Here is a 247,538-nt window from a genome sequence, read left to right as displayed (position 1 = left end):
TCTCAGAAATCTCACAGAAGATACTTCTTTTATTGCAAAACCAAATTCTGCACTGTAGATCCATTTCTTGTTACCTCATGATAAATTTTGTTTCTACTCACTCTCTCTCCATTTCTTTTGGCATCTGTAATAAATATAATTGTAGCAGAACATAAAAGGGTGGAGGAGATAAGAAGATGATGGACTAGAAGCAGTTCACAAGCACACTGCTCTTAAGGAAAGGAGTGTAAATTGCAGGCAGATGCATACCTACAGATAGATCTTCTCAGAAGGAATATCATGAAATCACAGAGAAGCAATATGGGACACTCAGTGTGAAAAAGGTGGTGATGGGGCCATACATTCTACAAGATCAAAGGGATCTATGGGCAGGCATCTACATGTGGGAAAAATTAGGAGGATAGAGTGTTGGGGTGCTCTGCTCACCCTACAGAGATTGTGCCTGAGTTGTAAGAGGGTTCTCTCCACCAACACATGCCTCTGGACAGATGGACCAGGCAGAGGCATTGCACTGGACAACAGGCACAATAAGGTTCTGGCAGCAGCTGATCCCAGGTTTTTGCAGCTGATGGCATCCTGTGCTCTCAGTTGCATGATGCCAGGTCGGCATGGACTCAGCTTTGGAGCAGTAGCCTTTATCACTCCCACTGGGCTTGGGAAGGAGTGGAATAAGTGGAGGCTCCTCTGAGCCTTAACCTGTGTCTGTAAGCCAAGCTCCCCTCCCCACCAGCATAACAGGTTCTGAGCAGAGGAGTTGCATGGGATGCTACAGGCTCTGACCTGGGACACTTTGTGCAATTGCTTCAGCAGGTCCTGGGAAGGCAAGGAGAACTCCGTGTTCTTTGGGCCACTGGAACTACTCCCCACATGCATGACTTGGCATCTGTAGTCATTGAGACAGTGGAACAGCTAGCTGCCTGTGTGGACCTGGCTCTGTGCCCCAAGTCAGAGCAGCCCACTGCCAGCTTAGCTCTGCCTCTGTAACAGAGAGGATGTCCTGAAAAATAGAAAAAAAAATGTGTTTTCTGTCTCTCACTAAAACCAGCCTCCCTGCCCAAGGCCAGCAGCTGGGAGGGCCAGGAGAGTGTTTTCTTTGTACTTTGCATTGCAGGAGATAGGGAGGACTGGGAGGCAGTCCAGGAGATCCTGGACAGCTCCAGCCTGGTTACAGACTAATGTGTGTGTGTAGGGGGAATCCCAACAGATTCTGGAAATGAAAGGATCAGAACCATCGACTGTAGTTGACAATACAGTACCCAGTATTGACAATACCCTGAACCTGAGAACCCTCCCCTTAAAAGCTCTGTATTTTCATTTAGCAGGGAGAAAAATTGGATTTGGGGACAATAATCTACATTTTTCCTCCTTTACTGACAAAGTAATAAATAATCTCTGTCCTTCTCTTCAACTACTTGTCCTCATTCTTCTGAATCAGCCTTGTGAACAAGTGCCAAGCTTTCCCTAATACCTCTGCCCTTGTGGTCCAAACAGCTCACTGCCTGCTCAGCACTGCCTCTGCCCTCCAGGTGGAAACAGCCTGCTGCCTGCATGGACCTGACTCCACCCTCCAGGTTGGAACAGCTGCCACCTGCACGGCCCTGCTCCAAAGCGCTGCTTCTGGCTCCTCCCCAGTCCTGGCTCTGAGGCTCTTATGCCAGAGCCCGAGGCTCTGCCCCTGTGGCTCCATAGCTCCCACCAGCCCTGGGACACCACAACTGAGATTCCAGTGCTCCACCTGGAGCCCAAGATCCCACCCCTGAGTCTCCATCACTGACAGCTACAGGGCCAGTGGAAATGCTGCAAGTTCCAACACCCCACCAGAGAATCATCCCCCAGCCGCAAGCCACCATCACACTAGGACCTCATTCAAGTAGACATCCATAGCCTGGGAACCCATGACCTCTGCCTAGATAGCCTCACCCAGCTGCAACTGTCACCTCTGTGGGGTGACCCCAAACTACCCAAAGGAAAATGAGTCATTCTATCAAAAAGACACCTGCACTTGAATGTTTATTGCAGCACAATTCATAATTGCAAACATGTGCAATCAACCCAAGTGCCCATCAGTTCATGAGTGGATTAACAAAATGTGGTATATGTATAACATGGAATACTACTCAGCCATGAAAAGGATGAATTAATGCCTTTTGCAGCAGTCTGGAAGGAACTAGACATCATTATCCTAAGTGAAGTATCTCAAGATTGGAAAAACAAACACCACATGTACTCTCTGATATATTGGAACTAACTGATAGGTACACGTGTTGTGTCCAAGAATTCCGTATCCCAGAACAGAATGTCAGAGTAACAAGCTCACACCAATGTAAACAACAAATGGAGGTTTATTTAAGCTAGCTCGAGCTAGGGTCCAGGTCCCAGAGCACCATCTCGGTGGTCTCTTTAGACAAGGACCTTTGGCAAGGTTTTAGCACAGGTTTTATACTTTTGGTTGTTGAGCAACTCAGGTTTTTGGTTACAACTGATACCTGGGACCTACCCGGACCCCACATACCCCATACAAGCTGTTCATGCGCTGATCACGCTGGCTGTGTATTGATTTATTGATTGGTCGGCTAGGTCCCAGGGATTTTGCACTACCTTATCAGGTAGTGCCTTATGGTTTCCTCCCTGGGGCCTTGTTTGTTTGTTTTCTTTTCTTACTTTGTAGAAGCCTGTCATGGCTTCAGTCAGGCTAAGTGGCAAGCAAGCAAGTGAATTACAAAAGCTAAGGTACAGAAGCCAAGATAGCGGTTAGCTTGTATCCCACACACATGTGCACAGAGGGAAGTAAAAGTCATTGGAAATCAAGCAGGGGGAAGCAGGGAAGAAGGAAGGTGTAAAAACCTACCTAATGGGTATAATGAACACCATTTTGGTGATGGACACACTTATAGTCCTGACCTAATTCCTGACCCAAGCATTACAGAAGTGCTCCATGTAACAATAACATTTGCACCCTGTTAATATTTCAAAATTTTAAAAATAATAGAAATAAAGGGATGAAGGGATGCTCTTTTAAGAGTTGTACTGTTTCTACATCCTAAGGTCATACATTGGAAGGAAGACTGCTGTTATACTTAGAAAGGTGTTGTGGAAAGTACTCTTTTTGTAAGTCCCCACAATCTCCAACCCATGAGATTAGAAGGGTGAGTTTGAAACTGTGAACTAAAATAAAATTTTAAGACTCACCCCACCCCCTGCCCCCACCAGCTGACTGAATGGACCCCCTCATGGCCAAAGGAATATCCTAAAACTAAATTGTCTGCCAGGAGGAGGGAGGTCAGAAATGCCTCATCATGCCCCCTTCCTTCTTGGAGACATCTCTGTAACCCAGTAACAGGCCTAAGGATATGCAAGACAGACCTATAGGTCCTCAATTTACACAACAAATCTATGTCAGGTGGCTTATCTCTGATAACAGCTCCTTATGTTAAAACCTTCCAGGCCTTTAGACAAAGCTTCATGTCTTTAACCAATTACAAGCCAAAGAATCTTTAAATCCACCTATAACCTGTAAGCCCCACTTCAAGAAGTCCCACCTTTTTGGACCAAACCAATGTATGCCTCCCACATATTGATTTATGACTTTACTTGTAACCCCTGTCTCCCTAAAATGTATAAAATCAAACTGTAACCCAGCCATAATGAGTCTACTTGCTCAAGGCTTCTTGGGAGTGGCTCTGAGTCATGGTCCTCAAATTTGGCTCAGAACAAATCTCTTTAAAGTTATTTTACAGAGTTTGGCTTCTTTTCGGTTGACAAAATGAAGGGGCTAGAAAAATGTTCTGTAAAATAAAATAATAGGAAGTTTTTAGTTTTCTTATTGATATGCTGTGGGATAAGTAGAACATTATGGCTGTTAAATCCAGGGGAAAGAGATAATGAGATAGCAACAGATGGCTGATCAGGGCTTGGGAAAGGTATGACTATGATGAAATGCCTTTTGGAAAAAACAACCAAGGAACTGAGGAAAATTGAGGTCTGTTATACAGTTTAAAGTTTTTCCTTTTTTGTGTTGTAATGCCCTTTCATTATTCCCAAACCTGAGCTACAAATCTGCTACAAGCCACAGTTTTGTGTTTGTGTGGAAAGAAGGAAGATGGCTGTGTCCACCCTTTGGATAAAGCCCTGAAGAAGCAAGGCAAGCAGGCAGGATGCTGAGATGACCAGAGCTGATCAGGAATTGAGCTGTGTGCAACAAAGGAGCTCAGGAAATTTCATGCCAAATAATGACTCCTAGATATAATGAATATTTTTAATTTAAGGCCTGTAGAGATCATCAGGCATTAGAAGGGGCTTTCCTTCTATCTGCATAAAACCAGATGGACCCATCAAAAAGAACAGTTCACTTCTCTTCCCCTTCCTATTATCTCAATATATACAGGAAAGAAGATCTAGAATGTAACCAGACCTGGCTGAGATCATTTTAAATATATTACTTGTCTCTCAGATTAATTTCCAAAGAGAGTCATTTATGAGTCAATCTATTTTCCCCCACCCATTCATTCTCCCAAGTATCTATTCATTCTCCCTAGTAATCATTTATTGCCTCTAAACAGAATTACCTATTCTCCTCATCTCCCTCTTCCCTTTAAAGGAGAGTATATAAATTTCTGGACCCCACTGGGATATTGGGTAGTCACTCTGAGATTCTCCCCATGCGCATAGAAAATAAATCTCTTTCTCTTATTAATCTGCTCTATTGTGAGTTGATCTTCCAGTGAACCTTCCAGGGCCAAGGGAAGTTTCCCTTCACCCACACAGCAGTAAATGGGAGGGAGAGGTGACAAGTAAACAAGGGAATATTAGCATGCCCTACTGAGGAATCTTGCAAATACTGGGGAGATTACAAAGGATGAATACTGTGTCTTTATGATGTATATTGAACCCTTCATTATTACAAAATGTCTCTATCTCTAGTTATGCTTCATGCTTTAAAGTCTACTTTGTCCATTATTAGCAGAGCTCTACAGACATTCTTTGGTTAATGTATCTACATTGTCAATGGAAAAAAGCCAAACTATGTAAAATAATCTTAAAGAGATTTATTCTGAGCCAAATTTGAGGACCATGACCCAGAGCCACTGCCAAGAGGCCTTGGGCAAGTGGACTCGCTGTGGCTGGGTTACAGTTTGGTTTTATACATTTTCAGAGAGACGGATTACAGGCAAAGTCACAAATCAATACATGAGAGGCACACATTGGTTTGGCCCAAAAAGGGTGGGACATCTTGAAGCAGGGGTGTGGGGGTGGGTGTGGGGGGGTGGGAGGGTGTTACAGGTTATAGGTGGGTTTAAAGCTTTTTGGCTGGCAATTGGCTGAGTGAGTTAGACTTTATCTAGAAGGCCAGAAAGGATATGCTTATTTTAAGATAAGGGTGTGAGCACCCTGGGAGGTCTAGACAGGAGGATGTTTTAAATTTATGATAGGCACCTGCTAGGATGCTTTAAGAAGCTTTAAATTCATGATAGGCGCCTACTAGCATGCTTGAGTTAAGATAGGCATCTGCTAGGATGCTTGAGTTAAGATAGGGGCTTCTTATCTTTTAGGTGATGTTAATGCTATGTGGGAATCAGGTTGGGAAGTAAACCACCGGTTTATTTGGTTAACAAAAGCCGCTTAGTGGGAATTTAGCGTTTGTCAGCCTGACCCAGCAGGCCTCCTTAGGAAGGAGTTTTTAGCAAAAGAAAAAGATCAAAGTTTAGTCCTCAATGTGTTGCTTCTATACAGTATATAGTTATGTCTTTTTTTTTTTTTTTGCCAGTTTGGTAATCATTTGTCTTTGAACTGGAACATTCAGTCTCTTTATATTTCCTATAATTGATATTTTTGGATTTACTTCTATCTTCCTTTATTTTTTCCTATTTTGTCCCTCTGGCTTATGCTTCATTTTCTCTTTTTTCTTGTGTCTTTTGAATGAATTCTTTTTAAAAAATTATTTAATTTTCCCATAGCTCCATCTTAAACTATACTATTATCTCCCCAGTAGAGTAATACTGCCAAAATAATCTAAAACAAAAAAGTGAAAACTTGCTAAAACTCAGCTCTGCTTTTAAGAGGATTGTTGGTTTTTATTTTTATTTTTGTATTGCTTTTTGTCTCTGCCCCCATGCAGCTATAAAATTTGGCAAATGTTTTGAGGAAAAAACTCATTATATGCAGGTTCAGTGTACCAGCTCTCTGTTCTTACTGGGATCTTGGCCCTTTGAGCCTCCGATTTTGTCTCTCCAGCCTTGCAACTCCATCAGAGTTTTTTCCAAATTCTTTGTCTCCTAGCAGCAGCCTTCTGCCCTGGAAAAATCCAAATTCCCTGTCTCCTGCTGCACACACAGTAGGCAAATGCCCTTTTAAGTGTAATGAAAAGTAGGTATAACTGTTAGCTAATCTCTCCTTGGAATCTTAACCCCTCATCCTCAATTTTTCAGTAGCTTTCTCCTTTTCTGCCCTTCCTGGCTATTCTCAGTGGCAATACTATACTGCCACAGTTACTCCTTTTCACTCAGAAGTGAAAATCTTTAGCTATTTGAGTGGAATACAGATGAAATTGTGGCTCCAGAAGGCAGGAGAACTAAGGATTGAGTCTTACAGACTTTATTCAAATGACCACATAATTTATTACCTAAACTGTAAAACTTCTGAGAATGAAAAAATAATATTATTACTATTTAAGCCAGAATAATAAGTGAACACTGAAATATGGTCACTTTTGGGGTGGAAAGCCTGGTGTGTGTTCACGGCATGGGTGGAGAAAGATTTCTCAGGCAGAGATTAAGTTATAAAAGTAAAAAAGTTTATTTTAGCTGTTAGAAGGTGTGTGTGAGAGAGAGAGAGAGAAGGGGTAGGGGAAGAGGGCAGAGAGATGGCATGACATTCCAAAGAAAGAGAAGGGAGATGCCAGCAGTGAGGCCAAGTGGCTCACTGATTTTAAGGGGGACAAAGAGAGAAAAAAATAGTGATGGCTGTCAGTTGATAACAAAAGCAACAGCAGATTGATAACAAAAACTGCAAGGATGTCAAAGTCCAGAAGTTGGTTTCCTGCCTTTCCTTGGAGAAGGGAGTATTACAGGAGAACTGACTCTGTCTTCCAGATATGGTTGAGGCTGTAGCTCATTCTTCTGCTGTTTACTCAGGAAATCTGTAAAAGCAGATTCTCAAAAAAAAAAAAAATTTTTTTTTTTGAAAGAGAGATTTACATCTCTTTTCCATCCATTGAGCTTTCTTTGGAATTTGTGCAAAACAGAACTACTGCAGAGTACATTTTAGTGAAAGAATTCATAGGATTGATCTTTAACCATTACTGGGTTATCTAATCTAGTAAGATTAGATGTTTTCCTGTTATTTTTGCAAGGCTGCCCCTTTTAGTCACCCAGGTTTTACGACCTTTATATTTCTTCCTCCCTGATTCCCCTGCTACTTCCCAAATCTCAAATCTGCCTCATTAACTCCCTCCTTTCAGGGTAGATGCAAGGTATACAAGTGACTAGGTAAAATTTTGCTAAGCCATAGACAGATACTAGATCTGGTGGTGATACTATATTCCTAAAAGAATACAGATAAAACTGAAGGTTTGCTACCAATAAACCTTGAAAAAAACAAAACTTTAAAGGATATACTTCACATAGAAGAAGATGAGCCCAAATGGTAGGTCAGAGATATAAGCAGAATTGAAGAGCAAAAAGTATTGTAACTGTTGAGGTAATGCTAAACAAATATTGACTACAAATAATGATAACATCTGGATAACATCCATCCCCCATCCATGGATAACATCCATCCCCCATCCCCCAGATCAGTGACATTTGTGAAGATGGCAGCCCACATTCCTGGTACAAGTTGCTAGTGCCACAGGAAGCAATATTGAAGATTTGAGCAGTGAGAATAAGTGATAAGTCAATTGGGATTGTCCAATCTGAGGAAAAGAAAGAGAAAAGAATGAAAAATAAAAATGAACAGATCTTAAAACGCCTATAGGACACTATCAAGCATACTAAGATATGTATAAAGGGGGTCCTGTAGGGAAAGGAGAGAGAGAATGGAACAGGGAGAATTTTCGACAAAGTAATGTTCAAAATGTTCTAAATTTGATGAAAAACAAGATTCTAAATATACAAGATACTCAACTCCAAGCAGGTTAACTCAAAAAGAGCCATATTATAGCCAAACTGTCAAAAGCCAAAGAGAATCTTGAAAGCATTAAGAGAGAAGTTTCTCACCATGTACAGGGATCTTCATGTATAAGATTACTAGCCAATTTCTCTTCAGAAACCATGGAGGCCAGAAGTCAGTGGGATGATATTTAAAGGGCTGAAAGAAAAATATTGTCAATGAACAATTTTATATCTGACAAAACAATTTTTTCAAAAATGGAGAAATTAAGACATTAAGAAATTAAAACATTACCAGATAAACAAAAACGGGGGATTTATCACTAGTATACCTGCTCTGTAAGAATGCTAAAGTGAATCCTTCAGTCTGAAATTAACACTAGATAATGACTTGAAACCACATAAAGGAATAAAGAACAATGGTAAAAAGTGGCTACATTGGTAAATATAAAAGCGGGTATTATGGTATTTTTGAATTACAACTCTTCTTTTTTTCCTATATGATTTAAAAGACAACTGCATAAAACAATAATTAAAAATGTATGCTGATGGACACATAATGTATAATCGTGTAATTTGTGACAAAAACAGAAAGTCAGGGGATAGAGTATAAAGGAGCAGAGTCTTTATATACTATTAAAAATAACTTGGTATTAATTCACAATTGATTATTATAAAGTTAAAATTTTAATTGTAATCCTGAGGGTAATGAGGAATAAAACAAAAATATTCAGTAAAAGAAATGAGAAGGGAATAAAAATGGTAACTAGAAGAAAACAATAAAAAAAGAAGACAGTAATAGAAAAATTGAGGAATAAAAAAGATACAATACATATAGAAAATAAGTAGTAAAATGGCAGAAGTAAGCCCTTCTGAGTAAATGGGTTAAGTTTTCCCAATGCAAATGCAGAGACTGGCAAAATGGATAAAATCATGATCCAACTATATGTTGTTATAAGAAATTCACTTTATATCCAATGACATGAATAGGTTGAATGTGAAAGGATAGTAACAGATATTCAATACAAATAGCAATCAAAAGAGAACTGGTGTGGCTATACTAATATCAGATAAAATAGACTTTAAAACAAAATTTTTGTTTACAAGAGACAAAGGACATTATATAAAGGTGTCAATCCATTAAAAGAATATAACAATAATAACCATGTACACAACTAACAACATAGCCCCCAAATACACAAACAAAAACTGACAGAATTGAAGAAAGAGACAACTCAACAATAATAGTTGGAGACTTCAATACCCCACTTTTAATAATATTTGGAACAACAAGACAGATCAATAAGGAAACAGAGGACTTTAAAAAAACGCTATAAACTAGACCTAACAGGCATATTTAGAACAGTCCACCCAACAATAGTAAAATACACATTTTTCTCAAGTGTACATACAACAGTCTCCAGGAGTGACTTACATGTTAGGCTACAAAGCAAGTAATTTTTTTTTTTTTTTTTGAGACAGAGTCTCGCTTTGTTGCCCAGGCTAGAATGAGTGCCATGGTGTCAGCCTAGCTCACAGCAACCTCAAACTCCTGGGCTCAAGCAATCCTTCTGCCTCAGCCTCCCGAGTAGCTGGGACTACAGACATGCACTACCCTGTCCAGCTAATTTTTTCTATATATATTAGTTGGCCAATTAATTTCTTTCTATTTATAGTAGAGATGAGGTCTCACTCTTGCTCAGGCTGGTTTCGAACTCCTGACCTCAAGCTATCTTCCTGCCTCGGCCTCCCTGCTAGGATTACAGGCATGAGCCACCGTGCCTGGCCTAAAGCAAGTCTTAATAAATTAAAAAAAATATATATTAAAATCTTCCAAAATATCTTCTTTGAGCACAATGAAATTAGAAATCAATAACAAAAGGGCAACTGAAAAAAATGTAAATATAAGGAAATTAACACACTTTAAAATAATGAGTCAAAGAAGAAATTACAAGTGAAATTAGGAAATAATTTGAGATGAATGAAAATTAAACACAAAATGTCAAAACTTACAGAATATGACAAATGCAGTATTTTTAGAGGAAAATGTATAGCTGTCAATGCCTACATGAAAAAGGAAGAACTATCCCAAACTAATAACCTAACTTTAAACCATGAGACCCACCCTACTCTTTTCTACTAGAGTAGTTTGTCCATTTCACTCCCCTATGCAGAGGCATTTCCCAGTCAAGCTCACAGGATCACATTAATTTTTCCTTGTACACAAGGCTTTACTGTTTGATTCACCAGTGAGTTCCAGCCCAGTGTAGGTGATATTTCATAGTCTTCAGATGTCATTGTTTCCTAGATAAATAGTCTTACCTTGAGCAATGTTGTTCACAATCTCAGGAAGAGTAGTTTAGGTAGGAAGTGTTTTTAACCACTTTGGTACGAGTGTCAAGTGTAGTGGATAGCCACAGATGAACCGAGCATCAACTTTAGCCGACAGCCATGATAGGACTTTTCTAATTTTTCATTTATCAAAATAAAATTGTGAACATATAAAAATAACGCAATTAAAACATATATGTCTATGTTACTTATTCTGATTTACATTACAAGTAACTTGCCTATAAAGTAAAACAAGCTTTTAGTGCTTTAAAGCTTTCCTCATCACACAAGGGCAAAACAGATTCGTCGTCAATGCACAGCACAAACTATCCTGTGGACTATGAGAGCTGGCTGTGGGCAAGGTTTCGCGGCCGGTGAGCACTGTACCAAAGTGGTTAAGCAAGTGCTCAATTACTTGACAGAATCAATGGTTGCTTTCTTTTAGATTCAGTCATCACATGAGTGTGCCTCCCAAGGCTCAAGATTTCCTCCACTTCCTAAAAACAGAATAGAGAGTGTATTACTTTTCTATGGCTATCATAATAAATTACCACAAACCTAATGGCTCAAAACAATACAAATTTGTAATCTTCCACTTCTGTAGGTCAGAAGTTCAATGCCAGGCCCACCAGAGTAAGTATGGCATGGTTCTGTCCCTTGATGTTAAATGTTACTTTGATGTGGAAACTTTAATTTTATAACATTTATATATTTATTACATATATTACTAGGTATGGTTTGCAAGACTGACTGGCTTGTGAATTGGCTTGAGTCTGTGTCTCCTCCTTTGCTCAGCGAATGAGTAGTAATAAAAATTGCCTCCTTGGGAACTACACGTAGCACTGGGCTTTTATGATTGACATAGCATCAGTAAAACTCTGACCTTGTGGAAAGACACAAACGTGCGTAGATCTGGTTATGTCTGACCTTGCGCCGCTCACGACACCTTGCCACACCCTTCATAGTCACAAATGGTCTCGCCCGTGTGCTTGCACAGGTGCGTGCCAAGTTTCCAGGCCTTGTAATTTCTAATTGGCTGAGGCGCGCCGCCTGGGGGTGGTGGTGCGAGCCTGGGCTTTAGCTGGCTGAGCTTCAGCGTGGCAGGAGGGCAACAACCACACGGCCTAGTGTGCAGGAGCCTCAGAGCAGGCGCTCCTACCATGCTGAGCCTTGTGCAGGGAACTGGCACACGTGGCCTATGGCTCCAGGCAGACCCAAGGCGCGACCCCGGTGCACTTCCCGGAGCGCGGGCACTACGCCCCTCTCCTGAAAACGCGTTTCTGACCCACTGATTTCACAGGATCATCGTGTTACACAGTTTTCCTCTTCCTTTGGCAGCTCATACATACACCTGGGGTTAATCTCTTTAAAAGATTAATTCGAAGAGGCTCTTTTCCCGGTTGTCAAAATGATTTCTTGACCAGAATGACTTGAACAATGTGCTTACTCAAATATCTACTGGAAACGTTGATCTTGACTCTCCAGCTCTTAGAGTTTGTTTTCCTCTAATACCACAGAAGCTAGGATTTTTTAAAGATCTATTTTCTTTTAGTGAAAAACAATAGAAACCAAATATCCTGGGTTCAGCCAGGATAGAAAAGTCTACAGTTTAACTCTGCTAACCTGTATCAGGTGTCACTTACTCTTTCCTCCAATTTTCTCTTGGCTTAAAGCTGCTGTTGGGTAATCTGAAACTACATATGGGTTCCCACATGAAATTGTGGAAATGGCAAAATGCGGAAACTTACAGGTATGCCCTCCTAAAAGACATTTTAGTAAGCAAATGCGGTGGCTTTTATGACCTTTCATTATTGGGGCTTCAGTGAAGTAAATGTTTGGTTTCTATTTCATCTCCAAGCTGTAAACCCTTTGAGGAACTTCATCATACTCAAACTTATATTTCTGTGCCTGACTTAGGCTGGAGAACATGGGAAGGCTCATTTCCCTTCAGGCTGGGAGAACTTACTTCAAGTTATTGTTCCTAAAGATAGTAGCAACGTCTCAGTTCTGAACTCACTCAGTTTTCTTTCTCTGAAAATCTTATTTTGCCTTCATTCATGAAAGAAATTTTTACAGCATACAGAATTCTGAGTTCAAAAGTTTCTCCCCCTGTATTTTAAAGATATTATTTTACTGTCTTCTGGCCCCATTGCTTCTTATGAGAAAGCAGCCATCATTTAAATTGTTTCCCTGTATGCAATGTGTCATTTTTCTTTGGCTGCCTTCAAATATTTTTCTTTCATAGCTTGACTATGATATAAATTAGAGTATTTTTTCTACTTATCTCTTTTTAGGCTTCACAAATTTGTACATGTATATCTTATTGCTAAATTTAGGAAACTTGGGCCATTATTTTCCCTCTTAATTTTTTCTCTCTTCTTCTTTCAGATCTCCAATTACATGCATGTTAAAAATTTTGATATTGTTCCACAGATCCATAAGGCTATATTACTTAAAATTTTTTTCCTTCTCTGTTCTTCAAACTAGATAATTTCTATTGATCTGCTTTCAAGCCTATTGCTTCTTTCCTCTGTCATTCCATTTTATTCTTAAGCTTACTCAGTGAATTTTTTATTTCAGCTACTTTGTTTTTCAGTTCTAGAATTTCCATTTGGGCTTTTAAAAAATAATCTGTTTTCTTCTGCTGAAATTTCCTACCTTTTATTAATCATGAATGTATATTCCTTTATATCACCAAGCATAGTTTTAATATAAATTTTAAAATAATTGTTGATTGATTCTAACATCTGGGTCATCCCACATTGTTTTCTGTTAATCTTTCACCTATGAATTGAGTGTTTTCCTACTTCTTTAAATGTTGTATAATTTTGGATTTTATCTTCAACATTGTGAATGACATGTTGTAGAAACTCTGGAATCTGAATGTTCTTCTGAAGAATACTTCTTTAAAGGCATATATTTAACTTTTATGGAATCAAACTATAACACTGTCTCCTCTGTGATGAATGTAGCTGAAATTTTAGTTCAATTCTTTTAGCCTCAGCTGATTTGCTTTGAATCTTTTCCCAGTATGCATGTTCAAGGGCTAATCAGAAATTTGAGCAACTTTTATACCCAGAATTTGAGGCTTCCCTTCTTTGGCTGTCTTCTTTTCTGGGATTTCCCCTCTCACTTTCGAGCATATGTGGTGCTCCAAACCCAAATCCTCTTTTGTGATTCTTAAAACCAGTAAGACTAGGATTTTCTATCAGAGCTTTAGCCATACCCCACATGGCTAAAAGCCATCCACACAAAATGAGAAATTGACCATTGTTCTCTTCTGCTGAGTGTTGACGTCCCTCATTATCTGTTTTGTTCACTATTCAGTACTTTCCAGTACCTTCCTTTTGTTTTGGTAGAAGAAATAATCAGTGAACTTGAAGATAGATTTATAGAGATTATGCTATCTCAAGAACAGAAAGAAAAATAATGGGGAAAAAATAGCATAACCTCAGGGAAATATGAGACACCATTAAGTGGACAAACATAAGTGTATTAGCAGTACTAAAAGGAGAGGAGGCAGAAAATGGAGCAGAAAAAATATTCAAAGAATTAATGGTCAAAGACTTCCCAAATTTCATGAAAAGCATTAATACACACATCCAAGAAGCTCAATGAACTCCAAGTGGGATAAATGCAAAGATATCCACACATAACACATTACAATAAAACTGTTGAAAGCCAAAGCAAAAATCTTGAAAGCAAAGGAGCTTTCAAGACTGGCCATGTACAATGGAATACCAAATGTTTACAGTGAAATTCTCATCAGAAACAATGAAGGCCAGAGGCAGTGAGATATCATTTTTAAGGTACTAAAAGGAAAAAAACAAAAACAAAAATTTGTCAATGCAGAAATTTATGTCCAGCAAAACTTTTTTTAAAAAAGTAATTTCTCAAAATATACAAATGGGCAGTAATACACAAAAAGACTCAGCATCATTATCTATCAGGAGATGCAAATAAAAACCACAAGGAAATACAACTTCATACCAATAGGATGGTTAAAGTATAAAAGAGACATAATAACAAGTATTGAAAAGGATGTGGAGAGTCAAAGCCCTTAGATCCTGCTGGTGGGAACATGAAATGGTGCAGCCACTTTGGAAAGCAGTCTGGAAGTTCCTCAAAAAGTTAAACACAGAGTTCCAGATGACCCAGCAATTCCACTCTTAGGTAAATACACAAGAGAAATAAAAACAATACATCCATGCAAAAACTTATACATGATATTTCACAGCATCATGATCGATGACAGCAAAAAAAGGGGGACATGATCTAAATGTCCACCAGGTGGTAAATGGAAAAACAAAATGTGGTCTATCTATACAATGAAGTATTATTTGACAATATAAAATAATGAAGTACTGGTGTGTACTATAACATGAATGAAACTGGAAAACATTATGTTGAATGAAAGAAGCAAGATACAAAAGTGATCTTTTGCATGTGAGTCCATTCATCTGAAAGGTCCAGAATAGGCAAATGCAAAGAGAAAGTAGATTAATGGTTGCCAGAGGCTGGGGTGGGATGAGGGGAGGAAAAGGGAATAACTGCTAATGTATATGAGTTTCATCTGAGGTCAGGAAAATGTTCTTAAATTGTGGTGATGGTTACACAACTCTGTGAATATAGTAAAAAATACTGAGCTGTATACTTTTAAGTGGGTGAATTGTGTGTATGTGAATTATGTTTAAATAAAGCCGTTATTAAAAAAAAAACCCAAAACTAGTGGCTAAAAACAACCACCATCCACAATGCCTGATTTCTTAATTGTTGGTGCTGTGTCTCTTCCTTCATTCTTCTTAGCCTAGGTCCTGTGAGGATGTCCTCTCCGCCTCATTTGTCATCATATTAAGTGAGAACAATGTGAGCTAAATTAATTTTTCTGGTTATCTTTTTATCTCTCAAATTGCCACACTTATATTTCAGTCTCTCCAGAAATGGTGATTCTATGATAACTTAATAACCATTAGTGAAAAATTAAAGCATTTGCCTTAAGTCCTTCTGCTGTGCCTGCTAGAAATTTTGACTACTTATTACAACTCTCTTTTAAAGGATGATAAAATCTGCTTATCAGACCCAAATATGGTAGGGCACCATATTTGAATACTACTATTAGTTATTTGGGGGAAAACTGGAAAGAACACTGAACTGGATATCAAGAAATGTGCTTTCTGGGCCAATCTCTGTCTCTTGCTAGGACCGAAGGGAGCAATCATTCTTCATTTTATGTACCAATACATTCTTCAAAAGTGGGGACTTTTGATAATTTGTGTAATGGTTGTGATAGTTGTTAAGATTATGATGAAAATATTTTGCAGGAGATATGTGAAAGCAAGTGTCCATTTACTCAATACTAGATTGAAACATCAGCGGCTGTATTCACAGGGTAGCATATTTATATGTGGGGGGCTCCCCTGCTAGCCGATGGCACAGACTCACCACTGACCTGGCTCCATCCTCTAGCCCCACTATTAGAAGAAAAAGGCTTTTTCCAGGGCCCAGAAGGCAAGATACCTTTTGAGGGCCTCCCTCCCAGATATAGGAAACCTGGTTACATTTCTGGCTCCAAATCTAATTTAGGAACCATTCCCTCCTCTGAACTTAGGTTTTCTCACCTAAAAAGAATAAGACAATTCGAGGTGAGGGTCTTTAAAGCATCATCCAATACTAGTATCTTATAATTCCACTTCAGTCAAAACATCTTTAATCCCTAATCTTTTCTCATGAAGACACTGTCATGACCTCTTAGCCATTTTTCCCCCCTAAGGATTTATATTTCTTTTTTTTAATTTTTTATTTAATTTTTTTTTTATTTCAGCATATTATGGGGGTACAGATTTTAAGGTTTCAATAAATCCCCATTCCCCCCCCTTAGCCATTTTTATTTATCTTCTTTGAACCCCACACACTTCATTTTAGAGATCCAGTACTGTGAAGGATCAAAGGGGCATCTTGGGAAACGACATATTTTCTCTCTTAACATCTACCACAACTTACACTAAATCATAGGAAATGTAAAATTTCTATAGAGACAGGTTAAAACAATCTATTCTGTCTTCCAAGTGAATTGTGGAAGTATGCACGGCAGGATCAGCAGCCCCTTTTTCTCTTCCAAAGGAATATCTAATTCCCATGTTTAGGTAGGAACGTCTTTTTTTTTGAGACAGAGTCTCACTCTGTGACCCAGGCCAGAGTGTTGTGGCATCAGCCTAGTTCACAGCAACCTCAAACTCCTGGGCTCAAGCAATCCTCCTGCCTCAGTCTCCAGAGTAGCTGGGACCACAGGTGTAGGCCATCACACCCACCTACTTTGTTCTATTTTTAGTAGAGGCAGGGTATTGCTCTTGCTAAGGCTGGTTTCAAACTCCTGAGCTTAAACCATCCACCTGCCTTGACTTCCCAGAGAGCTAGGATTACAGGTGTGAAGGAACATCTTTTTTCTGAGTACAGATCTGTATGTATGATTTGAATTAGGTTGTTTCTGAGTGAGAGTTTTTAAAATTTTTTGTATTTGTCTTCTGGGAAGTATTCTTTCTAGAAATCCTACGTAACATTCCCTGTCAACAAGTGCTTAATTTCCTCTCCATATCTGACTTCCTTATATAATCCATTTCTATTGTACCCTAGTTCCGGAGTTTGAAGCTTGACTGAGACACAAATGTCTGGAATGTGTCTGTGTCAGAAGTTCCCAACCTTTTTGGCACCAGGGACCATTTTCAAGGAAGACAATTTTTCCATGGACTGGGGAGGGACAGAAGGGATGGTTTCAGAATGATTCAAGAGTGTTACATTTAGGGGGGAGGATCAAGATGGCGGACGAGAAACACCGCCAGACAGAGTGTCTCTGCAGAAAAGATAGATTCTAGTAGAAATTAGAAAAAAGAAGCAAGAAGACGAGCATACAGCGTACGAGGGCTGCAAGGAGGTGTACCTGAGACCCCAGGAGACTCCACGGGAGGAGGCTGCGGAGGAGAACTGGAAGCTGAGACCACCGGAGCAGCCCGGAGACTAGCGGGAAGGGTAGGTGGATAATTCACCTTTCCCCTCCCCTGCATTTGGGACTGCTGGTGGGCTCCCCAGCAGGTGGAGAGACCTGCGGACACCAGCCCAGAGATGGCCGCCGCCAGCTAGCGGTGAGCCTGTAGCAGATGTGGCACCAGGCTCCCAACTCCCTCCCAGCACCTCCGTGTGCACAGACCCAAGCCGCGTGGTAGGCGCCATATTGCCTCCTTCTCCCCTCCGCCGACATTACCCGTGGCTGCCCAGAGACACAATATAGCCACCAGCCGGAGGCACCTCCAGGGAACGGGACCTTCCCTTTTGGGACCCTACAGCTGACTAAGGGGAACTCAGACTGTGAGCTCTGTACCTGCCAGCCCTCCCAGGTGCTCCTGGCATGGTGTTCCCAGGAGAACGGTGCAGACTCAGAGGCTGAGAGACATAGACCCAGCTTGGGCTCCCTGTGGGTGAATTGGGACCGGAGCTCATCTCCCTTGATGGGGATACAGTTTGAACTTTGGGACCCAGAGGTCGGACCTGCAGACCAGATCCTGTGCACTGAGGTCTAGCATTGCCCGGGGCACAGAAGGGATATATGTGAACAGCCTACTGAGGTGTGTGTGCCTTCAGGGGCAGATCAGCATCCTAGAGGGCAACCCTCCTCCCAAAAGGAGGCTGTACGCCCAGCCCAGGTGGCGTTCCTGCGCAGGGAACCTCCCCACCGGCATCACAGTACGGGGAGTCTTGGTGGCATGTGGTCTGGCTTGCTGGCAGAGGCCCAGGAGTAGCTGCAGAGTTGGGGACGGTGGAAAGAAGTGAGGTCCGCTCCAGACTGCGGGTCTCAGACTGCCCCACGCCCACAAGCAGACTTTCTGGCTGAGTGGGGCCATTCCAGCCCTGCCCTGACAGCTTTTCCTGGAAGCAGAGAACAGAACTTTGACCCCTGCTAATGACAGTGGTGGTGCTTGAGGGCAGGCTTACCCAACCCAGCTCTGCCCAGAACAAGAGCTGATAACAGGACACAATAACAACAACATAAAAAAAAAAAAAAAAAATTAAAAAAAAAAACAAAAAAAAACATAGCCTGTTCCTCCAAGCAAGCGCCACCTACTGACAGGGACAGCATCCTGCACAGCCTTTTCACGGCACCCACTGACTCATTATACAGGGAGTGGTCGAATCTCACCCACAGACACCACCTAACAGCTCAGAAACTAAACAAGGCGTGTGAATACCCAAACAAAAACCTAAAGGAAAGAAACAACAACGGATCGACATGGGAAGAAATCAGCGAAGGAACTCCGGAAATATGAAGAACCAAATGGAAAACACACCCCCAAAGAGGAGCACCAGTCCCCTAGAAATGGACACCAACCCAAATTAGGCAACCAAAATGACAGAAGAGGAATTTCGTATGTGGATCATAAGAACACTCACCGAGCCACAACGACAACTCAATAACCAACACAAAGAAATCACAAAGAGCCACCAGGACCTAGAAGAAAAGTTCACTAAAGAAATAGACACAATGAAGAAAAGTTTAACCGAACTCCTAGAAATGAAGAATCAATTCAGGGAACTACAAAACACAGTGGAAAGTCTCAAGAACAGGGTAGATCAAACAGAAGAAAGAATCTCAGAGCTTGAAGATAACACCCTCAAACTAAACAAAACCGTCACAGAGATAGAGCAGAGAAACAAGAGAAAAGAGCAAAGCCTACAAGAGATGTGGGATTATGTGAAGAAACCTAATGTGAGGGTCATAGGGTTACCAGAAGGGGAAGAGGACAACACCCAAGGGTTGGACAAGCTATTTGAAGATATAATAGAGGAAAATTTCCCAGGCCTTGCTCAAAATCTCGATATACAAGTTCAAGAAGCTCAGAGGACCCCTGGGAGATTCAATGCAAACAGGAAGACATCACAACATGCAGTCATCGGACTGACCAACATATCAACTAAAGAGGCCCTTCTAAGAGCTGTAAGACAAAAGAAGCAAGTGACATACAAGGGAAAGCCAATTAGAATAACACCAGACTTCTCTAATGAGACTTTACAAGCAAGGAGAGACTGGGGCCCCATTCTCACTCTTCTGAAACAAAACAATGCCCAGCCTAGAATCTTCTTCCCTGCAAAACTAAGCTTCATATATGAAGGAGAAATAAAGACATTCTCAGACAAGCAAAGTCTCAGAGAATTCATCAAGACAAGACCAGCCCTACAAGAACTACTCAAAACAGTGTTACGCAGGGAACACCATAATAAAAACTCACGAATATAAAAACAACCAAAACCCAAAGATTAAAAGCCAGATAATACAATGGCTCAAGAGAGAAATCAAAGCAACAACATCCAACCCAACAGAATGAACAGTAATCTACCTTACCTATCAGTTCTCTCAATAAATGTGAATGGCTTAAACTCTCCACTCAAGAGACATAAGCTGGCTGAATGGATAAGAAAATACAGGCCAAGTCTATGCTGTTTTCAGGAAACACATCTAACCTGAAAGGATGCATATAGACTAAAAGTAAAAGGGTGGAGATCAGTATTCCAGGCAAGTGGAAACCAAAAGAAGGCTGGCGTGGCAGTTCTAATTTCAGACGATTTAGTTTTTAAACCAACAAAAGTAGTGAAAGACAAAGAAGGTCATTATATAATGGTGAAGGGCCCACTTCAACAAGAAGAGATAACAATTTTAAATATATATGGACCCAACTTAGGGGCACCCAGTTTCATAAAGCAAACCTTACTGGATCTAAGCAAAAGGATTAATAGCAACTCCATAATCACTGGAGATTTCAACACCCCACTGACGGCACAAGACAGATCCTCCAAACAGAAAATTAATAAAGCAATAATGAACTTAAACAAAACCCTGGAACAATTGGGTCTGACTGACATCTACAGGACATTCTACCCAAAATCCACTGAATATACGTACTTCTCATCAGCTCACAGGACATTCTCTAAGATTGACCATATCCTAGGACACAAAGAAAATCTCAAGAAATATAAAAAAATAGAAATCATACCATGTACCTTCTCAGATCACACTGGAATAAAAGTAGAAATCAACCCTAACAGAAACTCACATTTCTGCACAAAAACGTGGAAATTAAACAACCTCCTACTAAATGATTACTTCATAAATGAAGAAATCAAGATGGAAATAAAAAAATTTCTATGAAGAAACGATAATGGAGAGACAAGTTATCAAATCCTCTAGGATACAGCTAAAGCAGTTCTGAGAGGAAAGTTTTTCTCCATAAATGCCTATAACCAAAAGACAAGAAGATCACAAATAGACAATCTAACGAAATAACTCAAAGAGCTGGAAAAAGAAGAACAGACCAACCCCAAACCCAGCAGAAGAAGTGAAATCAACAAGATCAAATCAGAACTAAACGAAATTGAAAACAGGGAAGCTATTCAGGAGATTAATAAAACAAAAAGTTGGTTCTTTGAAAAAATAAACAAAATTGACACACCATTGGCTAAGCTAACGAAAAACAGAAAAGAGAAATCTCTAATAAGCTCCATCAGGAACAAAAAAGGAGATATCACAACTGATCCCAAAGAGATACAAGATATAATTTATGAATCCTACAAAAATCTTTATGCACACAAACTGTAAAATTTGGAGGAAATGGACAAATTTCTAGAAACACACAGCCTCCCTAGGCTCAACCAGGAAGAAATAGATTCCCTGAACAGACCAATCAAGAGCTGAAATAGAAACAGCAATTAAAAATCTCCCTAAAAAGAAAAGTCCTGGTCCAGATGGTTTCACACCCGAGTTTTACCACACTTACAAAGAAGAACTAGTACCTATCTTGCAGAAACTATTCCACAATATCGAGAAGAACGGAAACCTCCCCAACACCTTTTTATGAAGCGAATATTACTCTGATACCAAAACCAGGAAAGGATGTAACAAAAAAAGAAAACTACAGACCAATATCCCTAATGAATATAGATGCAAAAATTTTCAACAAAATCTTAGCTAACCGAATCCAGACGCTTATCAAAAAAATAATCCATCACGACCAAGTGGGCTTCATCCCAGGGATGCAGGGATGGTTCAACATACGTAAATCTATAAATGCAATTCACCACATAAACAGAAGCAAAAACAAAGACCACATGATTCTTTCAATAGATGCAGAAAAGGCTTTTGACAAAATTCAACACCCTTTCATGATACGAACACTTAAGTAAATAGGCATAGAAGGGTCTACCTAAAAATGATACAAGCCATATATGACAGACCCATAGCCAACATCATACTGAATGGGGAAAAATTGAAATAATTCCCACTTAGAACTGGAACCAGAGAAGGCTGCCCACTATCTCCTCTTCTGTTCCACATAGTGCTGGAAGTCTTGGCTACAGCAATCAGACAGGAAAATGGAATCAAAGGTATCCAAATAGGGGCAGAAGAGATCAAACTTTCACTGTTTGCTGATGATATGATATTATATCTAGAAAACCCCAAAGATTCAACCAAGAAACTCCTGGAACTGATCAATGAATTTAGTAAAGTCTCAGGATACAAAATCAATACACAGAAATCAGAGGCATTCATATACGCCAACAACAATCTAATTGAGAACCAAATCAAAGACTCAATTCCCTTCACAATAGTAACAAAGAAATTAAAGTACCTAGGAATATACTTAACCAAGGAGGTGAAAGATCTCTACAGGGAGAACTATGAAACACTGAGGAAGGAAATAGCAGAGGATGTAAACAGATGGAAATCCATACCATGCTCGTGGATCGGCAGACTCAACATCATCAAAATGTCTATACTACCCAAACTGATCTACAGATTCAATGCAATACCTATTAAAGTCCCATCAGCATTCTTCACAGATATAGAAAAAATAATTTTACGCTTCGTATGGAACCAAAGAAGACCCCGAATATCAAAAGCAATTCTAGGCAACAAAAACAAAATGGGAGGCATTAATATGCCAGATATCAAACTATACTACAAAGCTGTAGTAATTAAATCAATATGGTATTGGCACAAAAATAGGAATATGGACCAGTGGAACAGATGTGAGAATCCTGATATAAAACCATCCTCATATAGCCATCTAATCTTTGACAAAGCAGACAAAAACATACACTGGTGAAAAGAATCCCTTTTCAATAAATGGTGCTGGGAAAACTGGATAGCTACGTGTTGAAGGCTAAAACAGGACCTACACCTTTCACCTCTCACAAAAATCAACTCACGCTGGATAACAGACTTAAACCTAAGGTATGAAACTATTAGAACTCTAGAGGAAAAAGTTGGAAACACTCTCCTAGACATCGGCCTAGGCAAAGAGTTTATGAAGAAGTCCCCAAAGGCAATCAAAGCAGCAACAAAAATAAATAAATGGGACATGATCAAACTACAAAGCTTCTGCACAGCCAAAGAAATAGTCATGAAAGTAAACAGACAACCTACAGAATGGGAGAAAATTTTTGCATCCTATGCATCCGATAAGGGACTGATAACTAGAATATACTTAGAACTCACGAAAATCAGGAAGAAAAAATCAAATAACCCTATTAAAAAGTGGGCAAAGGACTTGAACAGAAACTTTTCTAAAGAAGACAGAAGAATGGCCAACAAACATATGAAAAAATGCTCAACATCTCTAATCATCAGGGAAATGCAAATCAAAACCACAATGAGATATCACTTAACCCCAGTGAGAATGGCCTTTATCAAAAAGTCTCCGAACAATAAATTATTTTATTTCATCCATACCAGAACTCCAATGAAGTTATCATTACAAAGAGAAAAATTAAGGCTCAGAGAGATTAAGTGGCTGATTCTAGGTCACATATCTGGTTGGTGATGAAGCTCATATTTGAGTCAAAGGCAGCCTAATTTTAAAATTGGTATTCTTTTCATAGAAGTACAGGATCTGCTTGCCCCGTGTATGAGTACAAGAAATGGAAGAGTGGTCAGAGAGTCTGCGCAGACTTTTTGCCAGGTCTTTGTTTCAAAAGAACATTTTACACAAAACAGCAGGATGTGAAAATATAAACAATTAGAAAAGCAGGAAATCCCCATCTCTATGATTGCTTTAATCAGCAACCTCATCTCAGGAGGAGGTTACACACAGCAACCCCCATATTTCTGGATTTCTTTGGAATTTAGTTTCTGCTCCATTTTTCCAATGAAAAAATAAAATCAAAAAGTCTCAAAGTACTCTGCAGTTTGACTCAGAGGCATGACACCTTCTTGAGTAAGGGGCAGAGTGAGGTTTGGTTTAGAGATGATATCCTTCGCTGTTTTGGAGAAATAATTGTTAACCAAAGGAAATAATCCTTCACACAATTGCTATGAATATACAAAACTCATTATTCCAAGAAATAGAGCAACTGCAAGTGTGATAACAGCTGCTTTCATTTAGACAGAGCTTTGCCATTAGCCAGCCACCTTTATTAACTCTTAGGATTCTTAACACAACCTTGAAGAGAGACACAGAGTTAGAAAGAAAGGATATTCACATTTACTGAGCATGTGCTATGTTCCAAGCTCTTTCATGAGCATTTTAATTTATCTACATTTTCTCATTTAATACAGCAATGTTATAAGTGCCATTACTATTCCTGTTTTCATGTAAAGTAAAACTCGAAGAGTTCAACTCAACACGTCCTGACTCTAAATTTTGGCTCTCCATTATAACCAGCTACTGTCTCTATTTTATTCGTTAAGTTTAAGAAAGGTTTTTATAGAGTCATAGAAAAATACATCATTGGGGACTTATGAAAGAACCCCAAGAGGTCACCTTTAAGAAGAGACCATGGTGGACCTCAGTCTCAAGTCATCTTTACTTCTCATTCTATATATTCTCCCAGGGCCATTTTATCCATGCCCAGGTCTCCAATTACCTTTTATAAATTAATGATACTTGAATCAATATCGCTATCCAGATCTCTCCTCTACATTCCTTTCCACATATCCAATTATCTTCTGATAATCTGACTTGGATGACCGACAGGCATCTCTAAGGTATTATGCCCCAAATGAAAGTATTTTCCTGCCCCTCTCTTCCTGCTCTTTGTTTCATGTTCCAGTGAATGGCACCACCATCCACTCCAATGCTCAAATAAAAAAACATAGGCAGTTTTCTTGGCTTCTTACCATCCCACACTGCTCTCCATCTCACCTTACCACCCCCCCACCCCACCCCCAACCCCGTCTAATCAATGGCCAAATCCTATCAACTCTACTTCCAAATATTTCTGGAATCCACATGCCTCTCTCTCTCAGGAACTCAGCTGAGCTTTCAGGTATTGGAGTAGCTGATTAAAAATTAGCCAAAATGGAAGATCCAGGTCTTTAAAAATTTACTGTGCTAGTACAAGGAAAAGGCTAAAATCAGAGAAAGTGCCAACCCCCCTTTCATTTTCCCCCATGAAACAGTGAGCTGGTGCAGTCAACTCACCAATGAGGGAGCCCTAACCAAAAGGCTCCTTCAGTTTTATGGACCCTAGGGCTAGAGGTGAGGAAGAAAGGGAAGGCTAGAAGTAGAAAAATACTGAGTACTGCATTAGAATGGAAAAAGTGTCTTCAAGGTCCTCGGATAAGGAAAAGACTTCTAAATGGAGGTGCCTGGGCTAAGAATGCAGAAATGTATAAGAGCATGGCTGACCAGGAGGGCCTGAGTCCTTGACTGCAACTGTCTTCAGAGACTGCAGTGCACTGGCTGCGCACCACTCCGGTGTGGGGAGGGCTGCTTTTCCTATGAGGCATTCCAGGTAAAGCCTTTGTAATTGCCTGTGGCCAGGCCTGAAATATCACACATACGATTTTGGTCCAGGAGCTAGACTTCTCACTCCTGAGCCCTACTTCTGCTACCTGAACCAAGGCTGCCATCCTTTCTTACCTCCAGAATTGCAACAGCCTCCTCACTGGTCTTCTTGGAGCCAGTCTTGCCATCCTCCAATCTGTTTTCCATCAAGCAGCCAAAGGGATCTTTGTAAAACACAAATATGGCCTATTCATGCCTGTATCAGTCAGGGGCCCAAAAGGAAACAGACTTTAATTCAGATGATTCAAATGTAAAGCTTTGATGAAGGGGTGACTTAAGAGATGTGGGCAGGATTAAAAAGACTAGAAACAAGGGAAGTTATATCCATCTGCAGGCTTGAAGGGACAAGAAACAGTTACTCAGTGAAAGCTGGAGCTACAAAAGGGCTGCCTGGCAGGGCCTGCAGTCAAGGAGGGATACACCCACTGTCAGAGATATAAACTGAAGCAAGGGGGCATGGGGCATAGGCACCTCATTGTAGACAAGGGAGACAGGGTGACAGACCCTGTGGGGATCAGCTTTCCAAGGCAGGAGAAGAGAAGGGCAGGAAATGGACCTGGAGGTATGGGAAACAGAAGAACCAGCACAATGCTTCTGCTTCAAACTCACCAGTGTCCTCACATTGCATGTAGGGTAAAGTCCAAGCTCCTAGATGTGGCTTCCAGATCCTTCCTGATCTGCTGGAGCCTTCCTCACAAGTTTTATAACATTCTTCATTCCCCTTTCACTCTATACTTCAGCCACATTTGGTTTACTTTGGTTTTACTTTAGGCCTTTGTAAAGGTTATTCTCTCTCCTAGACACATTTTCTCCAATCACCATCCCTTTAACCTAAAGACATATTACTGGTAACTTAACTATCACTCTCTGAAGGAGTTCTGTTATCACACGGCCTTCCCTGGGCTTAGTGTTTTCTTATGGACTCCTGTATCCTCCTTCAACCTCAAAGCCTTTGATAAATTGCCTGTCACTCCTACTGTACTGTAAGCTTTGAAGAGCACAGATTTTATCTATCACATTCACTATTGTATCACCAGAGTGTGCCTGGTACTAGTAAGTACTTAAATATTTATTGAATGAATGAGAATTTACTAGATTTACTAGATTTCATGTACTTATGATTTATTGTCTTTTCCTTCTATTTCCATTTTACATAGAGATTATATTAGGTGAAGCTGCTGAATTTTACCAATAACTTTTCAATAAGTATTGATATGATCATGTGTGGTTTTTTTCCTTTAATTTGCCATCATAATAAATGATGTTAAATGATTGATTTTATATGATATATTTGCACTCCTAAAATATATACCACTTAGTAATAATATAGATTGTTCATTTTATTAGATGCTAGATTTTATTTATTAATACTTAATTTAGATTTTTTTTTACCTAGATTGATTTGTAAGAGTTATACATTGTTATACTCTTCATCTGGCTTTGGTAACAGGATTATGCCAACTTCATAAAATAAATAAATGAGCTTAAATAGCATCAGAACTATTTGTTGTTTACAATTTAAAGGTAGAGCAGTTATGAAACATCTGGCCTTGGCACCTTCTTTTAATGATAGACCTATATTCACCTGTATTAGTTTCCTATTGCTGATGTAACATATTGCCACAAATTAAGTGGTTTAAAACAACATAGATTTATTCTCTTATGGTTCTGGAGGTCAGAAGTACAAAATCACTCAGGAAGCTGAGGCAGGAGGGTGCTTGAGCCCAGGAGTTGAAGGTTGCAGTGAGTACCTTTTACCACATAAAACTGCATATGTATTCACATATTCTGGGGATTCCGACATGGGCATCTTTGGTAGGCCATAATTCAGCCTACCACATCACCTTCCAAACTTATTCTATGGAAATTGGTATTTTAATGTTTTCTACTCCTTGGGTCAATTTTAGACATTTGTATTTTGCTAGAAAATTTTTTGCTATAGATTTGCATAGAATATTCTCATAATTTTTATTTCATTATTTCTTTGATAGATATCCTTTTTTATTCCTAATGTGAATTTCTTCTTATGCATATTTTATTGTTTTGCCATAATCAGGCTCATGAAAATTTCTTTATTGGTCTTCTGAAAGGAATAGCTTTTAAGTTGATGTATTCTTTCTGTATTTAAAAAGTTTTCTATTTTTTCAATTTTAGAAAGGAATAGCTTTTAAGTTGATGTATTCTTTCTGTATTTAAAAAGTTTTCTATTTTTTCAATTTTAGCTTTCATTTTCTTCGTTTGGGTTTTTGTATGCTTTTTTTAGTTTTTAAGATCATCATTAGATTATATATTTCTTTTGTTAAATACAAATTTATTTTTTCTTTAATGCATATATAGGTAGTACAGGAGTGTTATGGCAACTCCACAGTCATAGGGACATATAGGCTGCTCCTTTTTTTTTTTTTTTGGATTTTTTATATTTATTTTTTCTTGACATATAATAGTTGTACATATTTTTTGGTACATGTGATATTTTCATACCTGTATACAATGTGTAATGATCAAATCAGGGTAATTGGGATATCTATCACCTCAAAGATTTACCTTTTCTTTGTGTTGGGAACATTATAAATCTCTTCTTGTAATGGAGGGAATGGCCTAAAAAAAGGCAAAAGTATCTCTTTAAAACATCCCCCACTCTTTTTAGCCTGCATCCCTGCCTCAGGCCAGTGGTAGAGAGGAACAGGGAGAAGGCCTTTTGTTCTTATCCCAGGTGGCTCCAGACCCCAGTTGGTCAGCTGGCGGAGTTCATAGGCTTTGTCTTTGGCAGAGATGGGATGATTAGAATAGTTAACCACAGTAATTGCCTGAAATTGAGAACCAATCCTTTAAAAGCCCTGTATTTCTGCCTATGTGAGAGAAATTTGGATTTTGAGATGAGAAGGTCTACCATTTTTCCTGCTTTGCTGGCAAGGCAAATCTCTTTCCTCATCCCCCAAACATTTGTCCTTATTCTTCTGATTCAGCCTTGTGGACAAGTGCTGAATTTTCGGTAACAGATTTTGGCATCTCTGGGTGGGCCCATTGGCTTCCCAGTAGAATGGCACCCTGAGACTGCTGGAAGAGGCAGGGAGCAGCTCTAGGACAAGCCGTGGATAGGGGCATCACCTCTTTGGGTAAGAAAGAAAAGGATTTCCAGCAGCTGCTAGGGCTTTTACTCCAGGAAGTTCGTCTCTCTCTTTCCAGATGAATGGAGCTCCAACAGACCTGAACTGATTTGGGCAGGAGGAAACAGATTTGGGAAGTGTTGCAACAGCCATGACTATTTGTAAGTAAAGCCCCCTGGGGACACCAAGACCCTGTTTTCATCCACTGGGTGGGGGTGGTTTCAAACCTCCTTGTTGGTTTACTGGCACTGTTTGTGGGTAGAAATGTTGTGGTTTAGAGGGACAGGGAAGCTGGATTGAATTTGGAGCTCTTTTGTGGTTCCCAGGGAATAGGGGAGACTAGGGTACCATTCAGAGAAGGTTTCTCAGGGAACAGGGGAGTTACTTATCCCCTCTGGATTCCCATTTGTGAACCTTCCAGCCCTATGGCAGGGCATTTGGGACACTGTGAAGGTGTAATTTGTGTGGCTTTGTCTCCTTTGGATTTCCATTTGTGTTGAGAATTTTCTATATTGACTGTGTTTGTGAAGTTTTGTTGCAACATAGGAAAATTCTGTCTAAAAGTCCCTTGGGAAAATTTTTGGCTGGATGGTAAACTTATAACTGGGAACCTACATCTAAGGAAAATGGTTTTATCGTAATACAATGTCTATGCTAGAATGTGACGAAAAGTGGCTGTTAAGTGAAAGTTTACATTGTTCTGTCTTGTAACTGAAATTATTTTGTCAAAGGTCAGGTAAATGGGACAAAGTCCCAGATCCGTTAGCTTATTGGATAGGAAATGACTGATTTATTTGGGGCTGGACGTTTCATGTTTGATGACCTAATGTGATCTTAAATGCCTGTGGTAAAGTTAATTGTTTACTTGAACTGTTGAACTTCCCCTGTGAAAGGGGAAACCAGTGGATACAGCCTGCTGCTAGGTGGTGAGGGGCTTGGGGAAGACAGTGCCTGTGGCCCCCACCCCCAGCCTGTGTGCAACCCTGAGAGAGCCGCAGCTCATTGTTGTGTAAGAGGAGGGCAGACAGCCTAAGCTCCAGCCTGTTGAGCACCCACTGCCACTGTGAGGGGCGGGGAAGATCATTGTGAAACTCTTAAGTCACATGCCCGCTACATTATCACTCAGGATAGGAAAAGTCTCTTCCTCTAAGACCAGGCAGAAAACTCAATTTGGCCAGGGCAAGTTCTGTTATCAGAAGGGGACAAATTAAAAAGAAAGGACATTTAAAAAAGGGCATTGCCCAAAAGTTACAAAGGCTTCAGATTGTAAGAAGCCCCTAGGAGAGAAAAAAGGTTTTAAGGTCGGGACTCAGATGGCAAAGGAGGGGGCTGGAGTCCCCTGCCTCCAAATATCCCCACAAGAGCTCTGAGAGAAATTGAGAGTGGGGAATCAATTGGTGCCCACCTGCATGGGCAGAAGTGGTCTAGTGGGGGCCCTGGCACCAGCCTCGCCCAGCACTCAGAGAGCCAGGCAGAGGGCAGTGGGGGAGGGGCCAAACAGCAATGAAGCAGCTATATAAACAAGCTGCACCTGAAGCACCTGAATGGTATTACAGGATCCTGGGACTAGAATGGCTTTACAGCACTGTTAGACTGTGTCAGTGTTAGGTTTGTTCCAGGTGGGAACCCGAAAAGTATGTGTAGGACAGAATGGGGTTAATGCAAAACGTAGGCTTGTAAAGCAATAGCCACAGGAGTCTGGAGAGTCCCCAGACTTTGCAAATCTAACAGACAGCTGCAGCCAGCATTCCTTCCCTCTCTGTGCCTGATAGAGAGGAAGGTTATCCCTCCCTAGCGCTCCTGATAAGGATGAAGCCAGAGCTGAAGGATGGATGTGACTGGGGCAAAAGTGTCCTATAATTTGGTTATTTGAAGAAAAATGTATTACAAGCAGCTGTTCTGGCCCACTTACTCCCCCTGAAAAAACCCTCTATAAAACCCAGGTCTCTTCCTTTTTCTCTGGTGGAACATTTTTTGCCTCTACCCATCTGCACCCAGATGCTCAAAATAAACAGCATTTTGCTACATGTGAGGCTTTGTGTGTCTCTCTCGGCTCTGGGCCTAACAGGAGTTTTTAAAAGGGCTCTCCTGCCCTATTTGATTAAAGCATAGCAGGGGATTTGTGAGCCTGCAATCAGGCAGATTTGTAAACTTGTATTACCTTATGTGGGGTTCCTAGGAATGGTGTCTGGATCCCAGACTTAAGACTGATGGTAAAGCCCTCATATGAGGCCCTTAAGAGAACAGCTTATTACTGCCCCATTCAGGGTTTGCCTCACTTCTAAATAATATGAAAAACAGGGAATGAGCCTTAGACTCTTAGTACAGATGCTGAGAGACATCCCAAGACCAGTGACATGTTAAAGTCACTGAATAATATTGTGAGATGGCCTCCATGATAAATTGTTATTAAAGACTATGTCTATTCTCAATCCTGCCACCCTTTTGCCTTTGACTGTTTAAAGGTTCTGGAGACCATATTCTAGGCAGAGTGGATCTGTCAGATCTGCTGATGCCAGAACAAGATTGGGGTTTGCTCACTGGTGGAACAGCTTTATGAACAAAGAGGGACTGGATATGCAGTAAGCACAGTGGTGGCACTGCCACCTGGGACTTCAGCCCAGGAAGCTGAGTTGTAGTTATCAAAAAGGAAAAGGTAAACATTTATATGCTTTTATAATTATACGTGCTCATAGTGCCATTTGAAAGGTGTTTCCTGACAGCAGGAGATAAGAATATTAAGTGTGGCACTGAAATAATGGCCTTCATGTAGGCCATGTCTGATCCCAAGCAGTTGGCCAACATGGCAAAAAGAAGTGAGGCCGCTGACAGAGCTGCTAAGAAAGCTACTGGGGGTGATCTGTTCTCTGAAAGCCCCTGGAGGTAATCTGTTTTCTGGGGCCTTAAACCCCCAGCTAGATTTAGGTCCCCTTTGAAGCTAATGACTGGCACTCTTTGACATTTGGGATGGCACAGCTATATAGAGACAAATTTCTCATGAACTTGTTTCCTACTTGAAACTTTGGTCCGGCCTCTTTTGAGGCACCTACACACATAAGAGGTGTAATGCCTTAATAGCTTTGGGGAACCTCATTTGGGAAAACCCCATTTACAATGGGCTGTTCATGTGCTTACCTTAGTGGATTTGGTGAGACTTCATTTGGGAAGATCCTGTGTGCCACAAACTGTTTATATGCTTGAGGTGATCCAAGGACAGAAAGGTGGCCCACTGCACAGGGAGCCCAACATGTAGGGGGCCCAACCCTTTTGATGATTGATAGTTTCACTTGGTATGAATAGATATTTTTTTCAGGCTGGGAATGGCGAGAGCATCTAAAGCTCCAAGATGTACTTTTTCCTGTGCAATTCTTTTAATCTTAAATTCCACTCTAGCTAATATGGACATTCCTGCTTTCTTTTTTGTTTAAATTTACCTAGTGTCTTGTTATCCACCCATTTATTTTTGAAGTTTATAATTTTGTTTTAAATGTCAATTGTAAGCGTAATTAACATTGTGTATCTGGGTTTAAATGTATTTCTGAGTTTTGTTTCTTTTATCCAATCTAGTTTTTCATAGAAGATTCACATTAGCTCTAACAATTGATATATATAATTTTATTCCTTTCATTTTATTTTTATTATATTTTATGATATTTATTTACCTTGTTTCATCTTTTCCCTTTTTTTTTGCCTTTCTTGTTGTCATTACATTTGTTGTTTGTTTTTTACTGTTTTATTTGTTTTTACTGGTCTAGTTCCTTCCTCTTCCCTTTTCTCCCTTGTGATTATGGTATTCCTAGCATACCTTTCATTTTACTAGCCATCACCTGCTCTTTTATGATGCTCATCTTCCAAAACATATCTCTATTATTATATGAGAGCAAAATACCAAAGCTTTCCACATACCTCACTCCTTCCCTATAATAAAATGAGACCTTTAAATAGTTATACTTTCTCATTTCCTCCTCAAATGAGACCCTTACAATGCTTTTATTTTCCGCCATCTATTTGCCACCTCCTACAACAAAATTTTAGGGTTTTTAAAATTATCATATTTTAAAATGCAAACTATCAAAATATTTAGCTAAGACCCAAATATTTTTATACTTTCCCTTGAAATACGTAGTTTTTATTTCAAAAATTCTTATTTAGCCCCAAAATTACACTTTCCTATTTACTGTGTCACTATTCACTTATGTTATTATACACACAGAGCCAGATGTGTTGCTCATTACTTTTCCTCTCCCCTCATATTGAAACCTCTATTCTAACACTTGTAGTGTGGCAGTGTTCTTCTTAAATGAAGTATGTAATTAATACTCTTTGAATTCTGGAGTTTCTGCAGTTTTTTTTTTTTTAATTTTGATTAGACTAGACATTGAATTATTGGGTTTCAGTTCATTTTTTGGATATTGCCTAGAGGAATGATATAATTTGTTTTTAGATTCCACGGTGCAGGTGGCAAGTCTGATGGTGCTGGGAGCATAGCTAACACACTGCAAACTGGCAGGTGAAAACCACAGGTTGGAGGCTGCATGATGCCAGTATGATTCTTTTTTCTTTGTAAATATAGCAGACATTCTTGGTTGCCTACTCAACATCTCCTAACTTCCTTCTCCCTTCTTAACATGAACATTCATTTTCTTGGGTATCATCCCATTCTTCACTATATCTATCCCATTCCCTGTACTAGAATTGAGGATTTTGGTTAGTATTGTCACCGCCCTAGCAGGTTCATTGCCCACTGCCCAAGAGGAAGCCAATACACTAACACAGCAGTTGTTACAGCAGAAAAAGTGTTTAATTCCGCATAGCACAAAGTGGGGAGATGGGAAAAATTTCTCAAATATGCCTCCCCAAAAATTTGGGAAAAAGGGTTTTTAAAGACAGTTTGGCAGTCAAAAGTCTATCTAGGCAATTGGACCTGCTAATTGGTTGGGTTTATGGTGGAACCATAGGACTGTAGAAATTGTCTTCTTTGCTGACTAGATTCTTGGGTGGGGTCACAAGACCATTTGAGTCAGTTCCTTTGTATGGACCACTGGTCTGAGTGGGCCAGCCATTTCACTGGAATGCAGGACCTGGAATATATCTCAGAAATTACCCCAAGGTTTCAAAACGGTGATGTAATCTATAGAGAAAACTAAGAATCTTTATGACCACCAGTTATGTGACTCCAGAATGGCAATTATAGAGAAGCAAACAGGGGGGCAGTGACTAATTATTATCAAGCAAAAGAGGGAACATTGGTTGATTATTATTATTATTATTATTTTATTTTATTTTATTTTTTAGGAGACACAGTCATGCTCTGTTGCCTAGGCGAGAGTACAGTGGCATCAGCCTGGCTCAAAACAACCTCAAATTCCTGGGCTCAAGTCATCCTCCTGCTTCAGCCTCGTGAGTAGCTGGGACAACAGGTGCATACCACCATGCTCAGCTAACTTTTTTCTTTTTTTAATAGAGATTGGATCACTCTTGTTCATGCTGGTCTCAAACTCCTGACCTTAAGCAATCCTCCTGCCTTGACTTCCCAGAGTGCTAGGATTAGAGGTATGAGCCATTGCACCTAGCCCTGATTATTATTAATCATTATTATTATTTTTCTAGCTAGGCCTATATCATCACAGAGTTTTGGGCCCTTACCCAAGTTCTCACCTTAAACCCCTTCATTGAGTTATAAGGGTGGTTTCAGTATAAGCCAATCATGAAAAGCTCATTTCCTTTTAATTAACTTAGAATGTGCATGTGACTCTGCTCTAGTCAGTAATATATCAAGGTATTAGGAAATGTTTCTTGAAAAAGTTTTCTGGCTTTATATCAGGATTCTCACATCTGTTCCACTGGTCAATATTCCTGTTTTTGTGCCAATACCATATTGTTTTAATTACTACAGCTTTGTAGTATAGTTTGATATCTGGCATATTAATGCCTCCCATTTTGTTTTTGTTGCCTAGAATTGCTCTTGATATTCGGGGTCTTCTTTGGTTCCATAGGAAGCGTAAAATTATTTTTTCTATATCTGTGAGGAATGCTGATGGGATTTTAATAGGTATTGCATTGAATCTGTAGATCAGTTTGGGTAGTATAGACATTTTGATGATAGGAACAGATGTGAGAATCCTGATATAAAACCATCCTCATATAGCCATCTCATCTTTGACAAAGCAGACAAAAACATACGCTGGGGAAAAGAATCTCTCTTCAATAAATGGTGCTGGGAAAACTGGATAGCCACCTGTAGAAGGCTAAAACAGGACCCACACCTTTCACCTCTCACAAAAACCAACTCATGCTGGATAACAGACTTAAACCTAAGATATGAAACTATTAGAACTCTAGAGGAAAAAGTTGGAAACACTCTCCTAGACATCGGCCTGGGCAAAGAGTTTATGAAGAAGTCCCCAAAGGCAATCACAGCAGCAAGAAAAATAAATAAATGGGACATGATCAAACTACAAAGCTTCTGCACAGCCAAAGAAATAGTCATGAAAGTAAACAGACAACCTACAGAATGGGAGAAAATTTTTGCATCCTATGCATCCGATAAGGGACTGATAACTAGAATATACTTAGAACTCATGAAAATTAGGAAGAAAAAATCAAATAACCCCATTAAAAAGTGGGCAAAGGACTTGAACAGAAATTTTTCTAAAGAAGACAGAAGAATGGCCAACAAACATATGAAAAAATGCTCAACATCTCTAATCATCAGGGAAATGCAAATCAAAACCACAATGAGATATCACTTAACCCCAGTGAGAATGGCCTTTATCAAAAAATCTCCAAACAATAAATGCTGGCGTGGTTGCGGAGAGAGAGGAACACTCCTACACTGCTGGTGGGACTGCAAACTAGTTCAACCTCTGTGGAAAGCAATATGGAGATACCTTAAAGCGATACAAGTGAATCTACCATTTGATCCAGCAATCCCATTGCTGGGCATCTACCCAAATGATCCAGTGACACTCTACAAAAAAGACACCTGCACTCGAATGTTTATAGCAGCACAATTCATAATTGCAAGGCTGTGGAAACAGCCCAAGTGCCCATCAATTCAAGAATGGATTAATAAAATGTGGTATATGTATACCATGGAGTACTATTCAGCTCTAAGAAACAATGGTGATATAGCACATCTTATATTTTCCTGGTTAGAGCTGGAACCCATACTACTAAGTGAAATTTCCCAAGAATGGAAAAACAAGCACCAGATATATTCTCCAGCAAACTGGTATTAACTGAGTAGCACCTAAGTGGTCACATAGGTACTACAGTAATAGGGTATTGGGCAGGTGGGAGGGGGGAGGGGGGCAGGTATATACATACATAATGAGTGAGATGTGCACCATCTGGGGGATGGTCATGATGGAGACTCAGACTTTTGGGGGGAGGGGGGGAAATGGGCATTTATTGAAACCTTAAAATCTGTACCCCCATAATATGCCAAAATAAAAAAAAATTAAAAAAAAATAGTTTTCTGGCTTTTGAAACAACACTCTTTCAATTAGGAAAGTTTTTAAGTGGAAGTAACATAAAATCCAACAAAAATGGCATTTAAAAATTGGGAAATATTTTCCTCGCATGCCACAAAGCCCAGAGGCAGGAAGTTGCTGATATTAGATACTAGCATCTCTGATATCAGGGCCTACATACCTGAAATTTCTTTGACCTTTTTCTCATAGTTGCAAGATGGTTGCTATAGCTCCAGTTCCAGTCATCACTTAAAAGCAGGAAGAAGAAAAAAGGAGTAGGATAAGGGTGACCATTTGCTACTGTCCTCTCATATCTCAAAGCTAATGCTTTCCAGAAACTAACTACCAAACTGTATTAGTCAAGATTCTTCAGAGAAACAGAAATATATGTACACATGTATATATACATAAACATATATATGCACACTCACATGTATATAAAATGAGATATATGTGTGTCTATGCATGTGTGTGCATGTACATATATATATAGGAATTGGTTAACATTATTGGTTAACACTATTGGTTAACACTATTATGGTAGCTGGCAACTTCATTCTGCAGCATACTGGAGACCCATGGAGAGCCAATGTTCCAGTTCAAAAGCTATCAGACAGGAAGAGCTGATACTGCAGATGAAGTCCAAAGGTAATCTGCTGAAAAATTCCCTCTTATTTAGGGGAGGGTCAGGATTTTTGTTCTATTTAGGCTTTCAACTGATTGGATAAGGCCCATCCACATTATGTAGGGAAATCTGCTTTATTCCACAGATTAAACTGTTAATCTCATACCAAAACGGATACGCTCAGAATAATGTCTAAACAAATTTATGGGTACTCAGAGGTCCAGTCAAGTTGACACATAAAATTAACTATCACACAAGCTTCTGCTTACATTTTGTGGTCCAAAATTATATCATGTGGTCATCCCTAACCAAAAGGAAGTGTTGGAAAGAGTGTTTAGCTTGGCACAAAATCAAGGTTCTCTTAGCAATGAAGAAGAGGAAGGTGGATCATGGATAGGAAATTAACAGCTACTGCTACAGGACAGAGGAGAGAAAATTCATTTGCTGGCTTTGGCATTGTGATGCTATAACTTCTGCCATGAAAGAAGGTGGTGTGAGGATAAAGGCAGGATAAAGAGTTTTTTAAAAGTCTGGTCTTTCTTCACTGATGTAATTGAGCCACTAATTCTAAGGTGCTTTTACCCCTGGGCTTTGTGTGTGTATGTGTGCACATGTGTGTACATATGTGTGTGTATATAATATCCATATGTATATATATATATTTATATATATATAATATCCTTATTTTTAAAGCCACTTGGATATTTCTGATGCTTGCTGCTAAAAGCAGCCTTACCAATATAGTAAGTATAGATTCTTTCTATAAGCTGTTAAATTTAACTTAAAAATTTAGAAATTTTACCAGACATGATTTTTTTTAGCATTCCTATTCAAACTTGAAGACTTCAATCTATAGATTCAAGTTTTTCTTAATTTCAGGGAAATTTTCTTCTGAGAGTTGATTATTATCGCCTTGTCTCTGTTTTTATTTCTCATTCTAGAGCTTCGGTTATCCATGGGTTAAGTCTATCTAGCCTATAGTCTCTTGATTTTTTTCCCATGTAATTTTCTATCCCTTTCTATTTTTCACTCTGTATATTGAGTCATTTCTTCCACTTGATTTTGCAGATACTGCCTTTTGTCACACCCCAAATTTCACAGTTCTGATTTCCTACTGAGGTGCATTATCTAACAATTGCTTTATGTCAAAAAAACTATGAGAGCCTGTGGGATACAGAAAAACACTCATCAGGAAGTTTATAGTATTAAATGCCTACATTAAAAAAGTAGAAAGATTGCAAATTAACAACCTAACATTCTACCTCATGGAACTAGAAAAACAAGAACTAACCAAACCCAAAGTTAGCAAAAGAAAAGAAAAACAAAGATCAGAGCAGAACTAAATGAAATAGAGACCCCCCCCAAAAAATTACAAATACAAAAGATCAGTGAAACGAAAAGTTAGTTCTTCAAAAAGATAAAATTGATAAACCACTAGCTAGACTAAGAAAAGAAGAGAGGAGATCCAAATAAACACAATTGGAAATGAAAAAGAAGACATTGTAACTGATAGCACAGAAATATAAAAGATGATCAGAGACTATTATGAACAACTATATGCTAATAAACTAGAAAACTTAGAAGAAACAGATAAATTCCTGGGAACATACAACCTCCAAAGATTGAACCAAGAAAGAAATAGAACTCTTGAACAAACAAATAATGAGTAGCAAGATTGAATTAGTAATTTAAAAAATCTCCCAACCAAAAAAAAATTCAGGATTAGATGGATTCACCAAAAAGATAACTTTGATTTTTTAATTGTTTATTTTATAAAAAAATTATTTCTTCATTTTAAGAAATTACAGTCAGTAATTTTCATTTAAAATATCTTATTAGGAACTGTGAAAAAAAATATATGTATATAAAAAATTATGATGGGCAGAGCCAGGACTACAACCCAGATCTCCTGCTTCCTTTGTCTGTATCTCCCTAGGTATGGAGATGAGAGACGTGAACAAAATCTTTCTGAATCAAGCAGTAGAGCCCCCTAGGGGTTTTTGCTGAAAAGCTTTTGGCTGAGACATAGTGATTCTTGTAAGCTGTCATAAAACTGTCATGATCTCTGTTCCTAGTGGTCTTTCTTGACTCTGAGTCCTGGCTGTAACAGGAATGTGAATGGGACTGTGAGTCTTTCAGATGTGTACTTAGCCCTGACCTGGGGCCCTGGCTGGAATTTGATCATTCAAATGCCATTTTACATGGTAGGCCGGCTCTTAAATTCTCCTCACTTATCTTTAGTTAAGTGACAAATATCAAAGGTTTTCAATTCTTTTAGATTGAGGGTTCCACTGTTTCTCTCTTTGGGTTGGAGTCCTTCACTTAGAGCATTAGAAACCATAAACTCTAGTCCATTCACAGGTATCCCCCAAGGCCTGAGAGAATTAAAATTGGGAATTTTAAAAAGATACAACATGTATATCTCTAGAAAAATTTATAGAAAAAATTTAGATATGGAATTATACATGTTAGCTCTTTATTCAAAATATTAGTCCAAAGACCAGAGCATCCTCTGAATTGTAACATGTACAGAAGCCAATGAAGAAGAAATGATTCATCTGTTTAATGAGCATTTCTTTGAACACTGTATGTACCAGGTACTGTATTAGGAGATGGAAATATGATGATGATAAGATATAATTCCTACCTTAAAAACACTAATGGTTTGATGATGATCAGGGCAGAAAACAAACAAATTACTGGGTTAGAGTGAGAAAAGTCCTGTATGGCTTACAGACAAGGAACAACATAAAGAATGTGGTTGTTCTTAATGAAAAGAGGGGTTCAGAAAAAGGCATCCCAGGAAAAGCAAGTTGGCTCTCAATAGGTGAACAGATCTTCCGAGCTGGCAAGGGGAAGAAGAGCCTTGCAGGATATGGAGCAGCATGAGTGAAAGCAGAGAGTAACAAGAGACTGGGGCAATTTGTAGTGATAAAAAATGTTTAGAATGTCTGGAGAATAGGATATAAAGATATGGTAAAGAGAAAGATTAGGTTGGAGTAGGTGTTAGGACTCAAATTAAGTTTCTTCTAGCGAAACCTAAGAAGTTTGGGCTTTGTCATAGAGGCTATGAAGAATTCTTGAAGAGTTTTCATTAGCAAGTAACATGATGCAATTTTCAGTGTGCAAAGATTACTCTGGTAGAAAATGGATTGAGAAGGAAAAGGCTAAAAGTAAGAAATTCATCAGGAAATGATTGCAACCATTCATAGTGAAATGATGAACTAAGGTAGAAACACCAGGGATTGAGAGGAGAAGATGTGTGGGAGACATATTTCTGCTCAATTCTTCCTCTCTGAGAATAAGTCCTCTCTTCCTCAGGGTTGGGGAGTCCACAGCTATCTTCATGCTATATGTTCCTGACTCTCTGGTCACAGCTGATTGGACTAGGGGTACATTTTCCAACATGGATCAATCAGGTTCTCTCTTTTTCTCAGTTAGTCCCTGTGTATGACTGGAACTGAGAACTATATAAAGCCCTCTCTAGCAAATGTAAAAAAAGTTCAGTGGCCAGGCACAGTGGCTCACGCTTGTAATCCTGGCACTCTGGGAGGCCGAGGCGGGCGGATTGCTCAAGGTCAGGAGTTCGAAACCAGCCTGAGCAAGAGTGAGACCCCCGTCTCTACTATAAATAGAAAGAAATTAATTGGCCAACTAATATATATAGAAAAAAAAATTAGCCAGGCATGGTGGTGCATGCCTGTAGTCCCAGCTACTCGGGAGGCTGAGGCAGAAGGATTGCTTGAGCCCAGGAGTTTGAGGTTGCTGTGAGCTAGGCTGATGCCACGGCACTCACTCTAGCCTGGGCAACAAAGCAAGACTCTGTCTCAAAAAAATATAAAAAAATAAGTTGAGAACTACACAGGCTCAGGAAGAGAAAAGAGAATATAAAGGTCATAGAGAAACAGAGATGAGAGAACCTATGGACTAAGGGAAAGGAAGGGAGAGAGAGAAAGACAGACAGGGAGACAAAGACACAGAAAAAGAAACAAAAACAGAGGTAGAATGGAAGAGACACTCCTTTAATTTCCAAATATTCTCCCAGGGTATTGTTTCTCCTTACAGGTTAATGGAGAAGTGATCTTCAGAAAATCGGCATGCATGGAGGTGAGCCACCATGAGGAAGTGTGAGCAGAAACAACAAGAGAAAGATTTAGAGCTAAAAGGACTACAGATTTTGGGATTTTCAGATATATAATGTGCAAAAGCTGTATATTAAATGTTTAAAGAAATTACTGGGTTAGAGTGAGAAAAGTACTGAATGGCTTACAAGACTAGCATGGATGCACAAAAGATGAGTGTGTAACCAGAGACTAATAAATGACAAGGCATATTTTTAACATAAACAATTGAAACTTCTGGAAATTAAAGTATAATTGTAGAAATTTTAAAATGTAAGGGACAAGCTAATAGTAATTTAGATGCAACTGAAAAAATTGATGAACTGGAAGTAGAGCCAAATAAAATGCCTACAATTCAAGAGAGAGAGAGAGAGGAAGGATGGAAAATATTAAAAAGAAATTTATAATTTGGAATACAGAATGAGAAAGTCTCACATATGCTAAAGGAGGGCCAAATTTCAAGAGATTATGGCTGAGAATTTTCAGAATTTATAAAATACATGATTTCACATATTGAGAAAGCACATTATATACCATGTAGGGTTTTTCTAAAAAAGCAAGTCATGATTACATACATCAGCATAAAGCAATTCATGACTATACACTATATAACACCAAAGATGAAGATATATTAAAAGCATTGAGAGGAAAAAAGAGAGATCACATAGAAATGAAATAATGTAGATTATTTTTCCCCAATTTTTATTGTGATAAAATATGCATAATATATAATATGCCATTTTAAAAAATTTTAATTATACAGTTCATAATGTTGTACAACATTCATAATGTTGTACATCCATCACCACTATCTACTTCCATAATTCTTTCATTTTGTAAAATGAACTCTGTATCCATTAAACAATAACTTCCCATTCTCTCTTCCCCCCAACCCCTAGCAACCACCATTCTACTTTCTGTCTCGATGATTTTGATTACTGTAAGTACCGCATACAAGTAGAATCATATAGCATTTTTTTGTATGTGATTGGCTAATTTCATTTAGCATAATGCCCTCAAGTTTCATCCATGTTTTTGCATATTGTGGAATTTCCTTATTTTTTAAGCCTGATTAATATTTCGTTGTATGAATGTACCACATTTTGCTTTTCCATTCATCCATCAATGGAAACTTGGATTGCTTCCATGTTTTAGCTATTGTGAATAATGCTGTTATAAACATGGATGTACAAATGTCTCCTTGAGACCCTACTTTCAATTCTTTTGGGTGTATACCCAGAAATGGAAAGGCCAGATCATATGGTTATTCTATTTTTAACTTTTTGAGGAACTGCCAAACTGTTTTCCATAGTGGCTATACAATTACATTTCTACCAATAGTGCACAAGGGTTTCTCCACATCCTCACCAACACTTATTTTCTGATTTTTTTTTATAGTAACCATCATAATGAGTGTGAAGTTGTATTTCATTGTATCTTGATTTGCATTTCCCTAATGATTATTGATGTTGAGCATCTTTTCATTTGGATATCTTTTGAAGAAATGTCTATTCAAGTCCTTTGCCCATTTTTGAATCATGCTGGGTTTTTTTGTTTGTTTTTGAATTTTAGGAATTTTGTATATATTCTGGATATTAATCCCTTATCAGATATATGATTTGTAAATATTTACTCCCATTCTTTGGGTTACCCTTTTACTTTATTCATAGTGGTTTTTCTGTGCAATTTTTAAAAATTTTTATAGAGTCCAATCTATGTTTTCTTTTGTCTCCTGTGCTTTTGGCATCATATCCAAGAAATCATTGCAAAATCCAATGTTGTGAAGATTTTTTCCCTATGCTTTCTTCTAAGAGTTACATTGTATTAGGTCTTACATTTATGTCTTTGATCCATTTTGAGTTAATTTTGCATATAGTTAGACAAGGTTTCAACTTTATTTTTTCACATGTGGATATCCTGTTTTCCCAGCACCATTTGTTGAAAAGAGTGTCCTTTCCCCTATACCTTGGTTCCCTTGTCAGAAATCATTTGACTAGGAAGGGCCAAAATGGCAGACTAGAAGCAGACTGGACAATGCTGTTCTTGAGGAGAGGCTCAAAAGTGGTGAATAGATATTCACCTTCAGATCAATCATCTAAGAGAAAGCATTAGAAATTAACAGGCAACAGCAGACATCCAAAGTGAAGGAGAGGGAAGTGGGGCAACTTGCTGAGCAGGATCAGAGGTACCTGGGAAAAGTGTCTGCAAATGAGAAAGGGACAGAGAGGAAAACCCTCTGTCCCTTTCCCATGCTTCCACAGTGGACATTGCAATGGAAGCTGAGGGAGGGCCCCTGCACTGCAGTAGGCCTCCAGACTAATACAGAGACCTGACTGGAGGCTGTGCAGTGACATTGCTCTGGAAAGAAGGAACAGCTGGCTGCTAAACCCTGGGTGAGAAGGAACCAGCATAAGAACTTTGGCAAAATGAAAAAATAGACTTTCTTAACAACCCAAAGGATCACAATACCTCTCTAGCAATGGACTCAAACCTAAAGGAAATTGTTGAAGTGTCAAATAATGGAATTCAGAAAATGGATGGCAAGTAAAATCAATGGGATTGATGAGAAAGTTGAAAACCAACACTAAGAAAACAAACAAAAATAATTCATGACATGAATGAAAAATCCACTACAGAAATAGATAATATAAGATAAAATATAACAGAACTTCAAAGACAGAAAGATCACAAATTAACAACCTAATGTTATACCTCAAGGAACTAGAAAAAGAAGAAGAAACTAAACTCAAAGCTAGCAGAAGAAAAGAGATAACAAAGATTAGAGCAGAACTAAATGAAATGGAAACCAAAAAAGGATTGATGAAACAAAAAGTTGATTTTTTGAAAAGATAATTGGTAGACCACTAGTCAAATTAACCAGAAATAGAAGAGAAAGGACTCAAATAATCTCAATTAGAAATGACAAAGGGGACATTACAACTGATACCATATAAATACAAAACTATGATCCATGACTACTATGAAAACTTCCACACACACAAACTAAAAACTCAGAGCAAATGGGTACATTTTTGTAAGCACAATCCCCCAAGTTTGAATCAGGAAGAAATAAAACACCTGCACAGATAAATAATGAGTAGCAAGATTGAAACAGTAATAAAAGGAATCTCTCCCCAAAAAAGGCCTTGGACCAGACAAATTCACAGCCAAATTACATTAGACCTACAAAGAAGAACTGGCACCTATCCTACTGAAACTGTTCTATAACATCCAGGAGGGAATTCTTCCTAAATCATTCCATCATGGCACTATTACCTCGACACCAAAACTAGGAAAGGACATAGCAGCAACAACAAAAAGACTACAGACGAATATCTCTCATGAACATAGATGCAAAAATCCTCAACAAAATACTAGTGAACCTAAATCTAACAACACATTGTTGATATACTGATTAATGCATAATCTACTGACATTGCAAAGGATGCTGATTTGTTTCTGAATCGTGTTGGTTTACTGACTATCTTGCACACAGACATTTTAGCCTATATGTTACAATCTTAGCCAATGATTGTAACTTTGTATTGTATCCACCAATGAAAAAGAACAACTCAGATATGAGGAGTCTCTTTCCCTTCTAAACTTTCTTTAAAACCTTCTAATTTATAACAGAGTCTGGAATACTTCATCACATTATTTCTGCCTCAAAAGCCTCAACTTTGATCAACAGGAATTATGAACCAAAGTTACAGTACTACTAGCTTTTAGACTAATAATTCTTCAACCTATTAATCTCAAGTTAGGTAGAAAACAAAAAGTGGAGTCACAAACCATTTCTACGTTAACACTAGCTTCTATAATTGTCCATGTATTTATCTTCACTGACATCTTTATTTTTTCAAATGGCTTCAAGTTACTGTCTAGTGTTCTTTTTGTTATTTATTTATGTATTTATGTATTTATTTATTTATTTATTTATTTATTTATTTATTTATTTATAGGCAGGGTGTTGCTCTGTCATCTAGGCTGGAGTGCAGTGGTGTGATTACAACTCACTGTAACTTCTAACTCCTAGGCTCAAGCAATCCTCCTGGCTCAGCCTCCTGAATAACTTGGATTACAGGTGTGCACCAACCTGCATGGCTAATTTTTAAAATTAATTTTTGTTGAGATGAGGTCTTGCTCTGTTGTCCAGCTGGTCTTATTTCTAGGTGTGTTTGTAAGAATATTTCTGAAGAGATTAGCATTTGAATCAGTAGACTGAGTAAAGATCACCCTCACTAACATAGGCAGACATCAGACATCATCCAATTTATTGAAGGCATACATAGAATAAAAAGGCAGAGGAAGAGTAAATTTACTCTCTCTCTCTCTGTTTGAACTGGGACATCCTTCTCCTGCCCACATTGGTTCTTGGGCTTTCAGACTCAGACTGAATTATACCACCAGCTTTCCAGCAGGATTGCAGATAACAGATTGTGGGACTTCTCTACCTCCATAAATCCAATTTCCATAATAATTTATTATTTAATCATTTTATTATTTAATTATATCATAATTGGTTCTCTGGAGAACCCTGACTCATGGAGATTTTTGAATCAAGAGTGATTCTAGAGGAACCAAACTTTCAGGACAAGTTTTATAAATTGGTTCTGTGATTTCTGGAATTGGCTAATATAATTAGATCTAAGGACACTAATTACTCTATTTCCAGTAGTAAAAAGAGCACTAATAGTCCATGGCATGAACTACTTATAGAAACACACTAAATATCTGCATTGGATATATCTAATCAACTACTTCTAAAAAGCAAGAAGCTAAGTAGTAACTCTGTACATGATACTTTCAAACATTTTTGGAAAAGTAGGAAATATAATGATATTGGTTTTTTGCTCCTAATGTTGCTGCATAAAATAGTGAAAGAAAAGGATGAGCTCAGAGATTTGAATTCCCAGGTTAAACACTGCACAAATGACCTAAATCCCAAGAGCTTCTAGGTGTACCCTCAAGGAGAGCATTTTCTCCTATAGCCACAGAGCTGAAATTGCTGAAAAAGCAAATACAGAACTTCATGCTGTGATTGACTGAATTCAAATGCAAGTTGAACTCCCAGCCTCACAGAGTATCTACTGTTAAAGTGAAGGCATTGATTGGGAAACAATAGGGCCCTGTAAGTTAGGATGGGGACATATGGGAATACCCTGAGGAAGCTAGGCAATCAGACCCGTAAATTGTAATGAGTCTTCTTTGCCAGTGAGAGAGGTCTCCCACCTCCAGTAGAAGTGGCCTCCCCAACCCCAGTAGTATCAGCCTTTCAAAAAGTCTTTCTGCCTCCATCTGAGGGGATTAACCCTGCATTGCTTTAGTAAATGTTAATGGCCTCCCCTGAGGAGTTGTCACAAAAGACGATACTGGTTCTCCTTGGTACCCATCCTCACCTTCCCCTCTTTGCTTCTAGAATTATAACTAGACTCAAGTCCCAGCAGGCCCTTAAGGTGAAGTACAAAAAGTGACCCATGAGGAGGTATACTAAACTCCAAAAGAACTATTTGAGTTTTCTAATTTATAAAAGCAGAAATCTGGGGAAAGCATGAGAATGGATATTGACAATGTGGGATAATGGTGACAGGAACATAAACTTGTATCAGGCTAAATTTGCTGATATGAGCTCACTAAGCAGAGATTATACATTTAATGTTGATGTTGGAAAGTTAGAAGGAACTCTAATTATTTGTTTAGGTGGTTGGATAAAGCATGGATCCAAAGATGGCCCACCATGAACAAATTGGAAATACCTGACCTCCCTTGGTTTAATTTAGAGGAAGATTCAGTGCCCTAGGGTGTCTTAGTCTGTCTTCTGTTGCTATAGCAGAACACTACAGACTGGGTAATTTATAAAGAAAAGAACATTAATTAGCACAGTTTAATTAGCTCACAGTTCTGGAGGCTGGGAAGCCCAAGAGCATGTTACCAACATCTGGTGAGGATTAATCTTGCTGTGTCATAACATGGTAGAAGGTATCGCATGGAATGTTAGAGTGGATTTGTCATTTAAGACTTATTCATCCACACTGGTAGGATCCAGAAGATATACCTTTCACTAAGAGTGTGAGTAATAAATTTATGAGGGTAGCCCCATCATTCTTGAAGAGTTTTGTGATTGCTCTCCTCTGTAGGCCAGACCTTAGAGTATATGGTATTTTGTTATAGCAGCCCAAATGGATTAAGACACTAACTGTGAGTAACAAACTATTTTTTCAATGGTAATTGTCTCTTGATATTGTCCTGACACCCGAATAATAATAATACCTATATTTTAAAACATTTGGTCTTTGGTACAGTTTTATGATAATCTGCTTAAGTTTTAATTTTTCAGATATTTTATACTACTTGGGGTTCATAGAGCCTTTTGAAACTGTGTCATGATATCTTTTGTCAGTGTGATTGTGTAATGGTTCTCAATCATTCCTCATTGTATCTATACTCTTTGCCAACTGACTTTACAGTTCCTCCTACTATAGACAGAGTGTACTTTCCTGCCCTTTGACTTTGCCTGTAGCTATGTGACTTGCTTTAGTACATTGGATGTTAGCAACCATGATATAATTAGAGACCAGAAATGTAGTTGTACAATTGGGCTTGCCCTTTAGCACGTCTGCAATTGCCATGAAAAAAGTCATATCCTGGATAGCCTGCTAGGCCCACCTGCAGCTTGGAATCAAGCCCAGGTAGGCCTCGCTAAGTATAGAACATAGAAGGTAGTTAATATCTGTTGAATAAATAAATCAGTGAGTGAAAAAAATGAAATTTTTCTGGAAAAGTAAAAAGAAGATTCTGAACCTGTATTTGTTTTCTCACTATCCCTGTCCATGAGTGAGCAATCTGGGGTAGTGGGAAAACAATATGAAAAATTATAGTTTATTTTCTTCTATGGATTAGCATGGCCTCAACATGACCAACATTCTTGAACTCAATATGAAAACTCTTGTCTTTACTGCTGAAAGGATGAAAGTTCATATTTGTTCCTGAATCACATATTGATTTAATAATTGCCAAGTACAGCCACAAGTTGTGAAAGCAGGAAATGCCCTGCCTTGATATGACCATAATACAAATTTGTGCATAATTTAGGCAGGGTGGAGAAGTGAGTAGAGGAGGTTGTAGAATGAAGGAATTCTCCTGCCTTAGATGTGACCATAATACAAAAGGCTTGAACTTACTTGTTAAAAGGATTAAAGTTTCATATTTCATTCATATTTGCTTCTGAACCAATGGACTAATTGCCAAGGAAAGTAGACAGCTTAGAAAGCAGGAAATACCCCAGCCACTTTACAGCAAAGAGCCCCAACTTGAGATCCTTATTCCCTGAAGTCATGGAGGCTATACCCTGCGTCACAAGACAGGTCTGAAATGTTACTGTTCCTACTCCCCTTCCCACACCCTCTCTCAGTCCTCTAGGCAGCACTGTAGTAACCGAGCCCCTTGCATCTGATGGAAGAACTGACTGTTTGGAAGAATTTCTTCTAGATCTTGTGAACATTCTTAATGGTGTTGCAGGAGGGGGGAAATAAATGGGGAAAGAGAACTATGGTAGCAATGGGATAGTCAAATTGAAAGGGCCATGGGCCATTAGTTGGCAAAGTGGACTTTTTAAGACATCAGACACAAGTCAAGAACCTCAGCTTACTTATATCATTGTGCTTTCTAAGCAACTGATTGAGGGTTTGCTAAGTCCTAGCTGTGGCCACAGCCCAGTCTGTGAGAGGAGGGAATCCTTTGACCTGGGACTTCCATTCAGTACTTTGATTGATTTGCCTAGATCTTATAGTTTTAAATGGAAAATAAGCAAATGTGGAGAAAATTTTGGGGTCATTTCAAACTGCTACCATCATTGCACCTATTCCTTTACTCGTGTATTTATTTTTTTTTTTACCAAGTACCAGGCATTGTACTGACCCCGGGGAGTTATAAATGAATAAGATATAGTATCCAAAAACAAAAATTCAATTCAAATTCAAAATAAACAGGCTGGAATGTGAGACTTATTCAAGAAAAAGCAGGTTCTCTGTGACTAATGGCAGATAATTGGGCAAGTTACTAAACTCTCCATGCTTCAGTGAACCCAAATGGAAAAGGGGCATCACAATAATTATCTCCGCATAAAGTTGTTTCAGGAATCAGATGAGTTAACTTAATACTTGTGAAGCATTTAAACTATGCCTGACAGATTCTAGCCACTCAAAAAAATGTTAGTTATTACTACTCACTCTCTGAATCATCCAAGCCAGTTTCTTGAAGCCCAGTGCCTCAATGGGTTTCACCCTTTGGTTTATTATGTGTAAATTTTCATTGATAATGATATCAGTGAGCATTACCGTTTCAATTGCTTTTGCTGGAAACTTTTTTGGTGTAATTGAGCCTCCTTTGTGACTCACTATCATGATCTTTTCCTTATATTCTATTTATTAGTAGGTTTTTAAAAACTCATCTTTTTCTTATTTAAATAGATTAGACCTTTTTCTAGATAATACTCATGAATTTATGAGTTTGATGTCCTAGAAGTATTTTTTAACTGAAATGTGTGAAAATAAACTAATAGACATAAGCATTAGAATAAAAGCATTCATCCATGGAATCACTTGAAATCATCTCATACCACAGCCTCTGGGAGTTTGTAGGTTATTTAGGGGTTTTATCTGGTCAAAATAATTTTCTGGTGTATGAATACCTTAGACTAAAAACTCTGGCACATAGCTGCCTAGTTCCTCTACTTAGGAAGGAGAAGAGGAGAAAAGAGATTTGATTCAGGTAAGAGACACATACTTGCTCTCTGAGAAGCCTTTTTGATTTCGAAGAGCTCTTTCTGTTAGAAGTTCTTGATACTCCCTTAACCAAACACCAACTCAAAGTATCTCAGTCACAATTTCAAACTCAAGGAGAGAATTGATTGAACTAGATTTGGCCAACCATGGCTAGGGGAGCAAGGTCATAATTTGGTTGCTGGTGAAAAGGTGGGCCACTGAAGCCCTCTGAGGAACGTTCCTGGGGAATTCATTGGCTTGTGAACTGGACAGAGAGTTTAAACGTACTATCATTTAAACACTTATTCCTTCTACCCCTGAAAATATACCCAAGTCATCTTTTAGGTTAAATGTCCTAGTTTATTGTATAACATGATAGCAAATCCTCTCATCACCCAGAGAGTTAGTTTGGGGCCATACTCAAGTTTGGCAAAGTACTCCAGGCATGGTCTGCTAGGTCCGTGTCAACAGAAAAATCACTGCACTTGTTATGGAGGCAATATAGTTTTAAGGGAAGTGGTTAGCTCCAGGTAGGCCATATTTCTTTAGTGCTCTGTTGTTATGGTGTCAGGTGCCGGGATGCGGCCGCTTGCTTCCTCCTCGTCACTCTGCATCTCCATGAGGCCAGTTGGAGGGCACACTACTGGGGCCGGGCCCGCAGTAGAGCCACCCCGGGCCCCACGTGCTGGAATGCCCCGGCCCTGAGCCACCGCCTGCTTCTGGGCCTGGCACTGATGTCCACTGTCTAGGCCCTGCTAGGTAGTGGATGTTAAAGCTTGTTGCTGATTGGATGTTAAAGATTGTAATTGATGGGACGCTTTTTGAGCCCTACCAAGGGTATAAAAGCAGGAGGAGAACAAGGAAGGGGGGGTCAGAAGATCAGAAGACAGGAAGAGAGCTGTAATGCTAGCTGTGCTAAGCCTGCTGTAGAAGAATAAAGGTTGTTCTCCAACTCTTCAAGTGCCGCTCGGTTCTTTCCCAGTCAAGAGCTATAACACTAGCTGTACACTTTGTTGCAGCAATAGTCCACCAAAGCCTTGGGATTCTTTACTGTTTCCCATTCTTCATTCCAGTAGTTTCCAATCCATAGATTGGTACAGACGCAAGATAATGCTCTTACTGGTCTAGGACAAAATGAGAAAAGTGAGGACAACGCAAGGTAAATATGTGAGTGGAAGGTGGCCATCTATCCCCTTTTGGGCAATACTGACCTTTATTATATTATTCCATTCCTACTCAACTGGTAAAAAAGATGTTTGCAACCCTGTGTCAGTCCTCCAAACCTACCAACAACAAAAAAATTATAGTTCTGTGAAATTCAGAAATGTGACAACAACAAAAAATTATCTCTAATAAAATTATATCAGTTATTTAAGGGGCCATTAACAGTGTGTGTTTACTATCTGAATAAGGACCTTCATGATGTCCAGGGAGAATGCCAGTGGGCCTCAAGATTTCTTCCTTTGCCATGACTAAGAGTACATACTGGGTGGGACCTTACCTATGTGAAGAAAAATTCAAGACAAAAGGAGAACCCTGCCCTTAGAAAAAGCTATAAGGAAAGGAAGATAAAAGAAATTGATACACTGGCCTCTTCAAAGCAGCTAGTTTTTCAGGAAAAAATTCTAGCTTTCATCCCTGACCTCGAAGTAACCTGGTTCTCTGCCTCATTATGCTAGATTTCCTGTATTTCAACCAGGAAATGATTAAGCAATAACCAATTATATGCCTTTTATGGCATCTGTGTCTGACATCATTAGCCAGACCTACTAACCATTCCTGACCACATCCTGCCCTATTCTACCAGCTTCTCCTCCCCACTAGGAATCCCATTTTTTTCTGTGAGCCAGTACTAATCTCTGATACCCACATTCTTTTCCTACTCAATGCTGTGATAGAGAGGAAGAGTGGCTAAAGCCACTCCAAGATCAGTGATGAGATGACAGTCACACATCCAGTGGGCCTGGGGAAGAGAATAAGCATTGTTAATGGTTGGTGAGGACACTTAGGAAATATCTTTGGGGGCACTCTGAGAAAATGAGGGGTACTCAGGAAGAAAGACAGTAAACATGGTGATTATTCCACTAACTTTGACCAGAAATCACTCTGGCAAAATGTTTTAAAATTTTTATCTAGCTTCTTCTTTCCTTTTGATATCCTCCTGTCAACGGAAAAAAGCCAAACTCTGTAAAATAATTGTAAAGAGATTTATTCTGAGCCAAATTTGAGAACCATGACCTGGAGCCTCTGCCAAGAGGTGTTGGGCAAGTGGAGTCGCTGTGGCTGGGTTACAGTTAGGTTTTATACATTTTTAGAGAGACAGAGGTTACAGGCAAAGTTACAAATCAATACATGAGAGGCACACATTGGTTTGGCCCAAAAAGGTGGGGCATCTCAAAAGGGCGGGCGCTTACAGGTTATAGGTGGATTTAAAGATTTCTTGGCTGGCAGTTGGCTGAGAGAGTTAGACTTTATCTAGAAGACCAGAAAGGATATGCTTAATTTAAGATAAGAATGTGAGCAATCTGGGAGGTCCAGACAGGAGGATGTTTTAAATTTACAATAGGCATCTGCTAGGATGCTTGAGTTAAGACATGGTCTTCTTTACCTTTTAGGTGATGTTAATGCTATACTGGAATCAGGTTGGGAAGTAAACCACTGCTTTATTTGATTAACAAAAGCTGCTTAGTGGGAATTTACTATTTGTCAGCCTGACTCAGCTGGCCTCCTTAGGAAGGCGTTTTGAGCAAAAGAAAAAGATCAGAGTTCAGTCTTCACTCCCAACCCCCATCTACCTCCTTCCCCTACTACACCCCCAACCCCTGCACCTTTTCCACACTTACTTTAAGGAGACTACGTTTTGCTTTGGTTTCTAACAATTCAATGTCTGAAAAGAAAACAAAATGTTTAGAGAAAACAGCAAAATTAATAGAGAGTTCCCCTTAGAGACTAGAAAAAAGATTCCCTGGGGAAGGTAGGAGAAGGTAGGGTTGCTGTTAAAATAAAATAAATGCAAAATGTTTAGATAAAGCCTAGCACATAATAAACACCATGAAAAGATAAGCTGTTATTACCATGGTATTATTTTGACAGCAGTGTTTTTGGTCCAGCAGCCAATTGAGCTTCCGGATGCCTGCAAAACTATCAGGGAAGCGCAGAGAACCCTAGTGTACCCACTCCATCTCCCATGTCATTGAACTATATAAGCTTCAGGAATTTTGACATAGCCTCAGAAAAAGAGGAGAATCCCCAATTTGCGAAAACTTTGTTTCTGCTGCTACACTGAAATAAATGCTTCAAATAAAAATGAGGCTGAATAAGTGAAAAATAAAACAACTTTTGTTTCTTACACACTCACCTTTATGCATTGGGATTTGTATATGCTCTTGTCTGTCCCTCTGACTAGATTATGAGCACCTTGCAGACTGGGACCATTTGTCTTTCATGTATGTAGTGCCTGGAACATGAGAGCTACTCAGTGGATATTAGGTGAATTAGAGAATGTGGTTACTTTTAATTTTTGTGGTGAAATTCATGTCATGTAGAATTTTTTAAATGTTTTAAAACATTATTTTTATTTGTTTTTTGAAGTTGTAGTAGATGTGGTAAAATACACATAATATGAAATGTACCATCTTAGCCCTTTTTAAGTATACAGTTCAGTGGCACTAAGAACACTCACATAGTTGTGCAGCTACTGTTTCTGTGTAGTACCAAAACATCTTCTCAAAGGAAATTCCATACTCATTGTTACTTCTCACTCCCCTTTCCTTATCTCCTGGCAGCCACCAATCTGCTTTCTGTCTCTGGTTTGACCTATTCCGGATATTTCTTATAAATGGAATCATACAACATGTGACCCCTTGTGTCTGGTTTCTTTCATTTAGCATAATGTTTTCAAGGTTCCTTCATGTTATAGCAAGTATTAGTACTTCATTTCTATATATGACCAAATAACTTTCGCTCTGTGTACACACACACACACGTACACATATGCAACACGGTTTATTTATTCTTTCATCCTTTGATGGACATTTGAGTTGCTTCCACTTTTGGCTACTATGAATAATGCTGCTATGAACATGTATTTGTCTAAGTACCCATTTTCTTTTCTTTAGAAGAATTGCTGGATAATGTGGTAATTCTATGTTTGACTTTTTGAGGAACTGCCAAATTGTTTCCACCGCAGGAATGTGGTTATTGGTGAAACCCAAGGCCTTATCACATTGTTCTTCCTAACACCTTATGAGGCCAGGCACCATTTGTACCACTTTTCCTCTAGCCCAACAGTTCCCAGAATTCCGCTATTCTCCTCCATGATCAGCCTGAGCCAGCAAGCAGCTGGGAGAACTGCTTGCTGGAAGAATCCTTGGAACATGATGCTTCTGTCCACCCTGCTCTTCTGGAACTGATCTTGGCTCTGAACCCCTGGGCAAACCTGAATCTACCATAATATTATTGAGGTTTAACTATTCTTAGATATGTTTTCTTGTTAAAATAATACATATACAGAAAAAAGGCATAAAACAAATATACTACTTAATGAATTATTATAAAGCAAGCATTCTTTTAACTACCACCTATAAAGGGAGACAGAACCTTGCTCTCCATGAGCTCCCTCCCAAACACAACCCCCTACATCCCACTAAGAGTAACCACTGTCCAAACCTTTTGGGGACTTGCTTCCTTACTTTTATTTATAGCTTTATCACCCAAATGTACGTGTATATCTCTGTCCTCTATATTTCCTATAAATTGGTAGTTGGATCTAAAGGGTAATCAGAATGAGGGTTGTATTTTTTAGAATGAAAACTGCTTCACAGATGGTCTTGGGCTATTCACCAAGAGGCACATACTGTCTAGTTTGTATTGATAATGGTCATGGATGCTCAGTATTTACACCCTTAATTTATCAGATATTGTAAAATGTTGGTATTCCAATTCTATCCTTTCTCCTTAATTTATTTTTGGTGTATTCTATCAAGAGAAACTTTCCCTCATCTGCTATTTAGTTATCCAGAAGTACATCTGCTATTTAGTTATCCATATTGTAAAGGAAGGATAAATACTTGAGCCTTGCACTTTACTTACTGATTTTCAAAATAAAATCAGGAAGCGTGATTTCCTGATCCATCTGTAAGTCTCACTCTGCCCCTCTGCCTCCCTCTAGCCCATGTGGTGTATGAGCTAAGCAGAACCTGCAACCCAATCCAGGAGCAAAGGAAAGATGTTCTCTCTCTCTGCGCATGTGAGCAGGAATGTGTGTGGGTCTTGTGCCCTCAGAGGCCTCCTTTTCCTCTCTACTTTCCACCCTGCCACAGACACTCACATCCCCAAAGGACATGTCCCAGCTCAGCCAACTCCCCTTCTCCTGATTAAAGGAAAAATAAAGGAAGCCATTTCTGGACTCGTAAAGATGAAAACCAAAGCGAGGTCTGAGACCTTTATTGTGACACATGTATTCAAAAGAGGTATGCAGTGGTTAGAAAGATAAGGTTAAGTTTTATGTATTGACTTGGAAATACAGGTGTCTCAAAAGTCTTAGTGAGGTTGTAAGCTTTATCTCAGAAGTATAAATGCTAAAAATTTGAAAGTTTAATTACTTATATTTCTTTTATGCTTAGTTTTATAAATTTTGAATTCATGACTTTTAAATTTTTTGTTTCAGTCGATGGTTGCTGGTTTCAACCAGAGGGACTGCAGCAAAAAATTAAAATTAATTTTTTTTAATTTGTAAAACTATATAATATATAAGTTGACAAGTTAAAATAGTTAAATTTTCAAATGATGCTTTTTGAATTATCTCTGGGACATAAGATTATGATGACACTTTTATTTATCTGTACTTTTTAAATAATTTTAAAAATCAATATATATTTTATTTATAAGGAAAATAAATTTATATTTTAAAATAAAAAGAATATTTAAAAGGAGAAAGAACAAATTTTGGATGTAAAATGGTAGATTCTGTATAATTTATATACCCAGAAATTTCTGAGTATTTGAAATTTCTAGTAAGAATTATAAATTGTCTTAATATTTTTCATTCAAGAGCACTATGGGCTATTGGATGTGATTAGAAGTCGAGGGAGGGATATTATAAAAACAGAGAAAGTACAATGATCATAGCCTTTAGGCATTTACAACCTAATTTTAAAAATAATATGGGAGAAAATTGATGAGTTTTAGAAAACATGGAGCCTGGGTTTATATCACTGTATAATCAAATACTAGCTTTGACCTTAGGGAAGTCAACTTTTTTAAGTCTTTGTTTCCTCAACTGTACAATAGAGATTGTATCTTCTTCATAGAGGTAGTATTAGAATTAAGTAAAAAAAATACAAATAAAAGTTCAAGCATAGTGCCTAATAAATTCTCAAAGTTTTCATATATCTGAAGATGTTTATTTCACCTTTAAAAAAAAAACTTTGGTAAATTATACAGATCATGAAATTTACCATTTTAACCATTTTAAGTATATAATCAGGAGCATTAAGTACATTTACAGTATTGTGTGGTCATTACCACTACTCATTTCCAGAACTTTTTCTTCATCCCATTAAATAATAACTCCCCATTTTCTCTCTTTCCCAGCCCCTGGTAATCTCTTTTACACTTTCTATGTCTAGGAATTTATCCTAGGTAGTGCATATAAGTGGAATCATAAAATATTTGTCCTTTTGTGTCTGGCTTATTTAATTTAGCATAATGTTTTAAAGGTTCAAAGGTTTATTCATCTCATGGTATATATCCAGAACCTCATTCCTTTTTAAGGCTAAATAGTAAATATTCTATTGTATAGCTATACCACATTTTCTTTACTTATCTATTGATGAACAGTTGGATTGTTCACACATTTTGGCTATTGTGAATAATAATATACTGTGAACATAGGTGTGAAAGTATTTTTTTGACTTCTTATTTTCAATAATTTCGGATATATATCTAGAAGTGGAATTGCTCGATCATATGGTATTTCTTTGTTGAACTTTTTGAGGAACTGTCATGCCGTTTTCCACAGTGACTGCTCTACTTTATATTACTTCCAGCAATACTCTGGGGTTTCAATTTCTTTACACCCTCACAAACACTTGATTTTCCATTTTTCTGATAATAGCCATCCTAATGGGTATGCAGTGGTTTGGATTTGCATTTCCCTAGTGATTAGTGATGCTGAGCATCTTCTCATATACTTCTTGGCCATTTGTGTATCTTCTTTGGAGAAATGTCTACTCACATTATTTGCTCCTGTTTGAATTGGATTATTTGTTTTGTTGTTGTTGAATTATAGGAATACTTTTTATATTTAGAATATTAATCCTTTATCCAATATGATTTAGAGATATTTTCCCCTTTTCTATGAGTTATCTTTTAACTCTCTTGATGGTGTCCTGTGATGCACAAAATTTTTAATTTTGATGAAGTTCATTTTATCTTTTCTTTTGTTGTCTGTGCTTTTGTTGTCATATCCAACAAATAATCACCAAATCCAATGACATGAATATTTTCCCCTATATTCTCTTCTAAAAGTGTTACAGTTTTAGCTCTTATGTTTAGATCTTTGATCTATTTTAAGCTAATTTTTATATACGGTATAAAGTAAAGGTCTTCATTTTACTGATTTGTTACCAGTGTTCAAAGATGTTAAGTGACTTTTCCAAGACGGCCTTCAAAATATATTAAGAATTCTATCCCTTGTCACCACTTCCACTGCTCTTACCTGGTCCAAGTCATCGTCACCTCTGACCAGGATTGCTGCTATAGCCTCTTCTCTGGTCTTCCTGCTTCTACCCCAGTTCCCTACAGTTCAGGTAATGCCACTCCTCTACTTAAATGCCTACCCTGGCTCCCTGTTTCTCTTTGAGATAAAACCAAGTCCTTTCATTAGCCCTTAAACCTGACCTAACATGTCCTAGTTATCTCTTTATGCTTACATGTCTCTGTCTACTATCCCCCTTGCTCAGAATAGTGGACTTCTTGCTATTTCTCAAACGTGCCAGACACATTCTAGCTTTGTGGCCTTTGTCCCAGCTGTTTCCTCAGACTGGAACACTCTTCTCCCAGATACTTACATGGCTAACTCTCCATGTCCTTCAAGAATTTACTTAAATGACACCTTCTCAATGAGGTATATCCTTACCTTCCTTTGTTAAATTGCAACCCACTCCTTCATCCCTCTGCATTTACCAACTTCCCTTACTTTTTCTACTCTTTCCTATTTCCATAGCATTTATGTTCTCATATACTATACATCAGGTGTTCTCAAACTATGGCCCACGGGCCACATGCCGCCCGCTTAGGACATTTATCTGGCCTGCCGGGTGGTTTTGCCACTGCTACTTGTCCTGCTTAGCAGCCTATTCATCCCAAGCCCACAGTGCACACTCTCCAACAGTCTGAGGGACAGTGAATTGGCCCCCTGTTTAAAAAGTTTGAGGACCCCTGCTATACATAATGTATTTATTATGTTTATTTTTTTCTATCTTCCCTCCCTTCCCCTACACTAGAATATGAGCTCCATGAGGCCTGGCAATTTTGTTTATGTCACTCTCTGACATGGCCTACATATTTAGAACAGTGCCTGGCACATAGTGCATGCTCAAAAAATATTCCATGAATGGATGAATGAAGTCACAGGACTACAAGATGGAGCCCAGATAGAAACCCAGATGTAATTAGCAAAGTCAGTACTGTCACATACTAGCAGTGTGCAACATGGTATGTTTAGACCACCTGTCATTATGAACCACTTCCTGTCCCATCACCATCCTGGCCCTCTTCCACTGGTCACAGCATTCCCAGGCTTTCTACCCCGTGTGGTGGGAAAGAGTTATGGATATGAGGACATACAGTTTCTTTAGGCTCTTCAGGGGCGAGAATCCCCAGGTCAGTCTGGATTGGATATGCCTTTTCTGTTTATCCCAGCAGGCTGTACAAATGTTACCATTTTTTATGGGAATTGGTCAGTGAGGAGCTTGGCAAGAAATGCTTTAAGTGATGAAGTGGATAATTTAGCTTCTCAGGTTCCTTACTGTTAAGCAAGACAAGAAGGCTACACAAAAGAGGAGTTAAACACTAAAAAAATGTTTTTAAAGTCTCAGAGAAGGCTGAGGCAGGAGGACTGCTTGAACTGAGGAGTTCGAGACCAGCCTGAGCAAGAGTGAAACCCTGTCTCTACTAAAAATAGAAAAATTAGTCAGGTGTGGTGGCATGTGCCTGTAGTCCCAGCTTCTCATGAGGCTGAGGCAAAAAGATTGCTTGAGCTTAAATTTTTTTGCTGTGGATGTAACTAAATATTCAATCCATTTTATACCTAAGACTTTCTATTCTCTGAGACTTCTTTTTTTTTTGGAGACAGAGTCTTGCTCCATCACCCTGGGTAAAATGTAGTGGCATCCTCATAGCTCACTGCAACCTCGAACTGAGGGCAAACTTACCCTCAGTCAAGTGGTGAGATTTAGTGAACTTTCACAGAGTAAACTAACAACCCAGATTACTACAACAAATTTCTCTTTCTGGCTCATGTTACACAAAGGCTAAGGGTCAGCAGCACATCTATGGCCCTGCAGCTCAATGGCAGGTGTAGGGACAGGGCAGATCTGTTTCATATGTCTGTCTTTTCATGTAGGGACTTCTCCCCGCAAATGATCAGTCACTTTGGGAGCATACTGAAGGGTAATGAGGTTGGGGCTTTTCTTTCCTGAGCTCTCCCTTTACCAGGCCTCTACAAGTTGGCCAATTCCTTCTACTCAATGTCCAGTTGCTACCTGATAAACCCTTTTCTTAATCCTCATCAGTTCCCCTGTTTGAGGTACCATGGTTTTCCTGCCAGGACCTGTCTGATTGAACTTTGATATAAAAGCTGGAAACTGCGTCAATGGAGCTGTTCTTAATGAGTGGATCAGGACACAGGAGAGGTGTGGTGCCTGGGGCAAATGAACCTGAATCCTGAGCCAGACCTTGCCAGTAGCCACGGTGCACCTGCGAGGCTGCTGCTTTTCCCCTCTCCCTTGTCCCCAGCAGCCCTGGTGCCTGCCCTGCACTGGAACTTCTTCCTCTCATCTGCTCCCCCTGGACATACCCAGGTTCTTTGCCTGACTGTCCCTCCACTTTGCAGGTCCAAATCTGTACCCAGGCCTGTACCCTCAGCTTTGGACCTTCTTTGATAGTGACACTTTCCTGGATTAGGATTGGTGTTTGCCCCTCTCCTCACAGTTGATGCAGCAATGGTTTATAGACCTCTCCCTGGTCAGAGGGTAAATATGTTGGGAAGGGTACTGGGAGCAGGAAGCTGCCATTTTCCCACCAGTTCTTTAGATAGTTCCTGTATCTTTCCCTTCTCTCTCACTCCACTCTGGGAATATAAGAAAAACCTTGATCTTTGAGAACAGTGGTTGACAACCATGGGGTCTGGACATTGGCAAAGCTCGGAAATCCTCAGGTGAGTCCCATGTCCAGCCATGCATGCCCAGGCCTCAAGCCAGCCCTGTTTGCTCTGTGCTAACCCCTCCTGCCTACCTTGCTTTCTCTGCTCCAGCCACGTCAGCCTGGCCCTCTGGCTTTGCCTCACTCCTTGTCCTAGTTCCTAGCGTGTCTCCTCCTTCCTAGCCCACCTCTCTGTTAAATGGCAACTGGCCTCTTTGGCTGATCTCAAGAACTTTCAGTTAATAATGCTAAGGATATATTTGAGGGACCATGTCTGGTATTTTACCTCCCTCTTTCTCCCTCCTCCCTGGCTCTGTTTTTGGAGTACTAGCCCCCTGGTGTCTGGGATTTGCTAGTGAAAATATCCAAAGCGATTTCCCCAGTGTGCTCACAGATTAGGAAATCGATGAAAGGGGCAAGATTGAGTAGTTGATTCTCATAAAATAATTATGGTCTTCTGTGACATTAACAAAAGGATCGTGTGTGAATTAAAACAATAACATTTTCTGTAAATTTAGAACTTTTTAAAATAAAGTATTTTAAAAATGACAACCACAATCAAACAACTGATAATAGGAGTGCCAAGGTTTTGACCTCATCACTATTACAGCCAAATTTGTTAGCTGATGAATATATATTAAAATTGGCAATGAGAAAAGTTGCATATATGCATTAACATAATATACTAACAAAAATCCAGAAAGTTAAGCCTTTGGGATCTATGTCTATAAGCATTCCTCTTCAGCTATTTTTTGGCAAAGAATCTTGGGTTTTAAGAGGCATAGTCCAGGAATGCTTCTAATGGAAGGAAATCATGGATTTTTTAAAAAATAAATGTACATATATCTAAAGGAGGGGTTAGCAAAGTATAGACTACAGGTCAAATCCAGTTCACTGCTTATTTTTTATGACAAGCAAGTTAAGAATGGTTTTCAAATTTTTAAATGGTTGAAAAAAATCAAAAGAAGAATAACATTTCATGAAGAATCTATCTAGAACTCAAAAGAATTAACAAGAAAAAATATCAAACAACCCCATCAAGAAATGGGCAATGGAAATGAACAGAAACTTCTCCAAAGAAGACAGAATAATGACCTGCAAACATATAAAAAAAATGCTCAACATCTCTAATCATTAGAGAAATGCAAATCAAAATCACAATGAGATATCACCTAACCCTAGTGAGATTGGTCTGTATCAAGAAATCCCAAAACGACAAATGCTGGCGAGAATATAGAGAGACAGGAATACTCTTACATTGCTGGTGGGGCTACAAATTAGTGCAACCTTTGTGGAAAAGAATTTGGAGATACCTCAAAGCACTAAAAATAGAAATACCATTAGACCCAGCAATAGCATTGTTAGGCATCTACCCAAAAGAGCACAAGTCATTCTATTATAAAGACATATGCACCCAAATGTTTATGGCAGCACAATTCACTATTGCAAGGATGTGGAAACAACCCAAGTGTCCATCAATTCATGAGTGGATTATTAAAATTTGATATCTGTTTACAATGGAATATTACTCAATTCTAAGAAATGACAGCAAGCTAGCACTGCTTATATTATCCTGGATTAAGCTTAAGCCCATTATCCAAAGTGAGATGACACGAAAAATGGGCAGAAAAATGGGCTTTATATCTACTCGCCATCAAATTGGTATTGACTGATTAACACTATGGTGCTCAAATGGTGGTGGTGTTCACCAGGGATTTGGGGGTTGGGGAGTTAGACCTACATCTGAGGGATGTGGTGAGCATTGTGGATGGGAAGGGCATACCTCTAACCCTTGCTAGGGTGCGGGGAATTAGTTGAGGCAGACCCGCGAGGAGATCAGCTGCTTCTCCACACGGAGCCAGGTACCTTAGATAGAGGTCGCCACAGAGGATAAGGAAATTGATAGGAAATAGAGAGAATAAAAGAATACACAGAGACTAAGGTATAGTTTATAGTTTTATATAAAAAGATCAGATATAACAGCAGGATTACTCAGGAGACTGGACATATCCCCATGAACGTCCAGCAATATGGTTAGATTCATACAGGTTTTTATAATCACAGACATCAATTGCCAGTTGTCAGTGTAACATATTTGCATATCAGGGAATGCAGTTGCTAGGGGAGACAGGTAATGGGTTGGGATCAGAAGCCCTCTCAAAGGGTTTCTAATCTATCTAAGTGAACAAACAGGTACAAAGTTTTTCAGGGAATAACTTCTAAGTTATAAGAGGTAGTTGTCAATTAAAAGAGGTATCACAAAAGATGCATAGTGACTCTGTATTTCTTTGATTAGTAATTGTGGACTTAAAGGTAGACAGGAGAGAGCAGGAAACCCATCTCTATAAAATAGTTTGTTTATAACCATGGGGGCGCATCTCTGGGCAAAGGACACTCATTGTCTCCGGCTTCCATCCTGTGGGCCATATTTGCCTTCCCTTATCTTTCAAGACACAGAGAAGCTCACAGACTTTGAGATACTGGGAAGCCTTCCTGGAAAACATCCCTACTGGAGATTTGAGAGCTCTCTCATGATAGCAGCCTCTAATAAGTGAACCATTGAGTCCACACCTTCCTTTAGGGCAAAACCCTGCAAACTCCTGTTTCTGTCTTTAATATAGTAATATAGTACGATACAATAAAATAATGGTCTTATGAGCCACATCTCATTAATTCCTCAATCATATTTCTCAACACTAGGGAGAGGCAAAGATATAAAATGTAACCAAAATGTTTCCACTTTCATATTTTCTTGAAATAAAATTTAAAAATTGTATTAAATTCAAATTATTTCAGTACTCATAAGCAAAGTGTTATTGAAACAAAGCCATTCCCATCCATTTATGTATTGTCTATGGCTGCTTTTTTTTTTTAATTTCAGGGTATTATGAGGGTACAAACATTTTGGTTACATTTTATGGTTTTGCCTCTCCCTAGTGAGGATTAGAGGCATGCCCTTCCCTCTATAATGCTCACCATGTCCTTTAGTTGTGAGTTTACCTCCCCAAACCCCTAATCCCTGGAGAAGATTACTACCATGTGAGCACCATAGTGTTCATTAGTCAGTACCAATTTGATGGCAAGTACAAGTTGAGCCTATTCTTTCCAATCTTGTGTTATCTCACTTCAGATAATGGGCTCAAGCTCAATCCAGGAAAATATAAGAGGTGCTAGATCATTGTCATTTCTTAGAATTGAGTAATATTCCATTGTAAACAGATTTTTTAGTAATCCACTGATGAATTGATAGGCACTTGGGTTGTTTCCACATCCTTGCAATAGTGAATTGTGCTGCCATAAATATTCAGGTGCAGATGTCTTTATTATGGAATGTCTTTTGCTCTTTTGGGTAGATGCCTAATAGTGTTATTGTTGGATCAAATGGTATTTCTATTTTTAGCTCTTTGAGGTATCTCCAAATTCTTTTCCACAGAGGTTGCACTAATTTGCAGACCCACCAACAGTGTAAGAGTGTTCCTATCTCTCTACATCCTCATCAGCATTTGTTGTTTTGGGATTTTTTTGATAGAGGCCAATCTCACTGGGATTAGGTGATATCTCATTGTGGTTTTGATTTGCATTTCTCTAATGATTAGAAATGTTGAGTATTTTTTTTATATATGTTTGTTGGCCATTATTTGTCTTCTTTTGAAAAGTTTCTGTTCATTTCCATTGCCCATTTCTTGATGGGGTTGTTCGATTTTTTCTTGTTGATTCGTTTAAGTTCTAGATAGATTCTTGTTACCAGCCCTTTATCAGATGTGTAGAGAGCAAATATTTTCTCCCATTCTGTAGGCTGTCTATTCCATTCTAATGATAGTTTCCTTGGCTGTGTAAAAGCTTTTTAATTTGATCTGATCCCATTTATTTATTTTTGTTGCTGCGGTGATTGCTTTGGGGATCTTCTGGGTAGCTTAGCACCTACTAAATCAGAAGTTCCCAAATAAATTATTCTTCTATACATGGTAAGGGGAAAATGTAGGTTCCCCACCACGTAACAGAAACACTGTGCTAACCTGGAGCGCCCAGCAAAATTGTTACAAAGTAGACTAAATGGGTACCAAGCAAGATAACTGCCCAGGTAGGAAAAGTGCCAGGTACTTGGGTGCCTCAGCACTTTCTTGCCTTGAAACGGTCAGCTCAAACCAGCCCTGACTGCTTTAGAGCTGTTTTTGTTGTCCTAAAGTTCCCTTTAGCTAATTGTAATACTAAAATTCCCACCGTGGGAAATTGTAATGTCATTAACATAACGTGGGTTGCATGACACCCTATGATGATGGTATTGCATCTTTGTGATTAATTTCACTGTGAATAAGCCAAGACACTATGTAAAAACTCTGTGTTACTCCTTGGGAAGAGATTTAAGGCAACACCACAGTGTGGGAAAATGTGGATTTTGTGTGCAAGAAAGCTTCTGCGGAAGACATTCCTGTGTCACCCGTGGAAAAGCGCCCTTGTAAGCAACCTCTGATAAACTCATCTAACTAGTCAAGCTGGACTTGTCTGAGTCATTCTTTGGTCTCTTGGTTCCCTCTCAGTTTGGGGGGTTTTCTACACTGTCCCAGGATTTTCCTGAAACATATAGTCAGCTATCTTAAACTGGCCAGTATTTATGCAGTTCTTGGAGATAAGAAAATTTGCAGATTTTCTGTAAAGCATGACCAATACTACAGTGGGACTCACCGGTAATGGGTCAAACAGTTAATGCTCACGTGCTGGGAAAAGGAAATGTGATCAGGAAACGGGACAGCCTGAGTGGAACTACCTCTGCACAGGGGGTGGGATGGGCAAAGTACCTCTGGCTTCCCACAGAGGGAAATCTGGAGGAAAGAAAGGAGCATGAGCTGGCACAAAAGCTGTGCCCAAAGCCTAATGTTCTACCACCTCATTTCTCACCATGCTTAGTTCAGCCGTACTCCAAGGAGGAGCCCTTCTCTGGTGGAGCCTCACATCTCTCATCCCTCCTGGCTTGTCTTAGAACACGTGCTTTCTTAGCTATGAACCAGCACATAGGTGTGTGACTTCACATTCTCTTCTACAGAACCCTTGAGTACTGAAGCAGAATCACTGGGCTAGGGTGGGCTGCACAGTGCCTGTCAGTTAGAGTGGCTCCACTTTTACATGTTTATATACAGAAGATATAAAATTTTATTTGAGAACAGGTTTCTGCCCCCAAGAAAAGTTTGAAAGCCCCTGAGCTAAATGAAGCCTGTCAAATGCATTGAGAGTATCCTTTCTGCCCTGCAGAGAGTAACCTGAGCTGTCAGATCCAATTATATAGCTTCAAGTTCCTGCCACCTCTGAATTAGTGACTGAGGAAGTTACCAGAAGGAGCTGAAGTTGAAGGATGCAGGTATAGTAATGAGGCAGGGAGAGTCAGGGCCTCGGCATGATCAACCTAACAGCTCAGGAGTCGGTCTTGTTTTGTCCACTTCCTACCACAACACTGGATTATTTGGAAGGAACCCCAGATATTAAATCATCTTTCAATGCTTCATTATGTTTCCGTAAAAGATAAAACATAAAAACACAACTCCCTTATCACACCTAAAAAATAACATTAATTCTTTAATATTATAAAATATCCAGTCAGAGTTCACATTCCCTTGTCCATCTCACATTTTTTTTAATGAAACAAGGCACGGGTGCCCGTTGTCACCACTTGTATTCAGCATAGTGCTGAAAGTCCTAGCCAGAGCAATCAGGCAAGAGAAAGAAATTGAGGATATTCAAATCAAGAAAGAGGAGGTCAAACTATCTCTTTTTGCTGACAATATTATCTCATAGCTAGAAAACCTCAAAGATTCTACCAAGAGACTCCTTGAATTGATGGATAAATCCAGCAAGGTCACAGGGTACAAAATCAATGTACACAAATCAGTAGCATTCCTATACACCAATAACAGTCAAGCTGGGAGTCAAATCAAAGAATCAATACCATTGACAACAGCTACAAAGAAAATATCTAAGAATATACTGAATCAAGGAGGTGAAAGATCTCTACAAAGAGAACTATGAAACACTGAGGAAAGAAATTCCAGATGATACAAACAAATGGAAAAACATATCTTGCTCTTGGATTGGTAGACTCAACATTGTTAAAATGTCTATACTGCCCAGAGTGATTTACAGGTTTAATGCAATCCCCATCAAAATACCAACGTCATATTTCATAGATCCAGAAAAATTAACTCTATGCTTCATTTGGAACCAGAAAAGACCCTGAATGGCCAAAGGTCAGAATTATTTTAATTGAAGCTTCATCTAACTAGAAGAGTCTAGTACTAAATATATTCACAAATATCTACAGTTTTCCATATCTCCTGCAGAGAAAAACCTTTATTTATTCATCTACTTATTCACTAACTCCTTTGACCACCTGACAATATGTGGTCATGTATTAGATTCCCTAATCTGTGCATTTAGAAATACTTGGTCAGAATCATCAAGACATTGTCGATTGACTGGATGAGGAGCTGAGGAAGTTCACAGGGTCACGTGGACATTAAGGGATGTGATTTGGCTGATGTGGTAGATGTTAGGCCCCGCACTAAACTAGGGAACTCAGGAGGATGAGCTGAACTCAGGCAGAGTTGGAAGAGAGATAATGTTGGCTTCAGAAAATAGCAACAGTCACCAGCTCTGCCCCTGTCCCATCTCTGCCAGTGCTGCTGAATCCAACCATTTTTCTCTGAGCCATGGTGTTCCTTCCCCCATGGAAAGGGCTTGCTCCCTCAAGATGGGCCAGCTCTTCTACCAGCCCTCAAGAAGAATGACCTGTACATGATGTAGCCATTAAGCAGCCATCTAGTCAAGCCAAGCTTGTGGCTGCTCCTAAGGAGGAGTCAACAAGAAGTTCTTTGGGAAGTGGAAGATGGAAGAGGAATGATGTTGTGAGCATTCTTCTCTGATACAGTGCCAGACTCTAAGGAGAGCCCCATATCTCTCCATTCCTTCTAACATCAGAGAGAGATCCTGGCCCTTCCCAGGACCTGCACTCCTCCTACCCTCAATCCTTAAATCTAAGGCAGCCTTTAATTTTCCTTTATTTGATGGAGAGTCTTAAACTCAGTGTCTGGAGTCCTGCCCATGCCAAAGTCCCCTTCATCTCTTCACCCAGATAGATTCAATATGCCTCTTACCCAAATTTAACTTTGGAAGAACTTGAAACCACCATATTGCCCAATAATTGTAGAATTTGTAAATAAAATATTGTGTAAAATACAGAACAATCTGTTGTGGACTTTAAAAATAATCCTGTTTTACAAGGGATAAATTGATTAGGTTATATGGGAAAAGAACACAAAAATGAATGCAATCTATGTTATAGTTATGGAAAATATATATGCAGAAAAGTAGAAAGGGAGCATGTTCTCCCTTGCTGGTGTTCTCCCTCTCCCTCTTTCTTACGTTCCCTGATAAGGTCAGCTGGCATGTTGTGAGTTGTTCTGTGGAAAGGCCCAGGTGGAAAGGAACTTTTATATTTGTAGTAATCATGAGAAATAGAGCTTATCAGATTCCAGTGCTTGTAGGTACAAACTTGTAAGAGACCTGTAAACAACAAACATATCTTTTATAGCTGACGCATGAAAGAAACTTAGTGAGGGAGTGGGAATTCCCAAAGTTTTTCTACAAAAATGCAGAGGAAAATGTATTTTAGAGACATTTCAGGCAATTAGTTTAAAAATTTATCTAGAAATAAAAGTAAAAAATAATAGAAAAATAGCAACAGTTTTACTAGCTGTATGGAAATTATAGATGGATTTTTTTCCCTTTAAAATTTGCTTTAATACCGTCATAATTTAAAATAGATGCAAACCCTAGCATGCTGGATTAAAAAGGACTAAGCATGAACCTTAAATAATACTTGATGTAGTTGAAGAAAAGATAATATAAATAGTGGAAGATAAAATCATTCTCATTTCTAAAGGTAAGAATGGTTAACTACAAAGCTGTTGAACAGGTGATTTCCAATTGTTTTTTATAATCTTTTTTTACTTTTTAGCTTTATCAGTTATCTGATATTATAAATAAGCTGTGTGAAATGTTTTAATCATTTGGCAAAGTAAGGATATGTATAATGTTATACTCATCAATCAAACTATAAGCATCTGTTCCAAAAACTGGACTCCAAAATGATGTAATCTGCCACAGAGAGTTTTCTTTGGTAATTATAATTCAAATCACTTTTATATATCTACTCTATTTCTTGGAAAACCACAGGACATAGCAGATAAATGCATTTTGTGGACTTTCTGAGCACAGTTGGAGGGACTATGATCTGGTGGGGATTTTTCTCTTAAAGTCAGGTCGATAATGCTGGGCTCAGACTGGAAACGTCACCAATACAGCCAGCAGAGAGAGGCTGAGAGGACTCGGAATCCACAGGGATGATTCAAGCATGGGTCATAGAAATGTACTCATTCATAGAGAATACAAAGGGTCCTGCAAGGCAGGAACATCTTGTAAAGCAAGATGAATGCATAAAAGGAATGGTTCCTTGAGAATGTCACACTAAGTGAAAGAAACCAGATACAAAAAGCCACATATTGTATGATTCCATTTATAGGAAATGTCCAGAATAGGCAAATCCAGGGAGACACAAAGTATATTAGTGACTAACAGTGTCTGAGGGGAGGGGAGAATGGGGAATGACTGCTAATGAATGTGAGGTTTCTTTGGGGGATGATGAAAATGTTCTGGAATCAGTGGGGATGGATGCACAACTCTGTGAATACACTCATAACCAGTGAAACTGTACACTTGAAAAGGGTAATTTTATGTTATAGGAATTATACCTCAATAAAGCTATTATTTAAAAAGGAGAGGGGCAAATTATTATTCTGATGCCAAGTTTGGATAATAAGTCCCTTTTAAATTGAGGCATCATTCAAAAAGGACTCTCTTGGTTTTAAAGTTAGACACATTACTGTCTTTTCAACGTCCAAGTCCTTCTCCCCACAAGATACTCCCTCCCCACTGTGTTACATTTAATAGATAATCTGTGACTTCTAAGGTAATTTGCATCTCCCCATAATGAACCAGGTTGTCTCCTTAGTTGGATACATATTTACATTTCTCTGGAGCTAAAATAATAAGATATCAAGAAATTAGTTCAAATTTAAGAAGCAATGTTTGACATAAAAAATACAATTATAACTAATACGACATACCCTTTTAAATATTTATTGGCTCTAGAAAAATATGTCAATTCACATAGATTTTATGCATGAGGAAGTGAAGTTTCTATAGTTCTTTGGAATTTTGGGTTATTGTGGAAATGCCATTTCTTCAATTTTTTTCGTAAAGGAAGCTTGGCCTTCCCTGAGGATACATTTTGGGGGTATTTCAGTCTTTCTATGATATATGTAGGTTCTTATGAGTACTAAATTAATTATTAGATTTTCATCTTATTTCACAGTGGACCAGTGACCACTTATGTTTTCTCACCTCTTGGGCAGCTTTTCTACACATTGCCTTTCTCTCAGGTCTCCAGGAAATGGTGACAACACTGACTGGAAGCCAATGACTATTTCGTAGGAGATGATAGTTTGGTATGCTTTTTTTCAGGTCATTGTTTGGGTAAGCCTCAGCCATCTTCAGTAGTTCTGACTCATGCTTCCAGTGGTCACAGTGATTTACGTGTTATGGTGGTTCCCAAACTCAGGTCACCTGGATTCTTTTCTTCTATTTCAAGGACAGCCTAAAAGAGGCTTCTCACAGAAGCCTTGGTAAGTAAAAAGACTTATGGAAGATCACTAGGTGACATTTTGCTGGTTTTTGAATTTTTTATTGCCTTCATTACCTCCATGGAAGTCTTACCCCATGAAATCTTACAGAAGAAAAGTCTATTTAAATAAAACAATTAGAAGAGTTCTATACAATATCAAAAATACTAATTCTGAAGACTTTAAATGAAGAGATCTTGAAATAGAAATTTCTTGTCTGAATGAAAAAAAATTGTCATGAACAGAAAATTATACAAAATGTCATAACATGAACAGACCCTTAAAAATGGCCATGACTCTAGAAATAGAGGGAGTAGAGTGAGTGGAAGAAGCCCAGAGAGACATGGACCAGAATTCTGGCTTCCTGTGGATCTAGCTTTATGATGTTGAGCAAGTCACATAACCTCTCTATACCTCAGTTTCCTTTTTTTGATTTCAGTATAATACTAGCTATCATTTAAGTTTAGACTAGTATCTGTTATATAAAAGGACTAAACAAATGGCAGATAGTAGTGACAGCAGTTATCTTTTTCTGTTACTGAGCGAAGATTATTAATATCAATGGAAACTTTGGCATGTAGAATTCAACGGTCCTGTGTTTGAAGCTACAAAACAACTAGATATCTAACTTAGATACTGCCATGGAAGAGTCTGTAAAGATTAATTCTGTAAGAGATTTATAATATTTTTCTAAAATTCCATTATATAAGAAAAAAATTTAAAGAGAGAACAACATTATAGTTACCTCTAGCCAGGGATTAATTAGCATTTTATAATATTATTTACAAAATAGAACAAAACAATTGAAGGATCTCAACCCTCACCTATAAAAACTAAAAAGAATTGTTTTTTCTAACAATCATACTACCTTCTTCCACTTCAGGGATGGCCTAATAAGCTCTCCTTTGTCAGATATTTTGAGTATTATACACCTTTTGGAACCTATAAAGACTTTTTTTTTTTTTAAAGAGAGTTGTCCACATGTTGTGAACAATAGTTAGTCCAGTTAGTCCAGATCAGGAGGTTTTTAATTTAATTGAAGTTTTGGTCTCACCTAGATATGTTAAATATATCTACTAGGACACAACTAGATATTTTAAAATGCAAAATCTGAAATAAATAATAGTTTTCAATATAATAATACTTCTAATAAAGCAAGCCTATTCTCAAAGAGAGAGCATCTTAAAAAATTTTAAATTGTGAAAGTAAAATTCTGAAACCCAATGAAATCTTATTTTATAAAGTCTTTAGGATTTCAATAAAAAATTAATGTCTTGTCTAGAATTCCAGTTTCCAGTCCAGCATGAAAGAAGCTTGAAAGTCGCCACTCCATTCTAACAAGTAAATATCTGAACAAAGTGAAAAATCAATAATTTTTCTTAGATCTATAGGAGAAATGAGGTCACCAAGTAAAGCACTGCCCTCAAATTCAAAAAGATTGACAGTCCACTGCAGAGAATCACAACTTAATGGAGCAGAAACCTACAAGCAGCAACCTCCATGGAAACCAGTACCAGGATAGGAAAACTGGAACTGCAATTGGTGAATTCCTGGAGGTTCAGTCCAGACAACTGTGAGAATTAAAAACTCCAGGGGCACATAGTCATGGGGGGAGAGAGGGTCCCAGGCTTTTTATGGGTTTTACTTACCTGGTTCTCACAATGTATATTGAAGAAAAATCCCTTTCTGCTTCCAACAGCGGGAGGGGAAAAGGAACCATTTGGAAATAAGAACATTCTGTTCTTCTTAACATGGTCTGCCTTCAGGAGAAATTAACTATTTAACCTAAGCCTAACTTGCTGGGGTTTTATGAGAGCCTAGCTGACTTGGAGGAAGGGAAACCCCCAATTCTAGCTCCCTCTAATCTTTCTGTCTCACCTAAGAGGGGAGTAAAAGTGGGAAGCACATGTGACATTCACAGTCTAGAGGCACAGGCTCACCGAAAGACTGAGACGTAGTCATAGGACTATAGAACACTCTCCATATACATACCTCACTAACACATTAGAGAAGGCCTATTTACAACAGTTCCTTTTACCCAGTACAACATATCTAGCTATCAAGAAAAAATTATAAGACACACTAAGAAGCAAAACACACAGCTTGAAAAGACAGAGTAAGCATCAGAACTAGGCTCAAATATGGCAATATCTTAGTCTGTTCCTGCAGCTCTAACAAAGTACCTTGGATTAGATAATTTATAATACACAAAAATTTGTTTATCACAGTTCTGTAGGCTACGAGGTCCAAGATCAAGGTGACAGCAGATTCAGTCTCTAGTAAGGGCCTGGTCTCTACTTCCAACATCCTGCTTTGTTGCTGCATCCTCACGTGACAGAAGATAAAGGGCTGAACACTTTATAAAGGCTGAATCTCATTCATGAGTGAGGAACTTTCATAACCTAATCACTTCCCAAAGACTCCACCTCTTAATACTATTGCATTAGAGATTAATTTTTAACATGAATTTTGGAGAGACACAAACATTCAAACCATAGCAGGCAGGGATGTTGTTAATTATCAGATCCAGAATATAAAACATCTATGATTAATATGCTAAGGGCTCTAATGGATAGAGTAGATGATGTGCAATAACAAATGGGTAGGTAAGTGATTGTCAGCAAAATAGTGGAGTGGAAGCAATTTGGCTTCATTCTCCCCCATAGAAAACCAAAAACAACTATCCAGTGCCAAGATTTTCAACACCACTCTTCCAGAACTCAAAACTGAGACTGTGACGATCCCTGGGGCCACAAAGAAGTGAAAAATTTTGAACAGATACTAAGAGAAACAGAATCCTCTATCCATGACTCTACTCTCCGAATACAAGCAGCCAAGCATCATGAGGAAAAGTCCCTCTAGATTAATGGTTTCCACTGGGAAAAGTAAGATCAAAGGGAACAGCCAGTCTCCCCATTATCTTGGGTTTCTTCACAAAAATACCATTTCTGCCCCAACCCACAGGAAGCATCATGAGAGACTGTAGGGAGGAAAATGCCTGAGGGCAGCTAGAGAAAAACAATGGAGGTAGGACAGCACAGGAAACACAGGGGCTATTCTGCATCATAGACAAAGGGGAAACCAGATCAGAGAGGCAGTTTAGCAGTATCGTGCTGCAGGAGGCACACTCCACAGATCCTCTGGGCACAAGCCCCTAGCCACCCTTCCCACATAGGTGAGATACTCCCTTTGGGACTCCCTCCAAGACAGGCAGCACTCTGAACATATGTGAGAGCTGTGGCAAACCTAGGATTAGGGTGCTGTCTAGTTTCCATAAGGGAGCAGCAATGTAGGGCTAGGGAACTTAATAGGCTAACTTCATAGAACCTCTATGCAGAATACTATAGCAAAACCAAACACGCCAGAACATTTATTCCAAGACTAGGAATAAATGACTAATGTTTCAATGCAAAGACATAGATGTACCTCAATTCAAAAACTATAGAAAAAAAAGACAAGTCATTATATAATGATAGAGGGGGCAGTTCAGCAAGAAGATATAATAAGTATATAAGGACCAACATCAGAACACCAAAAGATATAAAGCAAATATTAATAGATCTACAGAGAGAGACAGACTGCTATACAATTGTAATAGGATATTCAACACCCCACTTTCAGTAATGAACAGATCATCCAGACAGAAAATCAACAAAGAAACACTGGAGTTACACTATACTGTAAACCAAATGGACCTAACTGACATTTACAGAACATTTCACCCAACTGCTGCAGAATACACACTCTTCTCATCAGCATATAAAGCATTCTCCAGGATAGATCATATATTAGGCCACAAAGCAAGTCTCAACAAATTCAAAATAGTTGAATTCATATCAGGTATCTTTTCTAACCACAATGGAACAAAACTAAGTCAATAACAAGAGGAACTTTGGAAACTGTACAAATACATGAAAATTAGATGTGCTCCTAAATGATCAATGGGTCAATGAAGAAATTAAGAAAAAGACTGAAAATTTTCTTTAATGAAAATGGAAAGGCAATACCAAAACCTATGGGATACATAAAAAGCAGTATTAGAGAGGAAGTTATAGCAATAAACACCTACATCTAAAACATACAGGATTACACCTTGTAATCCCAGTGTTCTGGGAGGCTGAGGTAAGAGGATTGTTTGAGGCTAGGTATTTGAGAATAGCCTGAACAACATGGCAAGACCCATCTCTCCAAAAAAAGGTTTCTAAATACCCAGGCTTAGCGATGCAAGCCTATAGTGCTACCTACTTGGGAGGTTGAGGAAGGAGGATTGCTGGAGTCCAGGAGTTCAAGTTACAGTAAGCTATGATCATGCCACTGCGCTCCAGCTTGGGCAACAGAATTAGACTTTGTCTTTAAAATAAATGAATAATAATAATAAATGAAGTACAAATACTTCAAATAAAAAACCCAACAATACATATAAGGGAACTAGAAAAGCAAAAACAAACCAAATTTAAAATTAGTAGAAAGAAAAAAATAATACAGAGCAGAGATAAGTGAAATTGAAACTAAAAAAATTAAAAAGATCAACAAAGCAAAAAGTTTTTTTAAAAAGATAAACAATATCAACAAATCTTTGGCTAGAACAAGAAAAAAAGAAAAAAAATCAGAAATAAAAAAGACATTACACCTAATACCATAGAAATGCCAAGGGTCATTAGAGATTATTATGAATAAATATATGCTAACAAATTAAAAAACCTAAAAAAATGGATAGATTCCTGGAAACATACATCCTATGTTTCTATTTTTCTTGTACCATGAAGAAATATAAAACTTGAGCAGATCAATAACAAGTAATGATATTGAAGCATTAATAAAACTCTTTCATTAAAGAAAAGCTCAGAACCTGATGGCTTCACTGCTGAATTCCATCAAACTTTTAAAGAAGAACTAATACCAATTCTACTCAAAATATCCCCAAAAAATGAAAGAAAAGGGAATACTTCCAAACTTATTTTATGAAGACAGTATCACCCTGATATCAAAACCAGACAAGTACACAACAAAAAAAGAAAACTATAGACCAACATCTCTGATGAACATAGATGCCGAAATCCTCAACAAAATCCTAGCAAACCAAATTCAACAACACATTAAAAAGATTATTCACCATGTTAAGTGGAATTCATCCCAGGGATGCAAGAATGGCTTAACATATACAAATCAATAAACAAGATCAATCACATTAACAGAATCAAGGACAAAGATTATATTATTATTTCAATGGATGCTGAAAAAGCATTTGGTAAAATTCAACATCCCTCCATACAAACTGGGTATAGAAGGAACATACCTTAAAAAAATAAAAGCCATTTATGATAAGCCTTTAGCCAATATCACACTGAATGGGGAAAAATTGAAAACCTTTTCTCCAAGGATCTGGAATAAGACATGGATATCTACTTTTACCATTTTTATTCAACATAGTACTGGAATTCCTAGTCAGAGGAATTAGGCAAGAAAGAGAAATAAAGGGCACTTGAACTGGAAAGGAAGAAGTCAAATTATTCTTATTTGCAAATGACAAATAAGATATTTTCTTATATTTAGAAAAACCTTCTAACTTCACAAAAAACTATTAGAACTGACTAACGAATTCAGTAAAGTTGCAGGATACAAAATCAACATATAAAAAAGTAGCATTTATATATGCAAATAGCAAATAATCTGAAAAAGAAATTAAGAAAACAATACTATTTACTATAGCTACCAAAAAAAAACTAGGAATAAATTTAACCAAAGAAGTAAAAGATCTCTACAAAAGAATTTATAAAACACTAGGAAAAAAACTGAAGAAGACACAAACAAATAGAAAGATATCCCATGCTAATGGATCAAAATAAGTAATAATTTAAAAATGTCCATAGAATCTAAAACAACCTACAGATTTAATGTAATCCCTATCAAAATACCAATGACATTCTTCACAGAAATGGAAAAACAATACTAAAATGTATATGGAACCATGAAAGACCCCTCACCCAGATAGCCAAAGCAGTCTTGAACATAAAGAACAAAAGCTGGATTTTATACTACTAAGCTTCAAAATACACTACAAAGCCATGATAACCAAAACCACATGGTACTGACATAAAAGCAGACACAAAAACCAGTGGAACATAATGGAGAACTCAGAAATCTATGCATTCATAGCCAACTCATTTTTGACAAAGATGCCAAGAACATACATTGGGAAAAGGACAGTCTCTTCAGTAAATTGTGCTGTGAAAACTGGATGACCATATGCAGAAGAATGAAACTAGACCACTATCTCTTACCATATGCAAAAATCAAATGAAAATAAATTAAAGACTTAAAAATAAAACCTGAAACTATCAAACTACTACAAGGAAACATAGGGGAAACACTTCAAGAGATTGTTCTGGGCAAAGATTTTTTGGGTAAGATCTCAAAGCACGTGTAACCAATGCAAAAATAGACAAATGGATTATATCAAGCTAAAAAGCTGATGCACAGGAAAGAAAATAATCAACAAAGTGAAAAGACAACCTACAGAATAGGGAAAAAACTATTTGCAACCTCTCCATTCAACAAGAGTTAATAACCAGAATAGATAAGGAATTCAAACAACTCAATGGGAAACAATCAAATAATTCAATTTAAAAATGGGCAAAGTTCTGAATAGACATGTTTCGAAAGAAGACATACAAGTGGCCAACAGGTATATGAAAAAGTGCTCAACATCATTAGTCATCAGAGAGATGCAAGTCGAAACAACAATGAGACAACTCACCTCAGTTTAAATTGTTTTTATCTAAAAGACAGGCAATAACAAATGCTGGGTAGGATGTGAAGTAAAGAGAACCCTCATACACTGTTGGTGGGAATGTAAATTAGTATAGCCACAATGAAGAACAATATGGAGGTTTCTCAAAACACTAAAAATAGAACTGCCATATGATCTAGCAATCTCACTGCTAGATATATAGCCAAAAGAAGGGAAATCAGTATATCAAAGAACTATCTGCACTCTCATATTTATTGCAGCAGTATTCACAATAGCCAAGATTTGTAATGAACCTAAGTGTCTATCAATGGATGAATGGATAAAGAAAATGTGGTACATATACATAATGGAATATTATTTGACCATTACAAAGAATGAAATCCTGTCATTTGCACCAACATGGATGGAACTGGAGAACATTATGGTAAGTGAAATAAACCAAGCACAGAAAGACAAATTTAACATATTCTTGCTCATAGATGGGAGATAAAAATTAAAATAATTGATGTCATGAAGATAGAGAGTAGAATAAGGGTTACCAGAGATTAGGAAGGATAGCAGGGAGAGGATGAAAAAGTGGGGATGGTTAATGGGTACAAAAATAGAGTTAGATAGAATAAACAAGGTGTAGTATTTGATAGCACAACAGGTTGACTATAGTCAATAACAAGGGCTGGGTGTGGTGGCTCACGCCTATAATCCTAGCATTCTGGGAGGCTGAGGCAGGAGGATCGCTCGAGGTCAGGAGTTCAAGACCAGCCTGAGCAAGATCAAGACCCCATCTCTACTAAAAATAGAAAGAAATTAGCGGGACAACTAAAAACATAGAAAAGAAATGGGCATTTATTGAAACCTTAAAATCTGTACCCCCATAATATGCCGAAATAAACACACACACAAAAAAAAAAAAAAAAAAAAACATAGAAAAAATTAGCCGGGCATGGTGGCACATGCCTGTAGTCCCAGCTACTTGGGAGGCTGAGGCAGGAGGATCGCTTGAGCCCAGGAGTTGAGGTTGCTGTGAGCTAGGCTAACACCCTGGCACTCTAGCCCAGGCAACAGAGAAAGACTCTGTCTCACACACACAAAAAAGCTTTAAATTTTCTTACTCAAGGTTTTACTCTTAGACTTCTAGCAATTATAGGTACATCTTTCAGGCCACTCTAAAATAACCAGTAAAAGAAAATATAGCCATTTCTAGGCAACACTATTTATCTTGAAAATAATACTTTCAAAGTTATTCTTTAGATATTGGCAAGCAATTAAGTCCAGCCCCAGAAGTTCTAACCCAAAAGAAACTTATTAGTTCTTCTGTTCCAGGAAGTATATTTTAAACTGGAATATGTAGGCACCAGCCTGATTGAGTTTAGAGGGACATCCATGCATGTTAGAGTGTGTTCATAATCCAGAAAAATTTTCTCTGACCCAAACTTGACATACTCCACTCTTCGTTATATTCTTGTCATCACAAAGCATTTTTCTACTATTTAACAGGCAAAAAAGTCCAAACCAATCACGATCAAAGGAAGAAATGGGGGAGAGAAGGGCTAGGGTGAGGAACCAACTTGAATGAAGTACTTGCTGTGTTCCAGGTGCTGTCTCATGTATCCCTTCCAGCTACTCAACATTGTAGAGATTGATATTCCCATTTCACAGATGAGGACACTGGGGCTTAGAGGCATTAAATTGTTAACTTGCTCTGGGACCTGGAATAAGCATGAGATCCAGGATTCAAATCCAGTCCTTCTATCTTCAAATTTATCTTTCCTTTAGGAAACACTACCTGGCATCCACTGGACTCATGAGCACAAAGCAAGGATGTATAACTCTTGCACCTCAATTCTGGTAGTGCAGTCAGTGGTATGTTATGAATAGGTATGTATTTGCTGACCACACAAGTAGAAGTTCAATAATATTCTATATGCCCACATTAGTTCCTTTCCCCTTCTTTTCAACTTGTAGCCTACAATCAGGAAACCAGCTTCCAAAGCATAAAACTTCTCCGAAAACTTAAGAGCAATGAAATTCTTGTACAGCCTGAGCGACCCTTTTCCCCTCTAGCTTTTCCAATATTTCTATAATGCTGCTTAGCATACAAAGAAGGCCTCCATGAGGACAGCTCCGTGGGGAAAAAACAAATATCGATTTGGATATCAATATTGATATATTAATAGATAAACATTTCTCTGGCAAATTTTGGAGAGAAGGAGAAAAGGGAAAAGCTGATAAAAAGTGTCAGTGTCAGCTGAAAACCTTGTTAAATGAGAATGAGGAAGAGACGGAAATGACAGGGTCTACATGAGTAAGTCTTCATCAGTTCCCCACCCTACAGCTATTTGAGGAAAATTGGTCTTGCTTAATAAGACAAGAGATACAATTTCTTAATCTGTAGCATTCCACAAAGCTTGAGTTTGGCTGTGTCAGGGATTCTCAGTAAACATGATCTTATGACTAATTTTCACACTGACGTGTAAAGACACAGTAGAGGAAAAGGAGGCCCAATACCATGACACAAGAAATGATTTCTCATTCCCAGAAAGATTGTTTGTTGCCAATTTGATTTCTCTTTAGTACGGGTCCTCAAACTTTTTAAACAGGGGCCAGTTCACTGTCCCTCAGATCGTTGGAAGTCCGGACTATAGTTTTAAAAAAAACTATGAACAAATTCCTATGCACACTGTACATATCTTATTTTGAAGTAAGAAAACAAACGGGCAAAAACACCCACATGTGGCCCACGGGCCATAGTTTGAGGATGCCTGCTCTTTAGCATCATTTCTGCCTCATGGGACCAGCCTGAGAGAAGACTTTTGAAATAAGCAAAGTATACCCTCAACATTCTTTCCTACAATTTCTCTGCTGCTTCCCCTGTTCAGGTGATCATTGTTCTTGGCTGCCTCCTGGCTGTGAGGCTGCCATACTCAAACATTGCCTACTATCCCACTCCCAGTCTTCTGTTTCATTTGTCCCCACCTCAACTGCCCCATGCAGTTGACACATATTCATGAGGGTATAATGTGCAGAAGTCCCCAGCAGGTCCTAAGGATGTAGAAGAACAAGGGCTCATAGTCAAGTTACGAAAACTTGCAATGCTCTGTGCTCCTTTTTGTCACAGATCTGACAGGTGAATGAACAATATGATCCACTAATCTATGGTATGATATAAATGACACCATACTCTACTTCATATCCAGATATGAAGAATATCTGGATTTTAAGAGGATCCCCAGAGATGCAAAACTCATCCCAAAATGATGACTCTGCTAATGGTGGAAATTTTAGTAGGCAGCCAGCAATGAGAGAGATACACTGGAGCCAGAGGTGTACTGCAAACCACATTATAAAGAGAATTGTTTATACCAGGTCAGACTGGCAAGTGATCTCCACAAAACGTGGAAACTTTATGATGAAAATGTATTGGCTAGATCAATAGAAAGATGGATAGTAGATAAATGGACAGATGGTCTGAAAGTTTTCTGATTATAACATATATGACATCTTGTCACCTGTTTAATATAAAGAATCATTAACAGGCATTGGAAAACTGACAAGGCAAACAGAGAACACTAAAGATATGATGGAAAGGGGTATAATCTCTAAGGATGGGAAAACAAAGTAAAGAATTTGGAAATTAAATCTCAGAAGCTTAAGGAGGGGCCGTTTGGGGCAGAGAAAGGAGAATGAGCCCTTTAGGGTAGAGAAATTATATAACAAGATTTGGGAAAGTTGATGCTGATTGCCAGATCATGTGCTGCTTTTCAGGAATGTCTTCAGGAGAGGTCTGGATTAGCTGGGCTTGTGAAAGGATCAAGATGCCTTTGGCTAGAGATTTACTACATCATCCTTGGAAGAGGAAAAGAAAAAGCACAAAAAGAAACAGCTTGAGTTCAAGCAAATTAGCAAGAAAAAACCAAATTATCCCATTACAAACTGGCAGAAGACATGAACAGAAGCTTTTCAAAAGAAGATACACTAATGGCCAACAAACATAATGATTAAATGCTCAACATCTCTATTCATCAGGGAAATGCAAATCAAAACCACAATGAAATATCATTTAACTCCAGTGAGGATAGCTTTTATCAAAAAGTCCCCAAACAGCAAATGTTGGCATGGATGTGGAGAGATAGGAACACTCCTACACTGCTGGTGGGACTGCAAACTAGTACAACCTATATGGAAAGTAATATGGAGACACCTCAAAGAACTAAAAGGAGAACTACCATTTGATCCAGCAATCCCACTACTGGGTATTTACCCAAAGAAAAAAAGACATTCTGTAAAAGAGACACCTGCACTCGAATGTTTATAAAGCAGCACAATTCACAATTGCAAAGATGTGGAAACAACCCAAGTGCCCATCAATACATGAGTGGATTAATAAAATGTGGTATATATATACCATGGGAGTGCTACTCTGCCATAAAAAATGGTGAACTAAAATACCTCTTGTATTAACCTGGATGGAAATGGAGACCATTCTTCAAGAGAAGTATCACAAGAATGAAAAAACAAACACCACATGTACTCACCATAAATTGGAACTAATTGATCAACACTTACGTGTGCATATGGAAATAACATTCATAGGAAATCCAGCAGGTGGGAGAGGAGGAAAAGGGATGGGTAAATGCACACCTAACAGATACAATGCACACTATCTGGGTAATGGACACAGTTATGACTTTGACTCAAATGGTATGAAAGCAATTTAGGTAACCAAAACATTTATACCCCTGTAATATTCTGAAACAAAAACAAAAAAGAAAAAAAAACAGCTAGTTGAAGGTCTAAACTCTTATTTTATGGATTTTAAATGTCCAGATTGCTACAAGATTACCACAGTTTTTAGCCATGCTCAAACAGTGGTTCTTTCTGTAGGTTTTCAACAGTGTTGTGCCAGCCTACAGGAAGAAAGGCCAGACTCACAGAAGGGTGTTCATTTAGAAGAAAGCAACATTAATGATCTACACAACTTCCTGAATTTGCGTTATCTCACAGAAAGCCTTATCATAAGTTTAGTAATTCCAGTTAATCTACCAAGATAATTACATTTGATGTTGTAAGGTATACAACAGTGATCTCCTATTTTGATGTCAGTTTGTAAATAAAGTTTTGATTATGGGCAAGAATAAAAAGAGCTTTGTACTTAAAAAACAAAAAGATAAGCATTCTTTAATCCCAACAAGTAGTGGTATGTAGTCACACCACCCAATCTCTGATGATATATTAATGCCAATGGTTAAAAATTATATATCCATGGTTTAAAATTACTTAAAATCCAAACTACATAGATTGGTATAACATGAAAATTGATGCATACTCATCAAACTGTTAGATTGAAAAAACTTATGAAACATATCAACAGACTGTAAAAGTGTGTGAATTTATATTCAAAAAAATTAACTATAAAAAACATTTATGATATATCTCAAAAATCTGAACAGTAGAATGGAAAATTTAATGGTATTAAGGTAATATTATTAATTTTTAGATGTGATATATTTCAGTTATGTTTTTTTAAAAAACAGTCCTTATATCTAAGAGCTGTGCTGTCCAATAGGGCAGCCACCAGCCACATGTGGCTATTTAAATTTAGATTTAAGTCAATTAAAATTTGAGAAACCTAAAAATTTTAGTTCCTCAGTCAGATCAGCCATATTTTAAGTGCTCATTTAGCCACATATGGCTAGTACCTACTGTATTGGGCAGTATATGTATAGAACATTTTCATCATTGCAGAGATTTCTGTTGGACAGCACTGACTTAGAGATACACACTGAAGTATTTACCAATTACATTACATAGTATCCCAAAATTTGCTTTAAAATAATACAGTGGAGGTAGAAGTAGAATGTGTGGGCGTACAGACAAAAGAAGATTAATCACAAGTTGATCATTATTGAAGCTGGGAGATGGGGAAGAAAGGAATTGTCTATTCTCCCTACTTATGTGCATGTTTAAAATTTTCCCTAATTGAAAGTTTAAAAACAAAGTCTCCACACCCTTTGCCTTAACCTCTCTAGGGTCTGAGTACTTCTCCCTCTAATAAAAATAAAAATAATCTACATGTGCATATGACAACTGTTTTAGTCCATTGTGTTGCTATAAAGGAATACCTGAAGCTAGGTAACTTAAAAAGAAAAGAGGTTTCTTTGTTTCACAGTTCTGCAGAATGTACAAGCAGCATGGCACAAGCGACACTTCTGGTGAAGGCTTCAGGCTGCTTCCACTCTTGGGAGAATGGAAAGGGGAGCTGGCATGTACAGAGATCACATAGCGAGAGAAGAGGGAGGTTCCAGACTCTTTTTAACAACCATCACTGGTGGGAACTAATAGAGCAAGAACTCACTCATTACTGAGAGGATGTCACTAAGCATTCATGAGGGATCTAACTTCATAACCCAAACACCTCCCATTAGACTCCACCTCCAATATTGGGTATCAAATTTCAACATGAAATGGGGAAGGTCAAACAAACCAAACTATAGCAACAACATTTCATATACTTTATAAATATGCCTAAAAAGATAATGCCATGTATACTATTCATTTTTTATTTTATTTTATTGTTTTTTCCCCAAACCAACAGCTCTTTTATTGCATCATCAAAATTACAAATACATCTTAGTAATCATGCAGTGTCTTCATGTGGCTGGACAACTCTTAGATCTTATTCATCAGCCTGCTGAACTGATTCCTTTTTCAGAGACATAGATACCATCCAAAAATTTTCTGATATCCTTGTTTTTAACTGTTGTGGCTTGCTGAATCAAAGCAGCTGAATTTGAAACAAGTTCAATGTCATTTCCTTTGAGGAATAACTCATCTTTCTGTGCTTGAGATACTGAACAGGCAACACCTGGCCTCATCCAAACCCTGTGGATGTATTTTTCACCTAAGAAATTTCGTATTTCAACAAAAGACCCATACTCCGGGATAAAGACATTGATGAGGAAGTGAGCATACACAGACCTCGTCTTGTAATGGAAGCCCAGTGTAACACCCTTGATCACGTTCTGTACATGACTACAAATAGTGCAAACTGTAGCCAGTTCCTTTCTATTTCCCCACCATTTGTCAACCCAGAGCCTCTTCTTTTTCTTTCCAAGGAGACTAAGTTCTACATTGATGTGATTGAAGTCCCTCTGCAGGGTTCCTCTGGGACTCTTCACGATAACTGTGGGTCCCTTAAGAGTGATGTCAACATTTTCTGGAATATCGACAGTCTGATTGCTGAGAATGGTCTCCATTCTCGCAGTAGATGCAGCAAAGAGACAGCATCCGTCATCATCACATTCTTGTCTCATTTTTTATTAAATAAAATATTATCCTAGAAAACTTTCTACCTGGCACATACAAATCTGTCTCATTCTTTGTAAAGGCTACTTGATATTAGATTTCATAGGTATATCATAATTTATTTAAATAGTCACCCAGGATGGAGGCACAGTCGAGAATGCATTGAGGATGATCCTATAATAGGTGGGAAAGACCTGCATGTTACCTATATGAGAAAGATGGATCAGATTAAAGTAATTCAGTGGAATAGAGTGAAGAGCTTATATTCAAAAAATTAAAGAAGGAATATTAGAGAACTTGGTGATTTCTTACCTATGAAGAATGAGGTAAAAAGGAGAGGGAGAACAGGACTCTTAGCTTTGGGCTTGAACGAATAGTGATGCCAGTCTCTAAAGAGAGAAATGAAATCACTCTCACACAAAAGGAAAGCAGATGAGCTTTGCTTTAGACATGCTGAGATTCAAGTAAGTTCTCCCAGTGGAGATGTGGGGTTGGCTATATGCATCTAAGGTCAGGAGTGCATGGAGACATTGAAGCAGGAGTCACCAGCATATACTTGGTAATGGAAGCCAAAAGTGTGAATGAAATGATCTCTGGCCTTTCTGGTCCTCAGTTCCCTCCTGAAATGATATGATAAGGCTCCTCCAACTCTCAATATCCCAGGCATATGAAGGAGACAGAGTGGAACCATTTTACCGCCAACCCAACAATGCACTGTTGTATGACATGCCAGTGTTCACGTATGCATTAGCCATGAACACAAAGAGTGACATGATAAGATCTGTGTCTTAGCAAGTTTGCATAGTAGAAGAGTGAAAGCTGGGAAACTATTAATTATTATTCTAGTCATCTATGTGAGTAAGAATAAAGGCTTAATCTGAACAGGGTAGTGGGCAAAGAAATGAGAAAACCAATTTGGGAAATACTTGTGCTTATTACTCTTTAAAGATGTAAGGCACAAAAGTCCATTCAGATTACTTTAAGTGACATATTGAGAGATTATAAAGATGATAAGGAAATAAGCAATAGGAAACTACATATGTAGCAGATTTCACAAAGAAATGGATTGTCATCAGAATATGACACAACTCATGTATCCTGATACTGTTTCAATTTACTCATGATTTCCACTTACTCGTGACTTCACTATCTCATGACTTTTCTTTTTATGTTTTTTCTGCCATCATACCTCTCTATGTGTCTCACATACCTCTCTGTGTGTCTCACATTCAGATTCCGAAAGAGAGAATATGATTGGTTGAATAACCCTTTAGCCAGTATGGAGTAGCCTTGTGAAGGAGGAAGTTTTTATGCCTCCTTGTGGGTTGCCTCTCAGTCAGATTCCATTTCTTCTTCAGTGGAGCATTCATGTTTTATTGTACAAATACATAATCTGTTGAAGTTCAAAAGAAAAGTTTGGTGTGTTTAGATCTTTGCCAGATGAGGCTGGTGGTGCTAACTCCTAAGAAGCCTCACAGAGAGGGAAGAATTTCTCACAGTCTTTTCCTCTATCTTGAAATCTAAGAAAACTAGTTTTAAAATAAGCCAAGATTGGGTTTATCTCTCAAGATAAACTCTAATTAAATAAGCTCATAGAGTCTAATGTATGAACCCAAAAGCCAATTTATCAATTTACAATGAGAAATCTTTTTTTCACTATTCAAGTCTTATTTTTTTATTTATTTATTTATTTTGAGACAGAGTCTCGCTTTGTTGCCCAGGCTATGGTGAGTGCCATGGCATCAGCCTAGCTCACAGCAACCTCAAACTCCTGGGCTCAAGCGATCCTTCTGCCTCAGCCTCCCGAGTAGCTGGGACTACAGGCATGCACCACCATGCCCGGCTAATTTTATATATATATATATATATATATATATATATATATATATATTAGTTGGCCAATTAATTTCTTTCTATTTATAGTAGAGACGGGGTCTCGCTCTTGCTCAGGCTGGTTTTGAACTCCTGACCTCGAGCACTCCGCTCGCCTCGGCCTCCAAGAGTGCTAGGATTACAGGCGTGAGCCACCGTGCCCGGCCTTATTTTATTTTTTTAATTCATCTCAAATTATAGGAACCTAAATTATTCAGTCCAAGTGACTTCTTTGTTCTCTCTCCATGGGAAGACTCACATCTTCTTTCCTTGAAAGAAAAAAGGGAAGGGCAAAAGGCATGATATACGTGCCAACTGAGACTGCCACTCCCACCTTCTTAAGAACTTTTTTGGGAAGACTCACCCAGAAACTTCTGCTTATATTACATCAACCAGAACTGTGTCAAATGGCCATATACAAGGGGGGCTGAAAAATATGGATTTTGGCTGGACACACTGCCACACACAAATAAATTGTGATTCTTCTTAGATATAGGGAAGAACGAATATAAGGTATATAGGCAACCATCAGTCTCCTCACAAAAATAAACCCCAAAAGTAGAAGACATGGGATCTAGGAATCATGGAATCTATTACAGAAGAAAAGTAGAGATTTTCCAGATTGACAGTGAAGGGAAGTCCCAGAATAAGAGCTGTGCAGAAAGCCTAGAGAGAAACAGGTACAGATTGGGTCAGGAAGATAAAGGACCAATTGCAAAAGCAAAATGGAGCCAACTATCCAATATGTTTTCTCATGCTGACAGTAGATATGCAGCTCTGTGAAAATATGGGACTAATTAATAAAGGTACAATACACCAAGCAAATGAAAACAAAGACAATTATTACTATAGGAAAAATAACAGTTTTACAGGGGTCATTCTGGAAATATAGCAATAGTGGTGGCATAATTTTTTAATCTCTCTGAATCTCTACATAAAAACAGAGCAACTAGATAATAAGCCAAAAACTCTTAGGCAGCATTTACAACAAAATGAGGTGACAAATTATCCCCACAAGCTGTACAATACAAGTACCGTGTTTCCCCCAAAATAAGACAAGGTCTTATATTTATTTATTTATTTATTTTTTTTAATTATTTTTTTATTTTGGTATATTATGGGGGTACAGATTTTAAGGTTTCAATAAATGCCCATTTCCCCCCTCCCCCCAAAAGTCTGAGTCTCCATCATGACCATCCCCCAGATGGTGCACATCTCACTCACTATGTATGTATATACCCGCCCCCCTCCCCCCTCCCACCTGCCCAATACCCTATTACTGTAGCACCTATGTGTCCACTTAGGTGCTACTCAGTTAATACCAGTTTGCTGGAGAATATATCTGGTGCTTGTTTTTCCATTCTTGGGATACTTCACTTAGTAGTATGGGTTCCAGCTCTAACCAGGAAAATATAAGGTGTGCTATATCACCATTGTTTCTTAGAGCTGAATAGTACTCCATGGTGTACATATACCACATTTTATTAATCCATTCTTTGATTGATGGGCACTTGGGCTGTTTCCACAGCCTTGCAATTATGAATTGTGCTGCTATAAACATTCGAGTGCAGGTGTCTTTTTTGTAGAGTGTCACTGGATCATTTGGGTAGATGCCCAGCAATGGGATTGCTGGATCAAATGGTAGATTCACTTGTATCGCTTTAAGGTATCTCCATATTGCTTTCCACAGAGGTTGAACTAGTTTGCAGTCCCACCAGCAGTGTAGGAGTGTTCCTCTCTCTCCGCAACCACGCCAGCATTTATTGTTTGGAGATTTTTTGATAAAGGCCATTCTCACTGGGGTTAAGTGATATCTCATTGTGGTTTTGATTTGCATTTCCCTGATGATTAGAGATGTTGAGCATTTCTTCATATGTTTGTTGGCCATTCTTCTGTCTTCTTGTCTTATATTTATTTTTACTCAAGAAGACACCCTAGGGCTTATTTTCAAGGGATGTGTTATTTTTTTTAAGTACAGTACAACAATCTACATTCATTCAAATATAGTTAAGTTGTCTTCTTCTGGAACATCATCATAACTCTCCAAACCCCGATTCCATCTTGAATTTCTTGCGACTCTATTTCCTTTAGAACCATTGGCCCCAATTTCTCATGTCGAGCAATAGAGCTCTCATGGGGAAGATGAGAAGGGCTGCTCATCTTCTTTACCACTCCACGATGAAATGCGTGGATTGCGCAAATACACTGCATAGCCACGCCCATCACTAGGTCTTATTTTTGGGGTAGGGCTTATATTGCACAAATGCTTAGAAATCCTGCTAGGGCTTATTTTATGGGTAGGTCTTATTTTTGGGGAACACGGTAGCTATAAAACTCCTAGAATAAAATATAGGAGAAAGTCTTTGCAATCTTTGGGGTAGGTAAATATTTCTTAGATAGGACACAAAAAGCATAAACAATAAAAGAAAAAAAAATGATACATGGACTTCACCAAAAGTTATCATTAAGAAAAGGCAACCCACAGAAAGGGAGTATATGTATATTACCTATATATCTGACAAAGTACTTATATCTAAAATATATAAAGAACTCATAATTCAACAATAAGAATACAATGTTTTAAAAATTGGCAAAATATTTTAACACTTAACAAAAGAAGATATAAAAATGGCCCTGTACCAATAAACAGATTAAAAGATGTTCAAAATTATTAATTATAAAAATTAAATCCCAATAAGATAACACTACACATCCATTAGAATGGCCAAAATTAAGACATCTGAAAATAACAGGTGCTGGTGAAAATATGGAGCAATTGGAATTCTCATATACAGGTCATCAAATGCAAGAGGGACAATTACTATGAAAAACTGTGGCAGTATATTAAAAAGTTCAAGATATACCTACCACATGACTCAGCTATTCCATTTCTTGGTATTTATTTGAGAGAAATGTTAACATATATTCACACAAAAACTTGTACAGAAATATTCAAAGTGATTTTATCCATAATAGCCCAGAACTAAAAACAATACAAATGTTATTAACAAGTGAATGGATAAAAAAAAAAAACATGGTATATCCATACAATAAAATACTGCTCAGCAATAACAGAACAAACTACTAAGCCATGCAACTTGGATGAATCTCAAAATCATTATATTGAGTGAAAGGAGCCAGACACAAGAGAGTAGTTACTATATGATTCCATTTATATGAAATTTTAAAAAGTAAAAACAACTTATATTGACAGAAAGCAGATCATTATTTGCCTGGGCCAGGGACAAATGGAGGGATGGACTTCAAAAAAGCATGAAAAAACTTTTGGGAGTTGATTTAGGCATGGATTTAAGATGTGCTGAACTGTTAAAACTTATAGAATGGTACTCTTTAAGTGGACTTAGTTTGTTGCTTGTGAATTATTCCTCAATGTGATGGTTAATTTTATGTGTCAACTTGATTGGGCCAGAGGCTGCTGGAAGGTGCTAGTAGAGCTGAAAAATTCCTATCGCCTAGTGGCATCATAGCTGTCATTATATTGTAGTGCAACACATTAGTCACATGTTTGTGGTGCTGTTGATGTTAACAAACCTGCCGTACTGCCAGTTGTATGTACAGCACATACAATTATGTCCAGTACATAATACTTGATAATGATAATAAATGACTATGTTACTGGTTTATGTATTTACTATACTATTACCATTATTTTAGAGTATACTCCTATTTATAAAAAAAGTTATTCGTAACTGAAAAACTGCCTCAGGTCTTTCAGGAGATATTCCAGAAGAGGGCATTGTTATTATAGGAGATGACAGCTCCATGCATGTTATTGCTCCTGAAGACCTTCCAGTGGGACAGGATGTGGAGGTGGAAGACAGTGATATTGATGATCCTCACCCTGTGTGGGCCTAGGCTAATGTGTGTGTTTGTGTCTTAGTTTTTAACAGGAAAGTTTAAAACGTAAAAAATGTATATATTTAAAAATAGAAAAAATTGGAGTAGCTCTCAACCCATTCTGGTTCTGGGAGCTGCTCGACTTGTGGATTGTTCTTTGCTCAACTAAACGATTCAAGTTATCTTGCATAACGTTTTTCTTTTAACACATGGTGTCTGAAGTAGGATTCAAAGGAGACCTTCCATCAACCCCCAGGAGCATTGCATGACCATGTGAGTGGTGGGTGCACACAACTGTATGGGCAAGTTCTCTCTTAGATTCTGAAACTCCACAATTTGTGTTATGAGCTAGCTCTCCAAGTTGGTTTGAGGAAATTTTTTATGTGAACTGGGTTCAGAAGTCATGACAGACAGGGAATAGTGGCTAACGCCTATAATACCAGAACTCTGGGAGGCCAAGGTAGGAGGTTCTCTTGAGCCCTGGGAGGTTGCAGTGAGCTAGATTGTGCCACTGCACTCCAGCCTGGGTGACAGAGCAAGACTCTGTCTCAAAAAAAAAAAAAAAATTAAAAAGAAAAAGTCATGACAGAAGCTGTACTGAGTCCAGGACTGGATTGGATCTGAGAATTAACTAGAATGAACCATCCAGTTAAAGGCCTCTGTCTGACAGGGTCAGACAGAAACTGGCAGTAAATGGAATACTGAGGAGTGAACACCAGCTTTTGAAAATTCACAGGGTTTTTTTTGTATTCTGTCACCTTTGTTTCTTTGTCTTGCATGCTTAGGTAGGGAAAAATCATTGACAAATTGATCAAGGGAAGCCAAAGGCAACATTGAATGTAAAAATGGGATCCTTAACTTCCGAAAAACTGAGTACTCCAATTTCCAGCTATGCTGGCCCCTACCATTACATGTGCAGTCAACACTTGGTATATACAGGTGATTGCTTCCAGGACCCCGATGCATAACAAAAGCTGTGCATACTTAAGCCCTGCAGGACCCACATATACAAAAACTTGGCCCTCTGTAAACATGGATTTTTGCATCCCAAGAATAGTGTATATTTGATCTGCTTTTGCTTGAAAAACGTTTGCATGTAAGAGGACGACCCACACAGTTCAAACTCATGTTGTTCAAGCATCAACTGTGTAAGTATTAGGCCTTTATACTTACAAAAACGACGAACTCTTATTAAAGATGATTTAAAATTGCAGTGGAATGTTCCAAATGAACAACATTGCACGTTAAGAAGTGCCTTAAAAATGAGGGCCCCTGAATTAGGCAAACCTAGGGATGTCTACTGATGTGCAGAAGCTTCTTAAAATTTTTCAGTATTTGTATTGCCTCTTGTAAAAGACTCTTTTCAGGCCAGGCACAATAGCTTCTGTTTGTAATCCCAGCACTTTAAGGAGACCCAGGCAGCAGGATCACTTAAAGCCAGAAGTTCAGGCAACATAGCAAGAACCGATCTCTACAAAAAAAATAGAATAATTAGCCTGGTATGGTGGTGCATGCCTGTAGCCCTAACTACTTGGCAGGTTGAGCCCAGGAGTTTAAGGTTATTGTACATAAGCAATGATCACACCACTGTGCACCAGCCTGGGTAACAGAGAAAGAGCCTGTCTCAAAAACCATAAATAATTTTAAAAAGACTCTATACAAAAGGCAAATAAAAAGCTTAAGCTATTAATAATAAAATATTGAAAAAAGCTTATATAATGGGGATATAAAGAAATAAAATATTTTTATGCAGCTGTACAGTGTGTTTGTGTTTTAAGCTAAGTGTTATTATAAAAGAGACAAAAAGTTTTAAAAATTTAAAAGTCTATAAAGTAAAAAAGTTACAGTAAGCTAAGGTTAATTTATTATTGAAGGGAGAAAAATATTTTTTAACAAATTTAGTGTAGACTAAATGTACAGTGTTTATAAAGTCTAAGTAGTGTAGTACTGTCTTAGGCCTTCACATTCACTCACCACTCACTCACTGACTCACCGAGAGCAACTTCCAGTCCTGTAAGTTCCATTCATGATAAGTGCCCATATAGGTGTAGCACTTTTTATCTTTTATATCATATTTTTATTGTACTTTTTCTATGTTTAGATACACAAATACCAGTGTATTATAATTGCCTACAGCATTCAGTACAGTAATATGCTGTATAGCTGTGTAGTCTAGGAGCAATAGGCTATACCATATAGGCTAGGTGTGTAGTAGGCTACACCATCTAGGTTTGTGTAAGTCTACTCTGTGATGTTCACACTACAAAATTATCTAATGACACATTTCTCAGAATGTATCCCGGTAGATAAGTGACACATGACTATATCTCCTATCAGGTTCTGTTTCTCTGGAGAACCCTGACTAATATACTCAATAAACATAATAAGTAAAAATCAAATACATTTAGAAATACATAAATAATCAACTTAGCAGTGTTAGTAAGGCCCTAAGCAATCTTCCTCCCGCCTTCCTCACCAGCCATCATCTCTCACCAATGTCTTTCTCATTATTTACTCACCCCAATATTGGACATCTTTTGGTCCCTAAAATATGCCATTTCCTCTCTTGCTTATAAACCTTCACAATATTTATCCCTCTGCTGACAATATTTTTTCCCCCAGCTTTTGCTTTCAGAATTCCATTCTAAATACTAAGTCTTCAGTGGAGCCTTTCTCAATCCCTACACCAGGTTAGGTACCACTGCTTATATATTCCCAGCCATCTGCTCTGTGAGTATGTTCTAAGTATATCTATTTAACATCTGTCTTTCCTGTGAGACTGGCAGCTCCATGAATGTAAGAACTATGTCTGTCTTGTTTACCTGACATATCCTCAGTATCTATAATAGAGTACTTAATCACAATACGTTCTCATTAATCATTTGTTAAGTTTTCTATTGATTAATTTGCATTTTAACTCTCAAAGAACAGTCTTACTTCCTCACATCTTCTTTCATGTACTACTTAAAGAAGGGGCTAAAACAGAAGAAGGAGTTTAAAGTCTTTTGCCAATTAGGGACTTGGTGCTATCATTTATTAAAGTGGAGGAGACAAGGGCTCGTTCTGGTTTGGAATTTTTAGAATGTGGGTGGTGGTGAACAGTGAGTTCAGTTTTATACACAATGAGTTCATAGTGGATGTGGGGCCTCTGCAGAGCTATTTGGGCGGCAGCTGAGTTGGCCACACATGGTGTACAGCTGAAGGGAGAGGACAGAGTGAAAAGAAGAGCCCAACCGAGAAGGATTCCTTAGGGTCATTATTGTGTAATAAAGAAGAATAGGAGGAGTGCAGAAAGGGAGTTGAGAAAGAGCTGTCACTAAAGAGGAAGGAAAACTAGAAGGATGGGGTCACAAAGTCAACAAAGAGGAGAGAGTCCCAAGACAGGGAGACTTGTGCCAAGTGTCCACAGGGACATTAAGTAAGACAAGGACTGAAAAGTGGCCATTGAATTTGACAATCGGAATGCCATAAATACATTTGAGATTCATCTTCTCTCTCTCAGAGCCTGGAGGCTCAGACATTTGAAACTGTTTTATTAGTCCAGTGGCTCCTTCTGAATTTCCTCTGGGCTGCTAAGAAATCCTATCCACAGAGCTCATTTGCTTATTTCCTGTTCTAATGAAATTTTGGAATAGAAAGACTTTGTAATTGAATATCATACTACTTGTATCTTAAATTCCAAAAACTAAGCTTTCAAAGTGCGCTTTTCTGATGGTCCTCACTGAGGCTGAAACTTGAATAGCATTTCCCTGTTCAGAATACACGGTGAGATAATATTTGAATGACAGCTTGGAGCATTAATTCCCCTCCTAGCAATTCATAATAAATATCATGTAACAGCTCTGGAAGTCTCAATGAAGAAACCTTATCATCTTTATTTCATTCAATATTCCCCAAAGTTATTAGATCCTATAAATTGTTTTTGCGAATAAGAATTGTTAACAACCCTTGAGGTAAGTGTTCCTTGGCACAGCCTTTGAAAAATGTCTCTGGAGGCAATAGGGATTGCTAAGAGCAAGGAAGGGCCAGAGGTAACGTTTAGGAAGCTATCTTCCCCTTGAGGGAGGGAGTGGAAAGCCAGATATGAAGACACTACATTAACACCAGGAAGCAGTAATGAGTATCTGAACTCAAATGGTCTTAGTCTTAGCAGAAAGGAGGGGGTGAATTGGGACTGATTAGGTTGAGGGGTGAAGGTGTCAGAGAAGGAAGATTTGAAGATGACAACAAAGGTTTCAGGTCTGGGTAACTATGTATATGATGGAGAGCCTGGAAGGGAGACTCTTAAAGATGATTAATATTTCTGAGAAGAAAAAAAATCAAGAAATAATACATGACTCAGTGTTATAAGTTGAGGAGTCATGTGATACAGGCAAAATTGAGAAGAAATGCAGCATTTATGGGAAAAGGGTAGATTTAGAGTGAATTTTATCATAACCAGGACTGCTGGGAAACCATCGTCCTGATTGGTGAATGTATATGGCAGGAGGGAGGTTCTGGGCCAGGCGTGATGGCTCATGCCTGTAAGCCTAGCACTCTGGGAGGTCAAGTTGGGAGGATTGGTTGAGTTCAAGAGTTCAAGACCAGCCTGAGCAAGAGCGACACCCCGTCTCTACTAAAAATAGAAAAAAAAAAAATAGCTGGGCAAGTAAAAATAGAAATAAAAAATTAGGCGGCCGTGGTGGTGCATATATCCCAGCTACTCAGGAGGCTGAGGCAGGAGGATCTCTTGAGCCCAGGACTTTGAGGTTGCTGTGAGCTAGGCTGATGCCCTGGCACTCTAGCCCAGGTAACAGAGTGAGACTGTGTCTCAAAAAAAGAAAAAAAAGGGAGGTTATGATTTTAAGAGAAGAACCATTAGAGATAAAATTCTTGAAACAGAATGTGGCCTGAAACCTGGTTCTAGGTCTCTTAAAAAAAAAAAGGAATATGTCTGTGGAAAGTAACAGAAAATCTGAGCCACTACCCTTTTATTTGGAAACTTCTAGCAGCCATATTTTGTCCTAAGGAGGTATCAACATCATTGTCATTCACATTATCAGGTACCTACTATACAAAGCACACTAGATTAGATAGCTCTTCTGAGTTGGAAAAGAAATGACCACTTTCTGATGAAGCCCTGGGTGAGCTGGTAGGGAGCTTTACTATTGGATGCAGGACTATAAAGGGGAGTGATTTTAGGACTAAGATAAATCAGGAGGGTGTTTATTCAAGTCAGTTTGAAGGAAATATAGGCAAGTCAGGAAATACAAATTGTGAAGAAAAACTAAATAAACTGGAAATAGATAATATCCACCATCAGCCCAAAGTGCAAGGCAACATGGCAGTCAAGTCACTAGCCAGAAGAATCAGAAAGCAGAAAGCTGTGGGAGTGAAGCATGGATAAAAGAGAGTAGTTTAGGTCTCAGTCTTTGAATTTCAGTGAGGTGAATGCCCCCCTATTAGGAAGTTCCCAGTGTGATTGTTGAGGTTTTTGGTGGCTTAATGGAATTGTTCAGCCTGACCAAGTGTAAGGAGAAGAAAAGTGAAAGCATGAACATAGGAAAGTGTATGTAAGGGGCTTGTGCCTGATGAGTCTATCAGCTGAAAAAGTGAGGAGAACATGGAAGAGGGGAGTAGAGAGAAATGAAAATTGGCCAAGAAGTCAATTATATGAGGCCAGCATGGTAGACTATAAAGAGTAGATTTCCTTATTTCAGTCTGCCTCATTCTGAAATTTCTTTTAGGAATGTTCTGAACTCTGAAACATAAGACCACGAAAAAAGGAACAGAATAGTGCTATTATCCAGGGTTAGACCTCAGAAAGGTAAGTGAATTCCTGCACTGACTCAACTCGGTCCCAGGCTTTCTTCCAGTTCTCTGGAGGCTGCACCACTTTGTACTAGAAAGAGCAGCAGCTAGCCAGACCCAAGAGATATAATCTCACCTGCAGAATGGCAGGGTTTAGAAATTATTGTGGCTGCTCCTCATATGAGGGCAGAAGTTTTGGGGAATGCCAGCAGGTGGTGGACCTCCTGAATGCCTCTATGGGGAGGCCAGCTATCCCACATGGTTCCCCAAAGTCTAGGTTCTTGAGGACCTGGTATTTCTCCATTAACCCAAGGTTCTAGCCACCAATTCAAGTGGGAATGGAGTTCCCAGATTCAAACTGGGACCTGTATTTTGCTGTCATTTTGGCTAAGTCCATTTGAGAAGAAAGACCCTATTATTAGGAAAATTCAAATATTCCTGAATTTATTTTTCAACTCTTGTCCTTAAGCAGTTGTCCTAGGATATTTTTTAAAGGTAGAATCATGGCTCTCATACAAATATGCAATGAGCATGTGTCAAAAGGTTTACTTAACTCTTAACCAAGGAACCATAGTGAGTTGTTACAACTGGTTTTCAAAGAGCCATAGAAACAAAATATATAGACAATAAGGAATACTGAAACCGACTGACAAATGTAGCACATATGAATAACAGGCTTATTCCACAGAAGATGGGGATAGTGAAATCATTAGTCCTTCCAGTAGATCATTCATCTGCACATCATGAACAACAATCATTTACATTGCTATCAATGTCAAAATTTATACTTATAAAATAGTTTAAAGACAACAAAAGGCACAAATGTCATAGAATCAGATAACCAGGAAAATATGTGCTAAACAAGACTTAATTTTCCATTGAAAACACTCAGACATTGCAAAGTCTTTCACATTTTTTCCCTATGTGACCTGCCTTTAAATAATATCCTATTTTACTGACTTGCATTTTTAAAGGCATTTCTTTGTTGTCATTGTTCAGATTAGAGCCTTCTGAAATTTGATGCTTTCTGGAACCAAGCTGTCCTGGGTAATCAGACTGCAGCAATGTTACTTTTATTTACTAATTCTTCTCCCCATCTCACTTCCAACCCCATTTATTTTCTGTCTGTAATATGACAGGTGGCAATATTACATGGCCGTGTAGCGTAAGGTTTTCCGGAAGCTAACATCGTCAAGGAGGAAACTGTAGGGGGACAGGAAGTCATGGTAATAGACGAAATCTACTAGAAATAATGAACCATGCAGTCTAGGAAAAGAGGAAGGGGTGAAGGTCTGGGTAGAATGAGTGCACAGTAGAGACAGAATATTAAGATAAGGGTTAGCTATTTCGGAGTAAATAAGTTCTGGTTGAAAGAAGAATAATGTACAGGCAGAGTGGCAGGAACAGCTAGTACACCATGAAAATGTCAAGGATTACATACTTCCATGGAGAAGATACAGAGAGACAGTCTTAGTTACAGAATTCTAAAAAATATTTCCTCTGTCCATAGTTCAAACTAAACACAGAAGGTATGCACTTTGGCAGTCTAAGTATTTATGAAAACAAAGATTTTTCATAATGTATTTCAAGCCTTCAAAGCTTTAGGAATGCAAAACAAATAAGGCTGTAGTATCAAATTACAATACTGTTTCTTGGTATGCATTCAAATTTCAGTTAACATATCTGTTCTGGAATGAATTTCCTCCTTTTTCTTTGCTACCTCAGATTTTGAATATTTGATCTGTGATTGAACCTACCAAACACTTCTCAGGAACATTATAGGAAGAACAAAGGCCCAAGGACTATTTTAATCCTAACCCCAGTCTGTGGGGGATGGTTTTAGAGGTTCTTAAAATTTCCAGAGCATCTGCAGTTGAGTTTGGAGTATCCAGCGATCTGACTAGTTGCTATACAGTAAAAAGCCCAGTACTTTGACTTTTGGCTAAGTACAGGGAGGTAGAAAACCTTTCTAAAATAGAGATTTTCTCCAAATGATGAAAATAATGCAAGTGGGCTGGGCGAGGTGGCTCACACCTGTAATACTAGCACTCTGGGAGGCTGAGACGAGAGGATCACTTGAGGTCAGAAGTTTGAGATCAGCCTGAGCAAGAGCAAGAGCCTGTCTCTACTATAAATAGAAAAAATTAGCCCAGCATCATGGTGTGCATCTGTAGTCCCAGCTCCTCAAGAGGCTGAGGCAGGAGGATCACTTGAGCTCAGGAGTTTGGGGTTATGGTGAGCTAGGCTGATACCACAGCACTGTAGCCCAGGCAACAGAACAAGTCTCTGTCTCATAAATAAATAAATAAAATGCAAGCGTATTATAGAAAATTCGGAAGATAAAGAACAGTAGGAAAAAGGAGGATCAAGATGGCGGACAAGAAACACCGCCAGAAAGAGTGTCTCTGCAGAAAAGACAGATTCTAGCAGAAATTAGAAAAAAGAAGCAAGAAGGCAAGCATACAGCAGACGAGGGCTGGAAGGAGGGGTACCTGAGACCCCGGGAGACTCCACGGGAGGAGGCTTCGGAGCAGAACTGGAAGCTGAGACCGCAGCCCGGAGACCAGCGGGAAGGGTAGGTAGATAAATCACCTTTCCCCTCCCCTGCATTTGGGACTGCTGGTGGGCTCCCCAGCGGGTGGAGAGACCTGCGGACACCAGCCCAGAGACAGCTGCCGCCAGCTAGCGGTGAGCCTGTAGCGGACACGGCACCAGACTCCCAAATCCCTCGGGGCACCTCCGTGTGCACAGACCCGAGCTGCGTGGCAGGCACCATATTGCCTCCTTCTCCCCTCCACCGACCCTACCTGCGGCTACCCAGAGAGACAATACAGCCAGCAGCCGGAGGCTGGTGGTTCCCTTTTGGGACCCTACATCTGACTAAGGGGAACTCAGACTGTGAGCTCCCTACCCGCCAGCCCTCCCAGGTGCTGCTGGCACGGTGTTCCCAGGAGAATGGTGCTGATTCAGAGGCTGAGAGACACAGACACAGCTTGGGCTCCCTGTGAGTGAATTGGGACCGGAACTCCTCTCCCTGGTGGGGATACAGTTTGAACTCTGGGACCCAGAGGTCGCACCTGCAGACCAGATCCCGTGCACCAAGGTCTAGCATTGCCCAGGGCATAGAAGGGATATTTATGAACAGCCTGCGGAGGTGTGTGTGCCTCCAGGGGCAGATCAGCGTCCTAGAGGGCAACCCTCCCACCAAAGGGAGGCCGTGCACCCAGCCCAGGCAGCGTTTCTGCACAGGGAACCTCCCCGCAGGCATCACAATCTGGGGAGGCCTGGTGATGTGTGGTCTGGACTGCTGGCAGAGGCCCAGGAGTAGCTGTGGAGTTGGGGAGGGTGGAAAGAAGCGAGGCCCGCTCCAGACTGCGGGTCTCAGACAGCCCCACCCCCACAAACAGACTTTCTGGCTGAGCAGGACCATTCCAGCCCTGCCCTGACAGCTTTTCCTGGAAGCAGAGAACAGAACTTTGACCCCTGCTAATTGCATTGGTGGTGCCTGAGGGCAGGCTTACCCAACCCAGCTCTGCCCAGAACAAGAGCTGATAACAGGACACAAAAACAACAGCATAGCCTGTTCCTCTAAGGAAGCGCCACCTACTGACAGGGACGGCATCCTGCACAGCCTTATCACGGCACCCACTGACTCATTATACAGGGAGTGGTCGAATCTCACCCACAGACACCACCTAACAGCTCAGAAACTAAACAAGGCGTGTGAATATCCAAACAAAAACCTAAAGGAAAGAAACAACAACGGATCGACATGGGAAGAAATCAGCGAAGGAACTCAGGAAATATGAAGAACCAAATGGAAAACACACCCCCAAAGAGGAGCACCAGCCCCCTAGAAATGGACACCAACCCAAATCAGGCAACCAAAATGACAGAAGAGGAATTCCGTATGTGGATCATAAGAACACTCACCGAGCTGAAACAACAACTCAATAACCAACACAAAGAAACCACAAAAAGCCTCCAGGATCTGGAAAAAGAAATGGACACAATGAAGAAAAGTTTAACCAAACTCCTGGAAATGAAGAATCAATTCAGGGAACTACAAAATACAGTGGAAAGTCTCAAGACCAGGGTAGATCAAACAGAAGAAAGAATCTCAGAGCTTGAAGATAACACCCTCCAACTAAATAAAACCATCACAGAGATAGAGCAGAGAAACAAGAGAAAAGAGCAAAGCCTACAAGAGATGTGGGATTATGTGAAGAAACCTAATGTGAGGGTCATAGGGTTACCAGAAGGGGAAGAAGACAACACCCAAGGGTTGGACAAGCTGTTTGAAGATATAATAGAGGAAAATTTCCCAGGCCTTGCTCAAAATCTCGATATACAAGTTCAAGAAGCTCAGAGGATCCCTGGGAGATTCAATGCAAACAGGAAGACGTCACGACATGCAGTCATCAGACTGACCAAAATATCAACTAAAGAGGCCCTTCTAAGAGCTGTAAGACAAAAGAAGCAAGTGACATACAAGGGAAAGCCAATTCGAATAACACCAGACTTCTCTAATGAGACTTTACAAACAAGGAGAGACTGGGGCCCCATTCTCACTCTTCTGAAACAAAACAATGCCCAGCCTAGAATCTTCTTCCCTGCAAAACTAAGCTTCATATATGAAGGAGAAATAAAGACATTCTCAGACAAGCAAAGTCTCAGAGAATTCATCAAGACAAGACCAGCTCTACAAGAAGTACTCAAAACAGTGTTACGCACGGAACACCATAATAAAAACTCACGAATATAAAAACAACCAAAACCCAAAGATTAAAGGCCAGATAATACAATGGCCCAAGAGAGAAATCAAAGCAACAACATCCAACCCAACAGAATGAACAGTAATCTACCTTACCTATCAGTTCTCTCAATAAATGTGAATGGCTTAAACTCTCCACTCAAGAGACATAAGCTGGCTGAATGGATAAGAAAATACAGGCCAAGTATATGCTGTCTTCAGGAAACACATCTAACCTGCAAGGATGCATATAGACTAAAAGTAAAAGGGTGGAGATCAGTATTCCAGGCAAGTGGAAACCAAAAGAAGGCTGGCGTGGCAGTTCTAATTTCAGACGATTTAGTTTTTAAACCAACAAAAGTAGTGAAAGACAAAGAGAGTCATTATATAATGGTGAAGGGCACACTTCAACAAGAAGAGATAACAATTTTAAATATATATGCACCCAACTTAGGTGCACCCAGTTTCATAAAGCAAACCTTACTGGATCTAAGCAAAAGGATTAATAGCAACTCCATAATCACCGGAGATTTCAACACCCTACTGACGGCACAAGACAGATCCTCCAAACAGAAAATTAATAAAGAAATAATGGACTTAAACAAAACCCTGGAACAGCTGGGTCTGACTGACATCTACAGGACATTCTACCCAAAATCCATTGAATATACGTTCTTCTCATCAGCTCATGGGACATTCTCTAAGATTGACCATATCCTAGAGATTTACACAAAGTAAATCTCAAGAAATTTAAAAAAATAGAAATCATACCATGTACCTTCTCAGATCTCAGTGGAATAAAAGTAGAAATCAACCCTAACAGAAACTCACATTTCTACACAAAAACGTGGAAATTAAACAACCTCCTACTAAATGATTACTTCATAAATGAAGAATGGAAATTAAATCAAGATGGAAATTAAAAAATTCTATACTCCTACACTGCTGGTGGGACTTCAAACTACTTCAACCTCTGTGGAAAGCAATATGGAGATACCTTAAAGCGATACAAGTGAATCTACCATTTGATCCAGCAATCCCATTGCTGGGCATCTGCCCATAAGATCCAATGACACTCTACAAAAAAGACACCTGCACTCGAATGTTTATAGCAGCACAATTCATAATTGCAAGGCTGTGGAAACAGCCCAAGTGCCCATCAATCCAAGAATGGATTAATAAAATGTGGTATATGTATACCATGGAGTACTATTCAGCTCTAAGAAACAATGGTGATATAGCACATCTCATATTTTCCTGGTTAGAGCTTGAACCCATACTATTAAGTGAAATTTCCCAAGAATGGAAAAACAAGCACCACATATACTCACCAGCAAATTGGTATTAACTGAACAGCACCTAAGTGGTCACATAGGTACTGCAGTAATAGGGTATTGGGCAGGTGGGAGGGGGGAGGGGGGCGGGTATATACATACATAATGAGTGAGATGTGCACCATCTGTGAGATGGTCATGCTGGAGACTCAGACTTGTGGGGGGAGGGAGGGAAAGGGCATTTATTGAAACCTTAAAATCTGTACCCCCATAATATGCCAAAAAAAAAAAAAGAACAGTAGGAAGAAGAAAAAAATCCCAAATTTTACCAATGGCATAGTCATCTGATTGCATATAATTCCAATTTTATTTCTATGCCTTTAAAAATGGCTCTGATCCTAAAGTTCATATTTTATATACTGCCTTTTTCAATGACATAAAACATTACATTAAAATTTACTAAAACTGGGTGTCTACATGAATGAAAATTAATTTTGACCCACAACTCACGCCATTCACATAAATTAATTCAAGAGGGATCAGAGCCCTAATATAAAAGCGAAAACTATGAAGCTAATCTATAAAAGCTAAAACTATAAAGAAGAAACCATAGTAAAATATCTTGGTAATCTAAGCAAAGATTTCTTAGAGCAAAAACAGCACTAACTCTGAAAGAAAAAATGATAGACTCACCAAAATTAAATTCTTTTGCTCATCAGGAGATTCTCTTAAGAAAATTTAAAAAGAAGCAAAATTTTAAAAGATTGAGAAAAATAGTCACAATGTATATATATGACAAAGGATTTATATCCAGAATGTATAAAGAATCACTATAAAATTCAATACTATAATAAAAAGCCAAACAATCCAGTTTTATCACCTAAATTCACATTAAGCAGGTGATCACAGGTAGCTCTCAGAAGACAGCTAGATGGATTAGTTTGGTATGAAGCAGAATTATCCTTGACAGAGGGTTAGCTACAATCAGGGAAAGGAAACAAGGAGTGAGGGAGGCTCTATGACTGCCCCAAGACATAGCAAGCAACTAGAAAATCCAATTTAATATAATCAGGAGGTAGATATACTTTGGCTAAGGGGTCTATATTGGTCAGCTTTTGCTGCATAATGAACAAACACAAAATTTCAGTGACATACGACATGTATCTATTTCTCACATGTCTGAGGTTAGATGGTACTTCAGGCTATGGTAGCTGGGACAGCTCTACTTTGTGCTTCTTTGGATCAGCTGGGGTGATGCTGTGCTGTGCTCCTGGTGTTTTATTTTAGTGCCCAGGAGGGAGCAGCTACCCTGGAAGCATTCTTCTCACAGTGATGTAAGAGGCACAAGAGAGTAAACTTCACTCTGCAAACATATTTCAAGCCCTTCTTTGACCAAAAAAAGTCACATTGGTTGAGCCCAAAGTCACTGGGAGAATCGTCCACCTTCAGAGCAGTTCTCAACTAGTGGAGATTCTGCCCCCCAGTGGAGGATATTGGCAATGTCTGGAGGCATTTTTGGTTGTCACAACTGTGGGTGATTAGAAATGACACTGATATCTACTAGGTAGAAGCCAGGGATGCCCCTAAACATCCTACAATGCACAGGACAGCTCCTTACAGCAAGGAATTATCCAGCACACCCAGTTATCAGTAGTTCTGAGGTTGACGAACCCTACTTTCAAGGAAGAAACTGCAAAGTTAGGTAGCAAAGGGCATGGATACAAGGAAAGATGAAAAATTGGGACCATTAATTCATTATACCACAGATAATAAAGGTGGATTCCCCTATTAGAATTCTGCATTGAAAGTCTTTTAAGGAATTATTATCTAAAGACTATGAAAATATAGAACTTCTGATCTAAGCTTATCAGAAGTAAAACTAAAAATATATTAACCTGGCCCTCTCAAATCCCTTCAAATTTCTGAGTTCCTGATATTTTTCTCCGTGGCTGGGCTCCCACATAGCATTCACAAAGAGTATGAGTGTGGCTCCTGGATGTATCTAAGTGCTACAGTTCTTTGTGCTTCTATAATCACAGCAGCAAAAGCATATATCATTGGAGAGTGTTCACATTATCACTTCTAAAGCAGTTCTGAAAAAGAGAAAACTTCAGAAAATATTCCCAGCAGGTCAGTCCCCACATATTGCCCACTCTTGCGGACAGTGATGAGTCTCCCTGCAGGTTGGGTGTCTGGCTAGAAGTGATTGCCACTATTGTGAAGTTTAGAAAGAGTTCAGGGAAATATCCATGTAGGGGAGGGGTGGGCAAGTCTTTGATATCTGGTTGTAACCATAAATGATATTTCTAGTGGTCAAGATTTTAGGCTGTCACTCTAGCCTGGACAACAAAGCGAGACTCTGTCTCAAAAAAAAAAGATTTTAGGCCGGGCGCGGTGGCTCACGCCTATAATCCTAGTACTCTGGGAGGCCGAGACAGGCAGATTGCTTGAGGTCAAGAGTTCGAAACCAGCCTGAGCAAGAGCGAGACCCTGTCTCTACTATAAATAGAAAGAAATTAATTGGCTAACTAACATACATAAAAAAATTAACCAGGCATGGTGGCGTATGCCTATAGTCCCAGCTACTCAGGAGGCTAAGGCAGGATTGCTTGAGCCCAGGAGTTTGAGGTTGCTGTGAGCTAGGTTGATGCCACGGCACTCACTCTAGCCTGGGCAGCAAAGCAAGACTCTGTCTCAAAAAAAAAAAAAAAAAAAAAAAGATTGTATATGCTAGATCCATTGCTGAAGTGTTGATGTTGTAATGTGCCTTGTCTTTGTTCTCTGAGCAGTTTGCCTTAAAAACAAAATTGATCAGAAACAAAAAGGAATAGAGAACAAAGCTATCTCATACTATTACAAAGCTTTGTTTTGAAGCTGACACATATTCTGTCAGTACCCTAAAATAACACCTTCATCATGATGTGGGCCATTAAATTATGACATTCAGTTAATACTCTTTATTTCCCTATGGAAATGAGAAAGGGAACATAAGACATGTTGCAAATTTAAGGCTAGAGATTTAGAGTAGAAGTCAGAATATTTTATATATATGTATTTTTTTTTGTCCATCTAATTCCTTCCTTCCTTCCTTCCTTCCTTCCTTCCTTCCTTCCTTCCTTCCTTCCTTCCTTCCTTCCTTCCTTCCTTCCTTCCTTCCTCTCTCTCTTTCTCTCTTTCTTTCTTTCTTTCCTTCTTGATGGGGTCTCACTCTTGCTCAGGCTGGTCTCAAACTCCTGAGCTCAAACGATCCTTCTGCCTCAGCCTCCCGAGTAGCTGGAACTAAAGGTATATGCCACCATGCCCGGCTAATTTTTTCTGTATTTTTAATTATCCAGCTAATTTCTTTCTATTTTTTTCAGTAGAGACAGGGTCTCGCTCTTGCTCAGGCTCGTCTCAAACTCCTGAGCTCAAACGATCCACCTGCCTTGGCCTCCCAGAGTGCTAGGATTACAGGCTTGAGCCACCATGCCCGACCTGAAGTCAGGATATTAACAAGTGAAAATTCCAAAGTACATTAATACATGTAAGGTGGTAGTTGGCTGATGTGTGCCTTTGCTGACTACATTTGCCTTTCAGGGGTATATTGTTAGCTGTCAACAAAAGAATCCTCTCTAGCTAGCTTAAGCAAAAAAGAAAAAGGTAGGGTGGGGGGGATTTGTTAAAGGATAACTGGTAGCTCACAGACTCTCTTGGAGGATCAGAGGCCAGACTTTGAGGCCATATAGCCAGAGACAGTACCCAGATACACTATTCGTGGAGCATGGGGTGGGGGTGGGGTGTTCTGGGTTTGTCACTGCCATTGCCATTTAGCACCTATGATGCTTGGGAGAGAGTACCAGAAGTCCTGTCTCTGCCTGTGCCAGATCAGTCCTGCTGTCTGTGGCTATCTCAACATCTCTTCACCCTGCCTTTGGAGAAATCTGAGTCTCATGTGGATGCATATGACTAGTAGAACAGAGGTCACATATTTGCACCCTAGCTTTAAGGGAATGTATGTAAGTTTTCTGGTTTCTACATTGAAAAGTTGATATGCATAATGTAAAAAATTACTAAAATGAGAGAGAATATTTGGTGTTGTTGTGTGGCCACTAATGAGGAATATCCACTACAGGAAGAAAGAATATCAAGCTAAAGAAAAAAATAGTAACCAGTGCTCCATATCAGGAACTAGCAGATATAGATAAATCACCCAGCTGCACTGTAGGGTGTTGCAGATCTGGAAGATGAGATGGTGCAGGATTCCCGGAGCTCTCACTAGCCCTCCTGACTCTCTGCTCCTTGTCAAGACAGCTGGCCACTTCTCAGGGTTTGTGGATGTGGCAAGGGCTCACAATTGCAGCCTGGCCTTGAAGAAGTTGATAGTTTTTATGAAATTATTTCTTCTGTTCCTGTAAAATGATTGCCCCATAGTTTGAGATTTATGTTTTTGGCTAAAGGCTTTGGTCTCATGATGCTTATTTCCCTTCCCTGGAGGCAGCCCACACAGAATGACTGGTCAACATGTGGACATAAGGGCTGGGCTGACTCTCCCCTACTCAGGACAATGCTCAATGGGCATGCGAGCATCAGAACTCTTTGTGTGGTCAGCTGGGGACTTTGCTGTGAGTATACCACAGCTCCTCTTCACCCCCTGCCCAATTCTGCCTCCTTCCCTTCCACAATTATGGATTCCAAGGGCATCCCCTAATATATTTCCTCATGCCAATGTCCATTTCAGTTTGCTTCCTGGGTAATACATACTACTTATCATAAGTGGTATGTATTAGTTAGGATTAGGTTCAGCTGTTATCAACAACCAACACAATAATAGTTTAAAAAGCATAGAAACTTACTCCTCCCAAGTCAAAATCCATTATCAGAAATCCAGAGGTAATATGGTGCATCATGGTTGGTGCAGAGACAAGGTTCTTTCTGTCTTCTTCCTCTCTGTATAGATTTGACCTCATGATCCAGGATGGGCCACATTAGTATCCAAAATTCTGAATAACACGATCGAGGAAGGGAAACAAGAAACAAGAACAGACAAAGAGCACATTTGTGCTATTTCTTAAAGATTGTCCTATGAGTTGAGGGGCCCAATGGGAAAACTCACATTCCTGTTAAAACTTCAGGCATTTAATACATCTGCTTTAGTTAGGCATTTAATACATTGTTTTAGTTTTCTTGGCTCTGTGATGCTTAGGTCATACTTGGACCCACATTGATCTCCTCTTTGAACTCATGCTTATAAGGACACTCCCCTCAGTGCCTACATATTTTTACCTAAGTCAAATTCCTGTTTTCTACACTTGCTTGCCATTTGCTTTGGTCTCATCATGTCCACACTTCAACTCACCATCAACACACTTCAGAAACAATATGTGACCTACAGCAATACTAGCGATCCTCCTGTTGTTGGGAGAATCAACAGAGGATCTGTTGTTCTGTTGCAGAATCATCGATTAAAAAAAATTTTTTTAACCAAATTGCTGATTCATAAATTTCTTGCATAAAATCACCCAGCTTCCAAAACATTTATTTTGGCCATTTTAAGTTATTTGAAACAATGAGTTTAAATTTTTAGAATTTATATCTTTTTATGTTATTTGTACAAAAGTGGTTTCAAAGCAGGAATTGCTCTCACTGATTGAGAACATATCTTTTTTTTTTTTTTTAGATAGAGTCTCACTCTTCCGGGGCTAGAGTGCCATGGCATCAACCTGGCTCATCAAACTCCTGGGCTCAAGCAATCTTTCTGCCTCAGACTCCTGTGTAGCTGGAACTACAGGCATGCACCACCATGCTTGGCTCATTTTTTCTATATATTTTTAGTTGGCCAATTAATTTCTTTCTATTTATAGTAGAGACATAGTCTCACTCTTGCTCAGGCTGGTTTCAAACTCCTGACCTCAAGCAATCGCCTGCCTCGGCCTCCCAGAGTGCTAGGATTACAGGTGTAAGCTACCACGCCCAGCCTGAGAACATATCTTAATTCCCTAATCTTTTCACCCAGAAGTTGACAGAGATGATATTAAAAAGCTATATCAACTAGAAGCAAAGGCACTGACCAGTCAGAATGGATGCCAACCATCGGTGACCTGTGGGGTGTACCAGTATAGATTGGTGGCACCTTGGTCCTGGCAATGACTATGTGATGAAAATATCGGGGTTCTATAGATGTATGAGGCAGTACCATGTGATGGTCAAACACACAAGATTTAATCACAATCCTACCCTTTACTAACTATGGGGCCTCAAGAAGCTATGCCTGAGCCTCAGTTTCCTTGTCTGTAAAATAAGGGTTATAAAGTCTTACCTTCAGAGCATTTATTGTGAGCATTGGAGAAAATAATTCATGTGACGGATCTGGCATAATGCCTAACACATTGCAAAAAGTCCAGGCGACCTTTATTATCTTATTTAGCACAGACGTTGTTATCTTGGGATCTTTGACAAAATTTTTGTAAACATTATTGAGTAGAATGTCCAATGTTACTTGTCATAAATTCCTCTTTGAGTTCAGTTCTCGATCACCTGATAAACAAAGATAGGTTTTAAGTGATCTGTGTGTCCAGTAAGTTAAATTTAATGTTTGATTATTAACACTATGCTAACCTCCTATTGGATATAATTGTTGACTCTTTCCCTGAGGTATTTAAGTTTTTATTTTGATAGTATAGTAGTTTAAAACACAGGCTCTGAAAGCTAAGTAGGGTTGTAGCCCAGCTCTTCTAGTTCCTACCTACGAAAATAGGCCAGTTGTTCCATCCTTCTGAACTTCATTTCCCTTATCTGTCCAATGGATATAATCCAAAGCACCTACCTTGTAGATTCAATGATATATTCTAGAACATTTAAAACAGTACCTAGCAGAAAGAGGAATCATTCAGTAAAAATATTAGCTATTTATATTTTATTGTTAACTATCTCAATTTCTTTTGTGAAGTAGAGGCAGTATTAATCATAAACTACAAATAGACCACTAAAGGAGATTTTCATTAATTTTTTTATTACACATAATTCTTATTTTTTAAAGGTTTTTAGCTTCTATAAATAAAATGTATTTATTTATAGTTATATAAATATGGATTCAAAAGTATTCACATTATACTCAGATGTGTAGAGAACATGAACAATACTTTCTTTTTTGGGATATAGTTAATCTTGTTCCCTTTGCCCCCACTTGTCAGGTAGTAGGAGGGGGGAAATAACTAAATGTTAGGCCACTCCAATAAACTTAATCTACTGGAATAATTTAAATAGCCCCTGTAGGTAAATGCTAAATCTCTTATTAGTCTAATCTCTCAAATTTTCCCCATATTGCTCTGAATGCTCTTTTTTTTTCATCTTCTGGGCTCATAGAGCAAGGGCAGTAGCTGGATATTCTGTGACAGCAGAGGTGAGATAAAGTCCTCAAATCATTGTGATGGCGTCTAGACCACTGCTTGTTCAACTGATGCTGAAGATTCCTCTGAGAGCCTGCCTGTCTCCTACCCAGCCCAGAGCTGAGATGCCCACCTAAGCTGTGCCATTTTTACCACAGCAGACCCCATGGCAGGCCCACCTTCCTCATGCTATTTCAGAAACATGCAAGAACGTTCCACCTTTGCCATCTAGAAATCAAGGGCAACTCATGAAAACTTAACTCAGACCCGTACTCTGTGCAATCAGACTGTGCCACAGAGATCTTTGCTGTGGCTGCTCCCAGGTTGGTATAGAAGCTCCCTCTGAAGCCCCATTTGTGGAATGAGGGAAAGCTCTACATATCCATGTAGATATCCCCATTCTGGCCAAAGCTCAGAGGAGGGAGACCAGGCCACTTGAACTTTACCCCTTCTCTCTCCTCAATCTGTCTCCCTTCTCCGCCACAATCCCCCAGGGCCATAAGAGGAAACATTTAGGGTTTCCACTTCCTCTAAGTCATATTCTCCTTCTTCTGGCCTCCAACCTCATGGCTGAACCTTAATGATAGGGTGTGAGAGAAAAAATAATCAGCTTACCAAGGAGATGACCTAAATGACTGCATTACTAATGGGGTTATAGGTATCTTGGTTTAAATAAAAATGCGTTGCATTACCATTAATAAATTGTTTATTTTATTTGAGAAGATAGAGTACTACTCTTGTATTGACAGAGAGTAAGTTGTAATTCCTATTTGTGCTTGTAAAACTAAAATTAGAAATGTCCTTCTTAGTTATCCTGCAAAAAGTAGAAAATGGGTGTTTTCCAAATGCTAGTAAAGATGAATTTAAAGATATTATTTTCTCTTGTGTTTAGGACAGAAATGGAGGCATTCATGGAAAAAAAAAGCATTTCTATTTAACCTTTTCTAAAACATTAAATCCCATAGACATACATTTATAACAACCTGGGAAATTTCTCTTTTGTCAGTGGACATAAAATAGATTTCTTGAAACAAATATCTTCAAGTGGATCATAGTTAATTAGTTAATAAATTAGTTAATAAACTAGTTAAGTCTTCTTTTTGTAAAGCCATAAGAATTTACAAAGATAATAGGAAACATCATCAGACCTGACTGATAATTCAGAGCTGAATTCAGGGCTGAATTCAAAAATTCAGCCTTTTGATATTATGTGATTTGATATATATGTTAATTTTCTTTTTAAATGAAAAATTCCAAATGTATATAAAGACATAGAAATTGTATAAGGAACTCCCATTTATCTATCACCCCACTTTAACAATTATCACATAGTCATCTTATTTCATCTATACCACCACACACTTCCCTACTACCACCTTCTCCCTCAGATTCTTTTGAAGTAAATTGTTTCATCTATATGTTGCTTTTGCCAGTATAACCAGCTCTGTATTATGTTCATTCCTTGGGATCTTTGTGCAATTTCCATCATCTGATTATCAGTTCCTATTCAACAGTTTGTGTCTTCTGCTTTTTTTTTTTTTTAGCATATTATGGGGTTACAAGTGTTAAGGTTACATATATTGCCCATGCCCCTCACCCTGTGTCTTCTACTTTTGAACGTGCCATGAGCATCTCCTCACGATTGCACCTGACAGGAATTCAGTGCATTTGAAGTATGATGTGTACATACAAAACACCAGAATGGAGCTAATGAGAAAAATAGAACGCTGACAACATGAGCAAGAGAAGTGACACCACAGTGAGCCACCTGTGTGTTGAAGAAAATCCACGATGTTGTGTTGAATAAATGCTTAGGGAATTGTTTGGGTCCTCAAAACTTTACATTTTTGTGTTATATACGACCTTAAAGAGTAAAACCATTACCAATCACATTTCATACACTAGACCATGATATCTTAGTTAATGGATCTGCATTTTATCAGCTAGGCATTTCTGTCACTCAAGGCTATTGTAAACTTTCCGTGGCCACATCACCACTTTGTTCCCCAAGCTTCTCTGTGGTAGCTTGTATTCTTGTTCAACCAACTGGCCATACTGTTCCTTACTTTTAGAGCAATAGCACCGCCCTGTGGCAGGACTTAAAATGTTTCCTCACACTGCCGCATACAATTTCCATTTTACAGCGTTAACATGCCAACGGGTGAAGTTTTGGACCACTTCTCAGATTGATGTTTTTAAACATATAACATACAAAAAACGGAGTTACAAAGGAAGCCAATTTATGTGGAAATATTGTTGTAGCCAGGTGTCTATGGACTCCAGTTAGGAAGCCGCAATGAGACTGGGAACAGGAAATCACAGAGGCGACTCCTCTCCGTTATCTTGTAGTTATTAGGACCGTCATTCTAGTTGAGTTTGCAGATGAACCTTCAGGAATTGCACAGTGGTTTTTGGCTTCATCTCTGTGAATATCTATATGCTTTATGAGAAGGGAGAGGTTATTGGAGACAGAATGGGACTTTCAAACAATAAGAACAGTCTACGCAGTGACCAAAAATGCAGTGGTTTGTTATCTATCTAGGTCCTTTAAATACTTAAAATTTGGATACTGTTGCCAAGAAGAAAGGATAGATCCCACAGTGTACGCCTGAAAGGGTAGCCCCGGCGTAAGGGCTTACTACCCTGCACGCTTTCACTAGGCCTGCAAAGGGAGGCGACGGAACGTGCGTGTCCAGGCCTGCTGGGTAAATTCGGCTCCAGACGTCTGAGAACCGAGCTTCCCCGGAGGGCTGTGCAGTAGCTCTGCGCGCCACGAGAGGGCGCTGCGAGGCCGCTGTCGCCGTCAGGCGAGCGGAGCCGTTGCACTGCAGCCGCCTGGAGCCAGGACTGAAGGCAGAGGCGGGGGATGCGGGAAGGAAGACGGTTAACATCGCGTAGATCTTAGGTTATAAAACTAACTAGCAATACGAAAGGGTCACCAGGTACCTCAGGCTCTCCCGTCTCCCGAGCACGCGGTGGGGTTACATTCCCCGGCTCCCTCGTGGTGGGTGGGGCCCCACGACGGGCCCTGGCCAGTGAGCTGTGCGCAGGAGCCGCCCGCGCCGCTTCTGCGCCGAGCACGTCGTGGCCGAGCGGGGCCTCAGAGCCCGCTGCCTCTCGGACGCGGGCTCCGCGGTAGCCCAGAGGGCAGCCTGCGGCCCTGCGTGACGGCGGCGAGCCGGGTCCCGCCGCTGGCCCACCGCGCACGCGTGGCCTGATTGAGAAGTACAGCGCCTCTTAACCCACAGCTGCGCGGTGATTATTTCTTGCTGTAGCGTTGCTTAACCAAGCTTGACTGTCACGGCCAGGCACTCAGACAAGTGCTTCGCGTATTTTCACGTTCAGTCCTCTCGATGGATTTTTGCCTTCTTTTCATTTTTCCAGATGAGGAGATTGAGACTTAAGAGAGGCTGAGGACTTGGCCAAGGTCAGGCGGCAGGGTAAGTCCTTTTGCTCTGTATCATGCCCCTTAATCGCTATGTTGCACTACCTACCAGTTAGGATCTGTATTACATGTTCCCAAGAAAGGAAGGAGAAATGCATGGAACCAGGAAGGCAAGAGGGAAGACTGCTGAAGCCCAGCCTCTAGCCTGTGGATCCTGAGTCACCCTCAACATTTAGCAGGTAAGAGTTCTGCTAATCTCTCCTATTTTGAACTGCATTTCTCTTCTTTTCTCACAAACCCACCCCTAGTTTTTTCAAGTCTTCTACCTGGATCCCTTGTCTCCAGTCCCAGCCATCTCACTCCTTTCACTGCCTCCCAGATCACCTTTTAAGTTAATGGTTCTTAGCTCCCCATCACGACCACCTGGGAAGTTTTCAAACATGCATGCATAGTTCATGCATGGCCCACGCAAGCATATTTTTTCATATTTGCCTACAATCAAGGACCATAATATGGAAGACTATGATTTTCATGTTTCTGTACTATGAGGCCCCAGTTAACATTTTCTCATTTATCATCCACACAACTCTCCCCTATGTGTCAGTGGCTCTAGAGAGATTATTATCCCTTGAATAAAACATCAATAATATTTTTCTGCCCCCATGCCTCTGATCCAGTTGTTACTTTAACCTCAAATGTCTTCCTCCTCCCCATAGGTAAAAATCTACCATCTTTCAAGTGCTACCTTCTTCATTTACTCTCCCGTTGCTGCCCCCAAGTCAGAAAAAAGACTTGATTCCTTGGACTCTTCTAGTATTTGGCTTATGTCTCTACCATACTTTTTTATTTTTAGTTTTTAGAGTCAGGGTCTCACTATGTTGCCCAGGCTGGCCTTGAACTCCTGGGTGCATGCTGTCTTCCCACCTCAGCCTCCCAAGTAGCTAGGCCAACAGGCGTGTACTCCCACACCTGGCTTTTCTATCGTACTTTTGATTATTCTATCTTTATTATAAATACATTTATTTTTACATGTCTGTCTCCCCCACTAACCTGTCAACTCCTAAAGAGAGGAGTCCAGTGATTTTTTTTTAAATTTTTGCCCAGTGTTATTTATTTGTTTTTCAAAGGAGGATTGGATTTATTTTTAATGAAAAAGGCTGAATTGGAGGCTTGCATTTTTTCCTATACTCCTCAGCTGGCCTTATTTCAGGTATAAGAGTACAAAGATTCCAAGTAATCTGCTCTCATGATGTAAAAGTAAGACCAATGTCAATAAATCAGTTTAAATTCATTGAGAGCCAGGAGAGGTCACATAGCTGAGGCATGGAGTCTGAGCTTGTTTTCAGACTCCAGAAATGCCCGGTGCTATTTTATCTTGTTATCCCACAAAGCACCTCTCCCAATGCTTGCTATCTAGCAAGTGGTCAATATACTTTAAAACACAATTTAATTTGATGAATGAAATATTTATTCACTCATTCCACAAACATGTATTGAGTACTTACAATGACCCAGGCATCAGAGATACAAACAGACAAAAATCTCTACCTTCATGAAGCCTACATTCTAGTGGGAAGACAAACAAAAAACAGGATAAATAAATTATATATGTAGTATGTTAGAAGTGCTAAAGAGAAACAGAAAGCAGAGATGGTAGATGAGTATCAATTTAAGTGATTTGTATGTACATTAAAGTTTGAGAAGCTGTGCTCTAAATTGAGCAACACTCCTTACAGGGATTCTCTACAGAATAATGAATGGAGGGATATGTCAGACCCCAAACCAGCCCTTTTGGGAAGCAGAGAGAGCCCTGGTCAGTGTCTTGGAGATTCAGAGCCAAATGCTTACATTACACAGGTACAAACTCAGAAGGGAACCATTGTACTTCCTAAGAATTTTTCCTCATATTTTTTAGACAAGTGTGTGTGTGTGTGTGTGTGTGTGTGTGTGTGTGTATGTGTGTCTGTGCTTATATGTATTGATGTGTGATTAAAGGAAGGGAACTAACCTTGTTTTGTTTTTTTTTTAGCACCTTGCTGTGGTTAGGATATAGTTTGTCCTATCCAAAACTCATGTTGAAATTTGGTCCCTAATGTAATAGTGTTAAGAGGTGGTGGGACTCTTATGAGGTGTCAGAGTCAAGGAGGCTTCAATTAATGCTGTTCTCACAAGAGTGAGTGAGTTCTTGTAGGAGACGGTTAGTTATCACAAGAGTGAGTTACTATGAAAATGAGTTTGGCTTCCTCAGCTCTGGCTTGCTTCCTCTCTCACCATGTGAGCCCTTGTTTTGAGGCCATGTTATTAAGCAGCACAAGGCCCTTGCCAGATGTGACCACCTGATCTTGGACTTCCCAGCCTCCAGAACCATGAGCCAAAATAAACCTCTTTTCTTTGTAAATTACCCAGTCTTAGGTATTCTGATACAGCAATGGAAAATGAACTAAGACATGCCTATTAAGTTAGGCATTGTGCCACTATACAGGAATAAACCTCAGACCACAAATAAGGACATATCAGAAAGATTACATTTGCAGTGAATCAAATTAAATTAGTTTCTACTCCAAAAATATATGTATTAATTTTTAATCAGGAGAAAAATAAATTTTTAAAAGTCTCTGTGCCCCATATTGTTTAGTCCAGGGGAACTTGCAGCCTTAAGGCCACATGTGGCCTTTTATGTCCTTAAGTGTGGCCTTGTGACTGAATCCAAATTTTACAGAACAAACCTTTTTATTTTTATTGATACATTTTTGCTTGTCTTTTATATTTTTATTTTATTTTTAAAATGAACATATCTAAAATACCAAAGAATAAAATGAGTTTCAATGAAATAATCCTCCCAGGTTGACCAGCGCAATTATAATATTAGTAAGCCTTAAGGGCTGAATTGATGGCTACTATGCTCATGATTTAGTTCTAACTTCTCCCACCTGACTGGCACCACTACTGCACTAGACTGGTTGGTGAGAGTTTATGGGGGTGGAGTATGCCAGTCTGTTATCAGCTTTTGACAGTGGACTGTGTTTCTGTTTGAAGTGGAATTTGTGGATAGTTGCACAGCTCGACAGTATTTTTTAATTCTGTCTGCTTAATAGCCCATCATGTCAAAGAAGACCAAGAGAATGCTTAAGGAAGAAAACTGAAAACATCTTAAGGAAGGTGTTTTAATGAGGATTGGGAATTGAAATATTATCTTGTTACTATTAAAGATAAAATGATTTGCTTGTGATACTGGAATATCAACATTAAAGAAATTCAACGATCATCAGCATTAAAACACTCATAAGAACCACAAATATTTTAAATTAGAGGGAGAGGCACAAAAGGTTGTATTGCAGAAATTAAAAGATTAAAATCAAAAGCAAAGACAATTCTTTCAAGCGGCAATAAGACCTAGAAATAATGCCACTGAAGCAACTTATAAAGTAGTTTATATACTCAGGGGGAAAGGGAAGCCATTCAGTGATGTAGAAATTATGAAATAATGCATTGTTGAAGTTGTAGGAGTTGTAGGGTTGCTTAGACCCCAATAACATTTCAAAGTACAAATAACTGCCTCTTTCAAGAAGAACCATAACTGATCAGCAGCATGAATTAGCCTTCAACTTAACAGAGCAACTTCATGCAATACTTCAAAAGGAAAATATATATTATTCAATCACTTTGGATGAATCAACTGATACTACTGACTCAGCGCAGGTTTTATACTTCATTTAGGTCATGACAGAAGATTTTCTTTGTTACAAAGAGTTACTTTGGGCACTCTTGAGAACAGAACATGGGGAATAGATATCTTCGACAACTTTCAAGATAAATGTCGTGAAGTTGGACTGAATTTGGTAAATTTAGTGAGTGTACATATAGATAGTGCACCTTCCATGACAGGAAGATGTGAAGGGTCTATTGCACAGATTTAAAAAGAGTATTAACTGATCCAGATGGTCTCATTTCTTTTCATTGTATCTTGCATCAGCAAAATCTCTGAGGAGCAGGACTCAAGGTGGGGAAGATACGGAACCAGGAACCATTGCTTTTCATCACACTCTCTGCTGTACTATTTGAGTTTTAACATGTTCAGTATTACTTTAATTTTAAAAACTTAAAAGTATTATAAAAGAATGGCTATAATGCAGGGGTTCTAAGAATCACCTAGGGTGCTTGTTGAAAAATTATATTCACAAAATTTGTTCAGTAGCTCAGGGTGGAAGACAGGAATTTGAATTTTAACAAATGTCCTAGGTGATCCTGTTTCAGGTGGTCAGGGGACCACACTTTGAACTGTAATGTTCTAAAGTTTCTTTATTACCTACAATGGTTTGATTTTCAATACAAGCTTCTTAAAAACTCAGTTTTAAAGAAACCCTTTAAAATAAATTTTGAAATTCATTCTAAGATTCTTCATTTATAAAAACACCCTTTATACTTAATTTTCATTGACTTTATATTTTAAATCTTATTAAATGCTTTTTGGCATCTATTGTTATACTGGTATGATTCTTACTAGTTTTCCTGATAATGTAATAAATTACATTATTACCTTTGTATAATACCAACCTTAGATTATAGATAACAAACCTGATTAGCAAACATATTAACATAAATTACCATACTGTGATAATATTTCTATATTCTAAAATCTTTTTTGTAGTTGTTGTTAAACTACCTTTCTAACCCTTGGCTTTATAAATTTCTGTTTTTTCTCTTTTGAAAATTATTAAGTCTATCAGTTCTTGTCAGGAACCTGGCAGGAAACAGAAAGCATATTTAGAAAGTGTTAGTGAAGAAAGTATACTAAATGGATTATTCACAGAGATGCGAGAAAGCTTAAGAGGACATAATAAGGCTCGAGATCTAGCGACAATTATACATTTTTACTACTTTTGGGCCTAAGGGGAAAATGAGAGAAAGTGAGCCTAGACAGAGTTTATCATGAAAGAGGGGCTACCTTATAAGAAATGTAACTATAGGATGCAGCCAGGATCAAAACTGTAGCAAGGCAGGAGAAAACAGAGTGGAGAGCTAGGAAATAAATACCCCGGCCCCTCTTCCCAGTCTCTTGCTGATGCCTCTCTTTGGCCAGTCCAACCAGAAGCCTGAGAGAAAGGGAAACTGAATGATGCCATCTGTATATGTCAAGAGATACAGGAGCGATGGAGAACAAGGAACACATGATGATATTCGTGGTCTCTCATTTGTGCACATCTACTTAGCAAAGACGTGGACTACCCTTTTGAGGATGTTTGAGTAGCAAACAACCATGGAAGATAGAGATAACATCTCCCTTTGGAGCAAAGGGCAGGCATGATTACCAGCCAGAATAAAATGATAATGTCTCTCTTTGGAGCAAAAGCAGTCAGGCTTACTACCCTAAGATTCCTGTATTCTAAGTTCAGCATTTCTTTCCTGCAATACAATCCACAGTGCATGCAGCTGTCATTCTCTTTGCATTATCCTATGGGAACAGCAGGTTGGGAACTGTGAAAAAAAATGCTGATACTCTGACTACCGTTATTGCTGTAATAAACTAAATTTGTAAATCTCTGTTGCAGGAATCTCATCTTTTACCACCATCCATGAAACTATGGAAGGGTAATTTGTTCACATTGAAATAGAGTAAAATCTCAGATCACAGATCTTGACAACACAAAAAAAGAGAAAGCCAAACAAAATTTAACAAAACCATATTTTCAGCATTGGAGGTGGCTGTTACACCAACACCTTACTCTGAAAATTGGTAATTAAAGAGAAAGAATTAAGCAACCCTTCACTGTGGCCAAGTAGCCTTAGATAATGAGAGAGAGAGAGTGCCTCTTAACAGAAGAATGCAAGCTTATAAATATAGGAAAAATTATGGAATTAGAAAAATAATCACCTTTTTTCCAAATCCTAATGAAATAACGGATTTACGTAAGGACAATCTGCAGTTTGTCAAAGTACCACCCAAAGATAAATTACTGGTCTCAAGGCGAAAAACAAAATAGAGCAGCCCAGGCAGTCACCACTTAAAGCTTAGCAACAGTAATCTTAGGACATCCAAACATGTACATCTTGATATAATGCATATAAAATACATAGCCTCACAAAGGATTCTTGTCAAAAATGTTTAACTTGAATCTAATTTAACCATTATTGTTAATATCTTTTTAGAAGCTATGTTTTTTTTTTCCAACACTTAAAAATTGATTGAAATTTAGAATAATCAACTCTCTCTCTTTGCCTGGGAATGTCCCAAGGCTAAAAGTCCTCCATTTCAAGAAAATCTGGTCCTAGGGAAATCAGGATGGCTGGTCACGCTACTGTAAATTTAACTTGTTACACTCATTACAATTCTAATGTATAAGATCTTCATAAATCTTTTAAAAGTATACATACAATAATAAATCAAACATACAATGATGCAATGACTGCAAAACAGATCAGTATACTAATGGCAGTTTTGTATTCACAAGAGTTCTAATTCAGTTGCTAAATAATTTATTTTTTATTATCCCATTTTTAGTCTTCCTGGACACATAATTTTCTCACCTTACCTAGAAAATAAGCGTTATTTCTTACACTTGCTGAAGATGCAGATAAAAATGTTTCAGCATCTTCCAAGAAGTTCCTCTCAGTGTACTACCCAACTGGACATATCCTTTTGATAATGTTTTGTCTATTATACAAGAAACTGCCCAAAACATTGGTTTTAATCAATCAAATATATTTTCACTTTTGTAACCCTAATATTATTGTCATCATAAAGAAGGTACTTTTTGGAGTGTTTTATCTTTATAATAGAGTTTAATATGTCTGCTTTGTGAGAATTTTTTCTGTCTTTTTTATTAAATTTATAGTTAATATAATTTATAATTGATTATTTGGTGTGGAGCCCAATCCAACCTTATTCTCTATCATCCCTGTCCCTGGGCATTGCTTCTACTGGGCTCTCTCAGCCCTGGGAGTAGGAGGCAAACATTCTCATTTTAGGAGAACAAAATGAACATCAAATGTCTGGATGGTTGATATCCTCTATCACTATTATAATTTTCCTCTGAGTCAGTTATACAATCTGTATTTTTAAAAAAATGTTTAAAAACCTATCCCTACCTTCCTTTGTTATGAGAATTAAATCAATTAATATCTGCAAGTACTATATAAATATTCCCAACCAGCTGGAGAAGAATCCAGTTGAGTATTCTGGTAGTGACTTTTCTGTTCTCTCCAATTTATTATATTTATATTCAACTTTGGATATTCTAAATTATTGCCATGCAGTCCTTAAAGAGGATAACAGTGTTTTACTACTGTGCTTCTTATACATCTACAGGTAAGAGGTAATATGCTGGGAAATACACAAAACTACAGGTTCAACAAGGGTGGTCTTCCTGGCTTGATCTGAGGAGTTCCAGACCAGACTGTAAACTTTATGAAGGTAGGCATTCTGTCTGTCTTATTCAGCATTGTATCCCCTGTGCCCCAGCACGGTACCTGGCACATAGTAGGTATACAATGAATACTGGCTGAATAAATGAATGAAGTGGGAGCTATAAGAGAAGAAATTTTCATATAAAAATTGAAAATATTAGCAATTGGAACATCATGTTACATTTACTTTAAAGCCAAAATTAGAACCCTTGAAGTAAATATGATCATAACAAAAAAGACATTATTAGAATAAATGAATGAGCGAGCAATGGATCTTTTTACTAGAAATTTTTCCAAAGTCACATTTTCCAAAGTGGGGTTGGAGGGTGCACATTTTATGTCTCTTATGTCTCTTTCATTCCATAATAATCCTCCTCCTCTTTTTGGATGAGAAACTAGGTCATTAATGATGAAAATTATAATTACTTGGGATGAAGATTTACTGTAAAGCTATAGAAATCAAGACTGTGTGGTAATGAAGTAAGAACAGACACATAGATTAATGGAACAGAAGTTTCATAAATAGGACTCTATACACACACACACACACACACACACGGTCAATTGATAGTCAACAAAGGTATCAAAGTAATTCAGTAAGGGAAAAGTGGAATAACCTTAAGTACATATGTAAAAAGAAATAAAATCGTATACCTATACAAAAAGCAACTTGAAATAGGTCATGGCTCTAAATGTAAAACTATAAAACTTGTAGAAGAAAAATTGGAGAAAATCTTTGTGGCCTTGAGTTGGATAAAGATTTTATAAATAGGCCATAAAAAGCACAAACCTTAAAATTAAAAAAATTATAACTTGAGCTTCTTCAAAATTAAAATCTTTTATCTTGAAAAGACACAGTTAAGATAAAAAGGAGAAAAATATTTGAAAACATATATGAAAAAGAACTTATATCCAGTATGTGTAAAGAACTCTTAAAATGTAATAGTAAGAGGACAAAAAACTAGGTTTTTTAAAATGGGCAAAATATTTGAATAAACACTTCACCAAAGAAGGTATACAAATGGCAAATAAGCACTTGAAAAGGTGCTCAATGCCATTAGTTCTTTGAGAAATGCAAACTAAAACCATAATCAGATATCACAACATAATCACTAGAATTACTGAAATCTAAAATACTGACAATACTAAGTGTTGTCAAGGATGTGGAACAACTGGCACTCCTAAAAATTGCTGTTAGAAATGAAAAATGACACAACCAATTTGAGAAGCATTTGGCAGTTTCTTGTAAATCTACACTTAATATATGACCAAGCCATTCTACTCGTGGGTATTTATCAAGAGAAATGGAAAACATATTTTCACACAAAAACTTATATTCATATATTCACAGGAGCTTTATTCATAATAGCCTAAAACTGGAAACAACCCAAATGTCTATCAATTGATTAATATATAAACAATTTTTAATATGTTTATATGACAAAATACCACTATATTCATGGTATATAAGTATAAAGGAACAAACATACCCTAATGTGGATAAATGTTAGAGCATGTGCTGAGTGAAGAAAGCCAGATACAAAAAGCTGCATGCTGAATGATTCTATTTATATGGAATTCTAGAAAAGACAAGGATATAGCAATAGAAATCAGATCAGTAGTTGCCTGAAACTATGGTGGGAAAGGAGATTGTCTGTTGAGAGACCCAAGGGAACTTTTTGAGGTAATAAAAACCGTCTAGGCCAGCTATGGTGGCTTACACCTATAATCCTAGCACTTTGGGAGGCTAAGGTAGGAGGATCACCTGAGGCCAGGAGTTCAAGACCAGTCTGAGCAACATAGTGAGAATTCGTCCCTACAAAAAATAGAAAAATTGGCTGTGTCATGCACACTTGTAGTCCCAGCTACTCAGGCTGAGGCAGAAGGATCACTTGAGCCCAGGAGTTTGATGTTGCAGTGAAGTATGATCATGCCACTGCCCTCATGTCTGGGCAACAAAGCAAGACCCTGTCTCCAAAAAAAAAAAAAAAAAAAAATCTATATGATTACTTGACTATTAAAATTCATCTAATTATTCACTTGAAATCAGTGAATTGTATTGCACATAAATTATACCTCAATAAATCTGATTAAAATAAAAATATTTCATAGGTGGTGCTGTGTATGTCCTATTGCATCACTTAATGATATAAAAGTCAAGGTCCAGTCAGGAAAACAGAAACCATACTATGTACTTCAAGAGGAGATTTAATTTAGTGGATTGGTTACACAGGTGTGAGAGAGCTAAAAGAGTAAACAGCACTGAAGTAAAATATAATTAAATTAAGAAGATAACTGCAGAACCGTTACCACCCCTAAAGCTGAGGAAACAAGATGGAACTGGTGCTTCTGAGCTCAGTGTGAGAAACTTCTGAGGAAGGGGTGCCCTCAGGTTACTGCTGGTACCTCTGCAGACATGGGATGTGATTGGTTTTTTTGGAGTCCTGCAGGAGTCAGGAAACTGCTGCCCCCAGGAGAAAGGGCCATTGCCTGTGGCCTTCTGATTTCAAGGCTCTCCTTTTTTAAGTACCAAAGGAAGCGAGAAAAGCTTCATCTTTTTCTGCTGCAACCCTTTTAATGAAAGGATTTATTCTGCAATATTTGGATTCAGTCAAAAGGCTGCACTTAAGGACCTAGAAGGCCACATTTCACTTTAAGGCCACAGGTTCCCACCCCTTAAATTCTCACTGTTCCATCTATTATAGTTTAACATCCATTGGTGACTGTTACCTCTACTTATTATTTCACTAGGGGTTATAACACAGCAATTTTCTGATTTTAGCATTCTTTATCAACTTATTAGCTGGAATTCTATAAAGAAGAACATTCTCTTGTCAAATATTTGGCTATGTCAAATATTTGTACAGGAAAGGCAGGAAAAAAATCTTCATTATTTCTCTTTATCAACTTTCAGAGTAGGTGATCTAGCAATCTCCAAAGATGATCAATCAGTTAATGACTTTTTTGATATTAGAAATTTATCAATTTTTGTTTTACATATTTGATGTTTTTTAATCCACTGCAAGCATTATTCTTTTTTATATTCATATTGCCCCATCTTAGGCCAGTGGGAGCCTTCATGGTATTTTGTTTTCTGTATTTTTTTTTGTTCCAAATTATTCATTTTAAAATTTCAGGTATGTCCAATTTAATTCTATCCCTCTCATTTGACTCTAAATCTCCCAGATCATGGAAGAAATTTGCAACTTATCTTGAACTTTCCCCACTTGGTAAACTGCTAATAAACACCTCGATTGTCTGGTATTGAGCCACCTTATGGAAACATTCTTGAGATGGTCTCTCACTACAGAAAACAAAGCCAATTTTAATTACAAAATTTAATAAACTTGTTCAACGCTAACCAAATCTGCAAGTCTAGTCTTGAATCTTGGGTATTATGCATGTTCCTTAGAGGGGAAAAATAAAGGAAATAATAATGCAAACATAAACATTAATTGGAAAGAACTATGCAATCTAAAAATGAAGCATCTTAAGACTTTAATTCAGTTTGTGTTTTTTTAAAGTAAAAGAACATAAATAATTTTCCTAAAATGTATTCAGTTTGGTTCTTACTGTTGAGATGATGACTATCATCATAGCATGTGAGAGTAACTAGAGAACAAAATATGGATCCTGGCACCCACCTTCCCAGGGAAGCCTCTTTTCCCTCCAGAAGAGTTAACAGTCTTTTGATCTGCATTAACACTGTTCTTTCTTTATATAAAGGCATTAAATAGGTAAATAGCAGCACCTCCAATCAGATACCCAGGCCAGAACTTGAGGATGTTTCCTAGACTTCTCTTTGCCCCAAGTGCTACTAATACTACTTCTTAAAAACTCTCCAACCCATGCCCTCTTTTCTTTCCTTTTACCATTACTATGGTTTAGACTTTCAGCTAAACTGGACTACGTTATTGGCCTCCTAAATGCCTCCAGTCTTCACACTTCAGTTTTTATACTCCTATCTATGTAACCTTTCTAAAAATAGATCATTTCACAGCCCTTGATTAAAATCCTTAAACAATTCCTTGTTACCCTCAGAAAAAAATTCAAATTTCTTCATATGGAATGTGATACCCTTCATGATCTAGTCTCTCTATTTAACTTTCTATTTTTCTCCTTCCTGGCTCCTGTGTCATCCCCAGGCCCCCTCAAGCCCTGTACCCAATGCTCCAGCAATACTGAAGACTAGCACAGTTCTCATCACAGAGTGCTCAAAGGCCTCTCTGCATTTGAACAAGCTGTCACTTCTACTTAGAATAACCTTCTTTTTCTTCAAAAGGTCAATTACTTCAATAGTCAGCTCTGATATCACCTCCTCTGGGAAGCTTTACCTGATCTCCTCCACACCCAGAGGAGATTAGTTGCCTTCACAATCCCATGTGGTTCTGTGGCAGATTTACCATTACCATGGCGATCACCACACTATGTGACAATTACTACTACTATTAATACTATGATATTAATACTACATCTCATGAGTACTGTCATGTATTTAATCGTAAATTTACTCCCAGCACTTTGAGTACACTCTCAATGTTTGCTGAACAATTGCATAATCCTAACCTAGCATTTTCCAATCATATTTTCAAAGTGGGTGTATCAATTTACCTATACTTCCAACAAAAATATAACCAAGTTCCCTGTTGTTCCACATCCTCAGCAACCCGTGGCATTGTCAGACTTTTAAATTTAAAACATTGTGATGGGTCTGTGGTGATATTTCCTTGTAGTTTTTAATAATTCTCTAATATGCTAATGCTGTAATGCTAAGAGAAACCTTTTTCTCTCTTTTTTTTTCACTATGAATCTAAGGGGAGAGAAACCTTTTTCTTGCACATGCTTATTAACATTTCCTGAAACAGCAAATGCAAAGGCCCTGCAATGAGAATTTTTTTTAAATGATTAATAGAAGATTTATTTAAGAATACATACAGTCATCATTGCCAGACTTAATATGAAATGTTAAATGTTCGATCCAATTTTCCTTCCTGGATAAGTTTTACTTTCCTACCCCTGCCAGTTTTGAAACATAATACCAGAAGAAGAGGGGCCCAGTTCCACATAGAGCTCCTAAGAGTGAGGTCTTGGGAGTGGGTCTGAAATTGGGATAGACATTTGCTGATCTTGCATAGGTCCAATGAGTCAAGGCAGGATCTTCGATGAGCCCCCCGCGGCTGGGGTCGTTGTACTGAAGCAGGTACTCCCGTTTAAGCCGGGCCGTTGTGGCCAACTGTTCGGCTTGCGCCTGCTGGTTTTCCAGAGATATGTATTATTCGGCTAGGTCCAGGATCCGGAACAGAGGGGCCAGGAGCGACGCAGTATACTTTTGGAACATCTCAGCTGAGCAGCGCACAACTGCGCCTGCGCGGCTCTGAGGCCCTCCCCCTTTATTCTGACCTTTAGCTTCAGGAAGTGCGCCTGCTTGCAGTGAGAATTTTTAAAGGGACAGTAAGAAAACTAGTGATACAGAACTGTAGTCAAGGTCTTGGAATCAGAACCAGAGGTGATTTCATCCGTTATTCTCAAATTTTGGTATTTATATAAAAACTCAATGTGCTTGTTAAAATTGTATATTCTTGGGTTGCAGCCACCAGAAATTCTGGTTCAGTAGTTTGGAGCTTAGGCCCTAACATCTATATTTTAGAATAAGTATCCCAAGTGATTCTGGTGGAGTTGGTTTTTCAGTGCACAGAATAAGAAATGCTGTTTAGAGAATAGGGATTCATACTACTTTGTCTATCATCTGGCTAATGTTAAAGCTATTATTTTCTATTTCTCTAATGTGCAGCAGCATTTTAGAAAGTTAAACTTAGGCTTGTTTGAAAAAAAAATTAGGCTTGTTTGGAAAAGTTTTAGTCAGACTGCAATAAGTGAAGGACTTTGATTATGTTGCCAAATCAAGAGTAGCTATGGAGAAGTAGTATGGTGAAAAGAGCATCAGTGTCACTTTCAGAAGAGGTGGAATTGAGACTCTGGTGTGTCATCTTAGGCAACTCTTTCCCCTGAGTTTCCTTTACTGATCTAAAATTAGTATTATACCTATCCTACCAATTTCACAAACCTGTATAAGGGTCAAAATGAGAATATGATATAGTGCTAATACAGAAGTAAAACCTAATCATTGTAAAAGAAATGATAATTATTTTTGATTGACACACCTGCCTGATTTAAAGAAACAATATTTAGCCTCAGGGACATGTGCTTCTTGGAATAAACTCAGCAGCTTCCTACTAAAGGGTAGTTAAGATTTTAATAACTGAAACCACTTCATATTACAGTTTAGGTAAAATGCAAGGAAAATCTTGAGTGACTTGACCTAGGATACAAAATTAATTTAGAGATAAGACAAGAATTCAAGTCTTCTGATTATTAGTCCAGGTTACTTTTCACCATACTTACCCAGTAGTCTGTCCTATTCTTTATTATAATCCACAGGCTTGGCAATTCTGATACACACCAGAGTTTGAACACCATGTGTTCTTCATTAGATGTGGTAGTGGGACGGTGATCATTGTTTTTATTCTTTTATTTTACTTATTATTTTATAAACAGTTTATTGTGACATTATTTATATACCAGAAGATTCACCAACTTATATTATACAACTCAATGGTTTTTAGTACAATCACAGAATTGTGTAACTGAAACTGCCCTTTATGAATTAATAAAGGGGTGAAAGGCAAGAACTGTGGTAAGGGCCTAAAACTTTTCAGGGGCACAAGCCTAGCTAAAAATAATTACATCAATCAGCCACTGTCCCCCTGTTTGCTTCTCTATAATTTCTACTCTAGAATCACATAACTAGTGGTAATAAAAATTCTTAGCTTTTTCTGTAGATAGCATCACCTTTTCATAACCTAAAGGCAGTTTCTGAGACAGATGTCTTCCAGGTCTGGAGTGCCAGTGGATTGCATGACCCACCCAGACCAGCAGCCTATACCAAGAAACTGACTCAACTGGAATTGTAACCCCAACCCAGTAACAAATTCAACACAAGATTTTGCCCTGCCAAACTGTCTTTAAAACCTTTGTCTCCCAAATTCTTAGGGAGGAGGATTTGAGGAATTCCTCCAGTCTCCTGGCTTAGTGAGCTACAGAATTGAACTCATTCCCCCCTGTAACACATGCTCTCTCGGTGTATTGGCTTCCTCTTGGGGCAGCAGGCAATGAACCTGGTTGGGCGGCAACATAACCATCACCACAATCAATTTTAGAACATTTTCATCACTCAGAAGGAAACCCCTGTCTGATAGTAGTCATTCTCCATTCTCCCTACCCACCAGCCTCAGGCAACAACTAATTTTTGTTTTTCTGGATTCACCTATTTGACAGCTTTCATATATAACGTAATCATACAATATGTGCTCTTTCGTGATCACCTTCTTTCACTTAGCACATTTTCAAGATGTACTTATTTTTACAATTATCAGGATAACACCAAGATAGTGCAGAAATAATGAAGGCACTCATTATCTCATTCTAATACAATCAAATCTTTTTTTTTCCTTCTGCAGGTGCGTTTTCATTTGATTGGAAAACAAATAGAGGACGCTCCTGGCCTCCACCCAGCTCTCGCCTCTCTCCAAAACTGACTCCCTGCTTCAGGAGCACAAGAGTGCCCAGGCAGCAAAGGGAGAAGCACCCCCGCCCATCCCCGCTGGCGCCTTGCTTACGTCACTGCTTGGAGCCGCAGACTCCCTCCCTCCCTCTCTGTCGCGGCAGCTTTGACAGAGCGCGATGGCGGCGGCCGCTTCTGTAGGGGTGCCGGCGACTGTGTCGGAAAAGCAAGAGTTTTACCAGCTTCTGAAGAACCTAATCAATCCAAGCTGTATGGTGCGGAGGCAAGCAGAGGAAATCTATGAAAATATCCCAGGTCTGTGTAAGACTACATTCCTCTTAGATGCCGTCAGAAATAGAAGAGCAGGTTATGAGGTGAGACAAATGGCTGCCGCACTGCTACGACGGCTTTTGTCCTCTGGGTTTGAGGAGGTCTATCCAAATCTGCCTTCTGATGTTCAGAGAGATGTCAAGATTGAACTGATACTGGCCGTTAAGTTAGAAACACATGCTAGCATGAGGAAAAAACTTTGTGATATTTTTGCAGTGCTGGCCAGGAATTTGATAGATGAGGATGGCACTAACCACTGGCCAGAAGGTCTGAAGTTTCTCATTGATTCAATCTACTCTAAAAATGTGGTTCTATGGGAAGTTGCACTTCACGTTTTCTGGCACTTTCCTGGGATTTTTGGGAACCAAGAGCGGCACGATTTGGATATCATCAAACGGTTGTTGGACCAATGTATTCAAGATCAAGAACATCCAGCAATCAGGACTTTATCTGCTAGAGCTGCAGCTGCATTTGTACTTGCTAATGAGAATAATATTGGTCTTTTCAAAGACTTTGCAGACTTGCTTCCTGGAATCTTACAGGCTGTGAATGACTCATGCTATCAGGATGATGATTCAGTGCTAGAATCCCTTGTTGAGATTGCAGATACTGTACCTAAGTACTTGGGTCCTTATTTAGAAGATACTCTGCAGTTGAGTCTAAAGTTATGTGGAGACTCTAGGCTTAGTAATCTGCAACGACAGCTGGCTCTTGAAGTAATAGTGACCTTGTCTGAAACTGCAACTCCGATGTTGAAAAAACATACAAATATTATTGCACAGGCAGTTCCTCATATATTAGCAATGATGGTTGATCTACAAGATGATGAGGACTGGGTAAATGCTGATGAAATGGAAGAAGATGATTTTGATAGCAATGCAGTTGCTGCTGAGAGTGCACTAGACAGACTGGCTTGTGGGCTTGGTGGAAAAGTTGTTTTACCAATGACCAAAGAGCATATCATGCAGATGCTTCAGAGCCCTGACTGGAAATACCGACATGCTGGATTAATGGCCTTATCTGCCATTGGAGAAGGATGCCATCAGCAAATGGAATCAGTTCTAGATAAAACAGTTAACTCCGTTTTGCTTTTTCTTCAGGATCCTCACCCAAGGGTAAGGGCTGCAGCCTGTACTACACTTGGACAGATGGCTACAGATTTTGCACCTAATTTCCAAAAGAAATTCCATGAAATAGTGATTGCAGCTTTGTTGCGTACCATGGAAAATCAAGGTAATCAGCGTGTGCAATCACATGCAGCTTCTGCTCTTATTATTTTTATTGAAGACTGCCCCAAGTCATTGCTAGTTCTATATTTGGATAGTATGGTGAAAAGTCTGCATTCCATATTGGTGATTAAACTTCAAGAGTTGATTCGGAATGGAACTAAGTTGGCCTTGGAACAACTTGTGACAACCATTGCATCCGTTGCAGATACAATGGAAGAAAAATTTGTTCCATATTATGATATATTTATGCCCTCACTAAAGCACATTGTTGAGATTGCTGTTCAGAAGGAACTCAAGCTTCTGAGAGGAAAAACTATTGAGTGCATTAGCCATGTTGGTCTTGCTGTTGGGAAGGAAAAATTTATGCAAGATGCATCAAATGTGATGCAGCTATTGTTGAAGACACAATCAGACTTAAATAATATGGAAGATGATGATCCTCAGACTTCTTACATGGTTTCAGCATGGGCTAGAATGTGTAAAATTCTTGGAAAAGATTTTCAACAGTACCTTCCACTGGTTGTCGAGCCTCTTATTAAGACTGCTTCAGCTAAACCTGATGTTGCTCTCTTAGACACGCAAGATGTGGAGAATATGAGTGACGATGATGGCTGGCAATTTGTAAATCTTGGAGACCAGCAAAGTTTTGGAATTAAAACTTCAGGACTTGAAGCAAAAGCAACTGCTTGCCAGATGTTAGTTTACTATGCTAAGGAATTAAGGGAAGGATTTGTGGAATATACAGAACAAGTTGTGAAGCTGATGGTTCCCTTACTGAAATTTTATTTCCATGACAATGTTCGAGTGGCAGCAGCAGAGTCCATGCCTTGTCTCTTGGAATGTGCAAAAATTCATGGCCCAGAGTATCTTGCACAGATGTGGCAATTCATATGTGATCCCTTAATCAAGGCTATTGGTACTGAACCGGATACAGATGTACTCTCAGAAATAATGAATTCTTTTGCAAAGTCCATTGAAGTAATGGGAGATGGTTGCCTTAATGATGAACACTTGGAAGAACTGGGAGGAATATTGAAAGCAAAACTTGAAGGGCATTTTAAAAACCAAGAATTACGACAGGTTAAAAGACAAGAAGAAAACTACGATCAACAGGTTGAGATGTCTCTGCAAGATGAGGATGAATGTGATGTTTATATTCTGACCAAAGTATCAGATATTTTGCACTCATTGTTTAGTACTTACAAGGAAAAAATTTTACCATGGTTTGAACAGCTACTTCCATTAATTGTAAATCTAATTTGTTCAAGTAGGCCATGGCCAGACAGACAGTGGGGATTGTGCATATTTGATGACATCATAGAGCACTGCAGTCCAACCTCATTTAAATATGTAGAATATTTTCGGTGGCCAATGCTACTTAATATGCGAGATAACAACCCTGAAGTCAGGCAAGCTGCTGCTTATGGCCTGGGTGTTATGGCACAGTTTGGTGGAGATGATTATCGTTCTTTATGTTCAGAAGCTGTTCCATTGCTGGTAAAAGTTATTAAGTGTGCAAATTCCAAAACCAAAAAAAATGTCATTGCTACAGAGAACTGTATCTCAGCTATAGGGAAGATTTTGAAGTTTAAGCCTAACTGTGTAAATGTAGATGAAGTTCTTCCACACTGGTTATCATGGCTTCCGCTGCATGAAGATAAAGAGGAAGCTATTCAGACTTTGAGTTTTCTATGTGACTTAATTGAAAGTAACCACCCAGTTGTAATTGGTCCAAATAATTCCAATCTTCCCAAAATAATCAGTATAATTGCAGAAGGAAAAATTAACGAGACTATTAACTATGAAGATCCTTGTGCCAAACGCCTAGCTAATGTTGTGCGTCAGGTACAGACTTCTGAAGAATTATGGTTGGAATGCATATCCCAACTTGACAATGAACAGCGGGAAGCCTTACAGGAGTTGCTAAATTTTGCTTGAAGCACATTAGTATCACTTGAATATCTACCATAAAAGTAACTACAAATAAGTGTTTTGAGTGGATCCCATTACAAATGAGAGAACTGTTTTCTCTCTTCTAAACAGTTTATATTTCTTTCCTGTTTCTCCAGAGTTAGTCAGTGTTACAGCCTTCTGTTTACCTTGCATGTTTTATCTTCTAAACACAGATCTTGGTGATAACCTGTTCTTCCAGTTGTCTTAGAATGTTTGTCATCTTTCCCCTAGTTGCTGTGAAGTATATAAAGTGTTGATATTTGTTTTAACTATTATTGATGCTGGGCAAGCAGTATACTTGGTGTCAAGATGTCATGCTGACTATCACAGGATGCTAAGAGTCAGGAAGATAAGATAGAACTTCCAGGATGAACATCTTTGGAACTGTGATGAAGGATATAATGACAGGCTTATCCCTCCTTGATAATACTCCTGGTATTCATGGTAGTAATGAGAGGATGCTGGAAGTGGGAGAGTTGAGATACTGCAGTGGATGTGGGGGTTTTCTCTATAATGTATGTGAAAATGTTCATAATGTACTCCTGAGAACTGGGTAGGACCTATCCATATTCTGGTTCCCTTGTGTCCTGCTGAGAGTTATGAGAAGTTTGGAATCTCTTTAGCCAGACTGGTCTCTATTTTTTTAAGTTATCCAGGACTCTAAGAATCATGATTACTGAAAATCGAGTCCTGGTATGTCTAACATTGGCAGCATGTAACATACTGTAACACAGTGTTTCACAAATAATAAGCAGTCAATATTTGTGGGAGTAAGTTCGGTGTTATATGTTTCAACAGAGTATTGCTTTGTGTATGTATGCCATTTCCCTCCACCCCCTGCAAAGCAGCTCAACAAGAAAAGAAGCCCTGACAGAATAGGACTTAAATAGATTACTATTTTAAAGAATTTCCTAATAGATTCTACAGTAGCACTGAAGAGTATTCTGTAAAAGTGAAAGGGAAGAAAATATAATTTTATCTTTAAACACAAAAAAGACAACAGCTTTGAGACTAGTAATTTAGCAGTAGATATGCAATGTAAGAAAACAGTTCTATAAATTTAGGGTTAATTATATTAGTCTGTCTTTAATGTCGCTTTTTGTAGGGTAGAAAAAAGAAACTTTCTACTCAGCAAATCATTGATCCAAAACTTAACATTTACAATACATCTATTGTGATTTCCTGGGGCTATTGTGAGTACTGTGTATGTAAAGTATTAAGAAAATATTTAAGACCCAGTAAGTGCTCAATAAATTGTAGCTGTTACTGCTGTTGTTTTTACCTCTGTCGTGTTCCTTTTTATATTGGAATTCCTCTTACATTAGAATTTTCCCCCTGCCAGTTCAGTTGGGCAAGACATTTGTGCTATTGTGGACAGGGGTATAAAGTTTAAATTTTAGATATGCATTCCATACAATTATTCGTTATTAATGGGGAAGAAAAGAAAGTTAAGGACATTATGTATAGTATAGTCACAATTTTAAGTATTTTTAAGATAAATTAAAAAGTATAGATGAATAAATAGAAAAATCCCACCTCAAAGTATTAATAGAGGTTTCTCTGGGTGGTGGAATTAAATGGCAATTTTTCTTCTCATTTATATTTTCTAATTTACCTACAACCAACATATTTATTATATAATACAGGTTCTTTTTAAGATTAAGATCTTGATCCTACTTTCATTGTAGCTAGCATTGCTATCATTCTTGGCCTCTTCATGACCTAGAGTTGAAGTTCTTTCTACTCACTTGCACCTTTCTCTTTTATATACCTTCATTAAGAAGCCCTTGATCAACAGTTCTAGCAATTCCTTATACTCTTGTGCATGAAGAATTGGAAATTCTGCCAGATGACTTGGAATTAGGTACTTGGAGTTTTTGAAGTATGACAGACCTAGATATTAATATTAATTTCAGCAAAATAACTTTCTTAACCTAAGTGTCAGTTTCCCCATCTGAAAAAATGATAATACCTAGCTTATAGGATTGTCAGAATTAAAAGAGATAATGAACACAAAGGGCTTAGTAGCACAGGGTTCAATACATGGAAGCTATACTGTCTTAGAGTCATGAGATAGGGTTGGTAGCTAAAAAAGAGGAGGGCAAGGGGATATTTGCTTGGGTAGGGTGGGCTCCAGATTCTTGGGCTTTGCCAAAGGAAATGAAGGATGTCCAGTCTGACACCTTTTTTAGTTACCAGTTGCTGAAGTAGCACTGGTCCCTGCCTTATGAGCTGGGGTACATCTGTGGGCTCTGAGGGAAGAGAGAGAAAATCCTGTAAATGCCTAATGTATGTCTGATGAGATGAGACCTTGAATACTAGAAAATGGGAGGAAGTGTGGAGGAAGGGAGTGTCAATATCCTAAAAACTCAAAAGTGTTCCCGCTTCACTGTTTTACCTAAGACTGATAAAAGATACTGGACAAAAAAAAAGGCTTTGAGGTTTTTAAGATACTGGTACTTTATCAGTGCTCTAAAGTTCACACTAATGAGAAGTAAACAATCACAGCATTCAGAATATCCAGACCATTTAGTCATATAAATTTTACTTCTAAAATGCATGATTTCTATAATTCTGTGTTTGTGTTTAAGTAATTCCAAGTTTAAAGCAACAGATTTCAGTGTATGTCGGAAATGTATGTGCATCTTTCAAATAGAACATGAGAGAAAGGGAATATCTGCTTTATGGAACCATTAATTCCTTCCTCCCGCTTATTTTAAGCAACATCTAAATTAAGTGAATGACGAGTCTACTTTTTAGTCATTATTTAAACAGTAATTTAAAAATGTGTAGTGAGATTGTAAGGCTATGGAAACGACTTTGTAAGCTCAGACTTGAAATATTTGGAGACTGCTTTCAGTCCCACGAATTTTTTTTAAAATGAGGTGCCATTCCCTTTCCTTATTCGTAGCAGATCTCAAGAATCGAGAAGGTGGACATTCTTTAAAAATTTTAATGGAAAACATGGGATTCGTTTACCAAATTTTATCAAATATGAATTGACATTAAGAACTGGGGACAGGACTTATAGAAACTAGTTTTATTAATCACCTCCTTTCCTTTTGCATGTGAACATACGGTCGAGTCCTTGAATTCCCTTTCTAAACTTTTTAAAATTCTGGTTTTATATAAAAGACCCGCAGTCACAAAGGAGGAGAGGTCCTAAGAGGATGTAACTTTCCTGTCGCCTTCCCAGGAGGTGGCGAGTAAAGCTACGCAGGCGCCTTGCTTTCCCCTGCACTCCGCCCCTTACATTCGTCCACTAGCTGATTACATCATTGGTCGGCGCAACCTACCAGGCCTCCGGGCCTGTAGCGGAGCCGGAGCCCTAGCTTTCGCGTAGTGGGGCGGAACGAGAGGGGCGGGGATTGCCCTGCTACGCATGCGCACCGGGGATGGCGACGGTGCCTCTTTCTTTGCCTCTCTCGACAGCTCTCCCCGGCCGGGGGGGCTGAGTGCCCTCCCCCTTCTCTCCTGCCCCTCCCCTTTCCCCCTCCCCCCCGCCCAGCGGGGCTTCTAACTGACAGTTGTCGCCGGGCCCGGTCCGCGCGCCGCCTCCTCCTGCCCGGGTTCCCCGCAGGTAGAGAGGGGCGGGAGTGGGTGTGAGGGAGAGGAGGAGCCGGAGCCGCCACTGCGGCCCCCACTGGGGAGGCGAGAGGAGACCCCCCCCTTTCTCCTCGCCCCCTCCCAGCCTCCCGCTGGCCCGGGAGGGGGTGGGGCGCCAAGGCCGCGGCGGCCCGGTCGGGCCTGGCCGGTGACGAGCAGGCGGGCGGGGCGGGGAGGGGTGAGGCAGGCCAGGGCCGCGCGCGCGCCGCCGCGGGGGGAGGGGAGAGGAGGGCACCTAGGCTCTCCTCTTCTCTCCCCCCTCCCCGCGCGCCATGTAACCCCGCCCCGCCGGCGGCGAGCTCGAGACCCCCGCGCGCGCCGAGCCGAGCCGGCGGCTGAGGAGAGCGAGGCCCGATGCGGCAGGGGCTGCGCAGCTCGGCCGAGCCGTGAGCAGCGGCCCGCGCTCACGAGTCCCCCGGCACCTCGAGCGGCAGCTCCACACGGTCTAGCCTAGGCCCGCCGGAGGCATGAGCGTGCCCGAGACGCCGGGAGAGATGGAGCCGGCCGGGGAGGAGGAGCGGCCGCCACCGGCGGCCGAAGAAGACGACGACGAGGAGGAGGTGGCAGCGGCGGTCCCGGCCTCCGGGCCGGCCCGCGGGAGGAGTGCCTCCGCGCTGGAGGACGCAGACGACCAGGAGGAGGAGGTGGAGGCGATGGTGGTCGGAGGCGGTGGCTGCAAGGAGCAGGAGCTGACCTACGAGCTGCAGCAGGGCTACCGTATCCTGGGCGAGTTCCTGCAGGAGAAGCACCGGGGCCTCACCGCCCCCTTCCTGCAGCCCTTGGGGGGCGTTGCCACCGGGGAGGAGGAGGTGGCCGAGGGGCCGCGCAGCGGGGGCCGGGGCGGCCGCGCCTTCTCGCAGCAGCCGGGGCAGGGCGTGTGTCTGCTGAAGATGGAGGAGAAGTTCGCCAGCGGCCAGTACGGGGGCATCACCGAGTTCGTGGCGGACTTCAGGCTGATGCTGGAGACGTGCTACCGCCTGCACGGAGTGGACCACTGGGTCTCCAAACAGGGCCAGAAGCTGGAGATGATGCTGGAGCAGAAGTTGGCGCTTCTCTCTCGGTAAGTGAGCTCGGTCCCCGGTGGGACTGACAGACTGACACAAACACACCCTCACACGTGTCCGAGGATGGGTTGGGCCAGGGGCCGGGGGCGGCGCTGATAGGTGCTGAGTCGGTGCCGGAGAACCCCGGGAGGAGGAGCAGCGCCGGGCGGGGGCCGGCGGGGTGCGGTGGGTGTGGGCTGGGCGCCGCGCGCGCCCAGGTGGAGAGGAGCTGAGGAGAAAGCCGGCTCCAGAGCGCCTAAGAACGGGTAAAGTTCCTAGGTGTAAAGTGAGATCGTTTCCGTAGGAATTACGCGTGTAGGCAGCGGAAAAGTTTTTGTGGGATGGGAATTGGACCCGCAACTTTTAGAGAGTTTTAGCATGACATTTTTTAAAGTTTGTAGGATGAAATATATCTAGAAAATAACTTTGATGCATGTAAAAAGGCGGTTGTTTCAAACCATTAAAAAATAATTTTGTCTTTTTCTACTCTTTCCGACCGTCGGAGATTTATGGAATGTTACTAAATGGCTTATGATTACTCTGGAGTTCTTCAGATACTTTTCTCTCTGTTTTATCTGAGCACACTGAATTTTTGCAGTAACAGGGAATGCATCAACACAAAATTTTAATACATTTAGACATTTGTGTTTATTCTACTAAAAATCATAGGCAATTCAAATGGCACCGTGCTCTTGGTATATGCCACCTGTATATCCAGTTATTTTTCTTTAATAAGAGAAAGTGATGTCACACAGGAGGATACTAAAATGTATTGTTTTATAATCATTGTATAGTTAATAACCAAATTAATTTCTCAAATGTAAATTTTTCAGGAATAAAAAAATAGTTGAATATTGTTGGAATTGGTAGTTGAAATGGGATAGTTTTTTGACTATTTACTAGCTGAGTGAACTTGACCAAGTCCCTTAATCTGTTTGGCCTCAGTTTCCTCATCTGTACAATGGGGATAATAGTACCTACCTCATAGAGTTGCTGCGAAAATTAAATGAGTTAGTAAATGTGAAGTCAAAAGAGTGCTGGTTGCATAGTTAGCCTAATATAAGTGTTAGCCTTTATAATACGAGTAGTAGCAGTAGTTGAATAAAATAAGTATACATTTCATATCTGAAACTGGGCATTATACATGTACCTTTACAGAATAGCTCCTAAAAATTGTGCTAATTTTTTGGTCCTTGATTTATAATTGTAATTTTAAAATAATCTATTCATCATTGCTTCCCATATGCTGTTTTCAAGACCATCAGTGATTTTTTTCCTCCACTAAAAGCAGTTAACATAGTGCTTGACAGGGGAGCTCTCATTAAGGAGCCTCTTCTTGAATCCTTTCATAAAGTAGAATTATTTGGTAGTAGAACAATTATTCACTCATTTGCTTTTAAATTATTTTTAATATTTTATTTAGTGATTTTATACTTCTATAGTCTGTTACCTTTGTCTCCATAGAACATTTTTGCTATGACTCACATTTAAAAAAATCCATTCACATGTCATTGCTTTTAAGTGGTACAATATACTCCAAATTGATAACGTACCCAAAAGGAACCTTAGAGTTCATTTAGTTCATCTAGTATTACAGATGTGGATTTAGATTATTACAGATTTAGAATGAGGCAAGAGAATGGTTACATGAAAGTGCTAAGAGATAGCATGTGGGTTTAAATGAATTACAGGTGTTTTCAAAAGCTCTGTGTATATAATAAATATTTCTTAGTACTACAAAAGAGCAGGAAGACTGTTTCTCTTTTACATACAGGTAAATTTTTAAATGCTTAGAATCATTCATAGTGCCTAATGCTCAGAATACTGTATTCCCATGTGATCTAATAGCATCCATACTTAGAAATTAAACTTATAACATTGTATAGTATATAAATATGATAATGTATTTCTGACATTCTTAGGGGAAGGGATAAAATCTTTGCATTTTAATAGCAAAAAGTAATGATGGTCTCAAATAGATAAAGATTTAAGTTCCTCACTTTTTTGTATTTGATGTATTGATATATGCAAACACTTTTTAAATATGTTTGCTTGACCACACTTGTGGATACTAGGAAATCATTTCTTTTTCTATACTATCCTAAAATCTGAGTCATTACTAAATAGGTGCTTTGAGTGGGCACGACTGAGAAAAGTGTAGGTTACAACTGTTTGGAATGCAATTAGGATATATTTGTTCCAGAACAGTATTCTGTAGACTGTCCTTGTGAATATGATTTTCAGCAAATAGATAACTCAGATACCTTATTTGTAAATACCTTAAAGTGGTATGTGGTATTTCAGTAAGAAAACCAGTGACTCATTTAGATACTATCATTTAAATTTTTTGTTGTCTTCTGGAATATATTTGTAAAACACTAAGTTAACTCTTAATTTTCAAATTGTAAGAAGATTCTACAGATGCTCCATATACGGCTGAGTATTCTAGTAAGCAATAAATGAAGTTCATTAGGTAAAGAGCATCCACATTATATTAGAGATTTGCCTGGTAGCATTGGTACCTTGGACATGTCATATAACTTGAATCTCAGTCTCTTCATCTGTGCAGTGAGAGTGTTAGGCAAGCATTGTTTTGCAAGCATGATTTTTGCAAGCATTTATGTATCTGTTAGAACTAGGCATTCATGTTCCTGAGACCAAAAGATAAGTTCCCTGCCCTTAAGTGGTTTACAGTTGAGTAGGGAAACAACACTGAAAAAGATGATGATTCTATAATGGATGTATGAACAAGGTGCAAGAGAAATTTAGAGGAAAGTGACCTAAATATGAAGGGGAAGGGCTGGGTGTCAGGATGGCAAGTGAGACGAGGTAAGAAGGGGAAAGAGACTAGTTTAAAACTGTCATAGAGATACTTGTACTGATTCTTGAAGATGTTGAATATTACGACTGGAATTTATAGTATGACATGATGAGGACATTCCAGAATGCATAGCGCAAGGCATGAAACAGTGTAAGTGTTTTTGTATGCCTCAGTATGGTCTCCTGAGTAGTGTCTGCATCCTGGGAAGTAGGCAGGATGATCCGTTGGGGTGAGAGAAGAGAATATTATTAGAACTGAAGTATATTCTATTATTATTTTCCTTTTTAAATTTCTGGTTTTGATTTGCTTTTTGTGATGTTCATACTAGTAATACATGTATATAATCTATAAATAATTTCTAAATATTATATATATGTTTTTCCAAAGAACTAGAACTAAAATTTAGGTCTGCTCTTTCAGTTTCCAAAGCCTGGTTTATTGCCAGAATGAATTCCAGATTGAGGTACAGGCATGTGTATTGTCTTTTTCAAAAGTGACACTATATTTTGAAAGTTCTAAGACATCTTTTTAAAAATGTTAATGTTAAACATACAGTTTTTGACCACTCACTCCCATGGATACTATCTTTTCTATTAGACAATGTATCTGTTCCCAAGAAAGTTATATTTTAGAAGGGATCTTATTTGTACATTTGAAGCAGCTGTGAGAAAATAGCAATTAGCCTTAGAAACAATATCATCTAAGTGGAAAGGAATAGAAAATGCTTACCTCTAGGATGCTATGAACAGAACTTTAGAAAATGTCAAATATTACATGAATTTTGCCTCTTCCAAAACTGATTTTAAAATGATGATGTTTTCAAAAGCTTTAAGAATATTCCTTAAAACTTTAAAACTAGGAAAAGATAGCTCTTCCTAGTTTTAAAAGACTGCTGCTAGAAAAAATGCATCACCAGTGAACTTAATAGGCTGCATTTAAATTTTTTATTTTGGCCATTTAAGATAATATTTTGATGAAACTAAGCTTGACTATGATATATCTTTGTTAAAAATTATTCTTGATTTCTACATTAAGTTACTGTTCTAAAAAATGGTACATGTATGGGATAAAAAGACTTTCTTAAAATGTAGCTAAAGGTTATTTGGTTTTGTAGTTGCTTTTGAGTTGGCAGAATATTTTTGAGGGAGATGAGAGTACAAGAGTATCCTCATGAAGCCTCAGAAATTTAAAAATAGAGGTTGCCAAGTACGAGTAGTAATCAAATTAAAAATGGATTTTGTAGACTGATTTTAATCTTTTCCTAACTTAAATTTGAATTTTTATTGACTCACTTATGCTCAATTAAGATCAAAACTCAGAAATTAATTGGAAATTTCAACAAGATGCTATTTCTCCAGTAATTTAACCCCTCCCACTTCCCATTGGATTCTGTAATTCTCTATTTTTTGTATAAATCTTTGAAAATTGGGCACCTTTGGTAATAGAATCTGGATTTGCCTCTTGTTCAAAACTGTAGAATGTTAGAGTTTGATATTCCATATAATTCTACTTATTGTAGTAGCTAGTCTTAAAAAAAAATAGTGTTGTTTAGAGAAGGTCCAGAAAGAGTGTAGTTGCAAGTGATGAAAGTATGAAGGAGTTCAATTAACAAGATATTTATTGACCCCTTGCTTTGTTCTAGCACTTGGGACACAGTTTCAGCTCCCAATAGCTTTAAAAGATGATAGAAAGAAACATACATACATGTATGGTAAAGGTAGAATATGTTTAAACTGTGATTCTCAAACTTGTTCCATTGTCAGAACACCCACAAATAGTCCTATTTGCACAAAACCTTGACATATGATATAATTAGTTGTATCATATGATTTTTTTTTTTTTACTATAGGGTCTAAAAGGTTTAAAACAAATTATGGGAGGAAGCTCTTAATTAAAGAAATTCTATTACATTATTTTTTTTTCCCCTACAAATTGGGAAAACAATCACTTTTGGATTTTAGGTGCTAAATCTTGGTTCAGCTCATGAAATGACTGTATTCCAAGGGAGCATACTTTGAGAACTACTACTGTAATGAGCTATATTATGGGGTGTTTGGAGAGTGCAGAGTACTTATAACTACTAGGGAAGGGCAGCTGGGATTAAAAATATCTTATTAGAATTTATTCAGGAGGTTATAGTTTTTGAGCCAGGTTTTAAAGAGTGGGTAGAATATTGAAAGGTGAAGATGAGGAGCTCATTGAATAGTTATTTGAACTATTCTGATGCTAGGTAATATGTAAAGCTTTGTAGATACGATGATAAACATGACCTTGTCCCTTACTTCAAGGTGATAGGTAAACAGAAACACATAATTAAAGGTTTAGAGGCAGAGGAGTATGGATTATTCTGGGAGAACAGTTTATACCCAGTGGTTAGAGAGCAGAATGATGAGGACCTGTAGTGGCAGGTAAGTCTAGAAAGACAGATGTGGGCCAATTATGGAGGACCTTGAATGCTTGCTAGGAGACTTAGAATCTAGGCAGTGTAGGTCCATCACAGATTTTGACTAAAAGTGTAATATGATGATTTTACTTGTAGTATTTTGAGTTTGAAAGCAGAAATGAAAAGAGAATAAAGGAAACTAAAAGGTTATTGAGTTAATGTCATCAAGAGATCATAAGCAGTAGGAATAGAAAGATAGATGAGGGTACAAAAAGGGTAAATTCAGCAGGTACAGGTGGTAAATGTCAAGCTATTAAATGTGGCATGTGAAGGAGAGGATGATGTCCAAAATGAATTGGAGCATTTGAGCCTAGTTTATGGTGATGCTGAGGGAACAGGAGAGGAGGCATTCATTTGAGGATATCCATCCAGCTAGAATTATTAGAAAGGTGCATATGGAGCTCAGCATAGTGATAAGGGATAAGGGTTAATTAGGGGTTAACCTGCCAAAGGATGATGGTTAAAGAAATGGGAGTAAATGAGATTGCTCAGGACAGAATGTATCTAGTAAAAATACAAGGGGGCCAAAGGCAGAACTTTGTGTAAGGATTGACTATCTTCAAACTGCAAAGAAAAAAAGATTAGAACGATTATAATTAAAATGTGTATAATGTACATTAAGCTGAAATGCTTAATTGGGCAAAGGCAGTTAATGAAACTTAAGAGTTTATTCTGGAATAAGTAAAAAATATTATTTGAACTATACTAAACTTAGACTTTAATTATTTAAAGATATTTTTGTTCCATTTGAAAATATTAATTTGAGAACGATTTAGATTTAATATAATAAAAATGCCCTAATAGATCCTAATGTATTTTACATTATAGTCTGTTTCTCATTGTATTTGTACCCTTGTATTTATTTTTATATCTCAGAAGAAAACTAGAGCAGGGAGGAAAAACCATGTTTTGGAGAGAAGATTCAGTCCCTTTCATAGTTATATTTTAGCTTTCAAGTCATCTTTAGGCTATCTCTCCATAAGATTAGTGTTGCCCAAAACAAATAACAGACATTTTCATTTCCTAAGAGCTTAAATAATAATATGAATCTTTAAAATTCATTTTAAATTACTTGGAGTTTTTTTTTTTAATTGGAAAAGACTAATAAACCCCAGTGGTAATATTATCTATCACCAAACTCTTTGTTATATCATCTTCCCCCTGGGATCTGTGAATGTTCCAGAATTAATTGTGCTTTAAAATCAGGATATTAAGTACATACACTTTGAAAAAGATCTAAGGAAAACCAACAAAATGTTAATAGTGGTTATTGCTAAGTAACCCTAGGCATTTTTCATTTTCTTCTTTTAACTTTTCTGTATATCCTAGATTTTCTACAATATGCATATTCCTTTTATAGTAAAAATACATTTTATTGAAAGGAAATTAATATTTACAATTTTGAATAAACTTTATAGGTAAAAAATTGGATTAAAGTAATGTATCATTCAGGCTATAATACAGCAGTAACAATGGACGATTTTTAATTTTCCCTTTCACTCTTTTTAGTTTTTAATCTTTTTCTTCAATAGCCATGTGTTACTGTTATTTTTTATAATACTATTCAAGGTATAAAATCCACTGATCTCCTAGGTGCAGTTTTAAGGACGTGGAATAGTTAATGCTGAGAACTCATCCCAAACTTTAGTATTTAAAGCTTTGGAGTACAGCCATCTGAAGGTACCTTCAGACAAAAACAACTTTCAATAGTGTCTTTTATATATTTTTAAATGTTAGTTTGTCTTAGAATTCACCTCTGTTCATTTCTATGTAGCTAGTTCACTAAAAGATAAACTTCTTACTACACTTCTTAAGTACTTTACTAATGTTGCTTTTCTGTGAGAATTTAAACCTTCTATGTTAAAATCAGTGATAAAACATTGCCAAGGTACAATGCAGAAAGTTGCTACTTAGCGCATGATGTATTGGGGGATCTTCTCTTTCCAAAAGATAACTCCCTCCCTCAGATATGTCTCATTCACTAGACAAATTTTCTTTCAAATGATAGCATCTCAATTTATAATAACTAGAGTTTTAGTTTGCAGAAGATTTAAAGGTTAGCATTTGTTTTTAAATGATAATCTAGTAGGCTAGTATAATACATTAACTTCTATGGTAATGGCGTACATTCTCAGCTTTCTGAAGTCAGTATCAAAAAGAAACTCTTCCAGAGAATGTTCACTCAGATAGAATATTGGAATTATTCTCCTAATGGCATTTCATGTTTTATGTTTTTAAAACTGCTTTTCAATTTTAGTGGTAGATTGCCTAACAAATATGCTAAAGGATACCAAAATTCTGCTAAATATACAATTCCTAGTGAATTCAGGGAGTTTTCTCATGTTTGTTCTAAAAATAGGAACTAACTCCATTTTACATGAAAGGAGAGAAACAGACCATCTGGAAAACTTATTATTAGGTCATTAAATATAAAATGTCCAATTTTGAATCAAAAGTTTAGTTTATTATATCTCAAACAAGAACCAGTACATTTAATCAAAGTATGTGCCTAAGCTATCAGTACAGTTTTGCCATCTTAACTGTAGCTTTCTTATGCCAGCAGCGAAGAAGCCTGGAGAGTGAGTGGCAATGAAATCGTGAAAGGCATTTCCACAGCTTGTTGAGAATTAAATATTTTTCCTTGCAAGAAGTTGTCCAAAGTCTGGAAGAAGTGGTAGTCAGTTGGTACAAGCTCTGGTGAATACAGTGAATGACAGAGTTTCCAAGTCCAGCTTCTGTAGTTTGAGTAGTGTTGTTTTTTTGTGAGATGTGGTCTTGCAAGGGGCCTGTTTCTATTGACCAATCTCCGCTGCTTAATTGCAAGCATCCTCATCATTTCATCCAGTTGGTTGTGGTAGACTTCCGCTGTAATTGATTGGCCAGGTTTCATGAAGCTGTAATGGATAATACATTATACAAACAGTGCTGGACCACCAAACAGACACCACTAGTTTTTTTTAATAAATATTCAGTTTTGGACTGTGTTTTGGTACTTCATGGTCATCCAACCATTGTGCTGAACACTTGCAATTTTCAAAAAGAATCCATTTTTCATCACATGTCAGAATATGGTATAGAATTGGTTCGTCTTTATGTGTGACAGCAAAGAAAGGCAAGCTTTGAGGTGTTTTCTCTTCAAACACTCATTTAATTCATTTGGTACCCATCTAACCAGCTTCTTTACCTTGCCCATTTGTTTCAAATGGTCCGATACTGTTTGAACAGTAACATCAAACTACTAATTGCTGCTAATTCGCGCGTAGTTTGAGATGGATTCACTTCCACTACAGCTTTCAGCGCATCCATATCCACCTTGGTCTCAGGTTACCCATATGACTGATTTTGAAAATTAAAATCACCAGAATGGAACTTCTGAAACCATCAACGTACTGTGTATTTATTAGCCATGTCCTTCCCAAACACTTTGTTGATATTTTGAGCTGTCTTCGCTGCATCGGTTCCACAATGGAACTCATTCAAAAATAACATGAATTTTTGACTTATCCATGGTTTCACAAAAATTGCTCTAAAAAAAATTTGAAATATAATCGCAAGCCAAAATGTGCATTTGAAAGAATGAAGATATACCTTTACAATTTAAAAAACAAAAAGTATCAAAGTGAAATGTCAGAGATATCAACTGTCAAACTTACTACTGAAGGAAATCGGACATTCCATACTTAATAACCTAAGACATAGAAATATTTTTCTATAGAAACAGTTACAAATATAGATTGCTACTGTGTTGGCCCACAAGCCAAACATTTAATATATGAATTACTAAAGTTGGAAGATAAAATATTAGGAAATAATCAATAAACAAAATTGAAGTCATGTTTTATATTTGTCATGAATACTTGTGCTTGTACTTGATGGAAAGCATGTTTAAATTTGACTCTCTTATCACAGATACACTCATTTCCTGGCTCCCTCACTTTCTTCTCTGATGCTGCCTTATCTGCAAGCTTTTCCAGATCACCCATTCTAAAGTAATATCCCTCTCCCTGGTCACTTATCTATCCCCTTTAACCTCCTTTACTTTTCTTCATAGCATTTATTGAAACTTAAAATAGATCATTTAATTGTGTATATATATTTTTCTCACTAGAATATAAAATCTATGAAGGCAGGAACATTTCTGCTTTGTTTGCTGCCTTTTGACTTGTATGAATGTTGATTAAAATTAAACAATAGATGATTATAAGTTCTAAAAGACATTTTCAAAGGCTATTGGGGCATGTTTCTCAAAGGATGTTTTCTCAATCCACAGCATCAGAATGGTGTTAAAAAACAGAATCCTTGGCCCCAGAGTAGCATATTCAAATATAACTCAGAATCTCCAAGTGAGTATTAGGAATCTACACTTTTAATAAGCTCCCTGAATGATTTTTATGTATAGTAAAGTTTGAGGACTGATGCTTCAGGATGTACTGCCTCTGGTTCATGTTTGATTTCAGTTCAGCATTTAAAGTTTCTCTTTCATCGAAGTGTGTTTTTAGTACTACTTTTATGCTTATTAACCCTTATTAGCATTGTTTTACCATATCACACCAAAAAATTTTTTTCTTAATAACAAATATCCAGTCTGTTCATATTTCTAATTGTTTCAAAAGTTAGAATTTTAAAATTTTTTATATAGTTTGATTCATAATACAGTAAGTCCATACATTGTGATTGATTTGTATGTTTTTTAATTTATAGATCTTTCCCTCTCCCTCTTTCCCTCTTTTCTCCTCCCTTCCCCTCTCTCCCCTCTACACCCTTCCTTCCTCCCCTCCACACTCCGCCCCCTTGCAATAAAATCATGTTGAAGAATTTGTCTGGCATTTCCTACAGTCTTGGATTTTGCTGATGGCATACTGTTTCTTCATCCTTTGTATTTCCTATAAATTGGTAGTTGATTCTAGAAAATTCATTAAATTCAGGATCACTTTGCGGGGAGGGGCAAGACTACCTCCGGTAATGTTGTGTTCATCAGGTTCTGATTTGACATTTTAAATCAATTATGAGTTATTCAATTAAGTGTGACATAATTTTGTGAAATTTGTTGAATGGTAACTTTATATAAGAAGGGATTTGTTTATTTTCTGTATAAAGTTCACCTATTGAACTTTATATGGCAAGTAATTTTTTTATAGTTTCATTGTCCAGTGGAGTTTAGAATGTGAATGTAATTCCCATGGCAAGCTACTTTATCTATAATCTGACAAAATTGGTTTTAATTTAGAGTCATACAAAAGCATGCATTTATGAGTAAACACTATTGCATAGGGCCAATATGTTAAATACTATCAAAAGTTTTTTTTAAAAAAAGACTCTAGGTTCTATTCCCAACCGCTTGTATCTGGTTCAACTTGTTTGTGTGATCTTATATATCAGCCTTGGATAATAATGCTGCTGTGTTTCTCATTTGATTTTTGGGAACCATGAAAGAGATCCAAGGTTAGCTCTCATAGCAGTGCTTTGCATTCTATCAGGTAAAGTGTATTAATTGACCTCATGGCCTTTTGGTTGATTTTTAAATTTTGTCTTTCTCTTTTATAGTTCAGTATGAGTTCCAAGCCTTTATAAGGTTTGAAGTTTTTAATCAGGGTTCTATAACTGCCCCTTCCCCAAATATGGTATGCAGAAATGTATGTGTGTGCGTGTGTGCACACCCACATGCAGTGCATGTTTTAGTTTTTCTAGGGAGAGGGTAAAAAACTTTTATCAGGTCATAAGAGGATTACAGATCCAAAAAAGGTAGAAGTTGAGACTATAGAATTAACAAGTTTCCAATAAGGTCAAGTTGTTTAAAGTGGAGAAAATTCCAGTTAACTAAGTGAAAAAATTAGACCTTTAACAGAAATAACAACAGAGAATCTGAATAGTACTTGGAGATAAGTATTCTTATGTTATGCCCATGTTTATACTGTTGGATATTTAGACTTGGTTTAAGTCTGACCTATAAGGAATAATTTTTTTCTGCATTAAGTTAGAGGAAAAAGGTCTTAGAAATAGCCCTCTTGGTGTTCTAGAACTCTGAAAGAGTTAATATATGACTTACTGTACTGGAACCATCATACTTCTGTGAGTAAAGTGAGTTTAATTCTTGTTTTGCCAGTGACACTTGTGTGTTGAATAAGGTATTGGTTTTCTCTGGAATTCCATTCATTGGCCATTAACTTCATCAAATACAAAACAATTTCACAAATCTGGAGTGCCCTCTTCTCTCCTTAAAAACCTCTTTCCTTTTTCTATGTCTAGGTGGGTTCTAATCATTTGAGGCACAGCTCAGATGTTACCTCCTCTATGAAGCCTTGATACAGAATTAATTGCTTTTTTCCCTATACTCCATGATTATTCTTCTTCCTCTTCCTCCTCTTCCTCTTCCCCCCTCCTCTCCCCCTTTCTTCTTCTTCTTCTATTTTTTCTTTTTTTTAAGGTTGGACCTTGGGTGCAGGGGCTCCATGATTCTTTGTTTTGCATCTGTATATAGCAGCAATCCCCAACCTTTTTAGCACCAGGGACCGCTTTCATGGAAGACAGTTCTTCCATGGACTGGCAGGTGAGAGGGATGGTTTGGGGATGATTCAAGTGCATTACATTTATTGTGCAGTCAGACCTCTCTGCTAATGACAATCTGTATTTGAAGCTGCTAGCATCACTGCCTCAGCTCCACTGCTAGCATCACTGCCTCAGCATCACTGCCCAGCACTAGCATCACTGCCTCAGCTCCACCTCAGATCATCAGGCATTAGATTCTCATAAGGAGCGTGTAACCTAGATCTCTTGCATGGACAGTTTACGGTAGGGTTCGCACTCTTGTCAGAATCGAATGCTGCCACTGATCTGACAGGAGGCAAAGCTTATGCAGTAATGAGAGCGAGGGATGGGAAGCAGCTATAAATACAGGTGAAGCTTCACTGGCTCACCCGCCCCTCACCTCCTGCTCTGTGGCCAGGTTCCTAATAGACTGGTAACCAGTCTTTGGCCCCTGGGGTTGGGTACTGCAGGTATACAGCACTTAGAAACAAAACATTATGTTAGGGATGAATCTGTTTCCCCATCTGAATTGTTACCTCTGTGAATTGTGATCTCTGTGAGGACAGAGGATATGCCTTATTTGCCATTGCATCTTTAGGGGCTTGGGTATACATAATAGCTATGTTGTAATTCTTGAATTAATGAAATAATGAGCATATAATAAAGATCACATGAAATTGTGTTACCATATTAAGTCAAAATTCCTGCATCTTCTTTTAGATTTAGAGTTGTTAACTCTTTGGGAAAATTTCTGTGCCCATCTCTTCCTTCCTTTTCTTTCAGTATTGGTGATGCATATTCCTCTGCTCTTACGGTACCCGCCATTTGGATTTATATTTGTATTGAAGTTTCTCAATACCATGGTATTGTTCTTAGCTGTCTACATGTCTGTTTGCCTCACTCAATTTTAAGATTCTCTTGGGCATTTTATATCTGTAGAAGCTGGTTCTTCAAGTACAAAAGAGCTCAATAGATATTTGTTGAATTGAACACAGATACCATACCCTCCCTTAACAGGTGAATACATTACTCAAAAGTATAATAGAAGGTAGTATATGGTTAATGTGGTAAGATAGGTACAAGTTCATTTTAGTCAATACATGTTTACAATGATTATTATTTGATAGGCACTATAGGGAGATTCAAAGATGAATAAGGAAAGACAAGAGTAGATAAACTAAGTTGGGCTAGAGGGTATTCCAGGCAAAAGAATAGCATATTCAAAAGTGCAAAGGCAAAAGAGCCACTGTGTATAGCTAGGGAATGGCTAGACTGTAATTATATATAGAAAAGTAGTGACAGGTGTGACTGGGAGGGCCAGATTATAGGGGGCCTAATATGCTGTGCTATTAAAAAGAGTTTGATATTCCATATTAGGGAATTATTATACTAAAGACTTTTAAGCTAGGGAATTATAAGGGACACATATGAAAGGAATTAGAGAAAGAGAAAACTAGACTCAATTTGATTTTTTCCTCATCCCTTAATTTTCAATTTCTATTCTTTTGATTTACAAGTTTAAAAAATTATATTTGACTTTGTTTCTTTTAGATTTGATGAAAATTTTTACATATGTATATAAATGTATCTGGAAATTTTTTTTGTATATTACAAAAACCTAGAGTAATGCAAGAAGAGAAAGACTACTTTCTTTTGCCAAATTTAGATAATATGCTATATTTACATCTCTAAATAATTTAGGTTGGATTTCGTTTTGTTTCTTTATTTGAATAATTTCAGTCTTCTCCTAGTTCTTAGGAAATAATTATGTTAAATACAGAATTTTATCAATTTATTGTTTCTACCAAGTTATTTTTAGCAACTTTGCCAATAACTAAAAAAATGAACTATGGCAAATATAATTAATAAATTACAAACATGTATTGACAATATCAATATGCTTAATTTGACAGCTTAGTTTTTATAGACACAAATCTATATCTGTAACACAATTTAGTACTTATAATAACATAGGCTTATGTAACAATGCTGCTAGTAGAAGGTATTTAGAAATAATTAAATATACTATTTCATGGTGTTCCACAGAGTACCAAACAAGTAGGAGAACAATTTATATTCTTCAGTTTATCAAAACCCCTGATTATGGTACAATTGCTAGAACATTAGTGAATTCCTCTACTTATTAATTCCAAAAGAGGGAATTTGGTTGATAGTAAAATTTAAGTTATTAAAAAACAGTTTCATGGAAAGAGTACATAAATTATAGAATAACTGAAATCTCTTAACTTTTTTATTAGCAATTTAAACCCTTTTTCTACTAATAGTTAACATTTATTCATTTCTTTCCATTTGTTAAACAAACATGCTCTTTGAAAATTTGGAAAAAATAGAGAATTGTCAAAAAATTAAAATAAAAAATTATATATCCCATCCGAGGTAACTACTTGTTAGCTTTCTATATCTGATATGTACACATATGTATTATTGATTTACACAGAAAGAGATTAAATACAAAATTTGGATTTGCCATATATATACTTTTATATTCTATTTATAACCTATTAGATTTTATTTCACTTATATGAACTTTATTACATGTGATTTTTGTTTAAACATTTTCTGTTAAACACAGGATAACAATGGTAGGACCATGTAGAAGAATAGCAGTAAGACCCTGTACTGTTGTGTTTATTTTTATTTTTATTTTTTGAGTCAGAGTCTCACTCAGTTACCCAAGCTAGAGTGCCATGACGTCAGCCTAGCTCACAGCAACCTCAAACTCAAGTGATCCTACTGTCTCAGCCTCCTAAGTAGCTAGGACTATAGGCATGTGGCACCATGCCCGGCTAATTTTTTTTATATATTTTTAATTGGCCAATTAATTTCTTTCTATTTTTAGTAGAGACGGGGTCTTGCTCTTGCTCAGGCTGGTCTTAAACTCCTGACCTTGAGCAATCTGCCTGCCTTGGCCTCCCAGAATGCTAGGATTATAGATGTGAGCCACCATTCCTGGCCTGTTTTTTTTTTTTTTTTTGAGACAGAGTCTCACTTTGTTGTCCAGGCTAGAGTGAGTGCCATGGCGTCAGCCTAGCTCACAGCAACCTCAAACTCCTGGGCTCGAGTGATCCTTCTGCCTCAGCCTCCCGAGTAGCTGGGACTACAGGCATGCGCCACCATGCCCGGCTAATTTTTTATATATATATCAGTTGGCCAATTAATTGCTTTCTATTTATAGTAGAGACGGGGTCTCACTCTTGCTCAGGCTGGTTTTGAACTCCTGACCTTGAGCAATCCGCCCGTCTCGGCCTCCCAAGAGCTAGGATTACAGGCGTGAGCCACAGCGCCCGACCCTGTTTTGTTTTTTTGACCTTGTAGTTTTTCTTCTAAAAAATTTACTTTCTCCATGTGGATTATTTGTTTTAGTTGGCTACCAACAACAACAAAAAAATGAGAGAACCACTTTCATTTACAATTAGTCTTACTCATTAAGAAATAGGTCGAGGCCATCAGAATTTGTGAGTTTTATAGTAACACTATACCTTAAAAATATTTAATGTTTAAGGTCACACAAATTAACTAGCTTTCTAATATTTTCATTACTCTACTATGTTTATATAACTGTACATTTCAACATTGCTCATGATTAATTTACCAATATAGAGCAAAGAATAGAAATAGAACTTGTCTTGGTTGTCTTTAATACACAGAAGCCCAGCAGAAATTTTGAAATTAATTTTTATTTATCATAATTTTAGTAATAGTTAACATTTATTGAGCACCACTCTGTACCAATCTGAGGGGCTTTACTCATATTAAATTATTTAATCTTCACAATAGCTCTTAAGATAATTAGTAATTTATATGACCTTTTTACAAATGAAAAAACTGAGGCACAGAAAGATTAATTTGCCCAAACTAATTAATGGCAGAACTTGAATTGAATCTAGGCAGTTTGCTCCATAGCCCAGGCACTTAATCACTGTGATAGTACTGCTTATGAACAAAAAGCTGTGAGAATTGAGAGAAAGGAGTCATTTTGCTGAGAAACAGACTGGAGAGAAAAGGCTCATAAAAGATTTTGAGGAATAGGTAGCATTTAGACACTTGTGGTGGTAGGATTGATCATTATTTGCAGTATAGCTTAGTAAACATCATTTTGAGGCTGGACTTGGTGGCTCATACCTGTAATGCCAGCACTTTGGGAGGCTGAGGCAGGACGATCACTTGAGGCTAGGAATTCAAGACCAGCTTGAGCAACATAGCAAGACCCTGTCTGTAAAAACAAACAAACAAAAAACCTTTCCATATAAATGACATTTAATTTATTCAAGTTGACTGATGAAAAATATGTATATATAAATCATTATGTGTGTAAAATATAACTTCTGGAAATCTAAAGGATATGGTTAAAATGTAACTGTAATATACATGGACTTAGTCCAGTGATTAGTGTTTTTTGGTTTTTTTTAAGAGACCATGTCTTACTCTTGCCCAGGCTAGAGTTTAGTGGCACAGTCATAGTTCACTGTAACTTCAAGCTCCTGGGCCCAAGCAATTCTCTTGCCTTAGCCTCCCAAGTAGCTAGGACTACAGGTATGGGCCTCCATGCCCAGCTAACTTTTTAAAAAATTCTTTGTAGAGAGAGGTTTGCTATTGTTGCCTGGATTGGTCTTAAACTCCTGGCCTCAAGTGATCCTCCCACCTCAGTTTCCCAAAGTGCTGGGATTATAGACATGCACTACCATTCCAGGCCAGTGTTTGTATTCTTAATAGTTTATTAATTAAAAAATAATGTGCACATCTGGTGGCAAATACTAAATCTCCTTCTCTCACTAGTCTCCAGGTCTCCTACTGTTAAAATGCCACTACTGTTAATAGTTTCTTATATCCATTTGGGTATCTTAACAAGCTTTAACATGTTCAGAACTGAACTTTTGGTTTTTTTGTTTTGCTTTTTTACTAAGCTTAGTCTTAGTACATTCTGCCATCTACCAAGTTGCTCTGGCCAAAAAACTACCATTTTTCATTGATTCTTCCTTTTGCTCTCCCTTTTCGCTTATTTGACATATTAAGCATATCAACCAGTTCTGACCTTTCTACCTCCAAAGTGTATTTTAAATCTTGTCTTTTTCTTTCTACTGTCACAACTTCAGTACAAGCCATTATCATCTTTTGCCTGGAATACTGATTTCCTGACTTGTTTTCCCACTTCTGCTTTTTCTTCCTAAAGTCCATTTTCTACCCATTAGCCAGAGTGAAGTTGTAAAAATGTACATTAATGAGTCAGTACTCTGCTTAAAGTTAATTGCTTCATTGACACTTAGGTTATAGTAAGAAGTTTGGCTTTCTATTTTCCTGCATACTTGCCAAACCATTTCTCACCTCAGGGCTTCTATACTTACTCGCTCTTTTATCTAGAGTGTGGATCCCCAACCTTTTTGACACCAGGGACGGGTTTCATGGAAGACAGTTTTTCCATGGACGGAGGGGTGGAGGGGGGATGGTTTCGGGATGATTCAAGCTCATTATATTTATTGTGTAGTCAGACCTCTTTGCTGATGATAATCTGTATTTGCAAGCTGCTCCCCCGTGCTAGCATCACTACCTCAGATCATCGGGCATTAGGTTCTCATAAGGAGCACGCAACAACCTACATCCCTCGAATTTGTAGTTTACAATACGGTTCATGCTCATATGAGAATTGAATGCCACTGCTGATCCGACAGGAGGCAGAGGTTATGCAGTAATGCCAGTGATGGGGAGCAGCTATAAATACAGATGAAAGCTTCACTGGCTCTCCCTGCCACTCACCTCCTGCTATATGGCCGGGTTCCTAACAGGCCACAGACCAGTACTGGTCTGAGGCCCTGAGGTTGGGGACCACAGATCTAGAGCACTCTGTCCTTTGCAGAACTTACAGTATGTAACTTATAGTTAGAACTTATGTATTATGTATGCATTTGATTACTTTTTGTATATCTTCTTTATATCATGTAAGCTTAGTGAAAACAGGAATCTTGCCTATAAGTGTTGATATCAAGACCTACTCCACTACCTGTGCTTTCTTAATAAATATTGAATGAAGGAATAAAGGGATGATCAAACAAATGAATAGATCTGTCTGGAATTTGTTTTAGTGAGGAAGTGAGATTAAACTCCAGTTGTACTTTTTTCCTCAAATATCCAGCCGGTTGTCACAACATCACTTTTCTCCTTTGTTTTGAAATACTGTCTTTATAATGCGTTCCTGGTGTATTTGGATCTATTTTTGAAGTTTCTCCACTGTGCTGCTATTCTATCTAACTATTCCTCTTCTTATATTAAGCTTCCTTGTTACTGTGACCTTGAAATACTGTTTAATATTGTTGTCTGGTAGAGTAGGTCCTCTGTCAAAACAGTTTTCTCCAGGACTTTTTCATGTATTTAGTTTTTTATAATATATATGGCTTTTTAATAGTATAGTTGAAGTAACATTTCCATCTCCCATGTTTTGGTCACTTGACATAAGAAATTATGTGAGAAAACAATAGAAATTATTAGTTTGTGGGGAATAAGAATGTATTCTTCTCGTTCATCAAATGAAAGATGAAAAGAGAAGTTGATGGCATTACTGATTTTCTAAAGACAATCTAATATCCCCTTGCCACATCTTCCTAACTTCATTTATGTCTTTAGCTCTTGCTAGGTCCCTATATCTCTTTGTTAAGACTTGTTATTTCAGGTAGGCAGGGACAAGAGTTACCCTCGCTTTTCTCTCTTTCCTCTTTGTGTCATTGTCTGAATCTGAAAGTGTCTTGAATTTATAATATGCTACTTTAAAGCCTCATCAGTGGTTGGCAAATCTATAGTGGGGCTGGCCAGGAATAGGAAGCCAAGGTATTTACTGGCCTACTTTGCAGACTCATCACATCTTTAGCATCTTCTAGGGAACATGAACTGGACACATGTCTGGCTAGACACTATGAGAGTTAGTGACCTCAGGAGCTTTTGTTCTACTTGCAGCACTGAGATCGCCTCAGTTATTCTGTGTGATAAGAAATAACTGTAGCAGTAGTAATATGTTTAGCAGAGCAGCCTAACTTATTAAAAATGCTTGTCAAACTTGTGAAAGTTGATAAGGTACCTTTCAAATACTATTTCTATGTAAATAAAAACTTTACGTTTGCCTTTGTGCCTTTAAATTTGAAAAATATTTATTCTAAGCCAAATATATGATTTTTAAAAAATTAGTTATGATAGTCTAATTGTTCTCTTGGGCATTATGTCATTTATTTGGTGCCATTTCAGAAAAGAACAAAGGCATTGAAAGGTTTTTTTTAGCTTACAAGGTTCTTTGCAGTTGATTACTTATTGAAGTTGCCCTCTTGAATTTTACTAATGCGTGCCTTCTTCCTTAATACTTGGCTTTTACTTGGTCCTTTCTCAATCTGTCTGGAAAATTACATAGTTTTGATCACTTAGTACTTAAAACTTTTTTCCTTTGAACTATATTGTGCCATTTATAAACTTTATTTCTTAACTTACCTTGTGAGTCTTCCTCCTCGTTTCCTGTGTTTTTCCTTGTAACTTTCCCTAAAGTTATGCGTTAAGAGCTTATCTCCCAATATTTATTCCTCTGGAGGTATCATGTATTTTTCATGGCTTTACCTGTCATTAAGACTCCCAAATCAATATCTGGAGCCCTCCCTTTTGTTTTAGTTTCATATTTTTGTCCATAGAATGTTTCCAGTTGGTTGTGCAACTGTTATCTCAAAATATTAAAAACTAAGTGTATTTCTAACCCAAATCTCCTTCCCAATTGACCTATTTTTCATCTCGACTTTCACATTTTTGTCAGTGGTGTCACCATTGTTTCCACCTGAATTATATCAGTCATCTTTAATATTAGTACTTTTCATTCCCTGTATACAAATTGTGAGTATGTTCATTGCTGAGTCCCTGTTGCTTAGTAAATATTTTGAATTAATGAATCTGAATAATATGAATTAACATTTTTGTCTTTATTTAGTATTTCCTCTCCATTCTTTCCTACCTATCTAAAGTTGTTCTTTCTGTAAAGTCAAGTTCAAGTTCTTGACAGAAGAGTAAATAGATGGTATGTAGAGGTTGAGTAAAATAAAAACTGAAAAATATCCTTGTGTTTTATAACTGGTAGATCATTTGGGAAGAAGAGTGATTTTAGTAGAGTAGCTGCAAGCAGATGCCACATCATAGTAGATTGTGGCTGAGCGGGGTGACTCTCACCTGTAATCCCAGCACCTTGTTTGTTTTTTCTTCTTCAATAGACACAGTCCCTAAGGAATTCTAGCACTTTGGAAGGTTAAGATGGGAAGATTACTTGAGGCCAGGAGTTTGAGACCACCCTGGGCAATAGCAAGATCCCCCTCTCAACAAAAAATAAAAAAAATTCTCAGCTACTCGGGAGGCTGAGGCAGGGTAGGCTGAGGCAGGGTAGGCTGAGGCAGGAGGATCACCTGTATCCAGGAGTTTGAGGTTACAGTGAGCTGTATGCCACTGCATTCTAGCTGGGCAACAGAGCAAGGCCTTGTCTCCGAATAAATGGAGGAAGGAAGGAAAAGGATGATTGAGATGTTAATGAAAAATGAAGTGTGTTTACCAGTTTAGCTGTCACTCAGGAATGGTTTGTTTTTAATATAAACTTGAATATGTTTATGCAGAAGGTAATTAATGAAATACAATTTCTGAAGACCTGTGTAGTGATTCATTTTTCATCAGGGGGTTAGAGGCACAGTTTTCACTGAAACATAAAGTGAGGACGGGCCTGGATTCAGGTATTTGAAATTTTGGTTTTTGAGAACAGGAGTTCTTAATTAAAAACTACCATTTTTTTTCTGTGAAATAAGCAGTGGGCAAAGTCAGCTGCTAATTGATGGTAGGTAGTGGAGCAGAGATTTTGAATAATGAAATTACTGTTATGGAGAATGAAAGAGGGAGTTGGCCACCTTCAAAGAAGTCATTTTAGGCACAGTAGAGCCCACTTGAGTTTATAGTTAGACAACAGATGACGAGGTGGTAATTTTTTCCTACAGTACTCAGTAGTAGAGGTATAGGAGTGAAGGAGCTTTTGGCTGAGAGAGCCTACATGTCTGAGACAGAAAGATAATTGGTCAAGGGTGATGAGATAAGAGGTTAGTCCTGTATTATGGGGCCCAAGTAGTTCTCTGTGTGAATAACTGATAAAACCTGAATTATGTTAGAGCAAATGAAAGAGTCAAACAAGGTACTGGAGGTCTGGATTGGGACAAAAATTTCAGGGGGAATAAGTAACAACTAGGAGAACAGAAGATAAAGATCAAGTGGGAAATTAATAGTCTGTGACAAATGTTTTTTGTGGGTGTGAAGACCTTTTTTTCTGAAAATTTTTTTGGATATCAGGTAGCTTATAGCTGCAGATGAGAGCAGTGGCCTCCAAACTTTTATGAGACTTCCCAAGCAGAAAAAATTTTGAATATGTACCTTCAATTATGCATATTTATTTATAAATCATATATAGATATTTATACACTATTATGATTTAAATATTATAAAACATAAACTTGATACTTAAAATGAAAAAATAGACATTTAAAAATATTTGTTAAACATTATTCATGGTACAAAAAGTTCTTTTTGGTGAGGGCATTGTGATACTTCTTAGTTTTGAAAATCTTGGTTTAATACTTGGCTGTAGCGCTATTTGAAAGGTTTGTTTTAAGTTAGGTTTATTTGATACTTGGCTGCTGTAGCTCAGAGTTCATAAAGATACATATATCTAGATGGAAGTGCAGAGCAGGCTGAGCAAACTACATTATGATGCCTATCAATCAAATATGCAAAATTTTTTGTTGAAATCTGCCAGTAAAATTTCTATTTTTTCTAATTTCAATTAGTTGTTCTTATAAACTAATACTAAGGTTGCATTGTGCTATTAATCTTCATTTGCCCCTCCGAATGCATTCTCTACTCTGTACTGTTCTGTGCCCCAGTTGATTTCTAAGGACTGCATCAACTGGTTTTCCTTGTCCTCTGTCTTCTGATTGGGTTCAGCCAATCGGAACCACTGACAGGAGGACAGAGAAGTAGGAGTATTTATTCTAACAGCTTCCTCGTTGCTGTATTTCAAGTTATCAGTAACCATGCTCCATCATTGTATGGCGCTTTTCTACAGTTACAGCTCTTTGGTTTCAGTAACTATTCCCTCCCCTTTCCCTGTTGGACCTAGAGTCATAATACCTCCCTGTTATGGCTAGCCCAGGGGTGCTTCACCATCCCTTCCTACTTTCTCTTAACCTTGCCTACACCATTTGTAAATAGTCCATTCATTAAACATCACCTTCTTTTACATATTATCTCTCTCTTGCCAGGACCTTGATGGCTGTAGTTACATTTTTTAAATGAATGGATTAACATAGTGATTGAAACTCTTCATTTAGGATTTTTTAAAGCAGATTAGGTGATTCTGTTTCCAAGTTTTAATTTGCAGATACAGTTTTATAAGTAACACATTTACATTGTTTTTGATAACAAAAAAATCAAACAATAATGGAAATCTTTCCAAACGTGTTTTGGGGGGAGGGGAGCAGTGTCGATTCATATATTAACTGTGAGTAAAGCTTAATATCAATATACTTACTTGTTAATACTTATTTTAATAATTTTAAAAAGAATTGAGCCTCTGAATTCTGAAATTTGGAGTATGTTAATACAAAGAAGACTTTCTATGCTTTGTTTAAAAAAAAAAAAGAAAAGAATAGCCCTGTAAAATTCACTAAGTCAGCCATAAGTATTGCTTAACTTTTGCTTATGGTTGGCAATATATTATTCTTTTTTCAAACTATTGTTGGATTGATTTCATGAAATAATTTTCCTTATAGACAGAAAAAAACTTGAATTTTAGAAAGGGAGAGTCATTTTAATATATTGTCTTATCATTGATTAATTATTTGACAATTCCTATTTGGAGATGAGATTTATTTTTTATCTTATTTGCTCATGAATGGAACTCAAACAGTTAGTAACGGATGTTTAAGCAGGATTCTTTTACTATGGACAAAATAGATGACTGGAATTTTTAAATCTTAATTATGTATGTAGATTTAAAATGAAAAAATAAATAGCTTGAATAGTATTCTCCCAAATACTTTGTATGCACATACAGATATGTACTGTACAGTTTGAGGATCTGATGATACATTCATTAACAAAACAAAGACCCTATTCTCCTGGAGCTTTCATTCTGGTACAGAGATGGATAATTATCAAATAAATAGATAATTATATAATACAATGTAATAAGTGAGATGAAGAAAAAGAAATGAGTTTAAGAGGATGGAGTGATAGGATATTTTTAAATTAGATTTCATGGTCAGGAAAGTCCTCTCAGATGTGGTAGCATTTGAACAGAGACTTGAATAAAATGATAGTATCTAGCCATATGAATATCTAGGGGATGAGTATCTTACAACAGAGAGATCAAGTGCACAGATGCTGGGAAGCAGATGTGTTTGTGTGACTGAGAATAAAAAGGAGACTTTTGTGGCTGGCAAACAAACACCTAAGATCAGAGTGGCAGAAAATGAGGTCTGAAGAAGTAGGGGAGGGTCATGTTATAGTAAGTCTTATAGGTCCTAAGAACTTTAGATTGTATTCTAAGTATAACTAGAAGACTTTGGAAAAGACATGATCTGATTTGCTTTTTAAAAGGATTACTTGGGTTGCTATATGTATGGACTGTAGGGAGATCTGAGTGGAGAGGCCAGGAGACCTGTCACGAAGTGATTACAATACTTGAGATGAGAGTTTGAACTTGTACATGTGCACAAACACACTGCTAGATGCTATATGTGTGTGTAATATATATGCTTGTATATAATTCTTTTGGGGTTAAAAATGTATTTTGTTTAGAAACTTCTTTTTTATATTCAGCAATATAATATGGACATCTTTTACAGTGCGTACATACATGTATTCCTGATTCCTTTGAATGTGTGGATGCTATTCCTGTTTTAGTGTACGTTATTTAATCTGTCCTGTATTGAAGGACATTTATGTTTTCCAGTGTTTTTTTTTTAAATAACAAGTAATGCTCTGTATGCGTGTTATTGCTCATAGTTGTAAGAGGTATGTCTGTAGGGTAAATTCCCTAAAGCATGATGGATCAAAAGATATGTTTATGTTAAACCTTAATGATTGTTACCAAATTAACTTCCAGAGAGACTGTGCCAATTTATACACTCACTAATGTATGAGAAATTTTCTTTCTTTATGTCCTCCTCTACACTGAGTAATTCTTTTGAATGTTTACATGTTGATAAGAGAGAAACAGCATAGTTTGTTGGGCTTTCCTTTATTTTAATTATGAGTGATAAATATCAAAGCTTATAAATTTTTATTTCTAATAGGTAATAAAGGAAATTACTTTGGTTTTTAATCTGAGAAAATACTGTTTTAAAAAGTAGTTTATAACTTATCCTGTCTACTTTTAAAACTGATGTTAAAGGATAAAATAGTTTCTGACTTGTTTACGTAACAATTTAGCCATGTGACTTATTGCTTCCCTCAACTCTCCTTATCCCCAGTGTACTACATACTTATTGGGTCATTATTCCCAATGCTCTAAATACCCTCTGACCCCTGAGATGTCATCATTTTTCAGTGTAATGCTGTCCATTGATGTTCTTTTTCATTAGTATTGATGAAATAATTAAAATAACAGAGCAAGTTAGTTCACCTAATAAAAACACTAGGTATGGTGGCATGCACCTATAGTCCCACCTACTCAAGAGGCTGAGGCAGGAAGATTGCTTGAGCCTAGGAGTTGGAGGTTGTGGTGAGCTATGATGATGCCACACTCCAACTGGGGCTACAGAGTAAGACCTTATTTCAAAAAAACCCAAGTATCTTTATCTTGGGCCCACAATTCTTTACCTCCAGCCCAATTAGCCATTGTACAGATGTATGCTGTTGTACCTAAAGGATCACAGCCTTTAATGGTATGCTAGATTAGCCCAAAATTTTTAGTATTACTGGAAAACCAGTTTAACATTCATGTCTTATTTAAAGCTGAATTAGTTATAGTATCATTTCCTTAGAACAGAGAAAATGCATAATGGCACACATAATGGTGCTGCTTGCTGTACAGCAGAACCTTGCAGTCATACTATTTCAAGGGTCCTAGATGGCACTGAGGATAAGACTTACACAGTTATTCTAATTTAGAGTAATAAGCCACTGTGGACATAGTTCAAAAAGGACACTACTTTGCCTATACTTTATGCCATAAAGGTTTATATTTTAGTGAACCTTTAGTGTATTTTATATTAAAGAAATCTTATAGGAAACAATGAAATATAACTATAGGGTCAACTTTTAATTTGTATAAATTTTTATCCAGTATATTGAATGCTTATTTTGAGTATTGACTTGATTTTGCCATTATGGAAATAACATATACAAAACCTTCAGAGGCTCTAGCATATTTTATAAAGGTAGAAAAACAGATGTTTTCCCTGAAATTTTTACAGTTAACTCTCATATAGATGCAAATTAAGAAAAAAACTTGAATAAGATTAATGTAATGTTTCTATTCGCAGTATAAATGGTTTTAATCAATTATCTCAAATTTATTGAGGGGACTTATGGATAATTAAACAAATTTCTAAGAAACTAGTTTTCCTCATCTTTAAGCATCAGATTAGTATCTCAGTATATTAATAAAAACATCATAGAGTAAGGAAACATTTGTGGTGACGTTGAAGATGAAATCTAGATTCCTAGATTCTTTTAGAGTTTTAGTCAGGAAGTTTCCAAATTTCAATACAATTAAAACTATATGTTGCGATGTATCATTTGTTTGTAATTTTTTTTCAAAGTGTTTATGTATCATTGTATATTTTCTTTCCCAAAATGTTTCTTTTATTATACATTTTCCCAGTATGAAATAAATCACAAACAATACATTTTTTTTCTGTTAAAGTGATAGTGCTTTAGTCCTTAATTTTAATGCTTCAATCTTATTTTTTTTTTAATGTAGGGAAGGTATTATCACTCATACTGATTTTATGACATAATTAAGGAATATGAGAAAATGTATAGGGAGGATAAAAATCTGGAGCATAGCTAAGTAAGGTTTAACTAAACACTTTTTATGTAGTTACCAAAAGTAGTTCTTAAAATTCTGATTTGGGGGTTTATTGCTTATCCAGAAGATTTGACCTTGTGAATTGACTTATTCTTCTCCAAGGCACTTGAGAGAAAAGACAACGATAGCAGTTACATCTAGAGGCTATTATGGATTGGAGGATGAGAAGGGAACTGCATGTACTTCAACAAGGCGTCGGTCAACACCACGAAGTTTGGCAGGCTTGACAAGTGGAGTTTTTGAATCTATAATGGTTCAAGTTTTGAGACAGGAAGAACAGATGAGAGCAAAAGAAGAAAAAAGGTAAATGTTAAAAAAAAAATTAAATTTTATGATTCCAGCTGCGTAACTTTTATGTGCCCATGTCAAGTTTCTGGGCCCATTTTAGTAGTGTTCCAAAATGCATTGTCACCAAAGTATTAATTCATAATGAAATATCACAATGCAATTTGTTTAACAGTGTAGTGTTAAATTTTAAAACCAATTATCTTGAAACTATACAGAATAATTTTTATAAAAGATTTCAGAATGGTTTCTAGAAGTATTCTCAAGTTAATTATAAATTTTAAATTAGAGGAATTTTATATAGGTTTGTAGTTTTAGAATAGAATCACAGACCTTTAAAATTAGGAGAAACTCAGAGTTTATGTAGTTCAAGAATAATATAAATTCACCTCTGCCCTTTCATTGGTATTAATTTTCTGAATAATTGTGCTTACTATATATGCTCCTTAGGAAAAAGCACTGTGCTGAATTAGAGGTACCTTCTAGAGTCGCAGAGCATAGAGTGATAGCATTTACATAACATTTTATTTCTAATAGAAGGGGACTAGGGCCCAAAGAAGTAAGTGAAAGTCATGTTTCTGTACTGGCAGAAAAAAGACTGATGATTTATATTTATTTTTATTTTTTGGAGGCAGGGTCTTCCTCTGTCACCCAGGCTGGGGTGCAGTGGCACAATCACAGCTCACAGCAGTCTTGCACTCCTGGGTTCAAGTGATCCTCCTACCTCAACCTCCCGTGTAGCTGGGACTATGAGTGCATACCACCATGCCTGGCTAATGTTTTTAAAATTATTTTTGTAGAGACAGGGTCTGTCTATGTGGCTCAGGCTGAGGACTGGTGATTTCTACAGTAGTAAATCAAATCTCAAACTCTGTTAGGAGTGATTGCTTATGGAATAGGGACTTCCTAATGCTAGTCAAAGGCAATTTATAACTTGTTGCTCCTCTTACAGTAATAAATATAACATGCTTAATATTTGTAGGATTAAAACTCAACCTTGAGACTTTCTACCATCATACTTTTTACAACAGTGATTGATTTGGGAAACTACTGTGAAATATTTTTTTTCCTTGTGCAGAGCTTCACAGAACTACTCCTGCTATAGGGAAGGAGGGCTTATGGAAAGGGATAAAGATTAACCTGACAAGAGTGTATAGTAGATTGGAATGAGGAGAAGTGAAGAAAAGGAAGGCTTGTAGGAAGAAGGCTGTAGTAGTCTAGACCTCTGTGCTGGTCAGCAGGAATAAGGAGAGATATTGTTCTGGGAAAAATTAATAGGACTTAGTACCTTCCTTGATATAGTGAGAATAATGGAAGAGACAAAGATAAATCAAAAAAGTAGGCCAGGCGTGGTGGCTCATGCTTATAATCCTAGCACTCTGGGAGGCTGAGGGAGGAGGATCACTTGAGCTCAGGAGTTTGAGACCAGGCTAAGCAATAGCAAGACCCCATCTCTACAAAAAATAGAAAACTTAGTTGGGTGTTGTGGCAGGTGCCTATAGTCCCAGCTACTCGGGAGGCTGAGGAAAGAAGGATCGATTGTTTAAGCCCAGGAGTTTGAGGTTGCAGTGAGCTATGATGACGCCAATGCACTCTAGCCAGAGCAACAGAGCAAGACTCTGTCTCAGAAAAAAAAAGTAGTTGTAATAGTAGTAGTAACAATAAGAAGAGGATAAAAAAGAAGGGTTAACATTTATTGAACTGGACTATATGCCAGGTTTAGCTCTAAGCATCTTACATGTATGCAATATTTATCGTAAGGCACAGAAAGATTAAGTAACTTGCCCAAGGTCAGTCAGTCTTTAAGTGGTGAATTCAAAATTGGAACCCAGGGAGTCTGGTTCTGAAGATTGTGTTCCTAAGCAATATACTGTCCTTGTGACTTGTAAAATCATAAAACCAGCAAAAAAAAAAAAAAAAACTTGAAAATGTGAGTCCAGAGTGAGGAAAAAGCAGTGAACTCGTTTTGAATAAGCTGTTTAAAGTGATCTTGGAAATATTTAAGTATTCAAATAGGAATAGCTAGTAGGAAACTAGAAATATGACTCAATCTTTTTCTTTTCTCTAATTTTACATATAAAATGACACAGGGAAATAAGCCATGGTAAGGAAATGCTCCATTAAATGTCTTAGTAACTACGATAATTTAATGGAATTAAGGTGTCTTTGTGAGTACAGTGTTAACTTTTTCTTTTTTAGTTATAAAATATTTTAAGCATAGAGCAAAGAATAAATAAAACTATGATAAAGCCCTGTGTACCTACAACCTAATAGTTTTTAGGGAAATTAAACATAGATATGATCAAGTTTCTCTGTATTTTTCTTCTGTTAATTTTTTCTGACTTTTTTTTATCATTGCCATGCATTTTACAACTGATTTGTAAGAATTCTTTATATAGTCTAGAAACAAGTACTTTGTCAGATACACACGTTTTGTAATTATTTTCTCCCGGTCCATGGCTTCCCTTTTTATTTTCAGTGTTTTTTGAGGAAGAAAAGTTTTTACCTTTGAAGTTCAGTTCATTAATTTTTTTCTTTAATGTTTTGTGCTTTTTGTAACCTAAGAAAGCTTAGCCTACCCAAGACTGTGAAAATATTCACTTTTTTTCAGAAATTTCTCAGTTTTAGTTTTTATGGTTATATCTATTATTCATTTGAAGTTAATTTTTTTATGTACTGTGAGGTAAGGGAAAAGTCTTGTTTTTCCATCTGGATGCTGGTTGTTCCCATATCATTTGTTGAAAAAAGCTATTATTTCACCACTGAATTACCTTTTCATCTTTATTGAAAGTCAGTTGAACATAAATTTGTGAGATTATCTAAACTTTATTCCGTTCCATTTATCTATAGGTCTGTGTTTATGCTAATACTATATTGATTTGATTACAATAGGTTTATGGTAAGCTTTGAAATTAGGTAATATAAGTCTTCCAACTTTGTGTTTTGTTTTTTTCAAATTTGGCTATAATAGGATCTTCACATTTCTTTGTAATTTTAAAATCATATTGGAAATTTCTATAGAAAATAAAAAAGCCTGAGGAAATTTTGATTGAGATTGCGTAAAAGTTATCAATTTCTGGATAATTGTTTTCTTTCGTTTTTCTCAGCTATATTTTGTAGTTTTCAGTGTATACAGTTTTCACATATTACCTTTTTCCCTACATACTTAATGTTCTTGCTGCAATTGTAAATCATTTTTAAATTTAACCTACAATTATTTATTGCTAATGTATGTAGAAATACAGTTTTTAGTGTAGTGAACTTTTATCTTCTGAGTTCTGTCAGATTTTGCTTCATGTAAATTAAGACTCTACTATTGGATATATAGATAGTTATGACTTTTATGGTTTTTTTGATGGATTGACATATTTCTTAATATGGGTGTCCTTTTTATCTCCGGTAATATTTCTTACACTTTTTTAGTATTCTATTTTATCTCCACTCTTGGCTAATGGCTTATTAGCTATACGTCATTGTTTGATTTTTTTTTAAAGTAGTTTTTCTTAAGTAGTTTCTCGAGGGTTTATAGGATGTGCTTTAATTTATCACTGTCAATTTCAAATAATATTATACTGCTTCACAGTATGCTTCTGTTTACCACTTCCCATCCTTTGTGATGTTGTCATATATTTTCCTTCTACATGTGTTATAAACCCCTAATACACTGTTATTGTATGTGTTATAAATAGTTATCTTTCAAAGCAATTTAATAATGAAGAGAAAAAGTATACATTTATGTTTTATATTTAATCTATGATGCCATCTGGTATCATTTTTCTACTACCTAAAGAACTTCTTTTAACATTTCTTATAATGTTGGTCTGCCAACAATGAATTCTAAGCGTGTTTTTTATTTTTGTCCAAATAAATTTTTATTTGATGTTACATTTTGAAGGATGGAGTTATGTAGATTATACAAGGTTTTTTATATCAGCACTTAAAGCATGACATGTTTTACTATGCATAGTTTTTAAAGAATAATCTACTGATCTCCTTATCTTTGTTCCTCTATATGTAATGTATCTTAATTTTCTCACTGCTTTTAAGATTTTATCTTTGTCACTGGTTTTTAACAATTTGGTTGTGTTGTGCATTCAGTGTGGAATTGTGTGTGTGTGTATCTTGCTTTAGCTTTATTTTGCTTCCCTTATTCATAGACTTTCAGTTGTCTTCTCTGTGCCAAGTCTTAAAGATTGCTCATCTTTTCTTCTGCAGTATCTAATCCAGTGAACTTTTTATGTCATGTATTTTTTCATCTCTAGCAGTTATATTTAATCTTATATTTTTTCATATTTTATATATATCTCTTCATTTCTTTCATTATCATGTTTATGTTTTAATATCCTTATCTGCTAACTCCCTCCATCATCTTTGTCATTTTTAGGTCTTTGTACTGACTGATTTTTCTCCTGGTTATAAGTTATATTTTTGTGCTTCTTGGCATATCCAGTAATTTTTGTTGGAAATTAGACATTGTGAATGTTATTAATACCTTATTCAGTATCTGGATTTTTATTTACTTCCTTCAAAGAGGATTGGGCTTTGTGCTGACAACACTTAAGTTTCTTGTGGAATAGTTTAATGATCCTTTCAAGTCCAGGTTTTAGGCTGTTCTAGGGTGGGTACAGAATAGCTTTCACTCCAGTTCACCCCTACTACAGCACGATCCCTCTAGCCGAGGGTCTCCACTAAATGCCCCAAAGTAAGGAATGAGGACTTTCCACTCTAGCTGGTGAGCACTTAATTATCTTCCCATTTTATGTGACTCTCTGAGTTGTTAGCTTACAATTCTTGGTAAAACTCAATTTTGTGAAGTTTTACCTGTGAAGTCACAGGCTAAGACAGTCTTGGTATTTGCAAGTTCCACATCCACTGACTGATTCAACCAACCTTGAATCAAAAATATTTGGAAAAATTTTTTTAAAAAAATACAATAATAAAAATAATACAAATTTTAAAATTTGATATAATTATATAGCATTTACACTGTATTATGTAGTATAAGTAATCTAGAAATTATTTAAAGTATATGGGAGGATGTATGTAGGTTATATGCAAAAAAAAATATGCCATTTTATGAGTATCTGAGGATTTTGGTAGCCATAGAGGAGTCCTGGAACCAATCCCCTGTAGATACCAAGTGACTATTATACTCAGCAACATCTTAAGGGGGACCCTTGTGTAGATTTCTGAAGCTCTTTTTTTTTGCACAGCTTCCTTCTTTTTGGAGTTACTCACAACTTCTAGGTGCTTCATCCTCACTGAATGCCAGTCCTCATACTCTGACCTCAATTCCAATAGACTATTTGTTCCCCTTTTTTGTGCTCATAGTCTAAAAAATGCCTTCAGTCAGAAAGCTGGGTATCTTAGTCCGTTTAATGTTGCTTACAACATAATGCCTGAAACTGGGTAATTGATAAAGAAAATAAATTTATTTCTTACAATCATGGAGCCTGAACTCCAAGGACAAGAAGGTGTATCTGATGAGAGACTTTGTGCATCTAAGTTTTATCTATGTCAAACTATTTCATCCTAGTTTATTTCAAGTGCTATTTCATTCTAGTTTATTTCAAGAGTTACTATATACTATTATGTGACTATATTACAGTGTATCCAATTATCAGATATGGACATTTTGGATTATTTCTAGTGTTATTATAGAATGCTGCAGTAAACATTCTTGTATGTGTCTTCTTGGAGGATAGAGATAGATAATGTGTGTGTGTTTACATGTGTATGTATTCATTTTGATTTTAACCATATTGTCAAATACTTTAATGTTTTATGGCATATTGCCACAGTAATGTGATCCTCTTAGAGTTGTTGTGAGGAGGTTGTATTGATAAAGTAATTATTATCACATGTGTTCTATATAAAGTATTCAATAAATTATAGCAATAAAATATTTTATTGTGCATCCTTAACTTAAAGAGTAAACTTAATATATCTACTCTTCTTTCCGACAACACATGAATTTTTGAACTTTTTAATTGCAGTCACTCTTTCTCAGTCTTAAGTATCAGAGTTATCTAATATTTTAATTTCATCTCATTCTTAAATGCCTAGATGTTGCTATATCTTAAGTTTTTGTCCTAGAGCCTTTCCTTTTCTCATGTTATACCTTTTTTACTCTTTTGCCCAGGCTAGAGTGCAGTGGCACCATCATAGCTCATTGCAACCGCAGACTCTTGGGTTCAAGCAATCCCCCTGCCTCAGGTTCCCGAGTAGCTGGGACTACAGGCATGTGCCACTATGCCCAGCTAATTTTTTCTATATTTTGTAGAGATACAGGGTATTGCTATGTTGCTCAGGCTGGTCTTGAACTCCTGGCTTCAAATGATCCTTCTGCCTTGGCCTCCCAAAATGCTAGGATTACAGGCATGAGCCACTGCACCCAGCCTCATGTTATATTTTATTTGTAAATGATCTTATCCATGCCCTTTTATCACCAATATGCAGAAGATACATATGTCTTTTGTCCAAATCTTTACGTTTCAGACCTAATTGCCTACTTAATATCTTCTCTGGATGTGGACTCTATCAGTGTCAGTATCAGTGTCTCTTATCTGTCAGGAAATGTGGCACATTCAAATTAGGATATTTCAAGGAGGGTTTGTTTCAAAGGGGTTAGAATCTAGCAGAACCTTAAGAGACAAGGCTGTTACTAGGGCAAGCAAAGGGAATAGTTACTGGTGCCCAGGAGACAGTTACAGAGAAGAGACTGTTTTGAAAGAACACCTTCTATTGAAGGATACTGCCCAAGGCAACCTCACAGGAAGAGAGCCAAAGGAATAAATACTTCACCCTGTTTTCCTGTATCTCTCTGCTCACCTGCCAGGGCTCTCCATTAACTGAATTCCATCCTGTTAAGTAGGTTAAAATACCTTTTATACAGAAATTTGGGATCAAGATAGCAGCAAGCTGAACAGTTCTGGTACAGATTTTAATATGTTGACACTTTAATTATCTGATGGGTATCTGATAATTCATAGGTGATCATCTGGGCAAACACAAATCGAAAAGTAAATTATTTTTTAAAATCTTTAACAGTTTAGTCTCTGATTTGTGATCTATTCCAGTTAAAGGGAGCTTCCCACTCTGTATTTTAATTTTTATACAATAGGTAGTTTCCCTTTTTAGACAATATATGCCATGAAAATAATGGTTCTTTACATCAGCTTGCCAGAATTCAAAACCCTGGCATTCCTCTATTGCTTTATTTGTTTGGACAGCATTGGAAACCAGCATCAAGGAGAAGGCAGGTAATGGCCTATTGAGCAGAGAGGAGTAAATCTTGAGTAAGGCTTGGTAGTCTGGCCATCTTCAGGAAAATGCTGATAGGACAGCAGACAATCTTGGGGTAACTGCTATAGAGAGGCCCTGTTGATTTTGGAGGTAGCAGACATTACAAGTGAAAGTCTAGGAAAATACAGTGAACAACTGATAGTTGCTGAAATAGTCTTTAAGCTAATCACGACCACTACATGCTGTTTATAATGGTAACTTGGAGCCATTAAGGAAAGATTCCGTTATATTTTGTATAACTTTTTTATTAAGCAGGAAAATCGATAATATATTTTAGATACTATTTTAAAAAGTAAAATTGGCGAAGAATAAAAGTTGGCTCTCCTCAAGTAAATTTCTGTTCATCTAGAATATGACATTATTAGGTAGCAGTTTTGGTAACTTAAGTCTACTTTAGTTATATTAAAAATCCCAGATCTGTTCACTATTCCTTTGTGTAAAACTGTTTGAATTACCAGAAATAATGTGTATTTTTTAATACTCTTTATTTTACATACTTATGTAAACTTATTGGTATTTTATTGATTTGGAAATCACTGGAGTTAAAACAATAAATGTTTTCTACATTTTTGTAAAATGAAAATTGTGACTTCAGTGATTTATTTTCAGATTCTCTATAATACAAAGTAGCAGTGACTTAATGAAATAGATATTTGTCATTTGTGGCCACCTTGTCTTTTCAAATAGCTTTTCTACATTTTGGTAATTTCCCATATTATAAGTCCTGACTTCCCAAGATAGATGCTAGAAAATTTATATTCTCATACCCACTCACAGGTAAGGTAGAGATATATGACCAGGCATAAACTTCTTATTTGAAATTGTATGGGAGCAACATCAGGTGGCAGTCTTGGGCAAGAGAGTTTATCTTTTGGCAAAGGTGGTGGTACGAGCTTCTGGTTGTTCCAGGTTGTTAGTATTAGAAGTGCTAAGTAATATTGGTAGTCTGATTTTTCCTGGAGAAACTCCTAAGTGTGATTGGGATTGTTTTCTGTCCTCATATCTTCTATGTTTGACTCTCTAACCCTTAACAGAGCTTCTGTAAGCTCCCTACTAATCTTTAAATAAATTCCTTGTCTGTTTTAACTAGCCAGAGGAGATTCTGTTGTTCGCAGATAAGTAAGAACTTGACTAATACACTTGATATGAATGGTTGATTTTCCTGAAATACAATATTATGTATTATTCATTTTAGAAAATGTTAATAAATGTCTTTCCTTTTTCATGCCACTTGTTTGCATATATTGCATTGTTTCCTCAGTGAATAGATTATTTTAGATTAAAGCTCTTATATGTCTTTGATTAGATTGTAAAGTCTTTGAAAGTGGTAGCCATGTTTTCTCATCTGTTTATATCCTCAAACATGACAAGCATTCAATAAAAGTTTATAAAACTAGTAAAGATAGGATAGTTAGAAACATAATTTTCTTTTGTGACGCTGTTAACTCATTAGCAATGTTTCTGCCAAATTACACATGACCAAATTAACCTTAGGCACAGCTTCTATTAGTATTTCACACAGTAACAGGTAAACACTTTGTAAGCCACTAAAGAGCAACAGCAAAAATGAGAGCTGATCCAGGGAAAAAAAAATTTTATCACTTTTTTTGTTTATTCATTATTGTATATTCCCCCTCCACCTTTTTTAAATTAGCAAATGTAATTTTTTTTAAACTATCCTTAGGCAGTCTTTTGGTATTTCTGCAACACTGAAGGCTTAATTTTTTTGAACTAATATTTTAGAAACATGCACTACTTAATCTGACTTTAGTACTATACTTTTGAACAAATTTTTAAGTTGAGAATAACTTTGAAAGCTGGTTTTTATCTGTCCATGTCAGCAAAATGTGGTTTGCCTCAGCATTTTTAATATTTTAGTTATATTTTAAGTATTAAAGTGTTTCAAAATTGGCAGATTTTATGCATAAATCTAGACCTCTTTGGTAAGCTCCCATTCCCTTATTCACCACACTACAGAGAATCAGGACAGAGATTCTATAGTCCTATTTCTAAAATGCTATTATAGCCTATACCAGCCATGTACTTTCCTTTTCCTCCTCACATGTCTTTAATATCCATAGTCCAACCCTAGATTTCATTATCGTCCCCTAAAAGATACAGTTTATGAGGAACAGTAGTGTGAGTGAATAGCAGCCCTTAAATTGCCTTCAGACAGTGTGTGCAGATGGCACCATCATACTTCAGCTTCCTTCCAGATACCTGAGCTAACAAACTATGTGTATCACACTGTTGTTTGATTTTCTTCCTTTTCCAAAAGTAAGTCAGTTGGTGCTAACTCTGTCCTACTGTGCAAACTATGTACTTCTGGCTCTTACACTAATCTGTGAAAGCCTGTAGAAGTTACCATCTCATCCTTCTATATGTCCTTAGTGTCCCCATCTATAGGATATATAGGTCTGAAATTACCATATCACCAATTTATATTGTCTAAAGGTTGCTTTTCACTGCTTTAGGCAAAAACAAGTCCATAAAAGCTTTTTCCACCTGCTCCAACTTCCCCTTTCATTTTCTTCCCAAAGCGCTAGTTGTTACTGTTTTACCTCTGGAGAAACATGTAACACTCTTCTCTGTGAGAACATAAAGTATTTCATAAATATTAGTCATTTATGCATTGCCTTTAGGATCCCAAGATTCTTTTTTGGTATCCTTTTCCCTAGTAGGTGCTCTTTAAATCTATTCTAGTATTGCTGTGATCTTCTAGTAATACTGTGATCATATTCCCTTTGGGAAAAACAAGGTGTCACATTTTAATTTTGAAAATAAAAATCTATCATAAACACCATTGTATTTTACTTGTATGTACAACCAATAAAAGAGAATTTCTAGACTTATGGTATGAGATATTTTCTAACCAGTGTGTGATTTTACAGTTAGCTCATAGTTAGGATTGATTATGACAAGGTTGACCAAAATCAATTTTGTGTACTGAGGAATAGTCATAAATAAACTCTCTTTTTGATGGTTTGTATTCTAATGGATATAGTATCCTATAACAAACTTTTAAACAAATTCTGAATTAAATTTTATGGGAAATAACTTGAAAACCTTGTCTATTGTTTACAGAAGAATATTGAAGAAAATATTCTATACTTCTCAGTATATAAAGTGTAGAGAAAGTCAATTTCATGCTAAGAGGCACAGGATCTGTAAGTTTAACATAAACAGGATCTTTAAAACACCTAATACTCTTGAGCTTTTGAAAAACTGCTTTAAGAATTTATTTATAGACTATCTGGGAGAAAAATCTTATTCCAACTCAACTTTAAGCTCATGACTCAGAGTCATCTACCTTTAAGTTTTAGCTATATTTTTCTATTATATCCACATTTATAAATGTTTATATTGCTATTTCTTGATTTTTCAGTTTAGCATTATCTATTGACATCCATCTGTGGAATTCATTTATGACTATTTCCACTGATCTGGAGGTTATATGCTCTATTTCTGTTCTTAATTTTGATCTCTTCTGTCTCATCCATCTTATATATTATTATTGATTAATATTTAGCTGTGTCATTTTCTACCTCTAGACATTATTACTGATTTTTATAATATGTTTATTTATATTTATCCATATAAATTAACAATTCATTTGTTCCCAGTTCTTGCATCTTAGAACATTTTTCTGATTTTTTTCCCCTTAAGTATATACTATGGAGGTATTTTCTTTATATATTTCAATTTGAATAGTTTCTATTGCTGTGTTCAGTTCACTAATCTTTTTTTCTGCTATGTCTAATCTGCCATTAGTCCTATTCAGTGTATTTTCATGTCAAACATTATAATTTTCATCTCTAAAAGTTTGGTTGGGGATTTTTCTTAATGTCTCTTCTTAACTTTTTGACCATATGAAATACAGTTTCAATAACTACTTCAGTAGCCGTGTTTGCTAATTCTGACATCTGTGTGATTTCTGGGTCAGTTTTGGATTGATTTTTCTCATCATGGGTCATTTTTCTGCTTTGTTGTATGCCTAGTAGTGTTAGCTTAGATGCCAAATGTTGTAAATTTTACCTTGGTGGGTGCTGGACATTTTTGTATTTCTACAAATCTTCTTGACTTTTTTCCTGGAATGCATTTAAGTTAGTTGGAAATAGTTTTATCATTTGGGATCTTTTATGATTTGTTACTTGGATCCAATACTTAGTATAGGTATAATTGTTTTCTACTACCAAGGCAAGACTTTCCTGAGTATTCTACCTACTATCCCATGACTTATGAACCTAGTTTTCTAGTTTAGCTGGTGGAAACAAGCACTATGTTTTCTAATCATTTCTGTTTTTCCCCCACCTAGCCATGAATTGTCACCCTCTATGCATATACTAATCAGTACTCTGTATACTTGGAGGGGACTCCCTACATGTCTCCGGTGTTCTCTCTTTATGCATCTCTCTCTTTGATACTTTGTCCTGCAGATTCCTGCTGCCTTGGTCACTGTGGACTCTTGGCTCCTCAGTTAAAGGAGTATGCTGGACTTTGCCTTTCCCTGGGTGCCCTCTGTTTTCATTCGTGGACTAGAAATTCTCAAGGCAATAAACTAGAACAATGTTGGGCTGACTTCATCTGTCTCTCTTCTCAGGGATTACTGTCATTTGCTTGATGTTTAGGCTCATGAAAACCATTGTTTCATGTATTTTATCAGAATTTTTTTGAGTGTTCAAGTGAAAGGCTAAATCTGAATCCTTGGTACTCCATCGTGGGTGGAAGCAGACGACACTTTAAAAGTTTTTATTCTAGTCTCTTTGAAAATGGCTTTAATTTACTCTCATCCATGAATGATAGTTTAGCTGGTTATATAATTCTAGTTTGATAATTATATTAACTCAGCACTTTGAAGATTTTATTCTATTGTTTCCAGTTTATTGCTATTGATAAATCTTCTCTCAGTCTGCCATTCCTATGTATGTAATCTGTCCTTTTTTCTGTCTGACCACTTGTAAGATTTTCTTTTTGTCTTTGGTGTTTTATTATTATATGCCCAAATATGACTTTCTTTTTTTGTTTTCTTAGACTTCTGAATTGAGAATTTGTGTCCATCAGTTCTAGAAAATTCTCAGCCATTGTATCTTCAAATATTGCCATTATCACTACCTTCCCCCTACCTCTCTCTTCTCTATTCTTATTTTCTGGAACTCCAATTTGTTGTATGTTAGATTTTAATCTGTCCATCATTAGTCTTTGTATATCTTTCTTATAATGTGTTACATATCTTTGTCTTTTTGCACTGAAGTCTGAAACTTCTTCAGCTCTTCTTTCTTTTACTATGATAGCTATTTAACCTATCCAATGAGTTTTTTATTTTTGTGATTATATTTTTTATTTCTAGAAATTCTTTTTGTTTTTTTAAAATCTGCCTAGACCATTCCAATAATTTCTTATTTAATTCCCTCTTTTGCTTCTTTAACATACCTATTTTATATTTCCTTTCTAACAATTTCATTTTTTAGGTGAATTCTTTCAGTGAAGGCTTCAGGACCTCCGTTTTTCTATGTGAGGAAGATTTTTAATTATATGGCTTTTAAAATAGATATAAGTTTATTGAGATTTTTATTCTTTTTGTGTCAGTTTCATGAATTTGTGTCATTCAAAAAAATTGCCCATTTCTTTTCAGTTGTCTATTGGTATAAAGTTATTTATAATGTCATTATATTGCTTATGTCTATAGGATATACAGGATATCCCTACAATATAAACAGCTTGTATAGGACATGTATGGGGGGTGGGTGGGTGTGTGTGTGTGTGTGTGTGTGTGTGTGTGTGTGTGTGTGTGTGTCTTGATCCTTCTTGCCAGGGGTGTATCAGTTATATTTATGTTTTCAAATAACCAACTTTGGCATTTGATGATTTTTCTATTATACATTTGTTTTCTATTTCATTGATTTCTGCTCTTTCTTTCTTTCTTTCTTTCTTTCTTTCTTTCTTTCTTTCTTTCTTTCTTTCTTTCTTTCTTCTTTGTTGTAGGATTTCAATGTGCTGTCCTTTTCCTAGTGTTTTTGAAATGAACACATATATTTGATTTTCAGCTTTTCTAAATAGGATTTCTTAATGTATAAATTTCCCTCAGAATACTGCTTTAGCTGTATCTCACTATTTTTTATTATTTTATCTTCATTTAAAATATTTACTACTTTATCTTATATTTCCTATTCATCCCATTTTTCTTCTCTTTTTGCCTTCTTTTATTATTTTTCTTTCCATGTTCCATCTCTACTAATTTGAATATTTTATAAAGTCTATTATATTAGTAGCTACTCTAGAAATTTTCACATTAATTAATCAAATATTTTTGCCCTCTTTCCAGTTAATACAAGGACCTTGAAACACTTTCAAATTTAATCATATTTTGTCCAGCTTATTTGCTATTGTTATTTATTTTAATTCTATCTTTTAAATTCTACAGGACATTTTAATCGTTTTTTTGTGCCATATTTATATAGATTAACATATATTACCAGTTTTTGCTCTTCTGACTGTGAGTCGGGAATCACTGTCCTTCCACTGGAAATACATCATTTAGAATTTCCTTTAGGGTGGGGTCTTTTAATCACAAATACTGAGTTTTTGTTTGTCTGAAAATATCTTTATTTTTGTCTACTTTTTTGAAAGATATTTTTGTACTGAATAGAAATTTACATTGAAAGTTATTTTCTGAGTATATTAAAGGTATTCCATTGTGTTCTGGCTTCCATAATTGTTGTTGAGAAACTAGCTGTAAATCTGGGTTTTTTTCTTTTAAATTCATTATTTTTCATTTCTAGAAGTTCTTTTTCAAAACTGCTTTGTCGTTTTTTATAATCTTGTTCTCTTTACTCATGTTTTCAATTTATTTCTCTGAACATTATATTCTTATGTTCTATAATTCTTACATCTATTGTCTTTTGTTCTGTAATTCTTACATCTATTGTTAGATTCTTTTTTTTTCCTGTCCATAATGCCTTGATTCTTTTTATGTTTTTGTTTTTAATCTTTGTGCACTCATCTCATCACTCTATTTACTAGTGGAGTTCCTTAAGATCTAGGTCTCAGATGCATTCCCCCAGCAATTTGAATTTTTTTCTGTTCATATATATACCTGACAACAGTATTGGCATGAGACTACTTTAAACTCATTTTTTAGTGTAAAGTTTTTCTGAGCACGCAAGAAATGTGACTTTGGGTAATAAATTCATGTAAGTCAGCTTACAGTTATAAATTCTTGGGAAAGATTTTTTTTATTTCCACTGCCACTCCCATTGTGCACACAAAAACTTTTTCTTGCAATCTCCAAGTTAACTGTTGTTTCTAATACACTAGTCTATTGAGTGTATATGCTTGTCGAGTCTCAGCTCTGTATGGGGGAAGCCAAATTTTACCAGCCCACTACCACCATCATTCAGTAGGCAAAACACTACAAAACTGTAAGCAGATTTGAAGAAAGTTGAATTGTAGTAAGAATATTTAATACTGCCTAGGTATTCAAATATGATGAATATATATAAATACCAAATGAATAATGATAATTTCTTTGTTAATCTTATTTTATGAACTAGGACTGCTAAATCAGATAACTTGTTATAGCTGTAATAGCAAGGTAGTCATAGTATGACCTTTCAGCCAAAAATATAAAAGTAGGCTTGTTCTATAAAAGAGGAAGTTGTAACATTTGCCAAAGTAGTGTTCTTACTATGTATTTGTCTTAACAGATTACAGTATGACTATTTGTTTTAACAGATTACAATATGATTGTACAGAAAAATAGCCAACATCAGACATTGATTTTTTTTCCACTTTCTGGCTGTTATGAATAGTGGTATTATGAACATTCATGTACAAGTTGTTTTGTTGTTTTTTTTTTTTATTTTGGCATATTATGGGGGTACAGATTTTAAGGTTTCAATAAATGCCCATTTCCCCCCTCCCCCCAAAAGTCTGAGTCTCCATCATGACCATCCCCCAGATGTTGCACATCTCACTCATTATGTATGTACATACCCACCCCCCTCCCCCCTCCCCCCTCCCACATGTACAAGTTTTTATATGGACAAATATTTTCATTCTCTTGGGTGTATACCTAGAAGTAGAATTGCTGGATTACATGGTAACTCTATGTTTAACCTTCCAAGGTTAAACAGACTATTTTCCAAAGCAGCTATACCATTTACAGTATATGAGGTTACCAATTTCTTTTCACCAGTAGTTGTTACTATGTCTTTTATAATAGCCATCCCAGGGGATGTAAAGTGGTATCTCATTATGGTTTTGATTTACATTTCTCTAATGGATAATGAGTTAGAGCACATTTTCATGTGCTTGTTATTTATTTGTATATCTTTAGAGAAATGTCTATTCAAGTTTCTTTGTCCATTTTTAGATTGAGTCATTTGTTCTTTTATTATTGAGTTGTAAGTACCCCTTGTATATTTTATATACAAGTCTCTTATTTGATATTTGACTTGCAAAAATTGTCTCCATTCCATGAGTTGTCTTTTCACTTCCTTGATCATGCCTTTTAAAAGTACAAAAGATTTTAGTTTTCATCAGTCCCAGTTTATTTTTTATTTTGTTGCCTATGTTTTGGGTGTCATATTTAAGAAACTATTTTCTAATCTAAGGTAACAAAGATTTATGCCTATCTTTTCCTCTAATTTAATTTTTTTAATTAAGAGGTTTTATAGTAGTGCCAATAAAGAAACTCGTAAGGGGAAAAAAGCACTCATACTCCCATTAACATAGTTATTTTTACAATACGTCATCTCCTTATTTACTACATGCATATTTTCATCATTACTATTATTTGTTATAAATACTATCATATTCTGACATTTTTATTTATATATGCTATGTAGAATTTAATTTTTAAGCCAGTTTAATTCCCAATTGTTGTAATATAATTTCTTTATAGTTTTGTTTTTCCTGTATGATAAAACTCCAGTTAATATTGACAAGTATATAACTTTTTGCTTCTATTGAATTGTTTTCTTAGTATAACTTTCTAGGAATGGAATTATGGGATCAAAAGACGCAAACATCTTTACAGCTCTTATATGAAGTCATATTCTAGAAATTATTATAATCAAATTCCACTGTGCTTTTATTCAATAAACAAAGTTGATAGACATTATAACTTGAAGAAGTTTACCTCAAGGACAAAGATGTCAGTGAAAATTTTCCATCAGTAAAACTCAGGGTAAAGTGATATGTCTATTTCTTCATCTGGAAAAAATGGAGTTTTTATGGGACATTTTGTACTGATATTGAAAACTGAAATAGTTGCCTTGTTGACTAAAGACAAATATAACATACTTATTTAAAACTTAGTGTTTTATGATACTCTCTACTTCAAATAATAATAGTATAATTTGTTACATTTCCTTTAGGCTTCGGGAGCAGGAAAGAAAAGAAGCAGAAGAAGCTAGTCAAAAGGAAATAGAAGAATGGGAAAGAAAACTTCTAGCTCAAGCAGCTCCAACTTGTATGGAGACCATGTGGGAAATTCCAGCTATTGGGCATTTCCTTTGTTTAGCCCAACAAATTCTAAATTTGCCAGAAATAGTCTTTTATGAATTGGAACGTTGTCTTCTGATGCCTCAGTGTAATGCTTTTCTATCTAAAATAATGACTTCTCTATTAAGTCCTCCTCATCGCAGACCTACCTTACATCGAAGACCTACTTTGCCTTATAGGACCTGGGAAGCAGCACTGAGACAGAAAGTGCAGCAGTGGTATACTGTTGTAGGGCAGACTGAAAATCCCGATAACTGTGCTGAAAAACTTGGGTTGTGTCCTCAGTTTTTTAAAGTTCTTGGAGAAGTTAATCCATTGGAAGAAAAACCTTTTCACGAACTACCTTTCTACCAAAAAGTATGGTTACTTAAGGGTCTTTGTGACTTTGTGTATGAAACACAAAAAGAAGTTCAAGATGCTGTACTTGGACAGCCTATTCATGAATGCAGAGAAGTTATCCTTGGTTATGATTATTTGGAGAATGCTTATGTACATTTTCCACAGTTTTGTGGTGCAGATGTACGGATTTATAAACAGAGACCCTTTCAGGCCCCAGAATTTCCAATTCCACCCATTAAAATTCAAAGAGTACCTCGGATTAAACTAGAGAAATTGAAGTGTGACTATGTTAATACAAGTAATGGAGAACATAAGTGTAGTAAAGAAGGCCTGCCCTCTGCCTTCAAGAAAGAACAGGAAATTAATTTTGATCTAACTTGCTGCCCTGCTAAAATGAACTTGGATAATCATGACATCTCTGTTGAAATGGAAGTAAAATCCAACTGTGAAATTAGAATTCGCAGGCCCTGTGAAATTAAAAAAACTGATTGTTGTAAAGAAAATTTAGAGAAACCAGGGAGTCCAGGGGAAGTTACTGGCTTTGGAGAGCCTCTCAGTCCAGGTGAAATAAGGTTTATAGAAAATAAGGAAAAATATGGTGAAGCTTCCAGAATAAAGACTGAGCCCAATCCATTAAGAGAAAATACTCTAAAATCTTGCCAAATACATGTAAATGGAAGTCACAGTGATCATCCAGAAATTAACTGCCACAGAGTTGTAAGGGATATTCTATTAGAGCAGTCATTACAGAGCCACAAGAAACTCAAACTAACTAAAATGAGGGCAAAAAAGAAGAAAAAGAAAAAAAAGAAATTGAAAGATGTTTTAAATGAAAATTTACAGAGAAAGCGTGAAGGTCTTCATTCTCTTGCATTCAAGTCTTACAAACCTGAGATCCAGAATAAGTTATTGATCATCAAAAAGAAAGCAAAACACAAGAAGCACAAATCTGGTAAGCCAATACAAATGGGTGAGAATTACATTTAATTATAATTCAAATTATTCTTTCAGTTGTGCCTCATGCACACTGTGATTGACAGAATGAAATGCACATATGCATGTGTGTATGTTTAAGGGCCAAGTTTTATTTTATAACCCATCATTTAAAAAACCCAGAGCAGGAGAAGTTTTATATGCTAACAAAATAATACTGGTGAGTATGTTTGCATTGAATTATCAGTTGAACATATTTGGTCATTATGGTTTTACCTTTCTCTGGATCAATTCCCCATCCCTTATGGGAAGTGGTTTTTTCCCAGGCGAGGGACAAGACAGTGTAGTGGAAAAAGCACTGATATCAAGAGAGATTATTTCTAGGACTAAAGTTCATGGCAGCCAGCTTCTTCAGCTAAGGCTAATCAGATTATCTTTCTGAGTCTATTTTTCCCCACATCATATTTTTCAGTACTCTGTTTTTAGTATATATTCATGTAGAGAAAAAATGTGAAATATAAGAAGAAAGTCACATCACCTAATAAGACATGAAACATGTTTCTATAAAGGATTTGTAAGTTTATCTTTCACTAAACTTATACCTTACATATTTGTCACCAGCTTATTTAAACAACAACAAATCCTATAAAGTCTTCATTAGTTGATTGTTCTTTTTTTGAATTAGGTGATTTTGCTTTTCTTGTTGTCTGTCTTTTAATTACTTTATGTCTCATTTATCAAGAGAGTAGGTGAGACAAAAGCAGATGATCAACTTTGTTACCCTTAATAAAAAGTTGCTTGATTGGGGAAAAAAGTGAGAATTGTTTACTAAAATGAATTGTGGTTTATCATCATTATTTTTGGATTCCAGTTTTTTACTCCTTCCCTGAGTAACAGAGGTACAAGATTTGGCAGTAATTTGATAATGAGTTCGCAAATGAAGGAGTGAATCTTTTGTTTAGCTAATATAGTTGGTATTATATTTTAGTTATTTAAATCATAAAATATAATTAAATATGTTTTAAAACATGTGTATAATGCATCATTGATAAAGAAGTAGTATAAAATTTACTACCAGAAACAAGCTTAATTTGTCAGACTGAAAGTTTTGAAGTGGTCCACAGTAACCAGTGATGAAATGCTATAATTGTTTAAAAAGTAAGTTTTAGAAATAAGCCTTTTAATTTTTCAAGCAATCCATTAGGTTTCTGTAAATTTAGTTTGGTGAATTTGTTAAATTCACTTTGAAATGTTATTCTAAAATATTAAATAATATTTTAAAATTAGAAATATTTTTTAATTGTAAAGTATGTAATATTAATACCATTGTAACCTAAAACCTTTTATTAAGTATTTATAATACTATTATTCATGTGTTTGAAGGCACTTATGACTTATGGTGGTCTGTAAAATAAAATGGACACTGATTGGCTTATTAAAAGGATTTGTTCTGTAAAATTTGGATTTAGTCAAAAAGCCCCAGTCAAGAATCCAGAAGGCTACCTGTGGCTCCAAGGCTCCCAACCCATTAAAAACAGTACTAAGAAATAGATTAAAAGGAATTTATATTTTAAGCAAATAAAGTATTGTTACATTTTTTTTTAATGAAATTCAGGATGTTTGGCAGTCACAGAGTAAATCTGTAATAGTTTTATGTCCAATTTTAGACAAGCAAATGAAAACACTCAAAAGACAAATTCAGCAAGTACTTGTGTACCCTCTCTAAGCCTGTTTAATTGGGGAGAGAATGCTTGCACACATGAAGTAGAAGAAAATAATACACTTGTCTGTATACTTTCTCATTTTATTCTGAGAGCAAATTCTAGAAAGTAGAGTCTTCAGTGACAAAAATGTTTTGACAGATACAGTTTCTCCCTTGTTAGTATAAGGTAAACATAGGTCAATTCCCTTTTCTCACCAGATACTGAATTTCTCTACTAATATAATGATGTTACATAAAATGTTAAAATAACAACTAAACATTTGTTTTACATCATTTTTAGTCCACTTGTCTTTCTAAAGCTTTGTCTATTCTCCTTGATTAGGTGTGAGACATTGTGCCCTTTTATAGCCAATTCAAGGTATTCCCTAATCCAGTATTTACTTTCTCTTTTAAAAGTGAGTTCTATGGTCATAGGTTTGGGAAATGTTCCTCTTACAGATTCACGTTGTGCATTAGTACAGGTTCACAATGCATTTTGCAAAACTTGTATCAGATTTCTTTTGAAATTTGGAAATCTTCAGATTTTAGGAGGATATTATGGTGTATATAATGTTTATTAAGTTATATCCCCAGTGGGGCTTGGGGCACCCCTGTAATCAAATGTAATTTCCATAGAAAATATATGAATAGTCAGACTAAATGAAATGAAGACTATAAAAACCTCAAAATGATTCAGGTCAGATCTTGTTACCATATAAATGATTTTTCAGATTTTAGTTTTCAGAACCTCTTGGACTTCTGAATTTTGTTTAACCTAGTATTTTTTCAAGATTATTTTAGCATGGAGATTTTTGTCAAGTAATAGTTACCAGTAGCTCGTGTATCTTGTGTAGTACACTTTGGGTTAAGCTATGTCACCCATGACTGATTTATGACCCTTCACTTAGGGTGAACTAAATTCTACATGTGGTTAATCTGGTCCATTTTATTTGATTGCCACAGGATTTAATTTTTGGTAGTGTCTCCAAATTTAGTAAGCCTTCTTCCTGTGTTGCAAGGTGATTTTTAGTAGAAGACACAAAGACAAATTGGTTGAAAGTGATTTGATAATTTTAGTGCACTGTGAAGCAATTTTGCAACTTCTGAGCATTTTTATTTTTCAGAATTGTGGGTTTTCTTTGTCCTTTTTAAATTTTGAATTCCTTTTTAGTCATTAAGACCTTTTCCTTACTGTAGGAAACATAGAATAAATAGAAAATATTGAAAACAATATAATGTTCATTACTTCATGCTTACCTTATATGTTTTATTTAATGCATAGAATAAGAAAAATATAACCTGATGATTAGAAATTTTTCCTTGGTGACCTTTTTACAAAATTTAAAAATTTCTGAAAACTTCGTCTTTTAAGTAGAGCAAGCAAGATGAACTGAACAGAGATTAGAAATAACGTTTTAAAAGAAAAAACAAAGTAAACAAAAGTTCAGATCCTTTGACTTTCTTTTACTGTTTTTCTTATAAAAGCAATGTATTTTCTTTATAGACTTTTCTTTTATCACTTCTTTATGGAAGCCTCCCATTATCTTTATAGTTAAAATTTTCCCTATTGTTCTTGCTTGTAGCACCAGGCACTTCTCCTTCATAATACTTATTATAGTTGCATTTACTTCTAGGTTATTTTGATGATTGTCTCACCTCTATTTTGTAACATTCTTGAGAACAGAAGGATTCTTTCTGGTTTGGTATTTCTAACACTCAGCATAGTGGCTGATGGATTATGTGGGAATCTATTGAATAAATAAGTGAACACATAAAATATGGTTCACCCATGTGAAACTAGGATTAGCCCTTAATATGTGTCTTTTATATCTTTTTCAAGGCATATATACTTTTGATTGGGATTATACTATGCATACCATTTTACAATCTGCGTTTTTCCCACATATCAGTATACCATGAACATCATTGTGTGATAAATATGTCTCTACAGCATCATTTTAAATGGCTGCATAGGATTCTCTAGTATTTTGTAGTTTATTTAACCAACCTCCTTATGGGACATTTTGGTTGATTTCAGTAGTAGATTGTTATGAATTATATAGAGCAAGTAGAGTTGGCTGAAATGAATTAGAAATTTTAAAAATTAGTGGACTTTTTATAAAACCTGAAAAAAACACAAAAATGATTAAAGATACATTAACAGTTACAAAAAGCTTATGGTGTTTTAAGTTATTCATTTTCAACCAGTTTGGTTTGGGGGGTTCCCCCCCTCAAATAGTCACTATTTTTTCAACCAAATCATTTTATAGTAATGCCTCTAAACTGATTAAAATAGATAAGACAGATGGTCTTATTCTCTTATAGGTGAAGAAACTGAGGTTAAAAAATGATCAATAACCTCAACTTAATAATAGTTAAGTATAGGTAAAAACATCAGAATAAAAGGTCAAGCAGAGAAAAATTACTGTGTGCTGTGGTAGTCTGGAAAGGTTTCAAAGAGGATGAAGAACTTTGAAGAATTATAGGGATTGGATAGGTGTAAAATGAGCAAAATCGTGGAGGTATAATTAAGTGAGGTGTCACTGAAAAAAATTAGCACAATTAAAGAAAAACTTTCGTGGAAAATTGAGGCTTCAAAAGCTGTTTGATGGGAGTATGCCATTTTTGGGTAGTATCTTTCTAGGCATGTGGTGCTGTTCTAAATAATTGAATCAGGAGTCCAATGCAATGAAATGAGCTTGAAATAAGATACATCAGATGTGTAAAATGCAATGAGCTGCTTTATAGGAAATGACTGAGAGAGTAATATAATCTACAATGCTTGATTACTTTCAGGTCCATATTTGTGAAAAGATTATATAGTTCTGTGTTAATAACACTATAGAACCTTGGTTTGTGTATCTTTGTGGAGAAAGTTTTTAAGAGTAGCAGCTGGAGATTCCAAGACATAAGAGGGTGAAATGATTGACTGTATGCCATGTCCTTTTATTTTTTTAAAATAATCCCTCTATCTTTTCCCTAAAAATATTAGTACTTGTGTAATGCTTATTGTATGCTAAGCATGGTTCTAAGACTATATACATATTATTTCATTTTATCTTCATAAAGACTCCAGAAAATAGATACTACTATTATTCCCAATTATCTAGATTTTGTAAATTAAAAAAAATTGAGGTACAGAGAGGTTTATTTACTTGTCCAAGGTTACACAGCCAATGGGTGGCAGGATTAGGAGAAAGGATCTTGCAAGATAATTAGAATACCATTAAAGAGCTATGAAAAGGGCCAGGCACCGTGGCTCACGCCTGTAATCCTAGTACTCTGGGAGGCTGAGGTGGGCGGATTGCTTGAGATCAGGAGTTCGAAACCAGCCTGAGCAAGAGTGAGACCCTGTCTCTACTATAAATAGAAAGAAATTAATTGGCCAACTAAAAATATATAGAGAAAATTAGCTGGGCATGGTGGCACATGCCTGTAGTCCCAGCTACTCGGGAGGCTGAGGCAGGAGGATTGCTTGAGCCCAGGAGTTTGAGGTTGCTGTGAGCTAGGCTGACACCATGGCACTCACTCTAGCCTGGGCAACAAAGCGAGACTTTGTCTCAAAAACAAACAAACAAACAAATAAAAAAAGAGCTATGAAAAGAAGCTGGCAGGGATTAGGTGAAGGGGTGGAAGATAACTTTAAGAAGAAGATTCTAAATCCAGATAAAGACTGATTATATGACTTTTCTATCACATTGTAAAAGGAAATTTCATTTTGAGAGAGATGTTGCAGTAAGTAGCAGAATTTGGCAACTGATTCAAATTCTAAGTTAAAGGGAAAAAAGAAGTGGATGTTCAGGAGTTACTGAATTATGTGATAGGGTTAAAGAATTACCAGTAGAATGAAAAATTTGCTCATTGACAGGGGGAACAGAGGGAAAATCAGCTGTTTTTGTAAGGTCAAATTACTTAAGAGAACATTCTTGAAACTCCTGTACAGTGTTGATGGGAATGTAAATTAGCACAACCTCTATGGAAAACAGTATGGAGATTTCTCAAAGAACTAAAAATAGAACTACCATATGATCCAGCAATTCCACTTCTAGATATCTACCCAAAGAAAAGAAATAAATATATTAAAAAGATACCTGCACTGATATGTTTATCGCAGCACTATTCACAATAGCAGTGACATACAGTCAACGTAAGTGTCCACTAATGGAGGATTAGATAAAGCAAATGAATTATATATATGTGGAATACTATTCAGCTATTTAAAAAAGAATGAAATATCATTTGTAGCAACATGGATAAAACTGGAGGCTATCTTAAGTTAAACAACTCAGGCAAAAAGACAATACCATATGTTCTCACTTATAAGTAATAGCTAAATAATGTGTAGACTGGAAGCAGAGTGTGGGCCAACATATATCAGAGACTGGGAGGGGTTGGGATGGGGGTGGTGGATGATGGGTGGTTGCTTGGTAGGTATGATGTGTGTTGCTCCGGTGAAATCTGCACCGAAGGCCCTGACTTCACCACAGTGCAGTATATCAATATAATGAAATTGTACGTGTTCCCCCATGAATATATGTAAATAAAAAATAAAAGAACAGAACTGGGATGAAAAGAACATTCCAGAAACTTCTATAGACTATAAATGTTAGCTCAAGGCATACACATTTAGTAAATAAAAGTCAAGTATAGACTCCAGTTCTATAACTTTATATTCCAGGTACTCCCTTGTATTTAATAATACAAATGCCCTTGGTTTTTTACATTTAATAGTGATTAATGTCTTAGTATCCAGTCACTTATTAAGATTCCTAAAACGAAAGCACTGAGGGAATAGTGAATGTGTTGGGATAATTTTAAAATATGGGAAGGCTAAATCTAGGAAGGCGTTTAAATGGAAGACTGAGTAGTCCAATGGGCCAAGAAGTAAAGACAGACAGGAAAACTGGGTGAAGCGGAGAAGTAAGGATGAGAAATAAGAAACTGAGGAAAAGGGAGTTGGAATGGGGATGATCCTTCATTTCATTAGTAAAAGGTATATTTCCAGATTCTAGAAGACTACAGTTACAGTATAAAATATATCTTTAGTTATAATTTTTCCTCTCAGGGTGAGCATCCTTTTCTTAAGTTCTAAGCATAGTGTTTTAGAAAGCTTCATTAGGGGGTACTTTTGTAACATTAATTACTAACATTTATCAAGGTTCATTATTAACATTTTCTCATGCATTTTCTAGGCACAAGCTGACACTTTTGGCACATCTTTGTTTTAGGCTCAAGAATAGTTCTGAGATCCCTTGTGTGTTTTAAACTGTCTTATGACTTCAGCATAATTTTAGGTTTGAGAATTATATTCTATTTTATACAACCAAGTATAAGGGCAGTGGAAATAAAAGGCCCAGGATATGATCAAGTTAAGCTAGGGAATGGAAGCCCACAGGGGGGCAGTATGTAACTTGACCTCTGTGTATCTTGTCCTGAAACAAAAACATGACCAAATAACAGCTGTGTAGGTTCAATAGTAACTCATGCTCCATTTATAAAATAATATTTAATAATAAGTAAGCATTGATTTTGTTTAGAGAAGAACACTGGGAAATTTGTAGTCATTGTTTTTTTTGAGGATACAAATTGAAGGTATTAAATAACAGTGAATGAGTAAACCTTCTAACCCTAATCAAAAGGAATGCTCTGAAGTCAATTAGAAGCAGATTACATACCTACAGAAAATTTGAAAGAATACAGTATCTTACCATAAAAACAGCATAGCTTTAAAGTGAGACAGATCTACTTTCAAGTATGTGCTCCAGTGCATGTTAGTTACAGGTCCTGCATCAGTTTCTTTACCTTTTATACCCTATTGCTTTATCTGTGGAAAATGAGATAATACCTGCTTTTCTGTGTTGTTACAAAGACTAATTAGAGTAGCTAGTGTATGGCACCTAACATGGAGCCTGGCACATGGTAGAAATCAATAAATGGTAACTATGATTTTTGTGAGGTAGAATTACATAATGGAAAGACCTTGGACTTTGGAGTTAGAATCCCTGGCTGTGGTGCCTATTTAATGTGTGACATTAAGTTAATTAATCTTTTTAGTCTTTGTTTTCTCACATTACAGTTGGGTATTACTTATCTGGGAGGGTTGTTTTGAGAATTAAATGAGATCACTTATACAAATCACTTTACTAAGTATACGACACATTATCAATAAATGTTAATCTTCTTACTACCACTACGAAGGCATATTGTTAAAAACTCTTTGGTAAATTGTGTAAAAATTATTTAAAGCATTGTTAATGTTTTCCTCATTGTAAAATAGACTTAAATAGACTCTCAGAATTGTAAATAACTACCTGCCTCCCTTTTCCTACCCCCAGACTGGCCAAATTTCTGATAAAAAGTAGGATTCTTATATTTATGGATCATTTCTCAGAATTTACTGTGTGCTAAATGCTGTAAATACAAAGTGAATAATGTGATTTCTGACACCAATAATTTACAATATAGTAAGGAAAACCAACAGATACAGTACTCTATGATACATGTTACAATACATTCATTGATTTGTGTATAGAGTGGTAGCTTAGAGTACTGGGAGTTCTAGAGTAAGTAAAAAGAATTTGAAGAAGGTTAAAATATAAATATTTTCTGTTTAGACTCTTCTTCTTACTATAGCTTAGCTTTTAAAGCAGATAACAATAACTGACATTTTTTAATCACTTACCATGTGCCTAGTAGTAATCTAAGCTTTTTGTATGTTATAACTTATTTAATTGTCACAAAGTAGGTAACACTAGTATCCCTGTTTTACAGATGAAGAAACTATGCAAAGAAATAAAGCAATTTGCTCAAAGTCATGCAGTTATTAGGTGGTTATAGCAGGTATTTAAACCCAGGTAGTTTAGTTCCAGAGTTCAAGCTTATAAAAATATTAAATTCATGGTACCATCAGGATGACCTCTGTTGTGCAAGATCAAATAGGGTTTTGTTTTTTTTAAGCTAATTAGAGCAGTGCTTGTGTGGCAGGATTGAGGAAGAATCTCATGTCCTTCAAATTACTGTTTTTATAAAGCCTTCCCCGACTTAGGTCAGCAGGACATTAAATCTTTTCATGTGAACTTCAAAAACTGGTAAAGATAGTGTGTAGAGGGAAGGCATTATGGTATTTAAATTCTTGAGTTCTCTTGAGCAATACCTATGGCACTCAGTTTAGAAATCACTTCTCCCTGAATATTGCTTAAGCAGCACACCCACTTACCTGTTTTGTAGGAGTTTAGTTCTGTTATAAGGTACTGTGTAAGCACAGAAGCAAATAACAGTGATGAGAAAAGAAATATATATTGGATTATTTTATTTTAATTTAATTAAAAGTAAATGTCAAATGGCAGCAGGTTGATACTTATTAAAACAAGACAGTAAAACCCATGTGAATCTCAGCAGCTCAAAATTTGCAGTTCATAGTACACATGCATTTTATTGAGTCAGAAGTTGGAAATTAATCGAAATTACAGTTCTGTGATATGATTAAAAAGAAATACAAAAATAACAATTATATACTGGAATTGTGTCAAATTGACATGAATAAAATGTGATCAAATTTACATCTTTCATGCAAGATCATATCTATATAGGAAACTAGAAAGTAGCATTAGGATTATGTACAGCAAAGTTACTTCATGTACTTACTCAGTTTTCCTTTAAAAAAAAAAAACACAGTAACTCTTAAGCTAATTTTGCCCTGCAAATGATTATAAATTAAAATTAACATAGAAGTATTTTTGATTAGTCTTTATTTCCCTTACATAGATTGTAAACTCCTGGAAGACAAGGTCTCCATTTTGTCATTCCTTGTTGTCCCCATAAATTATACAGTGCCCTATATCTAGTATTTGTTAAATAATTAACAATCAATTTATGAGTTGATTTTGCTAAGTATAAATTGGAAAAAAACATTAACATGTTTCTTACTAAAAATAGAAGTTTTATGCATGTATTTTTTTTGTCAAGTTAAATAGAGAAAGTAGATACACTTCAGTGTATACTATGAATTGGATTCCTTTTAAGAATATGAGATTTATTTTTCCCAGTGATTTCTGATTCCACAAACAACTAGATATACTTTAAAGGGAGATGTTTACCTTCTTTTAAAATTTTGGATATTGAATACCGCCAAGGGCAACCCATTAGTTGAGTGCAGAGCTGAAGAAATAGAAAAATCTTGTTTCCTAAGCTACCGAGGGGATTTTCACATTAGGTTGGCTAGAGACCATAATCTTCAGATATAGCTATTATGCAAGTTCCTGACTGCGGAAGTCCTTGTTAAAGGTAAGGTTTCTTTTCTTGTAGTTTCATGTTAAGTTGTGAATGTAGATTTCAACTGAGCAGCAGTAATGTGATTTTTTTGCCTAATCTTACTGCAATAAATTTAGGTACTGTACAACACATTGGGGATCATAATAGTTTGGTTCTTATATAAACAAAACAGCATTTGTTAATATGTCTATTACAGGTAGTTATAGTTTAATGTTTGCTTTTACTGAGGCTTGTTTTGATTCATCATTTTTATTTGACTCACTAGCAGCCATCTGTTAGTTATAATTTAACTTTCAAGGCTCTGTGTGATTGGGTTTTTGTTAATGAAGTGCTATAAACAGCCTTATGAAGCTTTTCTCTTTTAATCTTGAAAGGAAAAAAATCCATATCTAAAAAAGCAATCACAAAGAAGAGGAAAACTGTCACAAAGTCACCTACTGTACCAGAATTTCAGGTAAATGTTTCAATTTTGTCTCAAAATTTTTAAGTTTAATTTTTTGTTTCGGTGTTCATATCATTCCTAGAGAGATTGGCTGAATTAAAAGAAACTGTAGCACACATACTTTTAATGAAATGTTTCTGACAATGACTTTTTTCCCCTGCATGTGCAGATACAGCCAACATTTAATCTGCTAATATTTCACAATTTTGTACCTCTATTTTTGTCTCTTGACAGTCAGAAACCTCTGTGGTTTTTTGATATGCTAACCTGTACTAAGTTTTATAAAAGTAGTTTAATAGGAATGTACATATATAGTATATATGTGTGTGTATGTATATATTTTATATATATAAAAGGAAATGTGTAAATGAAACTCTTCCAAGGACAAATCATAATTTAAACATGGTAATGTTGCCTAGGTGATTTATTTGTATTTATTTGAACACTGTAGAAATGGTAGATTAACTTAAGAAATAAATCTTTTAGCTATATATGAGCTTCAGAGACAATATTAAGAAAAGGTTAATTGAAATGGTCTTTAAACATTTCTACAAAAAGAGAAAAGGAATTATAAATATTGTCATATGATTAAGTGAAGAGGGTTTTTTTGTAGTTGATACTAAGAATGAGCAGATAATCTCGTCCTAATTAAATAATACCTTTTTATTTTCTATTTTATAAAAGGTATGTTTTCTTCAACAAATCACATTTTCTTTAAAAATTTCCTTGTATTGGTCCAATCCATTTTCAGAAGTTTTATAAACTCATATTTAATTACCAAATGATAAAAGTAATGTTAAAATAAATCTGTGAGTCACAAGTCTAGATGAAAATAAAGGAGCAATCACTATGAAAATATTGATGATATATGGTGTGAGCTTAATAGTTATATATATACAAAAATGGGGATACATCTATTTTCAATTAAAAATCCTATTTTGGGGAGTGTTTTTATGGAAGTTACTAACTGGTAAAAATTTAATATTTTTAAATCAATACTGAAAGAAAATAGACATGTTTTGTCTCAGTATTTTAGAATAGAGTATTTTAATGACATTTGTAGGATGAATTATAAACATGTCTACAAAATGCTTTTATAGATAACCTTGGTTCCAGCATATTCAATTTAAAAATGTGATTTTACTGTTTAGTTAGAGGCCTTTCTACTATTGCTGGTAACATATTATTTAATGCTTTAATATTATATCATCATGTTTCCACTGATACCGCACTAGCCTTTGCTGTTTCTCCCACTCATTTTTTCCTCAGGGCCTCAAAGCGTTAGTCCTGGGACTACAGATCTTAGGACAGATCTGTCCCATTGTTAATATTTTCTTCATACCCATCCCGGTGGATGAACTTTTAAATGTAGTAAGTGGCATAGGCTGCGTAGATACTGTTTTTTAAAATTGCAAGTGGTATTCATTAGTGAGACGTGAAATTAGTTTAGTGGATTGTATTATGTGACCACCATTTCTTTTTTAAGCTAACAAAATTAAGATAGAAAAGAAATTATCAGAGTGTATCACATATAATAAATGTACCATATACAGTAACATGAATTTGTATAGTCACATATATTGTTTCATGAAACTGGTTTCAATCGTGTATGTATGTACATGGATCATGGGCAAAAAGTTTGAAAAATGCTGTCTTAAGTGTTGCTTTTGGTTATTGACCATTTGCTTGCCACTCCCAGAAACTTAGGGTCAAAAGTACATGTTTTGCTAGATTGAGCTGTTCAAAATAAAGTCCTCTTCCTGGTTCTCAAGGTGCCTGTGGGAGAGGGGGAGTGAGAAGGAAAAGAGAAAAGGGGAGATGGAGAGAGACAGACAGTGGCTAGAGGTGGGAATAGTCTCATGAGAATAGTGGTTCTTATGCCTAGTTTACAACATGAATACCATGGAATTACTCATAAAGAAAATTAGCAGCTCTGTCCTAGGGGAATAGATCATTTGCTTCAAATAAGCACATTACTAAAATAGAAGGTAGTATTAGTCACTAGTAAACTTTTTGTTAAATGCAAAACTTACAGTATTGACTATTAAAATAATTTTATGTCATTTGTTAACTTTATTTGAAAGTTCTCCACATGTAAGACTGATTATTGTATAATAAAATAAGTGTCCCTCCCCAAAGTTCTAGCAACATAATATTTAGCAGCTCAGGTTCTATAGATTATTCATTTTATCCAGGTCATTTTAAATATCACATTTCTAGTATTAAACATAAAAATACTTTATAGAAATATTTAGCCAGAATATTTTCTTCATACTATTCATTCTAAAATATCTTATTGCTGAAAATAATGAAGCTGTTGGTTAATAGATATTAGATCCTTTTTGAAAACCTGACCTGTTTGCCAAAGAGCTGGTCATCTTTAAATGGACAGAAAACATGCTTAGATAGAGAGAAATGTGTTAAGGGATTAAATTGTGAAGTGTTTTGCGGTTTTTTTTAAGTCCTAATGAATTTTTTTAAAATCCTGTTTTGACCTCAGTTAGTTTTTAGTTTGACAGTGTTTTTGTTGACTTTTTTAAAACTAGAAATTGAACTTCCCTCCCTATTGGCTTCAGGAAGAATCCATATTTATATGCACACCTAATATCTATACCTCAGATTGAGAAAGTTAGCATCCCACTCCTACTTAGAATATGCACTGTGGGCATTCAAATCGTGGATCGGATTTATTTTTATGTGTGTACGGTCGGCCCTCTGGCTTTGTATCCATGGATTCCCAACCTCAGATTGAAAATATTTTCCCCTAAAATTGTGTCTGTACTGAATATGTACAGACATTTTTCTTGTCATTATTCCCTAAACAAAATATAACAACTATTTAATTACACTTACATTGTATTCAATATTATAAGTAATCTAGGGATGATTTAAAGTATAGAGGAGGAAGATGTATGTAAGTTATATGCAAATACTACACCAATTTATATCAGGGACTTGAGCATCTGTGGATTTTGGTATCCGCAGGGAAGGGTTTCCTGAAACCAATCCCCTACAGATACTGAGGGACAACTGTATATTTTAAAGGGACTAACCATATGTGTGCCACTTTTTCATAAGACTTATGTCAATGGTTCTCAAGGTTGAGATAGTATAAAAATAATCTGATACCTTTATTAAAAATGAAGATTCCTGGATTTCATCCTCCAAAAAGCTTGATTCAATGGGTCTAGGTGGGTGCCAGTAATATGCATAGTAAACACTTGGATTCTGGAACCAGGCTACTTAGGTTTGAGTGCCAGCTCTACCAGTTACTAATTCTATAACCTTGGGGTAAATTACTTACCTCTCTGTAATTTCAATTCTTTATCTGTACAATGGGGTAATAATAGTACCTACCTTGTAGAGTTGTGAGGATTAAATGATATGGCTTACTGTTTTAGCTATTCTTATTGTTTATGTTTTCAAATAAGCATGCCAGATGCTTCTGATGAAAAATACTGCATTATGAGTAGGAAAATTGATTAAACATTGGTTTAAGAGCATCTTTTATTTACCCTGAGCACTTTTTCCAGCTACTGAAGACCTTGAAATCTTTGATTTGGTCTTATGAAAGTGGCATATGAGTAAGCCTATAAGAATTTAAAAAGTGAAAAGCCAGGTAATATTTGCATCATCATATTTGATCAGAGTGAAAACTTATGCTTATCCCCAGTCTAGTGTTATGATGGGTTATACATTTGGCATGTAGAGGAAATTGTTGGATTTTTTTTTAAGTTAGTAATTACAAAAAAATCGGAAACATTTTTGAGTGTTTAGAGTATTGATGATTTAAGCTTTTATATCAAATTTAACAGTTACGAGTTTGTTAAAATGACTAAGTTATTTTATTTATCAGTTTTGTAATAAAAGAAAGACTGTTAGACTGAAAATGAATATCAGGTTTCCTAATAAAATTAATTTTTCCCAAAAGTCTTTTCTTTTAATTTGTTTAACATTTAAGAGAGAAGTCTAATGTTTTATGAATTCTGTCTTGTACATAATTATAATAGAAAGTCCTAGAAAGTATTTTTAAAACATAAGTGTCCAGTCTCAACAAATTTTTAAAATAATTTAACATACTCAGTTACCATGACTCTGCTTTTCATTGGTAACCAAAAAAAAATCTTTCATGCAGTGTATACTTCTGTTCTATATGTTTGATTTATTCTAAAGGCTGATTTGCAGAGGAAATTCAGAATCCAGCTACTAAGACTTACATTACATTGTTTTCATACATAAGGATAAACTCACTGATCCTTAACATAGCTCTGAAAAAACTATATTTCTCCATCTAACCAATGGAGAAACTAAAGGAAAACAAAGAAATACAACATTCAATATAAAAAATTGGGACCAAAATTGAGGGTTTTTTTTTAAACTTCTTCACCGCATTAGGACTTTTTGATTATATTATTATTTTGAATTGCTACTTCTTAAAGTGAATATTTTCAACTTTGGCTTTTTTCCCCCTCACTTTTAACAGCAGGAATTTTTACTTCTCCCTTAAAATTCAATTTTTTAAATATAGTGTGCATTGAAAGAAATGCCTGTTTTTAATCATACAGTAGTAAAAAATATTTTGTTAACTTGTTTATCAGACTTTTTTAGTTTTATGTCACAACTGATACCTTTGCAGGTTTTGAAATAGTCCTTATTGCTGCAATGGTGATTGGTGATCGTAAGAAATAAGAAGAAATTTTCCTATCTACATAGTTTTAGCAAATGTTATAATTTTAGTTTAAATACAGTATAAATATTGAATTTAAAGCATACATTTAATGTTTTGCTTATAATTTTTATAATTATAAGATATTTTAATTAGAATGAGTGTGAATTTGATCACTTTTGTTTGGACCTATTCATTTTTACTTTTCTACTTCCCTTTGTTTTGCTTTTTCATATGATCTACCACATTGTTTGTATTTTTGTATGCTACTTTATGTCCTTTTTTGGAACAAATACATATTTTCAGACCTATTGAATTTCTACCCAGAGGACATAATTTCTAGTTTGAAGTGGCGCTAAAGTAAGAAATGATTAATTTAATTTTTCTGAAATGTGATCATGGCGTTCTTTTGATCTCTACAGGTCCTCCCCTCCACCCACAACATACATACATTGCTGTTTGAGTCAAAGAGAGGGCCTTTTAATGTTACCAATTAATAAAAATAAAAGCCTAAATATAAATTAAGCTTTATTTAAAACTATGATACATATTCAATTGTTAGATTTTTGTTTCTTTTTTGTGTTTAGAAAGACCCCTTAAAGAATATGATATAGTAGGAGTCCTGGGTTCTATGGTTTCCTCTACCAGTGTGTCATCTTAGGTCACTTTACCTGTTAGTTTTAATTAGCTCGTATTTGAATTGAGATAGGCCTATTTAGCCTAGGCTAAGGCTTGGACCAAATTACATGTTTTTCTTCTCTTGCAGCTCTAAGATGTATGATTTTGTAGCTCTGCTATGGGTTATGTCAAGTCCAAGGTAAAGTTGAGGGAGAATGTGATATCCTTGGGTTCTTTCTGGGGGATAAAACTCTTCTTATAACCTTTGCAGCGTGACTGAAAATCTCCTCTCATGAGTGTTGGCAGTGTAACCTGACTGTAATTTGAGCTACTATGGAGCTTTCCTTTTCACCCCTGGAGGCCCTGTGCCTCAGATATGTTTTTCAAGTTCCAGATAATGAGAAGGAGGTTTTAATAAGGTGTTTTGCTTTGTTCAAAAAAATGCATCTGTTCTTCTTATTAAGGTGGACTTTATTTAATAGATAGATTCTATTTTTAAAAGAACCATATGAAATTGATTTGAGTTTAAAGGCCACATATATGCCCTACTTTGTAAAAGACAGGGAATAGAGTTGTATATGACATAGAGTTGGCATAAATCAAATCAATTATGTTCCTATACAAGATTTTCTAATAGCTTAACTTGATTCTGTCTGCTATATACATATGTATATATATTAGGTATATGTGAGAGAGATATACAAAATACATATTAGTATATAAAGAGTATAAATTGTTATGTAGATATTAACTCATTTAAATATAACTTCAAAGTAAATATTGCTAAAAATATTTTGAGCCTCAAATTCAGCACAATTTATATTTGAATTATATTTATTTTAAAGAGACAATTGTCTTTATCATTGTATATTTGATTCAAAATGCCATCTCCTACTTGGAAATTCATCTTTTTGAATTTGCATACTCTTTAGCTCTATGGTACCAGACTCTTAGTAGCCATGCTGATTTATAATTCATAATCTTTTAGTTATTATCTTACTACTCAAAAGTGTTATCTGCAGACTATACCTAGAAACTTGGCAGAAATGCAGAATCCAAGGTCTCACCTCAGACCTACTAAATCAAAAACAATGTTTTAATAAGATCCCCATGCAATTCTTATGCACATTAAAGTTTGAGAAGTGCTGATTTAGTACAACTTACTGGATAAGCCACTTGAAACTGTTATTTTAATATAGCTCTTTAAGCTGTGGGAATCACTCATGATTTGGCCTCAGAACTATTATCCATTCCTTTAAATGTAATAAATATTTGTTGATATTATGATTAATTGATAATTAAAAGATCTTAAAATTTTTTTAGGGTATGTTTAGTTGTAGGAATAATATGTCTTCATTTTCCTGTAATTTCCTACAAACTGCATGTAAAATGTACCCTTCTTCCTTATACAGTGAGACAGCTAAGATGCAAGTAAAAATTCCTCTGAGCTTTGCCATATATGCAAATGAGAAATCTATGCTATGATGTTAACTGGTACATCAAGTTAAGTGAAAAGATATAAAGCCATCCTTCTGCAGCCTCTGGGGCAAATTTGACATGGCCATAATAGCATATTATACTACAGGAAGTTTAATTCTCACTGAGTATTTAATAGAAGTCTGCTGTAGGGTCAACATTGTCCAAAAGTTTAATAAGTATAATAGAAGTTGAAGAAATTATGTAGCTCTAGAGGCACTTACCTGGTTGTCCAGTCCACTGCTTGACCATCAGCATTCCTTTCATAAGTAGATTGTCAAATTGAAATGTGTAGTTTCTTATATCAAGCTACGCTCTCTCATTACATCACTGTTTTCTATTCCGAAATTGTTTGATTTGGATTACTGAAGTACATACTTTCCCTACTTTATCAGTTCTATCAGTTTAAAATTTTATATAGATATTTCTAATAAGTATTAACACTAATTATAACAATATCTATGATAATTTTTTCTTAGTCTACTAGGTTGGACCATATTGCCATTTTTGTAAATCAAAAGTGTGTCAGTAATTTTATATGTTTCAACCTAATAAAGGAAATTTAAAGGGTTCCTTGTCTATTTTTCTCAATAGCCACCAGGAATTATCTTATGACCCACTTTTGCTTTTGTTGTTTTGTTTTTTTTCATAATAAAAGAAAATATGCCTTTGAGGAAAATGATGCCCTTACATAGAAATTAATGAGTGTGACAAACATGGAGCGAATAAAAGTTAATGGCAAATTAATAATTTATAAGTAGAGTATTTTTTTAAAATACATAGTATAAACATTAAAACAAGACTTTTATTAATCTGAAGCTTTTCCTCTATGTGGTTGTGGTTTTGTTTTAGAAATTATCTATTCTTTTTCATGTTAGATTTTTTAAAATAGTTTAAATTATTTTAGGAAAAAAGTATATTAATTGGAAAAATCCAGTATCATTTTACAAGAACTAAAGCGTAGTTACTAATTTTTTTAATTGTTGCTGACACTTCATTGTTTAAAAATTTGGTAATTAAACCAAGCTAGTTCAGTTATTAATAACTAAGAATCAATTATTTTGGCCATTTGCCAACATTACCAAGGTGAAACAAAAAGAACCATACAATTTTGAAAGAAATAGATGCTATTTGTGGAGATGGTTTTATTAAAGACTAATAAGCTCATACTAAGAATGTATACTTAAATTCATCCAAGTCTTTAATATATTACATATACTTATAGTCCTTTGTTATTAGCAATCCCAACAGTAATAACTAAGGTTTGTTAAATTATATAGTTAGCAAAACAAACAAAGGTTTAATGATAGTTCTCCAAGGGTGCATTTCTTCACCTGGAGGCTGCCTGGTGAAGCATTTGTTAAAAGTGATTGAGTAGCCTGTGAAATCTAGGGTGAGTTTCCAGATCTTTGTCATTCTGGGCTGAAAGTTAATAATGTTAAGAAAGTACCTGGATTATAAAGCAAACCTGAGAGTTGGGGATGTGGGATGAAACCACCAATGTTGAAATTTCAGCTGCTTTTATACTAATCCTGAAGTTCATACATCATAACAAGTAAATATCTTTTAAAATATAAACTGCGAGCTTTCCTTGCCTTTTACTATTACAGAGAAAAATAATTGTGAATTCAGTGTGTGTTAAAACAACTTCTGTTACCACATTTTGGGTGTTTTATATTATGTGTTATCAAGCTGTGTTTTTGTGTTTTATTTTAGCTTATTTGCACTAATCTTGATGAACTCAGGGAATTAATCACAAAAATCGAGAATGAACTCAAAGATCTGGAAAACAGTAGAAAAAAATCGGTAGGTGTTGATCCAAAAGTTCTATATATTATTGTCAGCATTAAAATTTATTCCTGCTTTTTTCTAAATCTTTTTTTTGATTTTGTTCTCCTGGATTACATGAAAATTTGCAATGAAAGATAGAAACATTGTTTCTTTTATTTCTCCTGTGTGGTCTAGTTTTCATTTTTCATAGACAAAAATGGTGCCAGGGGCAATTAAATTAATTTTGTTTGCCTGGTTTATATCAGGTATAGTTTTAGATACTTCCCAATATACTGACTGGTTGTTTTCTGACTGGTAGTTTTTTGGGTAATGCTTACCTTGCAGATATTCTTAATTTATAATTATATGCTTTTAATGGAAGTTTATTGTTTAGTAACATAAAATTGTAATTACGTGTAACAGAAAAGCAAATGAAAATTTCTTAATCCTGCCCCAGATAATTTGTATATATGCTTAACAGTATAACTTTTTAAAGAACCTTTATCAGCTGAAAGTTTTTTTTTACTTCCACTGTGTATTCTAAATTTGTTATTAATCTTTACTTTCATTTTCTAATTTTTTTGTTCTTGAGAGACTAGAGTATAAGACCATTATATTATTCACCCAATACTTGGTAAAACACTCAAATTTCCTACTTATTAAATCAGTAACACTACTTAACTGGCATTTATAGTCAGGTTATGCACAAATTTGAAATACAGTTACATACCAATAAATAAATGGGAAAGGAAGGCTTTAAACACTGAATAAAATGAATCATCATTTTAAAAAAACAAAAAAAAACCCTTTGTTTTATGCCTTAGGAATGTCATGAAGCCATTTTTAGGTCTTTGCCCAGAACCTATTAATATAAATATGTATATAATACAGTTAGTGATGCAGCAAGTTTGGTATCAGCAGATTTGTAGTAATTTTATATACTGTTAGGAAAGATATATTTGTAGCACTCTGAAGGGAGGAGATTGAAATACCATAAAATTACAACCTTCTGAGATTAGCAAACACCAGGGTAAAACAGCCTTAAGCATTTCAGAAGTCTTTCGTGTGCATACTTGAGAGTATTGCTATAATTTAAGAAATAGAATAATGTTCATAATGATAGTCATCAATTAGTAAGAAAACATTATATTCCGTATACAATCTGAAAATGTAGAAAACTGTATACTTTAGAAATAATTCCATTAAAAATGAGTTTAGACCCTTATTAGACTCTTATGTTTTCATATGTATACTTTAGGTATATGGGCAGTCTGTTGATGTGGAAGATCAAGTATTAAAATTTACTACTGTGATATATTTTTCAAATAAACATTTATATTAATATTAGAATATGTTCTTGCAGCAAAAAGTCTTTTTTTATTTATTTGACGTTTTATGCTCAGAAAGGACTGATTCTATTCTTTTAGTAGGAAAGAATAGTCTTTTGAAAATCAGGATGTTGTTTATAGTTTATTTGCAGGGGCTGTTTGTTTTTTAGTGAGGTGTTTATTATATTTCATTCTAAACAATTCTTTTAAATGTGCTGATTTTTTATGCTGCAATTAAATACAACTTACTTTAATTTATTCCCATATTATAAATTAGAGTTTTTATTTGTTTTTTAATGGATAGTTTTAAGCATAGTTGATTTAAGTACTTATGGCATGTATTACAGGAGAAAAATACTTTTGCAGGCACTCTAGAATTTTTCTTTAAAGCCATCCACCTCGCTTACATTGGTGTTACTAGGTATACGCATCTTGCCTTCCTTCACAGGAACAAGTAGAAAAGAAAAATAAACTACAAATACCTGACATTATGTTCCTTAAGGACATGTATATCAGAAAATTTTAGATTACATAAAGGGTTTAATTGATTAGATTTGTCTCTGTAACTTTTTGACTTATCCGTGCCCCCTGATATTTGCAATTATTAATACTTTTTTTTTTTTTTTTTTTTTTTTGAGACAGAGTCTCGCTTTGTTGCCTAGGCTAGAGTGAGTGCCGTGGCGTCAGCCTAGCTCACAGCAACCTCAAACTCCTGGGCTCAAGCAATCCTGCTGCCTCAGCCTCCCAAGTAGCTGGGACTACAGGCATGTGCCACCATGCCCGGCTAATATTTTTCTATATATATTAGTTGGCCAATTAGTTTCTTTCTATTTATAGTAGAGACGGGATCTCGCTCTTGCTCAGGCTGGTTTCGAACTCCTGACCTCGAGCAATCCGCCCGCCTCGGCCTCCCAGAGAGCTAGGATTACAGGCGTGAGCCACCGCGCCCGGCTATTAATACTTTTAAAATATGTTTTTCACTCGTTAAATAGAAGTTCTTGGAATTGTATTTAGCAAGGATAGTCTTACTGAGATTACCAACATATGATCTATATCTCTTAAGTTAAACTGTCTAAAAGATTGTTTATGTGAACAGATTATCTCAAACAATGAAATGGCTACACAGCATAAAACAAATAGTGAAAGTTTGCATCTCAGTATCTATCTTTATTTTGTATAAAAGTTAATATTGAGTGTGATAAATATATAAAAGTTATAGGAATTAACTTTATTGAATGTTTATGTTAATATTTAATACCAATTTATTTGTCTGGCATTATTTGTGTATAAGGTGTTCCACTTAATTGAATTTTCTAGACAACTGCAATTTAAACCTTCGATACTAAAACTCTTATTTTATTTTATTTATTTATTTGTTTGTTTGTTTGTTTGTTTGTTTAATTTTTGAGACAGGGTCTCATTCTGTCACCCAGGCTCACTGCAACCTCAAACTCCTGGACTCAAGCAATCCTCTTGCCTCAGCCTCCCAAGTAGCTGGGACTGTAGGCTGGTGCCACCCTACCCAGCTAATTTATTATTATTATTTATTTTTTTATATTTTAAAGAGACAAGGTTTCTCAATGTTGCCCAGCCTGTGGTCTTGAACCTCTGGGCTCAAGTGATCCTCCCACCTTGGCCTCCCAAAGTGCTGGGATTACAGGTGTAAGCCACCATGCCGAGCCATTAAGGAAATACTGAACCATTAATTAAAATGATTTCGTTAATCATTTAATGGAAAACTTGCCAGCCTCCTTGTACTGAACATAATTTAACTTTCTTGATGACTCAAGGGTCATCATTATGAATATCAATAATTGTATTGTTACTCTGAAAATCTGTTGATATCAGTAGTTCTAATTAAACATTCATCAAAAGGCTTTTATGCTGCTTATTTTGAAGAATTTTGTTTGTATTGTTGCTTTTGTTCTGTCTCTTTTTCACTGCCAGGCTGTCTGTCACCTGTCATTTCTTGTGTGTCTCCATATACTTGCCCTAGCTGATATACTGTGGATTAAGAAAGCAGGTAACCATACTTATGAAGACTGGGCTCATGTTGAGGACCCAAGGGACTTTCTTAATAATGAAGTATATGAACTTGGTGATAGTGATAGCTATTTTGACTGATTCCTTGTCTCATTGGCTGCCTTCACTATTTTCAGACAAATGAAATATTAATATTGATCTTCATAAGAGGATATCACTGTCAAAGTGAAAATAGTATTTAGAATCAAGACAGTTCCATTTTTCATTATCAATGTGCATATCTTCACTAATGGCTCCAATAACAAAGATGATATATTCCATATAAATATTTGGTTGTCATAAGTGTTATTAATAAAGGTAGAAATGACAAATGATAGAAGATTTAACATGGATTCATATAAATCACCTAGCTGCTTCAGGAGGCTTCTCTGCAGGGCCTTTCCAGGTAGTTTTCCTACCAAAACAACAAGGAAGAATGATCCCATTTCCCCACCTAGGTCAATATTCCATTTAAAAAGTTTTTTTTTTTTAATTAATAAACTTTATTTTCTAGAGCAGTTTTATGTTTACATTAAAAATCTTTTTTAACCTCCTAGAAGTTTTGCCATTCTGTTAGATATACAGTCTTTTAAAATCTAAATTGTTGCTCATTCTTGCAAGACAACTAATTACATTTATAGTTAATAATGTGAAGAAAGAAAAATGCTTTAATTTCTCAACTTAGTTCAGTTGACCCATTACATTTAGGGGCTTACTAAAATAAGACTCAACATCTTTAGATCTTGCAGGGCTATACTTAATTATCTACTTGAGATTTGTTTAAATTGAAACCTCTGGTTGAAATAAATATATAGAATGACAAGGTCCTTTAATTTGTGTTTCTCATCACTATTTAGATCATAGGATTCTTTAGTGATCTAAAGGAGAAATCACAACATTTTATTTTATTTTTGTGGTTTTAATTAAGAGATAAAATTTGAATTTTGATTAAATATTTGAAAAGTATCTTTTTTAGTCTAGGAAATTTATTTTCCAGAAAGATAGAGTTAATATATTGTTAAATTTATCTTATCTTACTGTATTTGAAATTTGTTAGATGTTATTGTTTTCTAAATAATAAAAATTGGAAGATTTTGCCAAACTTATATGTTTAAGGTTTTCATATGATCCCTTTTCCCCTCATATCTGCTTAATTTCCTTATGCTTTATATCATGGTTTAAATTTTCAAAAAAATTTCAGTCTTCAATAAGGAAAGATCTGTGTAGAGCAGGGGTCCTCAAACTTTTTAAACGGAGGGGCAGCTCACTGTCTCTCAGACCATTGGAGGGCTGGACTATAGTTTAAAAAAAACTATGAACAAATTCCTATGCACACTGCACATATCTTATTTTGAAGTAAAAAAACACACAGGCAAAAACACTCGCATGTGGCCCGCGGGCCGTAGTTTGAGGACACCTGGTGTAGAGATTGGGTAAAAGGAAAAGTGAAAATTTGGCAACATAAAGATGCTATATATAAGAAAAGAAATATCATCTGGAGTGTATAATCGTAAATGAAAGTCTTATCAATATTGATAAATTAAAATTTTAAATATAAGACTATATATTTTATAATACACCTTTTAGCAGATAAGCACCTCAGCATTGAGCAGGATTTAAGACAGATTTCAATTATTACTAAATTTGATATTCAGTATGTAAGAAATACTATAAAACTGCTTATACTCTTATTCTGTGATGCTATTTGGAATTTAACTTTTATTCTCCCCATTTCTTCCTCCCATCCTCTAAAAATAATTTACACAGTGGTATGTTTAGCAGACTACCTCTAATAGTAGAAATTTGGAAACAGCCCATATGTCCAAAGTAGGGAGATGACTGACTAAATAATATTAAAACAATGGTATATATAGCTAGTAAAATGAAATACTGGTAAATCATTGTTACAACATGGAAATATTTGTGAAATGGTAAATTTTAAGAACATACAAAATAATATGTGTATAATGATTATAGTATTACAGAAGAAGCATGTTAAAAAGGAATTATAAGTAATGGGTAAAATTAATCTTTATTAAGTTCTTAAAATAATTAAATTCATAATACAATAACAATACTTTTCTTACTTAACCAAAGGATGTACATTAGCTAGACCAAACATTGGAGAAGTCAGAAACTTAGATCAGGGATAATACCCCATTTTTTGGTCACAGAATTCTATATAAGCCAATGGTTATTGGGCTTGATTTTGCTCCCCTTCCCCCAGGAGACTTTTGACAATGTCTGCAGACATTTTTCGTTGTCACAATTGGAAGAGGTGGTACTGACATTTAATGGATGCATGCCAATAATACTGCTGAACATCCTACATTGTAATGATCCTACAATGTACAGGACATTCCCCACAGCAAAAAATTATCTGGCCCCAAATGTCAGTTGTGCTGAGGTTGTAAAACCTTTGATGTAAGCCTATACTTGCTAAGTGTCCTATTCTTTCATTCTGTCTACTGCTGCCAACTTACGGGGAGAAAACAAATTGATGTTTTGAAAGTTAGGTAGAAGTCAATGAAATCATAATACCAGATCCCATAATTGAGAGTATTCTATTACATCATATGCCTCTAATTCAGACTTGTATTTGATGGAATTTGCGAATGTCATTGTTAACCTTTACACTTCATGATTCCATCAGATAGTGAAGAAGGATTCTTGATCTTAGCTTTAGATTTGTCTTAGCTATCTTCAATCCATTATGATTTGTGGCCTCTTCTAAGTATGTTTACCATTTACCTTTTACCTTCTTTAGTATGGGAAAAGAGGAAACTACAAATAACATGGTTGTATATTTATTTTCTTTATTCATATTTAGAAATAAAATGTGATATATTCTTAAAGTGAAGTATAGTACAGAATGATACATAGGTAACTGGAAAAATATTGTCAAATCATTTCTAAAACTTCACTTATTACATGTATTACATGTATTTATATGGACCAAAAACATAATTGCCGATAGTGAAAGCTGATAGGAAGGCAAAGAAATTATTATGCATTAATCTTATTTTCTATCACTTGTCAAAAAGAAATTTTACTGTATTATAATAAGGATGATGGGATTTTTACCTATTCATTTCATATCCTATTTTCTTATAGTGAGGCATCAAATCAATATTATTTTATAGTCAGATGTTTATAGTACAAAATCTACTTTACTACAGTGTAAGGAACGTTAAGTACATTCTGAGTCCTTAAGACCTAATTAACTTTATTTAATGGTTTTGGTTGTAGATATGGTTGCAATAATCTCACATTATTTATTTATTTATTTTTTTTTTTTTTTTTGAGACAGAGTCTAACTCTGTTGCCTGTGCTAGAGTGCCCTGGCATCAGCCTAGCTCCCAGCAACCTCAAACTCCAGGGCTCAAGCAATCCTCCTGTCTCAGCCTCCCGAGTACCTGGGACTACAGGCATGTGCCACCATGCCCGACTAATTTTTATGTGTGTGTGTGTGTGTGTATACACACACACACACACACATACATATTAGTTGTCCAGCTAATTTCTTTCTATTTTTTTAGTAGAAACAGGATCTCGCCCTTTCTCAAGCTGGTCTTGAACTCCTCAGCTCAAACAATCCGCCTGCCTCGGCCTCCCAGAGTGCTAGGATTACAAGAGTGCCGTGGTGTCATCCTAGCTCACAGCAACTCAAACTCCTGGGCTCAAGCAGTCCTTCTGCCTTATCCTCCCGAGTAGCTGGGACTACAGGCATGCGCTACCATGCCTGGCTAATTTTTTCTGTATATTTTTAGTTGGCCAGTTAATTTCTTTCTATTTTTAGTAGAGATGGGGTCTCACTCTTGCTGAGGCTGGTCTTGAACTACTGACCTTTAGCAATCCTCCCACCTCGGCCTCCCAAACTGGTAGGATTACAGGCGTGAGCTACCGCGCCTGGCCACATTGTTCTTAAAATAGTTTTAGTTAAGGCGTGAACAATTACATCATTGTGTATAATGTGTTTTTTAATTCTAGATCTCTGGTAAACAAGTTAATAGTTAACAAAACTGAAAACTGTTTCAGCTGTGGGAGGAAAATCAATTTATCTTTAGTTATATTTAAAGCTTTTAAAAATTAACATGACCTTTTGGAAATGCTGCAAAACAGATAAAATAAGTTTTCTGAAGTTTTCTTACTTACCTTAGTTATGAATACCAGTCTTATTCATCAGGTAAATGTTTCCTATATGTCTTCTATATGCTATGTATAGTACCAGGAACTTGGTAGGGATCTAAAGATTAAAACCGAGTTCCTGTATTCAAGGAATTCACTTAAAGAGCTTAAGATTTTATCCTCAACCACAGGGATGAATTATTAATTTTAATCAGGGTTGACTGGGCTATTGTCCTTTCATAAAAAACTTTAATCATTTATTTTCAAGTTATGTTTATTCAGAAGTCACCAGACACCTTAGATATTTGCTCATATCCCTTAGTTACATGTCTATGCGGTGTTTGGGAGTAGAGAGTGGAAGGGCAAATAACATGAATTTTATAAAGACTCAAATGTTAACTGATATGTTCAAAATCATAGAAAGGAAAGCTAAATGACAGGAAATGTCAACAAGAACATATATGACTGGAAGGCAAACAGAGCTTTAATCAACTGTAGTCACTGAATTATCTGAAAGTACATTATTATTATCCTCATTCATATCCTACTCTGCTGCACTAAGAACCAGATTTCAGCCCTTGTTAATAGTGCTCACTGCTTCTACTTACTGCAGTTTGGCATAGTTTGAATCCCATGAGGGAAACGCCATGAAAACGCCAGTGAAAAGGCAAATAGATTATATGATGTTTTTACATCAAGCAGAGAGTTAATGCTGTATATCCCAGCATGGAGTATGCTTCGAGAAGAGTTGAATTAGGTGGCAGATCTTTCTATAGTCAGAGCTTCATAGTGTGGCTTTTATAATTTGCTTTAACCTTTTTTGAAATACTTACCACACATATTATTCGAATATAAGTAACAATTTAAATGTCAAATATGTTTTAAAGTCCCAATAAATTTGTATAATCTTCTATTTAACAGTTACTTTACTATCTTCCACTGTTCTGGAAAATTACATTTAAATCTATGGGGTGGGGGGATTAAGGCCAAAACATGAGCTTCACATTCTTGATTTTTATATTACAGAAGATATCAAAATCTTTGGAAAAACCTTAGTTCAGTACCTTTTATGAATTGGGAAATAATATCATCAAAAACATGAGAGGACTGAACATTAATGAAATTTCCCGACCGTCTTACCAGACTCTGTAGAAAAAAGGAAGAAAATGATACATTATATATATTGAAGGAAAAGTAACTCAGAATCCAGCAGAAAGCAAAAAGGAGCCTAAATAAAGGGTACAGAGTCCACATGTGGATGCTCCAGTACTGTAAAATGGAAAAGGCTTTATGGGGACCAGTTTATTTTAATGTAACAAGTAGTAGCACCTGCTTTTAATTAGAACATGAGACAGTTAAGGCACATTTATTGACAGCATGAAACACTAATTTTAAAAAGACAATTGAAAAAAACTTAAGCAGATCTCAGGAGTCTAAAAGTATAATAATCAATAACTTATATAAGAATATAGGTAATAGACCTAGAAACTTCAGAGGTACCTGATAGTCACTGTATAAAAACATAACACAGTATCTTATTCATAATAATGACCTAGGTCTCAGGAGTTAAACTATATTCATTGTGTTGTCAGAAAATCTGAAAGACTTATATTTTAAGAACATTTTCTTTTTAATCTAAAGAGGAAAACTTTTGCATCTAAGGAGAAGACGTCAGTTATCTGAGAAATTGACTTAGATATTAACACATTAACTGTATTTAACTCATGATAGTTTTGAGCCCAGGGTCTCATGAAGCATATATAACTCATGTCTCTTCACCTTGGGAGCCACGAGGACTATTTTTCAAGTTACATTTAACTCATGCACATAAACAACAAAAAATAACAACTTTTTCATTAAATTAGAAAAGATTGTTTTGTTTTCAAAGCTTTTATTCTGTTTTTGTAATAAAATACCATGGCCCCAAGGAATCCCTATTGTGGGCCTCTTTTGTGGTATAGGCATTGCGATAGAGTATGAAAAAGTAAAAATAAGTAGGACCTGCTTTTAAGGTATTTCCAACCTTAATTTCACTTAGGTGGAACTTTTTATGCCCCTGTGATGCCAAATAAACAGTGTTACTTAGTCATTTAGTTTTGTGCTGTGAATTGCTTGAGAATCTACCTTTCTGATAGCATGTATAAATTTGATAAAATTTTATCAACTTGTTTGCTACCACCATTCCACTGAAAACAATCAAATTCAGATACTCAGCCAGTGGTTAATTTCCCATCCAGAGTTCATTCTTCTTTGTAAATGAAAATGGTAGCATATCATCTATTAAATGTACATTGTTAGATTTTCTTCCCCAGTGATAGTGAACTACCTCACTAGGAATGTGATCTGTTGCCCAGGTTTTCCTTCTCTACAAAGTCAAAAGACACAGCAACTTGCAGTGTTATCATCATTATTGTAGTTGTTTGCTTCCATGTTTTCTATTTAAATGCTAACGTAGAAGTACAATGTAAATATTATATATAATATTCAATGTATTCAGTGTGGGATGCCTTTAAAATAAAGTACAGATGCTTTCCTTTCCTGTTAAGTTAGTCAGGTGAAAATTGGTGAGAGTATCTTAAGAGAAAATAATAGCATATGATATTAAAGTTCATGTTAGAAGCTCTGGCATTCTTAAAATACTTTTTAACTTTTTTCATATTAATATGCAGACATTTTACTATATTGTCAAACTAGCACTTTTTTAAGGGACTGTATGACAATACGATGAATGCAACATTTTACTCCCAAAACTGTGAATATGCAGAAATATGTGACTATGGTAGTAGTTTGTCTAGGTAAGCAATAAGAAAGAAAAGTGAATACTATTGAATATAGTATTACCTTTTCATTTAGTAGTACTTAGACTAAGGAGAATGCCAAATAATTAGTTTATTAAAATACTTAATTGCAATTAATTTTATTTGTGCTGTATTTTTATACATATGGGTTTAGATTATATGAAAACTACTTTTAGTGATTTTAAATGAGACATCTTTAGCACCTGACTGGCTCAATCAGTAGAACATGGGACTCTTAAATAAGACATCTTTGTGTAGGGATCCACTTGGCATTTCTAAAAGGTATTTGCATTTTTTTGAAAAGCATAATATATGAATATTTAATTCCTTTTCAAACATAGAATTTATGTCTGTGACAAGAATCAAACCTGTAACAAAAAATATTTTGTTTTGTGATCCATGTTTCTGTGATCTAACAACCTATTTGTAAATAAAAAGCATATAGAAAAGTAGTATTCATACTTTGATTATATACATCATGTTTTTGTACTGTTCTTTTTAATAAAAATGGTGTTGTTATCTCCACAGTGCCTTCTCAGTTTAAAAAACATTAGTGTATTTTTATACGATTTTAATTTTTCTTCATATGACTGCTGATACTTGTTTTGTTTAGATAAAACATTATCAGAAAATCTACGTAAGTAACTCAATGGCTTGTGTAAACAAGTGACTTTCACCTAAGTTTAACATACAGAGCATCTAAATTTATTAAAATGTACAAAATATATCCATGGTGATGAGACATTTAATAAATCTACAATTTATTTATTTTCCTCTTTTTTTTTTCCTTTTAGGTGTCCAATGTCCCCAGCATCAGTAGATTGCCAACTCCCTCTCCTTGCAACACCCCAGCCAGCATTATGCTGGTGCTGTCATACCCACCCCAGATTACTGCAGCAGAATGGAGTTGTTCTTTAGTTGTGAGGTAAGTTTCCCTCCCCTACTCATATTGCACACAGAGTGATACAGCCTTTTTTTTTCAATATTGTGTAGTTTTGTAAGTTTTTTTAAAGTTTCGTTTCCTTTATAATTCCTTAAGTTATTAATGTATTGCACTCAAAAACTTATAAAACTGCATAATATAATAAAGGACTTATCTTGTGACCATAGACCAGCTCCTTTTTGTAGTAATCCCTGTGGAATTATAAAACTTCCACTGTTTGGTAGTTGGGGCATCTCATGGAAAGGGAGCTGGCAATCTGCAGCTGCAGTGGACATTGGATGAGAAAGCAATGAAAGGTAAGCTTCAAATTTAGACTATACTGTATGCCTTTGGTTCCATGGTGCATGCTTGATATTCATACTTTATGTTAAACGTTAGAGTAGATTCATAAAAGAAAAATATTACTCTTCTATTTTTTAAAGTGATCTTCCATAAATATTTGAATTACTAAGTTCATATAATGCATTAGGATTCTCTTAGAAAATATTTTTATCCCTGAAAATAGTGAGAATTCTAACATTGAAAACAGTTAATTTGTCCCCATATTCACATACCTGTTTATAAAGTGAGGGCTAAAATTATATGGATAAAGCTTATTAAATATATTTTTATTAGAGAAAGTTATAGAACTACTGCACGGATTATCTTTTACTAAGCCAGCTACCTGCTGTCATTATCTTTGATTCTGTATTAATCATTGCAGATAGAGATTGTAAGAGCCTTTCTCATTTTTATTACATCTCCATTCTCTGTGTTTGAAGATAGAGGAATTCACTGTTTTACTTTTGTTTTAATTCACTTTTAAACTGTGGGTCACTATAATTTTAATTATTATATTTAATTATTTAAAACTATAATTTTAATAATTATTATATTAAAATTATTATAATTTTTAAAATTAACAAAATAAATTTTAGATTTTACTTATTGCATTACAGAGATACTTACATGTAAATATAAGTACTTACACAATATAATTTATTTCTTTAGGAATTATCTATTTGAGGACCAAGAGAGACAACATTGTGTAGTGAAAGGAGAGTAGATTTTACCATTTAGGAGATACAGAATTCTAACGTCTACATCTATTTAAAAGTACAGTTGTCTCTCAGTATCTGTAGGGGATTGGTTCCAGGATCCCTCCACCCCTACCCCTGTGAATACCAAACTCCACAGATGTTCAAGTGCCTTATATAAAATGGTGTAGTATTTGGGTAGAACCTGCACACATCCTCCTGTATACCTTAAATCATCTCTAGGTTACTTATAATACCTAATACAATGTAAATGTGATATAAATAATTGTATTGTCTAGTGAATAATGACCAAAAAAGCTCTATGTATTCAGTATAGATGGAACCATCCATTTTTCCCCCCAAATATTTTCAATCCATGATTGGTTGAATACATGTATATAGAACCCACGGATGCAGAGGACCACCTGTACTTCCCTGTGTAACTTTAGACAGTTTTCTTTAATAATTTCATCCTAGAAGAAACATAATTGTTCTTGGTATTTCCCTTATCCATGTATATAAATAAAGTTGATCAGGCAGAAAAGTTATTACTAGCTTTTAGTTACTGATCTAACTTATTAAAAGTTTAATAAACATTTGTTTTGATTTTTAAATAGATTTCATATTAGACCAAGATAAGGCAGATTGTTACCATCTCTAATTTCTTTTAAAAAATTTATAACTTGTCTTCTCTTTACATTAGTTCTATTGTATACTGTTAAACTCTGAGACCACCACCAAGGAAAAAGGGACAATGTCATTATTTTACTTTCATTTAGGTTGTAAGCATGTTTTGATCAATGAAGATGATATATGAAACAAGCACTATCAGTTTCCCTTTTACTTTCAGTGGCTAAAGCACCTTATAAATACCAATCCCAGAGCAGTGATTCTCAAACTTTTTTAAACCTATGCCCCCTCTAATCAACATAAAAACTAGACTCACATACCCCATACAGGGCATGCGGGTGCCTTTTGTTGAAATCATTATATTCTTTATGTATATCTTCTAGGCAAAACAATTTATCAGTCATTATTTTCCTATAATTTGTGTTATGAAAATAGGAAACTTTTTAGTCTTTCTCTAAATACAGAATGATTAAATATGCATTTTCAAATTATAAATGAAATACCATACCACCACTACCCCAAGGCGAAAATATGTAAGGAAAGGGAAAAAGCCCACAAGATGTATATAAAGTTAAAAGGCCATAGACATTTTAAAACAGATTAGTGGGTAAGATAGAGTTATATGAAAGTTAGAAATTTATTCTCTGATTAATATTTTTTTAATTAATATATATATTTTTTGCCTCTAAAGGGAGTTGATACAGTTGTGTCTCTGATTAATATTTAAGTTTGTTTCCTTGGATATATTCTGCTAGTTCAGTAATATATTTCTCCATGTTGGATTAATGAAAAATTAATAATCAAAATAAAATAAAAAGATAAAAACTTTATAATTCTTTTTAAACTCTCATCTACAAAAATTAGCATTTTAATTTAGCAGAGACACAAATATAGCTGACAAATGTCTTAAAATAACAGCATCTGACTACAGTGTCCCCTTCCTGTGCCTCATCTATCTAGACCTAGACTAAGATGTTCTGTCCTATACTACTACTAGTCCTTCTGCATCCCCCACCCCATCACTACATGCTAATCCAGACAGCAGCCATACTGCCCAGGTTAACTTTGCAGCTGTCAGAGTTCTCCTTATAATCCCCAATAAGGAATTCAAACATGCCTGGTTCTCTCCCTAGTCTTTGAACGTTTTTCCAGTTAATTCTTCCACAAAGCATATTCTCCCTACCTTCATTCCTAATACCTTCTTTCTTCTCTCCTTAGTTAAGGAAAAATTTACTTTCACTCTTTTTTTTAAATTTTTTTTATTTTAGCATATTATGGGGGTACAAGTGTTAAGGTTGCATATATTGCCCGTGCTCCCCCTCCCCCCAACTTTCACTCTTGCCATTTCATTTGTGAGCCAAATAGTAGTTGGGAAGTAGAAAAAGGATGTTGTTTCCATTCCTTTATTAAAGGAAAAAATCTGCCTATTTTCTGTTTTTTATTGAAACAACCCTACCTCATTCCACAAAAGATTTAAGGTAGCTGTTATCTGCATTTTCATCTTCCTCCATTTAAGTTCACTTTCCCTAGATGAAAGTCATTTCTTGTTCAGTTCTATTGTTATCAGTTTAATAGTTTCGTTTCATGGGTTAGAATAAGAACTTTGAACTATATTATAACATTTCTTTGAGAAAAATAAACTTTTAGGGTCTAACTCATTGTTAACTTGGGTCCTGTGTGTACTTTTAGAACACATTTAATACAAAAGAGGTCTATGTATGTTAGTATATTACATGAAATAAAAATGACTTTTCTTGGGATTTTTTGTTCTTAATGCTATCATTTGTCATGCCACTAAAAAGACAAAAATTAGTGGTTGAGCCTAGGTTCCATATTCATTATGTGTGCATACACATATAATCCCACATGTTTCTACTTTCCCCTTCTAAAATATAAAAACCTCAGAGGTAGAAATATAACTGTCTATTTTTGTGTGTATAAACATTTTGTTTAATACACATTTTTTTGTAAAACTGTACTATTAAATTTAAGTTTATATGTGACTAAAATTTCCATGACTTAAATGTTGAAAGCATATATATATATATATAATATGTTATATATATTTGGAAAATTTATGCACATGTTTATAATTTTGTTCTAGGTAGTGGTAATTTTTCTGCCTTAATGTTCTATATGTATGCAAATTGTCTGACTTAACAATTGCTATAGGATAAAGTCTAATTTTATGCATGATAAATGTGATCCATAACATATATAGTTGTTTGTCTTTGTTAGAAATAAAACATGTGGATTGTTTGGTATATGAATTATATCTCAAAGCTATTATAAAAAAATACAACATGGTTATATAACAGATGATAATGATAGATGTACACTAATGTTGTCAAGGAGTGGGGATTGGCTTAACTGTTATAAATTTATTCCTATATTATTCAAATAATTTGATGTATACTGGTAAGGTGTATGTTTGGTAGAGGTGTTTATAGCCTATGTCAGATTGGATTTACGTGATGCAGTTCTTAAGAGGTAGTGATATAGTTCTAAGATCTTGGACTTCACAATCAGGTAGATGTGGGTTTAGGTCACAGGACCTTAACTAAATCTTTAATCTCTCCGAGCCATAGTTTCATCCTTTGTAAAGTGAACATAACAATGCAAACACCCCAGAAGGGTTTCCATAAATGCTAGAGCTCTTTCTAGATATAGATATATAGGGGGATGGGGATGTGTGTGTGTATGTGTGTTAAATACCTAGGTTAATACTTAGCAAATTGAGGGGGCATCAGTAATTATTAACTCTTAGTGTAGCATTATAGTATTGAAAACAGTGACTGCTTTGGTTGCTTTTCTGTGCTAGAAACATTTTAAAATAAAAATAAAACACCCCAAGGAGGTTTGTTTAAGAAGGAGGTTTATTAAGGAGATTGCTTTTAGGTATAACAAACCTAGCTTTTCTCCCCTTTTCCTCCCTTTTTGGGAAAACTACAAAAACTTTACTGAAATGACCCATATTATTTACTTATTTAATGAATTTATATAAATGCTTATATCATGACCCATACTTAGCAAATGGTTGATTAAAACATAAGTGATGTAATTAAAAAAATTTTTTGAATTTTTGTCTCCCAGTTGGATGAAAGAGGTTTCAGATTTCTCTGGTAGAATTTAGAATTGTTAAATATATGGAATAAGATTAATTACAGGATATTTTCTCCCTTTCTGCAAGCTTCTGAAGAAGAAATAAGTTTTTGATGGGTTATTGGCATCTTGATTGTGTTTTTTAATCAGAAAATAAGGCTTGCCATTTACTTTCAGATTAAATCTAAGGGATTTACTTTAAAAATTGTGTTTTTAGGGCAAATGGTATCATCGGAGGCAAGCTGTAAAAGAATTGCATAGTACATTGATACGTCTTTTGAATGAATTGCTGCCATGGGAACCAAAGTTAATGAAGGCTTTCCAAAGAAACAGGTAATTCAAGCTTTATAATCTGTTTTGCTTATTTTATGGTCCTTAATTTATGATTTGAGAAAGATGTCCTGGAATCATTTAGTGGTTTTCCATTCATTTGTAATTCAGAGTGCCAACAAGTGTGCTAAGCACTTCCTAAGCCCCTGAGAAAATAATGTTTAAACAAAACCCCTACTCTGTGACATACATTCTAGTGGAAAAAACAGACAAACTCAGTTATCAGATGGTGAAAAGTGTTGTGAAGAAAAATAATGCAGGGTGAGAGGGATAAGAAAAGGCTGGACAGGATGAAGCTTACTGTCACCAAGGTGTCAGGGAAAGTTTCCCTGACAAGTTGATGTTTGGAACAGAGACCTGAAGGAGAGGAAGGAGAGAGCCATGTGGATATCTGAGGGAAAAGCAGAGGGAATAGAAGGTACAAAAGCCCTAAGGTTGGAAGCATGTTTGGCATTTAGAGGTTTCAAATGCAAAGAGGCAAATGCAACCAGAGCAGAATGAGTGGAGAAGAACATGAGACAAGAGTAAGAAAAGTAATGGGAAAGGTAGCCAGATCCTGTAGATCTTTAATGATCAGTTTTTACACTGAGTGAAATGAGAAGTTTTAAGCAAAGAAAGGACATGCTCTGACTTATGTTTTAAAGCAGTCACTGTAGCTGCTATGTTGAGATTAGTGTAATGGAACAAAGAGGAAAGGAGGGAAACTAATTACACTATAGCAGTGATACAGGAGAAAAATGGTAGTGCCTAGAACCAGGATAGTAGCAGTGCAGATGCCAAGGAATGGTTGAATTCTGGATATATCTTGAAGCAAGATTGGCAGAATTTAAGGATTTGATATGGGTTATGAGCGAAAGTAAAGAGTAAAAAAGATGATACCCAGTATTTTTGGTCTAATCAACTAGAATCATGGAATTGCCATAAACTGAGATAGGGGAAACTAAAGGAATAGCAGATTTGGGAAGTAGGGGGGAATTGGAGTGTTTAGATTTCAGCATGTTAAGTTTGATATGTTTTTTAGGCATCTCACTGGTGTCATTAGTAGGCAGTTCAATATATGAGGTTGAGTTCAAGGGAATCAACCAGACTGGAAGTGCAGATTTTGGAGTTGTCAGCATATTGATTATTTTTAAAGCCATGAGACTAGTAGAAATCACCTAGTAAGTGAACATAGAGAAAAAAAGGGAACTGAACATTGGATCTTTCAACACATGGACATGGTCAAAATGAGTAAGACTTAGCAGAAGGGACTTTGAAAAACTGTTCAGTAAGCTAGGAAGGCTAAGAAAGGAAGAATGATGTCTTGGAAACCAGGTAAAGAAAACATTTCAAAAAGGCGGGCTGCCCATGATGGGTTGAGGAAGATGATGAATAAGAATTCATTATTTAATTTGGCAACATGAAGATCATTAATGACTTTGGTGAGCTGTGTTGGTAGAAACATTAGTAAAAGTCTTAGGAGTCTGTTCAAGAGAATTAGGAAAGAGGACTTGAAGAGTCATCTTTCATGGAGTTTTGCTGTCAAGTGGAATAGAGCAATGGGGCAGGACCTAGAAGGATAAGCTGGGGTTAAGAGAGAGTGTGTTGGTATTTGTTGTTGTTAGTTTCTATTAATGGGAGAAATAACATGTTTGTATACTGATGGAAATAATCTAATAGACAAAAACTGGATTTAGGCAAAGGAAGGGACATTTGGTAGAGTGTTGCCCTTCATTAGGCAAGAGAGGATGCATTTAAGTAGGGGTATTAGCTTAGTTAGAGAGAAGGAGAATATGAGTACAAATTAAGGTAAGTTGCAGATGAGGTGTAAAAGCCTGCGAAAGTTCTCTTCTGATTGCTTTCGTTTTTCATGAAATAAGAAGCAAAGTTATTAGCTGAGGCTAAGATGACTGAGAGTGAGAAGGGAGAACTTCATACTACCCCTACAGAGATATTTTTTCATTCTAATCTTACAAATTGAACAGGAAATTCATTTTATAATTATCATTTGGTAACCCATTCTAGTATCTTACAGCCCTCACTGCTCCATAAAAACCTTAAGCAATAATTTAAAACATAAGTAAATTGAGAGTTTTTATCAACTAACATTTGTAGAATATTTATGTGCCACACACACTATGAAGTAAGTACTATTTTATTCCCATTGTACAAATAAGTAAACTGATACTTAGCAAGGTAAGGAATTTTCCCAAAGTCTTACGACTAATAAGTGACATAGGTAGAACTTAAAATCCATATGCACAAATAAGAATTTGTAACAAAAATAATTTGGAGAGCATATATTCAGATGTATTTTTTTAAACAAACAAAAAAGAAACTAAGGGTCAAGTTTAAGGATAAAGTAGAGAACTTAGTTGAAAGCAAGAGTAATTATAAAGGGCCGGGCGCGGTGGCTCAAGCCTGTAATCCTAGCACTCTGGGAGGCCGAGGCGGGCGGATTGCTCGAGGTCAGGAGTTCGAAACCAGCCTGAGCAAGAGTGAGACCCCGTCTCTACTATAAATAGAAAGAAATTAATTGGCCAACTAATATATATATATAAAATTAGCCGGGCGTGGTGGCGCATGCCTGTAGTCCCAGCTACTCGGGAGGCTGAGGCAGAAGGATTGCTTGAGCCCAGGAGTTTGAGGTTGCTGTGAGCTAGGCTGACGCCACGGCACTCACTCTAGCCTGTGCAACAAAGCGAGACTCTGTCTCCAAAAAAAAAAAAAAAAAAGAGTAATTATAAAGGATCTGTAAAATACCATGTTTCTATCTCTCCATAGTTTCTCAGAAATATAGCTATTATGTTTTTATATTAAAAATACTGTGAAGGCTAGATTACTTTTCAGCTTTGTTTCCCTAGGCTTAATAAAAAAAATATGTCTAGTAAGACCAAATGTTTAGATAGAATTACTTTTAGGATTAAATGATTGATTTGTTTGTTCCTTTCTGTATAATAGTCACAATAATAGATACTGTAATGTTTAGCATTTCTTGATTATCTTATTTTAAATGACCTTTTAAATATTATAATCAATGGTTTTAATACTATCTTAAATCTATCTGTCAGTACAGTGAGGAAAAACATCTCATTTAATAGATCTAAGAGCAGCCTTTAGAAAGACAAACAGGTGATATGTTTAATCAGTTTATTCTAAAATTTGCAATATGATTTTTTTTTAAGTTTATGACTACATCCTAGGTTTTATCTTGAGCAATTAATTATTGGCAAGACTGAACTAAGCATCTTAGACACACTTAAGATTAAAACACAATTTGTAGTGACTTAATTGAAAATATTTCAATATGTAGTTTAAAATGTTAAAAATTAGTTTAGCTTTCAAGAATTTAATACATATGTATTATTTGTTATTTCAGGAGCCGTCTAAAGAGAGACTATGATGACTTCAGAAGACAACCCGATCATGATAAGTTTACTAGAGAACTGTGGACTACTGAGGAAAGTGAAGGAGATCTGGAAAAAGACTCTCCTAAAGGAGAAATCACTAAGTCTATAGACTCAACAGAACCTCTAGATATCCTGGAGAAAGAACACTTTGATTCAGGCAGGCATTAAAACTTTTTTTAAAATCAACCTAAATGCACAAAGAGAAGTTTTTGTTTGCTATGAAGTCAAAAGATAATCCAGTTAATGAAATATATTAATTGGGAAAATCTGGTATGTTTTGAATAAGTACTGTCCATGTACTTCTAAGTTTCTTGGGAGTTGTCATTATATTTCTAGGAATTTGTGGACCTAGTGCCTAACTCCAAACTGTAGGCATGTCATTGCTCATTACAGGCTGTGCATCTTTGATCTGTAATCCCTTTGAATATGGTTCATTCTCTTTTTATTATTACTGTTTCTGAAGCACTATTTCTGAAGTTTATTTTAAATAGAATTTGAGAAGTCCCTAATATTCTGAAGATTTTCTTTTATGAGGAATTACCAAGGTTGATGGCCTAAAGAGACCAGAATAAACACAGCATTCTAATAAGGGTAGAAGGCTGGATTAGATTACCTATAATTCATTTCAACTCATCAGATTATAGTCCATAAATCTAGTTTAATGACTTTCATTATGTAAGAGATTAGTATGAAAGTGTATGGTTAGAAATGTTTTCCATATCTTTGCTGAATTGTAAGGATACTTCTTATTAACCCAGTTTGACCAGATATGAACATATTTTTTTTTACTGTAAAGATAAACATTAGAAAGAACTGGAAATTTTTTTTAGAGTCTCTAAAATTAGAATAGACTGGAGAACTATCTCTCTTTGATATCAGAATTTCCCTATCTAGAGGAAGAGAACTAGACTAGATTCCTTCCCCATTTAAATTCAGAGCCCTAATTGTTGGCTTGAATATCTCTTTAAAAGACAAAAATTAAGCCCAGCATGGTGGTGTATGTCTATAGCTAGCTGAGGCAGGAGGATCACTTGAACCCAGGAGTTCAAGTCCAGCCTGGGCAACATAGACCTGGTCCCTTACAAACAAAGAAAAAAGAAAAAAAGTTTTACACTTACACTGGCAGCAGAATTAGTAGGATTTGAACAAAAATAATTTTCTCAATAATAGGTTATTCTTGGTCATGGTGATGATATCAAGACTGCCACGTCAAAGGTCATCTTACCTTTATCACCATCAGTGGTGCTGAGGTTTTTGAATCATCCTGCTGTATATTTCTTAATAAATTGCCAGCTCAAAGATTGACTTTCTTTTTTGTGATTGGTGTTATTGCTATTCAGTTGCTATTTTATATAAACAAAATGCTTGTTTTTATAATTTTCAGATGATATGAAATTGTCAGAAATAGATTTTCCTGTGGCCAGAAGCAAGCTGATGAAAAAAGAATTGCCTTCTAAAGATGTACCGAAAACACTGCTTAAAACATTTAAACGACAGTCCAAACAAACTAGTTATCTGGATGATAGCACAAAAGAGCTTTCCCCAAGGAAGAAAGCAAAGTTAAGCACAAATGAGACAACAGCTGAGAATTTAGAAAATGATATGCAAATTGACTGTTTGAATGAATCGAAGCATACAGAGCCATCATTTCCAGAGTCATTTGCCTCATTGGATTCAGTACCAGTGTCTACTCTCCAAAAAGGGACCAAACCTATTCAGGCCTTGCTTGCAAAGAATATTGGGAACAAAGTGACCTTAACAAATCAACTGCCCCCTTCCACAGGTAGAAGTGCTCCTGCTGTGGAAAAGCCAGTTATATCTTCTCCAGAAACAAACTCCATAAAGCCAGCATTGACCTGCCACACCAGTACAAAAGGTCCTTTACAGATGGTATACAAAATGCCCTGTGGCCAGTGGTTGCCAATAGATCTTCACAATAGCTCTGTAAAGATCCAGATGCAACCTGTGGTGGATCCTAAAACAGGAGAAAAAATCATGCAACAGGTTCTTATTCTGCCTAAGAATTTTGTTATTCAGCATAAAGAAGGAAAAGCAGTTGCAAAAGAAACACCACCACTTCAAAAAGGTACAGAACAACATTGTTCATCTTTCCCACAGACAACAAATGTAAACTCTTCTTTAGCATCAGTTCTTGTCAACCCAACAGGAACTGTTTCTACCCAACTTCCTATACCTAGTACAGTTTCCACCAAGACGATTACACCTTTATCAAATGTGAGTAGTGCTAGACCACAACCTTTGTCATCTGTAACCTCTGTTAGTAATTTATTAACACCACCAATTAAGACTAGCCAGAGTGAAGCAGGAAAAGTCAAGAATGCAGTTTCAGCAGCCACATTCCCCCTGCCCAATGCTTCATCTACCATTTCCTTAGCAAGTCAGCCTCTGTTATCAGCAGCAACACTAAATGGATCCACAAATCCTGGTAGTTCCCTCAACTGTTTTGCACAACAACCTGCTGATTCTTCTGAAATAAAGCAAGAACTAAAAACTGTATGTATAAGAGATTCACAGTCAATTCTTGTTAGGACACGAGGTGGGAACACTGGAGTTGTAAAAGTACAGACCAATCCAGATCAAAATTCACCCAACGCTTTATCTTCAAGTTCAGTTTTCACTTTTGCTCCTCAGCTTCAGGCATTTCTGATGCCAAAATCAACAACTGCATCATCCTCTGCGTTTTCACCAGTAGCTGGAACAACTACTACAGCAAGTCTCCCACCTTTTGGCCAAACACCGACTTCTGTTTCCATTCCAGCTAGTTTTAATTCATCCATAGGGAAAAATCTCAAACTTACATTAGGTCATCCCACTAGCAGTGGCAATTTGGGCCACATGGTAGATAAAATTTCACACATGCCTCCTTCTCCCCTGAAGTCCTCTGTTTCTTCTAGCACTGTGCTACCATCAACAAGTAGTTCAGTAAGTGTAATTAGCATATCAACAGGAAATTTTGGACAAAACAATGCAAATATTATTCATACTCCAACTAAACAGCAACAAGTAGATTATATCACAAAGAGTTACCCTGTTACAAGATCAGAAGCAACAGTAGCAACAAATGGAGATGTGACCAGTGGGACTCCAGTTCAGAAACTTATGCTGGTATCAGCTCCATCTATTCTTTCTTCTGGCAGTGGAACTGCAGTTAATGTGACACCTGCACCAACATCTACTGGTGTTTCTGCCCAGAAATTAGTTTTTATTAATGCTCCAGTTCCCAGTGGCACTTCAACCCCAACTATTGTTGCAGAATCATTAAAACAAACTCTTACTCCCTCGTTGAATAAAACGTACGTTAAAACTCCAGAGCAACCCCAAATAGTACTGATACCATCTACAGTGGGAGCACCAATAAAAATAAATTCATCACCAACTGTGTCTCAGATAAAAGATGTGAAAATTGGGCTGAACATAGGTCAAGCAATTGTAAATACTTCAGGCAGTGTACCAGCTATACCACCAATTAACATATTGCAAAATGTAATCCCAAAAGGAGAAGACAAGAGTAGCAAGGGCTATATTTTGCCATTGTCAACAAGTGGTAATTCAATTCCAGTAAGCTCAAATTTTGTGAGTCAAAATATTACTCCTGTTAATGAATCAGTGGTTTCTGCCACAAGAGCAGTAAACATGTTTTCGGTAACAGGGGCAAACGTATCTTTGAGTTCCCTTTCAGTGACCTCAACCTCTGCTTCAGTTGGGACACGACCTCCTGTTTTAGTCAGTGGAAATGATACCTCTTCAAGAATTATGCCTATTCTGTCAAATAGACTTTGTGCGTCAAATCTCGGAAACACTGTGGCTATATCAACTGTGAAAACAGGACATCTTGCATCATCTGTTCTGATTTCAGCTACACAACCAACAGTGTCTCCTAAATGTTTAACATCAGCTTTGCAGATCCCTGTTACTGTTGCCTTACCTACACCTGTGACTGCATCCCCTAAAATAGTCAACACAGTTCAACATTCAGCAACAGTACCAGGAGCCACATGTTCTCTTTCTAAAAGACAATCTCGGACTTCTCTCCAGTTTCAGTCACCAGGGATATCAGCTACTGTGCCAACAAATGTAAATGCAAATAAACCTCAAACTGAATTGTCATCTCTTTCACCAAGTCCAGGTAAAATAGTTAATATTTCCAATTTAGCTTCTTTGCCAAACCAGCAAATGCCCCCTGCTTTAGTAAAATCAACCCCTAGTTACAGTTCTGCTCCAGGTGGCTCTGCCATTCACACTGCTACAACACCATCAAATGTAACGAGTCTAGTAGGGAGTCAGTTCAGTGAACCTTGTATTCAGCAAAAAATAGTCATCAACACCAGTACACCTTTGGCACCTGGTACTCAGATCATGATTAATGGAACCCGGTTTATTGTTCCACCACAAGGTCTTGGAGCTGGCAGCCATGTTCTCCTTATATCTACTAACCCAAAATATGGACCTCCCTTAGTTCTTAACAGCAGCCAAGGCATTCAGCCTACACCAGTAGATAACCCTGCCCAGAAGATCACACTAGCATCAAATAATTCTTTAAGTGGGCAACCTATAAAACATTCTATGAAAAGCTCTACGAAAATTGTAAACTCTTTTGGGAATGCAGGTTCTCTACCCACAGTACATACTACACCACAAATTGTAAACACGACTGCTAAAGTTTCTGTTCCACCTCCTGTACCAACAGTATCATTAACTTCAGTAATTAAGTCTCCTCCAGCTACTCTTTTGGCTAAAACTTCTTTGGTTTCTGCCATTTGCTCCAGTAATACGCCACTGCCAAGTAACACTTCAGTATTTCATTTGGACACCTCTGTCAAAAAATTATTGGTTAGCCCAGAAGGAGCCATTTTGAATACCATAAATACTCCAGCATCTAAGGTGTCTTCACTCTCTTCATCTCTCTCGCAAATTGTCGTATCTGCCAGTCGAAATCCTGCCTCTGTCTTCCCTGCTTTTCAATCATCTGGTTTAGAGAAGCCTGACACAGCTGCATCTTGAATCTAGACTAAAAGAGCCAGTTTTTAAATAATGGGGCATTGTTTTGACTCCCATAAAAATTTTAACTGTTTATTATACTGTTGAAAATATACATAGTTGTGTGTGCGTGTGTGTATGTGTTTTAATGTATCTTCTCATTAGCTTGCAACAAGGCTTTGTTTTCTTGGGGAGGGAAAAATATGTTCCATTTGACTCCTAAATGGTATTAGGATGTTTTCAAAGGTTCTTTGTTTAAAAGTACATGGTCAGGATTTACCTGTCTGTATAACATAAATTGAAAAAGGTCAAGTTTGACTAGTGTAGAGTAAGCTAGCCTTTTGCACACTTATATTGACATGTTTCTTCTTGAATTTGGACTATTGCAGCATATCTATGATATGGTATTCTGTGTCATTAGTGAAATTTTATTTTTGTTTCTGTAAAGATATATATATATATATTTATGCATTGTGAAAATGCAGTCCATGGTGTAAAATTGTACATATTCCTAAATCCCTAACAACCTGTACTAAATATATGTACAAAGAACTATGCTGTCTTATTTATGTTTTGTTTACATAATGTATAGTTTTTTAAGTATTTTAGTAATTTTGGACCAGTGAACTGTTAGCAACAATGCAGAAGAATCTGCATGTAATAAACTGAGTTGCTCTATTTCTTTGTTTGAATACCATTTTTAAAGTGTTTTCCTGTTCCATTGAAAGCATACATGATATAAATGAAGACAGTCCTTTATAAAAGAATGAATTAAGGCTAGGAAATTGGAATTAATAATAGCTAGCATTTGTACAAGGCTTTATAGTTTACACATTTTTCTGTCACTTATTTGATTTTCACAGTACTCTTGAGAAGTTAGGTAATATGCCCAAGGATACCCAGCTAGTGGTTAGTAGAGCCAATAGTTGAACCTGATGCTTTAAATCCTATTTCCATGGTTCTAAATTGCTTCTGTTTATAAGATTTCACTCTAGATTTCATTGTTTTAGCCTTTTTTTTAATCCACCACCAAATTCTACATTAGCCAAAATAAGTGATTTTTTTTTCAGGCCAATATATTTGGTCTTTATATATACTCCAAATAAGTTTTGTAAAATCGTTTAATTTTAAAATAATTTTAGATTCACAAGAAGTTGCAAAGATACAGAGAGGTCGCATGTACCCCTCACCTTGCTTCCCCCAGATATGTTTATTTTTAAATTGAGGTGTTGGTTCATGGAGACTGATTTCTAAAATGATATTTAAGAACATGATTTTTTTTTTTTAGTTTAGAATAAAAAGTGAGTGTGGACACCTTCAATTATAAGTGCTCTCAGCCTTTTTTCCCCTTAATTACAGAGCAATTACTTAAATTCCATTGCAAAGCAAATTTTATATTTCAACTGATTCTCAGGGTTCGTCTTTGTAGTATTTTAGAATATGCCTCATTTTAAATAAAAGGTAGCTTTTACATTTATTGGATCTTTACTCCATTATCTTGAGATACTGTATATTCATACACATTTATAATAATACTGTTAACTTCATCAAATGGAGTTATCATCAGGTTGAAAATGACAGGGAAGAGTAGACCTAAAGATTTCCTTGAAAACTGCATTGAAATGTATTTATTATCAAAGTGGAGAGGGTAGTGAGAGTATACCTGAAAAGTTGCTAAAGGCTCTCAAAAATTTATATGTATGCTCTAAGGCAGTACTTTTGCCATTCATGTCTTTGCTCTACTCAGTCACCCACCCTCCCCCTTTCCCTGTCACTTAAGAAAGCCATTGGATCTCAGGGAAAGTGGTTGATGTTTGAAGTGCATTACATTGTGTAAGGGTGGTGCTCAATAAATGAATATGTTTACATACTCCGCTTTTAAAACAAAATAACCAAAACCATTCACCTTTTGTCTCAAAAGAATTCTATAAGCCACTTCCTGAAACTAATCTACTGAATTACCTATGGCCCAACTTTAATCCTAGTAAAGGCCCTAAACTAATTAACCACTATGTAAAAATCCTAATATGACATTCAAAGCTTTGTGTCTTCTGGTGAACCTTTAGAGTGAAGCCCCTACTTAACAGATTGAAAACCTCTTCAGTCTGTTCCTGCCTGTGTCTCCAGCTTTACTTCAACCTACTCTCCCCCTTGTTCACTGTACTTTAGTTTTGTTTTAGTTTCTAGAAAGTTTGAGACAGGACAAGGTCTTCGCCGATGTCCTCTTTGACTTAATGTTCCATTACAGGTTTTTATTACAGGTTACATAATTCCCTCTCCTTACCCTACTCCAGCTAGCATCATGATATTGCACAGGCACTCATAGATTGAGAAGGACATAGCACTCCATCACAACTGTAACATAATTGTTTGAAATTATTTAATGCTTGTCATCCTTCACACATCCAACACAGGGACCTTGTCAGTCATCATCAGCAACTGGCACACAGTATTCGGTATATGTTTGTTGAATAAGTGAGTGACAAATCTAGGTAGCCTCTTACCTAAGCTCTAGTTTACTTTTTAAAAGGATTAATAATACTCTCATTTTTTAAACTTGAAATTTGACTAACTTAAAGGATTTACATATTCAAAAAGCCCAATTCCTTTGCCTGCAATTTTGTAGATTATGTGGATTTCTGGGATCTTGGCTAGAGTGCAAAGTTAAGTTCCTCAAGAGTTCTTTGTGGATGGTGTTATTAAATATTCTTTAAAGGCCATCTATAAAGACATGTAATGGAAGAAAAGTCACCACAATGATGCTACCTGAACGAATTCATGGTACCAGAGGTGTTATGTTTCCATATTTACTATAGAATTAGGCCATTTGGATGCCTATATCCAGTATCATTTAAAATACTAAGTTAAAACATGCTGAAATAACATACTTCCTTCTGATGTGTTCTTCCCTTCCATTTCCTATGGTTTTTCCTATGCCCCCCTAAAAAAGTTTTTCCTTTATGATTAATGTATGGAATACTGAGCAGCTGTTTAGATCCTTGTTCCAAGGATTCAAGCCTCCAATTTTATTGGTGTACTTAATAGTTAATTGATGCCAATAGTTTTATGATTAAAGTAGTGATAGCCATAACATGCACTAAGATCAATGAAAATGTTTACTTGATCCAGTAGATTAACCTACAGTAAATTTAGAAAGTTTTAATATTAAAAACTTAAGAAGATAGCAAGTTCTGATAGTGATCTAAGAAACCTGGTGCAGATTTTAGTTATCCAAAATTAACTACTGTAACTTAGAAATGATAAATTGGCTGGGTGTGATGGCTCACAGCTGTAATACCAGTACTTTGATAGAGCAAGTAGGGAGGATTGTTTGAGGCCAGGAGTTGACCAGCCTGGGCAACATAGCAAGACCTCATCTCTACAAAAAATATGAAAAATTAGCCGGGCATGGTGGCACACACCTGGAATAGTCTCAGCTACTCGGGGCTGAGGCAAGAGAATCCCTTGAGCCCAGGAATTCGAGGCTGCAGTGAGCTATTCTCCCACTACACTCCAGCCTGAACAACAAAGCAAGACCCTGTCTCTAAAAAGCAAGAAAGAAAGGATAAACAATTTACCTTAAGTCATTTTAGAAGTTGTTTTGCCATCACCTGAGCCTGAAGCTTTTTTGTCACTATAGCACTGTCATCTGCCACAGTTGTTTATTCAATAGAAAAGCTAAAAGGTATAGTTTAGAGGGTTCTTTAGTATAACTTGGAGAGAAAATATGAACGTGAGCAACTTATATAGTCAGAAAGTAATACGTGAGGAAGTGCTAGAGAATCAAAAGTGTGTGTAGTGTGTGTTTTATGTATGTAAGACATTCTTAATAAGCATTCAAAGGCATCTACCAGAGTTGTAAATTCATTCTACACATCTATAGAGAACCATATAATGCAGAAGATGTTGCAGGAACAATATAGCTGAGTAGGATCCCATCCTGTCTTCAATACAAAAATAACAAAAGACTATAACAATAAGTTCAAAGTAAGTGTCAGAGGAATAAAGAGCTATGAGAGTTGACCAGGGAGATGCAGAGGTTTCATGTGAGAGCAGGCATTTGTGCTGTGACTGAAAGTATGTGTAGAACTGGGCAAGTAAAGACAGTCTCAGAAAAGCACAGGAGCATACAGGGAACACAGCAATTGAGTTTGAATAGAACGCTATAGGTTCTGAGGACAAATGGGGAATGAGTAGAAAAATAGGTTGGGCTGGGTGATAGAGAACTGAAAATATTCTGAAAATAATTTGAGGAGCCACTGGAGCTTTTGAAGCAAAGGTAGTAACACACATGAGATGAGATAACTAAATTACCTTGTACATTGCTGTGGAGGATTAAATGAGATAATTTATGTGAAACACTTGGCCCGATGCTTACCACATAATAAATGGTAGCTGCTATCATTCACCTGACTAGAGAACAGTAGGCCAATTTGGATATTTTCAGGTGGGCCAGTCAGGTGGTGTGAAAACCTGTTCTGGTGGTAATCAGATATCTAGTAATGCTAGAGATGAGAAAAAGAAACCGTTTAGATTGCAAAGGATAGAGATAGGTTTTCTTAAGGGAAAGCTTTTATTTTGAATAAAAGTTAGAAATGTTTAAGTAGCAAAGAATATCATGAACAAAGTGTTACCTCTCCTAAATTAACTATGACTTTAGTGATTAATAACAATACTAATAGATTTAGTTAGGAGATTCTTCTTCGTTTGTGGTGGTAGGGTTCTTGTTTTTTAAGCCAAAATTTACTGAGATAAATATTGTTATTTTTATCAGATTTCTTGTAACAATTCATAGCATATATAAATGACCTTTATTGATTAAAGTGTCTCTCCCTGATCATTAAAAATTCAATTATGTTTTAAGTAATAGTTGACCATCTGGTCCAACCTAAATGCAGCACTTACATGGATCTAATTCTGGGGGTCTAATGAAGTGGTCCAATATTCATAAGAATTTTATTAAAACCATCTAGATTCATGAAACTATCTTAGGAATTATGATTCTATCAAACTTCAATTTGAAGAAATGTAGCATCAATTAAGAAAAAGCAGTTAAACTAAAAAGAGATTAGCGTATTTTTAAAAAGAGGAAACATAGATGTCCTCCAGTGGATATTTGGGAGTTGCTATAAACCTGAGTTAAATGTGGTGACCCAAATGCCTGAGCCTTCATAACTTAGCCCCTACCCTTCCTGGGGACCTGAAGATGCAGGGTATCCCCAGATACCCTCTCGGATCTCTGCCCAAGCCTTCATGTGGAAGAATAGGAACCACTTAGAATTTAAATTCTGCCTCAGCCAATTTTGCTGGTTGTGGTCATCTTCTTTTCCTTGCTCAGTCAGTGAGCTTTCTCTCAGTAAGCCAAGCAGCCATCCAACTTTCTTGAGCTTTCTTTTTTTCTCATGGGAGATGATCCAACTTTGATAGAAGGCAGTGCTTCTTTCCAAGACTTTCTCAAGGTCATCTTCCTGTAGGAGCCATACTTTTGATATATATATAGCTGATGTTTTCATATGCTTTGGGAAGTTTCTTCTCAATTTCCAAGCAGTAAATTCCCTTGATTTTCTGCAAACATGCATTACGTGTTCTTGATGTAGTTCAGACAGTGTTTGATGTTTTAGCTGAAGTTTTTGAATCTCATTTTCAAATTATCTTTCCAGAATACAAAAATGCTTATTCAGTTTGGTGAACATTTATTTTCTTTACTTAACTTTTTAAATAGACGTCATTTTCTCCTTCAGGCCTTTTTAAGGAAAAATTTAACGGCATCAACGTATTTCTTCAAATTAACTTGAAATCTAGAGGTTCTCAGTTTTCTGATTTTCTCTTTGTCTAATTTCAAGTCGCCACAGCCCTCTAATGTACTCTAAAGATGGCAGACAAACGAATTATCTTCAGTATGGTTTGAGAGATTTTAAAGGGCTCTCTTTATCATTTACAAAAATCTTTCATTCATGTTTTCAAGTTGTCAAAGCATTTTTTTCTGTTCCTTCATTTCTCACACTTTTTCTTCTAGGTCATAGCGTCTTGGGGTGGCAGTTTTAGGTTTTCCTAAAAATGAGTGTTTTCTTCCAAACCATCCATGATTTCCCTTTGAAGTTCTTCTGAGATACTTTTAAGATGTTTTTGGCATCAGTCACTTGATTGAAGTATTTTGATACATCGAGTGACTATGCCCTTGAAGTTGAAGCATGAAATGAAAGTTTAGGGGACTCCCTCCTGTTCTTTCCTCAAGTGATAAGTAGACCCACCCAGATATTTACTAAGTGCTGCCACAATCAGCGTTTGTAACTTCAGAGGACTAGTCTCCACTGGAGGTAGCTTGAAGGCTTTGTTGATCTGTGTCATCAATCTAATCTTCTCACTCACTTCAACCTGTGCAGAAAATCTTTTCCAGCTCTTTTTCCCTCCTTAAAGTATGCATGTTCTTTACTGTAAAAACAATCAGAGAGGTCATAGCAGAATCTCCCAGTGTAATCCATACAGACTTGAGCCTTGTCTCAAACGTGAAACACCACTGAGGGCTGGACAGGAAGAAGAAGACCAGTTTCTGTACAAAAAAACCCAGCGCGCTCTAACTTTACTCCGCTCACCACACAAATAGAAAGTGTGATTATTTGTACAGGGCATTTGAGCAAGTGGAAAATGTTGATTGCAGCCAGAACAACCAGCCATGAGCTCTGACCACTCTAGACCCCACCTGGCCCTGCAGGAAGCCTAGGAGATCAAAGCAGTGCCATGTCACCACCCCTTCTCTGCCCATGAGCATGTCAGGGTGTGATGGGGGCACACCGTGCCCCTGCTTCTGGGTGAGGCCCATTCTCCTGAATTCAAGTTTCCTTTGTCGGGGAGGCCTGATCCCACTGCAGAGGTCACAAGGATCTGCCTTCTCTGAAGGCTCCCCTCCTCATTTGTGGTTAGTCAGACCAAGTGACGGGGGCACAGCGCCAAAAGGCCTCAGTAAGTGTATTAACTATTGATGATAGCCTTGCATTTCAATATCAAAATGGCAATGTCTTAACATTTCATGAATTTTTTGTGAGGCCAGTTTGTCCCCACATTCAAACCAAGCATTCCCAGATGGGGTCAGCTCTCCTTCATGGGTGACTTAGTGACCCAGGCCCCTTGAATCACGTGACTCTTACATCTTTAGCACATGGCTCCCAGGGTTGCCCTGCAATTGGTTTCCAACCCAGGGAGTCATCTTCAGGAGGGCGGCTGCCTCTGTGAAGGAAAGAAGTGGGTCCTTCTTTCTGAATCTGGCACCTTCTTTTTCTTTCAAAGAAATCTCACTCTCCTAGTTTCTCTCCAGCAGATTCAGTCCAAGCCTCTGTGTCCATCACCTGGAACACTGTCCGGGGGACTCTGTGAGGACAGCCTTTTCCACAGGGAAAGGAGAGGACCCTCAGTGGATGACAGTCTGGGGGATTCGGGGGAGGTTTAGGGCTCAAGCCACAGGTCCCTCTGTAGATGTGGAGGATGGAGGCTCAGAAGAGACCTTGTGGTGAGAGGAGGAGGTGCCCAAATGCCTGATGACGTTTTCTTTGTTTAGAATTCATTTATTTCTTTGAAAAAAAAAAAAAAGAGTGTGGGGGCTTATTTGAAGTAGTAAGACTTGACAAAAATCAGGAAGAGTAGGATGATATTTTAGTATTTTGTTGGATGTCATTTTTTTCAATGTGTGTAATAAGTCTCTTCATTCTGTGTTTTTTCTCTTCAGTGCAATCTTGTCTTTGGTAGAAAATAGTGCAGTTATGTTACACTGGTGTTTCCGATGACACCGGCGATCTTAGGTAGTTTACTGACTCACCATTAAATAACAGTGAATCACGCAGTGAGAAAGTCATTTCTTTAAAACTCTCACAAGCCTGCTGATGATGTCAAAGACAGCCTTAACTTTCTTCTGATTTTCACTCTGCTCCCTCTTTTACAAAGAGAGTGGGTCTCAGATTCACAGCCTTCTGTGACAATGTCTTCCTAGGTCTTAATAAAAATAATTTGCTTTTATTATATTCATTGTTATAGTTATCCTCTACTTATAGAAAAGAATACTGGCTTTCCATTTAGGGTAGTGATGGAAATCTAAGACAAAAAAAATTTTTAATGAGCTGCCTGAAAGAAAAATATTAGATTAATAGCGTTGGCAATATGTGGATATGACCAAAAAAGAAATTGCAGTGTTGCCATGCAAATAATGACACCATTCCAGAATCTCAAAGGAGCTAAACTACCACCTTTTAACTCAAAGGAGCTAAACTACCACCACAGGGGCATTTAAGGCAATACACAGACATCAGCCAAAGTACAGTAGCTTTTACTGATTTAAGTCCTTTCCAGTCCTTTTTTTTTAAGACAGAGTCTCACTCTTTCACCCAGGCTAGAGTGCCATGGCATTAGTCTAGCTCACAGCAACCTCAGACTCCTGGCCTTAAGTGATCCTCCTGCCTCTACCTCCAGAGTAGAGGTGACTACAGGTGTCTGCCACCATGCCCCACTAATTTTTTCTCTTTTTAGTAGAGATGGGGTCTTGTTCAGGGCTCAGGCTGGTCTCAAACTCCTAAGCTCAAGAGATCCTCCTGCCTCAGCCTCCCAGAGCGCTAGGATTATAGGAGTAAGCCACCTTGCCTGGCCTAGAAAATTTTTGTCATTAATTAGGATTGCATTGAGCCTTGCAGTGAAATATAATTAGACTGCATAGTATTTCTTACTTAAGATGCAGGAACTTTATGGTATGTTATCGTAGTGTCCTGAAATCTTAGAACACAAAAAGATATTGCTGACATTTTCTTGATCAGATAAATAGGTCAACAAGCTCTGTCTTAAACCTGTCAAGCTTCCTTCGTGAGCTCTCCATAGCACAAACTCAGCTGCAACAATCCTGTAAACAGTTCGTGTTAGTCAAGAGGTTGCATCTTCAAAGATCTGAATAGTTGGTTCGTTATTGGCCAGATTTCCAGTAAAAAGAAATTGGATGGTCCTCGAAGACCCACTTGAATTCTGTCCCTCAGAAAATAACAACATAGGTTTATTAGCATCACCACTGGCACAGACAGTATCATGCATTACATTTATTGACAAAGGTTTTCCCATTTTAATATTTCTCATCATTTCCTCACTTAATTAGTACTGCTAGTTGCCCTACTAAGAATTTAACATTGGCTTGTTATTAGAGATGGTATACATTGTTCCTACAGCATCCGAAGCAGAACACTAGATATTAAGTTCAAGCAAAAGCGTGAAGGATGTCGTTTCAGCATTTCTCAGGTGTCTTGCTGGCTCTTACGGTGAGTAAGGTGGTGGGGACTGTTCTGCAGAGAGTTTCTCATAGACAGGTGGAGCGTTGGGAACCTGTGAGAATGAGAAAAGGAGATTGTGGGCTTGCCGACAGTGTGTGCATTTCTGGGAAGGGATTAAGTAAAAACAGCTAGTGTCATATATATACTTTTGCTGTGGACTGAAACTCCTAAGTGCCTGCATCTAATCTCCACCCAAGGAGGTAACTGCTAAATTTCCTGTGTTTATATCAAAACATTTTTAGGGGAAGGGTAGAGAAAAATAGAGCTAAGGGGTTTCCCCAAATCCCAAAAGCTTATCTGTACCTGGATTCTCCATGTCAGAAGTCCCAAGCCCTGACTGATGGATTCTTGAAACCTACTTACAGACACTAACATACGCTGCATCCTTACCACGTAGATGCTTGTAACTGTGTCTAAAGGCACGTGGATGCTACCGACAGAGCACAGGTGTGTCAGGCCTTCATTTATTGCTCACAACAGTTCTAGGATTATTTTCATTGTTTTCATGTTACAGAGTGGGAAACTGAGGCACAGAGAGGTTCAGTCACTGGCCCCGGGTCACACAACTGGTAAGCGGTGAAGCTACGCGTCAAACTCAGTAACTTGGCTCCACAGTCAGTGCTCTTAACCATTATGCTACACCGTGTCTGTGCCAGCGCTGCCAATGCCGTGTTTCCCCGACAATAAGACCTACCCATAAAATAAGCCCTAGCAGGATTTCTAAGCATTTGCGCAATAGAAGCCCCACCCCGAAAATAAGACCTAGTGATGGGGGTGGCTACGCGGTGTATCTGCACAACCCGTGCATTTCGTAGTGGAGCAGGAAAGAAGACGAGCAGCCCTTCTCATCTGCCCCATGAGAGCTCTATTGCTCCACATGAGAGATTGGGGCCAATGGTTCTAAAGGAAATAGAGTCACAAGAAATTCAGGATGGAATTTGGGGTTTAGAGAGTTATGATGATGTTCCAGAAGAAGGCAACTTAACTATATTTGAATAAATGTAGACTGTTGTACCCAACTTAAAAGAAAATAAGCCCTAGGGTGTCTTCTTGAGGAAAAATAAATATAAGACCCTATCTTATTTTCGGGGAAACATGGTAGATATGGCATACAAGTCAGATGTGTAATTTTAAGATTTCTAGTAGCTACTTAAAAAAAAAAACTATAAATAAAATATTTTAACTATAATAAAATATTTTATTTAACCCAATATATTAATATCAAAATATCATTTCAATATGTAATCAATATAAAAATCATTAAAGAATTATTTATATTCTTTTCCACATGATATGTCCTTGAAATAAGATATGGATTATAGTGCATTTAATTCAAACTACTATGTTTCAAGTGCTCAGCAGCAACATGTGGCTAGTGACAACGCCATCAGACAGCACGGCTCTGTACAATTAATAATAGGTCCTTTTTTCCCTCCCCTATATATGTACATTTATGAAAAAGGCAAATAGAACTAAAAATGTAAAACAAAAGGATATTGTATCCAGAACCAAGATCTTCCTTTGGGTCTTACATATCCCAGAACATGTGGATATTAGAGGATACAATTTTAGAAAATCTCTGTGCTTCCCTTGTTTCTTGTTTTTATTATTATTTATTTTTTATTGTATCTAAATACTCTAAAAGTTGCCATTTTAACCATTTTTAGGTGTATAGTTCAGTGGCATCAAGTACATTCACATTGTCCTTGCTTTTTAAATGAGAATGATTGTGTTCACTTGAGTTAAAAACAGCCATATGTGAAAATACCTGGATGCAGGATCTCAACCTACCGCAAGTTCACAATTTTTCTCTTGAAAAGACAGTTTGCTGTCCTGATGACCAAGCCCTTCACGTGGGCATCTTCTTGTTAAGGCGCTTTGTTTACCGACATGAAGGCTTTTATCCTGAAAAGTAAATTGATAAAAGTGAGTGGGTGAGAAGAAATATTGGGTCCATTAATGAAAAGAGAAGGGAGCCAAAATTTTAAGAATGAGTTTTAATCTAGGTTCTGCCACTTACTTGCTGTGTGTCCTCAGGCTAGTCACTTTACCTCTCTGAATTCCAGTAGGAGGATGAGATCACCTGCTTCTCAGAATTATGGGACTTAACTAAAGGTAAAGCCCTAGTGCAGTGCCTGGCACCCAGCAGTCAGTCAAAGAATATTTCTGAAGGGAAGGAGAAGAAGAGTGAATCTACAAAAAGAACCTCTTTCAAAATTATCCTTCAAAAGTGAAAGAGAAATGAAGACTTTCTCAGACAAATAAAAATTGAGGGAATTTGTTGCCAGTAGACCTACCTTGCAAGAAATGTTAGAAGTTCTTTAGAGAGAAGGAAAATAATATAGGTCAGAAACTCAGATCTACGTGAAAAAAGGAAAAGCATCAAAGAAAGAATAAGTGAAGGAAAATAAATACTTTTCCTTATTCTTTAACAGACAATTTTGGTCTAATAGTTCAAAATAATAATAGCAACAATGTATTTGATTACGTCTGCTTATATACATGTAAAATGAATGACAGTAATGATACAAGGGAAAGTAGGAAGGAATTAGGATTATTTTGTTATTATAAAGTACACGTACTACCCATGAAGTGGTATGGTCTTATTTGAAAGTTGGCTTGGATTAGTTCTAAATGTATATTGCAAACTCTAGGGCAAGCACTAAAAAAAACTAAAAAAAAAAAAAAAAAAAGAATATCAGGAAGAAAAGACAATGGAATCATATAAAATGTCCAACTAAAAGCACAAAAAGCAGAAAAATGGAAAATAAAAATAGGAACAAATAACAAGGGTCATAAATAGAAAACAGTAACAAATATGATAGATATTACACCAACCATATCAATATCATTTTGAACATCAATGATCTAAATGCACCAATTAAAAGACAGAGATAGATTGGATCAAAAAATGAGACTCAACTGTGTTGTCTATAAGAACCCTCTTTAAATATAAAGACAACATGTACATTAAAAGTAAATGGATGTAGAAAGATATGCCATTCTAATGCTAATCAAAAGAAAGTAGGAATTCCTGTATTAATTTCAGAGAGAGATTTCAAAGAAAACAAAGTTATCAGGGAAAGAGAGAGGCATTACCTAATGACAAAGGGATTGATTCTCCAAGAAGACATAGGAACACTTAACGTGTATGCACCTAAAACAGCATATCAAAATACATGAGAGAAAAACTGCAAGGAGAAATGGTTGAATCTACCATGGAGTTTGAGTTGGAGTTGGAGACTAACACTCCTCTCTCAGAAATGGACAACTATGGCAGATGAAAAATTAGTAAGACATAGTCAAACAATAAGACTATCAATCTACTAGATATAATAGATATCTATAGGCTGCTTCATCAAACAGCAGAATACATACTCTTCTCAAGCCCAGATAGAACATTCACCAGGATAGACCACATTCTGGGACATAAAACATATCTTAACAAATTTAAAAGAATAGAAATCATATAATGTTTGCTTGTAAGACCACAATAGAATTAAAATAGAAACCAATAACAGAAAGATAGCTAGAAAATCCCCAAATATGTGAAGATTAAGCAATGCATTTCTATATAGCACATGAGTCAAAAAAGAAATCGCAAGAGAAATTTAAAAATATTTTGAACTAAATGAAATTGAAATACAACTTATCAAAATTTGTGGGATGCAGTGAAAGCAGTACTTAGATGGAAATTTATAATGAATGTGTATATGGGAAAAGAAGAAAGATCTAAAATCAGTCATCTAAGCCTCTACCTTAGGAAACTAGAAAAAGAAGAGCAAATTAAATCCAAAGTAAGCAAAAAAAAAAAAAAGAAAGAAAGAAAGAAAGAAAGAAAAAGAAAAATTAAAGCAAAAATCAATGAAATTAAAAATGGAAAATCAATAGAGCAAATCAATGAAACCAAAAGCTGGTTCTTGGAAAAGATCAGTAAAATTGATAAGTCTTAAGCTAGGCTAAGAAAAAAAAAAAAAGACAGAAGACACAAACTACTATTATCAGAAATGAAAGCGAGTAATCACTACAGAGCCCATGGACATTAAAAGGATAAGCAAGAAATACTATGCTCACAATTTGAAAGCCTATATGAATGTAACAAATCTTGGAAAAACACAATCTGTCAAAATCCACACAAGTAGAAATAGACCATCTGAATAGGCATATATCTACCATAAAAATTGAATCAAAAATTAATGACCTTCTAAAACAGAAAGCACCAGGCCCAGATGGGTTCACTGGCAAATTTTACTAAACATTTAGGGAAGAAATTATACCATTTTCTATGACCTCTTTTACAAGACGGAAGCAGAGGAAATACTTTCTAAACCAGTTGTTGAGGCCAGCATTACCCTAATACCAAAACCAGACAAAGACATTATAAGAAATGAAAACTACAGATCAATATCTCACATGAATATAGATGCAAAACTCCTCAACAAAATGTTAGCAGATCAAATCGAACAATGTATAAAAAGAATTATATGCTATGACTACGTGGGATTTATCCCAGGTATGAAAACTGGTTCAACGTTGGAAAATCAATTAATTCATTACACCAACAGGCTAAAGAAGAAAAATCACATGATTATATCAATACATGCAGAAAAAGCATTTGATAAAAATCAAACTCTTGTTCATATTTAAAAACTCTCAATAAACTAGGAACAGAGGGAAACTTCCTCAACTTTGCTGAAGAATATCTACAAAAATTCCTACAGCAAACCATACTTAATGATGAGAGACTTGAGGCTTTTCCACTAAGATCAGGAACAAGGCAAGGATGTCTCCTCTCATCACTCCTTTTCAACATCATCCTAGAAGTCCTAACTAAGGCAATAAGCCAGAAATAAATTGCAGACTGGGAAGAAAAAATAAAACTGTCAATTATTGTTTTTTTTTCTTTTTCTTAAGCTTCTCACCTGCCACAGGATAGGAATGTGATCCACTCTCTCAGTTCACTGCTAATTCTCTGCATTTGCATTCTAACTCAGGATGTTAAAATGCAGATTCCTCCACCCCACCACCAGAGATAGTCCCAGAATCTGCCTTTTAGCAAGAATCTCAGGTGATCCCAGTGCAGGTGTCCCCTGACCATTGAGAAACACAATACTTTGAGACATGAACGTAAACTGAGCTGTTAGCAGGAGCCTTGACATTCTTCTCCAGGAATGAAAAAAATATTATGTCCTAAACTTCCAAGTGATGGTATAAAACTGGTGGTAAATATAAAAATCCACATTCGATTCCTTACAAATCATTCCTACTTCCTTCTGCAGAAACATGTTACTGCCAAAAAGAACTCTTTCCTTTCAAAAGATGTTTTTCAGGGCTCAGGGAAATTGTTAACCAAGGGAGAAATTTTAGGAGATCTAAATTCCAAACATCCTCACTACCATCAATGAAAGTTGGAAGCAGACAGTTCAAAGCAAAGTTGGTCAATGAAAGTTGCAAGTAGACAGTTCAAAGCTTAATGACGGCTGCTAAAAGTGGAGTGATTCAGGTGCCCAAAGCTTGTATTTATTGTCATTTATGTTCTTTTGCTTTAAAATGGAAATAGAATCACCAAAGAGAGAAAAGGAGATAAGTATGCAATTAAATGCAGTACTTACTGCACTATTTTACATAATTTTGCCTAAATTTCTTAGACTGCTGATTCCCAACCTGGCTTTTCTAGAGATACGAAAGTCTCAAAACAAGATTTTAATATTAATTAAAAAAAATAAATATGATAGCATTTTTAGGCAGTAGGGGAACAAAGAAATTTAAACACATTTCCATCTCATAAAAATTGCAGAAGCTCTACAAATCATTGATCCAGTCATAGAGAAATGTCGACATGGTAGGCTGAATTTGAACCTTACCAAGCAAAATATTCACAGTGTCTGAACACACATTAAGACTCTCTGTTATTTAAAATGAATGAATTTAAGATGAGAGCACTGAAGCATAGAGGAGAAACATCATTATCTTTGTGTCCAGTGGCAGCAAGCTAATAATTGTAGTTAGTAAGGAAGTGGGTACCGGTATATTGAGTGCATAGAGCACTCCCTGAAAGACTGAATCATTGTGTTTTTGATATTCGAGTATATAATGAAATAAAAACATAGAAGAAAATATGTATTAAATAAAAACGGACAGACATCATGTTACCAATATATCATGTGTTTCCACCATGGCGAGGTGCAGAAAAGAGCTAACGAGGCTTGGAGAAGTTAAAACCTAAGATCCTAAACCACGCAAGTCAGGGGCAGACCATGAGACCCAATGCTGACGCCGTACAATTGTATGACTGCCATGTGCCAGGCACTGCACTGGGCACTAGAGAAACAAAGATGAATAAGAAATAGTCTCTGTATTGGTTCATAAATGGGGGGAAGAAAACAGGTGGAAAAGGTAAAAAGTAAATAACTAATTACAAGGCAATGTCATAACCCCATGCTGGAGTTACAGATGGAGTTCTGTGGCAGAGAGCAAAACCCTCCCCTCCTAGCTGAACCTGGGGCCTTAAGGCAAAAATGTGCCCTGCTAGGTCCGTAAGTGCAGCCTTTTGACTGAATCCAAATTTTACAGAGCAAATTCTTTTATTAAAACGGGTGCAGCAGAGAAAGATGAAGCTTTTCTTGCTGGTGCTTAAAAAAGAAACGGTCTTGAAATCAGAAGGCCGCAGTTTCCCTGCCCTTTCCGGGGCTCCCACTGTCAACCCACTAGAGCAGGTGTCCTCAAACTACTGCCCGCAGGCCACATGCAGGCCGCCTAGCACATTTATCCAGCCCTCCAGGTGTTTTTGCCACCGCTGCCTGTCCTGCTTAGCAGCCGACTCGTCCTGGGCCCACAGTGCACACTCTCCAACGGTCTGAGGTATAGTGAACTGACTCCCTGTTTAAAAAGTTTGAGGACCCCTGCACTAGAGGGCTATGCTTGGGGGGTGCATCAGTCCCAGACTTGCCCTGCCTTTCATGGTTTGTATTCGTATTCACACTCTGGCAAGACAGGCTCTGGGGAAACAGAGGCACGAGGCTTCCCAAGTTCCTAGGCAAGAAGGAAAAGAATTTGAAGGTGCATCTCTCACCTTCCCCTTCTCACCAGACTGCCCAGCCCCCACCCCCACCCCACCCCCCCACACACACACACTGACCCTCCTCTCCTTCCCAGGCCACTTTCCTCTGACCCCGTGCTTGCTGAATGAGCACGGGACTTCCCGACATCTTTCGTAAAGTTATTTTTTTCCCATTATGCATCAACCTGAAAAGCTTTCATATCTGTAATAATAACCAGGAGGAGAGAGAGAGAAAAACCCTTTCGTTCCATCGCTCACTGTGGGGAACGCCTTCGGGTGCTTAAAGGCTAAGGTGCTGCCTGACTTTGAGGTGAGATTGCTGAACCTTGTAGTTTTTATGGTTTATAGACTCAACCGATATTTCCCATTGGTGGAAGATCCTAGTACCACAAGACTGGACAGTGTCATTGTGTTAGCTTCCTGTTCACTTGGGTAAAGAAGAAAAAATACCATTAAAACCATGTTGGCCATCCAAGAAGGAAGGAGCCTGCTTAAACACGCGCACACACGCACACACACAGTGATCCGGAGAGGATGGTTTTCTCATCGCACTGATGTCTGAAGGGGTCTTGGACATGCTGAGCTGCCAGTGTGGAGTCAGAAGAACTTGGAATTCCCAGGTGACTGGGAGGAAAGGGGGGAAGAGGCAAGGTGAGGAGTGGGCCACTGAGTGGAGGAGTGGAGCCAGCAGGAATCCCTGTAAGTATTGGTAAGACTTGACGTGCCTAATATACTGCTACTTGCTGTGCAAGAGGACCACGAACCCCTTCCCGAGTGCCCCACAGACCATGGGTGTTCGGTGACACACAACAGCCAGGTACCCAAGTTTGCTATGAGTAGGACCATTATGTCCCCCAAAATTCACACGTGTTGGAAACTTAACCCCCAATGCAACAGTGTTGAGAGGCGGGATCTTGAAAGGGTGATTAGGTCACCAGAGCTGCGCCCTCATGAATAGATTGACGTCTTTATCTCGGGAGTGGGTTTGTCACAAAAGCGAGGGCGGCCCTCTCTTGCTCTCTCATACTCTCCTGCCCGCATGGCGCCTCCCACAACGATATGACGCAACAAGGAGGCCCTCACCAGATGCAGCCCCCAGACCCTGGACGTCCAGCCTACAGAACTGTGAGGCAAATAAATTTCATTTCTTCATAAATCACCCAGTCTTTTATATTCTGTTATAGCAGCCCAGAACAGACAAGACACAGGGCAAGTTCCTGGTTGGGGGTCATGCCTGGGCAAAGGCAAAAGGAGCTTTGCAACAAGTACAATATAGCAAATCCAAGCTAGAGGTGATGGTGAGAATGTCCTCCCACTCTTCAGAAATCCAGAGGAAGAAGTGGAAAGGGAGTCCTGAATCTGCAGGGATCCCGGCAGTGGGAACTATACTCACCGTCAAGGTTCTGTATCCACTTCGTCTCCTGCAATACCAGCAGCCGACGAGCAGCAAAATTGCCAGGATCACTGTCAGGATGCCAATCCCCGCGGCCCTGGCCCAAGAGACAGACAAATCCGCCTTGTCATAGAAACACTGTTCCAGATCGTGATGAAACATAGATTGATCTTCTTCTGTCTTTGTATGGGCTTTGACAGCTCAAAGAAGCACCTCCCAGTCCCCAAGTAGTTTCCCCGCTCCCATACCCGACCAGAGCTCCAGCACCTGTATCCAGGGACGGGTCCTTGTCTAGGAGCCTGCTAGGTGTGTGCCCAACAAGAGCACTGCCAACTGGCAAGGCCTAACAACCCAAGTTCCAGGCACAAGAAGTGCCATAGCAACTGATCCTTATGTGGACAATGTATTTGTTAGGGCTGAATTATCTCTTCTTCTCATCAAAGCTCATCAAAGCTCATTTGAACATTTTTTCCAATTTGGTCCACAAAAAGAAAATGAAAACTAGCATTTACCGAATATCGACCATAACCTAGGTGCTGTGCTAAACATCCTACATGCATTATCTTATCTGATTCTCATTCTCCAGGGTAGGGACCATTTACCATTCCCATTTCACAGATGAGGAAATAAAAGCAGAGATGAAATGGCTTGCTAGTGGTCATGCAGAGCTAGCACAAGACAGAGCTAGGATTTGAACCCGAGTCTGTCTCAACTGTGTTTGTGTCCTCTCTTCCCCAAACCCAGGCTCCCCGCTTTACTCCTTGCAGCCCGGGGGGGGGGGGGGGGAGTGTCTGAGCAGAACCTAGAGCAAAGGTGTAGCGTTACATATTGCGAAGGATCTGGTCCCAAGCAGTGGGATGCCAATCTGGGGTCTAAACCAGCCTTTTGGGCCTTGTGCTCAGTGACCCCTGGGAAGCATCACAGTTACCACAAAGGCCCTGGAAATAGTGTGTGGGGCTGTGCACGCCCTAGCTAACATCTGCTGACCATCACAGCATGGTCAAAATTGAGAGCACTCAGCCTGTTATCTGTGGCCATCAACTTGCTAAGAGAGGCTCTGCAGAGCGGAGTGACTTACAAGAGGTGGAGCAGCTACAAGAGAAGTAAGGTTGAACCAAGCCTCTCCTTCTGGGGAGACTTTTGTCCAGTACCATCTACCAGACCACCTCTGTCTCAAGGCTGCTGAGGCATCCAGCTCATCCTGTCCCTCTCTCAATGGGATGGAGTGACAGTGCTAGATGGCAACTCTGACCCAGTTATGGAGGCCGATCCACCCATCCTATAGATCATGAAGTTGAGACCAACCGAGATTCATCAACGTCACCACCACCATAGTGACTTCCATTCACTTAGCCCCAACATGTGCCAGGCACTGTGATAAACACCCGACTTATGTGATTTTATTCCACCCTGACTACAGTCCTCTGAGGAAGGACTGATGTTCATTTTACAGCTGACATCAGGCTGCTAAAATGCCCAAGGTTTGCACAACCATTAAGTGGCAGAACCAGCATTCACAGCAACTGGTGTTAGAAACGCAAGGAGTGAGCACTAGAATTTTTGCCAGATCCCGGTCTCCCATCTCCCAGGCCAGCGCTTTTCAAACAGAATCACTCTTCCCTAAAAGGAAGCTGTCACAAGGAGTATTCAATGGGCTCTTGTGACTGGAGGCAGGTGACTCCACTCCCAGCATGCCTGTGCTGCAATTTGACCCTGTGGCCATCCCCTTGAACATCTCGACACAGACAGAGCTCTGTTCCAGCTCTTATGCACAGTCATGTGACACTCATAACACACGCAAGGGACTGAGAGCGAAAGGCACCAGAGTATGCCACACAGTCACCAGAGCCCAACATAGCAGGGCTCCTCAGAATGTCACCTAAATGCCACCCTCAGCAATCACCTGAGTTGCATGTGAAGGAGCAGATTTGGGGGCCCCACTCCTGGCCTATCAAATCAGCCTCTTGGTGGCAGTGCCTAGGAATCCACATTTTAACAAGCTCCAGGGATGACTTCGGCCCTATTCAGCTGTGAGAATCCCTTTCCACTGAGGTTTCAAAGAGATAGGTAACACTCAAAGCAGGTGCGTTGCCATTTTTGGCTAGGTGTAAGGACTTATTTTGCATCGTTCTTCCTCAAGCTACCTGGTGGCACTATTTTGATAAGGATAAATATCCTCAGATCCTGGAGATGCACTGTTCCAACGAAGCTGTCCTCGTTCCCCTAACAGTACCGCACCCGTTTGAACAAGCAGCCCTCGGGGCAGGGACATTTCATGAGAGCAATGAGTCTTTTCATGCCTGGTCTTGTGCACAGGTGGTTATTTCCTGGACTGATGTTCACTACCCTGCACGAGATCACGATGTTCTATGCATGCAGTGCTTCCTTCCCTCACGGACTGAAGTTAAGTGTGTCACTGTGCTGGGGGCTTTGGTCATCTGACCCCCCCCTACACACAGAAAAATGTCAAAAGGAGTGGCTCTCTGCTGACAAAACGACAGCTCCCACACATATAGGTCAAATGGGGGTTTTTCTTTTGCACTGGAACCCTGAGGCTCCTTCGTGTTCTCAAGGAAGATGCCGGAGAATCTAGCTGACCCTGCACAAGCACCTTGTTCAGGTTGCAAGACACACAAAGCGTATGCCTTCAGTCAGGGGGTTCCTTCACGGGGCAATGGTAAGAAACCCCCGTGCCTTTTATTCAGCTGTTGTCCCTCAACTTCAAGCCCACCTTTCTATGCTCTGCTCTGTGATGCTGGGGCTGCTCTCTGCAAACCCCACTGCTCCTGTGCCTGTGGGCTCCCGTTAGAGTGCTCAGGCAGGGCGGGGAGCTGCTCCTTCCAGTTTGCTTCCTGTTCCTGTCTGGCCTCACCCCAGCAACAGGCTTCACACGGTGAGTCAGGCCCAACCACCAGCTCTTTATCCGGCACTCCCCGAGCTGGCGCATCGGGCCCCTCCCCAGCAAGAGCACCCGCCCACCTGTGCCACCACCTCAGAGCTCAGTGTGCTTGATCACGGGTCCCTTTACGCTCCTGAAGCACCAGAAGCAGCCAAACAGAACCCCCCTCCCTGCTTAGAGACCTGAGTTCCATCTCTGTGGGGTTCCTCCTGGCAACCCCCACCTTCCCTACCTTCCCCTACCCAGGGGCTGCCCTTGGGTTACCTCTCTGTCTTCTTGGCCTCCTCATGCCTGGTCAACCCATTCCTTACATCAAAGTCTGTATGCCGAAACTCCTAGCTGGTCTCTGTCTTCCTGACTAGTCCCCGAAAGTAACCCCGTCAAGGCTGTAGCTGCACCTGGACCCTCCCCGGCTGGGAGTAATGGCACCAAAATGGCAGAGGACAACTCAGTTTTCAGCCTACTGATCCTGCCTCCAGCGAGAAGCTGTTGGGCCTTCAGCCTCACGCAGACATGCTGATCTCTGCCCCAGCCTCTCACTGGTTGGGATTGTGCAAATATTTGCGTCTTAATAGCACGGACTCTGTAGGCAAACAGACCCGGATTCAAGTTCCTGTGCTACCATGTTGGGCTGTAGGTTTCGTGATTTCTCTAAACCTTTCCTCATTTACAACACAGCAAGGATGATGCCAACCAGGGTGGGTGTCACCAGGTGGGGAGGGAGCAGAAGGAATGTGTGTCACTTGAAAGGAATGGCCTTAGCCTCTCCTTCCTCCCTGCCCCTTCTGCGGGCGAGACATGGGGATAGCGGTGTGCCATCTTCAGCCATGGAGACAAAAAGCAACTTCCAACGGGAAATAACCAGCAAGAGGAAAAACTGATAGACCTTGAACTTTTTACTCTTGGATTCTTACGTGGGAGATAAATAAAATTATATTTTCAAGAAGAGTCACAGAGTCTGTTGATTCACTCTGTTGCCCAGGCTAGAGAGCCGTGGCGTCAGCCTAGCTCACAGCAACCTCAAACTCCTTGGCTCAGGCGATCGATCCTCCTGCCTCAGCCTCCCGAGTAGCTGGGACTACAGGCATGCGCCACCATGCCCAGCTAATAGACTGTGAGCTAGAACAGTGTCTTGGGCTGGTATACAACACTTTGCACTCAGAAATGCTTAATCATATAAATATTTATTTTTAATTGACTCTGAACACCAAATGCCTTTCTCTAGGATAAAGTTACACTGCACCATCTTCACCCTGGAGTCAGGCTGCAGGCTGAGCCACGCACGCCTGCCTTTGTCCTCACTGGCTGTTTAGCGACTCACCTTCATTCTGTCTGCAAACCACCTTCAGGAGCTTGAGTGGAGTGGACAGAATTAGGCTTGAGGAAAGAGGCATCTCGATCCTGGACACAAGTTTTTCAGCTTGGGGACCTACCGCTAAGGCCCAAGAGCCAGGAATGCAGACACAACAGCAAGATCCAACTTTTTATCTTTCCTGTCTTCCTGCCTGGGTGGCCTCAGAAGCCTGAGTGAGCCCTTGTAAGGACCACGGGGTCTCCTCACCCTGTTGCCGGGGATTTTACTTTCTGGAGAGAGAAATGCGGCCTGTGCCGGTGCAAGTCAGCGGCTTTCAGCAAACTGGACACCCTGCTGGGTCTGGGTTTGAACTTACTCTTCGGCGGTGATGTACGAGTGGCGGCGCCCCTTCTTGGAGTAGCCGTAGATGAAGTGAGTGTTTTCTCTCGGCATCTTGTAGGGTCAGGGTGCACGCCGACACCTAACAGAGGGGCACGTGGCGTCACTTAGTGCATCCAAAGCAACCTCGTCCATCATCTCATAAGGACCACAGAGGCATCGTCTCTGGGGGGTCCGACACTGACAGCCAGGTCCCTCTGGTTTCTCTGTGTGACAGGATTTGTACCCACTTCTGTCATCCACATCAAGGGCTTTAGAAATAGCTCACATTTCTAACCGCTTCCACTAAGTGAAAATTAAGTTCGAAGAAGAAACTCCAAACGAAAGCAAAAACTTTCCCAAGTGAGTTATTCTTTGGGTGGGGCAGGGGGAGAATGGCCTTCATTTGCCTTCAGTTTGGCTCTACACCATAAACTCGCAGAGAAACAAACAAACGAAAAGCACTTTTTTAAAACTTACTCTCCCCCTTCCCTGGCCCAGGGCTATGGTTAATAAAATAAGAAGAGTTATTTCTCTCCAAAGTTATTATTGGCCGTCAATCCCTGGACAGGTAGAAGGCTGTGACAACCTCATGTGTGTTCCCGGCTGTTCTCCACCTGAGCCTCGCTGGGGACACGAGGCCAAGCAGCCAGCACAGCACCTCCAACGCCACCTTCCCACAGAGGGGACCACCCTGTGCAGGGGCTTTGGCTTGCCCACGTGCGCTTCACCCAAAATTAGCTGAGCAAGCCCAGGGCCTGACGTGGTCTAACTACTTGGCTTCCCTCCCACCTAAAGCAATGCCTGCTTCTCTCTAGTCCAAGTCTCATGGTAAGAATTAAAAATAATAATAGTAATAATAAAATACAAATGGGGCCGGGCGTGGTGGCTCACGCCTGTAATCCTAGCACTCTGGGAGGCCGAGGCGGGTGGATTGCTCAAGGTCAGGAGTTCGAAACCAGCCTGAGCGAGACCCCGTCTCTACCAAAAATAGAAATAAATTAATTGAGCAACTAAAAATATATATACAAAAAAAAATTAGCCGGGCATGGTGGCGCATGCCTGTAGTCCCAGCTACTCGGGAGGCTGAGGCAGGAGGATCGCCTGAGCCCCGGAGTTTGAGGTTGCTGTGAGCTAGGCTGACGCCACGGCATTCACTCTAGCCTGGGCAACAAAGTGAGACTCTGTCTCAAAAAAAAAAAAAAAATACAAATGGATTTTTTAAAAAAAGCTCATCAACTGCATTGGTGCTCATAAAGCGCGCTCATTAAAAACCCACAATGGAAGGCTCTCTCCTTGCTAGTGTGTACTGCTCTGCCCTCTCGCCGCTCCCGTGCATCTCAAAGGTCTGATCCCCGTGGAGTTTTATTAACGAGCTCCAGTTTGAAACAACAGGGAGAAGGGGGAGAGCAGAATGAAAGTGTCGCCACATGGCTCCTTTCCATTGGGGCACTTTATGTGTAATTTGCCCTTCCCTTGTGAAAAAGAAACTGCAGTTGAACTCACTGATCACCTCAGGTGAATGACGCAGGGATGATCCCTGTGTTCAAAATTCCAGACAATAAACTCAATGCTGCATTAAATTGGCTTCACACATCTCCACCCCATGTTCAGAGCCTTGGCAAACCGTGTAGGGACAGCAAAGGCACCTCATCCCGCTCCACCCAAGAGAAGCAGTCCCTTGGGGGCCAAGAGAATGCATCGAACTTGGGGTGGCTGTTTCCCCCCAGCAGCTGCCACCCTGCATTGTCACGTTTCTTCTTGGCAGTCTTGCAGGACTGAGAGAGCATCTAGGCGGGGGGTTTGCGAACCCTCAGAAGTTGGAGAATTACAAACATCGACGAGAAACTCTGCTGGCAGTCAAGCATCAGGCAGGCAATGAGGGAGGGCAGAGGAGTTCACCAGAGTTTCCCGAACCCCGTTCTGCAAGAACAGGGCTATGATCATGGTGAGAAGGCAACACACTTACCTCCCTGAATGAGATAATCCCCGTCTGCTGGCTGGCTGTGTGTGTGAAGATTGCCTCTCTGGCTCTTAATCTTTTTTATTTATTTATTTTTTTCTCATCTTGAGTCCCATGATAGTCACGGGTTTGGATTCTGACGGGGTCGTCTGTGATTGCTTAATTGGCATGAAAATAAAACAGACTTCATGCCTCCCTTCAAAAAGCCCCAGCTTGCTGCAGGCTGTTTTCCCTAATCCCAGCGCTTCATCCTAGGGAAGCCATTTATTTTAAACTCAGGTCCCTCCTGCATGGGGCTGCCAGATAAAATATAGGCTGACCAGTTAAATTTGAATTTCAGATAAATGATGAATAATTTTTTTAATGTAACTATGTGCCATGCAGTACT

The 247,538-nt window shown here is 37.2% G+C and overlaps 3 protein-coding genes, 2 long non-coding RNA genes and 2 pseudogenes across 16 annotated transcripts; 3 read left to right on the top strand and 4 right to left on the bottom strand.

The window, feature by feature from the left end:
* Positions 1-6,768: 6,768 nt before the first annotated feature.
* On the bottom strand, positions 6,769-11,003 carry LOC105856467 (uncharacterized). The gene is made up of 3 exons (XR_012922098.1): positions 10,428-11,003; positions 8,214-8,304; positions 6,769-7,909 (listed from the first exon to the last, which is right to left on the bottom strand). It is a non-coding gene; the product is annotated as an uncharacterized LOC105856467 (long non-coding RNA).
* A 30,398-nt stretch (positions 11,004-41,401) lies between these two features.
* Positions 41,402-52,128, bottom strand: LOC142861030 (uncharacterized). The gene is made up of 3 exons (XR_001147152.2): positions 51,225-52,128; positions 50,566-50,637; positions 41,402-50,478 (listed from the first exon to the last, which is right to left on the bottom strand). It is a non-coding gene; the product is annotated as an uncharacterized LOC142861030 (long non-coding RNA).
* Positions 52,129-80,031: 27,903 nt separating this feature from the next.
* Positions 80,032-81,433, top strand: LOC142874282 (small ribosomal subunit protein eS27-like pseudogene; annotated as a pseudogene).
* A 298-nt stretch (positions 81,434-81,731) lies between these two features.
* LOC142874281 (large ribosomal subunit protein uL6 pseudogene) lies at positions 81,732-85,317 on the bottom strand (annotated as a pseudogene).
* A 25,966-nt stretch (positions 85,318-111,283) lies between these two features.
* Positions 111,284-131,293, top strand: RANBP6 (RAN binding protein 6). Of its 10 annotated transcripts, none has more exons than XM_012738115.3 (5): positions 111,284-111,413; positions 111,856-111,911; positions 112,000-112,095; positions 119,163-119,267; positions 126,778-131,293. In XM_012738115.3, exon 5 carries the CDS (start codon positions 127,001-127,003, stop codon positions 130,316-130,318), a length of 3,318 nt encoding a protein of 1,105 aa, XP_012593569.1. In that variant the 5' UTR covers positions 111,284-111,413; positions 111,856-111,911; positions 112,000-112,095; positions 119,163-119,267; positions 126,778-127,000; the 3' UTR covers positions 130,319-131,293. The 10 variants fall into 10 exon arrangements, with proteins under 10 accessions (XP_012593569.1, XP_075864797.1, XP_012593629.1 ...); XM_076008682.1 differs by having other exon boundaries at positions 111,996-112,095; XM_076008680.1 differs by lacking the exon at positions 111,284-111,413 and adding an exon at positions 113,593-113,713 and having other exon boundaries at positions 111,666-111,911.
* A 135-nt stretch (positions 131,294-131,428) lies between these two features.
* BRD10 (bromodomain containing 10) lies at positions 131,429-223,547 on the top strand. Of its 3 annotated transcripts, XM_012738093.2 has the most exons (8): positions 131,429-134,999; positions 160,975-161,175; positions 177,840-179,257; positions 189,586-189,665; positions 198,130-198,219; positions 214,368-214,483; positions 217,839-218,026; positions 219,254-223,547. In XM_012738093.2, exons 1-8 carry the CDS (start codon positions 134,407-134,409, stop codon positions 222,889-222,891), a joined length of 6,324 nt encoding a protein of 2,107 aa, XP_012593547.1. In that variant the 5' UTR covers positions 131,429-134,406; the 3' UTR covers positions 222,892-223,547. The 3 variants fall into 3 exon arrangements, with proteins under 3 accessions (XP_012593547.1, XP_012593554.1, XP_075864793.1); XM_012738100.3 differs by lacking the exon at positions 198,130-198,219; XM_076008678.1 differs by lacking the exon at positions 160,975-161,175 and having other exon boundaries at positions 134,158-134,999.
* An 8,344-nt stretch (positions 223,548-231,891) lies between these two features.
* On the bottom strand, positions 231,892-247,211 carry MLANA (melan-A). The gene is made up of 5 exons (XM_012738081.3): positions 247,157-247,211; positions 245,186-245,290; positions 240,617-240,713; positions 233,955-234,068; positions 231,892-232,215 (listed from the first exon to the last, which is right to left on the bottom strand). The coding sequence occupies exons 2-5, from the start codon at positions 245,260-245,262 to the stop codon at positions 232,147-232,149; spliced, it is 357 nt and encodes a 118-aa protein (XP_012593535.1). The 5' UTR covers positions 245,263-245,290; positions 247,157-247,211; the 3' UTR covers positions 231,892-232,146.
* Between the last annotated feature and the right edge of the window lie 327 nt (positions 247,212-247,538).

Source organism: Microcebus murinus, chromosome 12, assembly GCF_040939455.1.
Source record: "Microcebus murinus isolate Inina chromosome 12, M.murinus_Inina_mat1.0, whole genome shotgun sequence".
Lineage (NCBI taxonomy): Eukaryota > Metazoa > Chordata > Mammalia > Primates > Cheirogaleidae > Microcebus > Microcebus murinus.
The sequence above is the reverse complement of the archived record's forward strand: the minus strand, read 5'-3'. Positions and strand labels throughout refer to the sequence as shown.

Excerpts from the sequence above, each read along its gene's own strand:
- RANBP6 (XM_012738175.3), top strand. The coding sequence starts at position 127,001 with ATGGCGGCGGCCGCTTCTGTAGGGGTGCCGGCGACTGTGTCGGAAAAG.
- BRD10 (XM_012738093.2), top strand. The coding sequence starts at position 134,407 with ATGAGCGTGCCCGAGACGCCGGGAGAGATGGAGCCGGCCGGGGAGGAG. Across the intron at positions 161,176-177,839 it reads AGAGCAAAAGAAGAAAAAAG|GCTTCGGGAGCAGGAAAGAA; the intron begins GTAAATGTTAAA and ends CATTTCCTTTAG. Across the intron at positions 189,666-198,129 it reads CTACTGTACCAGAATTTCAG|CTTATTTGCACTAATCTTGA; the intron begins GTAAATGTTTCA and ends GTTTTATTTTAG.
- MLANA (XM_012738081.3), bottom strand. The coding sequence starts at position 245,262 with ATGCCGAGAGAAAACACTCACTTCATCTACGGCTACTCCAAGAAGGGG. Across the intron at positions 240,714-245,185 it reads TCGTACATCACCGCCGAAGA|GGCCGCGGGGATTGGCATCC; the intron begins GTAAGTTCAAAC and ends CTCTTGGGCCAG. Across the intron at positions 232,216-233,954 it reads AGAAAAATTGTGAACTTGCG|GTTCCCAACGCTCCACCTGT; the intron begins GTAGGTTGAGAT and ends TCATTCTCACAG.